The sequence below is a fragment of the Diadema antillarum genome, unplaced genomic scaffold (assembly GCF_040938485.1).
Source record: "Diadema antillarum isolate AM-2024a unplaced genomic scaffold, OU_Dant_1.0 seq00000329_RagTag, whole genome shotgun sequence".
Lineage (NCBI taxonomy): Eukaryota > Metazoa > Echinodermata > Echinoidea > Diadematoida > Diadematidae > Diadema > Diadema antillarum.
Window position 1 is genome coordinate 662,150 of NW_027271346.1, and position 288,358 is coordinate 950,507.

The following is a 288,358-nucleotide window of genomic DNA, read 5'->3' on the forward strand; positions in this document are numbered from 1 at the left end:
ACACACACACACACGCACTCACACATAAACTTCATTCCCCCAACTCGTCTACTTTAATATCAGCTGTGACTAAGCCAGGGTCCACACTGTAAAGGTCACGGAAATTTGAATTCATTTATTTGCTTTTTATCCCCTCAACAATGTATCGGCCTGACAGCTATGAGACCGCACAGTCAGGCCATATTCAAAACTTCCACAACAGTTGGAGCAACGCGTAATTCACGAAACCTTAGTATGCATAGACCTATATGCAAAGACAGCAGAATAATTCAGCGCGGTATATTGGTATACTGTTTGTCTTCATCCAATTCAATTCAATTTATTTTTTTCCCACAAAACATGAAATAAGAAATAACAAGTGGTCTTGGATAAAGTCCCTCTATTTGTTGACTGCAAGAAAAACATTAGTGGCAATTACATTAATATCATCTATACAGAGTTTCCAAACCAAACTCATTATATCATTATCTATATGTTCTGGGGAAAAAGGAGGGCTCCACCATGGAAAGCAGTGTTTGTTTATTCTGGACATACAACAAACATTACATCACAGAGAGGACAGACCAACAACAACAACAACAACAACAACAACAACAACAACAACAACCTTGAAAACAAACACAATTTGAATTTTCTTCAGTTTGTCTTCAAACTGAAGAAAAATCGAACCTCAACCCTCACCCCTCTTACCCTCCCGCTCTGTGCCCCTTTCCCTAAAGCTTTAGTACACTTTTCAGATTGACAAAATTCTGAATAATTCTGAGTGCACAAGACTTGTTACTTCAATTCCAAAAACTCATAAGTTCCCTCGTGTTTTTTTGACAATTTCCCGAATGTTCTATCAAATATGCGTTAACGAGATGTTTAGATTTTAATTGTTCGAAAGCTCCCTCGTGCGGATGGGAAGGATGGAGATAGCCCTCTCCTATGCCATCTCCCTACTCGGCCCCTATCCTCCATACATAGACTATGGCTGCACTTTGAAGACTGACAATTTTCGAAATATGCCATAAAATGTGTGCACCAGATTGTTTAACTGCAATCACAAGACAAATTTCCAGATATTCCAGATATTGTGCGCCAGATCGTTGAATTTCAGTTCTAAAAATGAAAAAGCGCCCGGATGCTCGGGATTCGAACTCGGGTCCTCCGATTGGGAGTCGGGAGTCTTATCCACCATGCTACAGCGGCCCCACAATATAGTTTTACGGAGATGTAAATGAAAGTCATCAAACCACTTTAGGATACTTATGAAATGTTTAGTTTCTCGGAGGTATGGAGACGAAGATACGTGGGAGTGCATTATACTGTAATTAAACATGAACTGACCCAGCTCATTAGAACATAATATGCTTATTGTTGATCTTTAAGATTCTGTATTTAGCGAGAATAGTAAATCGGAAGGGGAACTCCGGTTTAGTCTGCAAATAATTTGCAGTGCGTACCTTTGTAATAAGAGCAGTATATATAACAAATGTTGGCGGGCGCTTTTTCCCCACGCTAGAATTCCGTAATCAACCATAGGTATAGTGTTCAGAAAGAGTATGACGTCAGTCAAGAAGAGAATGAATTTATTTTGAGGTATTAAGTATCATGTGGTCTATAAGTTTATTGTCGACAGTAACGCCAAGAAATTTAACTTCAAATACATTTTCCAATGGACTGCCAGCAAATATGATATCTGTCTGTGAAGCCACTACATGCTTAAAAGAAAATCATATACTTAGTTTTCTGAAGATTTAGTGGCAATTTATGTTGGCTCTTGTCCACTGAGTAACTGTTTGCAATTCAGAACTCAAGATGCCCACGAGTTTGTGTAATTTAATGGAAAAATAAAACATTCGACTCATATGCAGTCTTCTGCTATCATCTGTAAGCGTATAAACAAGGACCTACTACACCTGGACTTTTATCGCTCGGTAATCAATTCATGCACCTGTTTCTGTCAAAAGCGTCACAATAGCACTTTGAACATAATTTTGTGCTTTGATCTCACAATCAGCGCCGACAGCCAGCCTGGATAAAAACAATAAGGCGCTTTGATAAATTTAAAAACTATACATTTGCAAGTGCTTTGCAAGGGAGAGCAAATATTTTGGCAAGTTGGTAATGATCTGAATCTATTTTTCCCATTTTCTCACATTGTTTCTGAGTAAACATGGACAGAAAAGGTAGACGACAAGACCTGTGTGTCTTACCATTAAGCATTGCATGCGTGTCCACAATAGTGTCCGCTTCAGCATTTACCAATTTGTGACAAAAAATCTGTCACTTTTGAGGTGTGCTGATCCCCATAATTGATGTTTATTAAAAGGCATTTGAGTCTGAAAAGGCACCTCAGCCAAAGCCCCTGTTCCACTATGCCGTTCTCGCTACGATTTGACAATTTTCTCAGATCAGGAAGGATCGGGTAAAACCTGAGCCGATCTGGACACAGTACGATGTTAGAACGCTCTAAGTGCGCTGCAGTTACGACTACCACGTGCTTGCTACGCTCTTACTATACGATGATCGGGAATGAGGCATTACGATCCCTGCCGCTGCAGCTACGCTCTAGAACAATGTAGGTACGCTGTCAGTGCGATGTTGCCGATGTTATCCGATTGATGCACGCTGTATCTACGCTCTGAACGATCTATACGATCTTATCACGCTGTCACCCCGTTCAGAGAGCTGAAAAGTGCCCGATGTGCACCAATGTACCCCGATTCGTCTGTCGATCTGCAGTCAGTCAACTTATTAGCATGCAGAACCGACGAAGAAATATACTGTGGACCTCGAAGAGGCTCCTCAACTCACGGTTCTTTTGCAGCAACGCATTGTTATAAACAAAGACGTGCAGATTTTTCCAAGACTTTTTCTTGATGTCCTTGCTTTTATAGTCCATCTTCCTCCAGTTGTAGATGATTTCATATTCTTCAAAATTCTGCTATGTCCTCTTCCTCCTCTTTAAGCATCACGTGCAGTCTCTCTTTCTTCGCCTTTTGGGTAGCTGCTTTGCTGCTTTCTTCTCTTCTTTTTCTTCATCTCTTCTCCTTCTTCGAAAATTTGAGCTGCTTCTTCATGTTCTGCCCTGACAGGTGCAGCGACAATGCCATCCTCCTCCTTAACAGTTCTGCCTCTCGATCTCCTTGATCTTCTTCTGGCAGACATTTTTGTGTAAGTTTTCTTCCCGTTCTTGTGCCGATGTTACTACGCTCAGAAAGACCTTGTTACGCTCATCCCGCTGCGTTTACGCTGTCACTACGCTCTCCCCGCTTGCCGTACGATAAAAAACAGGTCAATTTTGATCGGGGAGATCGGGAAGAAATTTTGAGCAGGTTCAAAATTTCTTCCCGATCTGAAAAAATGCCCGCTCCAACCCCGACCTCCACACGCTGCTTCCGATCCCCGTACGCTTTTGCCGCTCTCTCCCGATCTGCTAGATCGGGACAGATTGGGGTCCAGATCGTGATAGTGGAACGGGGGCTTTACACAGTTGTCATTGTCCAAACATCTGAATGTACTCTCATTAAAATGCGCATAATCAGGAGGCGGGGGTGATGATGAAATCAAAGAGAGGCCTCCGTTCACAGTCTGCATGTTATGCCATATGTGTCCATGCTATATTAAATATGAAAGGATGGTGAAAGATCTGCGAAAGTCATTTAAATGAATTAAAGAAAGGGGGCCTAGTAGACTAAACCCTGCGGAAGGCCAAGTAATAACGATCAGTCTTGAATTATATTCGTCTTAGATGACTTATATAATTTTACATTCATTAGTGCATAAAATCAATAATGTTACGTATAGATTTGTGGAATTTGTTGTTGTTCTTGAGCAGACAAACCAATACTCTGAAAAACCCAAACATAAACACTGAACAAGGACGATGACATAGAGGCTCACATATTCCAGTATATAGCAATGAAATTCCACTTTTATCATTAGTGTTTATTCAAAGACGTTTCCGATGAGATTAGGATAGAACTGATATCTAATCTGCAATTGTCGTAATATCAGCGTAGCTTTGGCATTATATTACTTTTTGGCTGCAATGAGCTACTAAAAAAACAACAACAAACAAAACAAAACAAAACAAAACAAAAAACCCAATGAGTCAAAACTTGCAATGATGTGCGGAAAAGTACAGAGTGGTGCTATGGGAAAATTAATTCACGTTATATAAATTTAAAACAAAAATATCAAGTGGTTATCTTGTTCCAGTTGCGAACATCTCCAGTAGCATGATCGGGCGCCATATGCACCATGCAACACCGATCACACTTAGAATTGGGCCCACACTCCAAATTTTGTCATAGTACATTGTATAGGTTTTCCAAGGCAATTTTATATAATAAATTATCATCCACTTTCGGTCTATGTGCATTCACATTCGTGTGTCTGAAGTGGTGCATGGAGTGACTGTGGTCAAACGAGTTCGTATTTACTGCTTTCATATTTCGTTTACAGGCACCAAACTTAATGATTACAGTTTGAATTGGGATGTAAGCGTATTGCGACGGGCGGAGTAAGCACTTCAAAACACTTTCAATTTCACTTCTGAGAGATCGAATGTCAGAACTAAGCATTCAATTTTGTAATACACATACATATAAGCAAGTGTGATATCAATTTTTCTGTTCATCATAATCATCACATTGTTGTTGTAATACAAAATGTCATTAGGACCACCACAATGTTTTGTGATCTTCATTTTACATCTTTATCTTATCATCAGGTGTGTTCCCCATAGTTCTGAAGTTGATATTCAGCCATCAACAGGTTCACGTGCAAAGCACCTTGCCTCGCCATGTAGGTATATATCGGTATCATTGCTCAACGAGATGAAAATGCAACAGTGGCGAAGCACACAACCTCATCCAGCAAATTCGACGCAACAGCATCGATGCCATTACCCAAGAGTATTGTGACCATGTAATGGTACCGAAATATCAAGGCCTACATGGCGTGGTGGTTAGCACGGCAACTCATAGCTGGCTTAATATCAACTTCAGAGCTATGTGGATCATAGATGATGATGAAAATAAAGATGTAAAATGAAGATCATAAAAACAATATGATGATCACGAGGAAAATAAACATGTCTAATGAAGATCTCAAAACATTAAGATGATCACTATGAAAATAAAGATGTAAATTAGAGATCATAAGACAATATGTTTATCAGGATGAAAATTTAGATGTAAACTGAAGATCACAAAAAACAATGAGATGATAATGATGAAAAGAAGGATTCATATTGAAGATCATATAAAATGTTGAAAAAGAAGAAGAAGAAAGTTTTGGGACTTAAGTGAAGATCATGGTGATGAAGAGATTAAAGACAAAAAGTAAATGTCACATTCAATGATTAAGTTAATGGTCAAAACTACTTTTGCTCATAATATGAACGTGTATTCCAAAATTGTATGCTTATCTTTGAAGATCTATATCGCCCAAAAACGAAGTTAAACGTAGTTAACAAGTGCTTACCCCATCCATCGCATTAATTTCAAAGCATAAAGTCGGAAATTCGTGCAAAGACACGAAATTGAACGCATACATCCGCATGTGAACTTTGAATTAAAAAAGTGGGTACATAAAAACGAATTAGAAAGCATTAAACATGAAATCGTTTGACCAAGGTCACTCCAGGTTTCAGTCACTTCAAACATACGAATTTAGATGCATATAAAACAAAAATTGATGTGTTTGAAAATGGATATTTTAAAGTCCGTGAGTATTATTGTCTCTTTCTTGATACAGAAAAATTGTTAGTGGACTTCATGATTGTATTCTAAACTTAAAAAGGCAATACCAAAGGTTTGGATGAACGTATACCGGAAGGGGAACATTAACCAATATCATGATATTGATATGTAAGTAACAAAGGGCAACAATAGTAAGATTATCTGTAACAACATGATATGATATGTTATGTGAGGGTAAGAAAAGCGATTTAAAAGTGCTTTGTTACATTGGAAAGAGAGATTTGATCTTAACACTGATTTTGATTGGATTGATGTTTTAAAACAAACAAATCGAAAACTAAAAAACGATAAAGTAAAGCAATGTTTGAAAACATTACATCGTATTCTTCCTTTTAGATACAATCCCTTCAAATGTTAAATTGTAAATTGTTCTTTGTGTCCTTTTTGTTTCGAAACATAATTTTTTAGTTATGTTCTTTGGAGTGTCCAAATAAAGTGTCTTTGTTTCGGAAAAATATATCATTGCATACATTCAGTTTACTCTCAGAGAATAATTCATATTAAATGAGAAATTTTTGATCATTGAAGTGGAATCAAAGGGTCCAAATGTAACGAATATAAACAACATTCTGATATTTGCCTAATATGCAATCTATGAACAGTACCTGACGCATTTATTTCAAGAACATGCAAAAATAGCTTCAAAATAGGGATTACTTTTAGAAATGAAATACCGTTAGATAATGTGACAAAGGCTATTTAACTAATGAAGATTGTGCATTGTTCAATGTATGTATCCATTCATCTGCTCATGAATTCCTTTTGATGTAATTTTAGAAATGAGTAAATAAAGTAACTCTGCAGAGGAAAAGAAGAATACGAAAATAGGTGCTAAAACTTTACGAAATCTGCCGGGAATATCAATATTTTCTTTCCCCTAGTTTTGCGAGTTTTCTGATTTACACAGTCTTCGGAAAAAGCGTAGCGAGTACCACATTGCAGTATTGTTTGATAACCAGATAGCCTATCAAACACCAGGTATTGAATAGCATGTTTATGATAGCACCAAGGATTAAAAGAATATTGAAAGACATAGAAAATTCTCTATCTCTAAGTGCTTTGATTTCATCATGCACAAATGAAAAGCTAGAAAGTGACGAATTCAATAGAACTAATAATGAATATTTCCTGCAATTTCTTCAAGAATCACGAAATGTAACTGGCTACTTGGTTTTTTATTCCTTTACTACAACTGAAATAGATAACTGGATCTTAATTTCCAAGTTCAGCATACTGCCCCTGGTTAGAAGCGTAATTAATCCATATAAAATTATGCGAAAGAGTGCTCTAAAATGCTATAGGAAAACAAGAAAAACAATAAGGATCGTATTGTATTAATCAAAGATAAAGAAAAGACAACGATATGCCAGAGATAATAAAGAGCAATAGAAGTAGCACGTAAAGATGAAGAGAAGATATAGTTATCAATGAGGAATTTATTTAGCAGCACTGCACGTTATTTTTAAGCGCCAAATGCAAGACTGTGGGCGGAATAATTCCTTAACCAATGTATGTTTGCGCAGAGAGCGCATCCGAACGAGGCTGCAAAATGTCGTTCGGCAGACAGCGTAGGAATTTTCACGAGCACTCGTGTATTTGCTCTTCAAAACGATGCATAATGAATTCAGCCTTCAGTGAAACGCACGGTCTGGGCCACAAGCTAATTAACATAGACGGGTTTGGAAGGGGTTATCGGGTGCTCATTTGCATTCAACGGTGCCATCACTGTATTTTCTCTTTTCCGAAGACTGTTCATTGTGTTCAAACGATTATGGAATTATTTCAAATTTGATAGCACCTGTTGAATGGCCACTGTATTGAACGGAATATTTAACCGACGACACTACATTCATCGTTGTTTACAACTGAATTTCCATTGCGTGTACTCAGAAATGTTTCGCTGTTCAATATTGTAAGGCAAGGAAGACATTAACATTTGCTCACAGTTGTAGTTGTAATACACTTACTATCACAACAGCATACGTACATTAGCCGCAAGAAATTATTGTTGAAAGACAGTGCTCATATCGTAATTTGCCTCCAATCTCAGAAAACTACACAAATGGTAAGATCTAATAATTCCAATAGTAGATGAGAGAAGCTTTTCCAGTTTCTTGATATTGTGAGTTCACCTACTTTGATCACCTTTGTTGTGAATTAGTAATATTATGAATATACTCGGGGAAATTACCTTTATCCCATCTCCCTTCGTGGTTGATCAAAACATAACCCAAAACACACACACACACACACACACACACACACAAAAACAGCCGAGATCACATTCAAGAACAATGCCTTTACTTGTAATGCTCTCATAAACAGAGCGTGAGCGTCGGCAAAGAAAATTTGAGAAAAATTCAATTCTAGCGAGCCAGCGTGGCGATGGATGGAGCATAGAAAGATGGCTGTAGTATATTTGGGTGCAGACATTTGGGTCTTCATATAGCACTAGTGATATGCTCATACAAATTGGTGTTTTTATGTTTTCATGTTTTGCATGCTTTATTGTTTGTGGCCCGATTGAACCATCAAAAATGTAATTTTTTAAAGATTTGAAATATGGTTTGTTATCCCGAAAATGATTTTTTTTTTTGGTGGCAAAGTAACATATTGTAATTCAAAGATGATAGCATATAATGCAATGAAAATCGGGTGTATCCTCAGGGGAAGACGATGCATGATTACATTTTCGGGCAAAGCAGGTGCTGCGTTAAGAAGTGGCGTAGATCAAGAATCTTGATTTTGATTTCATATGAGCAATTTCTGCCTGAGAATTGATGACTGCATATTTTGTAAGTAATATATCTGCAACCTATTTTCAGTCAAGAGGGATTTGTCTTTTTCATTTTTTTTTTTTTGGGGGGGTGGGATTCTTTTTCTAATAGCTGCTACTGATAATGATCACAAAATAAATGCATGATATGTATTCAAATATCATTGACGATAACAATAAATGGTCACAATGATAATACTATTTCTAACAATTATTCAATTCATAGGTCTAATTAACATTATTGTTTGTATTTCAATACCATGTCTCAGTGGTCTAGTGGTATGACGCTTGTTTAGCAATTAGAAGGTTCCAGGTTCGATTTCTAGTAAGTTCGGACGTGATGACATTTTTCAACAGCGGTTTAAACATGCACTGATAATGTCAACACAGTAATTAAAATGAGAACAAATGCTATAAGGACACTTATCTCGAAAAAAATTACCATCGCCGTGAAAATCAACCTTTCAGATACGTGGAAAATTCCTTGTGCATCGTCTTATAATCATGATAAACCCCTTTGAAAGAATCATGTATATGCCCCTGGTCATGATAGATCAAACCTTATAACAACTGGACAGAAACGGCGAGTCTCTCCCACCCCCTCCCCCGGCTTCATCACAAATTATTTCATTTTCAGACTAATGAATCCTTTTTTTTCACTTTTGGATTGACCAACCTTATTCCTTTTTTTCAGAATATTACACACACGTTCGGATTTACGAACCTTATTTCACTTTCGGACGAACGAACCTTCGAACTTAGCGGACTCTTTATCATTTTCATATTTGAAAAACCTTTCGAATTTCGAACCCTACTTCATTTTTGGATTGAGGAACCTTTTTTTTTTCCATTTTCAGACTTCCGAACCTTATTTCATTTCATGTATAGGATGAACGAACTTTTTTCTCTTTTTTTTTTGCATTTGCGAACTAATGAACCTTATTTCATTGTCGGACTAATGAACCTTTAGAATAATGCCGTAAATGTTCGAATAATCGAATGTCTACATGACAATAATAATATAAAGTTTTCTTTATCCAGGGTAGCCTCTTCAGTGTTGCCACTGCTCTACCAGAGGGCCCTGCCATTATTATTACTCTATCGTTGCCAGGTACCCATTTGTACACCTTGGTCAAGAGGGACATAGTGGGTAAAACATCTTGCCCAAGGACGTAAGCACTGGGTGGGAATCGAATTCGGGTCCTCCGACTGGGAGTCGGGAGTCGTATTCACTATGCCACAGCGCCCCCACTGTAATAATATCTGTATTTCGGAATAACCAACCTTCGGAATGACGAACATCATCCTCAGTAACCCTCCTTTTTTCCAATCTTCCCATTCCATACACACGTCACCCTTCTGGAAGCTGACCCGATTACCACAACGTGATATTACAGCAATGTCAAACAGTAATTATGTTGACAATTTGACTACTGTCTACGATGACTCACACGAGTGGGGCGGTGGGTGGAGAGTCTGGGCCAACGAAGTAGGAGTCCGGTAGAAAGTTTCCAAAAGTCCCCTACCTCCGCTACTAGCTGGGATTTGCTCTTCAGTGCTCATTATTGTGTAAGACATTGTATTTTCACGGTTTTAACCTGTGTCTCTGCAATCTACTTTTCCGTCATTATTATACTATTCATTACAAAATAATGCTGCATGTCATGCAATATATCAGGTTGGGACTGAACAGCTTAATTGTTGAATCGAAATAGAGATACCTGGGCCCTGCTGTATGAAGAGTTATAATTGATTGTATAGTGGATTTCTATGGTAAGTCAGGCAAGGAATTTATAATCGATTATACCTTTTGATAAAACGGGGCCCGAGATACCTGTATATCTATCGTTTGAGGGCAATGTTCCCATTTTTTTTCTGTTGTTTGCAGCTCCAAGCAGTAGCAGTAAACTTGAGCAATACCTATTTTTTCTGTCTTTCAAGTTTAGGGCTTTATTTCGCTCATCAAGCATATCTCAGCAAATTCCGTGATCTTCCACTATCTTTTCTCTTCAGATGAATTCTTAATGGGGGAAAAGAATAACGGGACAAAAAGGAATGCAGGTTACGGAGAAATGGAGGATGATTCCTCGCAGTTTGCATATATTTAAATTCATTGTGCCTGTAAAATGTTAAGCCTGAAATGGCGAGCAAAACACACACACACACACACACACACACATATATATATATATATATATATATATATATATATATGTATATGTATATGTACATATATATATATATATATATATATATATATATATATCTGTATACACTCAGCAAAAAAAGTAAGTTCCCCCCTAACATTGGATATATCTCAAAAAGTATTTTACGGATTTTCATAATTCAAACGGGAATGGATAGGGAATTTCATTACTCATAACATGATTGGTATATTATTGCCACCAGATATCATTATTGGTGTACAAAAACGCATTTTATGTCAAAATGCATGGGATAAAAAGTTGCACTTCAGGCTATAGGAAGCATATTGTATACATTTCCTATGTAAGTTAGCAAATGATCTTTTTAAATTGTGTAATTCTCAGGAATTTCTTCAGTTACAATGTGCTTCCCTATTAAACAGATGTTATGCATTCTTTTTAAACAATAGCCTTTTCAATATGAAAATGTTGGTAGAAGCCATGTGATTTGTAATTCCAATTTGGGTTGATCACATTAATGTGCCTATGGCCATTTTGCATCATGTGCTCAAGTTGTAGATCAGTTTGTTCAGGGAAATGGCATCGAACGTATTGAGTGGCCTGCAAGATCCCCTGACTGTAATCCAGTAGACAATATTTGGGATATCATTAAGCGGAAAACGTGCAAGAAGGTGAAAGATGACACTTCACTGCAAGAATTTCAGCGCATCTTGCAGAGAGCATAGGCCAACATTAAGCAGCGCCAAGTACAAACTTTAGTTAACAGTATGAGGAAGAGATGCCGGCTGGTTATTGAAGCGGATGGTGGACATATCAATTATCAAATACTTCACTGTATGCTCATGAAAAGAAAGCGATAGAGAAATATGCAATAAACTATGCTTAAATGTTCAGAATCATGAGTGATTGTTTGATTATTTGTGTAAAAGTCATCGCAAATCACTAAAGTGCAACTTTTGTTTCCATGCATTTTGACATAAAATGCATTTTTTTTTCCACACCAATAATGATATCTGGCGGCTATGATTCGCCACTCATGATATGAGTACTAAAATTCCTTATCCATTTCCGTTTGAATTATGAAAATCGGTAAAATACTTTTTGAGATATATCCAAAACTAGTAGGGGGAACTTACTCTTTTTTTGTTGAGTGTATATATATATATATATATATATATATATATATATGTATATATATATATATATATATATATAGTGGGATGGTGCTGATATTTTTACTGAACGTTTCTGTCACCTTGGGAAGAATGATATAACTGAGACATATATATATATATATATATATATATATATATATATGTGTGTGTGTGTGTGTTTGTGTGCACTCAAACAGGACACCCTACTCTATTTCGACGTGTTTACGTGGAGAGACATGAAAATAGTCTTTTCCCAAATTGGACAGTTGAACAATGCCTTAATCATCGTGTTGTCGTGATCTTCACAGGGCAAAACAATGTGTTTTGTAAAATTTCCTCTTCAGAGAGAGAGAGAGAGAGAGAGAGAAATAAAAACTTCAACCTTGAGCCCACGCAGCGCCTTATCTTATATAATGATAGTTGTTTCATGCTGTCAAAACAATTTGATATTTTCAGATATTCAGTTCCTCAGCAAGGTTCGGTTTTTTTGTCCAACAAATAAATAATCATGTCAATAACATGGTAATCATTATCTACAGACCAGAAACCTTCCCGACATGTCAACGACCACGCTTATCTATTGTACATGAAGCATTCGTTTATGTATACAGAAAAAGATATAAAATTATATATATATAAACACAGAAAAAGCCGTGATCTCGCCTGTTACTAAAAGTAAATTTTTCATGACCATCTTTAAAACATTTCTTGGTTTTGATAATACTTATTGGCTGCGATACAGTGACAATGTCATTATATTTACATACACGTCTGTTTATAAATATCTCTTTAGCCTTTTTCGAGCATGCTCAGTATTTATTTCCTTTCATCTTTAAACGTGACACTGACACTATGCTTACAATACATCTGTTTGTACTTATGACATAAGACCAGATTATGTATTTCATTTTCTATTCAAGTGTCAAAAATTTAATTGCATCAAGATACATATTATTTTGCTTTCTGATTCTTTGTGAACAGTGATCACTGCATGCTTAGTTACTATAGTTGGGTGATATACTAATGCAGGTTATAAAGTTGCATAATTAAGGCGTCAGAAGGAGAGTTCTCTCATTGTTAAAGAGCTACCTACTCAACCGTCACCAGTATGAAAGCATTGAATTCATTATTTTTTTTTTCATGCTCACTTTACTTTATACCAAACTTATACTTATTCTTTATCTACTGTCGGACCATGATTTTCTTGATAAACATTTATGACATTAATAACTCATTCTCTATATTAAATGGCATTTTATTCTTTGATCATTCTTTTGTGTTTTACTCCCACAAAAGGATCGATTTAGTAATTGATATCTTAATAACAAACTGAAAAAAGTATTTAAATGGTTTAGGTGTAAAATAAATTATCACTTATTATTAAGCATAATTGCTTAATGAATTTTAAAAGAATTCACTCTTTTATATATCATACTGCAACATCGTTTTTGCGAAACTACAACAATTTGAAAATTTATTCTTTAAGAAAAAGCCCTTCGAATTTGCACACAAGCTTCCTATTTTGCTAACACTGATCTTTTGTTCCATCAATTCAAAACTCTCAAGGCTCATGATATTCACTTGTACCGATTAAATGGCTATACCTATATGTTGACATGTTCATAATTAACTTCCTTTTGTCATGATGTTTTGATTACTTTCGATGTAAATATAATCATTCATACTCAACATATCGTCATACATTTATCGCGGTGTTTTCATATATTGAATTTGGTATGACTGATGCTGGTCATTCGTTGCTATATGATCTGTACCCAGTACTTCCTTACAAGTACCACGGAGCTACTGTAGCCCCATGCTAATACATGCACACACTAGCATCACATGCATTTTACTACAATTTAGAACCTCGAGTAGCATTTATGAATCATGCTGCCCTCTTGTCCATCATTGTATACATCAAATAAGGCCGATAATTCCTTTAAGCTGTGCTTACTATGACATTTTTTTTTTTTCATTTTTGGGCGTAAACTAACGAACCGACGGAACAACGAACATCACCCGATTTTACTGTGCATACCCCCATAGTAATTACATTGATAATTGATGGAGCAGCATATCTCATAGTAACCCCTTTCCCAGCGTACTGTTCTTAACTTAACATTAATGAGAATGATAGTTTCATATTTTGAAATGTAGAGAATATGCTTACACCAACAAATCCTATTTATAACTACGAGTTATCTTCACTGATAAACATTACCATCTCAGCACGCAGTAACGATTCGTATTATACTTCTCTGTCATCTCTGTAATCTCAATGTCGCACTGAGTACATGTATACTCTGTTATTCTTGCGTTAGACATTTCTGTTCTTTCAAAGTTCGTGCAGCTTAGTGTCGCACGGCCTGAGCAGATCGTAAGAGTTCTCTGCGACGTAGTTGCCAATTTGCATTCTACCTTGACACCAGAAGCGGCTGAAAATAGAATCCTGCACTATCAAGCGTATTTGATCTAGCAGTAGAAGACTGCTGGAATTGTCTCCTTCGACTCCCTTCGCCCCGTTTGAGGTACCTGAGTTTTCTTTTAGGGTTGGAGATACAGTATACGAGCAAAAGGCGAGGATCTGCAAGAGAGACAAGTAATCGAAAAAAATAGAATATCCGAGAAACAAAATACAATGTAAGGAAAGAGTGGTTGTGGGAAAAGGACCTTAGTGGCCGCAGCCGTTGTCTGTCTTCGCCCTACTGAAAAGAGCCCGTCATTTACTATCGAAGCCATGACATATAACCTCCAACTAAAAGATGATATAAAACATATCGTCTCTGTTGAGATCTCCCCATATCTGTAAGGAAAAAGACACGCAATGAATATACGACCTCTCGCAGCGCTTCTCCCTCCACCCCGCTGCCACATACCTCACTTGTACGTAGTAGCGCAGGAGAATTGTATATGTGGGCGTGTAAATCAAACGGCCTTTACGTCGTGCCATCTTTTGCTGACGTGCTTCTGATACATACATCCGGGGAGAGGAAAAACTGCACAAACACAAATACAATTCACATCGCACAGCGTCCTATCCTTTTGGAAATCTGAACAGAAATCACGTCTGCTCTAGTTATTGAAGAGGCAAATTCATTGTACGATATTTGCAGATTTTGATATTTTGCAAGAAAATCACATTCCAGTACATGATTTGCAATGACATCATCTTCCTTTTTTTCTTGGCTTTTGTCGCATGATTTGAAATGCTGAACTGAATTTGATATGATTATGGCAGTCAGTTAATTGTGTTTGTGTTAATTGAGAATAAATGAGTATCAGATGCATATGAGGTATATACTGAACACATTGAGAGACACCCTTCATACCTTCTTCCCATCTCCTGCTGTTATCAGCACGCATACGTGCAATGTTAATATTTGGAAGTTATGATTACAGACAAGGTCTCACACCAACAAAGCGGGCTGAACGCACTCTCTTTGAAATCTAGGGGACAATGTATATTTGTTTGGCATAGATTCAGAAAACACGAGCAGGTTTGAGTGGTAAAACCATAGTCTTTAAAGATCTCTGAGCGGGGTTTCAGAAGACCCCCCCCCCCACCCAGCCCCCTGCAAATTTCAGCATTGGAGTGAAAGAAGATGGTTTACTTTAATAGGTAGGAAACACGAACCACCCTGATTTTCTTGTATATTCCTGAAACGTTTGTATTTTTGTTGTTATAATCAATATTTTGGGTCTAGCATGAAGAATTATTTACAGGGGTGAGACCACAATGTGGTTGTTTAGCATTGCTATAGTGTGAGGGCGCTATTCCAGGAGATATGTCTTGTAATCTCCGACAAAACTCTGCACTGCACTTGTGTTCATTGCTTCGCCGCTCGAACAAGGCAAGATCGGCGAGCTCGTCTTCTTACCTTCTCGGACTCGAGAAATTCAAGAAAACCTGTAAGAAGATCTCATGACTCACCTTCACGGACCCAAAAGGCGAGAAGACAAGATCTTGGAGCTGCCTTCTTGCATTCTCTGATCAGAAAAGGTCATCCCGATAACACCATGAATCTGGCACCGGGGGTTGGGGGGGGGGGGGGGGGGGGTTGGGGAGGCAATAAAAAAATCGAAAGGAATAACGGTTTTATCAGCTGTGGAGTTTTTTGGCCCGCCCCACCCCTTAGGCGGTTAATCATATTATACATATGCTTGTTCTGCATATTTAGAGAGACCCCCTCTAAAGATGGAATAGGTTAGGGTTATGACCTGCTTTCACGGGGGAAAAAATCAAAATTAAACCCATATCTGCCGATCTATGGGATATCCCGTATTTCGCGCAAAAGCTGCAAATGCCGATCTAGTATACGGGATAATCTGTAGCAGAATGGCTTGGACAATGATGTCATTTATAGAACTTATTAAAGCCTCTGACCTGACATTTCACCGTCCTTTTCCTCACTTACTTTCACTGTTGTTTGGATTGATATTCACTTTTGAGGTTTACAGCTCACAGAATAGGTCCACATCTACGCAAGATCGAACACTGCAGTAAGCGCACGTACTTTACTTAAGTCCATTCCATAGGGTTTATGCGTTAGACAACACGAGTCCACAGTCCACAGCTATTTATCACTTTAAGTTCAATATTCATATTTTTAAGCATTTTCCCCTATGCGTTATATACCATTGGAAGCTTACATTATGAAAATTCCATTATAATTGTTTTTTTTTTGTTTAAAGACAATGAATATATTTCGTTAGTGGTTACTTTGAATAAGCGATATGATTATTCATAAATGTGGAACTCATGCGTCACCGTGAATTTGAGACAGCACAGTTAAGTTCACGTGTGTGAAAAAGCCCCCGGCACCAACAGCTTATAAACTGCATTTATACACCACTGGATGATATGGCTTACCCCCTAGCAAGTTTTTTTTTGTTTCGTTGTTTTTTTTTTAAGGCAAGCCCGCTAGTGTACGTACAAGCGGTTAAGCAGCGTGACGTATGTACGACGCATGTGACGAAATGTCCTGCGAAATGAAGGCCAGCCCGACATGCTTTGCAGTAATAAGAACATTCGGGAGTATCGAGGCGCACACCAAAGAACCGTACTATTTTAAAAGTTTTCTTGGGGAGGGGTATGTGAAATGAACCTTATTCTAGACCCTATTTCAGGATTGTCCGCTAAAGATTTTGAAAACAATCCCTCCCTATAAGATATTTGTTGAAAACAAAAACCCGAAAAGATTCCCTATTTCAACGATTTTTTTTTTGTGGGGGGGGGGGGGGATTTCCTTCCAAAATTGAGCCTCTAAAATATACTCCTTTTCCCAGAAACGCGCCCGCAGTACAGGTAATGACCACCCTTGTGGGGGTTGGATGCGCGTCGCAAGCTAGACACCCACGAGTCATACACTCTTAAAACATCCGGGTCAGAACGGCATACTACCAATGGTCCATATCGGCGTGCACGCCTGCTTTACGTGATCCGGGAGTGGTAATGGTAGTGGTAGCGGTAGTCATCAGCGAAGGTGTAAATTTAGTTTGAAATCACAGCAAATAGCATAAAGGGTTATCAAGGTATGTGTAAAGATTTTTCTTTTAAAGGGCGCTGTATTCCTGCTGCCACATAGCAAAGTTTGCTCCCTGAATGTCATCCCATTTGTGTCATTTCCATAATGGAGTTTTGTATTTTACATTTACCAGTGCTAGTGTACAGTGCAGTGATTCTCCAGGACAAGTTTCAGCATTTTTCATCATTCTGCCAGCATGGATTTTAGTAGCAAGATTTTGACCTGGTTTACCTTGTCTATACTCTGTACGCCTACATGTTCCAGAACAGGCCTATGGACACTCAGTGGAAGCCAGATTACATGGCATATGCAAATGGAGGGTAGTGATCTGTGCCAGTCAGTAGACTGCTGCAACAATGGAGCTATTCAGCCAAGACTTTCTACCTCTTTCAAGTACACCAGATCACAGCTGTTTTCTCTAAGGGGTCATGTAAGCAGGACAATTCCTGTAGAAGCTTACAATGCCTTGAAAGAAATGGCATATTCCATGCCAGGGGCAAGCGGGCTGGCTGTCACATGCATAGACTTGAATTCAAACATGTCAGCCCATCCAGTCAAGCTTGTAAAACTGTAGATGTAGACATTCTCAAGGTAGTATATTGGAATGCTCACTCTGTTTGTAATAAGAGTCACTTTGTGCGTGACTTTGTTCTTGAGAAGGATAATATTATTATAGATGTGCTGTTTCTCACTGAGACGTGGCTCCATGCCGAGGATACAGTCGTCACAGGAGAATTGACCCCCCCCCCCCCCCCCGGGTACACTTTCATCAATGTATCTCGTTCAGCAACCATCGATCCAGAGCATCATGGTGGTATCGGTATCCTTGCGAAGAAGGAGCTCACACTCGTACACAATAAGGATGTATTACATGCACTTAATGTTTCTACGTTTGAATATGCTATTGTGTCTAACATTTCCCGAACACGATCATTTACGGGCCTCCGCCATCAGCAAAGAACGGATTTAAGACTTCCACATTCATTGCAGAGTTTGAGGATTCTGTCCAGGAACTGAATCTGCTTCAAGGGAAGTTGGTAATAGGTGGGGATCTAAATGTTCATTTTAATCGTCCAAGTCAGGCTGATGTGAGTAGAATCAACTCTGCTTTGGAGTCGTGTGATCTTGTCCAGCACATTAATCAACCCACTCATAGACTCGGTCACACTTTGGACCCCTTGATCACCAGATCGGATGAGTCAATTCTGAATGACATTGAGGTCTGTAACAACCACGAATCTGATCACTATGTTATTTGTCTTCGTCTAAACATACCAAAGACACAGGTATCTTTTCAAACTCTCACTTTCAAAGAGTACAAGGATATAAACCATGAGAATTTTTCAAAGGATCTTGGAACATTGCTCGATGAGGGTGCTTCTCTTGATGACTGTAGAGATGTTGATAAACTCGTTGACTTCTTTAACTCTACTGTGACGATTGTGCTTGATCATCATGCTCCAGTTACAGTGCGGACATTCAGACACAGACGTCATCATCAGTGGTACAATGAGGACATATCCTCTGCCCGTCGTGCGTCGTAGAGAGGAAAGGAGATGGCCCAAAGTGAAATCCCCCGAGGACCTCAAGTCTTACCATGACTCAAAGGACAGGGTCAAGAAGGCTCTCCTCACTCCTAATCTGAATACTTTAAGGAAAAGCTTTCAGACTGAACTCCTAAGTCTGTTTTTGGAATCATTAATTCTCTCCTCAACCACAAGGACACTGTTTTACCAGCTCATGATTCGCCAGTAGATGTGAGCAACCAGTTTGCATCCTTCTTTGCTGATAAGGTCAATGATATTAGCCGTGACCTGAGTAAACAGTGCAGCAACTTGGTCTTGAACCCCATGTACGCAGATCAGCAAACTCAACATGAATTTGATTTTTCTGAGGTAACTGCTACTGAACTTACACGAATAATCATGAAGACTCCTTCTAACACTTGTCTAAGACTTGCAGTCTTGATCCTTTACCTACATGGTTGCTGCAGAAGCATCGTCCGATTCTTGCTCCTTCGCTCACTGTTTTGGTAAAGGTCTCTCTATCGACAGGAACCTTCCCAGACTCACTGAAGCAAGCTATTGTGATTCCAGTGATAAGGAAATCCTCATGTGACAAAGACATTCTCAAGAACTACAGACCAGTTTCCAATATCGAGTTCAGATCCAAGATCATTGAACGTGTAGTCACATCTCAGCTTGTTCAGTACATGGACGAGTCTCATCTCTCCGAGTCCTTTCAGTCTGCCTATAAGAGTAACCATAGCTGCGAGACAGCCCTCCTCAAAGTCCAAGATGATATCCTTCGCAGCATTGACAAAAGGAAAGGGGTTATGCTGGTAATGCTTGACCTGTCTGCTGCTTTCGATACAATCGATCATGAAATTCTGCTCGATCACTTACACAACACCTTTGGTATCAAAGGTTCAGCTCTACAGTGGATGGCTTCTTACCTCACAAATCGAAGGAGTCGTGTCTGCGTGTCTGGTCACTTGTCTTTACTTCAGTGGTTGGTATTCCACAGGGATCTGTAATTGGGCCCCTATTGTTCACCATGTATACCAGTCCTCTTGGAAATCTTCTTCGTGCTGAAAAATGTTAAGTATCATATGTATGCAGATGACGTGAAAATCTATCTTGAGTTTGACCACAGTGACCCTTCCAGTGTTGAAGTCACTCTGAATGTACTGTCCAGATGTGTGGGTAAAGTGCAGGAATGGATGACTGTGAACAGGCTGAAACTCAGTGAAGATAAAACAGAGTTTCTTGTTCTTGCCTCCCAACGCAATCTTAAGCTTGTACAGGACATCAAACTTGCTCTTGGTACAACTCTCATCTCTCCCTCTGATCATGTGCGCAATCTTGGAGTTATCTTTTCCTCTGATGCAAAGATGAGCACGCAGATCTGTAAGTTAGCTAACTACTACATCAGAAATCTGTTGATGCTTCTACTTGTCACTCAGCAGTCCGTGCATTGGTCTTATCGCGACTCGACTACTGTAATGCTCTTCTTGGCGGAATCAGTCAGGCTGATGTGGATCGCTTACAGAGAGTACAGAACGCTGCCTCTAGACTTGTGTACCATGTTCGTTCACGTTCTCATGCCACTCCTCTTATACGTCAACTCCACTGGCTGCCAGTCAAAGCAAGAATATCCTTCAAGCTTCTCCTACTGGTATACAAAGTAGTCAACAATAGAGCTCCAGAGTAAATTGGGGAGTGTCTGGTACGACACTCTCACTCTAAGCGCACTCGTCTTTCATCACCCGTTACCTTCAATCAACCACACACGAAAAAAAAAAAACTAGCTGGGGAGAAGCTTTCTCTTCTTCTGCTCCTAGGCTGTGGAATAAACTCCCTCCTCTTCTGAAATCATCACCAACACTGATCATTTCAAACAAAACTGGAAGACGTACTTATTTTGATGTCCCTATATGTGCACTGGACTTGTACTATCGCTATCTGGCAATTTGTATATATTTCATCTCCTGTGGCGACCAGGGATGACATCTCATAGCGCTTTGTATCCAGTGGAAAAGGCGCTCTAAAAATGTCTATTATTATCATAATTATTATCATTATTAAAAAGAAAACGCATCCATGTAAACAGACATTTATTCCCTTATGATATCATTGTTAGGAGGAAAATTGTCATAAAAAGAAAAGATAACACCTGATTTTTGAAAGAAGTTGTTTGCATGGTGTAGTTATACATAAGATACACTCGGTTTGCGGTTTACCATGTATAGTCCTTAGAAGGACTGTTGGGATGACAGGAGAAAGATAGAAAAAAAGGTCGGATGAGAGGTGAGAAATTGAGTAAGAGTATTCTTTCTGGAGTGAGTGTAGTCCTGAAAAGGACTGTGAACCAAGGAAATATAGAAGAGTTAGAAGGGACTCAACGTTTCGGACAGTTGACTGTCCGTCCTCAGGAGTCAAGTCCTTCTAAGGACTATACATGGTGAACCGCAAACCGAGTGTATCTTAAGATAACACCTGCTATGGCGAAAACAGTTTCTAAAGAGGATAAATTGTATATACAGGTACTTGCATCTAAACAAGATATCAATTTGCATCTAAACAAGATATCGATGTAATCATCGAGCTTTCGGCCTATATGCGACCTTCTTCAGAATAAACATACAATGACAGTCTGAATGGTATGACGTACCATAAGTGATCAATATCATGATTCTCTCAAATATCGAGATGATAATTATTATGAGTTATAATTCTTCTGAAATATTAGCTTTGCACCAATCTACTAGTACATAATACTTCAACATGGAAACATGATTCATTATAAACCTCCAAAAAACACCTAATATTATCCGAGGAGGTAAAGATTTCTGAGGAGTGATGATTTTTATTTCCTTTGGGATAATTGCCCAGGGGTGTTCATGGGATGCTGCCGTCCACCTAGATAATCGTGCCGTCACACCGGCATTCCTTTCGGAGCCTTGGATTTTTATCGTGCTGATGTGAAAACGCCTAATGAAATGTGTGGATTGAGTGAATGCAGCAATATAAATAGAACACACCACTTAAGTTTGAGGAAAATTAGACAATCCGTTCAAAGTTAGGAGTTCTCTAAAGTTTCAGTGCAGTAAATCGCTGGATGAGAAGACTACTACAGTTCGTGACCACACTTTTATGTACAAAGATATGAATAAGATGAAGACAATTAAACAAAATTTCATTTTGTTTATGAAAGGCACACATTCCCTAGATTGCTTTTATGACATACATGTATATGCCAAGGCTGATAAATAATAATCCTGCTTTCTGAAAGAGGTTAGTCAAGACGGTGCTCGTTTGCTTTGCTAGAAAAGTGAAACTATGTAAAATTTTGTCTATATATTCTCTACATCGTTGTCCGTACTTGACGTCTTAACGTGTTGCAGTCTTCTCATTCAGCGATAGCTGCACCAAATCTATAACTTTTGAACAGATTGTCCGATTTTCCTCAAACCTCGCTGGTGTGTTCTGCTAATATTGGTACATTTCCCTCAATTAACATATTCGGCTTTTATTTTCCGAGAGAATCACTGTCACATGCCCTCAATCTAAAACTAGAAATATCTTAAATGGAAACTAGTACAGTCTATCGACTGTTGCAAACATTGGTACAATATAACTTAAAATAACTACCCTGCCCTTCTTGGTTAGACATTAGCATTGCATGTAGCTAAGAAACATTTTGAACATCGAGCGGAAAAGCACATTTCGCAAACTTATTATTTAGTTTCTGGATCCTGGTAATGAACTAAACACAACTCACCGTTATGACATTATGCACCAGGAGATATGACGTTGTGTGTGAGAAAAATGAAGACCAAATAATAATAATAATAATAATAATAATAATAATAATAATAATAATAATAATAAGAAACTAGAAATGTCGCTGTGGCGACTGGTATGCCTCCGCCATTATGCATGATTCTCCCAATAGGTGTATAGTATAATGTCTTCACAATGTGTGACGACAGTTTCACATAACTGGCAAAATACTGAAATGACAGGTTTGTCAGAAATGTCTTGAATGTTCACTTTCGTTGAACTAGGTTTGCTATAATTGTCTAAGAGTGCAGGTACATGTATTTGGGGAATTGAGGATTTTTACTTGACTTTTGACCTACCCTTTTATAAGTTTACGCATTGAGTAATTTTCAAGGTATGAAGGAAAAGTGTAATTACAGCATTAAACTTTTTTTTTTTGCATTTTAGCCTGGCCTTTGACCCTTAATCTTTGACCTTTGACCTTCTGGCACGAAATTTCCCAGAGTATCTCCATTAGGTGATACAAGCATATACTAAGTTTTGAAAATAATCCTGCAAGCATTGCAAATAGTATATGAGGGAAATGGTGAAATTTTGAGGAGTTGACCTTGACCTTTGACCCCTGACTATTGACCCATGACCCATAAATTCCCTAGATAATCCCTGCCAGTCAGTACATGCGTATGTACCAAGTTTCATGAAGATACATTGAACCATTTGCGAGAAAAGTGAAATAGTAACATTTTCACCTGACCTTTGACCTTAAGACATGAAACTCTTTCTGGAGAATCTTTATACAGTAGTACATGTCTACACTTAGTTTCAAGAAAATACCTTCGGGCATTGCATTGATACGGGGGAAATAGCAACATTTTTAGCATTTGACCTTGACCTTTGACCGCTTGCCAATTTCACCAAAAACTATTCAACTAATTGCCCCATCATACGTCATCCTTGGACCAAGTTTGGTGAAATTTGCTTGATCCAGTCTTAAGTTATCGCGTAAACAGATACAATTTCATGATATGACTTTGACCTTTGACCTTTGGCCTTTAGCCGATTTCACCCAAAATCTAATCAAGTAATTGCCCCATCATACTTTATACTTGGACCAAGTTTGGTAAAATTCCAGTCAATATTACTCAAGTTATCGGGTAAACGAATGCGAACGGACGTACAGACGTACGGACGTATACGGACGGACGGACAACCCGAAAACATAATGCCTCTGGCACCACTTCCTGGCGGAGGCATAAAAACGTCTTTTCACTTATCAGAAGGAATTCAATCAGCTGTACCGCATAGGAAAAAAAGCATTTGTATAAAAAATATTCTTGCTCACTTACAGTTTGTTGACAAGAAGTCACAAATATTGAAGAAGCCGAGGTGCATAACAGAAATGTTGATGCCAGATAGAACCTTATGAAGTGCCACTTCTAGTTCGAACCAAAGGTAGGCAACTAAATAAACCAGAATGCTGCTTTTTCACCAAGTGATACCAACCTAGTGATTGAGCACTGCCAATAAGCCCTTGCAGTCTTGCTGTAGCTACTGCTGCTACCTGACAAACGAAGTCTTGTTGGTATGCTTGTCAAGACCTACTCTACTCTTAAGCCTCAAGTGACTCATGATTTTTTGTTTTTTAAACTGCAACTTTGATCTGGGAAAAATAATGAGAAAGCACTGGAGCAAAACCCCTTTCACAGCCTTCATGTTGACTTGAAAACATGACAAGCTACCAAGGAAAACAGGTTTTCCCTTTACTGCCCTTGTAACCTATTAAAGGATGCCATAATAAAAATTTCCAAGTAACACTATTTACTTCAATAGGAACATCCAAGCTGACATTCAACCTGTTATTATACCAGGCAATAGGCCTAATGAAAACCTAAATATTTTAAAGCATTATAATGGTAATGTCCATCCACGAACCTACTACACATTAGGCGTTTTTACATCAGCCCTACAAAAATCCAAGCTCGAGACATTTTTCGCGATTGCGAATTAGCGCACTATTTTATTTCTTATTCACATCAGCCCGAAGAGAATTAGCCCGAAATTTTTTCGAGCGACAGCTGAGCATGTTCAAACAGCATCAGTCATGAGTGCAATTTCAAAAATTCCTCATAATTTGTGTGCAGTTTGCCTCGATCGATCGGGTCACACACGCTAGGCATGATGGGATGCATCGCGCTAATTTCTCGAGTCGTTTTCACATCAGCCCGATGTTTCGAAATAGCGCGCTATTTTCTGACTTGGGATATTGGAAAATATCTCGAGCTTGGATTTTTATCGGGCTGAAGTGAAAACGCCTATTATCTAGCGCGCTACTATCCCGCTATTTCAGAAATTTCCCGAGTTGGACTCAAGAAATTTTCTCGACCAGAGCGGTACAATTAGCGCGCTATTTTGCGTTCACATTATCAAATAGCGAGCTATTTCGTGATCGGGTTAATTTCCCAAGTCAGAAAATAGCGCGCTATTTCGAAACATCGGGCTGATGTGAAAACGCCTATTGTAATTTATCGCTCGGTAATGAATTCATGCACCTGTTTCTGTTAAAAGCGTCACATTAGGCGTTTTCACATCAGCCCGATGTTTCGAAATAGCGCGCTATTTTGCCGACTATTTTCTGCGAAAAATATCTCGAGCTTGGATTTTTATCGGGCTGATGTGAAAACGCCTAATAGCATTTTAAGCATGCTTTCGTGCATTGATCTCATAATCACCGCGGATAGCTAGCCTAGATGAAAACAAGGCGACGCTTTGAAAAATCTAAAAAAATTCTGCGCAGAAGATAATAACTCTCGTAAATTAAGACAAAAACATGCATGTGTAGTTGTATAATAGTGTATATTGGGAAATCATCATTGGGAAATTTCATCTGCGAAATGCACTTACTTTATTACCGGGTCCTTACGAGAAAGCAAAAATGTTGGCAGGTTGATAGTGATTTGTAATCCATTTTCACCATTTTCTCACATTGTTCAAGAGTAAACATGGACAGCAACGGTTGACAAGTGTGTCTTACCAAAGCAACGTCACATGCGTGTCCACAAGTGTCCACTTCAGTAATTACCAATTTGGGACACAGATTTGTCATGTTTTGAGGTTTGCTGCTACCCATCATTGATGTTTATTCAAAATAAAATGCAGTTGATATACGACCGAAAAGAGGGGAACGGTTCATTCATAATTGACGATGCACGGTTACACAATGGTCATTGTCCAAACATCTGAATGTATACTCATTAGGCGTTTTCACATCAGCCCGATGTTTCGAAATAGCGCGCTATTTTCTGACTTGGGAAATTAAAAAATATCTCGAGCATGGATTTTTATCGGGCTGATGTGAAAACGCCTATTAGGATGAACATAATCAGGAGGCGGCGGTGATGATGGATCAAAGAAAGACCTCCGTTCACATTCCAAGATATGTGTAGTAGGTCCATGGCTGTGGCAAGTCCATGGAGAGATAGAGTTCTAGCTGGCTGTAATCATTCAATCAGCTGTCAGTTGTCGATGGATGTACACAAGAATCCAACAGGTGCATTTGTACGTTTAATAATCGGGGTTCGATGCCGCCGTCTTTCTGAGCAATCTGAGGATTCATTTTGAACACTAACATAATGTCCTCCATATTTTGCCTGTTACACTTTGCTGGATCGGCCCACCGTACAAGAAACGGGCGATATTTTGCTCAACCGTTGTTCAAATCGTCTATCCGGTGGACAAAGTGTAAAGTTTCCGTTTTGAAGGAGCGTGCATGTACGGTTTAGGTGCCGAACAAAACGAAGAAACAACGCACCTGGGGTGATTGTGTACAGGACAGGGGAACGTGCACAAACGCATGAGAAATGAATATGAACCGAATGCCCCCCCCCCCAAAAAAAAAAAAAACAAACAAACAAACAAACAAAAAAAAAAAAAAAAAACAAAAAAAAAAAAACAAAAACCCAAAACAAAACGCACGAGGAACAACTGGGTGACGCATTAGACGTACATCGAACCTCAGAGATCCATTGACGTGACGGCTATTAGGTTATAAATACTTGCATCATCTTGGACCGTCCACCACTGGGCCAGTTCTGCCTCTAGCCTACTACCTCCAGACTTCCTTTCACATCTCATTAGCTTCCATCAATATGCAAAAGGGATTGAAGACTAATACATAGTTTCCTCTTCAATATGGTGGCTACTAGTTGCTAGACCTTTGACACCACTTTCTTCATTTGGGTCCCAATATCACATGCAGATTTACCTAAAAGTTTTGCACTTTACACGAAGTCACCTTCACGCATTCCCGGTGTTACTTCACAAATTAAACCTTCTCTATATTTTTCCTGATTTTTTTTCTGATGCTTTTTATGATAAATAACAGCTGGATCAACATTGACTTCCTCAAGTAAAAGCACATATTCTTCAATGAACCCATCCATTGTATAGGAAGATCCTGAAGTCAAAGAATATCAAATTGACTGCATTCAGAATATCAATGTCAGCAATACATTTTTCAAGTTGGGACATTGACTCAAGGTTTGAAGCAGTTTTTATTTTCTCTCAGTCTCTGTTATACGTCAAATCAAACGCAGCACAGTAAGACGGCTCATTTAGATTTCCTAATGCTATTCGAACCTTGTCGTCATGGGTTTTAATTTTGATGACATAAATCTTCTACTCATTGTCTCACTTCAACCTCGAATTTTACCACTTCTGGCATCAGAGGAATGAAACTCGCAACTTCTAACCTGTAAATATCCAACAGTTTATCTCAGCCGATGCCCAGTCACATTGTATATGCTTCATCGCCCCATGATAGCGAATCTGATCAGGGCTGCTCCTTTTTGGTGGTAAAACCTCCAGCTAGTGTATTATAGGTGATAATGATGCTTCCCTAAATTTGTTCAGATCTCTGCATGCAGTTCCTCATTATTTACAACATTCTTGTAACAGCCATGATAGTAAACTGGCTGAAAATCTTGCTCTTCCGAAAGACTTGTTGTCCTGTCACAGAAGGGGGAGAGGTTTTTTTTCCCCCATAATAAGCCAAGTCGGAGTTAGCTCATGTGTACATTGGTCTGAATGATCTTTCTTTTTTCTCAGTCGGTTAGGGGCACTTCACTCGTCCTATTAGGCCCCGTCACACTACAGCGAATGCCCAACGAATGCCCAACGAATGTCCAACAAAATTTGAAGATATGTTCACATCCGCTGGTAATACTAGAATAGTTCATAACATGCTTTGCGTTCTTTATATTCATTAGGGAGTTTTTGCAAGCACGACGCGGCCGGGAGTTGAGCGTGCCGTGTGCAAAATTTGCTTCTGCGCATAATCAAAGCCGAGAAACAACCCGTCCTGGGGAAAACGAGTACGGTACTCGGCCAAAATAGCGTTCGGTCCCGATGCTGGGCAGCGAGTGAGCCAGCCAGCCAATCAGCGATCTTGTCCATATACGCCTCCGTCCTGTACAGGAAAGCGAAACTGCTAGGATACGGGGACTGGAGTCCGAGTACGGGGACTGTCACAGCTGATTGCTTCCGCGTATTCTCGGTCTTCCCGTCGTGTAGCGAAAACTCCCTAATAGCTATTCGTAGGGATTCGCAGAGATACGCTGGAGCCGATTTTTTTTTTAACATGTCCAAAACCTCTAGGGTATCTCTGCGAATCCCTACGAATAGCTAATGAATACAAAGAACGTCAAACATTTTACGAAGTATTCTAGTAGGCCCCGTCACACTATAGCGTATAAATCAGCGAATGCCTAGCGGATGTGCAAAATTTGGCAAAGTCCAGATACGCTCGAATCCGCTCGAATTCGCAAGCAAAACGTGGTTTTCGAACGTTCGCCTAACGAATGATGAGCATATGCTAACCGTGTTACGAGCGGATAAAGTAACGAATGAAAGCGAATGCCCAAAATATGCAAAGCGATACTGCGGCAATCATGTGACGGATCTCGGCTGACGCACACTTCACCAAATCATTTTGAGCAGTGTCAGTGTCAAGTAATGTTGTGACTGTGAAAATGGCCCCAAAACGAAGGAAGCAGAAGTCACCACCAAGTAGGCCTACTCCTGATGTCACTACCCTCGACAGTCCTCAAGATTCCCCTAAAAGTGCACTTCCTTCTGATGATCACGTTGACGATGATGTTGGTAGTCCAACATCCTCCATTGCGTCTGGTGCCTCCAACGGGGCCCCGTTTCATAAAACTTGTTATCAGTCATAGTTGTGACAAGCTACTGAAATCCTTGCATATGACTGGCTGAGAGCAAATTTGTCACAGGTATGTGGCAGTTGTCACTGATAACGAGTTTTATGAAACGGGGCCCTGGAGTCGAACTTTTCACAATTCCCATGCAGAGATTCCCATTTACTACAGGTTGACTTTTATAGCAGCGGTTACAAGCACTACAAGTGCGGTTATTATCTACCATTTATTACTTAATGCCAGAATATGTATACAGAAATGACATGTTGGGGCTGTGGCATAGTGGATACGACTCCCGATTCCCGAACCGAGGACCCGGGTTCGAATCCCGCCCAGCAGTGTTTAGGCCTACATTCTTGGACAAGATTTTTTACTCACAATGTCCTTCCCGACCCATGTGTATAAATGGGTACCTGGCAACGCTAGGGTAATAATAATGGCAGGATCCTCTGGTAGAGCAGTGGCAACACTGAAGAGGCTACCCTGGGTAAATAAGACCTTTTTTTTTTTCTTCTTCTTCTTCTTCTTATTATTATTATTATATCATCATCATCATCATCTTATCATTATGTGTGCTATGAATATCTGTATTTTTCGATCGAGCCAACGAATGCCCAGCGGATCCGACAATTTGGAGATACGCTCACATCCGTTGCTCGTCGTTCGTGACCCACTTGACGTTCGCTGTATCCGCTAGCTGTTCGCAGAGATTCGCAGAGATCCGCCGGAGCCAAATTTTGATTTTGGACATGTCCAAAATCTTGAGCGGATGACGAACGGAATATAAATCCGCTTTGTGTTCGCTTAGCATCCGCTGATCGAAAGTTTTGGTCGCTCTGCGTTCTTTTCTTATTCGTCCGCCGTTCGTCCAAATTCGCCCAGCAAATCTGCACAGCAACACACGCTAATTAAACGTAGTAGAAAAAATGTAGATATTCATAGCACACATAATGATTAGATGATAATAATAAGAAGGAAAAAAAAAGGTCTTATTTACCCAGGGTAGCCTCTTCAGTGTTGCCACTGCTCTACCAGAGGACCCTGCCATTATTATTATTACCCTTCTTCTTCTTCTTCTTCTTCTTCTTCTTCTGATTAAGTCTGCCTCCTTCAATAGACTGAAGATTCTTGCAGACTGGTGCTATTTACATTATAATACAATCTATTTACAGATATTTACAAGCACATAAAATTCGACGAAAATAACTAGCCACTGTGATCAACCACTGTGATGTACCCTAGCGTTGCCAGGTACCCATTTATACACATGGGTCGAGAAGGACATCGTGAGTAAAAAATCTTGTCCAAGAATGTAGGCCTAAACATTGCTGGGCGGGATTCGAACCCGGGTCCTCGGTTCGGGAATCGGGAGTCGTATCGTATCCACTATACCACAGCCCCCATATGACATTTCTTTATTCGTATTCTGGCATTAAGTAATAAATGGTAGATAATAACCGCACTTGTAGTGCTTGTATCGAGAACATTGTTCTAACCGCTGCTATAAAAGTCAACCGGTAGTAAATGGGAATCTCTTCGTGGGAAATGTGAAAAGTTCGACTCCAGGGCCCCGTTTCATAAAACTTGTTATCAGTGACAACTGCCACATACCTGTGGCAAATTTGCTCTCAGCCAGTCATATGCAAGGATTTCAGTAGCTTGTCACAACTATGACTGATAACAAGTTTTATGAAACGGGGCCCCGTTGGAGGCACCAGACGCAATGGAGGATGTTGGACTCCCAACATCATCGTCAACGTGATCATCAGAAGGAAGTGCACTTTTAGGGGAATCTTGAGGACTGTCGAGGGTAGTGACATCAGGAGTACTTGGTGGGGACTTCTGCTTCCTTCTTTTTGGAGCCATTTCACAGTCAGAACATTACTTGACACTGTCACTGCTCAAAATGATTTGGTGAAGTGTGCGTCAGCCGAGATCCGTCACGTGATTGCCACAGTATCGCTTTGCATATTTTGGGCATTCGCTGCTCATTCGCTTTGTCCGCTCAGCATCCGTTGAATGGACTGTACGCATTCGCTTTCATTCGTTACTTTATCCGCTCGTAACACGGTTAGCATATGCTCATCATTCGTTAGGCGAACGTTCGAAAAAACCACATTTTGCTTGCGAATTCGAGCGGATTCGAGCGTATCTGAACTTTGCCAAATTTTGCACATCCGCTAGGCATTCGCTGATTTATACGCTATAGTGTGACGGGGCCTTCAGCTTTACGTATAAATTTATGGGATTCATCAATCCTGTTCAAACAAAGAATGAACTTGCGTAGACCAGATGACCAGAATGATCCGTCAATTAACACTTGGGAATGCATCCATTTCAAATATTTTGCACTGAATGTATTAACAATCTCCATCAATTGATATTGCCAATTACACTTGCTGTCAGGTGGATGTGCTGGCAAGCAGCAGTTATAAGCATTACATGAATAATCATTCCATCACAGATGATTATCCCAGTGAATTTAAAATTCAACACGCCTGTTTGCACGAATGACCTTTCTTCTGCTCATGCGCAAAGTGGAACTGCGAGCTGGCTTGTTATGATGGTCTTTCCGACCTTGAAGCATATGATGCATCTTGCTTTCTCTTTGATGTGCATCTCACTTTTTCACCTGAAACATGCCTCCTCCGGGCGCTAATATATTTCTGGAGTGCCATGTTGGCATTCTGCAGATTCAGATCTGCCTGCAGTAAGGCTGCCCTGTATCGACACACAGCTTGGAGCCGGTGGCAGTTCATCATGACAGAGAGGCATTATATAAATGAGAAGGGCGAAGTCCTACAACGTTTCTATAATAGTAATGTCCTTGCAGGAGTCGGGTGCTGCAAGGCCGGTGCATATTCGTTAAACATCAGCTTCATGTCCTGTTCATATGCTGTGGGTGTGCTGTAGATATCATGTAGATATGCTGTAATCATCACTTATTGCCGTCATGTTCGTTTGTCATCCGTAATCACATGTGTTTTGCCCGGTAGTTGTCATGTGGTTATGCCGTGGGTATACGTTTGATATGTTGTACAGTCAAACCTGCCTTTTATAGCGGCCACCTGTCTATAGCGGCCACTGAAAAATCCCCGAGAGAAAGCCCTGTTAAAGACCCTGTGTCTATCGGCCCACCTAACGCGGCCAGCGGCCACAAATTTTGTTTCCCGTGGTAGATTTTAACCTGTCTGTAGCGGCCACAGACCCGATGGGGCCGTAGCTGAGCCGATAATTCCGCGTGTTTTTCTGCTTTGTAGCCGTGCTAGTCATTCATGGGCAACGTTCAGTGATCGCCACCGCTACCGCTGCATTCATCACTCATTCAGTCACAATAATGCACTAGTGTTAGGCTTTCTTCACGACTGTGCAACAATTTCATAAACATCGACATTGTTCAATGCATGAAACAAACGTGTGCATACGTGACACATAATGTACATGTAAGTACTTCTAGATGTTTACGATGATACATGTACATGTATGCAATGCACACAAAGTTGGATAACCTGTCTACAGCGGCTTTTTTTATGCCTCCGCAACGAAGTGGCCGGAGGCATTATTATGTTTTCGGGTCGTCCGTCCGTCCGTCCGTCCGTCCGTCCGTCCGTCCGTCCGTCCGTCCGTCCGTCCGTCCGTCCGTTAAAATGCAATATGCCTAAAGGTTTTTTTTTTTTTAACTTGATGTATGGCATGTATTACCCAATATATATTCTGTGGGAAGTTTCTTGCCACAAGGTCAAAGGTCAAAGTTCAAATGAAAGTGCTGAATTGCACTTTTTCCTCCATATCTCAAAAGTAACTCAAGGTATCATCATGAAACTTACATATTTATGCATGTTCAACCTAACAGTGATTCTCTTTGGAACTGTGAGGTCAAAGGTCAAAGGCCAGGTTTAGATAATGCTATTTTCCCATTTGATACTGAAATTACACTTTCTCAATACCTTGAAAATTACTCAATGCATAAACTTATAAAAGGGTCAAAAGTCAAGTAAAAATCATCAGTTCCCCAAATACCTGCACTCTGACATTTTAATCATTCATCCAATTGAACCTAGTTCTAGGAAAGTGAACATTCAGCACATTTGTGTCAAACCTGTCATTTTAATATTTTGCCAATTGTGTGAAACTGTCATCACACATTGTCAAGACATTGTACTATAGACCTATTAGGAGAACCATGCATTATGGCGGAGGCATATCAGTAGCCGTAGCGATATATCTAGTTTCTGTCTAAAACGGCTACTCTCTTCGTCTCCCTTGGGTGGCCGCTATAGACAGGTTTGACTGTACATAGCCATTCCATCCGTGCTATCTCTATCAACGGACGTTACACGAGGTCTTGCGGATGGAAGTGCGTGGAAAACCATAAAGTACAACACAGATACAGGAGAAAATGTGTTACTGTAGGACAAGGGTCGGATCGCGATATCTGTTTTTGGCGACGAAAAAAAACCAAAAAACCAAAACTTTGTGCATGCACAAAGTTTTCTGGCCGCTCTGACGGAAATCACCGGAAGATAAACATCTATCCAAAGGACAAAAAGGACATAAAACACATTTTAACGGGTTTCAATAGATGTCAAAAATCAATATGCGTTTCTCATGCGTTTGCCTTGTCCGGCAAAGTGTGACAGGGCATTATTTATCAAATGAAATGAAATTTCACATAGTTAACGATAAAGTATACAAAAGGAGAGTAAATCCCGTTCAGAAATAGGCCTACATGTACATTGTATGTGCAACATGAGACCCAGGGGTCTCGCACTCACCCGAGTATCGCTACGTTTACCTTCCACCCATTCTAACAGACCTACTACCCGAGAATATTGCAAAATTGGGGTAGCTTTGAGGGTTTCTTCTATTGGGGCATGGTGCTCATATGCATATTCCATCACACTGGCATAATACCTGCCAAGTACACTGTATTTAGAAAATTTAACTAAGCAGTTAAAAAAGAACAAAAGAAATGTAAAAATTGCCCCCCTATTAGATCCAGTCCAACCCCTGGATCTCCTTTAAATAACCTAGCAAGTGCATTCACTAATGTACTTTATACTCAATTCAATTCCACTCTTAAACAATGTTTTCTGTTTTGTGTGCGTGTTAAAATGGGAGGTTCTGTGGATCTTGTACATGTATTCAGTATATAAATTGTCAAATTTGACCATGAGTTTTCAAGAAAACAAAGAAAATTCTGAAATTACTTACATTAAATTAATTACAACTCTGAAATCAATTATACAATTGCATTGATTATGCAAATTCATGCGATTTTTTTTTTTCAGAATTGAAATAAATGAAAATGTTACTTCTCCTACATTTAACATTGGGTTTTCATTCTGCTTGTTTTATCTGATAGGGCTTGGTTGGGACTACCAAAATTCAATAAAGAATTATAAAATTTATAAATTATGCAAACTGATGCATTTTTTTTCTTCAGAAATACGCGAAAGTGCTACTTCTACATTTCACAAGGGATTTTTATTCTGCTTGTTTTATCTAATGGGGCTTGGGGCTACACAAATTCTGCAAATCATTTATTATGCAAATTTATGCAAATATATGCATTTTTTCAGTTTTTAACAAAAATGCTACTTCTACATTTACTAGTAACAGTGCATTTTGATTTTGCTTGTTTAATCTGATAGGGCTTGATTGGGACAACCAGAGTTCAACACAGAATTCTGAAATTCATTTATTATGCAAATGTATGCATATTTAGAAATTTGCAAAAATGCTTTGACTTTTAACAATGGATTTAGAATTTTGTTGTCTTATCTGATGGCTTGGTTGGGACTACAAAACTTCAACAAGAATTCTAAAATTCATTAATTGTGCAAATTTATGCAAATATATGATTTTTTTTTCTCAGAAATACACATATATGGAAATGATACATCTCCTTCATTAAACAGTGGATTTTGATTCTGGTTGTTTTATCTGATGGGGCTTATTCGGGACTACCATGCTTCAAGACAGAATCTGATATTCATTAATTATGCCTTGACCAAGTGTCACTCATGAGCTCGATGAAAACCCCTTCCCCTTCCCCCTGGGGAAAATAATTGATCCAAACGATTGGTTTTAGTCATGGGCGATGCTACAGTTGGCAGGGACGTTTACTGTTTGTCAATGATAAAAAAAAAGTTTATTACCCACCCCCCACTCTATTGGCCAATTACACACTAGCAGTGTCCCTTTAACAAGCCAGTGGAGGCTTCATTCTACACAAACTATATAAAAATATCACAAAAGATAATTTAAACCCACGCCCAAGTACACGACGGCCTTATGTGAGAAACAAAAACAATTTTTGCATTTTCTCTAATTTATTGCTATATGTGGTTACCATGACAATGCAGTACCCATCCTTTAACAAATGTGTCTTGTACATCTTCACTCCAAGACCAAAGTGCGTGCCAACTATTGTGAGCATTTGGCAAAAAATTAAGGAAGTAATTTGATCTGCAAGATTTTGTCACAGTTTGTTGCGATGATATACTGTTACCATGATGGCGACACACTAACCATCATATTTTAACAAAAGGCCCGGGGGGTTAGATGCTAACCCTAGTATTGCAGTCCATACACTTGACGCAATTTCCCTGTAAATTAAGGCCCCTTCTCCCTTTCGCTAGGAGAACAACCCCCCCCCCCACCATACAAAAAACTTTGGTCCTTCTACCGAAAGGATGATTCCTACCCCCTAAGAATTAAATCCGCCTCCCCATGGGGCCACATGCCCAACATGTACAACCTTAGGACCCAACTCCATAAGGATAATCCCCACCAAGTTTGATTGAAATTCGTCCACTGGTTCGGAAGGAGAAGATGAAAATGTATGTTTCCCCCTTGGCCCCACCCCTCAAACTTTCACGCCTCTAGGGCCCAAGGGGGCCATCTTTGGTCTTGCCATGAACAAACAATATTCTTCACTTATAAAGGTATCTACATACAACATACCTAGACTGCATTGCTCTTGGGTCCGGAAAGAAGATTTTTAAAGTTTACTCCTTTTCCCTTGGGGGCCCTCCCCCTGCGCCCCCCTGGGGGCCACATACTCCAACATGAACAACTTTGGGTCCTTACCCCCTAAGGATGATTCCCACCAAGTTTGGTCGGAATCTGCCCTCCGGTTCTGGAAGAGAAGATGAAAATGCAAACAGTTTATGCATAACAGACAACCGATGACGGACGGCGGACGAAAAGCGATCGCAATAGTTCACTCGAGCCTTTGGCTCGGGTGAGCTGAAAAAGTGTCTTTACTGCAGGACCATTATCGCCTTAAATCCTTGACAGTATAACTCTCAAGCCCATCCATGGGTTTTCAGTTCAGTTACCAAAATGTGCAGGCAAATCTACTTTTAACTGCACATTTTGGTAACAGTTGATTCCGTCAGGTATAGGTGCCTATCGGCACATTTTGGTAACAAATTTCTTTTACCAAAATGTGCCATAACAGGGGGTAACCCTGGAACTGCCACAAACAAACTACACTCATCACTTCACTAACTCATAGTATTCACTTGGCTCTATCACTTCCAGTTGTCGAGAAGAAGATTTTAAAGATTCCGTAATTATGGGGGTTTGGAACCCGTGCTCCCCCCCCCCCCCAAAGGCAAGGTGCCCATATCCCATATGAACAAATTTGGGGTTTTCAAGAAGAAGATGAAAACGTTAAAAAGTTTATGCACCACGCACGACACACGACGCACAATGCAAAATGGACGATGCACTATGAACGCACCATGGGGAGCGATTGCAATACTGTAAGAGTGGATATTTTCGCACGACTAATTTTTTGCACTAGTCCAGGTAAGAAGAGTTTCACATGTTTTATTTCCTGGAATTAAGACATCAACTACTGGAACATATGGCAAGCAAAAATATTTGCATGCTTTCATTTTTGCACTGCATGTACAAAGTTGTAGTTTGTGGTTGGGCAAAATGCACAAAAATGTCCACTTTCACAGTTACTCACTTGATCATTCGACTCAGGCGAGCTAAAAATACAAATCATACAGCCCATGAGTTTGGCAATAGCCAAATAAGGCCCATGATTTTGACACTAGGTAAAAGTAGCCCACTAGTTTGACATTGCAACGTGGGGCCTAATGTGTGGGTCTTGTGGGCCTTGTTTGCTTAGTGTTGAACTCATGGGCTGTTTAACTTGTGGGCTGCACGATTCATGGGTGTCAAACTTGTGACGTGCACTTTCGACAAATGAAACTGATGTCGTACAATTTTCAAGTTAACTTCTTTATCACTTTGTATGTCATATTAGTGTAAAGATGTAATTTTAATCTTTACTTCATCAACTTTTGCACACTATTTGTTCACACATCTCCATGTCTGTACCAATATGTAGCGCTCAGCTTTTATACAAAGGGATGGCAATAAGTAATTACCATCATAAAGACATATCTTTCATAGAGAGTGGTTGGTTATTATACATTTAGATATGGATCATTTGTCTTCCTATCTGTGGGGCAGCTCTAGTTTGGCACACATCTTCAAGTATTTTTGTGTGGTGGCACTGAACAGGATCAAAGGGAATAAGACCATTGTGACTACACCTCTTAAACCTCCTTGGTAGGCCAATGGTCCATCCTTCACTAAACTGCACATGTGCCAATACATTAAAAGGTTAAAAGGAGTTTGTGACAGCTTTTGCTTATTGCTTTGATCTCACAGTATTTTTAGTATGTGAGCTTTGCATGTAAAAACAAAACAGCTTTGTCTTCTCTCAATTTGTTTACAAGCACTTCCTTTTTCACACTCTTTACACATGGTCAAACACATACACATCACAGATTTGACATGATAATGAATGCATGTTCATTAGTATGAAATTGTATAATATCACTAACGGACAATTTACTCACTTTCTCATAAATTTTGTAATATGATGGTACAAATTCAGTTATACTCATATATCTAAAAGGTTTTGCTCTTTAGAGACAAATTCTGGTCATTGTATAAAAAGTACTGTTTCTACAAAAGCAGTATATTATATATTACCTATATCAATTAAAACTTTAAAGGGACTGTACAGTACTGGTTGAGGTAGGGATTCATGTTTTGAGCATTCCTAAGTGAGATAATGAAAAGCCTCTTATGAAATATGAAAGAGCATGTAATCTTAAGAAGGATTCAACGTTTATTTGATGAAAATTGGTTTTCAAATGGCTGAGATATCCAAAAAAGTGCTAATAATAAAAGGCGACATGCCACAACTTTATTAGGATCTCTTTGTTTCACCTTGTTTTTGGATATCTCAGCCATTTCAAAACCGATTTTCATCGAATAAACTTTTGATACCCCTTAGAACTGCATTCCCCCGTACATCTCATAGAGTGGTTTCTGAATATCTTGCAAAATGTTAAGAGCTAAATCTACACCTCGACCAGAACTGTACACACCCTTCAATAGAATTGCAACAAATCTCTACATAAATGGATACAGTAAATATCATTTATAGTCACACCCTCACAGGAGTCAGTTTTTCTTCTGTAAGTTAGTAGTACTTCACTGTCATGATCTGTATTTGCGATCAAATATCATTTTACATGAGATGTCCTTGTACTTCAAGTGAAGCCATATCTCCCAGTCAATCTTTATGTGTATCACATCATTGGCAAGAAAATAGAAATATTATCAATATATCTATGAAATATACTATTTCTGTTTCCATGGAGTCATTTCATGGCTTTGAAACAATTGAACTTTATTCATCAACACTACAGCTTGTAGTTAGACTCCAGTGCACTGCACTCCCTGACATATACGATTTAAAGGAAGTACATGTATGCCCACTTGACTGTGATGCATAATATCTGGATTCATTACCACATAAATTCTTGTTGAATTTATTGAAGTGTTTTTAGTGAAATTATTCAAACATAAAGTCAGTCAATTTACCAATAAAAATAGCCTCAAACTAATAACACATATCTAATCCTAATGAGTAAAACTAATGCTCAACACAACTTCCAAGTCTTTTCAACTTATGTGATAAAAAAAAAAATGAAGCAACACTTTGCAAATATGACAAGTTCAGTACTGTGTGTTTATACTATGAAGACAACTCAGGAAGCAAATATTAACATTACCTGATATGTTTCTATCCTTTTTAACTATTATTATTATTATTATTATTATTATTATTATTATTATTATTATTATTATAATTATTATTATCATTATTATTATTACTATTATCATTATTACTATATACCATGGTATATTACATATACATGGTTTAGATTACATACCACATATTGCTCTGTCAAACTTTTATCAATATCAGTTTGCATAAATGCAACCTAGTGGTGGCACGTAAAAGTTATTAATTCAGTAATATTCAGTGCTTGTCAAATCAAATACAACTTTTAACCCATTTAGGATGGGCTGATTTTGCTATGACACGCATTTACCATAGACACCAGCCCAAGTACACTCGGGACTTGTCTTCAACGGGTTAAGGATGGCAATAATTGGAATCTGTAAAAGTTTGTGCTCTTGTGATTTCACAGTTTGGAGCAAGAGATGGAGAAATAGTCATAATCAATATTTAAAAAAAATACAATGAATTCCATTCATTTTTCATCTCAACAATAAATGGCTCAAACTCATATGAATAAATGCCTGAAAATGTATTATACAGACTGTAGAATTCATTACTTTGTAATGGTACTTTATGTACAAAAATTATGAAAGCTCTTATGTAAAACACAAACAAATATTCTTCCCATGCACATTTCTCTACTATATGGAATGCTTTGGTTGAGTACAGTGGAACCTCGTCATAGTGAGGTCAGATATAATAAGATACCTAATATAACAAGGTAATTTTGCAGGTCTTACCCCTATATTGTATTATTTTTATCCCTGACAAAACATAATAACCAATATAACAAGGAAATTTAGAGGTCTAAAGAAGCCTGTTATAACAAGGTTCCCCTGTACAAACTGTGTAGCTGTAAATATGAATCAAATGCACAACTTCTATATAGGCATGTATTATAGGTATGTATCAATATTCATATGATACTGCCTGTGTCACCATTTGTCATTCCTTTGGCAGATAATGCACATAAAATGCATCCCCTCTTCCTGCACTTGAAGAGTTTTGCTGAGAATTTGACCTTGTCAAGGTTAATGCAGAATACATACAACTGGATGTTTCCATTTTCTAATCATCTTTGTGAAACTGTAGCTAAAAAAAATTCATTATTTGATCATGATTTATGCATACATTACATTGCACTTGCAGATTTTGATTGAATGTAATCTGCTAACTTAAGACATTTGTGCCATCATGGGACATCATGCTGAGGCAAGGACAGCAAATATTTAGCTGTCTTGTTTGACTAAACAACATGAAACAATGAAAATGTACACTTCCATTTCTGTGTACAAAGCTTAGCCTTAAACTGAGATAAATGGTTTATTTCACTTAAGAAATGTAGAACATACATTCAATTGATGTGTCAGTCATCAAAACTATAGTGTATTATTGACTCTATCAAACACTGCTTGTTAAAATCTTGATGGTTCTCACTGGTATCATGCAATTTTTGGAGCCATATACTTGCTGTGTACTAGACTATAATATCAAAACAATGTTGTTATCTATGATTTACATTCAGTATGCACTCATCTATTGAACTAAATCCACAACACAATGGAAGGGAAATCTAGTGATCACTTCTGTGGCAACAATACACTTGGAAAAGTATGTGTTCTTTCTTGAAAAAAGGCACTATAATGTAATAGTAAACCCACATGTTTCATTCTAAACCCTTGTGCATCACTATGTTAGTGTGAAGGATCATGGGTAGTTCTGAAAGCATGATAGTTCATGATCAGCCCAGCTGATGGTTTATTTCAGTTATCTTCATCATCAAGTCAGTTACTCAGGTACCAACTGAAATACTCTTAATGAAAATTTCTTTTCCATTTGTCATTTACCAAATGAGAGTAAACAAAGATATCATGATGTTCCGACAATGTGCTCTATGATTTTGTTTCACTAACTTTTTAACAGAGTACCTAATCCTAATAATCACAGGAGATATAATACCAGTGGCGGATCCAAGGGGGAATTCCTGGATCCGTCATGTAATACTACGCACATGAGTAATCTGACTGCAGTAACAACTAGTAAGAGGGTGAAAACCAGGACAAAGCAAAGTTTAAGCTTCGGCAGTTAAAGATTTTATCCAAGTGTCTAGTGAGCCATTGGAAGCCAGGCAGTCATATTACAGTGGATGATTTCAAACTGACTAAAGTCCCACAAGAAACATTCTGATGGCCTGGGAAATCTTATGACATGAATTGTTCATGCACAGGATTACATGCATAGACATGTGTCCACGACGATCTTAACACTGCTTCTAAATCTCAGACAAACAAAATTCAGTAGCTGTGAGCAAAAACTCCCAGCTAGTATGCCCAAGGAGGTAGGGTTGGACCTACTACTCATCGACCGCCTAATGTTTATTTGCTTGATAAGAATATTTAACACTAGAATTCACGTTAAAAATTTGACCTATGTGATTGAGAAAATCCAGCTCTATCAAATGCCGTTGTTCCCTTTTCGATTCGAAGTTTCAGTGCAAAAAAAAATCGCCGACGAACTTGCGTGGCCTCGTTTCAGCTCCCTGCGGTAAATCACGTTATTAGGATCGACCGCTGTTTTTGCATCGACAATGCACACAAACCGAGTTGTATTGAACACCGTGTTGTACGAAGCTTTTTAGAAGCCTTTTAGAAACTTCCATAGACCTTACATTGTGCTGTCATTACGATTCGGTGAAAATATTCATACGAAATTTTGTCCTTGATTAAAACCATTAATGAACAGTGAATTATCACGTTTTCCCACACCATCCTCATCTACATTCAAAGCCAATCCATTTTTATGTGCTTTGTGCGCAGAGAAGTGCGTACTAAGTGTTCAGTGCGCGAATTATACGCGGTCGGTTTAAAAGAAGGTGATCGATATGTAGTAGGGCTACCATACTAGGCGAGCTCAACAAATACCTCCATGGTCTGCCTCAAAGCTGTCTGCCTCCTTGCCAGTTCTCCATCTAAATTGGAAAGAAGTTTAGTGTCTCCGTATACTTAAATTGAATGTGTACCATATTGGAATGACAGTGTATATCAAGAAAAAAATTAATTTGCCCCTCCCCCCCCCCCCAAAAAAAAAAAGGGGGGATGAGAGATGATCTTGAAAGGAGGCAGATAGGGTGGGTGATGACAGGAATGTCACTGTTTTGGTGTTTGCTGGAACAAATTGAGTGGTGACGATTCAGCTTTCAATACTGGGCCATTGTAGTACGAAGCCCTGCTGCTCTCTGGTGAAGTTGGGGGCATCAACACCAGCTTTTTGGACATGAATCTTGCGCTGTTTCTTGCCCAGTTGGCACTGGAGATTCTGACTGACGAGAGTACGAGACTCACGTTTCCTGGCACTGTGCATTTATATAGAACATAACAAAATAGAATTAGAAATATTGTAGATTAATTCTGACATATGAGAGGAGACTGGCTCCTAGAGTGTACAGACCACTTTAGGTTGATATACTGACATTTGTAGACTTCGAGGCCTACCCTGCATATTTTCTTTTCTTTAATAATCATTTGTTTCCCAAATGTTTCCTGTCATTGTTATGCTGACGATACACAATTGTACATTTCATTCAGTCCTGATGGTGAAAATCATATAGTCAATCACCACATAAAATGCAAGCTATATGTGAGATGAACAGAAGCGCAAGAACAGATTTCATTGTACTGCGGCATTTGGTGATTTATCAATAGGTTTGGGCGGGTTTGTAGGTTTGAGCAAAATATGCGAAGTTGGCATGACTGAGTCAGATGTGCAAATGTTGCACATGAAGAGTTGAAAAAAAAAAGTAACTTTGGGGGTTTGTGCCTTCAGTTGCGCTGCTCCAAAACTTTGGAAAAAATTGACTGAGAAAATGTGGAAGGCCCCATCACTTGCTGTCTTGAAAATGGAGTGTAAAAAAGTCATTCAACCCCAATCAAAACTCCCAATAAACTGACATGAATTACCTATGATATTCTCACCAGAATCATGACATAAAATTCTACATGAAAGTGTTCCAATGACAAAAATCAAACAAACAAAAAACATGAAGAAAAAGAAGAACAACAACAACAAAAAGAAAAACAAACTATACTCTTGTTACACTAGTACACCACTGCTGCGGTGTACGCCACCTCCCTAGCTACCACTGGGATGAAACGTACGTATATGTACATAAACATGTTTCTCCCACACCCAGCCAACTCGCTTATCTGCACAGGCACCAGTCCCAAGATGACCAAATAAAAAAGGTCAGACTATACTTACAAATATGACACTGAATTAATTTTTGTATCATATGGTACATAACATAATTTACCAATTTGATAGTTTTTTCCAGGGGTTATCAACCCGTTGAGGACAAGTCCCAAGCATACTCGGGCAGGGGTCTATGGGGAAATGCGTGTTGTACCAAAATCAGTCCGTCCTCAACGGGTTAAAGACTGTGCACAGTCATGATCTCAAAATGCCACCATACAGGCTACAGTTACACATGTGTGACTGCAACCTGTGAAGTATCATTTTGATCTTTCTTTTTTTTGAACATTTAAACCAACACATTAAATTGAGAAGATTATTTTTTTTCTGCTTGTATCTCTCACTCTGGGGCCATAATGCATTCTCCCAGTTATAGCACTTGCCAATGAATAGATGAGATGCAAGAATCATGTCTTGCAATGTCTAATTTCTTTTAAATGTAGACAGAATCGTCAGAATTGCACAACAATGTTTGACCATGCAGCCTTTTGACTCCTACTGGGCTTTGTTTTGTTCACCTAGCAGTATCCTGCCATGCTGTGCAAGACTAAAGACCTCACTAGAAATAACAGCTTGGAGTGTTGTCAATGAACTCCAAAATAACAAAAACATCATTGCCCTTTTAAGAGGAGTTGTTCAAGAAGTCTTTGCATCACTGCTCATAGCTTATGATCTGGACAGCAAAATAAAATGGAGAGAATCTGGATTTTGAAACAAGAGTCAACAACAAAACCATGGACATTAACAAATTTGTGCAAGTATCGAATAAACAAAGTAATGGTAAAAGCAGGAAGAAACCTAGACATACTCGAACATTAACACCATCTAACAAACTGCAATTGACTGATTGAAGACATCACCCTCATCACTGAAGGACAGGAGAAATACTCTGCATGTTTACCTCACTTGGGGTTGAAACATTTATCTTACTGTAAAAAGCTGTATAAAATGGAACAGGATTGGGAATGAACAGCTTGAGTTAACTTCACTCTATACTCACTCCTTCCACATGTTGGCCAGAATTCCTAGTAGTTCTGGTACTCTATTCTCCAACTCTGCACTTGTAAGGCAAACCACGATGTCATTGTCACCTGACAGGTGTATAATAATCAGCTGATCTGTGCCTGGTGTCACACTAATTCCTGTTACCTTTGTGAGTGGATATAAAATATTGTGATTAATGATGAAATTTCATGATGCCCCTTCACAGGAAATGAAAAAAAAACAAACTAATTCCTTAAAGCCTTAAGCTAATGTTGTAAAAGCAGTATCACTTTACTGATCTGAGTTATATCATTTTCAGTGCACATCAACTCATTAAAAATGGTTTTGAAGACACCCTAGTGTCTTCAAAAGTTTTCAATATGTTTTTCGTACAATGTTCAGTTACATCTGAGTAAATCTTTGAACCAATAATATTCTTGTTTGATGATATTGCATCATATGTATAATTCTAGATGAATGTGTATTCTCTACAACTAAGGATGACACACACGTATGACATAAAAACAAATAATAATGCACTGTCACTTGCCATGAAAATGGACTCTCTACATAATTCAGTGTCTATATATTCAAGGCTTGGCTAGATTTGTGTCTGGATCATTAGAAGATTGAAAATTCAAACTACCATGGGAGAAGGGGTGACAAGGCTGCCCTTGAGTCCTGTACCAGTCAAGCAATTCACTTTCTTACAAATAATTCCTATCAAAGTCTGTTGACATCTAATCAGACTGGTATATTGATTTTAATTACAGGACCCCCTCCAAAAAAGTTGTCCTGAATGTTGTGATTCAAAGGAAAATTTTCTTTAAACCTATGTGGATTCAGATAATGCAGAAATGTTTGGCGACAGACATCAGGGAAATATTGAGAAAAAGGTTTTGAATTCATGAAAATTAAATCTATTTTAAGTAATCCTATGCCACCCTTTCTGTGAGGAAAATCTAGAATACATAATTAACAATGTCATGCTTGAATCATGAAATGAAGAAAACAATCCAATTCAAATATGCTTTAACGTAAGACCCAGTGGGTCCAGCATTCACTTGAGTACTGCAAGTTCACTTTCCACATACTCTTACACACTTCTACCTATAAAGAAGAACATAGCAAACTTGGGGAGTTTGGAGGGATCCAGGGGGCATGGTGTCCATTTGTATATTCTATCACACTGGTGATGATACCTGCCAAGTTTTTATTGAAAAAAAAAATGACATGCATTCTTAAAAAGAAGATCAGAATGTGAAAACTGGTCTTCAATTTGATCCTATTCCCAAGGGGGCACACCTGGATCTGCCATAAAAAAACTTGAAGTACGGTTTGACCTCTGTTATCTGGCAATGGCGGGACTGGCACCCGTCTGGATAAGTGATGTAGCCAGATTTTGAGAGAAACAATGTTTTTGTATACATGAGTAGAAGTAGGCCACCGTCCCAGTGGCTACTATGTAGGTCATGGACTCCTCAACAGTAGTGTAATTTATGCTGGCCTACTTAAAATTATAGTCATGAAATTGAAACATTTTAATGCAAAATTCACATTTTTTCGTACAGAATATCAAAGTAAATTGCACAAGTTTGGTAGGAGTTTCAATATTGGGTTTGAAATCACTTTATTTGTTTTTGTCCTCACTGCTTTGAGGCATCCAGATAATAGAGAGGTTGGGTTAAGAGGTCAGACTGTACAATCACTAGTGTATTTACTGAGACAAGCACCAGTACAGTTTTGACAAACCTGCAATGTATGTGGAATAACAGAGCTTAATTTCAATGAAAGCAAGAGATCATTAAGCAGAGGGGTGAAGATATGGGGCATGAGTTTTCTTCAATTTATCTGCCCTCTGTACAAATGAAATTTTGTAAGATTGCAACTGCATGTCTACATTTTAACAAACATGTCGAAAAAAGAAACCAGCAGGAATGGAACCTGTCATCTACAGCTTTCCAGGCAGTGACACTACCACCAGGCTATCCCTGGTTGCCGGCAGTAACAAGATAAACTTGGAACAAATAACCAAGCTCTGAAATTCCAACAAATTGAAGAAAACTCATACCCAGGGCTTCATTTCTTGGAATATTTACCTCTGACACTGGGATGCCTGCTCGCATCAGCTTGAAGTTCTTCTTAGGATCCAGTTTGTAGATGAACCTATCTGTGACAACAAGTGCTCTTTCTGCAAACTTGTTGTGTTTGTTGACCTGGAAAGGATAAAAAGAGGGATGCTGACCTAAAGTTCAGTATCATTTCAGATACATCATCTACACACATTCTCTCTTTCCACGGCTCATGAAACCTAATGATATTCATATGTGTACATAAGTAGAAATCAATAAACTTTTCTCTTGTTGTCCTGGGGTGGTATTTTGAGCCTACTTCATCTCTGTTTTCAAAGTCTGTTGTAACAAATCGGTAATCTTCTGTTGTAACTGTGCTTCATCTCATGCCCTCTTTGCCTGTGGATACCACTGTCTTGGGTTATGCACTCGTGCAAAACTTTTGGCTCAAACCTACACCCATTAGGCTACATGGTATTCTGGAGACAGTTTTATCTTTTTTTGTAACTCTTACCACATGCAAATTTACATGTGTATGCTTCTGTGGTAAAATCGGGGGGGGGGGGGAGGTTTTTTAACTCTGTTGCAACTTAACTTCTCTTTAATAGTGAGATAGTTTATCAACTCAATCAGTCCACTGGAGTATGCAAGTTCAAAATCAAAAACAAAACACAAAGTACAAATGTATGAGAACAACATATGCACAGAATGGCAAAAGCCAAAGCAGTTTGACAAAATATTAAATCATTTCACAATACAGAATTAATTTTGGCAACAGAAAATTTGAAAGTATGCATAGCACACTAGCATTTGCAGATGCAATGTAGTTACAATTAACACAAACATATACAGAAAGGTTACAGGCAATGCCTGCAGTTTGTTTACAGCACTTAACACAAACTCATTAACACAAAACTTCCTGATACCATGCCAAAGACATTCTTTAAGAAAGTTTACACTGAGTTATATTCAATTGATAATAACTAAAAGTCATTTAACTGTATTTATGGTATTATTTATGATTATTCATGTATCAAAATATTAAAAAACCATTTCTTCCCCAAAAAACACCATCTTCACCAATATCTCTTTAGTAGTGTCATTAAAAAGTTAATTCATTTTAAGTATGTTTAGGACCAGGAATGATGATTTTATCTTAAGTGATAAATTCTTACCTGTGCCTTGAAACTGCATTTTCCTCAAATGCAGCCCTTTGTCTCACAAAGTGAAAGAACAGAAACAAAGAAAGCCCCGCTGACATGTCCTAAGTAGCCCCAGTGAGACCCCATCCATAACCGTCCTACAAATGTATAAAAGCTGCGTGATAGCAGACATTCTTCCTCTACCTTTTGTGGGAAACAAATCTAGGCCAAGGCAAAAGGGGGAAGGAGGTATTGTCTCCACAAGTACAAGAATTTATCACCAAGGGCTACAGATAAGATGATCATTCCTGATCCTCCTAATCTGCCTCATGATAAATTCTTACTTGTGCCTTTAAACTGCAGAGTAGCACAGACCCTACCAGGCCATCATGGAGACAGGGAGGTGGCCAGACTTAAAGGGCTGAACTCCCACCCTGGTTGGATGCACCAGGGCGAGAGGGAGTGAGATGCGGAGCACAGAGGGCCGTGGCACCAAAAGAGGCTTCATGTGCGACTACATCTTTCAAATAATACAAAATAAAAAAATGATGGGAAGCCTAAAAAGCTGCTTGTTGGATCTGGCCAATAGCGGCTCCATTAATGAGAGCCCACGAGGTACTGAGGGACCTAGTGCGTGAATTGTGGCCCAGTTTGAAGCACTTCATCGGCAGCTGATTTGATACACTCTAAATCACCTAGAGATAGTGCTCTTGGAAGCAGCGTGATGAGGCAAGGTGGGTACAATGAACAGGTCAGAATGACCTGTTCATTGAATGCGACTGACATACTATTTAGGGCTCATGCTGGCACCATACCTTGTCCTCTGTAACAAAGAAGGAGGAGGAGAGGGCTGGAAGAAAACCCTCGAGAGGGCCAGAGGAGGCAGTCTGGTTTTCTTGCCAGAAAGAAGGCCTTTAATGGGAACTGCATTTTCCCAGCACAGATGACCTGGGCCAACTGACAATGCATGGATAGTGCTGTGATGTTGACCAGATGCAATAGCTACAGTATATCAAACACTGTCTTGAGGGTCAGGTAGTAAAGAAAGGTTTGATGCATACATGTAGGTTCAAAGAGAGCCCTAGCTAGGACTCGCAAAACTGCTGGGAGGCTCCAGGCTTGGATAAGAGAGTGAGAAGGGGGATGCTCAAGAAAGAAGGTCCAAAACAGTCTGGTGATGACCAGGGAGTTGGATACTGAGGAGCCGTCCTGAAAACCAACATAAATAGAGGCAATAGACGATCTGTACCAATAGATAGTGGCTAGAGAAAGCTTCTTACTGACCAGTGTGGCAGAAAGTCTGCTATACCCCCTACAGGGGCCAAACATGGATTAACCCTTACAGGGCCGGGGGGCGCGGAATCAGCCCCCCCTCCACGTTTTGCGCTATAATTCTGTAACGCAAGAAGGCCTCGTCGCGAGGCTTCTTGACTTTCTTCGTTCAAGTCTCCTGCAACTTTTGAGACCAAATTTGCAACGTCCACGCATACTTTTTCAAAGCCATGCCCATTTTTGCAACAGCATGTCGCCCCAAAACAGGCACAATTTTGTGATTTTGTGTACATTTCCTATGGAAAACAGTGCTCTGTCATGAAAGTCATAAAAACTTGATTATTTTTACAATTAATCACTTTCATTGATTAATTTTATGCTAATTATGGTAGAAAAGTGGTCAGTGACAATTTCCAATAAAAAAACAAAGAACGAATAAAAGTTGAAAAACAAAGAAATACATAAGAAATTCTGAAAACAATACAATATATAAGAACTGAAATGAGTTTTAGAAGTTTTTGTGATGTACAATTGTTGAATATTGTCGCTGGGGTGACAAGACCTCATATCTCAAAAATGTCAAATTTTTTTTTTTTTTTAGCTTAATGGTCAAATAATGGGTCAAGTGATGTCTTAGCCAAATCCCAACTGTCTTACTCAATAAATGAAGCCACCATGACATGTCAAAGGAAAGGCTATCCCATTCACTATAGTGCTTTGGCCGCCATGTTTTTTTGCTCTCCTGAACATTTGACATTTTTGAGATACGAGGTTTTGTCACCCCAGCCACGATATGCTAAAACAGATTTACAGACCAAAAAGTAGACAATGCTTTTAATTAGGCTAAAATATGATCTTGAGCTCAATTTGCATAATTAATTAATTAAAATTAGAAATTGATTGTTTCAAAAAATTTTATGACGCAATCTTGTAGATTATGACATGGGTGTCACGCATACCAAATATCGTCGCGATCAGGGGTGGGGGGGGGGGACGGAATCTGCCCCCCTCCGGTTTTAGCATAGTCAAAAAAGCCCGGCCGAGGTACCCAGCCAATCGCCAGCCCTCTCAGAAAGTCCTGCCTCTCAGCCAAAGTGCTGGAGAGCGGCCACACAGTGAGATGGAGGCGGCTCAGGTCTGGATGAGGGATCAGGGAGATAGGCTGATGTAACAGGTCTGGAAGAACTGAAAGGAGCCTTGGGGGGCCTGTCAACAGGGAAATCAGCGGAGGAAACCAAGGTCTGGGAGGCTGCAGGGGGGCTACAAGTAGCAGGCTTGGCTGGTCCTAAGCAACTTTCAGCAGAACCTGAGGAATGAGGTTGAGCAGTGGGAATGCATACATGAGAATGTTCGACAACGGGATTGAAAAAGCATCTATAGTCCAATAATCTAGGGGTCATTGTCCTTGGTGCAATAGGAGGGAAGGCGATGATTCCAGGAAGACGCAAAAAGGTCAACCTGAGGCTGAGTGAACAACTGACAAATACTCTGAAACACAGAGCTGATGTGGAGTGTCCATTCTAGAGGGAGGTAGCTCCCCCTGGAAAGGAAATCTGCCACCAGATTCTGATCCCCTGAGATGTGGGAAGCTTGTGAGCGAAATGGAATTCTGGAGACAACAGACTAGGAGGTCGAGGGCCAGCTGACAAAGAGCAGGGGAATGGGTCCCCCCCCCCCTCCGCCGGCTGATGTAGGACACCACCGTGGAATTATGGCACTAACTAAGTCCCTGAAGCCCAACATCTCAAAAAAAGTTGATGTGATGATGAGCTTCGAGAGGGGACCAGAAGCCTGAGATGTGATGGAGAGGCAGGACGGCCCCCCCATCCCTGCCGAGAAGCATCTTGTCGCGATGAAGAGGGAGGGGGAGGGCTTGAAAAAGGCTTGCCTTGGAGTAGAAAGCCCAGGTCAAATACATTGTAAAGGGACCTGGTCTGAGGAGACATGGGGATAAGCTTGAAAAGGGGGGGGGGGAAGGGAGTCTACCTGAAGGTGGAAAAATCTGAGGGATGCAGCTGTAGTGAACGCATGAGACTACGACAGTCTACCAACAGGTCTGTGAAGATGGCCAGATGACTGAGATTCCTGCAACTGAATAGGGGCAATCCAGCGGGCTGTGAGGGCAGAACCAGTTGCTGAAGAGCCATGATACGATGCTCCACTGGCCTGGCAAGGAGGGAGGGAATGTTGAGGGAGACCTCTAGGAACACTGGAAACTGAGATAGGTTCAAAGAGGATTTCTCCAAATTGACTAGAAACCCCAGTGACCTTGTGACATGAATAGTCTCTTTCAGATGAGAGAGTACTGTAAAAGTGGATATTTTCGCGCGACTAATTTTTCACGCTTGGCCGGGTAAGACGAGTTTTGCGTGCTTTTAATTCCGTGGAATCAAGACATCACTCACAGGAACACTATGTCAATCAAAATATTCGTGTGCTTTTATTTTTGCGCTAGTTTCTGGTTGCGCAAAATGCGCGAAAATTTCCACTTTTACAGTAGTAGCTCCTTTGAACTTGCTACTAGAAGCCAGTCGTTGAGGTAATAGAAAATTCAGATGCCTAAAATGTGCAATTTGGGAGATTGAGGGCACTCTAAAAATAGTCCTAGGACTATACTTACGGTTAAGAAAGCTCAGAAAAGGAACAGGTTCACCAGAAACGGTGCAAGCACCAGGTGAGGAGCTTCACAGAACATGAGATGTCGAGGGACAGTCGGAAAAGAACGAGGGAGAATGTCTGCTATCAGGCAGCTTTTATTGGGCAGTTATGGGAGGGGTCTGAGGCTACTTAGGACATGTCAGTGGGGCTTTCTTTGTTTCTGTTCTTTCACTTTGCGAGACAGAGGGCTGCATTTAAGAAATAACAGTTTAAAGGCACAGGCAAGAATTAATCATGAGGCAGATTGGCTGTTTCCAACAATTTTCTTAAGCTCTTGTTTACGAGACTTTTCAAAAGCCAACACTGAAACAAGATGATCGAAATGATATTTGTCACCAATCTGACTTGAAGAACAATTTTAACAAATTCTTTCACTTCTTGGCATGTACCATCGCTATACCACAGGCAACTTGTTATTCAAGCACCTACAGCGACAGAAAAAAAATTCTATCCGAAGGACTTAATTGAATCAAATGATTCTCAAATTCAAGTTCATATCTTATGTGTAAATGTGTTATAAAGTGTATGGGAATACACTTTAATCATGATGCCAGTCTTGTTTCTTAACATCCAACAACCTTTGAGTCATTAGCTTACTTAAATTTTGACAGTGTTTATCAATGTTCTCATGCTTGATTTTTCCCAAATATCCACGAAACCCAAACTATCAAGAAGTCCTTTAATCTTTTTAACGCTATGAGTGCTGTTAAGAAACAATGAATACTTAAAAAGAACATAAGCCAGATAAATTTTCTCCCTCTTTTCCCATGGATGAGTCTATACCAAAATAATAACATATGATTTGGCAATGACATATTCTAATTGATAAGCTACTACACGTAGTTCCCATAAACCATGAAATTTAGAGAATTCTTATGAACGGCCGATTTTTCTTCTTTTTCTTTAAACAAAATTTTCAAATAAAAAGACTGGATTTGACATTCAAACCTCATTACCTCGCACCTATGCACTAAAACCAGTAATATTAAATTGGTCAAACAACTTAAGTTGTATGTCAACAGGAAGGCATAAATGTGATGCGCTCCGTCGGAATGAGTCAAAAAGTCGCAAAAAAATGAAATCATAGTTTATGCCTATATGTGAATTCTACAGACTCTAAGCTTTTACACTGATATGTAATACAACTCATTTCGATATCCCTATAGATCATAAAAAATGAATATTAACTACGTTTATGATGTTCAGTCCATTTTTCTAAATATCGCTCTCAAAGTTCAGGCCACGTTTCAAGCTCACAAGCTGTTTTCTTTCACGGGACGAAAACAATACAACAGTCCCTGCCTTAGCGACGGTGTTTTACGCTCCATTGCACGCACTACCGTATAAGGCAATAGCTTGGGTATGTAAGATAATAAAACCAATCGCAGGACAGGTCTGTCATTAACGATTCTGACCAATTACGGGCAGCCCGATTGTAAAACTACGGCGCGTTTGTGGGTCCGTGCCGCTGCCGCCGCATGAAATGCGTCGGTACGCGTTGTGTGTCGGCTGCGTTGTGGTTTTGCCGCAAGTTTTTTAACTCACAAACAATAGGAAAACAGTAGAAAGAAAAAAAGGCACGCAATGCGTCTTACGAGAAGCGTCTTTTTAGCGAGGGCGTTTGATCGCTTCCATTCTCCTCCCATGTTTGTTTGTCAATGGAAACTAAAGAGGATGCGTTTTAGCAAGTACCAATACCTAAATAGAAACCTGAGAACCTATTGTAGGCGAGCACGCAATGCGTCTTACGAGAAGCGTCTTTTTAGCAAGGGCGTTTCATCGCTTCCATTCTCCTCCGATGTTGTTGTCAACGGAAAACTAAAGAGGATGCGTTTAACATGCAAGTACCAATACCTAAATAGAACCTGAGAACCTATTGTAGGCGGGGTTCAAAAGACAGCAATCGGTAGAAAAAAGTCAATGAAGTTAATTAACGATAGTCATCTTTTGAGATCGTGTTCTTTGCGTGTACTAAAAAACCCTCAAATTACGCACATGGTCGTAATGTTGCAGAGCATCAAAGGACTGCTTTCGCGTCTGTTCTGCTGCAGCTGTATACAGCCGTAACATTCTGAATTCCCGCCATATTAGGCACATTTTCCTTTATAGGCGTTTGCGTGCACAGTAATTATCGCTTATCACGCTTGCCAATGCTGCACATAAATTGATTATTATACGTGTCAGAAGCAAAGGCTGATGTAGGCTTGGCAGCTTCACGTTGGGTTTTACAATGATTGTATCATAAATATACTTTCTTATTCTCAGTCACTTTTGTAATACCATAACATATAAAAAAAACCATTCACTTGTAGCTTGAGCTGAATGTTTTGTTTTTTTTTTTTTACATCACATTTGCAGTTACAATCTTTCTGCATTTGAGAAGTGGAGTATAGATAATAATACTGACAAAATATTCGGAATTAATACTTAGGCCTTCTTCATTTCGTTTTTGTATTCACAAACCTTATTAGAAAAAAATGATTGCTTGATTACTTTTCGGGTATTAAAAAATGAAACCACCGGAAAGGAACCGCATTTAATTTTCTTGTTAACGAACCTAAGCTAATAGCGAACCATATTTCATTGTGTGATTAACGAACCTTCAGAATAATCAATTGTATTAACCCCGCCCCCCCTCCCCCAAGAAAAAAAAAAGCAGTTCAATGCCATGCGTTGTCAATAGTGATAAAAGGCCCGTTTTTATTTCGTAGTGTGTCTCAGTACTCCTGTGCTTATTTTTAAGGATGTGCCTCTCTTAATGATTGCGATTGATGTTCAACTATTTCTTTCACGCAAGCTTGAACAGGAAGAAGCTGAAATTCAGGCAAGGAGACGAGTTTTTTCTTCCATGAGATACAATCGACACACCGTACATCTATTCCCGAAAGTTGTGTGATTGCTTATGTGCTAATGAATTGTGTCCATTACATGAATCAGGCACTATACAAAACGGTTGAAAATCTGCTGAAAGTCGAACTTCGTTTTTCTTTTTTTAATTTTCATTTCCATTTCAAGCGGGGATAGACTCGAAATTAGTTTTGTCTATACTGGCAGGAGACATTACAGTTTTCCAGTACATGCTCCGCATTTAAACAGTCGCCATATTTTCGTGGACAGAAATCAGATAATGGACACATGATATACTATGTATTATAAAAAAATTATGAAAAATACCAAACAACGAAACACGCCATATGTACAAACATTATGAACTTCAATGAATTAAACTTACCTGTGATATTCTGCATAGAAAACAAGCACGCCGATTAAATAACATTTTAATAGAATTTATATAACACACCGCGATCATGCGTGGCAGATCAAATCAAGTTCAATTGGTGAGAAAGCAAAAATGAAGTTAAAAAGTTGACTTCTTTTCGTTTTCTCTCTCAATTCATGAAAAAACAGAATTACATTGCCTATTGAAGAGGATTGTCTCTGTTGCGAACGATCGCCATATATAGCACTGTTTAGTCTTCTGCGCAAATCCGAATCCCTACATACTTTTAATTTTTGCTTGATAATGTAATAACCCTGCTTATATCTTTTATAAAGGACTAGCAAATTAAAAGTTTCAAACCGTATACTAAAAACATTATATTGTACACAGCCAGTATTTCATAAAACATTTTGAAATGCGTTGTGTGTTTAGCATGTTAATAGCATCAATCTGCCTTCTATTTTCCGTACGTATACTAAAGCACACGGAAACGTAATCAAAACGTTACCAAATGCAGTGAAATGCATTGTACGACGTGGTACTATCATTAGAAGTATATTCCATTCCCTTTTTTTTTTTAATTTGCTTGAAGCAGTCGTCAAACCATGTGTCATTTTCGTAGCGACATCACTTAGGAATTAGAATGTATGAAGATAATCGTTACTCATTTTATTTTTGCGCTACTAATATAGCATTTACATTTTCCAACTTTTATTGACATGCAGTATTATGTTTACTGTATGGTTACGATTACGAATGTTGGTTATGAATTGAAAAGACTGGTTCTTTAATCAAAACTATAAAGGTAATAGCTGTTTTTGAAAGTAGTTCGATACAAGTTCAAAACGCAATCGAAGTCATCGTCATAGGGGGAACTGATAGCTCTAGAAAAACTTGTTTTAGGCTAGTAAAGATTGCCCGTATGCAATCTTTGTAGAAAGTTTTTGACTTAGGCCATCTTTCGAGTATTTTGAGAAAGTATATAAAGAATTATTTGTTTTGATTATGTCAAGAATAAGTTTGAAACTATGAGAATAAAAAAGGCGCGGTTACCCAAACAATGTCGTATAGTTCGATTAGACATGATGGGTAAAGTGAATTCATGACTTGACTTATCCCTACTGAATTGATGATCACTTCTGTAAACCATCAGTTCTTGTAGATGATACCTCTGTAATCGTAGTCAAAATTCTTTTTGAGCGATGAGACGAAAACCAACAAACAAAATGCCGTGTATCATCGCTCGAGATTCCAACATTTGGCATCACCCGACCAACAATAAGTGACAAATCAAATGGAATATTATGTTGTGGGATAGCAGATTGTGTTACGATTTTTTAAATGTTTCGAGCAATTGTGAAAAAAAAGAAGAGAAAATGAGGGCAAAGTTCAAGAAATAAGAAAAAAAAGCACGTAAAATACAGGCGATCATGTTTGATAATCAAAAGTAAGAGATTACAATCGGGCCGTGCGGATGTATGATCGCCTCATTTACATGTCTGATTCCTGTAAAACTACATGTATGTTTATATCTAAATTTAAGTTCGCTTCCCTCCTTGATAAATGTTGTGTTTGGGTTTTCGGTATAGGCATTTATTAGGAAAACGTTGTAAAAACGACAGCAAAACGCCCTACTATACATCAAGAGATGACCTATACATATATGAAAACACAAAAAATTCTGTATGTTCTGATATGATGCAAGTGCTTGTTTGTTTGTTTGTTTTGTTTTGAATTACCATGGCCTTTGTCGGGGGAAAGATGAAGAAAAAGTAGATATAGAGTGCATCACTCTCAGATCCGGATGATTGCGATAAGTGTGTATCCCCGCCCTTTCTATACAGGTAAACGATTTAAGTTTGGTATGCTATTATAAAAGCCTGCATGAGTCACGCAGAAGAAACTGATTCCGCGATCACTTGTAAACCTTTCATAAAATTCACGTTTTAAGATAGTAACGATAGCTTGTAGGATATAGAGTAAGTTAGCATCCCTGACTGTGGTTCTGAACACAAAAGGGGACTGAACAATTATTTTACAAATTAGCAGACATAATGCCGATCCTCCAACACTGTTGCTCCATTCCGTCACTGATTCTGCTATCAATGGCGAAGAAAGAATACTGGTTGCGTGATTATCCACCCCTTGATAGCAGGAAGTTTACCCTTCATCGTTTAAGGCTTCGTTGATGCGGGGGTTTAGGGCGTGAACAGTGTCGTCCGAGTTCTTTCATTCGAAATTCCTCAATACGCAATTCAATGGGCAATTAACGCTGCTACTTCGCAAAGCTGTTAGCCAATTCTTTGCAAAACTTGACCTCTCACATGTCAGCTACACGCAATACACGACAAACAGCTATCATTACAAACATTCTGATTAAAAAACAAAACAAAATGAAGAAGCACACTTTTGAGTAGCGACACAGGTTTCTGTCCCTTTCTCAAATAGGTCCTACTTCTAAAAAATACACAGATGACAAGAGTCAGAATATCCTCCAAAGGGAACACGAGCTATTTGGGCATTAATAATGTTTGTCTTCCGATTTCTCTCCATGCCGCCACGGCCCAAACCATCATAAGAAATAGGGCAAAAAGTTTTATTAACCAGGGAAATATAGTACGCATTACATACATTTCGCGAATTATTACACGAATTGTCGACTTTATAAAAACGAGAATGATTGACAACTTAGGCCCTACTATATCTCCAGAGATGAACTTTAAACAGCAAGTCACATACCAGGGAACGAAAGTAATGATTATTTGAATGAATTCATTAATGAGGCCAATTGATAACCGTTGTAAAAGTACACACACGCATAAAGAGGTTTCAAGTTCGATATTGTGATCAATGTATTAGCTCATAGATAAAGTATCATAAATTTTGCGTGATCGTTCGTTGGAATTAATTTTTTTCAGCGCGATTTGTGCGTCACATCAATCACCACTTCATGAAATGGATTGCATGTATCAAACGAAACTCGCTGGTCATGCAATCGATGGCCTTGGTCAGCTCACTATTATTGCGTAATTCTAAAGCCCTCGCCGCTTGGCCGCCGACGCCGCCGCGCGCACCATGCTTTGTTTTGTCTTCAATGGGGTCAAGAGCAATGCCTCATTAGCATACACCCTAGCAACGGAGGAGGAGTCTCGATCGGGCAAGAACAATAGGTGCGAAACGCAACGCAAAGGCGAGCGTTCGAAAAAAAATGTAACCGAAAAAATTTGTCTCAGAAAAACTGTGATTTGGGACACTTGTACTCATTTTTACACGCTGAAATTTTCTGTACAAACAGATAAAACATCAAGGAATCAAAATCCGTCATAAAAAAATTTCGACCCGAGCAGTGCTTCCCCTTCATTTTCGGCTCATTATGGGAAAACTCCCTGTGCGACTTATGACTCATTTTGTCGGAGCGCCACACAAATATTAAGCTTCTGCTGTAGGTACGTTTTATCTCGGGCTCTCTTTGCCTGGGCATGCTATTGTACAAAATTGTATTTAATAGTTTGTGTGCATGCCAGAGAATGAACACTTGTTAAAACATGCATAATCAAGCATGGCGTGCACACGCTTTTGCCCAAGGGAGCAATCTTATTGGTTGAAATGTCTTTAGATGCTACTTCTAACAATATTTCCTATTGGCCATGATAATTGCAGTGGGTGTGGTTTTCATGACTTACAACACTGTTAAAGCAGTTCTCAGAATGCCAATTCACAACTGTTTATTAGCGGTGTTGTAACTCATGGACTTACAACAGAAGTTACAACAGAGATAAAACAGTGTTCAGAATACTAACCCTGAACACATTTTTATTTCCCTGAACTCTGTAGAAGTATGGAGAGGTAATCATGAATCAAAAGAACATACAGGATGAAACAATTCTGCTTTCATCACAGTATGAATGTGTAAACCATTTTGCATTACCCTATATGGAATTTGAAAACTGATGTACAGTGTAATGAATACCTATATCCAGATTTGTAAAGCTAACAAATGTTATCGCAATACATTCTTCTTTAAAGGGGAAATCCAGTCCAAATATAAGTTAGTCTAATGAAAAAAAGAGTAAAATCTTACGACTTCAACGGTAAAAATTTGACTAGAATTGGATGAAAAATAAGGAAGTTATGACATTTTGAAGTTTTGCTAATTTCTGGAAAAAAATGCTCTTGTACAGTGGATATGAATATGCAAATGAGTGATCTATGTTATAACCTCACAATTTTCCATTGGTCGTGTACAAAAAAAAAAAAATGACAAAAATTCAATGTTTCTGTCATTGAAGTCTGAAACATGATGTTATTCCTGGTTGAATAACTTAAGAATAGTGATCAGTTAGACATATGAGGATTTGAGCCCCGTGCATAATTGCGTTTGAATGGAAATTTCGAAATTTCGAAATTTCATGTACAAACTATATGGCAAGTTGTGAGGGGATGACATGCTCACTCTGCCATTTGCATATTCATATTGACTGTTCAAGAACTGTTTCCCCTAAAATAGCGAAACTTCAAAATGTCATAACTTCCTTATTTTTCATCCAATTTCGATCAAAATAGTGTATATAACGTTGAACTCGTAATATTACTCTTTCTTATCAGTCTAACTTATATTTGGACTGGATTTCCCCTTTAAGCTCTGAGTGATATCTCACCTTCAAGATCATTGAGGAGAACAGCACTTCACTGAACTTGTCCTTGACCTTCAGCTGACCACACATTGACACATAGACTGGCGATTGAAAATTCTCTTCCATCTAAAACATGGGGAATATTACAATATTTCCAGATCTCGTAAAAAGTACAAATGCATTGGTACAGAAGATACTGTTTCTCAAAACTTATGTCACTTGGAAGCACTTCTTTAATTTGTTGTCTTCTGTGTTATTTCTTCAAGAAGCCATGTTAAAGACAGGGAGCAGTAATGGTTACTCTTCTTGATAAGTCAGAGTGATTCATTGCACATCAAAACAATCACCTTGCTTTTAAACACTTAATCCTATAAAACTCCTAAAGTATTCCTGGGCATACAGAGGATTTTTGAAGGGGGATGTTTATAACTTTGGGGTGTGCAGGCAGCTCTCTACTTCCCTTCAGCAGGAAACAATGAAGACCTCATGAATACGGACTATACTACACCCTATCCATGTTTCCTCTTTCATGTCCTGTACCTCAGTTCACTTGCTCAAGTCAGGAAAAAGGAAGAATTGTGCATGAACAGTGAGATACTCTTATAATGAAAATCTTGAAATATCTACAGTTCGATTCATAGCCTGTGAAGTTATGGTGGTATGCATTAATTTGATGCTTTCATATTATCAACTTTTATTCACTTGCTGGAATCATGAAAACTAGAAGTTGAAAACCCAGACAAGCAAGTGCTCAAAAATATAAACTTTTTCACATAATAGGAGGCCGATATATGTGACTCTCCATCACAAAACCCACAAAAAGTCGCCAGACATGGATTTTTAGTTAAGGGCAGATTCTGAAAGGGCAGACTCTAAGCTTTACAATGATGTATAGCTCAATTGAAATGGACTCTCCTAAACTTATCTAATTATTGGAAAGAAAGCACACACTCTGGAAAAGTGTGAACCAAGAAAAAGGGCTCTGAAGTACAAAGTCTATATGTCTGTCTATTCAAGTGCTTAATCTTTACCAAACTGTGCTACCTGTGCAATGAATGGGACAAAAAAACAGGATGTAAACCACTGGAGCAACAACAATGAAGGAATTATCAGATTAACTTGAAATTGATTATGCTCTATTACCATATTCTGACCATGGATAATGCCAACTTTCAAAGCAGTAGTGTTATCCTTTCAAAAGTTATTAAGACTTGAAAGTGAGGAGTGTGTACAAAAAGGAGTTTAAGAAATGAAAAAGGGGACTCCAAGACGTACCTGATCATTCTGTTCTCCCCCAAAAAGGGTTGCAGAATAACTGTTGAAAATACACTTTCCCATTGATGTTATGATCCCAAATTAAAGAATAATGTAGAAGAAGGATATTTCTTTAAGAAAATATGAAAAAGTCAAGATTGACTTAGTTGACCCATTTCACCTTTTTTTTTAGTCCTCACGTAAAATCAAGCGGTGCGACATTTTGTGCGTTTTGTGATGCACGGTCACATATATTCACATCAGGACTAACTCAGAACATATTGATAACAATACATGGATTTATTTCATCAATAACTACACTGACTTTTACCATACCAGAAATCACTGGTTTTCTATAGTGATATGCAAATATGAAGCTTTTACCCTCAAGCCTTGTCACTTACAGTTGGCAGCAGAATTATTCAAATCCCTTGCATTATGGACACTCTGGCAAATTGAATTATACATTATACTTACTAAATCGTGAAAGTGGTGAACAGATAGTTTATTACAAATGCTTACCCGATCAATAGTCTTTGATTTGCATATGTAGTTAGAAACTTTGATCATTCATGAATGAAGAGATACGGTCCAGTGAGCACATTATGGTCATTTCAGACCTTTCTGTGATCACTGAAGCATGACTGGTTATGGTCTGATGATCATGATTAATTTGTTTTGTTTTTATTGAATTCTAAATAATATCTTGCCATACTATACACAACTCTTAGCATTTCAATGGGTTATATTCATTTTGACATAACTTAAACTTTGAATTATTAATATCATGGCTAAACCTCGGTACAAACTCTATGGTGGCAACTTTCACTAGAAATTAGTTCATTTAAATATTTTTGTACAATGAAAAATACCAATTGAAATATTAAGAATCTTACATCAAATTCAGTCATATTGTGTCACCTATCAAAACATTGAGTGAACAAACCATGTTCAACAAAGCATTTCACGTTACGCTTCAGTGATCATCGAAAGGACTGAAAATGACCATAAATGTGCTCACTGGACCATATCTCTTTATGCATGAATGATCAAAGTTTGTAACTATATGCAAATCAAAGGCTACTGATCTGTTATTTACTTGTAACAAAATATCTGATCACCACTTGTATGATTTAGTAATAATCTGCAGTTATAATGTAATTCATTATGCTAGAGTGTCCAAAATGCAAGAGAGGGGTTGAATAATTTTGCTGCCAACTGTAGAACAGACAACTGATTGTACACTTCAAAACCTTTGCACATGGACAATGAGAACTCTTACAGTAAAAGTCTCAAAAGACCTACAATTTGATCCATAGCCTGTCAAGTTATGGTGGCATGCATTCATTTGATGCTTTCATGTCATCAACTGTCTATTCACTTGCTTTAATAAAAAAAGAAAGAAAATAAGAGTCAAAAACCTGTGAAGCTCATGTATGTATACTTTTTACATAACAAGAGAGCAAAATAAATTCACATCATAACTAACGCAGCACAATTTTTGGTAACAATTCCTGGATTGGTTTCATTGAAAACCACCTTTACAGAAATTCAAGCTTTAATTGTGTAAAGCATGCCATTACATTGTAAAAATCTTACATTGCACTCTCCCTATCGACAACAGAGAAGTGCAGGGGAGACAATGCAGGGGAGACAATGGTCCTTTCAAAGACATGGTGTTACCCCATGGTGTTACCTGAAACCTCTCTTCCTCAACTTGAAGTTATCTTAATAAGCTGGTGAAGACAAATTTTTAAACTATGCTACTTGTTTGCACTCTAACTGTGACCCGCCATGTCAAAAGGATCCTTAAGTCACTGATGGCTGAGCTGAGAAAATCGAGTTTGAAGTCAGATCATCAAAATCGGTCAGAACCATCAAATTTTTGTTTTTGGCATAATTTTGAAGTCTAATGTTTTGTCTATCATCTGTTGAAATTTCGAAGCTATTTGGTCGAAGGGAAAGCAAGAAATCAGACCAGTGTTTTTCTGGGCCATGATTCTCTCGACCTTTCAACGGAACAGAAACGTGGTAACTAATTGGTGGTGCATAGACCACTGGTGCTAAGCTTGAATGAACAAGTTGCTAAGAGCGTACCTTCTATTATCATGATCAGGAGGTGAAAACTGTGTTACTTCATCATGAGCACAATTGCGTCAGAAAAAAACTTAGAAGGCGGTTTTCTCGAAATGCTTATTTCCTAGACCACGCGACATGCTCTCTTAAAACCATTGATATCTCCACAACAGAGTACTTTCATGCGTCGTGCTATATATGAAATTAAAGTGGAAGAGTAAGGAAATAATGTCACGTCATTTTAAGAAAATCTACCTCCCCCGACTTTTTGATTCTTTTGTTAAAGCGGGTCACCTGCATCACAAAACCAACAAAACGTCACCAGAAATGGATTTTTAATTAAGGACAGATTCTTAATGTTGGAAAGAAGGCACACACTCTACTGGGAAAGTGTGTACTGAGAAAAGAGGCTCCGAAGTACAAAGTCTATTCAAGCGCTTAATCTTACATGTTGTCTTAGCTGTGCAGTGATGAGACAAAAACAAAACAAAACAAAACAAAACACCACAGTAACAACAATAAAGGAATTATCAGATTAAGCCAAAATTGTACATACTCTATTAACAAATTCTCTCCATGACTAATACAAACTTTCAAAGCAGGATCACCATCCTCTAAAAAGTTGTTGAAAAGTGAAAAGTGAAAGTGAAGAATGTGTAAAGGATTTTTAAGAAGTGATAAGGGGCCTCTATTGAAGACGAATCTAATTACACAATTTTACAAAAAAGTGTTCTAGAGAATCTGCTGAAGACATCATTTCCCATTTGTTATATGATCCCGAACTTTAGTGTAATGTAGAAGAAAAATTGCTCTCTTAGAAAATATGAAAAACTCAAGATTGATTAGGTTGACAAATTTCACCTATTTTGAGCCCTCACGCAAAATCAAGGAATGCAACTTTTTGTTGGTTTTGTGATGTACAGTCATGTATGCTTGCAAGACTATGCAAGATTGTTGCAAGCTGGCAGGAAAGCTTGCAGGACTGCTTCATGACGCTTCAAAACGCTTCATAAAATGCTCCTCTGGACCACTTTCTAAGAATTCAATGCCTCTGTGCCCAACATTTAGAACTGAGAATTCAACCGCAACAACCATGCCTGACACAAGTCAAATGCCAGATCAACCGAAGCTGTCTCTTCCACCAAAGCCATGGTGCCACCATGACCCATGCCACCAATAGGTATACATTGCAGGCAAGAAACACTGTATTACAAACAGGAAGCAGACACAGTGAGAGTCAAAATCTAAATCAGTCACAGGACCAGACTACATCAACTTTCCACTTGAAGAATTTAAATGCTAATGTGGTCTGCAGGAAATTCAGTAACTGACAGCAGAGGACTTGTCCATCAAATGCAAATTACTGTTTCAAGTGCCTGTTTGTATGCCTGCAGAACTGTCAAAATGGAGGCACACACAGTTATCAATTATTGTACCATTGCATCACATGTATTTTTCTTCCTTTTCTTCTCTTTTCTTTCTTCTTCTTTTGTTACTGTTAATGCTGATTTTGTTAATGCTATTGTGTTTTCTAGTCTATTTGTATGAGTAGCAAAAGTGCGCTTAGAAATGTCAATATGAAGCGCCATATAAATGCAATTATTATTATTATTATTATTATTATTATTATGCATAAGAAATTAGTGAAATGATGCTGTAATAACACAATTTCTGTTGTGTGACAACAAAAATGTGAACTATTAGCAATTAAAGGTTCACAAGAAGTCCACAATCTTGGAGCCTACCCAATCATGGTTGCTATGTAATTTTAAATAAGTGAATATAAATAATTGACAAATTAGGCCACAGCAATATCCATCTATCTTCCGCTCTAGAGTGAATTGCATGCAGATTATGATGACAAGAGCACAATCAATCATCATGTAACATTTACCTCCCCAAAGTGCTGAATGGGGAGGACCCTTCTCATTAATGAATAAAAGTTGTGTGCTATGAATAATTGTGACCCACTACAACAAAATGATCCTAAAGTCGGGCGAGGTCGATTATTTGAAGATTGCATGACATGATTTCCTAATCTATCTGCTTTAAATTGATATATAACACATCTTATAGAAATAATCGGCTGCGGAGATATCGATGTTTTAAAGAGAGCATGTCAAGATGTCTGGGAAATCACTGTTTCGAGAAAAGCGCCTTAAAAGTTTCCCTTGACACGCAATCGCGATCAAGGGACACGCAAATCAGTTTTCACCTCCGGACAATAGAAGGTAAGCCCTAGCAACCTCCGAAATGCTCATTCAAACACAGCGTCGGTGATCTCCTCACCGACCAATCAGTGACCAGGATGCCAGGAGAAGCGGCTGGGCATAGCGCACGCCGCCCGCACGCACCAGTCGACTGGGCAGTGTGCGAGCTTCACGCTTCAGTTAGCGGCAAGCAGCAAACTGACCAATGAGATCACTCTGGTCGTTGTTAGGGGCGGAGCCTATCTGTGGCGCTCAATCCAAATTTTCGAACCAGTTTCTGTTTCGTTGAAACGCAAAAAAACATGGCCCAGAAAAATGCTATTTTTTGGTCTTTCCTTACATCGTTTTGCTTCAAAATTTCGACAGATGTTAGAAGACATGTCAGACTGCAATAATATGTCAAAATCAGAAAATCATAAATTTTGACCAATTTTGATGCTCTGATTCCAAACTCGATTTTCATGGCTTCGACCATGCGCGACTTTAGGACCCTTTTGTTGCAGCGGGTCACAATTATTCTACACTTTTGATCTCGAAACACTCTAACATAGTAGTCTGTAGTTTGTCTTGCCAAAGTTGGAGTTGTGCACCTGTAACATACGCCAATTTGTGTGGATCGTTCCATGGCTTGCTCGTTTTCAATTTTTTCAAAAAATCATTACAGGATTATCCTGGGTTTTAAAATCCTCTCTTTCCAGTAGTAGGCATTAAAAAAAGTATAGAATTATAAGACAATTAGAAAATGTCAGTACAGTCTGGATTATGTGCATTTACAAGGAAAATCTTGTGATATAAAAAAAGATAAAGACACACCAAACATAATAAATGTAATAAGAACTGCATGTACATGTATGTACAATGTACAACAAGGAATATGGATGAATATAAAGTAAATGGTTCATAAGATGAAAGAAATTTAAAATGCCCATCCAAGACAGTGGCTGAGTAGGCTTAAAGGAATATGATGTACTCACGTCAGCCAAGTAGTCTCCTTTCCACTTGCGTCTGTGACCCCAGTTTGGACGTCGACCATTAAGGGCTCCCTGGGAAGCTGACTTTAGACGTACCTCTGGCCAGTCCTCTCTTGGTACATTTCTCAGGATTTTGGCTGCCACCCATCTACGGGCATAAACAGTGTTCCATGAAACAGAAGCTCTGAAATTATTCAATTTTATGATATATGAACAGGGCTTTGCACTAACTATTTGACTGGTGGTCTGTTTGGGCCAGTAATTTTTTTATTCTTTTTATTTTTGCTGAAAATGGTATGTAGGAGCCAAAATAAAAGCAAAAGAAACCTTCCATTTTGTATCTCTGTTGGCCTATTGGCCACCAAAAGATAAATTTGGTGAACTCACACCTATTTTTAGGGCCCTGGGCCACTGCTAATGTTAAGCCCTAATATTCATATTATTTTGTTTTTGTAGACACCATTACTGTAGTGTATGCTTTAAATGTATTTGACATAATGCTCTGATGATTGTATTAAGTCAAGATTGCATTTTTCAGATTGCTCCATAAAGTTTAATAGTGTGCCACAGTAGCCATAATGGTTTGAGACCATTGCAAATGCATGAAGTTAGCCTTTTGTTTAAATGTTAAGTGTATGCCCAAACGCATTTAATATCACTAGCATGTGCCCACATTTCACTGTGTGCTGCTTTCCAGTCTCATATTTTCACATGTGTTGCAAAGTAGCCAACGCTAATGTTCTAGCATTGCAAAGAAAACCATTTTTATTCTACCAATTTGCGCTAAAAAAAAAAAAAATACCAGTGTACTGCCTGGTATCGTTTGTCATTTGTTTTTATCAAAATGTTTTCCATAAATTCATAGTGTAATACCATATACATTTCAGTGCACATGCCTACAAGTGCCATAATGTGTCTCGCCCATTCGCGTACAAGAAATTGTACGCGAATGGGATATAACAGATAAAAAGAGATATACAATGATAAAAAGAGATATAAAAGGGTAAAAATCTATGGCAAAAAGAAACGTGCCATAAAAACTTAACATTGGGCCCCTTAAAGTTCATTGACCCCTGCCTGTGACCTTTGACCTTGTGGTGACCATCTACTCCCCAAGGGACATCTACCATCCAAGTTTGGTCACAAACGGACCTATGGATCAAAAGTTATGACCCATAAAAGAAACGCGCCATAAAAACTTAACATTGGGCTCTAAAATTTGTTGACCCCTGCCTGTGACCTTTGACCATGTGGTGACCATCCACTCCCCAAGGGACATCTACCATCCAAGTTTGGTCACAAATGGAGTTATGGATCAAAAGTTATGACCCATAATAGAAACGTGCCATAAAAACTTAACATTGGGCTCTAAAAGTTCGTTGACCCATGCTTGTGACCATTGACCTTGTGGTGACCATCCACTCCCCAAGGGACATCTACCATCCAAGTTTAGTCACAAATGGAGTTATGGATCAAAAGTTATGACCCATAATAGAAATGCGCCATAAAAACTTAACATTGGGCTCTAAAAGTTTGTTGACCCATGCTGTGACCTTTGACCTTGTGGTGATCATCCACTCCCCAAGGGACATCTACCATCCAAGTTTAGTCACAAACGGACCTATGGATCAAAAGTTATGACCCATAATAGAAACGCGCCATAAAAACTTAACATTGGGCTCTAAAAGTTCGTTGACCCATGCTTGTGACCATTGACCTCGTGGTGACCATCCACTCCCCAAGGGACATCTACCATCCAAGTTTGGTCACAAATGGAGTTATGGATCAAAAGTTATAACCCTAATAGAAACGCGCCATAAAAACTTAACATTGGGCCCTAAAGTTCATTGACCCCTGCCTGTGAGCTTTGACCTTGAGGTGACCTTCATATATGGTAAAATGTGAAACTTTGTATGACCCCTCTTCCCTCGAAGTTTGATTGCAATTGAAGCCCAGAGTAAAGAGTTATTGAAGTTTTTGTAGCGTTACGGACAGACGACGGACGGACAGACGCCGCAAGCGATTCCTTAAAAATGACCCAACCTCCGATGTGTCTTCTCAAGCAGTCTGGCTACTGGCACATTCCATCGGTGCGGCTCCGGCCACTGCAAGTTGCGACCATAGTCCCTCATCTGCTTCACTCGCCCAAAGGTGGACTGGACCTGGTTCATGTAGGAGCGCTTGACATACCGTTTGTAAGCTGCCATGATCAGATAGATGGCTCTCATCTTCTTGACCCGCCATCTTGCTAGTGTGCCCCTCCATAGCTGCACCACACCAGATGGAAGTACAAAAGCAGATATGCCTTTACACCATACACATACTACACATGTATCAGGCAATAGTGTGATGTCCTGATAATGATAAAGATCTGCAAATGGAAGATTGATTTTAATTGAAGACTGCCAACTTCAAAGTTTTTGTTGACTTCTATGGAATCAGTTGGACTTTTTTTCTATCCAACCACTTTGTAGTCTTTTTTTTTTTAATTGCAACTAGCCAGCGGTACATAAAATATACTTCACTCATAAAACTTGTGTGGCATGAGATCGTGTTGATCACTACAGTTTTTCCAAATCAATTCAATGTAAATAATGCTGCTGGGTATAGATTACAACAACATTATTGAGTATTTACCTGATAACAGCTAGTACAGTTACACAATATCACATTTCTTTCAATGCATAACACTTCACAACAGCTATATTCTTCAAATTCAACAAATTCTTCCGTCGAGATGTTTTCATTGCAACTGATTGACAAATTGCCCTACATCGACGTAAATAAGCACTGAATTGATCAGTGTTTTAGTAGTAGCCATGATAAAAAAATCATGGGCGTACATACTCGAGCAGGATTCGAACCTACGACCTCCTGATCACCGGACAGGCGTCATCTCCACTAGACCACCGAGCTTTTGCCCGACAGCAAGTGTTGGTTCTAATCCTTATAGCATGCAGCGGGTACTGCTTTGTTATTCAAATTCAACAAATTCTTCCGTCGAGATGTTTTCATTGCAACTGATTGACAAATTGCCCTACATCGACGTAAATAAGCACTGAATTGATCAGTGTTTTAGTAGTAGCCAATCAGTTGCAATGAAAACATCTCGACGGAAGAATTTGTTGAATTTGAATAACAAAGCAGTACCCGCTGCATGCTATAAGGATTAGAACCAACACTTGCTGTCGGGCAAAAGCTCGGTGGTCTAGTGGAGATGACGCCTGTCCGGTGATCAGGAGGTCGTAGGTTCGAATCCTGCTCGAGTATGTACGCCCATGATTTTTTTATCATGGCTACTACTAAAACACTGATCAATTCAGTGCTTATTTACGTCGATGTAGGGCAATTTGTCAATCAGCTATATTCTTATCATATCATTTGCCAATAACACTGCAATATGTTGCAATAGTATTCTTGAAGATAATTAACTGAGAAGAGAACATAGCAAACTTGGGTGGCTTTGGGAAGCCTCCAGGAGGGCATACATGCAGTGTCTACATGTCTACAAGGGGGGGGGGGGGGGACTTCTAGATTCTCCATCATGAACAAAATTGAAACTATAGTCACAAATGTACTCACTCATAGCACTAACTTAGCCCTATTATATCTGGTTCTGGAGAAAAATTTTTAGAATCCCTAATTTCAGGGTTTTGGGGGCCGTGCATGCATGCTGGACAACACATATATTAAAGCAATTTGATACTTGTTTTTGAGTAATCAAAGAATGTCAAATTTTGGCCTAAGTTGACCCAAATTTGCCCCCCCCCCCCCAAAAAAAAAAAAAAAAAAATACTAGAGATACTTTCCTGAAGATAGACTTGTTTAGTACCACAGGGGTAACCTAAAACACATTCAAACCTTTGTTCTTGTCATTCTTTCACAGGATGTACCTTGGTACCAGGTACACACCTTCCCTGTACTGGTACTAAATTTACATGCTCTTGTCTCAGGTACAACATGCATGGTAGAAAAGGTATTTGGACTACCTGGTGTGCAGTTTTTGTTGTGTATGTACATATGGAGTGGGAGAAACAGGAGTTGATGATTTAATGACACTTCAAAATGGATGTTGATGTGATACCTTTTGGAGGAAAGTAGCCAGGGCAGGTAGCAGTCTGGTCCTAGCCTCCTCTAGTTGCACAATGGTTCGTGGTGTGCGGATGAAAATCTTTGTCTTGCCATATTTGACATCGTGCCCCAGGGAGAGTTCCTCAATCAGAGTTTGGACTCCCTGCTTGTCATTCCCACCACGGAAATTGGGCCAGGTGTAGCCAGAAAGCATCTTGTATCTGCACATGTTATCACAGTTTTAAACTGAAAATTGAAATACTATAGAAGACTGTGTACCGGTAGTATATATGCTTATTTATCAGGTTCATGCAAAGAATGGAAAGAGATTGGTCATTTTTATTGTACTGTGAGAAGTTGTAATTTTGATACTGACAACTGAAACTAAGTTTGGTGAATTTGACATTAAATTTGATTTTTTGTCTTACTCAAGGATCTGATCTGCTAACTTATCTGTAAATTATCTTATATCCTTCAAAACAACCTATTTCATGATGCGTACATTAGATCTGAAATACGACACACGCCATTTTGGGTGACACATAGGTAGTCCTGGTCAATGTGACAATTTGTCTTTTGATGGTTCAGACAAGAAATAATCACATTTTATGAAGGACCACAATAACACATACTACATGGTGAGATGACCCAGTAAATTGGTTAAGGTTGTGCAGACATCCAGGAACATGGAGCAGTGTTTTCTGCCCATTATTGTCAACTTTGGCCTTCACTATGGGACATATAAAATGTCTGTCACAAAAGTCTTTGAGGCCATGAACATTAAAAAGACATATAAAATAATCCACAGACTACATACTGTATTCCTACTTGCAAGGCTCATCATAAAAGCAGCATACTCTTTGTATCAAAGACAACTTTCAAAATGCTAACTTGAGATAAGATGCATTATGTGAATTTTCTGCTACAAATCTGAGTCGCACAACAAAAAAATATATACATGCCTCAGTAAGAATCGTTGGTAGAGCTGCCTAGAAGCAAACCCTGCTCTTCTCACTCTCACATTTTCTAGTAGTCCCAGGTATCTGACTTGGTGCAGGCACCTGGTGTCATCAAAGAGCACTGGAGATTTCTCTTCATTTGGTTTGATGCAGCGGACATAGAAAGGTTCCTAGAAGAGGAGAACAATTTGCCATTACACTCCTGTTAGTCCAAGAGTATTTAATAGTTTTGACCAGGACATTTTTGGTAACAAGCTGATTTTTTTCAGGATAAGTCCAGAATAATGTCTAGAATAACATACTAAAATTCCTCATAAATCCTCTTTGAGCGTTTTCCGCAATCCAAGATGGCGTCCAAAACGGCTGCAATTGCCAGAAATTCTTATAACTTTTCAACCAGAGAACCCAAATACAAAATTTAAATGCCTAAACATATGTTTTGAAGCATGAAGAACTCAATAAAATACATATTAAGAGATGTTGATGCATGCAAGTACCAAAATCCAAGATGGCGTCCAAAATGGCCGCCATTTTCTGAAATTCTTATAACTTTTCAGCCAGGTAGCCTCAACACAAAATTTAAATGTCTACATATATGTTTTGAAGAAAGAAGAACTCAATGAAATACATATTAAGAGTTGTTGAAGCACACAAGTACCGTAATCCAGAATGGTGTCCAAAATGGCCACCATTTCCTGATTTTTTTTTTTTTCCATAATTTTGCAAGTAGATTTCAACTGTACACTTGGAATGTCGAAATATACGTTTGGAGTCACAAGAAACCAAATATAATACTTATTCAGAGATTTTGAAACACAAATAAAGCACTTAAGCACTTTCAGAAATCCAAAATGGTGTCCAAAATGGCTGCCATTTCGTGTTTTTCTCATAACCCTGCAACTACGTAACCGCGATATGCACTTAAATGTATAAATATATATTTTAAGACATAAGGAACCCAACGAAATTTCCGAATCTGTCATCAAAAAGTGTGCACTAGATCTTTCACTTTGAATACAAACTGCAAAAGTTAGTTCCCTCATATTGGAGGGTAATTTGCCCTAACTCTTCAACCACTCACTTCCCCCAATATATATTAAATACCCCTTTGATTAACAATTCCCAAATATTCCTTCAAATGTGTGTAAATGATATCATTATTTTCATTTCTATTCAAGTGTAAAAGCTCCCTCGTGTTGGTGGGGGATGGGGATATTGAGACTATTATTATCTACTCTTTGAGGATAGACAATTTTCTCAATTATAACACCAAGGGTGCATTAGGCCGTTTAATGACCATCATCGAAATGCAAAACTCCCTCCAGTCAAAAGTGATCCCACCCCCATCCTCTACTAGCTCATTGCCTTGAATATGCTAGTCTTTATTCTACTTACACTTTTTAATAAAAACAAAAATCTAGTATTTCATCAATAGAGCGCACCATAAAACCTGTAACCTGAAAAAAAAAATCTCCATTTTGGTGGAGGGTGCATCACCTCATACACCTCCCCCGCATATTTCCATATATATATTTTTTCTTACTTTTAGGACAAAAACAAATCTCAGATATTTCACCAAAAGAGTGCGCTAAATCTCTGAATTTCAAATTGGAAAATCCCAAAATTTCCATCATATGGGAAGGAGTATTCTCCTCTCACACTTCTCCCTCCCCGACACTTTCCTGAATATATATATTTTCCTAACATTTTCAAGTAGAAAACAATTATCGGATATTTCACCACATGGATGCAACAGCTCTGTGAATTTCAAGTCCGAAAATATGAAATTTTCCCTCGTGTGGGAGCAGGCAACCCTATAACCGCACACTTCCATGATTATATATCTTTTTTCCCCCTTTTTTTGATGGAAAAAAATGTAATATTTCACCAATAGGGTGCAACAGATGTCTGAATATCAGGTCTGAAAATGCAAAATCTCCCTCATGTTGGGGGATGGGGGAGGGGGGAGGGGATCCCCCTTCCACATCCTTCCATAATGATATTGCTCATTTCTCTGAATACTAATTTATATCCAATTTCAGACTCTTTCATGGAAATAATTTAATATCTTACCAAACGTTTGCACTATATGTTTCACTTTCGAGTAAAAAAAGAAAGAAAAAAGGTCCCTCGTGTGGTGGAGGAGTATCCCTTCTCCATGTACCAATAAATATGAGTGCCATATGCTCTGATTTCTATTCATTATATAACATACCAAATCTACAGAAATGAATAAGATAATTTAGACACTATATGTTTAGGTAAGCAATATACTGCACCAAAGAAATTCACTGTCATATGATGAATTACACATTATTTTGTACCACATGTAGACACTAATTTATTATTAGTGTCTACATTTATGTAGCACAGATATCAAAAAGAATTGCTTTAACTTCTCAAGTGATAACTGACAGTTTCAACTGGAACTCACCTCATGGTAGACAAGACATCAAATGCGCTGGTAATAAAAAAGGGGCTAGCACTAAATTTTCATCTCATATGCTTAACAATTGCTTAAGGTGACGAAAATACTGCAGTAGACCATATGTGGTAAAAAGATATTGCCTTCTGGTAGGCTCTCTGTTTAGCAACAAATCTGTTGGTGAAATATTTCTCTCGCAAGAAGGACACACTCCTTGAGTTTAACATCCAAATGCTTTTATTTGTATACTTTACACATAAGAACTATATCTTAAATACAAAGCATTTTATAAACTAAACCAACATTTATTTACATAATTGTGAGATAAAATTGTGACTGCCGCCAGCCATTTTTCACCCCATTTTCCATATTAGGAAGAGCTCGAGCGGTTAAATCAGTACAGTCATGCGTCAAAATCTCTTAATATGTATTTTATTGAGTTCATGTTTTGAAACTTGTAAAGACGCCTAAATTGTGTATCGGGTTCCCTAGCTGAAAGGTTATAAAAAAATCAGGAAATGGCAGCCATTTTGGATGCCATATTGGATTACGGTACTTGTGTGCATCGACATCTCTTAACCCGTTGAGGACGGTTTGATTTTGCTACAACACGCATTTCCCATAGACACCTGCCCGAGTATACTCGGGACTCGTCCTCAACGGGTTAATATATATCTTATTGAGTTCTTCAACCTTCAAAACATATATCTAGACACTTAAATTTTGTATTTGGGTTACCTGGCTGAAAAGCTATAAGAATTGCAGAAAACGGCAGCCATTTTGGACGCCATCTTGGATTTCGGTACTTGCGTGCACCCACATCTCTTGATATGTATTTTATTGAGTTCTTCATGCTTTAAAACATATATTTAGACATTTAAATTTTGTATTTGGGTTACCTGGCTGAAAAGCTATAAGAATTGCAGAAAACGGTGGCCATTTTGGACGCCATCTTGGATTTCGGTACTTGCGTGCACCAACATCTCTTGATATGTATTTCATTGAGTTCTTCATACTTCAAAACATATATCTAGACATTCAAATTTCGTATTTGGGTTCTCTGGTTGAAAAGTTAATAAGAATTTCTGGAAATGGCGGCCATTTTGGACGCCATCTTGGATAGCGGAAAACGCTCAAAGAGGATTTTTGAGGACTTTTAGTATGTTATTCTAGACATTATTCTGGACCTATCCTGAAAAAATCAGCTTGTTTCCAAAAATGTCCAGGTTTAGGCCTTTTTTGACCTAATGCTCTTGGACTATGTGTATAGCACACCCTGACTTTGGACACAGGGCCAGAAAATAAAAAAAAAACAAAAAAAACGGGCTCAGGTACTTGCATTCATGTGTAAGGTGCACGCCCATTTTCAATATTTTCAGGACAAAAAAGACGCGCTGTACACGAGTGTTTACGGTATTTGATAGTAGATGCAGTAGATTTGAAGCTACAATAACTTCAAATCATACAAGAAAGGAGTACTACCAACATTTAATAGGTATAACACGCTGGTTTGCCTGCATTTGTACCCTAAAAAAGGTCCATGGATCTTCCTTCACTATTTCACTCCTGTGCAACTAAACTTTATCATAACGAAGGCAAGTTGATAACATGAAACGGCAATATGAAGGAAGATAAACAAATACCTACAAACACATACAGTGAACTTTAATACAGAAAATATCATTCAAATGGAAAACAATACAGGACACAGAATATGAAAGAGTCTGACCTGTAACTGAACTCAAATATATGGACAAAAGAATCCTGAGTTATTTTATTACTGCTAAATTACAGAGAGAACATTTGAACAGCTAAACAAAGTAAAATGATCAGGTATGATAAAAATGCAAGAGATTTGTTTGTGGTTGTGTGGAATATAAGTGGTCTAATGAAAGATGTAAGAAAGACTAATGTAACTTGCCCTTGAAATCAGCTGTTTTTTTAAATTTCCATGTTTGCTTGTTATTTCATTTTGACTCGTCCATGTGATGAAATTGCCTAAAAGTTTCACTAATGAACTATCACATCACAGTGTGCTTTTGATCAAGTTTGATTAAATACATGGCATATGCTGCTTCAAGACATAATACTGGTACTCAAATTTTAACCCGTTGAGGACGGTTTGATTTTGCTACAACACGCATTTCCCATAGACGCTTGCCCGAGTAAACTCGGGACTCGTCCTCAATTGGTTAAGCTTGACCTTATTCATCCAGAAATCTATTGAACTAATGTTATGACATGTACTTCTTTGTTTCAACAATTTGTGTTTAATTCAAATTGTGATTAGTTCATATTATATAACTTCAGGTCTCACTTTTGAGGCGAGATTCTTGACCAGCTCAATCATGGAGTTCTTGAAGACTGTTCCAGCAGTGGGCGGTCGTTTGGTTACCTGGATGGAAATTAAATTTCACTGACATGTTGTAGGCATCTACTTCCACAATCAGTAAATACAGTATCTCTTTAAAGTGGCACTGACTCGACGACAAACTGCAAAATATATTAGCGACCATTCATCACAAACCTTGCAGTCACATGGGGGCAGATTTTCCAGTAGGCCATGAAGAGTATATACATATGTTGGGTAAAAAGGTCAATATCTGAACTTTGGTGGTTTCTAAAAGTGCTATCCTTCTTCCACCTAGACTCCAAAGTTTAGAATTACAAAATCAAGAGTGAGTATTGTTTATGGCAGTTCTAGTTAAAGGTGATATTTCATTTCTCTACTGAAACCATTTTCATTCATTCATTCATGATTGTTAAAGTGGAAGCACTGTCCAAAATATGGCTATGTGCAAAACATACACACAAATCTGGCAGTGAAAGTTCAAACCAATTTGCAATTAGAGTGAATGAAACACCTGGGCCATATTACATTCTCGATGTGTCATGTAGCTATCATAAGATCAAAGATAGTTGTCTATCACATTACTGTGACCCTGTGTCTACTTACAGCCGTCACTTTCTGTTGCCCTTCAGGCCACATGTGAGAGATGTTAGGGTTTTGGCTGGAGTAGAGGAGTCGCTTGAAGTCCTGGAAGAGAGTGTCCTTGTTCTTATCCATAAATCCATCCACATCATACCTACATGTACATAAACATACATGTAAAACACATCAGAAGATCACTTTGTTTGCCTTCAATACATGGATGAATATGGTCCATTAGGTATGCATTTCATGTACACTACATCACTTCAATTGTCATAGTGTCATTGCCATGAAATTTGTTCAGAGCAGGGAAACTTGAATTTTTTGTTTTCTTTTTCTTGTTGTGTATGTGTGACATAGTGTTCTTTTTTATCAATGGTTGCTTTACCAAGAGTTTTGGTCTCAACATGTATGTAATATACTGCTACCCGATCATCAGACAGTGCATTTGCAGTTTGACTTTGATGTATGGCTCTGGTGTAAATCACAATTCAGTGGGAGACAGCTATAGAGTTTAGTTTGTTAAATACATTTTTAATTTGGTGAACTTCCAACACAACTTTATAAAGATCATTGTAGTTTAGTTTATGCTTTTGGGTGGGGGCAGGGGGCATGAACAAATTTGAAAAAAAAAATTGAACAAATCAAGATCTTACCATGGGGATGCTACCTACCAAGTTTGGTGAAAATTTGTCAATGGTTTTTTAAAGACCCTGTCACAACTTTCTGGACAAGCCTTGCGTGTGACTTGCGAAGAACAATTTTTGCTACTGGAAGGTCCCCGCAGATGACTCGCACATGACAGTGCCTAGCACGTATCTCAACTGTCGTACGTAGTTGCCCGGAGTTGCGCAAGCAAGTCCTATTTGCCCGCAGCCAAGTTTAGGCGCTGTCACACCTTTCTGGGCAAGCTACGCGGGCTTGTTACGTGTAGGGATTTTCCAGCATGCAGGCCAATTTTTGCAGGCGGACAAAGATTTGGGCGAGTTTTGCATGCATCTTACCTGCTGGACCCATGCTACTTATGTTCTGCTTTACGTGTATTCCGTGTGATCTGTGTATCACGTGCATGGGTGGCAAATGAGGGCTGAAAACTCGGTGAAGGAGTCCCTCTGAAGGAATTTGATATGGTAGAAGTCCCAAGGAATGTCATATCTTGGCCGCAGCCTACTCTCAACTAATCAGTAGAAAGGCTGTAACTGACCCTCAGCATGCACGCAGTTTCCTCGTATAGCTCGCTCCACGCCCGCAGAACTGACCAGCTACATGGATATTGACAGTATTGACACCGCTCATTGCCAGTAAAACACCTGTATTATGCTCATAGAATGTCCACAGATGACACGCGCTTCCGGCGCATAGGCATAGATCCACGAGCTACCTACGTACTTCAAGCGGGTCAACTGCTTGTGACTTGAGGAAGCTACGGGCCTCCTACTGGTGTTCTGCTGGCAATTCCTGTGACTCACCCGGAAAAAGTTTTGGTCATGCTCAAAACTTGACTGCAGGTAAATTGGACTTTTGTGCGCCCTTCCGGGCAACTCTGGGCAAGATACATGCAAGGTACTGTCAGGTGCAGGCCAACTGCAGGGAGGTCCGGGTAGCAAAAATTTCCCCCTGCAAGTCAACCCACAAGGTTTCCCCAGACATGGTGTGACAAGGCCTTGAGCATGCTCAAAACTTGTTCCAGGTGATCCATGAGTTGTTGGGGGTTGCCCGCAGAGGTACACGCAGAACACCAGTAGGAGGCCATTAGCGGCAGCACCTCGCAGGCAACTCCCACGCAGGTACTTCGTAGTCCCTGTATGCCGCTCACAACTGAAAACGGATCAGTTTCAAAGCTCTTACGCTGGTCACACGGAATACACGTAAGTAGCAGGTAAGTAGCACGCCTCTAGCAGGTAAGACACAAGTGCGAAACTAGCCAACGTTCTTGCCCGCCCGCAGAAAATTCTCCTGCGTGCTGGAAAATCCTTACTCAAGACAAGAAAGGTGTGACAGGGTCATAAGAAGGAGCTGAAAATACAATAGTCATCATAATTATCACTGAGAAATATCACTTTGGTGGCATGTTTTCCTTTTTGATATTTTAGACCCTATCAATTTCCTGTATTGCAGCTCTTCAAATCTCAGTTTCTTCTCTTTTGTTCAAATATTTTATCCACAATTATATTACTTCCCCTATTAAAATAGGCAGGCGTTGCAGTATGTTCACTTTGCCTTTAATTTTTCCAATCTCTGTCCCAGGGAATATGGGATACTGCTCATGTGCAAGATGTAGGGAAGTGTTGAGGACAAACCGTTTGGCTGTTCATTGAATAACAGTGATGGCACCTTATCATATGTAATTGTTCTGCCATGAAAAATTCTGCTGCGAACAGTTTAATTGCTCTTGCGACAAAAAAAGTCGCACTCGCATGACAGAAATCCTGCAAGTGTGACTTGAGCTGTGTGTTCCTGGTGTGCCATAGAAACCAAGGGGAAATGCCAAGTGTATGAAAGCATAACTGTAAAACCAGAAATTTTTCGCGTGCATGAAACTGTTGAAAATTTTGTGAGTCAAGACTTGTAAAAATATAATGCTCATGAAAGTTTTTGTCTACACATTTACACTGAATGCCAATGGCAATATGGGAACTTTCATGCTGCAAACAAGGCTGTCCACTCCAATTCACAAAAGTTTCATTCTGTGAATGTTTCTGGTTTTTCAAGTTGTAGCTCTGACAAAACCTCTGGTACAATTGTAGGTACAATTGCAGGTTTTTTTTTTTATGATACCAGATCCTAAAGAAAAGGCCAGTGGTGTTTGGGTAATAGCTTGCAGTGCTGGCAGTTACAAAGTTTTAAATCAATACACTAGAAAGTCATAATTTCAGGTATTTGTGCATGGATGTTTCATAAGCGTGTGACTACATAATGGTTGTTTTTGTGTTAGCCTAGCAGCAATCAGACCCATTTCTCACGGACTGTACATTGTATAGCAAATGCATTTGGAGGGGCTGTTTGAGTGGTACGTATGTGATTTGCAACTTTGTATATTTCTATATTTGGCAATCATTTTACTCACATTTTGCACATGTACCACACTGCCTGTCATGCTATTACAACAGAAAAGATATAAAACAGTTCTGAATGTACACCATGCAAGCATATGCCCCAGTACTACATGCATAGTTCAGTGACACACTGGAGCTCTGCATGATCGTTCATTCATTTCTGATGTACAAAGCTACTGGTGTGTTTGCAATCAATGAGTTAAGTAATGCACCATGTGCATTAATTCTTGATGTATTTTGGGGTAAATTTCTCCTTTAATGGAGTTGATCATATTGAACAAAGACATAGATCAAATATCTAACCTTTAGAAGAGATAGGTAATTCTTCATGATTATTCTACAGTCTGCACCATCAACTACACAGGGACTACCACTGAGAAGAGGAAATATCTGCTAGACAGGGTCAATTATAGATTTTTGTCAGATGACTTTGTCTCTTTGTGAGTGCAAAAGCAGGGACTCATAATTGATGAGTCACATTTGTTCTGAGATGAGACTCACATGACATCACCAGCATAGTGCTTTATCATGAAGTGTTTGCCATGCTCCAAGCTCTTCTCAGCAGGCTTCAGGGCCCGACTGGCGTAGTGAGGATGAGAGGCCAGCTTCTTATTCATTGCATCTAGAAAGATCTAGTTAGTTTTTTTAAAAGAGAAAAACACAATGAAAATTTTCATAAATAAATGCATAAAGCCATTTAAAGGTGCCAAAGTTACAATGTACAGTAGTATCTGTACAGTTGAACATGTAGTTGAGAACATCAGTTTAAGTGTACCAATACACTAGAAATTGAGTTTGTTTACAGGTAAAATACAGCCATAATTCACCTGTGATAGCCTCTGAAAGTATACATATTTTGATAAATCAGATCATATCACTATAATAATTTGGCACTTGTGCTTGGCACATTTAAATTCTGCTCCGGAAGTGCTGGTACTGATGTGCGCGTATTCTAACTATACATGTGCGTCTTTATGAATAATATTGAGATTCCATGTCGATCAGTAAGCAGATCATGCGCACACATTGCATGTCACTATCATTCAAGGCATATTTGGAAAAGAAATACTGATAGCGTGATAGTTCAAATGAAAGAATAGGGTGATCAACGAGTCCATTTCAAATTATATTTGTTTTTGTATATTCTTTAAAATTTACTTTTAAACCCCAATAAATCCAATTAAATTGGAATGAGAAAAAGTTCTAATACTTTGCAGAGGGCATGTCTCAAGTATATTCTACAAATACATGTACACCAAACATAATACTCAGAGTATTGGTGTCCTTTAAATATGATTTGATTTGATTTGATTTCTGCATTTTTCACAAAATAGATAAAATATATAGCACACAATTTTTCCACAAATAATCATACACTGAACAAAAATAAAATATTATATGGATAAACATGTATATAAACCAATCATATAGTATGTGTGAATTGTAGTAGGACATGATCTATTGGAAAATTGTTGACAGTTCAATCAAATCAGTACGAACAAAGTGCAAGAGACCGCCATTTTAAGTGAAAGCTCAAATTTGATGACAGCGTCTTAAAAATGATATGTACTTGATTATTACTTGGATTTACACCTGTCTCCCTCTGATTTTCAAGGAACAAACCATAATCTATGAGCTTTAACACATATATCCAAACACATACAAACCCATCTGTATGATTACTCTGCAGTAACACTAACCTCCAGCTACTGGTTTCATGCTAAACAGCTCAAAAATTACATTGCAAATATAGTACTGTAGATTTGGTTTTCAGAACCATAAATCTGAGAGCATTTAAAGTCAGTTATTTTGAAACAGTACAATTCACTCATAGATGGGCCAGAGATTGTTTGTATTTCAAGATGTGCTTGGTGCAAATTTGAATGAGAGTGGGTGATGACAGAAAGACTAGGATAAAATGCCACATTGGTCCCTACTGTAAGTCACCTTGTCCGTGATCTTGCCCACGTTTAGGCAGGCCTCATCCAAGATGGCGATGACACCTTTGTGCTGCTCCTCAACAAGGTCACAGATGATGCAGTTGTTGAAGTACTCAACATTGGTCCACTCTATGCCTTCCCGCTCATATTCCTCCTGCTCCTGTTTCAACACCAGCTCAATGAACAGCTGCTGCAGCTTTTCATTGCAGTAGTTGATGCAGAACTGTTCAAAACTGGAAATGGTATTAACTGGTGTTGATATTATTCATTTTTATAGAAATTAATGCAGAGCTACAACATGTATGTGTATGGAAAGGAAAAAAAACTTCTACATGAATAAGTGTAAATGCACTAATTATTCATGAATCAACGTGTAAATGACTAGAAGTAGATGGTAAAGTAGATGAATAAATAAACCAAAGACACTGAGTGGAAGGATGAGAGGATGAATTATATAAAATATTGTTTATGTGTAGTACAACAATAATTTCCAAATACTACAAAATCTAAATTCAATCAATTATTGAAATCATTTTGAGTACAGTATTCACCACATAAAAGGCCACGTGATGATCAGGAACATTGGTTAAATGAGGTACGCCTTCCAGAAACACTTCCAGTGCACACTATTTTAACTCTTTACGTGCCATGGTAAAAACCCTGTGTGCCAAATTATTCTGAGAGACCAACATAGTCATGGTTGACATGACATTCTGTTTTTTTCAATCTATATATGTAACTTCTATAGATTTCTGTTAAGCTGGACATATAGTAAGCAAAATTGTACAAAAACTCTCAAGCTTTGCTCTGATGTAAATTGCATGACAAATCTAAAATTATTTTTCTTTCAAATGACCAGTAGCTACAGCTGTATATTACTGTAAATGCAAGACTTTGGCTCACAAAACAGTGACGGAAGCTTAGAATATACACACAAATCTAGTAGGGAACACAGCTTGATAGTCACATAAAATGCAAGCTATATGTGAGATTAACAGAAGCGCAAAAGACGCTTTCATTGTACTGCATTTTATAAAAAGTCCCTACCGCTTGGTTGCTTTGCTCCCTTGCCGAGGATCTCACACCGTCACATGAATATGACCCCATCAAGAGTTTGCCCCCCAAAAAACACGTTCCAGCGCGCTTGTATGTAAATGATTTACTGATATTTACACAGATTTATTGATCTGATTAGGAAGTCAAGACCTTGTAGTAAAAGTTTAATCTACAGTAGTTGTCTTTTCGCAGGTGATAATTCCCAACAAGTGATCTTAATCTATTGTCAGCCTGGTACATAAAGCACCTACAGTTGACACAGATCTCACATCTATATTGCTGCAAATACACTACTGGATTGCTTTGCAGATGGTGCACAGTTGTGAGTGCATTAGAATGATGCATGATTATGCTAGTATCAGTATCTTTAACAATGGTGTAAACTCCACTTTATAATGTATCTCTCTGAGTACATTTTGCTCCAGTGTAAATACCCTTTTGTGCTCTGAATGGCTTAACGATCTGAAACTGTGCATTACATGACCAATCTCTGCAAACAATTTAGCTCAACAGAGTTATTAGCTTGTGTGAAGGAAAAAGTATAGTCCGCACTGCTCCATTACATATAACAATTACCTCACACATGATGGTATTATGCACACCTTTAACTGACCTTTTATGTGAATGACCACTGCAACAAATGTATACGTAAGTTGCATAAAATCAGAGCAGTCACCAGAATGACATCATATGCAACTCCAAGTGACTACTTTCTTAATTCTGTCTAATATTCTGTCATACAGGATCCTTATGTCGAGCAAAATTGATTTCTTTGAAAGATTAAGGAAGCAATAACAGCAAAATCTTTGAATTTGCAATGAAATCTGACTTTCATTATGTCTATCCAAAGAAGATAGGCTCGTGAATCACACTGTCTTGTTTCAAAAGCTGAACTTTCTTCCATTTTTTAAAAACATTTATTCAAAATGACAAGACTGGATGACTGCACAGGCACAAAAAAAAGAAGAAAAACAAAAGTAATTTTTGCTTGCTCTATCAGCATGTGGAGGTTAAAAAATTAAACCCCTTGAAATGTCCTCCAACACATTCTTCTAGTGAACTGCTTTACGACAATGAAAATTGGCGTGGTAAAGGTTTCCTTACCTATTGTCATCAAAGATTTCAAAGCCATAGATGTCAAGCACACCAATGACGGTTTCCTTCCCATGTTCCATCACGGTTCCCTTGACCTCGATGGCACTATTGATCTTGCCAACAATCCAAGTGAAGAGTCGCTCATATATGGCCTGGGTTACAGAGGAGCACAAGATGGTGTTGGCAGGGGTAAGATGGATTTGCACCCAGTCTCATATTTACCTCTCCCAGTAGGGTGAAACACCAGGTCGGCAGAGCTTATGTTTCCTGTTCTGTATGTTTATCAGTGTTTTTGTCTGTCCATCAGTCTGTTTGTCTGACTGTCTGTCTGTTTGTGTACATATAACCTGAGCATGAACAAATTGTCACCAAACTTGCAGGATGTGTTTACAATGAGGTAAGAAAGAAACAATTAAATTTGGGGGTCATGTAGTCAAAGGTCATAGAGATCAGTAAGGACATAAAATAAGCTTAATCTCCAAATAACTCAAGAATGGAAGATCAGATTTTCCCCAAACTTGCAGGGTGTGTGTATAATGAAGTAACAAAGAGACACTTTAGTCTGAAGGTCATGAGGCCAAAGGTCATAAGGGTCATAAAATACATTAGATAAGATTAATCTCCCAATAACTCGAGAACTGATGATCAAATTTTACATCAAACATGCAGGATGTGTTCATAATGAGGAAGGAGAGAAACTATTAAATTTGGGGGTCATGAGGTCAAAGGTCAAAGGGGTCACTAACGACATAACATAAGCTTTATCTCCCAATAACTCAAGAACGGATGATCAGATTTTCACCAAACTTGCCGGGTGTGTTTATAATGAAGTAAAACAAAAACAGTTTAATTTAGGGATCATGAGGGGAAAGGTCAAAGGTCAAGGGATCATAAAAGACATAAGATAAGCCTAATCTTCCAATAACTCTATTCAGGGATGATTGGATTTTCACCAAACCTGCGGAATGTGTTCATAATAAACTAAGAGAGAAACAATGAAATGGGGGTCATGAGGTCAAAGGTAATGGGATCATAAAGGACATAAAATAACTCTACACAGCAACAGATGATCAGATTTTCATCAAATGTATTGTGTAGATGTCCCTATAATCTAAGTACTGTAAAGTTGGTGTTCCCTGTATTTCATATTACAGAAGGCTACGTTAGTGCCTTTGTAAATTTCACAATCATAATAGACACACGGGCTGATGATAACAGACAATGGCTGAATATTTTGATCATGAAAGGGATTATGTTATGTGCTTTATTTGTCAACACAAACAGTGAGTGCATGTCATTGTACAACTCACTCAAGTAGGAGGAAAAATACCATGTGGTTCAGATAGCGATATTTGCATAGTACATAGAGTTTGTGACAGAAATGTGAGAACAGTTTATGAATCTGTCATATTTTCCTGACAATATATGTATTAAAGCACAGTTACAGGTAAATTACAGGGTAAAAGAGATTTCACATCAAAATGAGGGCAATCACTAGGTGCACTATATGTAATACCCTCAACCGTACTAGGTGTGGGACTAGTTCAAGAGCTTCAGCCTTTTGGACTAGTAGTGTAGTAGAGCAGGCTGGAAATTAAGTGTTAATCTTATACATGCCCTAACTTTTCTAGATCTACCCAGGGGAGGTGTTAGAGAAGGAAAACTGATGAGAATTTCTCTTTTCAAAATGTACTAAGGTCTGTGGTGTGGAAAGTTATGTGCTTCATCGCAGGTGTGGATAAATTGTTATGACAAATGACAGCCCTTCTGTTCAAGTATGCATCATTCCTCAATGACAACAACCCTAGTGAGAGGCAGTTCACAGTCCCTTTTAGTATTTTGGTAGCAATTACCTAGTGTGCAGAGAACAGGACACATAAACAAAATCCAGTAAAGAATCTCTGAAGTGTCATATGCTACTAAACATACAGAAACATGCACTAGGTAATTACTGCACATAATCCAAAAGATTTAACATCCAAGTGCCAAACCTTCTGAACAAAACTATGTACAAATGTGTGCAAGATGGTTAAATGTCAATAATGTCAACTTTTTATAAGCTTCTTACATTCCTTTTTTTTTTCAGTCCCGATGTATTAGTAACAAGAAAATATGAAGATAAACTGGAAGGATTTGTTCTGTACCACACTACCACCAAGTTCATAAAGGATTTTAACATTTTCACTGAAATGCAGCTTAAAATTGTTAAAATCAAGAACCTGTTTTTTGGTCTCCATATCACTTATCTATGGAAGACACCATAAGAACATTTTCTCTAACAATTTCCTTCACCATACCAACTCCACCATACCAACTCCATCATAACACCACCACTATTATACCATAACAACTCCTTCTCTAACACCTTCCTGCTCCAGGCACGGAGGTGATAGAGAAGGAGCAAAATCTCTTCACAATTTGTGCAAATTTATGCATAGGTTCTGTAGCATGACAATTTACTGGCTTTGATGTGTCACACTCCATGACACTCTTCCAGAGAGTTTGGACATGAAGAGCAAAGAAGATGTTCTTGATTATAACAATTTTAAGCTGTATTACAGATGAAATGTTGAAATCCTGTTTGGAACTTGGTGGTAATATTTGTACAGAACGACTATTTTAATAAGTTTTTCTTCAAATCCCTTGGTTATAAGACCCCCTGGACTGAAAAAAGAGTACAGTTGAACCTCTCTTATCCGGCCTCCCTTTATCCGGATCTCTCTATTATACAGACGCAATCTCGCCGTGATTTTCTTCTTTTTTTTAATAATTACGGGAGGAAAGGGGGATTCCCAAGTCCTTGAGAACTCCTACACAAACACACATGAATTACATATACTTGATACATTTCTTAATAATTATTTAGGTAAATCATCCCAAGAATTTACAAAAGAAAATGATTGCATTCTTGCAAACACGAACCTCTATTTTGAGGTCTGTTACTGAGTGTTACAATGAAAAGGTTGCAGTATACACATTACTACATGTGGTACTACAATGGGCTACATCAGTACATGTGTATGTATATGTACATGTATAAAGCATTGAGTCTCCTTTATCTGGCCAAATCCCTTATCCGGATGAGCCCCGGTCCCGACTTGTCCGGATACGAGAGGTTCAACTGTATTAGTATCTCATAAAAAAGTTATATCTAAACCATCTTGCGCACATTTGTGGATAATATTGTTCACCAGGTTTAGTACTTCAATACATTAAATCTTTTAAATGAAGTTATTGGTTAATGCGTTTTCTTGCGTGTTTAGTAGCATTTTACTGTTAAAGAAGTACAATTTTTACTACTTTTATTCACATGTCCTATATCCTTTGCACACTCAACAACTGCTGTCAAAAACATTGAAGGGGACAGCGAATTGCTGCTGGCTAGGTATGCTTTATTTCAGGAATGATGAATATTCAACAGAACTGCTATCTTTTGTCAAAGCAATTTATTAATGCCTGTGATAGAACACATAACTTCTTGGCAGCCTGGAGCATGGGTACAAAGGAGAGATTCTTGTTTCCTCTCTTTCTCTAACACCTCCCTGCTTGGAGGATGGGGCATTAAACAATAGTCATCCTATTGAACTTATGTATAAATTTGTACAAATTGAGAAGAGAATCCACTCCTTTTCTTTAATAACACCTCCCTGATCTACCTACATGTAATCAGGCTCTAAAGAGTAAAGACATTTGCCAGCATTCACAATCACCTTGAAATTTCTTCTTTGGATGGCTTCTGAAATTAATCAGAACAATTCTCTGAAAGTTTTAGAGTTCGCCTATCTCCATCCATTTCATGAAATATGAAACAGATTTTCTGTTTTGTTTTCTCAAGACTAAAGGCCTCCGCCAGACACTTTCTGAAGGAAACCATCAATCATATCAGTTCAGCATTACATAACTGTCATGTTACAATAGAATAAAGGGTGATTGCAAACAACAGATCTAGCAAATTTCTTTAGCATTTGAAATATACAGTATATAAGAGTATTTACATGTGCATATAGCTTTGGACCTGCATTTCTTGATCAGTAATACTTGTACATTCATTTGTCAACATAATCAACCCATATGTCAATATAAGAATCAGATGGTAAAAGATAAAATTGTATGGTGATGTGTTATAGCTTTGTGTAATATGCGGCTGGGGGATATCACGCTGGTATGGTTATTGCTATCATCTGCAGCTGATATGCATGATATCAGCACAGTGTGATAAGCTTGCAGGACACCACAGTAATGGCACTGTGTAAACACCAATCCTTTGATCAGTCTATGAATCAAATATCATATCTAAGAATAGATTAAGTTGCTTTTGATAAATATGATAAAGATTGTTTTCTCTTGTGATCTGGCATCACCTTTGCAAATGCATCCCTGCCGTAGTAAGCTTGAGCCTTGGTGTGACCTTTGTGGACAACCTCACTGGAACCAGCAGCTACAACACGGAAGCAGAGTGCTTTGATAAGGTCATCTTTGGTCACATTGAGAAGTTTTGCCAGGGTGGAAAGCTCTTTCTCATTGACGACCTGGCACTCCTCCTCTTTGTTGGGTTTGCTTTCAAACTGGACCTCACCCTGTGTAGAAACATTCAATACAACCCATGTATAAAGGTACATCAAGGACAAATAGGCCCATAGTGTCATATACAATGTATGTATGTATAACATCTGAAGTTCCCTGTGCATCTGGAACTTTGCACAAGCAGCAAACTGTAAGCACTTCATGAGTAAAAGAGAGTTGTCTATGGGTACTAATCATGATCATCACAATACTGTTTCTATGACCTTTGCTACAGCAGCTCATCACTATCATGCACTACAATCTTTATGACTACCAAATACATAAACCAACAGTACCGTGATATCTACTACTGCCATCAATGTCACTTTCTAGTATAATCATAAAACATAATCATTAGCAATTACCCTATTCCCATGTTCATTATCATGGCAGTTATCCTATCATTATGGCATTATTTTTACCATGTCTCCTACAATGATTATCTGACAACTGTGTGCAAACTACCATTATCATGATTATAATAACTGCCATTAGTGGGCCGGATCCCTACCAACACCATATTAAATCATGTTTGATGTAATTTCATCTCTCTTGCTGTTCATCCAATGAGGTGGATTAAGGAACTGTGATAAGCTCAAGAAGGAAAAAACAAACAAATCCTGATGAAACCTCCACCCCTCGATGGCATGGTGAGCTTTATCCCTACCAATTGCACGAGAATAGCATCTTGTCTGCATGGTCTTCTTGAATACCAATTCTAATGATCTTCCTAAAGTCACAACCAAAAATACCAATCATGTGAAATGCCCACATCTACTTCCACCCAATGTTCCCCTGATCCCAACTAACTCTCCTCATCCACAAGCTCAAAAATTCTCATCCTTACCAGATGGATTATGGCTGCAACCATGGTCCACACTGTCTTCTGCTCCTCTGGAGTGAATCTCAAATCTCTCATAGCTTCCTGGGCAGCCTTATAGTCTCTTCTATCATGACCAGCTTGGCTGCTCTGAAAGTACAGTACATCAAAAGCTCACAGAATGTATGCATTTCATGTAGACTGCCCATTACTGTATATGCCATATATTTTGCGAGTCTAAATTTTCGCGAGTTGGGAATTCCCGACGATTTCGCGAATGGTTAAATTCGTGATCGTGGTGTCCTGTACTGAACGGATAATAATGTACACACGTACGTCACATCCACATCAGGATCAGAGTCAATATTTTCTCATGTCTTTAATTTCGCAAATAGCACCTGTCTCGCGAAATTTGCGAAAATAAAAACCTCGCAAAATATTCGGCATATACAGTAGATTACATAAACAGTAACAAAAATAGGACAAACTTTCTAAAATTTTACAGAATATACTAATACAGCACATACAAATTGCATCACTTTGTAGATATCATATAAAAAAAAATCAAACATCACAAAGGTGACACCATACATGTATCTGTTATTATCCATTTTTTGTTCACCCCATTTGACAAGAATTGATGAGGTCTCTATTGTATTTTTTTGAAGTACTTACTGCTGTTCCATTGCCCTGGTTGATGTAAAAGTACATGCTAGGGTCTCTCTGTAGCTGGAATTCCTTCAGCTGCTGCTCAGGGCTGCCCACAAGGAGCTGGTAAAAGGAGTGGAAATTTCTCTCCCCTTTCTGCTGGTGAATCACCCTTGACTGCAACAGACATATTCGAAATTGACATTTAATCAAGAGGAATGAACTTAGATGGTAAAAATCATGGAGCACTGCACAAATCTTTTCATCACAGGCATACATAGGTTGAGGTGAACTTGCCACTTTGTGGCTAAGTTTCATCACAAGTTTTTTTTTTTTCTTTTTCTTCATCTTCTTCTCACGACACATTTTCATTTGTCCTCTTCATATAGTGCAATCCTTGATAATTCTTCCAAGGCCAAAGATCAATGCCTTCACTATGCCACTCATCTTTCTCAATGTTCATATCCATAAGTGGCAATAGTCCACATCAAGTTTCTCATTAGTTTTATTCTTGATTCTTCTGATCAGTACACTTTTTTTCCAAGTCATGCATGACCCTTCCAATTCTCTTAATTGCAGATCTTTTTCTCTTCAAACAGCATGTTACGAAAGATGTTGGCTAAAAAAAATGGGGGGAGGGGAAGTTCGGACTTTGGTAGTAATTAGGGCAAATGTGAAGGTTTGTCCATTGGCAGGTTGAATCTCATCTGTGAACCATTCCTACATATACTGTGAAGACTCCCATTTATCTTTTAGGGATGGTGAACTATGTACGCTACATTTACACCATGTTCCCGGCAGCCACAGCAGCCCCGTTTACCCGAAACATACAATGTAGTAGGTTGTAAGGAACATATATAAGGTAATTTTTGCTCTGTTTTCTTCGTAAAAACATCGCTAAAATTTAACTTTTTCTGAAGATCAAATTGTTTATTTCTGCAGATGATTATGTTTGCATGTTCAATAGAATCAATATCTAAACTTTTTTTTCAAAAAAAGGAAAGCTGTTTACTTTTTTTCGCACTGTAATAAACATGATGTTAATTCTAAATGCAATAAGGTGCTGCGGTCAACGGATTTCAGGTCAGTAATTGGTGTGGTCCACCATGCCCGACTACCGCACACTTCCAGTTTTCGTTACGGCCAATTATGAGCTATATAACTATAGCCACACCTTCTTTTCAAGCATATGGCACAAAGTGACCGGTTGATACTCTTTGCTGACTATTGCTAGTCACCTGGGGCAAACCACGAGGGGTAGACATCATTCACCCATTTTTCTTGTGTGGGTAGGTAGGGGGACCACTTCACAGAGTGCGATGAATGAATGAAGTGGGATCTTTCATGCATAAGTCAGTTGTGGCTACCTCACTAATGGGACCTCTGTTTAATGTCCTATCCAAGTGACACAGTGTTTTTTTTGTTTTTGTTTTCTCTTAGGGGACAGAATGCTTACACAGAATGTTGCTCAATGAGACTCAGAAATTGAATCCAGTACCCTAGGATCTTGAGGCAGATATGCTACCAACTGAGCCAAATCACCGCCCTATAGTAAGACTGTGAAGCTGGGACATGTTTGATCCATAAATAGAGTCACACTTGGAATAAGGCTAGTAAACTGATCAAAATGGGCCAATTGCTGGCATGTGATGGCCCATTTTCAGGCATTCTTCATGCCTCATTCAGATGATTACAATGAGGTACAATTTGTTCAATTAATCAATTTCCTTGTGAAGGAAGATAATTGTAATTGGGCAAAGAGGGATATTCCATAAATGAGATGATGCCTGAGATGAGCATGTTTAGGACATTTTTTTTTTAAATTCTGACACCATAATAATGTGCACATAATACCACATAATCACTTTCCTTTACAACTAATTAATTACTTGAAAAATCACCACGAAACTTGACATCAAGGTTGTATTTTCACTCACATGGTATTTCTCTGAATATCTTTTGATTACAGTAAACGAATCAAAATTATGAATATCCCTTCCACACATTATGTATGGAATACAAATCAAAAGAAGCAGAAAAAGAAAGAAAAGAAGAAGAAGAAGAAACTGTATGCATGGTGCATCATGTATCGAATCTAATTGCATGTATTTGAGGTGAACACATTCAGGGGAGGAGAATATGCTAACATGTACTGTAGTAATTGTACATTGTAGGAACAGACTTATATTATCCCAATGTGCATTTAAATTCCAGCTGTGAACATCTGTTCTACTGTTCTATTATATCTGCACACCTATCATCAGTTGCCATTAGAAATGCTTTTATCTAGTATATAGATTTTTGTGCAGCTTTCAACCTTTAGACTTCAAACTGACTAATATTCTTTTGCACAATGGTAGACACAACAATTATCAAACCTACATTACATGCCAGGGCAAAAAACATTAGTGCAGATACAAAGCACATTTCACATTCCAGAACTGCAAATGATTACAAAAATTATGAGAATTATGCATGGCAGTATATATTCAGGAGTGATACATACTATACCCAGACTTCATGGGCTGTTCTGTCCTTTTCTAAAATTTTCTCAACATGAAATTTTGTAGGATCAGCCTTAAAAAGTTAAGAATTTTGGCAATTTGTTCAAAAGTTTTAAAGGCAATAATAAAAATGTGAGAGCTAATTTATATAGTCCAACACCAACATTCTCTGCATAAGATTATAAAAGAAGAATGGGAGACATGGAGGATGGTGCACATAAAATTAATGACATGTTTTATCTTCTGTTTTTGTTATGCCATATATCAAAAGTATTCCCATCATGAAAGACTGTTAAATGTCATTTGCCCATGTGTAACATTACACATCTTTAAAGAGACCACCGGCAGGCTCAGGAATACTTTTTTTTTAACCTGTTCCTTTTGCAGAGTGACCTCAGGGATTACTCCAAAATCTTCGAGTGATCCCTGAGGTCACTCCAAAATGAGTGAAAATGAACATTTTCACTCAAAATTCACTCCAATCTCACTCTAAATTTACTCTTTTTTGTATTCACTCCTTCAAGAGTGAATATTTTCACTCGATTTTTTTTTTTAGATAGTACATTCTTGTTCTGTATCAAAACTGTGTGTATTTTTGTCTAATTTACCTTAAAGTTTTCAAATGTAGTGTGCTTGTTTTGCTGTAAAACTAGTATGAAGATGTAGGTAGCAATAGAGGCTGAGCCCACTAGATTTTGACTTTTGTTGACCCCATACGGGTGCCCTTGTAGTGTACAACAAAAGAGTTTGTGAGCCCATCGGCGCATGGTCTATTCATATTGCATGTCTGAACGATACTTCGCATTGTTTGATGGCACATGCAGTTGACTGGAGAGTGGAAAAGATGAAACATGTACAGGGTAACTGCTTTTTGCCAGGCAGATTACCAACTTGAATATCCATTCTTTGTTGATACACAAGAAAACCTAGTTTGGGGGCATCAAGGGTTCTCTGCGAATTGCAAATTGAACAGGTTAAAAAAAAGTATTCCTGAGCCTGCTGGTGGTCTCTTTAAAGATGTGTAATGTTACACATGGGCAAATGACATTTAACAGTCTTTCATGATGGGAATACTTTTGATTTATGACATAACAAAAACAGAAGATAAAACATGTCATTAATTTTATGTGCACCATTCTCCATGTCTCCCATTCTTCTTTTTGGAGTGACCTCAGGGATCACTCGAAGATTTTGGAGTAATCCCTGAGGTCACTCTAAAACGAGTGAAAATGAACATTTTCACTCAAAACTCACTCCAATTTCACTCTAAATTAACTCTTTTTTGTATTCACTCCTTCAAGAGTGAATATTGTCACTCGATTTTTTTAGAGAGTATATTGCTAGAAGAAACTCTAATCTTTGATCAAAGTAATTTCTCTGGTTAGCATAACACAAATAAACATTAGTTTAGGCCACAAATGCAGATACTCTTGTCTACATTCTGGGAACATGGTATCCCAGTTTCCTGATGATTCATTTTCAAATGACACTATCATAGAATATGACCATGGTGAAATAACAATTTCATGAGACTGACTTTTTTCACACCCAGCACAGGATCAAGGACAAGTGAGTTGATATCCATGGGTGTGAAGTTCCATTTCTCTCCATGACCATGAACAGCTGTAGTCATGGATACTGAGGTCCTGTTTGTCTAAGAGTGACTACAAAAGTAATATCATGCTCACATCTGTCACTGCATGCTGGGAATTGTGGCATTGTTGCTATAAGAACTACACGCCACATCCAATACATAATATGGCTTGCTTCACCAATGGATTTAATTCTAAGAACATCTTCTCTCCTCATGCTTTGCTCACCTATCTTGTTCTTTTTACCTCTGCCAAGGAGGTTATGTTACAGTTTTTTATTATGATTTTTTTTTCCTTCACCTAAATGGGTTCCATTTGTCACCTATTGTTCTCACCAGATCGAGACTCCTCCCCATTGCTTGGGTGTATGCTAATGACCCATTGCTTGTGACCCTGTACAGACAAAAACCATGGCACACGCAGCAGCCAGGGCTTTAGAATTGCGCAATACTGGTCAGAGAGGGTCCATTTGAGTCGATACAACGCATGATCACAGCACAACATTTCTGATACTTTGTAATTGAGCTAATATCAAAGAACTTGCAAGCTCTCTGCGTGTGTGTATTTAAGAAGGTTATTACTCACATTAATAAATTCATTTGAACCATAGTTATTGATTTTTTCTTTTTATATTACAAACAACCAAACCTGGTCTTTAATTGATTAAATAACGATGTTTGAATTAATGTTTTTCCTCTAAAAGCGCTCTCAAAATGCAACTTTTGAACATGATTTTTTTTTTCAAAAGTTCTTAACACAGGAGGGGGATCCCCTCTCCCATACCCTCTCCCCACTCAGTCTTTCGCACCCTTGCCGACTGCGCCCCTCATTTCACAATCCTGGATCTGCCACTACTAGAGTGCACCATTTCAAATGTAAGATAAACTAAAGATGTCACTATGGCGACTGGTATGCCTCCGCCATAATGCATGGCTTTCCCAATAGGTCTATAGTACATCTTGACAATATGTAATGACACTTTCACATAATTGGCAAAATATCAAAATGACATATTTGTTACAAATGTGTATATTGTTCACTTTCCTTAAACCAGGTCTAATTGGATGAATGACTATATTGTCTAAGTCACTAAGAAAGCAGTAATTTGGGGATTTGAGGATTTTTACTTGACTTTAGACCCTTTAATAAGTTTATGCATCGAATAACTTCCAAGGTATGGAGAAAAAGTGTAATTTCAGCATTAAATAGTACAATTTTAACATTTTACCCTGGCCTTTGACCCTTGATCCCATGACCCCAAAGTTCCCAAGATAATCACTGCCAGTCAGTACATGCATATGTACTAAGTTCTATGAAGACACCTTGAACCATTTCCGAGATATGGAGGAAAAAAGTGAAATTTTAATATATTCACTTGACCTTTGACCTCATAGCTAAAACTCTCTAGAATCTTTACCGAGAAGTACACATACACTATGTTTCAAGAAAATACCTTCAGGCATTGCATAGATATGGGGGAAATAGTGAAATTTTTAGCATTTGACCTTGACCATTGACCTTTGAGCATGTGCGCCCAAAAGTTGATAGGCACAACTTCACCCAGTCATACATATACATGCCAAGTTTTGTTAGGATATCTCTAACGGTTTTACAGCTACTAAAGCTAGTCACAAAATTGCTAATGGACGAAAGGACGGACAACCCGAAAACATAAGGCCTCTGACTTCGTGGCAGAGGCATAAAAATTGTCAAAGCTCCCTCCAGTGGAAAAGGGAGGGGAGGGGGAAAGACACTCCCCTTCCAGACAAATCCCCAGCCCCTCTCCCCCCCCCCCCCACACTGCTGCTTTGATTTATCATGTTTGGTCCCTCGCTCTCTCACAGTGTCTCACACGAACTCTCATTCAAGGTTGGCAGCCCTACATTATAGCTTTGTTCCTGTGTGTTTGTTCCTATTGCTAGGGTTTGCAATGGATTATACCCATTCATCATAACATAATCAAATATTTGAGGTATGTGCTCACAACAGTAATACATGCATCATAAACAAATTGAAGTTGCAATGTCATGTAATGATCAGTAATATCACAGGCCAAGGGTTGTGTTGCAAACTTGACTTGTGGTAAATGCTTATCTGTACACAAAGAGACAGGCAAGCATACATGCTGTCAAGAGCAAAATCTGGAATGTGATACTCTCTATGCGCCATGCTTCAGGTGTGTGAAAGATCACATCACAGACCCTAAATCTTATTCAGACATGCGAGAAGAATGACATGTTTATGACTTTACTATTTTTTAAACTAAATCATATTTGCCAGCAAGAGGTGCCACTAATAATCTGAACTATCAAGCGATCTGCAGACTGAAAAAGTGAAGTGTAGCATCAGATAAGGCCTTGGACAGGATGACTGAACACACCTTTTCAGCTTACTGCCTTCTTTTCTTCTAGCCTAAAAAGTAATGGGCAGTAATACAGTATTAACAGTAGCTTCCAATATCACAAGGAACAAAAGAAGAAGTCAAACATGAACAATTATAGATAATTTTGTCTCCCTGTTATCATGACATCAACCATGCAGTGAAATAGATTCTGATACAGCAAAAAAAAGACCAAAGGTCACTTTTAGGTATTGAAAAAAAAAAATCTAAATGAATTGAAATGGCAAGTCTAAAATGTACAAAAAGGAAACATTACCACAGGAAAAAAAATATGCATAATAGTCTGGAAATTCCAGAAAAAATGTGACTCAATGTACCTAAAATGAAACTGGCTCTGCAAGCATAACACTACATATTGCTCATCATACATGAGTACAATATATGAATATCTGAAACACATGCCACTGCCTGTTGGAGTACAACCTCTTGATATTCTTAATAATTGCAAATAACACACACACACACACATACAATTGTATAATTTAGATTACGTAGAAAGATGTCATTTGATTCTTTGTCAAAGGGTTTTTTCTAAAGTATGTAGCAAAGTTTAATAAATGCAGGTTACTGAGTTCATGTCACCGAATTAACTTCTAATTTATAATGAGGACGGCTTGATTTTGCTACAACACGCATTTCCCATAGATGATTGCCCATATATACTCGGGACTTGTCTTCAACGTGTTAAAATGTGTCAGGCCAGTGGAGAACACTGTCTTGTTCACAAAAATAGTCAGGAAGTAGGCAAGAGGGGAATCCCCATTTACTGTTTGCATTGTAGGTGTGCATATAAGCTAGCATTTTGCCACAGTAGGTCAAAGTTGTTAAAGCAAAGGGAGTCAGGTGATGAGTCGTAATTGGTTACTGATATTAAAAAGTCTGTTGGTAAAATTTTCTGGAAGGTTGGCTACTGAAACCATAATGATATGGGCAGACTTCCATAGCAAAGAGAATTCATCAAAATCTTGCTTGTGAGAGGTTTATCACCAGCTGTTACCTGGATATTTTGGAATTGTCATCAGACAATTGGAGGCTGTATGCAATAATATAAAGAATATATAAAAGAGAATTCAACATAATTTCACTGTTCCAGCATAAGGAAAGAGCACTTGGCTTACCTGTTTCAGAATACAGTGGGAATGATATCACCCCTATCAAATGTCAGCAACAAGTTGAGGGAATGTGCACTTTTCATTTAAAAAAAAAATGTGGAATTCTCTTTACATTTTCTTTACATCATTATCCTGCAGTGACATCATTAACTGTAGTCTTCTTATCCAGTAATGGCTGCACTAAAACTTAATGCATAACTTTTGAATGGATTGTCCAATATTCCTCAAATTTTACTGATGTGTTCTACTAATATTGTTGCATTCACTCAATCCACATACTGTATGTTCTGACTAATTAGATTTTTCTAACATTTACCTGGCATTATTTCTTCAAGAGATTGAAACTACTTTAAATAACTTTGAGGAAAAGTTTTTCTGATCACAAAATTTCCAGTTTTAGTACACAAAAAGAGAAAAGAAAAAGCATCTCTCCTCAAAATTGATAGTGTACACATCATCAATCAGTCCCATGAAATATGCACTAGGAGTTAAAAATAGCACATTGACAACCATGCACAAGTTATTAAGTGTACACATACATTGTACATATGATGCCAGAATCATTTTCCGGCAAGTACAAACGGTGACTCATCATACCACATATGACTCATTGCATGATGGAGATCAAGGGTCAAGAATTCTTAGATTATGAATGATAACCACACCTACATCTTATCTTTACAGGAAGACATTCAACTCTGAATATAACCAGACTATAGCAACCAAAAAAAAAACAAAAACAAAAACAAAGAAAAGTCACACTCTACATGAAATCAAAAGAGGCAGAAAATGACTTACCTCACTTGGAATTTTTAATATTCAAATTCAAATTCAAATCCAAATTTAAAAAAAATGATGACATTTGTTAAAACATTTTTTAATTAATATGTAACTGCTATCAGTAGTATGTCATGAGGTCAAAGTTTTACAACTAAAAGTGCAAAAACAACATGCTCTACAAAGTATATAAAATTGTATAAAATTGTATTATTTACCCCCTCTTCCCCCTTGTGTGTCTCAAAATGCTCATACATACACTATACTAACATTTTGAGACACACAAAGGGGAAGAGGGGGTAAATAATACAATTTACATTTGATGCAAATACTTGTTTTATGTTTTTACCTGCATCAGATTAATTTGCATTGCTCTTTGCTGTATCTTGCATCATGGTGGCAGGCCTCAAACGTGTATGAGATTGTTTTCTGTTCACTCCAACAATGAATAAGCCAAAAGATAAACATTTGCAATCCTATACATGCAAAAAAGCAAACATCACAGGTTTAAATGGTTTGTCATCTTGATTTACAATGTAGCACAGTCTGCATAGGACCTTCCACATAAAATGGAGTGCAAATGGAATCTCAGGATTAATCATTTTCCAATCAAAGTGCCAAATGTTGTTTCAGAATCCTTGTTGGTTTGACACTAAAAAAAAAAAAAAAAAAAAAAAATGCATCCCCCATCATATTCTGTACACCAGTCTATTTTCATCTCAGCTGGAGCATATTGCTTCATTCCTCTCCATCTGTTCCTTAACCAATCTAATGTAAGGTTTTATATTGGCACATACACACAAATAATTGCACCCAAACTATAATTACAAAATGCTGCTTAATAGATAATAACAATCAGCAAAAGTTTAAGTGATATTGGACAAATATCTAGAATGTCATGACAATCTGAATGTCAGTCTTCGAGTACTGTGCCCAACAACTCCTAATGATAGCTAATGTACAGTAGTCAGTCACAATGGGGTAATATTTCTTATTTGTTCTAAAAGGTTACTCACTTTTACACTTCTTAAGGCATAATTCTTGTAAGACCCAATTATGACTATGATCATCAATAATGATGTACAGAGACTCATTGTCTCAAAGAAACTAATTAAATGGGCATGATTCTCTCTGTGGAGAATACATATCAGAATCTTTGTGCAGGTAACATCATGGTCAGATAACTAGGACAGGATATTATGAACTCATGACAAGATGCCAGGTTAGATGTCTACTTGATATTCAACTGTCAACCTGTCAAAGGAGAATGAAACCCAAGTATTGTGGATTGACTGAATGCAGCAATTGTAGTAGATCACATCAATGGAAGTCTGAGGAAAATCAAAGAATCTGTCCAAAAGTTATGAAATTTTAAAGTTTTGGTGCAGCCATCAATGGATGAGAAGACGACTACAATTGTGTCTGGAAAACGCTACGTATAATACATCTGCACAACAATTAAGAAAAGATTTGAGAACATAATATTTCAGATTTGGTTTGTTTAATACATATTTCTTACATTCAGTAGATCAAGCCGACTGACATAAAAATTCATTACAGTTCTGAATTCAGCAACAAGTGCAGCAGGTTTGTCATCGCTGTCTGCCGCATGAGCTCTGGCAGGGGTTCTGGCTAGTGCTGGTATGCTTGCACTTGACGCGCTGCTGCTTTGCATCTAATTGCACTGTCAACTACCTGTACTCCGACTAAATCATCTTCCATTTTTTTCAAACTCCCCAATCCCTTCATCATAATTATCACTATCAGAGTCGCTGATTGAATCCCTCTCATCATCAATTTCAATATCAAAATCATGGGCAAAATCTGATGATCTGATGAAGAGCTAAAGTCACACTGAACAGTGAATGCATGGCAATGAATAGGGTTCACAGGGCAAAAAGGGGAGCTCTCTCTCATGCGTGTTGCCTGAATGACTTATCAATTTACGGGCCCTGCACAGAGGTGCTTCAGAAGACAATTATGATGACGTAAATTTGCCAGTTGAAATTCACTATTCTGTACGCCTGAAGATTTCTGAGTCATTTTTTTTCCAAGAAATTCATTCATAGGTGTTCTATCTCTCCAATGATATATGAATTTTGAGAATTTGGCACATTTTTTCGTTTTTTTTTTTTTTTGTCTTTGCCAGCTATCATCTCTTCCTCTGCTGAGTATGCTCTCCATTGAGTATGCACTACTATGACTATGCAATCAAAGAATAGCTGTCTGGTTCTCTAACAATCTTTTTAGATGACTGGAAATTGTATCAGCAGTGTGCTGTGTATTGGACATACATCTGTATTTCAACCACTCACTGTGCAAGCAACTGTGATTTTCCAGAACTGTCAGGTGATTACAATACCCTCTATCCATAGACAATGTGCTCATTCTATCTATTTTTTGGTTAGTTTTATGGGAAGGGGGCAATACAAAATCCTTGCCAGATTGAGTTATAGCTGAGACATTGAGCCATAATGCCTTTTGTCACTATCATTTGATACCATCCTGATATGGCTCGTTCCAGATACATAGAATTATGTTAGGCTTACATGCTTATTTACATCTGTGCTTTCCTCTTGAATGTTCTTGGGAAGAAGAGGTTTATCGCTACAACATACTGACATCACCCTTCCCTATCTTGACCATATCTCTATCAGTCATAACAGAACCAATGTTCATTTTTATATCAGTCAGTTCATTTTAATTACATTTATTTCCAGCAAATGTACATATCAAGTACAGATAACAAAGTGATCAACTTGACTATGCTGAGGGCACATCTCTATTAAGAACTTGTAATGAGCATGCCCAAATAAAAATACAAAACCGAGGTAGGGACAAAGACAGAGACAAAGACAGGGACATACATACAGACAATGACATTGACTTCAACAATAACAATAGGGATATAACAGACGTGCACTAGAGGGAGGTTGTCAAGGTTATAGAGAATGGAAAATGGAGGACAGTCACCAGATATGAAAACCATTCATAAGCTAGAGTGACTGCATGAAAAAAATGAAATAGACTCATTTTGAACCCAACACATGCTGTCATAAAGAAGTTCTATGCCATAGAACAATATTATGAAAGGATAGATAGAAATAAAGATAAAGATGAACAGGTATGGTATTAATGAATGACAGCGAGTACAAAATGAAAACAGATTGGAAAATTGAGTCAGCAGGAGGTCATTAAGCCATTGATAAATACACCCTGTTTATTCTGCAAGGAGGGTGGGGGGGGGGGGGGTGTTCAGAGCCTTCTCAAGGAAGTTTGAAAACGTCCTAAATAAAAGCAGTTTCTTGTCTGTTTATACTGCTCCGACTGGTAGTTGAGTATCAGTGGCGGTTGGTCAAAATGGATGGTTTGTTTACGTTAGCTGGCAATAACCTCCAGGTCAATAAAAAAGAGGCTTCTCCAACCCCCTAGCATTTATACTGCAGCTGAGGTTCTTGGAGGCTGCTGTAGCAGACTCTAAACCAACTACCCCCTCCTGGTGGTTTCAGAACCTGACCTGACCAAATCTCCTTTCCTGAATTAGGTGATCCGAGTATCCTTCGGATCACCTTCTGTATCTGTACTGATTCTTTCTTCTTCTTTATTTCTTTATTTCTCCGCAAAAGTTGTGCAGAGGTTAGCTCAGAAAGTCCGCTGCCTATTAATTTCAAAATTATACCATGTATGCATCATGTCCCAAAGACGAGAAATCTAATGTATCATTGTGATCAGTCCACCATGACGTCACTATGACGTCATCATATGAAAACACATTCTCAATATCTCATTAATGGAATAGAGTTTTTCAATGAAATTTACGTCACATATATTTCAAGTTATGCACATTCTACTCATGTTCTCAAAATTCATATTTTCTCTTAAAACGTGCGCGTACGCGCGCGTTGAAATATTTGTATGCTCCAATCGAGTTCAAATTTTTTTTGCACACGTTTCAGACCATTTGAAGCATTTTTTTAAAAATTGAAAAAATCGGACGGACGCGTACGAGCGCGCGCATATACGCACGCACAGCTCATATGCAATTGAAATTTCCAGTTTTTTCACTTTGATCGGATGTCTGAAATGTCAAGGAATATTTATACCAAGTTTCAAGTCAATCCGACTCAATATGATGTCATACGGGCCCGTCAAAGTTGAAATTCCGCGCGCGCGTCAATGGCGATATCCAGTGCAACTATGCCAAAAAACTGCTAATTTTAAATCCAATTTTACTCGTCAGGATGGACGGTGACCCCCCATTTTTTGAAAGCTGATGAGTTGTACATGTCATTTCATGGGTTGGCAATGCTAACAAAATGATTAAAAGATAGCAAATTTCTTAATAAAGTAAAAAAAGTAAATTTTCAAAATGACGTCATCGAATTTCAAGTTCATTCGATTGTATCTCACTAGTCCTTTGTCAATTTTCACCCAGATTTCAGTATTTGTTAGCTTATTTAATGTTCTTTCAAACATAAAATTACAAAATTTTGATTGGATAACAGTATCACCTCGTAAAAATGGATTGAAAGTAACCTTGTCAAATTTGACCAGTTTACGTGTTATCTCTATGGGAGTGCAGTTTTTCTGGAAATGAAAATTGACATGACTATCTTTATCGAGCACTAGCTCACTTACCCTTCGATGAATTTCTCCCAGATTTTAATATGTTGTACCTGAGACTTTACGCTATCGTAAGTGTGCCCTTCGTTTTTTCATACGATGTCGGGATCACATCAAAAATTTTGGTTGAAATTCAGGCTTATCTTCGATGTATTGAGATATTTCGTTCTTTCTGCAACTTTCTTTGCAATAACTCAAGAAAAACGGTCTCTATCACTTCCATATTTTGCACATTTTTAGTTCATGTCACGTCAATTATTTCATAAAATAACAACCACTTGATCGGACACCATCATGGATATGTAAATTAGGGTCAAAGGTCATAAGTGTTTCATCCTGTATCTTAGTGAATACATGTCCTATCTTTCCCATATTTTGCACACGCAAAGACCATGTTACAAGGATCATTTCACAAAATAACTACTTTTTACTCAGATGCCATCTTGTCTGTGCAAATTGAGGTCAAAGGTCATATATACCGGTACTTCTTTTTGTATCTTCGTTATGACGTGTTATCTCTATGGGAGGGAATTTTTTTAAATGTGAAAATTGACATGATTGTCTTTATCGAGCACTAGCTCACTTACCCTTCGGTGAATTTCTCCCAGATTTTAATATGTTGTAGCTGAGACTTTGCGCTATCGTTTTTTTATTTCGTTTTTTCATACGATGTCGGGATCACGATAAAAAACTTGGTTGAAATTAAAGCTTATCTTCTATGTATTGAGATATTTCTTTCTTTCTGCAACTTTCTTTGCAATAACTCAAGAAAAACACGCCCTATCACCCCCATATTTTGCACATATTTAGTTCATGTCACGTACATTATTTCATGAAATAACAACTACTAGATCGGACAACATCTTGGGTATGTAAATTAGGGTCAAAGGTCATAAATGTTTCATCTTGTATCTTGGTGAATACCTGTCCTATCTTTCAAATATTTTTCACACGTATAGACGATGTCGCGAGAATCATTTCACAAAATACCCACTATTTCATCAGATGCAATCTTGGGAGTGCAAAGGTGGGTCAAAGGTCATATGTATTTGTTGCTGTTTCTTCGTTATAGTGTAGGGGGCCTATACAGAATTTGGTACCAAACATGGCAGATATGACTCCCTTTGCTAAATGAGAATGCAAACATCACACGGCCAATGTCTCTACACACAGATGAAACTTGTATGGTCATGCCTATTGCGATCAGGACTCGAATCATTGATAAAAAAAAAATCGGATCACCTTAATTTGTCAGTGATGACAAATTACAATCTCTAGTTCTGTTTATACTCAGCTGAAAGGCTGCTTGATGCTGCTATAGGAGGCATCAGAGCTCCTTTTTGCTTAGTATGAATGGGGCAAAAGTTACCCAGTCACTATTGCATAAGCTCAGTAAGTAAGTTTCACTTTTCACAGTAGTTTAACATGTGTTTGCGACTGTGCTCTTGAAATTATTCGAAATGCTTTGTTTTGAAGTGCCATTAAATGTTTCATCTTTAAAGCAGATGTGTTTGCCCAAACCAAGTTACAGTATGATAGAAATGGAAAAATGAGAGTACAATATATTATTTGTGGAACATTCGCTTAAAACAGCGGTATTTTTGAAAATTCTCCTGCTGACCTTGTTTATGTGGTATTTCCATGACAGTCTTGAATCAGGATGTATTCCAAGAAATTTTGTTGCATAATCATGTTGATGATTAAAACCATTAAAAGTAAGACTGAATTTCATTAGATCAGCAGATCATAGACTATTATTGTAGCCAATTATCATAGGCGATTATCCATGCATTATTACAAACCTTTTCCAGGAGGTAATTGTTGATGTGTCCACCAATGGGGTCACCCTTGAAGTCAAAGTTGATGTCCATGTACTTGCCGAAACGACTGGAATTGTCATTACGGTTGGTCTTGGCATTGCCAAAGGCTTCCAAGAGAGCATTAGACTGGATCAAAATATTCTTCACTCTGTAACACACACATAACAGTTATTTGAAGAAATATATCATACAAACATGTTGTTTCACACTGTACATGTACACTAACAATGTGAGGAACAAGCATACATCCACACATTCTTGCAGATATTATTCAGGAAACAGAAACAGATTATAGTCATAATCATAAATACAGGTCATTCACAAAACATTGCTTGTCAAGCATAGCTCCCAATTTCTCCATCAGATCTGATGGTCACTTCATAGTCTATCATTATTATTTCATGGGGTTTAGTACATATCACCTATACACACACTCATGCTTGACGATGGACCATGTGCTAAAAGAATCACTACACAATGAATGGGAATTAAACCATAATTGCTAGAATGAAGGACATTGCTATAATAGACAAATTTGAAACTTAAAGAGTGTGTACAGTTCTGGTTGAGGTGAGGATTTAGCTTTTAACATTTTGCGAGATATTCAGAAACCACTCTATGAGATGTTAAAGAGCATGCCATTCCAAGGGGTATCAAAAGTTTATTTGATGAAAATCTGTTTTAAAATGGCTGAGATATCCAAAAACAAGGTGAAACAAAGAGATCCTAATAAAAGGCGTCGCCTGTCGCCTTTTATTATTACCGGTATCACTTTTTTGGATATCTCAGCCATTTGAAAACCAATTTTCATCAAACAAACGTTGAATCCTTCTTAAATTACATGCTCTTTCATGTTTCATTAGAAGTTTCTCCTTACCTCATTTAGGAATATAAACCTGAATCCCCACCTCAACCAGTACTGTACAGTCCCTTTTAACACAATGATATGAAAGAAAAATTACCTTTCGACCTCTGCCTGTTGGCTGACATTTGTGACTGCAGCAATGTACCTCATGATGATTTTAGATGCTTCTGTCTTCCCTGACCCACTTTCTCCTGCAAGAAGAAGATTGGCTTATTTACACTTCAACCTTCAAATTTCCTATAGTCTGTACAAGCCGGGCTGTGATTTCATCTCAGTACAGATGATCCATACTGCACAAGAGTTGCAATAATAAGTTGCATGCAACAAATGGGAAAATAAGATCATACATAAAGGAATAAATACACTTAGACCAGGAGCTGGCTGCTGGTCAATTTACCCCATCAAGCCCAAAAGGTTTGACCCCTCAAAGTTACTGGGGCCACCCCCCTCATTACAAAACTGGGCGTCAGCCTGATACCTGAGGGCGGGGTCGTCCCCCAGGGACCCCCCCAAAATGGCCCCCGGCGGGTGTAATTTACCCCATGGAGCCCATGGACCAAACCTGGTCTAAAAGAATGGCCTAGGGGTGTACATAATAAAAATATAAAAACTGACAAAATATCTGGTCGGGAAAGGGGTTGCCAGACCGTCCCCCCCCTGGGCCCCCCCTGGCGGGTGTAATTTACCCCACGCAGCCCATGCACCAAACTTGGTCCAATGAAAGTACTATGGGTGTACATAATGAAAATATAAAAACTGACACGATATCTGGTTGGGAAAGGGGTTGCCAGATCCCCTCACCCCCACCCCCCCCCCTCCCACCACCGCCCATTGCGCCCCTTCGTGGGTTTAATTTAGCCAACAGCACCCATGGATCAAATTTGGCTGGGGGAAAGTAGGCCCCACTATGGGTGTGCAAAAAATAAAGATAAAAGCTGACAAAATATCTCACTTACAAAGAGTAATCAAACATATCCCCTACCTTTGCTACCCCCCCCCCATTTTTTAGTGTGAAGGGCCTATACGGTTTGGAGAGGTATGAATGAGCGTGTCATAAAAAGTAATAAATGGAACTTCTTGAATTAAGATGAAGTTATGACAACAGAAGCATTGTGTGTGTACATATATCCACATGCCCCATCCCACTCCCTCCCCCAAAAGAATGGAGTTATTGATATCTACACTAGAAACATACTCAGACAGTGCAGACCTTTGCCAAGCAGCTCATTTCCACCCATTCACACATGCTAAAAACTGCCAAATTTCCCACATAAAAGCCTTTTGCTTTTAAATGCCATCAACTTCCAGGTGTGTGGTAGTGCATTATACCTTGAGCACATGCCTTTACCTTTAGTGCGCATGGATGCAAACCTCAAATTCATGCAGCTTGAACTCCCAATTCCATTGATCTCATCTGCCATAAGATAAAAATCATCAAAATTTCATAAAGATTCCCGCATCACTACCAAAATTTATATTTATCATCTGTTTTTAAAATGTAATTGTGTTATTATCATCTTTTCATACAAGTTTCATCCAAATGTGTTCTCAACCTTTCAAGTTGTTTTGCATACAAACAATAATGCAGACAATACTATATATAAGTAACATAAAACCTCAAGTGGCAGAAATAATCACAACTGTATGCAACATCCTACAGTTCAACTGTGTTACCATGCATGTGGAGCAAGCTCATGTAGAACAGTACAAGAAACTGTATACCTGTGATACAAAATTGTACATGCAGTGGGTGCATAGGCCATAGTGTGTTTAATTGCATGCATATATTTGTATGCTGTATACATTTTACTTGTTGCATGCAATTATACATTTCGAAGATCGGCAACACGTGTATCATCAGTCTGCAAACAATAAAAAGGCGGTGTTTTCCTGACCTTGGTATTAAGTGAACTGGGCTTTCCTATTGTAGGTACTATACTGGTAGGCCCCTATGACAGTGAGTACATGTATTTCATCACTGGATGACAATTGGTGTCAGTAACAAAGCAAACAAAGAAAGGTCAAGAGTCTAGATCTTGGACTAGATCTAAGTCTCAAATATGCTATGATATGGCTAGATATCTAACGTTAGGACCTATATTTCCTATACATGCTATAGCTTGTAGAGTACCTAGTACTATTTGGCGAAACCAAATGAACTGGAACAGGGGATGGATTATCAGCGAGATGTAGTGTATTATGAGTCATAACTGAAAAACCAATAAATAGAACATCAATGTTCTCAGCCTATATAGGTTTAAGTGTCAAAGGTGTGCATTGCTTTAAATTTGCATAGAACACTTAAACCCTGAATTTGTTAAAGTCACTGCACTTCCTATCATTCATAGCTAGAGTCAAAAAGGCAGAATTATACTACATTTCAATTTCTCTATCTAATAGACAACTTTGATTTTAGGATTAGGAATAGCCTTATTAATAGCTATATGTATCATAAGTGTTGAAGATGCAGATGTTCCAGTGAATGAATACTTGCAGAATTGGGTATGAAGATTAGGCATATAATCTGAAACTCCCTTTAAATATAGCAAAAGAAATAACAAACAGCCTGATTAAAGTTGCAAATATTGTGATATCGATGTCTTAACAAGCTACAGTACATGCAGCATGTCTACCATGCCAGAAACATGGACAGAGAGCCTTAAGATTGAAGAGCTGTGACCAAATGAAGCCTCAAATTGCTTAAATTGCAAATCAAATCCATTGGTAGTAAGATAATATTTTAAATACCTGCAAAAATATAGGAATCTGTACCAAAGGTCATTCACTTACACCTCTGTTAGAGCCAAAGCTATAATTGTGCATTGCTACAGTATTTATGCTCAACTCTGAGTTTGTTTACACTGATGTATGAGGCGAAAGTACACATAAGCTTGTTTTCACTTCAGTTGTTTGTTTTCTATACCTTGTGCAGCTCTCATAGTTTACAGGTACAAACCTTTGTTGGTTGTCAATGAGTCTGCACAAAGACTACTACTACATGCACCACACTGGCACTGCAGCCTCTCCTGGGAGAGGCTACAACACAGGGACAGTTTGTTATTTCTTTTGCTATATTTAAAGAGAGTTTCAGATTATTTGCCTAATCTTCATACCAAATTCTGCAAGTATTCATTCAGTGGAACATCTGCATCTTCAACACTTATGATACATATAGCTATTAATAAGGCTATTTCTAATCCTAAAATCAAAGTTGTCTATTAGATAGAGAAATTGAAATGTAGTATAATTCTGCCTTTTTGACTCTAGCTATGAATGATAGGAAGTGCAGTGACTTTAACAAATTCAGGGTTTAAGTGTTCTATGCAAATTTAAAGCAATGCACACCTTTGACACTTAAACCTATATAGGCTGAGAACATTGATGTTCTATTTATTGGTTTTTCAGTTATGACTCATAATACACTACATCTCGCTGATAATCCATCCCCTGTTCCAGTTCATTTGGTTTCGCCAAATAGTACTAGGTACTCTACAAGCTATAGCATGTATAGGAAATATAGGTCCTAACATTAGATATCTAGCCATATCATAGCATATTTGAGACTTAGATCTAGTCCAAGATCTAGACTCTTGACCTTTCTTTGTTTGCTTTGTTACTGACACCAATTGTCATCCAGTGATGAAATACATGTACTCACTGTCATAGGGGCCTACCAGTATAGTACCTACAATAGGAAAGCCCAGTTCACTTACCAAGGTCAGGAAAACACCGCCTTTTTATTGTTTGCAGACTGATGATACACGTGTTGCCGATCTTCGAAATGTATAACTGCATGCAACAAGTAAAATGTATACAGCATACAAATATATGCATGCAATTAAACACACTATGGCCTATGCACCCACTGCATGTACAATTTTGTATCACAGGTATACAGTTTCTTGTACTGTTCTACATGAGCTTGCTCCACATGCATGGTAACACAGTTGAACTGTAGGATGTTGCATACAGTTGTGATTATTTCTGCCACTTGAGGTTTTATGTTACTTATATATAGTATTGTCTGCATTATTGTTTGTATGCAAAACAACTTGAAAGGTTGAGAACACATTTGGATGAAACTTGTATGAAAAGATGATAATAACACAATTACATTTTAAAAACAGATGATAAATATAAATTTTGGTAGTGATGCGGGAATCTTTATGAAATTTTGATGATTTTTATCTTATGGCAGATGAGATCAATGGAATTGGGAGTTCAAGCTGCATGAATTTGAGGTTTGCATCAATGCGCACTAAAGGTAAAGGCATGTGCTCAAGGTATAATGCACTACCACACACCTGGAAGTTGATGGCATTTAAGAGCAAAAGGCTTTTATATGGGAAATTTGGCAGTTTTTAGCATGTGTGGATGGGTGGAAATGAGCTGCTTGGCAAAGGTCTGCACTGTCTGAGTATGTTTCTAGTGTAGATATCAATAACTCCATTCTTTTGGGGGAGGGAGTGGGATGGGGCATGTGGATATATGTACACACACAATGCTTCTGTTGTCATAACTTCATCTTAATTCAAGAAGTTCCATTTATTACTTTTTATGACACGCTCATTCATACCTCTCCAAACCGTATAGGCCCTTCACACTAAAAAATGGGGGGGGGGGGGGGGTAGCAAAGGTAGGGGATATGTTTGATTACTCTTTGTAAGTGAGATATTTTGTCAGCTTTTATCTTTATTTTTTGCACACCCATAGTGGGGCCTACTTTCCCCAGCCAAATTTGATCCATGGGTGCTGTTGGCTAAATTAAACCCACGAAGGGGCGTAATGGGTGGTGGTGGTGGGGGGGGGGGGGGGGGGTGAGGGGATCTGGCAACCCCTTTCCCAACCAGATATCGTGTCAGTTTTTATATTTTCATTATGTACACCCATAGTACTTTCATTGGACCAAGTTTGGTGCATGGGCTGTGTGGGGTAAATTACACCCGCCAGGGGGGGCCCAGGGGGGGACGGTCTGGCAACCCCTTTCCCGACCAGATATTTTGTCAGTTTTTATATTTTTATTATGTACACCCCTAGGCCATTCTTTTAGACCAGGTTTGGTCCATGGGCTCCATGGGGTGAATTACACCCGCCGGGGGCCATTTTGGGGGGGTCCCTGGGGGACGACCCCGCCCTCAGGTATCAGGCTGACGCCCAGTTTTGTAATGAGGGGGGTGGCCCCAGTAACTTTGAGGGGTCAAACCTTTTGGGCTTGATGGGGTAAATTGACCAGCAGCCAGCTCCTGGTCTAACTGTGACAAATTATCCGTGGGTACTGAAGTATTCAAAGATGTATTTCTTTGCAGTTTATTCAATAAAGAAAGGCTGGTTAACACAAAGACCGGAAAATTCACGATATAAGCTCCTACATTGCTTGTACACATATAGAATCAACTACTCTAGTAAAGAATATTCAAATAAAATCCAGCAGTTAAATAACACATGGAAGTATAAGATAAAGTAAGGCAAATGATATGTATACAAAGCCATACACAGAAATCTTGATACAACAAAAAGAATATCAAATGCACTGCTTGTAGAATGTATGTCTATCACTGTCTGAAGGGTCCAAACATTTTCTAGACATGGTCAATGACTACAATTCTGTTCAGAAGCTTTACTGTCTCAACATTGAGGAAGCAAGATATTGATCAAAACTCATGTGTAGTCAACAAGAGACAATTTTAAGGACGTTCCTCAGTTAAAATGAAGTCCATGTCATTTTCTTCAAACTTTCCAAACCGTAACTTTGATCCATCCGAAGCCCAAATGTATGTAAAGAAAACCACAGGGCCATGTGCTCGTTTTTCTTCTACGGGACTTTGAAGAATATGACTAATTTGCCGTCCTGTACCAAAATGATAGTGTTACAGGATCAAGACCATGATTGGCAACAAAATATACAATGACAATCAAATCCCATAATTCTTTCAAAATCCACATTATTTTCTCCAAATTTGCAAGAATTGAAGAAAATGGTACTATAAACGAGGAAAAGGTTTTAAAGTTAGGGTTTACACTCTCATTCTTGAGCAAGCAGCGCTTGCATGTGGCAGAAAACACCGAAATCTCTCAAATCCTTCTCATCGACGTTTTCTGTTAGGGGTGAGCTAAAGGACATGGTTCATAAAACTTATGCTGTACATTCAAAACCCATGTCATTTTAACGAAACTTGACCAAATTGTAGAAGAAGGCTTACTAATTCCAGAAAAACAATAAAAAGTGGGGGTTCATGTGCTTGTTTTTGTACTAGCAGCGCCCCCATGCTACATATATCATCGTAAGTCCACCAAATCTGGTCAGGAACCTATGCAGGCATGCCCTGACAGGATGGGTTCATAAAACTTATGCTGTACATTTAAAACCCATGTAATTTTCACAAAACTTGACCTGATTGTAGAAGAAGGCTTATAAATTCCAGAAAAACAATAAAAAGTGGGGGTTCATGTGCTTGTTTTCGTGCTAGCAGCGCCCCCATGCAACATATATCATCATAAGTCCCCAAAATCTGGTCAGGAACCTATGCAGGCATGCCCTGACAGGATGGGTTCATAACACTTATGCAGTACATTTAAACCCATGTCATTTTCACAAAACTTGACCCGATTGTAGAAGAAGGCTTACTAATTCCTAGAAAAACAATAAAAAGTGGGGGTTCATGTGCTCGTTTTTGTGCTAGCAGCGCCCCCATGCGACATATATCATTGTAAGTCCACCAAATCTGGTCAGGAACCTATGCAGGCATGCCCTGACAGGATGGGTTCATAAAACTTATGCTGTACATTTAAAACCCATGTCATTTTCACGAAACTTGACCAAATTGTAGAAGAAGGCTTACTTATTCCAGAAAAAACAATGAAAAGTGGGGGTTCATGTGTTTGTTTTTGTGCTAGCAGTACCCCCATATAAATCATCCTAGGACCCCAAAATCTAGTCAGGAACCTATTGTGGGTGCCCTGATTAGGTGGGGTTCATGAATGTCATGCTGTACATTCAAAACCCATGTCATTTTTACGAAACTTTATCAAATTGTAGAAAAAGGGTTACGACATGCAGAACAATTGTAAAAATGGGGGGTTCATGTGCTCGTTTTTGTGCTAGCAGAGCCTCCTTGCGACAGAAATCATCGTAAGACCCCAAAATCTGGCCAGGAACCAATGCAGGGATATACCCTGCTAAGATGCATGAATCTCATGCGGCTCACTCAAAACCCTATTTTTTTTTTTTTTCAAAAACAACAACACAAAACGTGTCACAATTGCAGTGATATGGTGCACTGAAAAAATATTCAGAAAGGAAGGTCCATGTAAGTTGTTGTTATGATTTCCCTTACACAGCCATAATGATATTATGTGGACGCAAGCGTGGAAAACTCCACATTGACATGGTTGTTTGTTTGTTTTACCAACTTGCTGTAACCACGTCCAGAAAGTGATAATGGGGAGAGATCAATAAATATAAGGAAATGTGAGTTTTGGCATTGGTCTGACGGTCCTCCAAAGGGAAAAAAATCTTAATATACATATGACGTTGATTGTATAGATTGCATGTGTTGGTTGTTGCGGTGGTTGGTAAAGTGCGTGTTGTAAACTATGGAGATGTACCTTGAGTACCCCCCCCCCCAAAAAAAAAAAAATCTTTGATTCTCCTTTTGTTACACCAGATTTGGTAATCAAAAGTTGTATCTGAATGGTGAAAGTAATAAATACTTGCTTGATAATACTTTCGTGACCTTGTATTTTTGTAACCAAAAATAAAAAAACAATATTTTGAATTACAAATGACAAGCTTATATCTAATCTAGATTTTAACAAGAGATACTCAGATTGTTTTAGTTGTTAGACCTAAAGATGAAATGTGTGTCATATGTTTGTTTTATTGTTGTTGTTGTTGTTGTTTTAACACCTACTCTAGTAGACTAGTAGTCCCCGACTAGGGCCTATATAGGCCCTAGGTACCTAAGCACTCAACTTGACCATGTTGGTGAACAGAATGATAATGAACTGCATGTCACAAAACAGATCTATGAATTGACTAGAAATGTCGCTTTGGCGACTGGTATGCCTCCGCCATAATGCATGATTTTCCCAATAGGTCTAGATAGTACATGTGGACAATGTGTGATTACATTTTCACAAATTGGCAAAATATTGAAATGACAAGTTTGTCACAAATGTGTTGAATGTTCATCTTCCTTGACCTAGGTTTAATTGGATGAATAGGAGAGCATGTATCTAGGGATTTAAGGACTTTAACTCGACTTTGACCCATTCATACATTTAGGCATTGAGTAATTTTCAAGGTACAGGTGTGGAGAAAAAGTGCAATTTCTGAATTGAATAGTAAATTGTTACCATTTTCATCTGTTCCTTGACCCTAAAATTCATAAGATAATCACTTTCAGGTAGAACATGCATAATATGTACTATGTTTCAAGATAACTTGAGCCACTTCCGAGATATGGAGGAAAAAGTAAGTTCAGCACTTTCACTTGATCTTTGACCTTTTGACCTTTGAGGCAAAAAAAAGAAGAAAAAAAAAACTTTCCAGAAAATTTCTATGAGGTTACACATGTATGCATACACCAAGTGTAAAAAAAAAAATAACCCTGCTGGCATTGCATGATAGGAGGGAAATAGTAAAATTTTGAAGTGTTGCACTTGACCTTTGACCCCTGACCTTTGACCCCATGAACCCTACATTCTCTAGATAATCACTTCCAGTCAGTATATGTATATACTATGTTCCATGAAGATACCTTGAACAATTTTCCAAGGTATAGAGAAAAAAAAAGAAGTTTTAATATTTTTACTTGACCTTTTCACCTTTGACCTTTGACCTCATGACCCAAACTTTCACCAGAGAATCTTAATTGGGTAATACATGTATACACTAAGTTTCAAGAAAATATCTTCAGGCATTCAATAGATATGGTGGAAATAGTGAAATTTTATGTATTTGACCCTGACCTTTTGACCTTTGACCTTTGACCTCATGACCCAAACTTTCACCAGAGAATCTTAATTGGGTAATACATGTATACACTAAGTTTCAAGAAAATATCTTCAGGCATTCAATAGATATGGTGGAAATAGTGAAATTTTATGTATTTGACCTTGACCTTTTGACCTTTGACCTTGAGCATGTGCACCCAAAAGTTGATAGGCACAACTTCACCCCCTAATACACATACATGCCAAGTTTCATTAGGATACCTCAACAGGTTTTGATAGTTACCTTGTCCACAAAATTCATTACGGACGGACGGAAGGACGGACGGAAGGACGGACGGAAGGACGGACGGACGGACGGACGGAAGGACGGACGGACGGACGGACAACCCGAAAACATAATGCCTCCGGCACCACTTCGTGGCGGAGGCATAAAAATGGAAACAGCTGAATTCCACTTCCGAGCTTCCCGATTACATCGATCAGTGTTGTGCTACCATGACCATGTATATGCGGCTCGGACAGCTGAATTTTGCGTAGTACGTATACAGATTGTAACGCGTACAGTCGGCACGCGAGCTGAGCGAGGCCGCCCAGCGAGGCCGCCCAGCGCGGCCACGGTGGGGAGCTGTCGGGTATCTGTATGTACCACACTCTAGCTCGCTATTAGCAGCTGCTCAGCTCAGCTAGCTCAGCTCATCACTCGTGCGTGCGCTTCTACGCTCATTGTTACGTCACTGCCAGCCTGCGCAGCTAGGATGCGCACAAACTCAACTGAGGAACGTCCTTAAGGTAAGCACTTCGTGAACAATTAAATTCATTCAAAGACCATCTGTGGTTTCCATGCATTATGTAGTATTAGTGTCAAATACTAATCCCCTAGTTTGGGATTATTGTTAAGGGCTATCAAAATGTTGAAGACTAGCCCTGAGTATTAACTTGGGCGGGTGTCTGTGGGAAATGCGTGCTAAAGTCAAAATCAGTCTGTCCTCAACAGGTCAATTGTATGCTGTTTAAAGGATCTTTGAACAATGGCTTCAATGTCAGTGATATACCATCATTCTAGCACATTGACTCTTGGCACTAGAAGTGCTAAAATAACAAATTAATCCTTTTGTTACATCCTCACTTGAAAGGATGGTGGGTTTTGTACAAATGGCTCTCACCTCTTTTTCATAGATCCCCTTCCAATCTATGCTCTGTTGATCATCCTCTATCCCTTCCCTCTCTCTCTCCCTCTTTCTCACACACACACACAAGCACACACACTCATATATTATATAGCATCTATCTGTTTCAGGATGCAATTAGTTGATTTCTTTCTGAGTACACCATGACTCACATGATTGCTTTCCTACAAAGCATGGCAAGAATTGAATTACTGTTCATCTAATATGTTCACTAACTAATTAATCTGGCAAAGAACATCAAGAGTCAATATACGTAATTACAGTCTGTGGCTTCTATGAAATATGGCTGCAGCCACAGCTTGATAAAATCTTTAACAGAGAAGCTCAGATTTCATGCACCCATCCAAAAGTACATTGTACGAACATGGTATTAGTGGTATAGATAGAGTATCATGTGAAAGGCTGAACTTACATGTATTGCTGATCTCTTGAGGATATGTATCCTTGTGTAATTACGGTTCATGTCCTTTGCCAGTTCTTACAGAAGGGGCTTGGACAGTTTTCAGCAAATTATCATTTCAAAGTTTAATCTCTTTTTTCTTTTTCTTTTTTTTTTTTTTGGGGGGGGGGGGGGGGGGGACAAAAGACCATCACAATCCTTTATCATTACTTTTAGAATAACATAAGCTAACAGTTTTTGTTTGAATCTGCTATGAATAGGATCTCTTCCAGAATGCATTGCTTGTCAATTTTCTTGATACAGCAGATCACTTTGCTGTGATTCCTCATGAATACTAGTATTACATATGTCACAGTGGACTTTTCTTTTAATATGGTTAATGAAAGTTCTCTCTGCAACTGAGATTTTTTCTCTAGTCAAATGGCTGACTCTTTCCAAAACATAACAGATTGTGGACAGACACCCACTAGTTTTACTTCTGTAGCAAATGGGCCACAAAACGAATAGCCACTCACAAAAAGATCTCACAATGTAACAACTTCATTACAGTGCTTGCAAAGACATGGTAATGACTACAAAAGACAGAGTACAGGAGGCAGGTAAGAAAAGGTACAACATTGATAGACTTTTAATATGAAAAGGCCCTGTCTCGACCTACATGGTACAATAATTGGGAACCGTTTAGTGGGAACCCTGTGTAAGTGCTACAAACCTTGACGCAACAAATTTTTCAGTGTTATTTCCATTACTGAATTGGAACCATAAAACACTTTATCATGGTGGCTGAATTACTTCACTGTCCTTCATAAATGTCTAAAAATGAGAAGCATATCATCAGAAATAATAACAGGAACTTCAATTCCTCACCAGAAGGTTGATATTCTTACCAATCACTGACAGATTCTGACATGCTGATTGCAGTCTAAACATTTGGTCACTCACTGTATGAAGTGGCACCTTAATCTTCAGATTGGTCCCATAATTTAAGTCACAGTGAATATCAATCATGTTCATGAAAAAAATGGACTTTATCAATTTTTGCGAACATACCCTTCATTTATATATTATATAAAACTTTGTTTTGTTTTGTTTTTGTTTTGAGACTCCTCTCTTTTGTTCTGACAGCTCCCTATAGTGCATAACATACCTGAGATGACAATGCATGTGTCTCTTGCCCTTCTCTTCATGGATTTGTATGCTGCATCAGCAATGGCGAAGATGTGTGGGGGGCGCTCATAGATTTCCCGTCCTCTGTAGTCATCCACATAACCCTTGCCATAGATGTCTACTGTCCGATAAGGGTTAATAGATACCACTACTTCCCCGATGTATGTGTATATCCTGCCCTTCTGGAATCTATGTGACAAAGGTAAAACAAAAAATAATCATGTAAAAACAATCATTAGTATCATTATGCTTGTGAGATATGAAATTAATGTTTATAAAATAAAAAGAATAATACCTCATTCTGATTTATGTAAAGATAGTACAAGGGAATATTATGATAAAGAAAAATTCATTGCAAGAAATCATCGTAAGTTGCAAGTATTTCAGAAAAAAAATGGTGTCTGTTTAGACACCTGTTTTCTTGATGTGTATTATGTGATGGTCTGAGTCACGATATTTTAGTGGTTGTTTTTCAAAGTATTTTATTTGAAATATTATGATGTTATTTGAAACATTACAATGTATGATGTATTATGTGTTCAGACATATGAACATATGTTTGATGTAAAATAATAAATATCCCAGTAGGAAAAAAAAATGTTCCTGTGTCTCTACTGAGAATATATGCATTTAATGGTTGGTGACAGCATAGTTCACCATGTAGACCGATTCGAGCGACTGTTCATGGAAGTGCGCCCTCTTAAGGCGACGCCATAACTGGGGGGCCATCCAGACCGGGTCAGCAAGCGCCCTGCGTGCGTGGCAAGGGTGCCAGCGGCAGCCGGTGCTTTTACCACCCGGCGCCAGCCGGCCAGCTAGCTATCTCTGGCACTGGCAGCGATCGACGCATCTGGCTTTGTGACTACTAGAATCTACTTTTTTTGTCGCTAGCTAATAAAAAAAAAAAACGAGACATGAAACTCATCACTGAAGACGAGTTGGTGATACGCTGGGTTGATATTAGATATCGGTCATCCGTGGTCGACAATGAAAAGAATGTGAATATGAAACGTTATCTAAAAAGAGTCAAAAAAATAATCAAAAACAAAAGTGTCCTGCGAGCATCGATCCCTCAAATGCGTGCATGCGAAACCGTTACTCTAACCACTCAGCCTCTCCACGGAAATGGCAAGACAAACAAACAATGTATAGATATAACAGGGGTGGCCTTGTAATGACTGATGGCGCTATGCCATTTCTGGCAACTGGGGAAAAATACGTCCCGTAGACATAACACGTAAAATGGGCTGATTTTGATGCTTTGCCTTTAATCACAATTTTTGGTGTGATGACATCATCAAATTACAAAACAATGACATGGACTTGAAAGATAATTGTTCAATGCACAGCATATCTGTTGTCGTCGTTATATACTATGATCAGTTTGACAAACTCAGCCTGCAAAATTTTACAGCAGTCCAAGCAATGTGGTCTCCAACACAAAACAAAGGGATATTGTGTGTGTGTGTGTGTGTGTGTGTGTGTGCGTGTGGGTGCGTTTACATGAGAACGTGATTTCTACACGGACGAAGGTGTAATTACTCCATTGAAGAAAAAAAAGTAAAAGATAGAAGTACATGTATTTTGTGTCATGTTCTTGTGGGGCTCGAACCCGCACGTATGGAACCTCACGTATCTGGCGCAAGAGACGCTGCCTTTAACCTCTCAGCCATACGTCTCGACGAGAAAAGTGAGTGGAAAGTAAAGCTTATATGGGAAAGATAATTTAGGAGTCGTTTCGTCCACATTCCATTCTCATTTTCAGTTTTCAGCTGCAAAATTTTCAACCTGATGAGGAGATTTGAAAGAATAAAATGCATAATTACTGCAGCTTATTGTCTCAGCTACAACATACTTACAAAGTTTCAGAGGAAATGCAGCAAAATCAGATGAGGTAAAGGTGCTTGAACGTTGTCAAGTCAATGCATGGTTAAAAAAAAAAATCACCTCCCATAGACATAACACGTAAACTTGGCTGATTTTGATACCTTGCCTTCAATCACGAATTTTAGTTTGATCATGTCATCAAATTGCAAAACAATGACATTGACTGGAAAGAGAAATGTTCAAAGTACAACATATCTAAATTTGGGATAACATTGAGCTAAAACAGAGATACTAGCAATAGGAATGTCAGAAACAGTACCTCAAAAAATTAAATTGCACTTTTTGTATTTAAGATGAAGATATGATGATGTCATAGAGCATTTATGGAAATATTGATACTTGAAATATTATTTACAATTCATATGCTTTTGTAATATGCAATAAGAACATAGGGACACCGGACGTTTTAAAGAGCTATGGCGAAATAAACAAAGACATGTTTTGTCACTATATTTGCACATAGACGCGCACGCGAATCAGGAATCCAAATCAGTCAGAAAAAGTGCCTTTTCATGTTGATGATGCGTTGTGCGTGCGAAAACGCGCGGACGGACGCGTACGCGCGGAATTTTTTTAAACACCTAAAATTGTCTGAAACTTCGAGATTTCCCATCGGGAAGTCGTTTTAAGCATTTTAAAATTTTGACACGCGCGTCATGATAACCTGGGTAATTAGCATAGTACAGGACGATCAGTCGTGACTTGAATTTTATGTCTCCCAAAAAAGATAAAGAAATGACATTGTGTTATGATCGATTATGTGACTTTATCTGAAAATCACAAAATAGGGCCTAGATGACGTCACAGATATGTTATCGTCATGAAAAGTTTCATGTACAGAGATATTGATATGAGATATGGTCAGTTTTACAGTAAAGGGTGTAACTTTGATGTGGCAAGGGTCAAAAATTAAAGTTGTGTTTCCATTTTTATCTTTGCCTTTATTTCATATAGGAATGTCTATATTTTCAATATTTTGTCATTCCAGAGCTTAATTCTTAGGCTAAATATGAAAAATGAAGTGACTATTATGGAATTTTAGATAAATTTAGGTAAAAACAACAAGAATGTTTTGGTCACCCACAGCAACCAAATGAAGATAAATGGTGGATGTAATGCAACTTTTCATTTGCTGTGAACATATATTTGAAATATCAAAACACTTTTCCCCCAACAGATATTCGCTCTTGCAATTATTTGGATGTGAACTTCAAATTCCAAGGTAAAAATGGTACCTGACAAACTATTTTTAAGTTAAAAGAATGTTCTAGGAGCAAGAGCCACTCTAAACATAGCCCTAAATTATCTCTTGGTAACAAACATTTATCAACCCAAATCCCAAAGAAATTCGATTATTTTTGACAAAGTTGAAATTTTCAGACTTGTGAGTTTCGGAGGCTTCAGTTAACAAACTAGTGTGTTTCGGAGGCTTCAAAACTGCCAACACAAAGTTCTAGTCCTGTATTCACTTAAAATAATAAAACTACTGTAAGCAACTATCACTACATGCTAGAATAACAACAGGGCATCAATAAAATGTGAATAACAGTATACAGATGTACATTTTATGGCAGTGCATAATGTTTACCCTTCATACAAATTGTACTTATTATTATAAGGAAATTGGCTTCCACAAAAGTGAATAACAAACTGTGTACACTTTGAGCAATGCTCAGTTCGAATTTATGACATTACATGAGGCAATATGATTCTAAAGGAAACTGCAACAGTAGCAATAAAAGTACACTGATTAGGAACATCTTTTTTCTTTTCTTTTTTTTGTTTGCGGCTTAAAGTTAGCAGCAACGCATGTTTCGGAGGCTTCATCATGACTGTTAACATGCAAAAATGGTCCATTTTAAGGTGATATGAAGTACATTAATGCAGCTGATTGTTTCCAAATAACTAACAATGTTGTAACATGTAAAATAGTATTTATTTGTATGAAGAAAAAAGACTTTCCAACATATAAAGAGACAAAGAAAAATATTTTAAATCTTTATGCTCAGTTGTATACATACACTGTATTTGCATATCCATGACTTTGGCAATGCAGAACATGATTAGGCTACACACATGTACAGCTGTATGCATTTGTCAAACTTTTCATCATAATGCAGTAAGAATTACTTTCAATGAGTTAGAACTGTAGCTATAGACTTAATGCAAAAATTATGTTTGCTTGCTTTATAAGTGCAGTTTGTGGGATGTATATGCATAAACCACCCATCATAATTGTTTTACATGTATATACATTATGTGAAATCAATTTCAACTGTTGATGAGAAAGGGATAGAAAATAGACTATGTGATGGCATGACGGTTAGATTACAACATAGCATTGTAAAATATAGAAAGGGGAAAAAAGGCTTATAAACATTCTTTTGCATATGGACCATGCCTGATATAATCCCCTACTATAGCTATCAAATGCAGTGATCATGGTCATACATGTAGAACAGCAATCTTAAACACCGATCAGCCATTCCATGTAAGGGTCATCATCAAACTGTCATCATCAAAATGGAGTTGGAATTATAATCAATATATTGGTGATATTATCATGGAGCTCACTAGAAATTGAAATGGTCAAGATCCCATTCATCTTTTTGAATCGCCTCTTGAAAAGATAAATGTACATACCCTACCCATGACTGTGTATGAATTTGAATTAAAAAAAAAAAAATGTTGACCAAATGTATAGTTCCGATAATGATAGTTAGAATTTTACTTTCTTTTTCTGTGGTATACAAGTCACCACTGTTTCATATCATTTTATTTTTTATTTTTTTTTTTTAATTCTTGAAAGGCTTCTTTTTTTATAGTTATTTTGTAAAATTCCAGTTTGTGTGACTCCTGTGACAGCTAGGAGGCCTGTTTTTGAAGGTACGCATTGAGAAATTGCTAACAGAACTTTTACTGTTTCTAAAAATGACAACCTTTTTAGCAAAAAATTAAAAAGCAGCAAATGTATTTAAATATCTAAGTTTGTTAGAAACCCACAAGTTTGTTTTAAATAGTATATAAACCCACAGACTACAGTTTTAACCCTTTGAATTTCAAAATAGTTTTCCAGAAAAGCCAGGACTAAACAGATTATAAAGATTTAAATCATTTCAGTATTGTTCTTCATGAACATAACTTCTCCAGTCACCCACCCATGTAAACTACATGTACCCCATGGCAACAGGCTATTTAAGTAGAGGTCTATATGTCATTTATAAACAATCATATCCCAACCATTACTGTCCATTTACTGCACTGAGAACTACATCCGCAAACATGTCATAGAGTCTCACACATGTATGCAAAGAGATGTTTCGTAACACAAGTTACATTTTGTTTAATCAAAAATAGTCAAGTGGTTACTGCCAGCATGATAAAGTATGGAAAATAGGGTATAGTATCAAGATTGTGTTGCACCTAGCATGCATCAGATCTGACATACAGATTGACATGAAAACCTGTCTGAATGAAGTAATCAAATGTCAAAATTCCAAAACAGTACCCTGTGATCCAAGTCACCCCACAGAAATGATAATCTGCAAGATGTTAGCTATTTTCAAATCCAATCACAAATTTATTGATTAATTACTTTCCTCCAAATAAGTATTGGAAATGAAAGCCAAAGAACTTGTTAAGAAATGGAAAGCTGAAAAAGTCAAGATTTTAGTATGGCAAAAACAAATGCCATGTGAGTAAACAATGGAATGGATTTGTCAATGGGTTATAAATGAACGGTATGTAAAAGATTGTGTTTCGAAACTATTACACTCAGATGATAGTGAGTTGAAAGTGTAAAAATCCAAAAAGTATTTTCCACCATTTGGTCTTGATCATGCATAAAAGATACAACCTTAAATTCAAAAGCAATATATTTCTTAGTTACGTGTATGCTTCCCTCTTGAATAACCATCTATTAAAGTCCTTGAATCTTCAGGACAGGAATAGTGTTCAGTTCTTTTAAAAAAAAGTGTATTTAACACTTAATAATCAAGTAATTGTTTGGTCTTCATTAACAAAGTCTAACCAGTCACAAGAGTGATACAAATATGGTCACAACACTTCAACTTCTCTCAAGAGTAAAAATGAGTTATCCAACTTAAGAACATTGATGTATCCACAACTACTTGCTTTGTTGCACTACTGTTGCATGATGTGGGCATGCATGCAAGCTGGAAGTCACTTTCATTACTCACAATATCTAGCCTGTTCCATTGTTTCAAAAGGAAACCCACAAAATAAATGTTTTTCATACATTTAAACAACTATCTACACCTTGCTTGAGGAATCATTAAGTCTCATTCAGTCCAAACAGTTATTTGATAGACTTAGAATTACAAAATTGTAATCAAAACATTCCATTTACATGCTGTTAACATAAAATGAAGCCTCCGAAACATCTGGAAAATTAATTTGGTATGCTGTATGTTTTTATGAAAATCATGTATGTTATGTAGAAAGTGATGGGTAAATTGTGTCTTTTTTGGTTGATATACACTGTTTAAACATATTTGTGGGGCAACATCCTCATCTGCTCATATTTTATTGCTGAATGAAAAGGTGAGTTATGTGTGACACACTGCACTGTGTAAGAAAAATAGGTAAATCGTATAGTAAATCTATATTGGTGAGTAAACAAAGCAGCCAGAAAACTGAATGTGATTAAATATCTTTAGATATGTCATAAGTGATCATTATGTGGGTGAACAATAAATCTAATTTGATTTTGTCCAGAGAAAATCACAAAAATGCAGTGTTAACATCCTTTTGAAGCCTCCGAAACCACTTTTTCTCTATAAAGTGAATTAGCTCAAAAAATTATTGCAGTATCATAATGTTTTTATTATTTTTGTTGTCAGTCCATGTCTGTTGATGATTTCATGGCATAATTTGGGGCAAACACTCAAAGAATTTATCAGAAATGTCAAATTAGATGTTTTTGCTGTTTCGGAGGCTTCAATGCGTCTCGGAGGCTTCACGTGTTAACGGAAAATTTGTATTGTCTCCTATTTTCAGAGAGTTTAATGGATCTTAACTATTTTTGGTCTATTAGGTTAGGGCCCCATATCCTACATTTTGACATCTAGATTAGGTTGCTTCCCTTATCTATATTCATATTATTTGACCAAACACTTTGTTTCGGAGGCTTCAAAACTGCTAACGGAAATTTCACTTGATGGAATAAAATTATCACAAAATTTCAAATAGCCCTAGAATCAAGTAAACTTTGATGTAAGTCTAAAGTTTAGCTGCACCTTACTATTTTCAGCATAAAAGAAAGTAACCAAAACACATCCACTGATCATTATTGTCCATCAAAGTTTGTAAACAATTGTTAACGGAAAATGAAGCCTCCGAAACCTCAAATTTGAAGTCATAGTATTCTAAAATAAAGGGCCAGATACAAACCAAACTAATTTGGTCATTTCAATTGACCATACAACTATGCTTTTAACATAAAAAATTAGATCTCTGCAGTTGCTGTAGAAAATTATTAACATTTCAAAAATGTTATATAAATTTCAATGCAACAAAATAGTCATTTTTAGGGTACATATGTGACTGTCAAAACAAAACGCATCAATACCTGGACCTGATTATGCTACCCAAGGTGGCTACTCATAAGGTGACTCACATGGGAAAAAATCTTTGAGATCTATAAATCTATGTGTTCAGGGTGGGCCAAAAGGCTAAAAATTGAAAGTTACACCCTTTACCGTAAAACTGACCATATGTTGACTGAAAATTTCATGTTAACTGCTCATGTCATTGTTGAGATACTTTGTCCACAAAATTCGTCAGAAAGAAAGAGGAATAATAAAAAAAGGAAGATTCCGCACAAACTCAAGAGGTGATACACCGATAGCGTATCACCTAAAAAAATTAAGGAAGATTTAGCAAACACAATAGGTGATACGCTGATAGCGTATCACCTAATAAAATTAAACAACTTATACCAACTATGAACGAATGGGTAGATGACATACGGCTGTAGCCAAAACTTGAATTTCAAGGTAAATATCGGTACGATCCATGAGTGTTTGTAGACTCTATTTCTCTGGCGATGACTTGGGTACTCGCGTGTAAGACCCATATATTCACACTTGTGTAAGAGAATAAAAACCGCTGGGGAGAACTATGGCTAGGCGCAGGCAGACGTCTTGCTAGTAAGCCTAGACTGTTGAGAAGTTAACTGATATAATTAAATACAAATGATGAATAATAATCCTAAGCTAGATATGGCGCTATAAATTGCAACCTATCAGTTAACTTAAACCTCTTTAGGCTTTCGCCTTTACTCGGGAGTCTCGGGCCAGCGGGGTAGAATCTGTCAAACGTTAGATCTTGTCTAGAATTCTAGGCGAGAGTCCAGACTAGATCTAGACCTACTGACTTCTAGAACCCTATATCCTATATCATTTTCGGTTGTTGATAACTTCAGGCAAGCCTAACTAAGTAAACCAAAAGGAATACAAATCTAGGCATTTCTAAGCCGTATAAACTTAATTTACGTTGCCTGATGTCAACAACCAAATCTACAATTTTAGGTCTAAGTAACCTTGCATAACATCACGCTAACGCCTGATATTATGATCTACAAAAGTGATTTTGAAATCATACTTTCTTAATATGATTATGAAACGGATGTTCGCCACAATCCATGGTTTAATACTTATAAGTAGCCTATCACTTTATCAAAAATCAAATTCAGAGTTTCAGGCCAAAATTGAATATGGTCAATTCAGTGCTGAACATTGAAGAAGTGAAAACAATATAAGAATTTAACGCATCTTGAAACATTTATTTAGCTGTAGTGTAGGCTGTGAAATGTTTGTCATAATAATATAGTATAGCCAGAAGTGTATTCTAACTTTGGCAAGTAGTGCACCCAAGCATTAAAAAATAAATAAATCAGTGAATTATCAAAATCTTTGATCTGAACTCGTCTTCTAAAATGAGCAACATATTTTACGAATATATGCAGTGAAAGCCTAATTAAATAGAGAATCTAGTAGGCATAGTTTGTTTCGAAATCTATGCATTTTTTACACCGTTGTATTTCACTTAATTGTCTCAAATTGTATATTTATCATGCGTCAGTGATGTCTGAATTTCACACACTGCTGTGCAGCTTCCATTTCCATTTTTTTCTGTTATTTGTGCACCCAACAACTGCACAATATGTTTTCCTGATTTTTCCTTTGAAGCTTTCATTGCAGATCAATATGTCTGAATCACTCAAATTGTCCAAAAGAAAAGCATTAAAAGCCGCTGAATGACTTTTCCCACTGTGAGTAAACAATCACAATATCAGTGCGGCGGTCACGCGGCGGTTGCCGGCAGCGGCGCAGCGGCCGCGCCCGGGGCCCCGCTAACTATGCGCGATGGGTACGCTAGGCTGCTGAGCTGCAAGTGCAACTCACTGGGTAGCTAGCTCGCTGGAAGCCCCCGTTGGCCCCCAGTTATGGCGACCGTTATAGCGCCGCTAGCGGCGGTAGGTGAATAGGTCATTGAAATTGAATCGGTCTATTAACCACCAGTATTCAATTCAGTAATGACATGTTCCAGTTGATTTACCAGCATGTACATTCAAATCTTATACAAAACAATACGATACAATACAATAATAATACCATTCTTATGAACTAATTTGACAGTTGTTTCACTTTATGCTTTACATGTCACTGTCTATAGTAGTGCAATTGCTACATGTACATTGTATACAAACACTCTATATGGTGACCCTGCACCACAAAACACACAAAAAGTCGCCAGACATGAAATTCTAGTTAAGAGCATATTCTGAAAGAGCAGACTTTAAGCTTTAAAATGATGTATTACTCAAATCAAATGGACTCTCCTAACCTATCTAAATATTGGAAAGAAAGCACACACTCAGGAAAAGTGTGAACTGAGAAAAGAGGCTCTGAAGTACAATGTCTATTCAAGCGCTTAATCTTTACCAAGCCGTGCTGGTTGTGTGATGAGTGGAACAAAAAACAGGATGTAAACCACCAGAGTAACAACAATGAAGGGATTATCAGATTAAACTGAAATTAAGCATGCGTTATTAACACATTCTGTCCTTAATTAATGCAAACTTTCAAAGTAGTGGCATCATCCTTTCAAAAGTTATAGGAGTTGAAAGTGAAAAGTGCGTACAAGGTTTTTAAGAAATGAAAAGGGGACTCTAAAGAAACACTTAATCACACTATTCTGCCAAAAAAAATGTTCAAGATAAACTGCTAAAAAACACACTTTCCTGCCCATTTTATGATCCCAAATTTTAGCATAATGTAGAAGAAGACTTGATCTTTCAGAAAATATGAAGAAGTCAAGATCGGCTTGGTTGACCCATTTCACCTATTTTCAGTCCTCACACAAAATCAGTGTGTGCGACTTTTTGTTCATTTTGTGATGCACGGTCACATATATCTCTTTTATACCCTAAACAATTTCAAGTATAAAACCAAATACAATTAATCAAAATAAATACACCATTAAAACAAAACACATACTGTATCAAAAAGACCTAGGAAACAGGAACTCCCTGCCAGCACTGGTACCACAGTGCGGGGATACGTCTGTTCCCTTGACATGGGGATCAACAGTGCCCCATGTCGTGAAACAGCATTGAAGTCGAGATCTTTCCTGGAAACAGACATCTCCTAATAATCCTACCTACAGAAAGGAAAATAACTGCCTAGCTGGTAGGGGGACCACAAGAGATAGGATAGAAAAGATAGGATAGAAGAGAGAGGCATAGAACAGAGAGGTACAGAATACATACATGTACAGTGCAGACCGCGGGAAACGTCACGCTTTTCCAAGATCCGGACGAGGCCACTCACCCATATCCCCGCGGGTACCCGTGGGTATATGCGTTCAGTGGACGAGTCCATCCGCCCACACAGAAAATCCATCCTAGGGAATTTGCGTCTCGATTGACGCGGGTTGGACGAGGGTGGACGAGGGTATTCAAGGGCACATTCCTGTTATATTTTAACCAAGTTTTATTTTCACCGCTCAATCAAAATACATTTCATGGAGTTCCGACTTCCGGGTTTGTTAATCCGAAAATGAAAAAGGCTTCGTTAATCCGAACATTAATTTTGTGGCATTATTTCGAAGGTTCGTTATTCCTAATGTTCGTTAATCCGAAAATGAAATAGGGTTCGCTATTCCGAAGGCTTGTTTATCCGAAAATGAAATAGGGTTCGTTATTCCGAAGGTTCGTTAATCCGAAAATGAAATAGGGTGCGTTGTTTCGAAGGTTCGTTGATCCAAAATGAAATAGGGTTCTTAACCAAACTTCGGAATAACGAACCTTATTTCATTTTCGGATTACGTGAACCTCCGGAATAGCGAATCTTCGGAATAACAAACCTTCGGACTATTAAAAGAACCTTCGAAATAACGAACCTTCAGAATAACGAACTGTAACCGTAGCAACGGATGTCGAAGGTTGATTCAAGATCAATAGGTATAGCGTCCGATGTCGGTGATCGAGTAAGTTAATAAGCAGCGACCAATGTCAAAGGTTGCTAAAATGATAAGATAGCGACCGATGTCGGGGTTCAGTAAATCAATAGGTAAAGCGTCCGATGTCGGAGATTGAATTAATTAATAAGCAGCGGCGAACTGTCGAAGGTTTATGAAATCAACTTGTAAAATATATACGGTCGATGTCGGAGATTTAATGATTCGCGGCCGACGTCGAAAGTTCTGTAATATCAATGATTAGCAGAGAAAGTATGACAGTTTATTGAAATCAATGCTTGGCGGAGGATAACCAAGGTTGATTGAATTAATTATAAGTGTCGATGTCGAAGGTTGATTTAATGATTAGAGTCTGTCGTCAAAGATTGATTATTTTACTGATTAGCGGATGACGTCGAAGTTAGACCATATTTCTAATTGGCGGGCGACGTCGCAGGTTAATATTCTTGATAATGAGCGACAATGTTCGGTAATGAGCGGTGTCGAAGGTTGTTTAAAACCCGTTGAGGACGAGTCCCGAGTATACTCGGGCAGGTGTCTATGGGAAATGCGTGTTGCAGCAAAATCAAACCGTCCTCAATGGGTTAAAATGAGTATTCATTCGCGGAATAAATACGATGTCAAAGGTTGATTAAATAAACGATTCGCGGCCGATGTGGAAGCGATGTGGAATATTTGAAATATTCTGGCCCACCGACGTAATAATTAGCGGACGATATCGATGTTTGAATAATATTCAGCAACAGCGGATGCCTTCTGTGGCTTCATAAACAAATTACTGATAATTTTCACAAGATTTTCGCGGATCGATTTCAGCTAATTTCCTTCATGTAACCGATGGATGACGGGAGAGTTTGATTTTCATATCATTAATTCCGCGATGGAGCGCTCAGGCAAATGCGGGTGTTTAGACGAGCGCGAAAGTGTGGGCGACTTGCTTCGTCTGTACGCGTCCAAACGCCCGCGTATAAACTAGTACGCCCGTACGAAAGGGCTCTCCGCATTTGCCCTAGGGGCCCGCGTGACGTTTCCCGAGGTCAGCACTGTATATCCAGTATAATGATAAACTAGACTTGGAATTTGTCAAGACTGACAAATTAGGTGATCCGATTTTTTTTTAAATCAATGATTCGAGTCCTGATCGCAATAGGCATGACCATAAAGGTTTCATCTGTGTTTAGAGACATTGGCCGTGTGATATTTGGATTCTCATTTAGAAAAGAGAGTCAGGTCTGCCATCTTTGGTACCAAATTCGGTATACACTATAACGAAGATACAGAATGAAGTATATTTGACCATTGACCCAACTTTGCACAGCCAAGATGGCATTTGAGCAAAGAGTGGTTATTTTGTGAAATGATTCTTGTAACATGGTCTTTGCCTGTGCAAAATATGGGAAAGATAGGACACGTATTCACCAAGATACAGGTTGAAACATTTATGACCTTTGACCCTAATTTACATACCCAAGATGGTGTCTGATCAAGTAGTTGTTATTTTATGAAATAATGTACGTGACATGAACTAAACATGTGCAAAATATGGGGATGATAGGGGCTGTTTTTCTTGAGTTATTGCAAAGAAAGTTGCAGAAAGGAAGAAATATCTCAATACATCGAAGATAAGTTTGATTTCAACCAAGTTTTTTGACGTGATCTCGGCGTCGTATGAAAAAATAGAGAGAACAATGACGATAGCCCAAAGTCTCAGCTACAACATATTAAAATCTGGGAGAAATTCACCAAAGAGTAAGTGAGCTAGTGCTCGATAAAGACCGTCATGTCAATTTTCATTTCCAGAAAAATTACCTCCCATAGAGATAACATGTAAACTGGTTAAATTTGACAAGGTTAGATTATATCCATTTTCACGAGGTGAAGACATCATCCTATTAAAACTTTGATTGAACAAAACTTAAAGAGTATTAAATTGGCTACAACATACTAAAATCTGGAAGAAATTCACCAAAGGGTAAGTGAGCTAGTCGTCGATAAAGACAATCATGTCAATTTTCACATCTAGAAAAATTGTTGTTGTTCATCTATTGCACAGAAAGTAGTAGAAAGAAAGAAAAAAATAAAGAAAAAATTATGTTGTTTTTATAGAAATTTGAAGGAGAAGCATAAAAAATAAAAAAAGATAAAGTTAGGAAAGGAGATTAAGAATAACTAAAAAAAAAGAAGAAAAAAGTGTTTATATTGAAAGAAAAAAAATATATTGACAGGGGTGAGCCTCGAACCAGGGACCTTAGGATTACGAGTCGGATGCGCTATGCAATGACCTATTTCATGCTCCATAGGCCCTGTGTATTAAGCAAAATGACGCTGCATCGAATCCACCTGCCATTTTTCAACCAAGTTTTTCGACGTGATGACGACGTCGTATGAAAAAATGGAGGGCACATTAACGATAGCCCAAAGTCTCAGCTACAACATACTAAAATCTGGGAAAAATTCACCGAAGCATAAGTGAGCTAGTGCTCGAAAAAGATAGTCATGTCAATTTTCACTGCCAGAAAAACTGCTCTCCCATAGAGATAACACGTAAACTGGTCAAATTTTACAAGGATACTTTCAATTCATTTTTATGAGGTGATGACGTTATCCAATCAAAATGTTGTTTTTACATTAATGAAATAACATTTCATAAGCTACAACATACTGAAATCTGGGTGAAAATTGGCAAAATTTAAGTGAGATACGCTCGAGTGAACTTGAAATTTGATGACGTCATTTTGAAAATTTACTTTTTTTACTTTATTAAGAAATTTGATATCTTTTAATCATTTTTACAGCATCGCCAACCCATGAAATAACATGTACAACTCATCAGCTTTTAGAATATGTAAAGAAAATGGGGGGTCACCGTCCATCCTGACGAGTAAAATCGGATTTAAAATTGGCGTTTTTTTGGCATTGTTGCACTGTATATCGCCATTGACGTGCGCGCGGAATTTCAACTTTGACGGGCCCGTATGACGTCATATTGAGTCGGATTGACTTGAAACTTGGTAGAAATATTCCTTGACTTTTCAGGCATCCGATAAATGTGAAAAAACGGGACATTTCTGTTGCATATGAGCTGTGCATGCGTATATGCGCGCGCGCGTACGCGTCCGTCAAATTTTTTCAATTTTTCAAAAAATGTTCCAAATGGTCTGAAACGTGTGCAAAAAAAATTTGAGCTTGATTTGAGCATACGAATATTTCAACGCGCGCGTACGCGCACGTTTTAAGAAAAATGTGAATTTTGAGAACATGAGTAGAATGCGCATATTTTGAAATATATGTGACGTAAATTTCATTGAAAAATTCCATTCTATTAATGAGATATGAATGAGAATGTGTTTTCATATAATGACGTCATAGTGACGTCACGGTCGACTGATCACTTTGATTTTAGTTCGATTGCCGTCTCTGGGAGATGGTACATGTATGGTATAATTTTGACATTGATAGGAAGAGTACTTTCTGAGCTAACCTGTCCACAACTTTTGAGGAGAAAGAAGAAGAAGAAGAAGAAGAAGAAGAAAGAATACGTACAGATACAGAAGGTGATCCGAGAGGATACTCGGATCACCTAAATATTACACATATCAGACATCTGAGCTGTGATTCTATGAAATTGTATTCTCCTTGTTTTAACTCTTTATGTGCCACGTTCGCACGTCCGTCTCAGTCGACGGCGTGCCAACTTGGCATATTCTGCTCAACAAACAAAGCCGCCAAAGCCGATCGATAAATCGCTAATCCCGCGGCACAATCAAAGCGTTTCTCGCGCTTTTGTTCCTCTAACATACGGCTTGCATTATATGCGGTGATTGACTATCAAGCGGCGTTCCCAACTAGATTTGCGTGTACATTTTAAGTTTCTGTCACTATTTTATGTGCAAAAGTCATGCCTTTACAGTAATGTAGCAACTGGTAATTCAAAAGAAAAATTGAAAATAGAATTGTTATACATTGTATATATGGAAGCAAAGTTTGGCATTCCTCTTAAACTTTGCTCACTATTATGTCCAGCTTAACAGAAATTTGTAGAAGTTATACAAATTGGAAAAAAAAAATCTTTCTCAAAGCATGACTACTTTCTTGTCTCAGAATAACGTGGCATACAGGGGGTTTCCACCATGGCACATAAAGAGTTAAGTGCCAAAAGGGGGAAAATGTCTATCATCCTCATTCACTCGAAATCTCCAGAGAAGGGGACAGAAGAATGAATCTTGGCAGCTGGTTCTTTAGTCTTGGACCACATGCCTGGAAAGCACTGTCACATGCTGTAGTGGTGTGTGTACAAGGAACATGAAGCAGGGTTTTGTCTTATGCAATGAACAGGAGTATGGCAGTAACAGAGATTTTTGTACACAAAATTTCTAGTACAGTGTACATGGTATCATTGTATAGTAATAAGAACAAGGTATGCCAAGAGGCAAGTTAAAATGAAAAATAAAATCATCATGCTATGACCTTTCCATAAATTTGATCCCTTTAATAAAATGAAACCTAGTTTTAAAAACAAAATGATGATCATGAATGTAACGCAGCTAAAAACAATAAGTGACAGATCAAAGTTATATTCTTTCTATTACCATTCCCTCCTTGGTGTTATTGTTTGTCAAAAATGAAAGGCTGCATTTTAAGCCTCAACTGATTGTCTGTTTATTTGACAAGTTTCTTCCTTGGTTATTCTTTATCCTTCATTATCATTACTATACAACTATTACACTAGAACACTCGCACAGGAGACCCGTTTGAGCACATGTATCCCCCGAGCCCGTCTCCATACCCCATCTGGATTACTTTTTAGGCCAGAATGTTGTATAATATGGCAACTGTCGCAGGATACAATAAAATCTGACGAGAAATGAGGCTGGTATAATAGCACATACAAGGAATATGACATGTCATCCTATAAAAGTTTGAACAATGAGAGCACTGGCAATGAAAACTTTTGTTACCTAGAATAACTCCCCATAAACCTCAATAGCAAGTTCGAATAAAATCAGACAAGAAATGTGGCTGATAGAGCATACAAGAAATGTGACTGGCATCCAAGTTGAAGCACCTGAGGGCACCACCACCACAAACTGTTGTGTCCTACATCAAGTAGAATGACCATCCGTTCACCGATCCTTAGCAAGCCTTAATAAAATCCTATGAGAAATGAGGTTACATGTAGTATAGCACATACAAGAAATATGACATGGCATCCTCAAAAGTCGGAAAATGAGGCCTTAGCCCCACCGTTGGTACTGGACTTTCCTTAGCCCACTTTCTGTTTACACTTGTTTTTGCCAAAGTGGGCTAGCCCTACCGATAATCCCGTACTATCTGGCCCTGCAAAATAGCAGGGTTAGCACTGCAATTGCGGCGCTGACCTGCCAAGCAAGCGAGTGTAAACAGAACAAGAAAATAATCCGGGACTAAGGGACGGAGACGAAGTCTGACCCCCACTGACCAATCAGAAACGAGGTAATCAAGTGCTGCCGGTGCGTGCGTGTACTTGTACAGTGCACAGCATAATCATGAATATTCATGTGGTTTGGAAAGTACGGGACTAAGAAATACGAGAGTAAAAAGGTCAGTTTTCTCCTTAGCCAAGGACAACATCTTAGTACGGGACTTATTGGCGAGTGTAAAAAGCTGAAAAAAATTGGTGCGGGACTAACGATAGTCCTGGGTCAGAGAAAGTACGGGGTTAAGAAACACAAGTGTAAAAAGGGCTTTAGTAAAATCCAGTGAGTAACAATCACGTTATTGCATAAATAAGCATTTTTGCAAATTTTGACATGATCAGGGTGACCTTTGACCCTGTAAAAGGTGGAACAGTGAGGGCAGCATTATCAATAGGTATAGGTGTATAGATATAGATTTGACTATGATACATTTACATACCAAATTTGAAAAAAAATCGGTTAAGAAACAAGGCCAGCATCGCACACACAAGCAGACCCTGTTAAATTTACCCTTTCATGTATAAAGACAGAACAAGCGGGGTCGCCACCGCCCAAAACAATAGACATCTACATTTCACTATAATGCACCTTTTGCCAAATATGAAGAAAATCTGATAAGAAATGTGGCTGATAGAGCACACACAAGAAACGTGACATGGCATCCAAGTCGGAACACTGAGGGCGCCGTCACCACAAACTATGGTGTCCTTCACGTAGAATGACCACCCATACACCTCCTTAGCAAGTCTGAATAAAATCCGTTGAGCAACAATCAAGTTATTGCATAAATAAGCACTTTTGCAAATTTTGACATGATCAGGGTGACCTTTGACCCTGTAAAAGGTGGAACAGTGAGGGCAGCATTATCAATAGGTATAGGTGTATAGATTTGACTATGATACATTTACATACAAAATTTGAAAAAAAATCGGTCGAGAAACAAGGCCAGCATCACACACACAAGCAGACCCCGTTAAATTTACCTTTTCATGTACATTGTATAAAGACGGAACAAGCAAGGGCGCCATCACCAAAAACAATAGGCGTCTTTGTTTTGCCATAATACACCTTCATGCCAAATTTAAAGATGATCTAAGAAGAACTGCAGCCAGTAGAGCGCTCACAAGAAAATCTCTGCGGCAGACGCAAACGCAGTGGCACAACGAGGCCAAATCCATAGTATCCTCCGAACTCTGTTCGGGGGATACAATTATTTTCATCATTATCATTCTTAGAAGTAATATTTATCAGGTATTTACTGCAATAGTATATGGTTGTACGTAGCTTTACCAGTAAATTTATAGGCAGAAGTGGAAACTATCATCTCATTCATTGGAAGAGCATTATATGACCACATACAATAAGAGGGGTGCTAGTGAGATTTAATGCAATAGGAATGTACAGAGTATGAAAATAATTATTGCACACCATAGACTGCAAAATGCTCAATGTGCAAAACATTCTGAAACAACACTGTACAGCAAATTCATCTACATATTCATTACTGTTCATGAATGGCATGTCTATTACTCAGAATAATAAAAAAAAAACCTGAAATTGGCCCTTTTTATTAAGATTGTAATTAAGAAAATATAAAAATGATACCTGAGGTTTCACCTTGTAGACAGAGTAGCATGCAGGCAAGCAGATAATTTGATCAGATATGCCAAGCTCGATATTGGCAAGGCAATTGGCATATCTGTTACCAGGTTACAAGCTTATTAAATTGAGCGCAATAATGCCTGAAAGCTAATATGGGCAGTATTTGTTCATTGCTGGGTGGATTTTTATGCTCCACCTCTTTGGCTCTGTGCCTGTCATGATCAAGGTTCTACATATACATGGGCTTACACCAATTAGGGTTTGTATGATGTCATGTAGTTCATATGCAATTCTACATACTAGTCACGTAAATACAAGGTTTTGAATATGTGAATTACATAAATTATCCAGAAGTGTATATTTTGGATTTATTGTAGGTTAAGCAGCTATTTATGCCACATAAAGATCTCATATCAAGCTATGTTTTTGATCCAAAGTGTGATATCATAAACTCATGAATATGTCATTGGCTGCACATTTTATTATCAATGTGAATTCAGAAGCTAAATCTCCTAACTTAGATTTAATATCACCACATCAGATACTGAACAAAGCAGAGTACATGCTGACAAAGATCTATGTTGTACGTATCTCTAAAATGCATCCTGAACTTATTTGTGCATATTTGATGGTGATTATGAATGTCCAGATTCAATCTAACTACAGTCTAGTGGGACAGGAATGCATTCAAAATAGCCACATTATAGTAACAGTCACTATGTAATAACATGTCAAGAACCAGAGAAGACATGAATGTATTCATACTGAAGTTGACCCCACACCATGCCATCGATCAGTATGGCTAAAGAGACCTGATTTAAAGGTAACCTGCAAATTTGTAGAATAGACACAGTCCATTCTTAACCTTTTGAAAACTAGTCCCAAGTACACTCCGATAGGTGTCTATGGGATATGTGTTGCATGTCATACAGGGTAGCAGAAGCAGCTCAGTTAAATGAGTGAAGGCATGGTATTATTGCAAAAATGTACACTTAGCATGATATTATAACTTCTATCCAAGAGACTTAAAGATAAACTGAACTCAGTCCATGAGGTCTCTGTATGATGAATAACCTGAATGCAAGACAGCTGGCATTCTAAAAGTGACAAATATTGTGCATGTACACACTACATTCTGACAACACAATTAATATCAAATAAGCGCTTTTGAATAATGTACAGTTAATGGCATAATACACATGTTCTATGCATATGAGAATACATATTGTAAGTGTGTTCGTTTCAATACGAAAGTAATTCTTGAATAAAATTTGCGGTGAAAAAGCTATTTTGCATCTACAATGTATTTTTGAAAAATCAGGACCCTAATACACTTGTAGGACTTTAAAGTGAAATATAACAGGTTTTGTGATTGCAGAGGGCCACATCTTCCTTACAACCTTCATGTGCTAGCCATGCTCCTACAACTTGCACACTCCCTCCACAATGTCTCGGCACATTCTGACATCAATAGTGTCGGGCACTTGTAATTTGCTGCTGCAAGTAGGCATTAATAGGAAAGAGAAAGTGGCCTCTACGCTGCACAGGGTTCCTGTTACAGGAAACAGGAATTCTAGCAAGGTGACTGAGCTGGGCAAGCCTGCCAATCCTGCATGTTACGAACCCACTTTGTCTACATGCGAACAAAATGGTGTAGAGGGATGCTCTATTGTGCTAAAATAGGTTCATTGATGTTGAACTGCCCTATCATTTGACTGCAGAGTTGTGAAGGCATGACACCATCACCTCATTTAAAGAGGAAATCCAGTCCAAATATAAGTAAGTCCATGATAAAAAGAGCAAAATTTTACGAGTTCAATGGTAAAACCTTGACTGAAATCCGATAAAAAGATAAGGAAGTTATGAAATTTTGAAGTTTTGATAATTTCTCCAAGTCAGTTTTTGTACAGTGGGCATGAATATGCAAATGAGTGAGCTAACCATGTCATACCCTCACAATTTTGCTTTGATCATGTACAAAAAATAACAAAAATTCAATGTTTCTGTCATTGAAGTCTGAAATGTGACATTATTCCTGGTTGAATAACTTCAGAATAGTGATCAGTTAGATATACGAGAATTTGAGCCCCGGGCATAATTGCGTTTGAATGAAAAACTGGAAATTTCAAATTTTATGTACAAACTTTATGGCAAGTAGTGAGGGGATGACATGCTCACTTTGCCATTTGCATAAAATATTCATATTGACTGTTCAAAAACTGTTTCCCCTTAAATAGCGAAACTTCAAAATGTCATAACTTCCTTACTTTTCATCCGATTTCGATCACAATTATAATATTGAACTCGGAAAATTTTACTCTTTCTTATCAGACTAACTTATATTTGGACTGGATTTATCCTTTAAGATATATGGCTCTGTTTGTTTTAAGATGGTTCAAATATTCAAATGCACTTCGGTTGACTCCAGCTTAAAGATAATATGTGTCAGCAAATGTTTTACATGATTGTTACGACCAAAATCACTCCGAGAATGATCGCACAAAAGAAACAATCAACTGATGTTCAGGCGGTTTATTAACAGTGATATTGTAGGTACAGACTGGTAATCGGTTTCACATCAGTACAATAATGATCAATAGAAACAAATATAAGTCAGTAATGGAATCACTTACGTACGCATTACACGCAATATCCCTGGAAATGTCCAAATACGATGCTCGATGCACAAACGAATGATCCGCGATGCACCGATGAATGATTCCTCTGACGTAACTCCAGAGGTACAGGTTACGATAGTCCACGGTATAGATCCGGGGTAAAATCCACGATATACGTCCACGGCGAAACGTGCAGAGTCCAAATGTTGTGACGACCACGTCCAGTTGATGCGTTGATAATATTGTCCAGCTAGGAATCCAGCCCGTCACAGCTTTTCCGCAGCAATGTCCATTGACATAAAAATGGTGTCTATCCCCAATGAAGGCAAATTAATTATCTGCAGGCAAAATGTCTCCCAGGCCTTATCTCCACAAACATAACAGGTCAGCAGGTAACACAGGACTGACTATAACAAGTCGCTTCAGAGCCAGAAGTGACGTAACTCTCAGAGCAGAGGTGTTGGGTACTCTGCCTACTGCAGAATTTCTCTAGCTTATATACTATCTATTCACCCCTTCTAGCACATTCTATAACTCTCTCCAACCTACTAGCCAGTCCAAGTTCCAGGAATCCTGGATGACTCACTGCCTATCTATGTACAAAACATCATTGCCAAGAATAACTACCAATCACATTGGGCTACAGGGACAGTGCCTCACTCAGCCAAATATGTAAGCACTTCCCAGAAAATTCTGGAAAGGGTGAAATCATTCTAGATTGAGTGAGTTATAATGTATTTCCTCTTACATGCATGTATTTGTGTAGTTACATTGTATACCACCTAGAAAATTCTCCACTGATCTGGTCAGCCTGTATGTACTATATCTATACCACATAGAATGTTCTCCATTAATCTGGTCCACCTGTGTACATACACATTAAAACAGCCAGGCATACAGTACATCATACATGTATGTGTACATAACTACTAGTGTGTACATTTGTGACACCATCCCCCATGGGAAAAAGAAAGCCTTGCTGTAGCAAGGGTTTCTTTTACCTTCACAATTTCTCATTGTTATTTGCAACGAATGTGAGGTAAAGTCCAAGTCAAGCAACAATAATCACATACTATCACATGCCTTTTGGATAGCTGTATTAATTCCATGTTCTCTTTTCATGGATACTATTTACAATGATATTGCTTGGATTCTCGGAGCTTATATAATCATATCAAACTGTTTTGCACACATTAATGAATATGCTAAACACATACACTGGAAATGATATACGGTGAAAACTTGTCACCTTTGATACTCTCTTCATGTTACACTCTTGACAGAGCGTCGGCAATTACATTGTTCTTGCCTGCCACATGTTTGATTTTGAGTGCATATGGCTGCATCATCATGCTCCATCTGAACAACCTGTTGTTCTTCATTTTGAACCGGTCTAAAAAGACCAAGGGGTTGTGGTCAGTATAGACCGGGATCTCCCCTTTGCTATTGGTCAAGTACACTTCGTATTGCTGGAGAGCAAGGATGAGACTGAGAGCCTCCTTCTCAATTGTGGAGTACTTCTTCTGGTATGCGTTCAATTTTTTGGAGAAGTAGCTAACCGGTCGCTCAGTGCCTTCTTCATCTTCTTGGAGCAAAACCGCTCCCACTCCTACATCGCTAGCATCTATTGCCACCTTGAATGGCTTTGAAAAGTCAGGAGCTGCCAAAACAGGCTCATTAGCAAGGACTGCCTTTAGTTTCTCGAAGGCTCTTTGACACTCATCAGTCCAGGTGTACTTTGCCTTGCCCTTCAGCAGGTTTGTTAGGGGGGTGACTACAGTGCTGAAATTCGGTACAAATTTCCTGTAGAAACCAGCCATGCCCAGAAATCTGAGCAACTCCTTCTTGGATTGGGGGATGGGAAAGCCTAGTATAGCCTCTACCTTGGCTTCTCTTGGCAATACTTGTCCCTGACCGACTACATGCCCGAGATACACTACTTTGGCCTTTGCAAATTCACTCTTTGCCAGATTAATCACCAATCCGGCCTCCTTGAGTCGATCAAAAAGTTGCCGCAAGTGTGTAATGTGCTCCTCCCACGTGTCACTGTACACTAGGATGTCATCAATGTATACTACACAATTGTCAAGTCCGGCAATGATTTGGTTCGTCAGCCGTTGGAAGGTGGCTGGAGCATTTTTCATGCCGAATGGCATTACTTTGCATTGGAACAAGCCATCTGGTGTAGCAAAAGCAGAAATCTCTCTGGCTTTGTCGGTCAAGGGCACCTGCCAGTATCCCTTTAGAAGGTCTATTTTACTGACATATGCAGAATTTCCGACCCTGTCAATGCAGTCTTCAAGTCTAGGAATGGGGAAAGAATCTGTTTTCGTTACGGCATTCACCTTTCGGTAATCTATGCAGAATCTTTGAGACCCATCCGGTTTGGGCACCATGACGATTGGGGAGCTCCAACTGCTTTTACTCGGTTCTATTATGTCATTGTCTAGCATGTATTGAACCTCTTCCCTTACTTTTTGCAGTTTGCTCGGGTTTAACCTGTAAGGGTTTTGCTTGATAGGGTCAGCATCTCCTACATCAACATCATGTACAGCAAGAGGGGTGCAGCCTGGTTTGTCTTTACACAGTTCTTTGTACTCATGTAATAGACTAGTCACATCTTTCCTCTGATTTTCAGGTAGGTAGTTCAGTGCCTCATCTACTTTCCCTAACATCTCTGAGTTAGACAACCTGGCACTAGAGGGCTCACTTCCATGCTCATCTTGAGCTTCCCCTTCTTCCTCTACTTCCTCTTCTACCACCTGAGCTACGCCTACTGGCTGACTAGCCTTTCTCTCATAGTACTCTTTCAGCATGTTTACGTGACACACCCTCTGATCTTTTCGTCTGTCTGGCGTACTGATCACATAGTTCACATCATTAAGTTTCTTTTTGACACAGTACGGGCCACTGAACTTGGCTTTCAGTGGTTCACCTTGTATGGGCAGCAGTACAAGAACTTTGTCACCTGGGTTGAAAGTTCGGGCTTTGGCATTTTTGTCTGCCTTTCTCTTCATGGAGTCTTGTGACACTTTCAAGTGTTCCCTAGCTACCTCACAAGCCTTTGAAAGCCTTTCACGAAACTTTGACACATAGTCAAGTAGGTGGACCTCATCATCCTCCGTCATGAATCTCTCTTTGATGAGCTTCAGTGGGCCCCTGACTTCATGACCGTACACCAACTCAAATGGGCTGAAACCCGTCGACTCATTTGGGGAGTCCCTCGTTGCAAACAGCAGGAAAGGGATGCCCTTATCCCAATCCTCGGGATACTCCTCACAAAATGCCCTAATCATTGTCTTTAGGGTCTGGTGGTAGCGCTCCAACGCACCTTGGGACTGGGGATGATAAGCTGACGACTTCAGCTGCTTCACACCCAAACGATACATCACCTCTTGAAATATGCCTGACATGAAATTTGACCCTTGGTCAGACTGCACTTCCTTGGGCAACCCATACCTAGTGAAAAACTGCACTAGAGCATCTACCACAGTCTTAGCAGTGATATTTCGCAATGGGATAGCCTCTGGAAACCGTGTAGACATATCCATGATTGTCAAGAGGTACTTGTGACCTGACCTAGTCCTAGGCAAAGGTCCAACACAGTCAACTAGAACCCGACTGAATGGTTCTTCAAACGCAGGAATCGGAATCAATGGCGCCGGTTTCACTGAATGCTGTGGTTTACCAGCCACCTGACATGTGTGACAAGTCTTACAAAACTCAGCCACATCCACATTCAACCCTGGCCAATAGAAATGCCTCATGATCCGATCCTTTGTCTTTCTGACGCCTAAATGGCCGCCAACAGGTAACTCGTGAGCAATCCTCAAGATCTCACCGCGGTAACAGGGAGGGACAACAACTTGACGGACCACCGTCCAATCCTCATCAGCTGGCCTATGGGGAGGTCTCCACTTCCTCATCAATATGCCATCTTTGACATAATAGCACTCAGGGACCTTTTCAGCCTCAGCCTCAGAACACGCCGTCTGAGACAAGCCTTTCAACTCAGAGTCTGCCTGCTGTGCTTCAACCAAGGAAGACTTGCTAAACAGCCCATCGCTGTTAGCCTCGGAGCCTAATACAGCAACCCCATCATTCAAATCCTTGAAAAAGGTTTCTGCCAACCAAACACCGGAATTCGCCTCCACATCAACAGAATCCGCATCATCTTGAACAGCTCTACGAGCCTGAGACCTAGTCACAACACAATCTGGGAAAATCCCAGGAAACTCCTCCTGCAACTGCTCAGTTTCAGCAACCACCACTGGTTTATCCGAAACAACTGGAGACACAACCACCTTATCCCCAGCCAAGTCATTCCCCAACAGGAAGTCAATGCCTGCCATAGGCAACTCAGGAACAACTCCAACAGTCACAGGACCAGAAACTAGGTCACACTTCAAATCCACTCTATACAGTGGAACTGACATATAACTGCCATCAACAGTCTGAATCAAGACTTTTGCATTCACTGCACTATCTGGTGGAAAAGTCATACCACCATCCACCATCAACGACTGAGAGGCCCCCGTATCCCGCAGGATGACCACTGGCTTACCTGCCTCACCAGAGGTACATGGGGTCACCTCACCATCAAACAAAAAGCTACGATAGCTCTCATCCACCTGCTTCAGCCTATCTTTGAATTTGGGAGATTGACTTTCAACGGCCTGTGTTTCACTGAACGGGACACTGTTTTCGGATAGGACACTTTTTGACATGACAAATCCCATGTCCTTCTTTGTTTTGTTTTGCAACTTCCAACACTGTGACTTTACATGCCCTGTCTTGTTACAATGAAAACATTTGATGACATTTGCACTTGTACTGGACCCTTTGTCAGATTGAGGCTTTGGTGCCGATGAAGTTTCAGAACTCGTGCCTTTTTCAGAACCAGCATTCTTTGGATTGCTCGACTGATTTTTGTCTCTCTTGTTTCCAGAGAAATTCCTGAAAGGTGGTCTGTTGTCATTTCTGTGGGTCAGCTCATACTCATCAGCCATCAAGGCTGCTTTATGCAAACTTGTCACTTTGTGATCATCCAAATGCGACCTCACACTGAAAGGAACACTCTTTTTGAATTCTTCCAAAAGAACAACCTCACGTAGGTTATCAAAGTCCTGATCCACTTTCAGGGATCTGTACCACCTATCAAACATCATTTCTTTTTCACGAGCAAACTCAACATGTGTCTGGCCTGGTTTGCGGTACGAATTTCTGAACTTATGTCTGTACGCCTCTGGCACCAATTCATAAGCATTCAACACTGCCTTCTTGACTGTAGCATAGTCACGTGATTGCTCTTCAGAGAGAGATGAGTACACATCGGCTGCTTTGCCGACCAACACACTTTGAAGGAGCATGGGCCAAAATTCCTGTGGCCATTTCAAACTGTTAGCCACCTTCTCAAATGACACAAAGTATGCATCAACTCTATTTTCTTCAAACTTTGGCACCAATCGAATGTTCTTGGCCAAATCAAATTCAGAGGGAGCCCTTTCACGATTTCCAACAGTCTGTGCATGAGTCAATTCTATCTCACGCAACTTCATTTGCTGCTCCATTTCGAATTTCCTCATTTCCATTTGTTCTTTCTCCCTCTCTCTTTCTAATCTCATCTTCTCTTTTTCCAGTTCTACTTCCCTTGCTCTTTCTCTCTCCTTCATTTCCAATTTAGCAAGCTCAAGCCGTGTTTGATCTGAAATTTGAGCTCGATCTGGAGTATCAATTTCTTCTTTGAGCTCCATGTGACCAGCTACTAAGTCAAGAATCTCTGCCTTTCTTGCACCTTGTGGAACATCTACATTTAAATGCTGTGCAACAGCGGTCAAATCACATTTGCGTAACCTTTGCAAATCTTTGAGGGACAAATCTGTCCTCTGAACAAATGCCTGAACATCCATTGTACTGATTGACATTGTCACACTGTATTACACACAATATACAATTGAACAATCAACTCAACTGGTATTTTGTCTGTACCAATGTTCTGGATTCCGGAACGTTCCAAATTCTATATTTTGGCTTTAAATTCAATTCCCGGACAAGCCCCCAATTTTGTTACGACCAAAATCACTCCGAGAATGATCGCACAAAAGAAACAATCAACTGATGTTCAGGCGGTTTATTAACAGTGATATTGTAGGTACAGACTGGTAATCGGTTGCACATCAGTACAATAATGATCAATAGAAACAAATATAAGTCAGTAATGGAATCACTTACGTACGCATTACACGCAATATCCCTGGAAATGTCCAAATACGATGCTCGATGCACAAACGAATGATCCGCGATGCACCGATGAATGATTCCTCGGACGTAACTCCAGAGGTACAGGTTACGATAGTCCACGGTATAGATCCGGGGTAAAATCCACGATATACGTCCACGGCGAAACGTGCAGAGTCCAAATGTTGTGACGACCACGTCCAGTTGATGCGTTGAATGATGATTCACTTAATATTGTCCAGCTAGGAATCCAGCCCGTCACAGCTTTTCCGCAGCAATGTCCATTGACATAAAAATGGTGTCTATCCCCAATGAAGGCAAATTAATTATCTGCAGGCAAAATGTCTCCCAGGCCTTATCTCCACAAACATAACAGGTCAGCAGGTAACACAGGACTGACTATAACAAGTCGCTTCAGAGCCAGAAGTGACGTAACTCTCAGAGCAGAGGTGTTGGGTACTCTGCCTACTGCAGAATTTCTCTAGCTTATATACTATCTATTCACCCCTTCTAGCACATTCTATAACTCTCTCCAACCTACTAGCCAGTCCAAGTTCCAGGAATCCTGGATGACTCACTGCCTATCTATGTACAAAACATCATTGCCAAGAATAACTACCAATCACATTGGGCTACAGGGACAGTGCCTCACTCAGCCAAATATGTAAGCACTTCCCAGAAAATTCTGGAAAGGGTGAAATCATTCTAGATTGAGTGAGTTATAATGTATTTCCTCTTACATGCATGTATTTGTGTAGTTACATTGTATACCACCTAGAAAATTCTCCACTGATCTGGTCAGCCTGTATGTACTATATCTATACCACATAGAATGTTCTCCATTAATCTGGTCCACCTGTGTACATACACATTAAAACAGCCAGGCATACAGTACATCATACATGTATGTGTACATAACTACTAGTGTGTACATTTGTGACAATGATAATGTCAAGAGTTAAAAGGAAAGTGGTACACTCTGCAAACATGCAAAATAGAGCCAAATGTTAAAGGTACTAGCCCACATTTGCAAACCCACGAAAATCAAAACTGCATAAAACAGGTCCAATATGACTTCAAGTACAAGTTATAACAGTAACATACCTCACCTGTTACTCTTTGTCTATACCATTCGATAAAAGAGAGAAAATCATCGTTTTAAAATCAATTTTCAAACCGGGTCAACCCGACCCAAAATCGAATTACGAGCGCGGGCTAGCTACGTACTAACTGCGACCAGCCCCAACGTGCAGCGTTGGGGCTGTGCCGTTTTCGCATTCAGATCGAGGAGTTGTACAAGACGGGTGCCGTTTCGGCGCTATATTTCCTTAATTTTTCAACAAAAACTACTAGGAATACTTACATGGGTCGATTAAACCTAAATGATTAATTTCGGCGACTGTTTGATGCATTTCATTGCTTATGATGCAGACAATGTTGTCTTATAACGCGAATATCTTCAGCTCACCGATGCTCACTGAAACTCACAATCACTTGCACAGGCGCACAGCATGCATGCAGTGCAGTGCATTGAGAGCATGCGTAATGCGTACTAATGGATATAGCAGCAAGTCTCTCCACTGTTGCACTAGGGCAGGCCGCTTATTACTCCTAAAAAAATGTAGAAAATTTTGCAGTTTCTAGATAAATGGGTGAGAAAAACCAAGTCGAAAAGGTAATGTATTAATTGTCACTGTGTTTATGATAGAAATTCAGCCGTGCTTTATTTGTGAAGTCGCCATGAATGTGGCAGTGATTTTTGCTCCCGCTCAGCTGCGAGGTAGCCGCCAGGACCGCGCCGCAAGGCGCGGTCTCCGGGGCTAGCTACTAGTACGTACATGTAACTTATACATGTATCGCATGCAAGTAGTACGTACGTGGACCGGAGCTAGCGAGCGTTACACGCATGCATACGGTGCATTTTCATTTATTTTTATGAAAGTAATGGACTAATTGGAACAAAATTTTGCACAGGTGTTACTGCAATCATACCCAAACTCCATGCTAACTATGAGACCAATTGCTGCAGGTTTACAAATGTGGGCTAGTACCTTTAATGCAACTTTGTCAAGTTAAATAAAATTATGAGAGAAAGCTCCCTCATGAGTCTCATTCTTCAAGTTTTGATACATAATATTTGCAGATCTGAGGAAAAGTTAATATTTCTTCTGCCATGAAGAACTAGAACTATCGCTCATTGTGATTAATACCCCCACCTAAGGCAACCATTGTTACCAACTGTTACCATGGCAACACATTGTTCAACACTGACGAAAGATAAAGTCTGCACATCTATATACTATAGTGGTCACACGTGCCAAATTTCAGGTCAAATGCTCAAAGACTGAGGGAGTTTACTGAATCCACAATATTTTTGTATGATTTTCATTCAAAATATGCTTTTACCACGGCAATGCATTGTTCAACAATGATGGAGGGATACAATGTAAATTTGCACATGTATGTTTATAGTGGTCCTGTGTGCCAAATATCAAGCTAAAAGCTGAATCCACAAGATATTTGTATGCTTTTTAAGAGTGGTCACATGTACAAATTTTAAGCCAAATGCTCCAAGACTGAGAGAGTCAACTGAATCCATAATATTTCTGTATGATTTTCAATCAAAATATGCTGTTACAGAGACTCCAACCCCAAGCACCTTCTGATCTGGAGATTCTCCCACCTGAAACCCCTAGCAAACGGGAGACTCCAAGTTGATGTGTGCGAAGCGCCAAGTTTCTAGGGTTCTAGATGCTCTCTGGTGCTATCTAAGGCTTATTTTTTCAACATACGATAGAAATAAGTAAGAAATCCTTTCCAACGGGAGACAAAGAGACAGGGCGGGAGAAATTAAATCTCAAGCGGGAGAACGGGAGATTTTGCAAAAATGGGTTTTCGGCAGGAGATCTCCCGTCGAAAACGGGAGAGTTGGAGTCTCTGCTGTTACCATGACAACACATTGATCAAAAATGATGAAAGACTAAGTATGTACATAAACGTGCTGTAGTGGTTATGTGTGCCAAATTTCAATAATATTTTTGTATGATTTTCATTCAAAATATGCTGTTACCATGGCAATGCATCAGATCAACAATAACAAAAGATTAAAGGCATACAATCGTGGCGAGTGGTTTGTGCGGCACGGAGACGAACGCAACACGCTGCCTCCCCCATTCTGTATCAAATGTAGTGACCCCAAATGAGAATAGCGCTGGCTCAATGGGTCAGCGAACAACACTCTAGACTACAAGAGCTCTGTGCTACAAATCTCCTAACCCAAAATGGCTGTCAGAGCGAGCCATGAGAGCTTCCGAATGGACGCACACTCTTAGTGGGCATACACATGAAGAATAGCCAAAAGAGCCACGCGTCTTCTGGCCTCTCTCCTCCAATCACCGCAGCTCGCGGTGACAATGTTAGGTTTTAAACCTGGGACACATTTTTTGTATGATTGGTACAAAAAACTGCTGTTGCCATGGCAACAGATTTATTTACACACACACAACAAATGTGTCTTGCACAATTGCATATCCCAAATTTCAACTGAATTGCTACAAAACTGAGAGAGTAGTTCGATCCACATTTTTAAAGATCTTTATGAAAATCTGCTGTTGCCATGGCAATGCATTATGGAATACTAATGAAAAAGGTGTCTTGCACATCTACCTTTGATAGTGGTCACATATGCCAAATTTGGGGTCAATTGCTCAAAAAATAAGGGGGTAGTTCGAACCACAAGATTTTGCAACGGACCCACCGCCCGATCACCCGATCAACCGACCGACCAACCGACCGACCGACCGACCGATCGACCACCCGGCCACCCGGCCACCTGCCCTCAGAGTAGCTTGATTGATACACTGTATGTACTCTTACCCCCATACACACTATATGTGGGTGGGGGGTATAATGATGTTTGTTATCATTGCAGGGTGCCTTTTGAAAGCATTGTACAAAACTGAACAGGCCAACCCTGCAGTATAGAATAAACAAAACAAAATAAATAGATACATTAACAACAAAACTGTATTCAACTGTTTTGTTTACAGGTGTAATGCCTGAAACAAATGTAACATACACAATTGAATATAACTTTAATGAAATAATTCTCATACATTAAATCTTTAGAATGCTACAGGGTGGTGTCTTATCATAATAGTCACAAAAAAATCCTTTGATAAGTGATTGGTTTCATTATCCACACTTTAGAATTGCAATCTGTTAAAGTGTGTTTCAGATGTTGCAAAACTGTTAACATCAGAAATGTTCATCATCTTTCTTTTCATGGATGTTGTAAGACCAAGATTTAGTCAAACCTGCAAAATTGAGTATGAAGGATCTGTGGCATCTAGGTAACTCCAAAAGCCATTCCTTCTGGTGTTTACACGGGTGTACCACACTTTAACATAAAAGAATTAGTTTTATAGTGCTCTCTGATAAGTTATCTTGGACACAGAACAAAAGTTGGTTTTTGTTTTTGTTTTGTTGTATTTTTTTTGTTTTTTTGTTTTTTGTTGTTTTTTTTTTTGGGGGGGGGGTATGTTCGCGGACACCTCACTTAGACTCACAATGATCACATCACATCGCATCATCACGCCAAGACAGCATCAATGATTTACAGAGATGACAATCGAAGTGCGTGGGAAGGAGAAACTTTATTACCATACTCGCCAATCCGGCTGCCCATCAGGGCTCGTCGCCTGACAAGATGCACACTGTACTTGCCGCATGAACGGCCGATACACACATCAAGACTTAAGTGTGCATTCCACGACAAAACTACGGGGAGACACGTCCACCCCTGTTGAGCGTCAGCTCACCACTCCTCGCTCATACCACCCAAGAGAGAGTATACCCACTTGCGACCGTGACCACCCACTAAAACTCTTACGGCCGTGGGGTCACCGCACGTCCCCTACCTCCTACCAGACGTGCCAGAGACACCAACTCCAGTGCTCTAAACTTATTTCATTACAATATGCTGAATTTCATGTTTATCGAACAACAGCCAGGGTACAGTCAGAAAAAAAATACATACATGTAGCCTGTTTATTGTGAGTCTGATTTCAACAGGCTCATATCTCATGTTTCATTGCATCATATCTCTTTTTTTTTTCATATCAACTTCACTGAAAACTTAGATAGGTCAGAACGTTTCACTTCATAACTTCCATGAAAAGTGATGAAACTCAAATGTAAAGACCATGTTTTTTGATTGCTGTAGAAGTCCGTTGTGAATTCAATGGAACGGGCAAATAATGAGATGCAAATTGGGGTGCCCCGTTGGGCCTGAGTTTAGCAAAGGTAGATACGGCATTCACGTCGTGAGAATTAAGCACCAACAGTACAGAAGATGTCAGATCACTTTGAGAGAAACACTTTTCAGAATATTGGACTTTGCCATGTTTTCTTTGAACTCAGCCCTTTTTTATTGCTCTTCAATTGCATCGAAATTCTCTAAGAATTTCAGAATTGTCCTAAAGCTTCACTGGAATTTTGGAAACAAATTCTGACCTGTGGTATCTCCCTTTCTGTAGTAAAAACTTTAATTCCACTGCAGTAGTGTTCAACTCCCTTATTTGCAAACAATCATAATTTGTCAACAGGACCACTGTACACACACATAAACACACTCATATACAATTGCATAAATTTATATGACTTGGGCAGGATTTGAAAGACTGTAGCAGAGCTTGAAATCAAACATGTGACTGCTGTAGCTATAAAGCACTTATTTCAAGATTGTTCAATTTTATCAGATGACGAGACCAGATGGGAAACTTGAAATCTGCATCTCAAATATTTCAAGTGGAGAGTGGTCAAAAAGTGTAAAAGAATTCTGATGAACAGTCAAGTACAACCGTGTAGTTTTGCATGTTTTTACAACATACATCAATAGCATGGAACCCTTCATCAGTAAAGCTACAATCCCTCTTTGGTGTTATCAGTATGCTTTACACTCCACTGCAATGTTGTTCATCTTCCTAATAGTAAATATTTAATGTTTTTCAACATGGGCATCAATGTAAAATGATTTCCTGAGGATTTGAATGTCATGGCAAGTCTTGAACCGAAACATGGGATAACTGCACCTCCAAAGCATTTTAGAGTATCAAATTATAGGCCTAGAAATGATGAGACAATGCAGTTGGGCAAGTTCAAATCTGCATCCTACCAGTCGCAGCGGATGGGTGCAATTAACTCACTGTTTTCATTTTGACCTGACCTCGCTTTCCTCTTGAATGAACATGTTTCGCACAAAAACCACTAGGAAAGTGTCGCAGCAAAACTGCTGTAACTTTACTATTTATTCATATTTTTTGACAATTGAAACGGTTATGAAAAGTAAAAACCTCATTTTAACCTGTCTTTTTTAAATAATGACGATAAAATATTCCAAAATGGAACATAACTTCACTCTCAAAACAGAAAATAATTGTCAAAATTGTTGCTGAAATTTCACATTTTGACTTCGTGAACAATAAACAAGAGACCCGCGGGTCTAGCGCTCACCTGAGTATCGCAAATTCACCTTTCACGCAGTCACTAATCTAAATTATTCACAGCTCTACCAAAATTTGACCAGGCATTCTCAAGTAGAAAATGAAAATGTACAATAAGGGCCCAATTTTTTTAAGATTCCTTAATTTGGGGGAATTGGGGTCCCCTGGGGGCCTCTGGGTGGGGCATGGTGCCCATTTTGATAAATTGAGATCCTGACCTCCTAGGGATGCTACCTGCCAAGTTTGACGAAAATCCATCATGAGGTTTTCAGGAAGAAGATGAAAATGTACGATTCAGGCCTCCATTTGGACCTTCCCAACCAACCCCCCTGCCCCCAAGAGGGGCACTCCTGGATCTCCTATGAACAAACTTTAAACTACAGTCATTAATGTACTCACTCATAGTATTATCTTAGTTCTATAACTTCTGATTCTAGAGAAGATTTTCAAAGATTCCTTCATTTTGGGGGTTTGGGCCCCCCTGGGGGCCACCTGGGTGGGGCATGGTGCCCATTTTAACAAATTGAGATCCTAACCCCCTAGGGATGCCACCTGCCAAGTTTGGTGAAAATGGGTCATGGGGTTCTCAAAAAGAAGATAAAAATGTACAATTTAGGCCCCATTAGGACCCCTCCTCACCCCCCTACCCTGGGTCCCAAGGGGAGCACCCCTGATTCTGCCATGAACAAACTTGAAACTACACTCATCAATGTACTAACGCATAGTATTAACTTAGCTCTATCACTTCTGGTTGTAGAGAAGAAGATTTTTACAGATTCCTTAATTTTGGGGGGTTTGGGCCCCCTGGGGGCCCCCTTGGTGGGGCATGGTGCCCATTTTAACAAATTGAGATCCTAACCCCCTAGGGATGCTACCTGCCAAGTTTGGTGAAAATGGGTCATGGGGTTCTCAAGAAGAAGATGAAAATGTACAATTTAGGCCCCATTAGAACCCCTCCCCACCCCCCTCCCCTGGGTCCCAAGGGGGGCACCCCTGATTCTGCCAGGGACAAACTTGAAACTACATGTCATCAATGTACTAACTCATAGTATTAACTTAGCTCTATCACTTCTGGTTCTAGAGAAGAAGATTTTTACAGATTCTTTAATTTGAGGGGGGGTGGGGTTTGGGCCCCCCTGGGGGCCCCCTGGGTGGGGCATGGTGCCCATTTTAACAAATTGAGTTCCTAACCCCCTAGGGATGCTACCTGCAAAGTTTGATGAAAATAGGTCTTGGGGTTTTCAAGAAGAAGATGAAAATGTAAAAAGTTTACGTACGACGCACGACGGACGACGGACGCCGGACGAAGGGCGATCGCAATAGCTCACTTGAGCCTTTGGCTCAGGTGAGCTAAAAACTTTCAAGTATGTTACTAAGTATGTATTTCTTTACGGAACTCTAAAATATCACATTCGAGAAGTCATGCGTCCGGATATGTCTGGAAATAATCGAAAGAGGTGCACTTTCTACCTTCGTTCCGAGCACGAAATTTCGTAGTCATTCGCACACGGGAAGACAGGGTACAGTCCCACGTACCCACATCTTTGTTGCTCTCACGTCACCTGTACTTCAGTACCATACGGCACTGCTGTACTCTGATCGTAACTCGTACTGGGAATTCATAGTTGTAATGTTACTTACTAGTGCAGTAAAATCTGCGTAAAGTCCGAATACTCCAATGTCATGAATTTGCAACTGGTATCATAGCTGATAGATATTCACATTTTTGCTACTTTCTTTTTAATAGGCCAGTTCTTGTTTTTGAGGTGGCGAAGTCCCCTGCAGCACATTGCTACATTGTACTTATCGACACCCCCTAGCCCACTCTCATAGCGTAGCATGCATGTGCAGTGTACTAGGCATCCGCAGCATGCAGCCACCTCGCATCTCGCGCAGTGACAGTACGCTGCATTGCATCGACCAATCAGCTCGCTGGATCGAAGCAGCATGGGAAAGTCCATTCATTGGGCAAGCACAAATCAGTTTTTCTTAGAATATGACGTCATTATTCTTGTTTGCTGCTCCCGTACAATTTGAGATTTCTGACAAGATTCCTCATTTTTTTTCACTTGTAACTTCAAAAATACATAGTTCGGCAAAGCAAACACCACCCTGCTAACGTCCGCCCATGTCTAATGAATATGTATGTCAAGTTTCATGAATATTAAGTGGTGCGACCAGATGAGTCTGGAAATAATCGGAGGGTAGTTTTCCGAGACAGCGAAACATAAAATGTTGAATAACTTCGAAAGTTTTCAATCGTTTCTCATGATTTTTCGTATGTACCGTAGATAGAAATCATGATTTCGCATTGATTCTGAAAGTTTTAGCGATTTTGGTCAATGTATAGCGGAGATATGAGAAGGTGAAATTTTGGTGAAAATGAGAATGCCCGATTCGCACTGCCTCGATGACGGTTGAAAATTCAAAACGTTTCGTGGGTTTCGGGGGAGTTAATTATAGTCGTCCGCTGCGACTGTTACTATATATCAAGGGGAAAGTAACAGCACACCTGGTCAAAAATTCTAGGAAGCAGTCCGAAGTTTTTTACAAGTATACAGACATTACAAGACGGGACCCTTGCTACTGCATTGGAAAAGCCAAGCGTAAGATGTACATTGTAAATCAAATAATTGTTTAACCCAGAGCTACCAAGTCTCACGCATTCTGCGTGAGACTCAAGCATTTAGGGGCCGTCTCACGATCTCACATATGGCACCCATTTTTCTCACGCACCGCGCGAAATCGGCAACTTGGGCCTGGAATAATGAGCATAGCTCAAAAAATTAAAGTGATAGTTGCCATTGAAAGTATATTTTCCTTTTGTCTTTCAAAATAAGTAAAAAATAGTCACTTAAAGACACCCAGTCGCGAGGATACATGGACATATTTCAGCCGCGGGCGGCAGCACGTAAACTCGCTTCCGAAGTTGCTACGAAGCGAAATGTGTGTGTGCGCAAGACATCCCTAAAGCAATGTATCGCGCTATAGTATCTCGATTGCTCGCGATCGCTTGCTGAGCGCGGGACAGTACATTGTACGTTTTGTGTAATGTGAGTGATGTTCGCATGAGCTAGTAGCTAGCTGCGTATACTTCGTACGACTACGCATTCTCTTCATCGCATCGTCGATCGTCGTCACTCGTCAACTATACTGTAATCATCAGATCAGATCAGATTAGTGAGTGCAGACCACATTATAATAGATAGGGTGGCCATCATGGACGATGACACATCGTCATGGGTAGCGGATATTACCGCCGAGTTGTCTATTCTGAACGCGGACGATTGGGTCGGAGACCCTGCCTGTATCATGTACTTGCCCTGGCGTGTGTACATAAATTCAGGACGGGGAAGCGACTGTGCCCGTGCAGGGCCAACGGCCAACGGCCACAGTTGCACTGCACATTTATGCAGTATTTTTGCACTCTTCATTGTTTTACTTAACTAATATGAAGAAGGTGAGCGTTGTATCACCTGCCTGGAATATACTATATGTAAGAAGCAATGCCGAAACCCTTTCATTTGACTAGGTAAACTCACAGTTATAGTTCTGTCAGCTTAGCCTGGTGTGAATAATCTTTAAAAAAAAGACACACACACACACAAAGTGAACATTAAAACTCATAGATAAGTACATGACAAATAAGATGTAATGCCTTCTTCAGACAGGAGCATAAAGAAATTATTGTCTATCTCCCTCTTTTATACACAAACAAACAGAACACTATTGTCTCAACAATACAGTGTGAAGGATAACCATTATAAATAAACCTATCACAGGTATCAGTATTTGAGGTTATGTGTGAAAAATGCCCTACAAATTAATGAAAATCACGGACAGTAGACCTTTGTCCATAGTCAACTCAGTGTAACATCGCAAAGCCATTGTAATGGGTTAGCTTTCTACCAAACACTGATTAAAATACCAATCAGAGGCGTACCTTTGATCAACAAATAAGGGATGTGCCACGGATACCAATTAATCGTACTTGATGAAGCTCATACCTGTACATATTAGCATGTTACAAACTGATAGGTTCATATTGCCCCTTGACCTATGACCAATATCTGTACTAGAATTAAAACAATGGATTCTTATGAACTGTTGTTCATCAACAACTTCCACACCAATCAACATCCCTATTAGACACTCCTATATGAAGATGTGAAGGTAAATAAAACTGTAACTTTCACGTACAAGGGTATTGTACGTACACTACTGTAACTCTGTAGTTACTACCACTGACCTGACACTGTCGGTGTAACCAAACTTTAACGAATTTCAACTGTAAAGGATTAATTTTTTTTTTCTTCAGAATTTACATTTCAACATACTTGTAGAAATTCACATGAAAAGATGTACACTTCACTGGATCACTTGAATTTGGTTTCAAATTATTGGACCAAATGCATTGGAAGTTTGACTATAAATGCAACATAGATGCCTGAAACTTTTGCCAAGCTTATGAAAATTACAATCTTTATCAAAATTCCTTAACCAAACTTAAAATGTAGGGCCCCTAAATATGATGAAAGAGGAGACTTTGCTATACAGTTAAATCAATGGGGACAAACAGTATTTGAATCGCAGCCATGAAATCTGGCTATGCAAATTTAACCTGGATTGTTGACGCTAGCTGCTCAGGAAAGTGACCTCTCTGTATCTATCTAGATTCTACATTTGCACATGAAATACTTTAAATTCTCAATACTGTGATGACAAAAAACTTACCACTACTTGCGATTCCCTGACTAATGACATTTGCTGCCTACTGCTGGGTCAGTTTTTAAGAAGCGATAAACTGACCCAGCAAATGTCATTTCGATTACGGCGTTATCATAATTTGACATAAATGAGAACTTAGAGAAGTTTTTCGCGGAATTATACATAGAAAAATAGGCCTACTTGTCGATGAAACGCAAAGGCCCTAGCAGTTAAAGAGAGATTAGAAAAAGTCATTCCACTTCAATCATTGATTCATGTAATATAGACTTCTAACGTTACTTACACATCATCTGGATCTGGATTCCTTGAAGTTGTTGACTTGGTCAGCTGGGGTTGCTTGATTGGCGTACAGTAAGCCGTGGCATTACAATTCCACCGTGCATGCCGTAACACGAATTTGCACATTCTAAATTCCTGCAAAACTGTTCATGCAACTCCAGCAAGTGGAAAGCAAATTTTTCATCGGCACGCTGACGCTGAAGCTTCCCCCTCTGCCACTGGTCTCTTACTTGTCCTAAGCAGGGAGGTGAGAGGAAACCTCCCTGTCCTAAGCATGCTAAGAACATGTCTCTCTGCGTTCTCCACTCGTCGATAGCGTCAAACAAGTAGATACGTTTTACTCGAGTTGGACGGCTGTTTTGATCTCCATTGTGAGGTTTCATTACTAAACCAAAGCCAAGGCTAATCCGAAACAGTACACGCATACCACACACATTATTGATATTGACATACCGGTACCGACGACTTTATACCAACTTTGTTATGTTCCGATCCGGCCCAACATACTGTAACACAGCTGACGCAGCAGACAATTGCCAATGAGATCAAAACAACCCGCCATATGGCAATGAGCATTGCAACTTGCTATACATGAAGTTTAGAGTTTTAATATTTCTTCATCAAAGCATATTAATAAATACCAAATATTAAACAACGTAATATATGAATGATTTAAAATATTGTTATATAATATTTTCAGACATTTTAAAATATTATTGCTTAGATTGCTGAAATTGGCACCATAGTGCAAATAAACAGAGACTGCAGCCAGATACGTACGTACGTACACCACACAGCTCTACTGTTGTGTCGCGACGGGGACCCGTAGGAGAGATTTTCATGCACATGGCTGTTGTGCGGTTTTGTGCGTGCACCCATTCGGCCCCATTCGGTAGGTATTCGGGCGTCCATGTTGAAATTACAGTGGACGGCTCGCACGGCTCTCGTGCCCCATCTGGTTTTCGCTGGTGCGCTGCGCAGCGTCGTGTTCGGCATTCGGTACGTACGGGGGTACAATAACGGGAGGAGCAGCTTGTCGTGCTTTTCTACTGAGCTGCGAATCGCCTGCGACGACCGATTGCCTTTAAGTATGCACCTGATCGCACCATTGAAAGCTAAAAATTGAAAAAGCTCCCTACCGTGGGAGGCTACAGGGGGAAAAACCCCTCCCACACCCTCGCTCGCGTGCACATTCGCTCGCCGAGATGCCGAGTCATGAAAATCTCACTCATAAAAATTTTGTGAACTTGGCATCCTTGTTAACCATCATTCTATATTCGCAGCTCTGAGGAAGAATGTGCAAAAGCAGCAAACACTGCTCTGGTTATGCAGGTGTCATACTAGGCATATTCACATACACTGAAAGAGCGCAATTTCAAATCATTCTTCAGGGGTCGCACTTAACTTTTTTTTTAACTGGCCAGGTGGACTACTTAGAATCAATTTTGACACTGAAGCAATATTTTGGCTAGCCAGATGGACTAGTAACTTCAGAATGTTATGATTTTTAGCTAGTCCGACGCGATTTCGGGTGGCCAATGGCCAGCGGACCATCGCTAATTTCGAACCCTGTTCTTCTGAATTGTAACAAGAGCTTGCCCACTTAAGGCCAAGTAAAAAAAGAAAGTAGTTTCTCGTCCGGGTTTTTTGAGCAAGGCGATGAGGGAGGTCCTTACTATTTGATATCTTACTATTTTTTCAAGGATCGTCAAAATGAAAGTAATATGTGTTTCTCGTCCGGTAATTCTGAGAAAGGTAACGAGAGAGGGCTTTACAATTTCCTATATTCAATTTATGAAATGAAACATCACTCTGGTAGCTGTGTTATGAGACCAGGTCCCAAGTGTACGTCTTGCCTGCACTCTGTGCATTTTCAAACAAATAGATATATGTGCCATACTTGAAATGAAACTTCATGCATGCAGAAATACATTTGCTTTTTCTTTCCACTACAGATGTCAAGGGAAAATGACCATCTTAATACTGGTATTTAGTGTTGTAATGGCTTTTCTGATACCAGTGTACTTGCAATTCTGATGTATTGTGCTATTAATTGAAACAGGTATAAAACATGTCTTTCAACAAATGTACGACTGAAATAAATTCCATGATATTCAAAACACTAGCTTTATTTATTGGTGTTTGTGACTTTTTGTGTCCACACAGCTGGTATGTATATCTGCAGTTCTTCACAGTACAATTGTAGCACATTCAACTGGAAACTGGCTTGTACAATTGCAGATGGATGTCAAAATGATACTGATATGGCATTCTAGCATTAAACGTTTAAAGATGTTTCTTCATGTTCTAAAAAGACATTTGATAATCACTCATTATTTGGATGATGAATGATTGTATAACAGTACACACTACAGATGATACCACTCACGGCTGTGTCCGTGAATTTACATCGTGAAGAAAAGTATCCCGCAGAAATACGAGACAAACCAGAATCCGTGGAAAAGTTATTTATTTTGTAGATACACCCATTTAATAATTCTACATTTGCTGGAAAAGCGCATTCATTTTCTCTGCAAAATAGAATGTATCGCCGTGACAGACCAGGGGATGGGGACCCTGGACAGCTACAAAACACGCACACTTTGCCGATATACGGTGCGGCACGGCCACTGCACTGGCACCAGGGAGTCCTGCTGGCACCGTACCTTCCGACACTGCACACACATGCACATAGTCACAATGACATGAAAATGTATACAAACTCGATACCGTACAATCCTCACAAGCATTTGTACAGTACAATTCATCCGCTTAAAATATCAGAAACGGGGAAAAATACGAACAACGCGCGAAATATGCGTGGAATAACAGCGATTGTTCGCAAAAATGTTGCCGCTATCGCGTTCACGACGTACCGAGTGCGCTGTACATCACAGCCCAGTAGGCCGGCCCGCCGCGCCGCCCATCCAACTACAGTGCAGTTCGACTGCTTTGTGGGTCATTCCTTCTTGCCGATCGGCCGAGCTCGCAGTGTGAAATGCATGCGTTATTACACATACGCACTACACACAGAAGCTACAGCTGTACTACAGTCTACAGCTAAGTAGAGGACGCAAGGCGTAAAAATTAGAAATGAGACGTCACGATTGGTAGGTGAATTGTCGATCTTTTTTTTTTCGGCGGCCGAAAAAATAGTAAATATCAAAAAAGTCGATGCGGCAACTGAAAATCGATGCGGGCGGGGAGCGGGCTGGGACGAGAATTATGAATTTCTTGGTATTTTCAGCGCCATTTTGAAAATAGTAAATAGTAAAAAAATCGATGCGGCGGCCAAAATCGATGCGCGCGAGGACGAGAAACTGGTTTCTTTTTTTACTTGGCCTAATAGTACAGTAGCAAGCACTACAGGCACTTACACAGTAGCAAGGATTCGCATTACACTTTTAATACTAGTAGTACAGAAGCAAACATTCAAGCACTCATACAGCAGACACTCACGGAACAGACAACACAGAATACAGTGTATGATTGCACAGCCAACAACGGTAGCCTATGAGGAATTACCAATAATACATTGGAAAATACTATCATACGGCACAGTGAAAATCAAGCAGCCAAATGACACGTTTTCACCCGTTGAGGATGGGTTGATTTTGCTACAACACGCATTTCCCATACACACCTGCCCGAGTATACTCGGGACTCGTCCTCAACGGGTTAAAACATGCCGCTAAGATCTTGTTTCACACCTTAAATTTGTATGATCTACAAACTTTCTTATAAATCGTTATCCCTTTACAGAAACATGATTGGCTTTGTTTAATTTTACTTGAAATTTTTATGAAAGTCATATCAAAGAACATGGAGTGGAGATTCCCATTGTAGTGAAAAACTGCCAGATACCATGAGCTATTACTTGTGAAAGGCGGTCTATTAGACAAGTGCCTATACTTTTGTACTTAGCCCAACTGGGCAAACAATAGCATTTTTCCTGCTTCTATTCCGGGTTTTTTCAATGGTTACGTTGGTTACAGTGACTACAGGAATTACAGGTTTGTGTGCAGCAGGAAATTCAAGAACCAGTGATGCCTGAATTCGTGGATAAGGAAATGACATGTACCGGTACTCTGTAAAATACAGTATACATGTATTTATGCATACTATCTGACTTGTGGGAAGGCACACATGTAGCTTTCAAGTGAATGTAGCATAATTCTATATGTGACCCTGCACCTCAAAACAAACAAAAAGTCGCCAGACATGAATTTCTAGTTAAGACCATATTCCGAAAGAGCAGACTCTAAGCTTTAAAATGATGCATAACTCAAATCAAATAGACTCTCCTAACCTATCTAAGTATTGGAAAGAAAACACAAACTCGGGAAAACTGTGAACTGAGAAAAGAGGCTCTGAAGTACAGTGTCTATTCAAGCGCTTAATCTTTACCAAACCGTGCTGGCTGTGCGATGAATGGGACAAAAAACAGGAAGTAAACCACCAGAGTAGCAACAATGAAGGGATTATCAGATTAAACTGAAATTAAGCATGCCTCATTAACACATTCTGTCCATAATTAATGGCAACTTTCAAAGCAGTAGCACTATCCTTTCAAAAGTTATTAGAGTTGAAAGTGAAGAGTGTGGACAAGGTTTTTCAGATATGAAAAAGGGATTCTGAAGACACACCTAATCACACTATTCTACCAAAAATGTTCGAGATAAACTGCTAAAAAACACACTTTCCTGCCCGTTTTACGGTACCAAATTTTAGCATAATGTAAAAGAAGACCCGATCTTTCAGAAAATATGAAAAAGTCAAGTTCGGCTAGGTTGACCCATTTCACTTATTTTCAGTCCTCACGCAAAATCAGTGTGTGCGACTTTATGTTCGTTTTGAGGTGCACTGTCACATATTATCTCTCTACATCCTTTAATTATTGGACAAGATGATGTCTCCCAACATTGAACATGGACATTTAAATACTAGAAAGCAACATAATCTTTTTGCAAGAGCAAATCAAATTCGCTTTTAAAATCTCTAGGCTCTTAGCAAGGTAAAACTCAAAAGAGGTGACTAGCTGGGGGATGTTGTGAAGGGGGCCCTATGGTATCCCCCTTTCTTTAATAGGGAGGCCTAACAATTGCACATTTTAATTGGTACAACTGTATGATCTGGTACATAAGTCCTTTAGTAATGATTTCAACACATTCACATCTATGGGTACACCTACGGGAAAATCTTGAAACTTTGGGCTTAGGCATATAACATGTTCGGACTGTAAGGATTTTGGAGACATTTTTTAACATTTCCTTATGTTGTGGAGGGGGGGGGGGGATTCAATTTGAGGATTCGTTTGTCAGAGATAGACAGTTAGGACTGGGTGAACTCCAGAAGAATTTGCAGCCCTGGACTTTTAAACCCCCATTAAAGGGGAAATCCAGTCCAATTAATTTAGCCTGATAAGAAAGAGTAAAATATTATGAGTCCAACAGTAAAATTTTGATCGAAATCGGGTGAAAAATAAGGAAGTTATGAGATTCCGGAGTTTTGCTAATTTTTCAGGAAACAGTTCTTGAACATTCAATATTTATCAAATGGAAAAGTGAGCATATCATCCCCTCACAACTTGATATAGTTTGTACATAAGATTTTGACATTTCCAGTTTTTCATTCCAATGCAATCATGCCTGAGGCTCAAATCCTGGTATATCTAAACCGATCACTATTTTGAAGTTTAATATTCAACCAGGAATAACATCATACTTTGTATATTTCAGACTTCAATGACAGAAACATTGAATTTTCGTTGTTTTTTGTACACGATCAATGGAAAATTGTGAGGGTATGAAAAGGGTAGCTCACTCATTTGCATATTCATATCCACTGTAGGGCAAGTCCAAGATAATGCGCGCGTTACGTATGGGACATTCAGAGACTTTTATGACCTGAAAAATAGTGTTAATGGCCTTTGATCATATTGAACTTCATCATGGTGATTGATATCTAGGAGAAGTATAAACATGTAAAAAATTGAGAAAAATGACCGTGACAATTATATTCTAGAAGAGAAAATATGTGCCGTTACGTATGGGACCAGAAAACTTTTGTTTTTTATAACATTTTTTTCAATCTCAAAACTCTCTGAAAGTGTTTCATTCTACAACTTGTAACTCACTGTGATGAAAGTCACAACACTCAAGATTATCACAGGTAAGTTTCATGTCATTAGGCAAAAAACTCTAATTACAGGTTCTAATTAAAGACAGACATGACGTGTTACGTATGGGACAGTTACGTATGGGACAGTTTGTCCCCCATTCATTTAGTGTGTGAAGAACCATGTTTATGAGTATTTTGCATAATTATTGTAGTAAAATCAGTTGAAACTACTCAAATACTGATCCAGATTGTCAAGGAAACATTATTCCCCGAATATTCACCATTATAATCATATTCAGTCATATTTTTATATTTTTATGACCAACCTAAGTATGCCTGCCCTTTGTCCCCCATTCGTTTAGTGTGTGGAGAACCAAGTTTATATGAGTATTTTGCAAAATAATTTTGCAAAATACCCATAAACAAATTTTTGCATAATCATTGAGGTAGAATCAGTTGAAATTACTCAAATGCTGTTCCAGATTGATATGGGAACAATATCCCCCATATATCTACCATCATAATCATATTTAATCATATTCTATATTTTTTATGACCAACCTGAGTATGTATGCCCTATTTTTATCAGGATAGTTACTACTGAAAAATTGAATAGTTTAAAGTGTTTACTTCCATTGATGAAGGGCAGTTTGCCATTTAGTTTCAATAAAAAATGACTTGACACAAGAAATATTAATTTCAATAAATAAGAAATACCTGCTGCGTGGAACCCCAGTGATCGAGTAGATGATGTCTGTCTAGCAGTCAGGTCATTGATTCGAGTCACACCTCAGTATGTATACCCATGAATTTTGTCGTGGCTACTATTGAAACTGAATTGTGTATTACTTGCAATAAAAAGGAATCATTTTACTTTATATATTTTTTGTATATATCACAACCATTTCAAATTGGATCTCTGTCACATAAACTTTGAATTCCTCTAGTCTTAGGATTGTATGCTCTTTAGTAATTCTTGTAAATGTTGAAAACTGAATCCCCATTTCTACAAAAACTATACCATCCCTTTAATGCTGATTTTTCATTGTGTATTTTGCCATTTTCCCCTCCCCCTTTCTGAAAATTGTTCAGTCAAGTACATGCATTGTTTCAAGTGTCTAAAACTCAAAAAGTAGCTACAATGTTGGGATGCTTTCTTCAGGATGATTGACCATTTGTATACTGAGAGACCTTCCCAGCTAGCTACATGCATTCACATGCAATATGTATGAGGATGTCCCATACGTAACGCATTTGTCCCATACGTAACATTATTTCAATGCCTAATAGAATATATTTCTTTTACTGTTTTTTCTTTTTTCTATGGTATTTAATTTCTCTAAACAATAAATTAGAACTTTCCAAAAGGGCATTAAAATATCCTTAGCAATTTCAGAAAAAACCTAAAAAAATGACCTCAATTTGTTACGTATGGGACATCTCATGATAGGACACGAGCTAATTTGCATAATCATTTGCATAATCCCTAAATTTTTATACCAAGTTAAACTATTTGATGAACTTCTTATGTCCACATATTAATCAAATATCATTTGCTTTCCTTTGAATTAATATGAATTTTTATAAATGTCCCATACGTAACGCTGTGTTTCACATTTATGCAAATGAAGCCCTTGAAATTTGCATAAACTTACATAATAGCATTTTTTCCTCCATGGAAATCAAAACTTCAACTCATAAGCTTCAAAATGATACCAAACATGTCAATATTGAGCAAAGATGAAATTTTGCCTTCTGAGGGGACCTTATCTTGGACTTGCCCTGTACAAAAACTGTTTTGCAGAAATTAGCAAAGCTTCAAAATGTCATAACTTCCTTATTTTTCATCCGAATTCAGTCAAATTTTTACCACTGAATTCGTGAAATTTTATTCTTTTTTATCAGACTAACTTACATTTGGACTGGATTTCCCCTTTAATGGGGAGTGACACAACATATGCTCTGCAGACACGTACATAGTGTATATTGTATGTTCTGAAAATTGTGACAGATGCTCCATGACATTTGCTCCTCTGGCAATTGCTCCACCGATATTTGCTCCGCCGACATTTACTCCGCCGACATGTATTCTACCATTCACAATTGCTCCATCAACAACTGCTCCACCAGCATTTGCTCCGAAGATACTTGGATTGCTCCGCTAACAATTAGCTCCACCTTCACTTTCTTCAAAGATATGACAGAAATATAAGCTCTGCCACCAAGAGCTCCACCAGCTCTCCTGACAATTGAATTCTCAAGTTCATTTGACCCGTTCCTTGCGGGAACCTGGTATACCAGGTTCCTTTGGTGTCAACTGATACACGGGAACCTGGTACAATTGTACCCACCATCACTCCGGGGCCTGTCTTTTTTTGTTTTAGCCATATCATTTCCTGCTTCACTGTGTATACTCTGGCAATCTAAGCCCCAAACATATTCCTTGGAGCATCAGCATCAGTAAGATCAAGAGGAAAAATTAACTACAGTATGTACAATCTTTTCCCCCTTTGTTGGTAGTGCATACATGAATAATAATAGTTTGCCACATGCACTCCTTATGTTTCTGTGTTGGCACCAAGAGCTCTGTGATTTTAACCCGTTCCTTCCGCAATTCTCTAAATACGTTCAATGTCCCCGAATGAGATTCTTTTTGCCCGTCAACAGAGAATGAACAGGCTGGTAATCCACCTGTACAAAAGCAGTCAAGCAGTGCATTCATCCCCTCCCCACGGTCAACTACATGTGCCCTTGAACAATACAAATATCGATCGGGTGCGATGTATGAATAGAGCATGCGCTGATGGGCTCACAGACTCTTTTGTTCTACACAAATCAGGCACCAGAATGCGATGACTGGAGTCAGCAAACACAGATATCTACTGTGATCAGCTTTGATCGCTAATGTAAATGTTCATACAAGTTTTGTAGCAGAGCAAGGGCAAACTAAATCAGAACAAAGGTAAAAAATACTGTGATATACGAATTCTTCAAACAGGAAGAGAACAAGTGGTGATAGAATAAACTCTAACCTTTTTATCAAACCCATTTTCGGGGACTTTATAACACAAAGAAGAATGAATTTAGGCCACGAAAGCAGGCAGTCTTGTCTTCATCTTGGGAACCTGGTATACCAGGTTCCCGTAAGGAATGAGTTAAGGCCCGGCCACACTGCCCAAAAGTCGCGTTAACACATGAATCACGCAAGAAATTTGGTTATGCTTGCTTGTCCGTTGAGAATTTTCGCTGATTTACGCGATGAAAATCACCGATGAATTGTGCAAGAACTACGGAAAGATCACGCAAAAATCACTAACAAACCACGCACTTTCAGCGCATAGGCACACAAAGGCCCCAAATAGGGCGAATTCGTGGTTATGCGCCACGACTGAGGTCCACGGAAAACCACGCATAATCTGCACATTATCACTAATGAACTACGTATGAATAGCGCATGATTCGCGCATGAACGCGATAGCAGCAACATTTTCGCGAACGATCATTGATATTCCACGCATATTTCGCACATTGTTCACGTAAGAACTACGCACACTATGCAAAAATTACATAAAACAGCGCAATACTGCGCAAACTTTTATGCGAAGCCGAGTTTTGAGCTGCTCAAAACCTGGAATCACGTAAAGCGCCGATCCGGCGCACATCGGTGGACAACTACGAATGTTCCACTTCAGACAAACTCATGAAATGCAGAAATCGCGCATGTATCACGTAAGGCTCAAAATTCTTACGTGATTCATGCATTTACGCGACTGTTGGGCAGTGTGACCAGGCCTTTAGACCAATATGGTCTGGGACAAATTTTCTACTTTGCTTTCATGATGTCTACCACCACAAGCATACACAATTTAACTCATTTTAATATTGGCTTGGCAGGTTGCATTTGCAGAAGTACCAGAGTATTACTGGACTATTATACACACATACAGGTTACAGAGCATTATATGTTAATTAGCTCATTATGGTAATCATGATATTTCAGACACTTCCACCATTTGAAAGTACTAACTGATGTTATAAAAAAATGGATTCAAGGTCATAGAAAACCTTTAAAAAGTCTTATCATCTGTGTTTTGGGGTTTCCTGCAGTCAAATTAACCACATATTGCATATTGCACAGCTTAAATGCTAAAAATATGTAGGCTAATGAAAATAATTGCTATTCGATATTTGTTTTGACACACAAAACTCAATGCAATCTTTGAGTATTCAATCTATAGCCGCCCTTTTAAATAGTCCTTTCTCTCCAGGGATTTTGGACAATAAGTACAACACAAATAGGGTTTTTTGCGGTCACTTTAATACTGGCACTCAAAGCAGTTTGAGCATGGAACAAGAACCTTTGGGAATTTTGGGGAATAAAGTGATGAAACAAGCTCGTTTTACTTTTGTATACTATGTGAAACATGCAAAACATTGAATCTTTCATGCATCATGCATGTACTTATTGAATTTTCACATTTCTTATCCTGGAGAATGTTTTCCAGGTGTGAGAGTTCAAACTCCCTTTGAATGCTGAACATGTGTCTACCTACGGTGCACTGTGCCAAAGTGCACATACACCAGAGATTATGTCCCTACACAGGAAGTTTGTCTTAAACTATTCACAGATACAATTGTAGTCTGGCATGACTATCTGATCTCTCCTGAGATCCTTCCAACATCCTCCCTTACTTCCTTCCTTCCTTCATATACAACTTACAAGGCCTTTTCCTCTTTCACTTTCAATTTTACTCAACTGTCAGTGCTACATCAACGTAGTCAAACACCGTTATGACTCTGACATGTAATGTACACATTTAATAGCAAGCAGAAGTTACCTACAAAATGCTTCATCTGATGTCATATCTTTATAATCATAATCTCTCTTACACACAGTGAATTGCATGACATGTAGTCAACAGCACGAGGAATATATGGACCCTTACGATAGGTACTGTATGATGTCCTCACACTTGAACTTTGTTCATTCAGAGATCTGTTTGCATGTGAGGGTGAGAACAAATGTTGCAATTTACACGTCAATCCTGACCTGCTGCATAGACCTGGCATATTATTGCTTTCCTCACGGGCTATTGATATTAAGTCAAATAGAACATGTATTCTGGCTTCTTGACTAAAGTTCCTATTGATTTAATCCTGAAATACTCTGAGGCTTTCATGATACAATGACCAATTTCTGAGAAATTGACAGCTCCTTGACTCGTGCGGGCCTTATTCTGCACTTGCTGACATAGTTTTATCACTTAATGACTAAACTACTCCACTCACAATATAAGCCTGGAGCATTTAAAAGTTAAATCCACATTTGGGGAGGAGATGGAATGGTGAATTCCTTTTGTTTAACTGTGATTTACATAGAAGACTCCCTATACTCCAAGGGTATGCTTTGCTTAGTTTTTACTGATATGACCTGTGGTTTTGATATCTTGATGAACTGCACAATTTCTGTAATACTTTCACAGGATTCATGCTGACTTTATTTCGGGAAAGATTCTCCTACTTCACACTAAAATCTGAGTTGGGGAGAGAAACAACCATTTTTTTTAAGGATATCAATCAGTTTGATCAATCATACATTCATTAAATATAAAATGATTTGAACAATAGTTATAATAATATTTTTCTAGAATAAATGGTACACAGTTATGGTCTATTGAGATCTCCTTATATTTTACGATTTATTGTGAAATTTTTATATGGGCGGATGTTTTGTGATACAGCTGACCAACACATATGATATGAATCAAAATGTGATAACGTAAACATTGTTTCAATCACTGCTCCCAATGGTAAACAGTACCTTTAAGGCTTTGAGCTTAACCCACTTTATTTGCAACAACATGTACAGGGCTGCTGCCAGATTGTGTTTCATTCATTTGGGAAAATTCAAAACAATATAGGCCTACTGCTTTTATGAATTCATGCAATTCATGAATAGTACTCAAATTTGCCAGCAATGGGTGATTGTATGAATTAATTCTGTACAAGACAAATAAGAAAAAACTAGCAGGTAAACTGAATCATGTGACCTGAAATGACCTTTAGCTGTGGTATAAGAATTTGGACAGCATGGCAACAACATACAGCCTAGTGCATCTCTGACAAATTTGGTCACATTTGGAGTAACAGCTGGGAAAGTTCCTTGTCACAAGAGATTGTGGCATTATGTTCACTTTGACATCTGGAATATGCAACAGATGATGAAAGACAGGTGAGAGATGAACAGATGCCACTTGGATCTCTTAGCAATGCCTCCACCTTCAGTGGGTGAGACAAAACTGTGAGGAAAGCTGGTCACTCAACAAAACATATTTGAGAAAATATGCTACAAGATTGAATAGATGCAGACAAGTCTGAGGAACACCTGTGTTCCACAATCTACCATAAAATGACCAAATTTCTATTATTGAACTATTAACCAAATATTTCAAAATTCAAAATTGACACAATCTCTCTTTAAACTGGTATCAAAATTTGTGTGTTGTGGGCTTTACAAAAATCTATCAGCAGTGTACCATGCAAGGGGAAAAAATCCTCTCCCAAATCAGCCATTTTATTTAACTTGCCATGTTACAAGTGATCATTCAACTGAGACAAAAAATTAAAAAAATTAAGTGGTTTTGCATCCACAGACACCTACACAACTACATACACTGTAAGGTTCATCTCTCACTGCGATACATGTATCTATCTACTGTGATAATTTCATGTCTACGGGTAAGCAACACAACTCCACCTTTCCTAAACTTTGTGGAATATGTGATATGCTCCAACTGAATGGCCTCTGAAACGTCCAGTTAAATAGCAGCACAGCATTCATTAATAAATTCATCACAATCTCCAGCTTTACCCTCTCTACTTGCACCCTAATTACCACCTACACCCTAATTACTAGCGTTTTCCCTGAGCTTTGCAATTGTCAAGCTTGAACCTACTACACATGGACTAATCAGTATACTAATTTTAATCAAATTTCATTTGAATCAAAGTTAACTAATTCATGCACAGATCTGTTTCAGTCCAAAGTGGCCCAACAACATTTTGAAAATGTTTTCCTGCTTTGATCTCATCATCATCACTGGTAGAGCCTAGTCTGAATACTAGTAAATCCAAAACGGTGCTTTGAGAAATCTAAAAGCTACATGCACAGAAGACAATAACACCCTTAAAGAGGAAATCCACCCAAAATGAATAAACTCTAAAAGAAAGAGAGAGAGAAAAAAAAGATCACTTCAACTTTCCAGCAAGGCAGAAAGAGGATAATAGATAATGAAGATACAACATTTTGTTATGAATCTATCATGCCCTCACAATCCCTCACAGACATTCAGAAGAAAAAATGATTTTTAGCTAAAAGCCTAAGGTCAGGATACAGGTAAAAGGCTAGAGTACATGATGTAAGCATGTATATTCCCATTTTATATATCAAAATAGATCAGAGTTATTCAGTTAACACTAGCTCCATTTTTTTTTTTTTTGGGGGGGGGGGGTGGTTTTAAGTTTTTTAAAGCAAGTTTACAGCTGAAATGCGAAATTTTTTACATTTTCTCTGTATGAAATTAATAAGAAATGGTGGGAGCATGACACAATGTACATGCTCACATTCTTACAATATTTAAAACAATGATAGGATTGGATACACTCCCTAAAATAAATGTGACCCTGCACCTCAAAACAAACAAAAAGTCGCCAGACATGAATTTTTAGTTAAGACCATATTCTGAAAAAGCAGACTTTAAGCTTTAAAATGATGTATACTCAAATCAAATGGACTCTCCTAACCTATCTAAATATTGGAAAGAAAGCACAAACTCAGGAAAAGTGTGAACTGAGAAAAGAGGCTCTGAAGTACAGTGTCTATTCAAGCGCTTAATCTTTACTAAACCATGCTGGATGTGCGATGAATGGGATAAAAAACAGGAAGTAAACCACCAGAGTAGCAACAATGAAGGGATTATCAGATTTAACAGAAATTAAGCATGCCTCATTAACACATTCTGTCCATAATCAATTCCAACTTTCAAAGCAGTAGCACTATCCTTTCAAAAGTTATTAGAGTTGAAAGTGAAGAGTGTGGACAAGGTTTTTCAGAAATGAAAAAGGGATTCTAAAGACACATCTAATCACACTATTCTACCAAAAATGTTCGAGATAAACTGCTAAAAAAACACATTTTTCTGCCCGTTTTATGATACCAAATTTTAGCACAATGTAAAAGAAGACCCGCTCTTTCAGAAAATATGAAAAAGTCAAGTTCGGCTAGGTTGACCCATTTCACTTATTTTCAGTCCTCACACAAAATCAGTGTGTGTGATTTATATACGATTTGAGGTGCACGGTCACAAATGCAGTAGGGCCGAGGGTCTATACAGTATGTCCCAAAAAAAATTACAACGGGACTCCCCGCAATGATATCTTTAAAAATAGAAAATCAATCTAAATACAAATTCAGGGTATGAAACTATAACTCATTGCCCACATCTTACAGTGCGGTAAAACCCCATTCGATTTGCTTCAGTGATCAAAGAGAAATGAGGAATTTTGTAGAGGATGTCGGAATCTCTTTTGTCCAAGTTCTGTCTATTATTCACGCACTAGAGCATTGAATTGCTAAAATTGGAAAAATTAGACTCATGACATGCTTTACAACAATCTATATTTCTCTGTTACCGCTTAACCAAATTGAATGAGGTTTTCTGCAAAATAGAGCTAAGATGTTATATTTTAAGGCCCCGAAGTAGCATTTAAACAGGTCGATCATTTTGGATGTTATCAATTCGAAAATTTGATTGTAATTTTTGAGGGACATACTGCATTATGTCCCACAAAAATTACAATCAGATTTTCGCATTGATAACATCCAATATGATTATTGTTTTTCAATGCTACTTCAGGGTCTTGAAATATAACATCTTAGCTGTATTTTGCAGAAATCCCAATTCGATTTGGTCAAGCGGTCACAGAGAAATGGGGATTGTAGTAAAGCATGTCATGAGTCTGATTCTTCCAAGTTTAGCACTTCGATGATTTTGTGTGTGAACAATAGACAGAACTTGGACAAAAGAGATTCCCGACATCCTCTACAAAATTCCTCATTTCTCTTTGACCACTGAAGCAAATCGAATGGGGTTTTCTGTAAGATGTGGGCAATGAGTTATAGTTTCATACCCTGAATTTGTATTTAGATTGATGCAATATTTTAAAGATATCATTGCGTAGGGCCCCGTTGTAATTTTTTTGGGACATACGGTACATGTACTTGCATGCTAGCAGTTTCTGAGGAGGTTGGACTCCAGGGCCCCGTTTCATAAAAAAGTTATGCCAAATATGATAGCAACTCTTGCTGGGATGACCATTGTCATGGTAACAACAAGAATCCAGCTTCCTGATCTGTTGCTTTTGTATTGGAAGTTGTTATTCCAGCAAGAGTTGCTATCCCAACATCTTTTATGAAATGGGGCCCAGGACAGGACAGCACGTGACCCTAGCAACACTTTAGTTTACTTTTGCCACCCAAGACGTTCTAGATGGAACTCGGCTCAAGATTCATTCTCGAGCTGAATCTTGTACTCAAGGCTTTATAGATTAATGGTAAACAGTCAAAGCGAAGTACATCGTATCTACAAGAAAGTGCAGTATAGTAGACTACCAACATCAAACAACAATTGAACAGAGAGAGCGAGCATTGAGAAAAGTCGAAGGTCCTACCTTGTTTTCAAGTTCGCCATAAAATGTTCCTCTGTTATTTCATCCAAGAGGACAAAATCTCCTTTCCCAAACTGAGTGCCTTCTTGATGCGCCATTTCGCTTGCTTCATACACCTCTCATCAAAAGTGAATACCCGGTACTGTACTGTAATGCTCCTTTTGTCACATTACTCTAGTAGTAGTTTTTCAAGTGGGGATCGGGTTAAAAACCTTCCCCGGCCCGGGTCACCGGTCTGCACACACGTACGGCACGACAAGTTTCCCCTCTGTGCCACCGTCGGGACTGTCAGCTCACCGATCACATGCACGGTCGGTCTGGCTGGTCGTCGGCTGAGTTCTGTCGGTGACTGCTACAGTGTGCTATGCACAAACTTTAATATTTGTGCGCAAATAAATCCCCATCACTGTGAGTGTGTTGACATCAGACTGCGCAGCACATGTGGACGCGTCAGTGTATAGCCTACTATTCAGGCACTCTCTATCAAGATGATTACATATTCGATATATAATTCTCAAAACAGTCATATTTCTTGACTTTAGACAAACAAATTTCATATTTTCCTTGTCTGAATAAGTTTCAAATCACTGTAGATGATAATTTTAATACTTTCCATATTTTCCACACATTGAGAAAAAAGTCATGTACCTGAAACCAGTATACCACACATCATGCGGAGGCAGACTGTAAAAACCGCACCCACCTGAACTTCGGACGGCGACGGTACATACATAAGCCTCATAGATTCCAAGTACTGTATATTGCTACGCGTCCACCAACAGGTACCGGGCGCTCTATATTCAGTGTGTGTGTGTACAATCAAGGAGCTTGGTGTAATAATATAATTTTTATAGGCATCTTGCATCACACTACTTAAACAAATAATTGTATTCAAATTAATGAACTGCTTGCGTTGTTTTAAGGTCCTATTTGTTTAATTTCATCTGATTGACAAATTGCCCTACACTGATTAGTAATTATTATAGAGGTGCTTATCTACGTCGCGATATATGGCAATTTGTTAATCAGTTGCGATAAAAAAAAACACATAATATGTATACAATTATATATGTATACATGATAGGGCCTACATGTTGAGATTTCACGTATTGACTCCTGAAATGAAGAAACAAACTGGCAATGCATTTTTTGGCCAATAAAGCATGAGTTTATTCGACTCCTACGCCTTCTTCAGGAGTCTTGACAATGACGGTATCAAAACAAACCAAAATAAAATTGTTAAAGCAAAACAAAACAACAATTTTGTTTTGGTTTGTCGGGGGAATAAATTGTGATTCTGGTGCATGGACAATTAAGATGCGAAAGACGTCGATTATCATTCCATTACGAAAATCGTGTCCGGAATTATGATGCGAGTTTTCACCGCGCTAAAAGACAACTTTTTGGAGAGGGGTATATTTGAATTCTATTTTCCAAAAAAAAATGGAGTGAATAATTTTCTAATTTTGCCGAATTCATAATTTTCAGGGCTTTGTGATTAACTGGTGCTATTTTTGACCGAAATTTCATCCTCTGAGTACGGAATTCAGAGCCACGAAAAAAAAAAGCGTCAGGTGGTACGATCTATTCTCCTCTATAGTAATATATTCGCATATATTATAGGCAGTAATAGTAGCATTTTCATCCCGAAAATTTTGGATTTTTTTGTTAATACCATGCAAACGGCATTGAATGCATTCCTCTATCGTGGTACATATATATGTATATAATACATATGATATATATATATATATGATATATACATATGATATATATATATATATATTATATATATATATATATATATATATATATATATAGGCTTATATGCTTTTTGGAGGAGATGGGTGGTTCCCTTTATTTCAGTGGTCGAGGTATGACATAATTGTTATGATACAGCTTTATTATTACATTTTATACATTTTACATGTAAACAGGGCAAATGCCATGGACAATACCCTAAGATTAAACACGCACAGGTCCACAAGGCTGGTCGTTTGTGGGACTCCTTCACTATAAGTGTTTTAAACGATCGACCTATGTCCAATCTAGTCATTCTTCTATAATCATTATTATCATTATTGATTGATTGATTGACTGATTTTATTTCTGCCTTTTTCCAAATCACACATAACAAAAGAATACACATATTTGGAAATCACGTTACACGACATTTAAGCAAGCATATACTGTCTTACAAATTAGTTCAAGGTACATATACCCATACACACTATGAACATGACAGTATTCGATGTATAAAACATGTAGCATATCACTCACAAAAAAGAAAGTTCGGAGGAGAATCCTCAAATCAACACTTGTAGATTATATGAATAATAATGAAATATTCATTCAGAGCATATGATCACGTCGTTTCATTAAACGAATTTCAAAGAGAAGAATATAACAGAGGGGATTTGAATAAATTGATATTAGAAATTAAACATTTTGGTTATTATAATAACAGAAAAGCAGGAGACCGCGATCATAAGCAGCAGCTTGACATGGATCGAGGCCTCGGGGTAAAATTCAAAGCTTAAAATCGACTTACATATCTGTATAATGGACGTGTCTACCAAAGCAGAATCAATAGTCAAATCGAAAATATTGTAATAATTTATGAAATTAAAAGTGAAGGAGAAATTCAAAATAGTTTTCGTTTGTTTCTTATCAATAGGCATTTTTAACCATAATACTGTGCTGAGGTGAGTGCTGTGCTGTGCTGTGCTGTGCTGTGCTGTGCTGTGCTGTGCTGTGCGGAGCTGTGCATGTGATACAATACAATTTTACTAATTTAATGTTTGGGTATATATACCTGATTAAATTGATTCTGGTTTATTCTTTGTGTCACATGTATGTCTTCTACATTATACTTCTGTATACAATACTAAAACTAATACTATATCAATATTGACTTTTTATGAGTGAACGTAGAAACCCCAAAACTTCTTATCACTCATATATCATTATATTTCGATAAAAGATATTTTTTATTATAAGTGCCTTAAAAATATGTAACTTGGTGGTTGTCTTAATTTGCTCAGGGAGATTGTTTCAAACGTCAGGTCCATGATGTCTAATTGACTTGTGAGCTATCACTAACTTGGGATTGTGGAGGTGATAATCTTTAGACTGTCGAGTTGGGTAAGCATGGACGCCGGAATTCGCAGTGAATAGGTTGTGGAAAGAGGAAGGGAGGGTGTTGGATTTGTATTTGTACATGAATATTGCGCTTTGTAATGTATGAATATCGTGGATTTTCAAAATTTTTCAATTTAAAAGATAGTGATTCAGAATTTGCAAGATAATGTGAGTTGGTACAAATGCGGAGTGCTCTTTTTTGGAGAAGATGAACTGATTGAATTTTTGTCTTGTTAGAATTTGCCCATACCATATTAACATTATTTTATTAACCATATTTTTTCTGTAGCAAAATGTGTTTTGTGTATTAAGATTAAGAGTTTTATGAGTACATATATAATTGGTGTTGTATTACATTGGTATCACATATTCAGATAGGGCCTCATCCACGTCAAGCTCTGCTTATGATGACGGTCCCCTGTATTGATTTCTCCTTTGTTATTAGATACAGTAAGCCTTAATATGTTATTTTGATTCATAATTATGCCACTTCAGACTGAATGTTGTTACGCAAATGATTTTTTTTTGTATTGATTTGTATGTATCTGTATCATTTTGTTTTCATTTGCAATTGTATTCGGAGAAAGAAAATGCAGAAATAAACCAAACAAACAAACAATGTTTCTTCAATACAACACTGATTGTAATAGAAGAAAGTGTTTAAAGAAAGACTCAGCAAAGTTTGTATTATCATTTATTTTCAGGCTGCATTACGGGGGTTGGTGTCGCTTTATTCAATATCTCGTAGACAATAGTGGTGGGGTTTACTTTTGTTTTGTTTCTTAAATTGCAACACGCAAGGATTGCGGGGAAGAAGTGTTTTCATTCTTTGTATTATAGTCCGATTGGCTTCAAATATATACACTCAGTAAAAAAAGAAAGTAAACACTTTTTCAAGCTCATATTTCTCATAGAATATTAGGCTAAATATTATTGTTTTATATGCCATGTTGAAAGCAATTTAATTGGCTACTAACTTGGTAGGTCAACAGAAATGGAAACTTTACGCATGAGTGAACACATTCGTTTTTCGCTTTCAAGGCACAAAAGTAAAAATTGCTAAAATGGACAATTTCTCTTTCATACATATGTGCTCTTCCATACAACAACGAGAACAAAAGACAAATCCAACACAATATTCAACGAAAATCTATATGGAAATTGACCAATTGATCTCTTTAATGTCTTTACAGCACCAAAAGATAAATAGAGGCAAACAATAATAGAGAAAATACAAATCAAAATTGAAAACAATGAAATAAAAAAAATGCCCATTTTAACACATGTGCGTCTTTATACTCCTTTTTACATTTGAACAGAAATTCTTATTCATTTTCTTTTGTTTCTTATACTTTGCTCTTGTTTGAGGATATAAAGAAATACAAGAGAACTTTTTTGTTTCTTGATATTCAATTCATGTCTCTCATTGTGTTGAATTCATTTTTTGTTACCATTGCTGTCTTGAAGGGCATTTGAAAAATAAATCACTACGTGTGAAATCTTACAATTTTCACTTTTGCTTTGTGCTTTGGAAGACAAAAACGAATGTGTTCACTCATGCGTAAAATTTCTCTTCGTATCAGTTAAATCGGCAGCCAATTGAATAACCTTTAATATGATATCAACGACACAAAGAGTTTTATTAAAATCTTCTATGAAAAATATGCACTGGAAAATATGTTTACTTTCTTTTTTTTGCTGAGTGTACATTGGAATGTGAAAACTAGTAACACGTAACTTCGGTGAACAAAGTCCCCTTCAAAAAGACAACGAAAAGATGTATCGAGACCTCGTTGTTGTTCTTTTCTTCATAGTGTGTCGCCATAGAAGAGATAAAAAATAGGCATGTATACAAAACATACATGTTATATTACATAACAGCAAAACAGCAAAGAGTTTCTGCTCGGAGTCTAAGAAGATTGGTTCACAACATTTATGGTATTTTATATAGGAAACTTCATGATAGACACTGTTTTAACGAATTTTCGCCCACAAGGCTTCGTCATCAAGTTAATTGAACGTCTTATTATGTAACTTTGTAACCTCTTTATTTTGTGCGCTATAACGACTGATTTGTTAATGTCCGCATCTTATTTTGATTAATAGCATCCTCAAATTAAATCTGTCATTAACTTCACAAAGCCCTATGGGCGAAAATTCGGGGTTTTTTTTGTTTGTTGATAAACCCCTTATTTCTTTTTTGTCAGAACATACACAATGTAATAAGTTTGGTTTGAAACTATGACGTATAAGCATGCTTTCAAATCGTTAAAAATTTCATCTTCCAGTCAAGCAATGTGTATGAAGATCAATGTATCACCTTATATTATGTTAGAAAATGGCGGAATTTAGATATTTCTGATAGCAAAAATTCTGATAAACAAAATCATGTAACTTGTCCCCAAAATAAAGCCATTCGTACGTTTACATAGAAAGCGTCGCACCGGCATTGTATGATGTAATATACTGTATGTAGTAACAATGGCAGCAGTCCCCCCCCCCCCCCCCAAAAAAAAAAATAAAATAAAATAAATAAATAAATAAATAAATAAATAAAAATAAAAATAAAATAAAATAAATAAAATAAATGAATAAATAAATAAATAAGTAAATAAATAAATAAATAAATAAATAAAAAATAGGCCTGGATAGTCGTGATGACGGTGATGAATAGGGGACATCTGTTTAAGAGCACTGTTAGCGTGGAAGATGCCTTCCTCTCACTCGGACTTCACTTTCCTGATGTAGAATAGATGATTAAGAAAGTTGTCTGTCACTCTACAGATTTCTGTCTGACACTCATCTGAGGCATGTTAATAGGTATCCCGATCTTCGATTAATGGGTTTACTCTCACGGCTTTTATATCTCCTGATGCCATGCTGTTTGTTTGGGTTTTTGTGTGTGTGTGTGTGTGTTTGTTTGTTTGTTTGTTTGTTTGTTTGTTTGTTTGTTTTCAGAAACTGGGCCTCATTCCCCCCGCCCCACTTCTAAAAAACGCAGTCCCGGCCCCGCAGGACATGCGCGATAACTGCGTACAGTGAATTTTGTCCCAGGACCCAAATGGATCCTTTACCAGAACACTCTTTTCGTGAACTTAAGACAAAGTCTTTTATGTTTAACATTCATCATTAAATTAGAATTTTCATTTTATCAGCGCTCAGAAGTAGAAGTCGCCAAACTCTGCCCCTTCACCCACTAAAGCGGGCGCGCTTGCACTTCTCCGCGTCAAAGAACTGGCTTGGTTGTTGGTGGTACTGATATGCGTCAAGCTGCAGAAGTCTTCAACGAGTTCTATAGTCTCGTCAGTATCTAACCGCCTGTACGACGTACTAGTGCTGGCTAAAAGCTGTAGAAATTACACAAGAAATAAAAAGCAAAGTGGTGTTACTGCAAGCTGTCGAACATCTTATTCTAAAATGTTGTGTTAAAAGTATAATTATTCATTTTAGAGACAGTTTTGAGCGAGGTCATATCATAATGAATTTTGGCTTACAGGCCGTAACTAAATGCATTGTGCCACAGAACTTTCGAAAGGCAATAATACTATTCCTCATTATCTTTCGTTTCTAATTGAAACAGCGGTTTCTATACATTATCGATGAATGCATCACAAATTGTAGAGAAAAATAAGTATACAGGCACTACTCTTGAAATCGCCCGTCTCACGTGGGTTTATTTTATTATCACTTTAAGTATTCACGACTAATTTCTATATGCTCCACGGTAGAAAGAAGTAACTCATACGTTTACCATAATCATCCTAAAAAAATATGGGAAGGTCATTCGCGCAGAAAAGCGTTGTACTGTAGTCATATAGTGCAAAATTGGGGCTTCAGTAAACAGACATGTCTAGCTCACGGAACCTGGAAAAACCCCGAGCATTCTAAGAAACATACAAGATTAAGGAGCAGTTCTCTGTGTATATTGTTTATGCTCAACGCGTACGTCACACAGTGATAAAAATTTATCTTACTATTACAGTTCATAACTTTGTTTGTGTGTTTGTGTGGGTGTCTGATTTTGGTCCAAGAATATCAATGATCTATTTCTGTGATTTTTCTGCTTTCATACAAACCAACATGATTATCAGGGTGTGATTTTCCTGTCGCCCCAAAGTGATTTAATAGAATATCACGTTCATCTTAATTCTAATCTTGATTTTGAAAGAGGGGACAATCAAGTGAGCAAAGTGTTCAAGCAAAGTAATTTCAATGGACAACATAACCGCAATAATTTGATATCTTTTCTTTAACTTTTCTTCAACAGACTCTGCAGCTTTTCATTTGATGGGGTTTGATGGACTATCATAGAACTGGCATGTTATAATATTGAACTCTTATAGGATAGTATAGTTCCTACATATCAGTAAATAATATATTCGTGTGTGCTTCATTTCCCACTGAAGTATACTCATAGTAGTTCGTGCTCCCGGTTGACGAGCTGAACAAACGTGCATTGGGAAAGAAGGTGACTTGATACAACTCGCCTATTTGCACCTTGTTAAAGGATGATAAGGAGGGAAGGCGGATTGATACGTTCGACCTTAGCGTCTTGTTCAAGTTTGGAAGGGAGACATTTTAAAACTAGCCAAGGCGCCATATCGCCTTGTCGGTCCAAACAAGACACCTACCTATAGGCAAAATTTTAGCAAGTCACTTTTCACCCTCTCTTTCTAAACAAGAGCCTTTTTCAGTTTCAACTACAGTTGCTTCTCCCTGCACGTTTGAACTGATTTTTTTTTTATATTAGTATTCAAACTATTCTTCAAATTAAAAGAACAGAATGGTAGATACTTCCTCAAAACCGATCATAAAATTCGACAAGATAGTTTTGCAATGTCCAGGTTTCACATGTTTTGACTAAGTGGTGATATTGGTATCAACCGTGTGGGGAAATGAAGTTCAATTCAATTCAATTCAATTCAATTTCAATCTTTGCCGGTTATCTCGCCTTAACGAAATTCTACTGCGATGAGAACAAATTTTTGCTTTCCGATTCTATATCAAGCAATTCAGCGAGATTTTTAGGTCATTGGGAGACCTAGTAAGACCATGAAAGCATCACCTCGTCTAATTTACATGAAATATTTGCTATTGATAAAGACTTGTTCCGTTTTAGATACTGTTTATTTATTGTTAAATATACGGAGGGGGGGGGGGGGGGGCTTCAGTATGCCCAACAGTAGTTTATGTACCTACTGACATGACGTTAACAATGCACCTACCGTATCGCATAACCTATTGAATTATCTTTTCTCCTCATTTGGAAGCCACCTCTCCCCAGATGTAGCCGACATAAGTCGAAAAGTCCTAAAACTGTTTGGGGAAAATAAGCCTATGTAAATATCTGAACATTTCACAACTTTCTTATCATATTTCTGATTTTGATGAAACCTCCACAAGTCTTGACATATTATTTTAGTCTGTTCATTCGAGTCAACTTGAACACGATGTGGAACTGAACTTAAAGTTCTGTCACTGAGGGCATGCTTCGACTACACTATTTAGCCGCACCTTCTCTGTGTCTCTGGAATGCATGCAACAACCGGGTTGTATAATGCAGCACACGGCAACAGACGAGATGGAAGCAATCAACTCTATTAGCAGCAGGAAAACATTCAGAGCGTCGATGAAAACACGATACTCCTATTCAAGAAACAACATGGAAGTGATGAGTGACGATAATGATCAGAATAATTTTCATGACTATGAGACGTTTTATGTAAGGCATTGAAAACTGCGTCCATGCCGGCGTTTGCTTTAATGAATAGCAATGAAAATGCTGATGATGGTGATGCAATAACAGTCGTTTGTGACAGGGGTATTATCACACGTGCATCAAATTGTGACTTGAGTTCAGAAAGAGCAGAAACTACCAACTCCCATGCATGTCGTCCATAGACAGCTCCTTGGATCACTTCCTGATGAAGAAGAATTTGTCCTTCCGAACCCATTATCCTGAGAATATTGTTCAAATATACTGCTGTAATGTAAACACGCTTTACAGGGATATTCTTGAAACCATGAGTGGAGGCCGTTCCATAACCTGAATTGCCAATATTATTATACAAATGATGCACAGAACAGAGTGGATCAGTGAGAATTGGATGCACGAGTTTACTTTGGAACTGTTTAAACCCACCAGCGCAGCGCAGCGAGTGGATTTTAGACTGTTCCAAAGTTAAACGAGAGCATCCAATTCTCACTGATCCACGAAATAGGCCTGTGCATCATTAATTTTGTGTTATTAAATGGGCCTGTAAATTAATGAAATACAATCATTTTCCTCATCATTCGTCCGGAACAAGTTGTACAACACTAAACAAGACTTGAGCCATGCGTTCGGATTTTACCGGGCACAAGGCCATGCATTCGGATTTTACCGGACACAAGGCAGTGTGGATCAGTAAAAAACAATGCATGATATAATTGACCAATCAGATTGCAGAGATTCTAAAGCCCAACAAACAATAACAAGCGCATGACGATCACTCCGAGGCATTGCAGAAAAGTATAATGTTGCATTCTTAATTTCATCGGTTGTTAGTATGTCTTTATGTTGGTATGCACAAATTTTCACACATCTACACTTACACCTATAAAGCGCAACTCCATACGATGTTGGTTTTATTGAACTGAGTGAAATCAGACGAGCGGAATGGTAGGACTAAAGTTTGCCAAAATATTCACTTCGCAAATGTGATGATTTCATCCTTCACAAGTCTCCCACTGAATAGCACACTACTCCAGGATCCTTGTACTAGAATAGTGACAACAACTTTGAGGGTCAAAAGAGGTTGCAGTTGCAAGATCATAAACCATGAACTAATGATTTTGTGTGTGTGTGTATTTGTGTGTATGCGTGTGTGTGTATTTATGTGTACAAACTATCGGGAGAGTTGTGAGGTGATGACAACATCGCTTCTTCCGAATAAATGGCGTGCACTCAGTAGAATATGCAGAAATTAAAACTAGAGATTGTAATTTGTCATTACTGACAAATTAAGGTGATCCGATTTTTTTTAATTAATGATTCGAGTCCTGATCGCAATAGGCATGACCATACAGGTTTCATCTTTTTTTAGAGACATTGGCCGTGTGATGTTTGGATTCTCATTTAGAAAAGGGAGTCATATCTGCCATCTTTGGTACCAAATTCTGTATACACTAGATAACGAAGATACAGCAACAGATGGATATGACCTTTGACCCACCTTTACACTCCCAAGATGGCATGTGAGGAAAAAGTGGTTATTTTGTGAAATGATTCTTGCGACATCATCTATACGTGTGCAAAATATGGGAAAGATAGGACAGGTATTCACTAAGATACAGGATGAAACATTTATGACCTTTGACCCTAATTTACATACCCAAGATGGTGTCCGATCAAGTAGTTGTTATTTTATGAAATAATGTACGTGACATGAACTGAACATGTGCAAAATATGGGGGTGATAGAGGCTGTTTTATTTGAGTTATTGCAAAGAGAGTTGTGGAAAGAAAGAAATATCTCGATATTATACATCGAAGATAAGCTTTAATTTCAGCCAAAATTTTTAACGTGATCCTGACATCACATGAAAACATTGATGACACTTAAACGATAGCGCAAAGTCTCAGCTACAACATACTAAAATCTTGGAGAAATTCACCGAAGGGTAAGTGAGCTAGTGCTCGATAAAGACAATCATGTCAATTTTCACATCTAGAAAAATTCCCACCCATAGAGATAACACGTCATAACGAAGATAAAGAAAGAAGTACGTATGACCTTTGACCCCACTTTGTACAGACAAGATGGCATCTGAGCAAAAAGTGGTTATTTTGTGAAATGATCCTTGTAACATGGTCTTTACGTGTGCAAAATATGGGAAAGATAGGACATGTATTCACCAAGATACAGGATGAAACATTTATGACCTTTGACCCTAATTTACATACCCAAGATGGTGTCCGATCAAGTAGCTGTTATTTTATGAAATAATGTACGTGACATGAACTGAACATGTGCAAAATATGGGGGTGATAGAGGCTGTTTTACTTGAGTTAATGCAAAGAAAGTTGCAGAAAGAAAGAAATATGAAAATACATCGAAGATAAGCTTTAAATTCAACCAAGTTTTTGGACGTGATCCCGACATCGTATGAAAAAACGAAGGGCACACTTACGATAGCCCAAAGTCTCACCTACAACATATTAAAATCTGGGAGAAATTCACCGTAGCATAAGTGAGGTAGTACTCGATAAAGATAGTCATGTCAATTTTCATTTCCAGAAAAACTGCACTCCCATAGAGATAACACGTAAACTGGTCAAATTTGACAAGGTTACTTTTAATCCATTTTAACGAGGTGATGCCGACATCCAATCAAACTTTTGTAAATTTACGTTTGAAAGAACATTAAATAAGCTACAACATACTGAAATCTGGGTGACAATCCACAAAGGATAGATGAGATACGCTCGAGTGAACTTGAAATTTGATGACGTTATTTTGAAAATTTACTTTTTTTACCTTATTAAGAAATTTGATATCTTTTAATCATTTTGCCAGCATTGCCACCCCATGAAATGACATGTTCAACTAATCAACTTTCAAAATATGTGAAGAAAATGGGGGGTCACCGTCCATCCTGACGAGTAAAATCGGATTTAAAATTGGCGGTTTTTTGGCATAGTTGCACTGTATATCGCCATTGACGCGCGCGCGGAATTTCAACTTTGATTGGCCAGTATGACGTCATATTGAGTCGGATCGACTTGAAACTTGGTAGAAATATTCCTTGACATTTCAGACATTCGATCCGTGCAATAAAACGGGAAATTTCTATTGCATATGAGCTGTGCGCGCGTATATGCGCGCGCGCGTACGCGTCCGTCGATTTTTTTTGAAATGCTGTAAATGACCTGAAACGTGTGCAAAACAATTTTGAGGTTGATTAGAGCATGTTTAAATTTCAACGCGCGCGTACGCGCTCGTTTACTATGAACGTGACTAAATTTTATGAAATATATCAATAGACCTTGACTTGAACTATATGATATCCTAAGTTCATTCAAAAATTCCGTTCCATTAATGAGATATTGATGTAAACGTGATTTCAGATAATGACGTCATAATGACGTCACGGTCAACTGATCACATTGATACACTAGATCTGTTGTTCTTAGGACATGATACATACATGGTATAAGTTTGAAAGTGATAGGTGGGGGACTTTTTGAGTTAACCGCTGCACAAGATTTGAGGAGAAAGAAATAAAGAAGAAGAAGAAGAAAGAATCCGTACAGATACAATAGGTGATCCGAGAGGATACTCGGATCACCTAAAAATGTCGTAACTTTCTTATCTGAAGACCGATTTGCTTCATTTTTGAAAGCCAACTTTCACGTGGAATGGAGTTGCGCTCTAACAATTTTGTGATTCAAGTTTAGAGTTTCCTTTGTATATCCTAAATCGGACAAGATGGACTCAAAATGCTGTCGAATGCTGCGGATACGGGATGGCGTTCTTAGAGTTCGGAGCACTTAAGGGGCAAAATAGTTAAAAGTTATAGCTTAGGATCTAGCACAGTCTTCGGAGGACTTAAGGGGCTAAATAGTTAAAAGTTATAGCTTGGGATCTAGCACAGACTTGTTATCCTCGCTTAGAAAGTACACGTGTATAGGAAAATCTAATTGGAATATCAATCTGAATCGAAGGGAACAATGCATCCACTGAGCAGGAAAATTGTTTAACCCTATTCCCACGGGGGGGGGGGGGGGGCATTTTGACCCCCCCCCCCCCTCTCGACGTTTCGCGTGATTATTCCGCAACGCGTGATGCTCTCGCCGCGACATTTTATGACTTTTTTCTTTAGGTATCGCGCAACTTTTGAGACCAAATTTGTCGCTCCCGGGCATACCGTTTTGAAGCCACGCCCCTTTGAAAAACATTCGTCGAATCAAAAAATTGCTCAAAAACATGATTTTGTGTACAAATCCAGTGGAAATTGTGTTTTTGCAATTAATTCATATAAAAATGAATATTTTTACTTTCAATGGCTGATAATGACCTATTTCAGCCTGATTATGCTTTAAAAAGTTACTGCGACAAATTGTGACAAAAAACCCCAACAAAAACAAAAAGTAAAAAACAACGAAATACATAAGAAATTCAATGAACAATAAGATAGGGCCTACATATGAAATAATTATGAAGCCGAATTTTTGCTTCAATATTATTGTTGAAGATATCGAAAAGAATATGTTCACCAAAAAGTAGACGTCTTGGACCATTATTTTTTCATTTATAGGCAAAAGAAATTATTTTTGCCTAAATTAGCTTAAATTAATTGATGTAAAATACATAAATTAAAATTTGAAAAATCTAACTATACAATCTTGTAGAGTACATTGGCCTCTACCTTAAAGCAAATTTTAGCGAGGATCGCGCAATCCACGACTGAGATTTGAAGGGGGGGGGGGCAAAAAGACCCCCCCCCCTCCCCCGGTGGTTTCAAGTCCCTCAAAAAACCCGGTGGGATTAGGGTTAAATAGACACGGATTCCGAAAATCAATCCCTTCCAATATAATACACAATTAAGCGGAAAATGGTTAACATGTACACAATCCATGTTCGTTCAATTTTGGCATAGCAGGGAAGGCTAAAAATGTTAAGAAAAAATAACAATAAAAAAGTTATTTTCCAATATTTCATTGGCGCACTTACTGTATGCCGGCAATGCGGAATGACGACGGCTGGAGCAGGGCAGCAGTCTATCTCAAGCTGACCATCACGAAGTATGAACCACGCTGACAAGACAGAAAGTGACAGCGATACTGTCATCGATAGTATTGAAAGTATCGTGAGGCTCCGAATCTGTGTACGGTGAAGGTGATAGTAGTCAGTGGTGGTGTGTGCTCGTGAGAAAGAGAGAGATGGAGGGCAATCTAGGGATGAAAATTAGTTTGGAGATGGGTGAGGTATCCAAAAACAAAGAGGTCCTAATAAAGGTGGGACGCACCTTTTCTTTGGACCACCTCGATTTACTTTGCTTTTGGATACCTCAGCCATAATTTTCAAAACCGATTTCCATTAAATAAACATTATTCCTCTTAGAATTGTATGCTCTTCAACATTTCAGAAGAGTTTTCTAAATATCTCGCAAGATGTTAAAATCCGAATACCCGTCCCAATCACGACTTTTGACGATCCCTTTTAAGATAACAAGAGACTTTTCACTTTTTTAGAATTGAAATTCAGCGGTATTGCGCACAATACTTTAGTGGATGCTAAGTGAATGCTAAATCATGGTATCTGTCAACTCAGCTTCATGAAATCCATGATTAATTTCACAATTAGGTTCCAGATTTTGCTCTATTTTCAACCCTCTGTACAAAACTTTCAATTTGCACAGGGGTCAATGGGTGTGTATGGGAGTGTGTGGTTAACATCCTGACAATGGTCCTGAACAATGGCCAGGGTTTGAAAGCTTCATTATTTATTCATTGGAATTTCCACTATCACAACTAGTCTTTATTCAGCTCCTGGCAGTATCTGTGTAAAGTCAAACGCCTGCCGATACTGTCGTCGAGTCGCGACAATGCTCTCCCTACTTCTGAATAACGAAATTACAATGAATACCTTCTGTTCTGTCGTAAACATGGTGACAGGAAGCAAAGAAAATCGATTAGAGTATACACTTGTGTATACACAGGTATATGGAGCCTTAAATAAATCTACTGTGAAACAAATCGCCCCAGTGAAAAATGCTGCTAACTCTTTACCAAAAATGATCTCTTTTTATCGTAAAAGCGACAAATTTGTCAGACTATTAGTAGACAGTTGTATTGCAATGAAAAACTTTAGATCGTTTATGCTTATTTATATCCCAAATTTAGTGATATGTAAAGCAAATTTTGAAAATGATTGCCAGCTGGAATGAAATGTGGTGTTTGCAAGCACATGGAAACATGTGTTTACTTTTTCCATGTGCATGCATTTTACCCTTTACCGTGCATGAATTCAGACTAGCAGTGCCCAGGGCAATCCACATGAATTATTGATTAAGCATTCATGTGCCTGGGAGCGCGAGACTGACGCCTAGTCAACAGGTGGTTCAGGCATGTCCATTGTTCAGGGCCATTGTCAGCACACACTCATATACACATCATTGGTTCCTGTGCAAAGTTCAATTTTAGTACAGAGGGTTAAAATTTGACCAAAATCTGAAACCTTACTTCAAAATCAAACTTAGGTTTAATGGAACTGATTTATGCTTTCACATTCAAATCACCTCCAACAAAATTGTACACCATTCAGCTATTACTCATATCAATGACAGTTTTATTGGATGAATGGTTTTTGAACTATCAATGATCCAAAGTGGGATTTTTTTTTTCAAACACCTTGTACTTTTTGAGCAGGTTTCCAGATAAGATCCATCAAAAATAGTTATTCAAGTAAAAAAAATATGAAAATTTAGCTTTAGAAATCAAGGACGGAGGGATAACGTCCCCCCCCAAAAAAAAAAGTCCCAGTAAAGTTCAAGGGGGGACTCGCCCCCCCCCCCCCATTCCCGCACGAGCAAGCGCGAGGCACAAAACAAGTGTAGTGTACATACGCGCGAGCAGAGGCGGGGTAAGATGTGCCAGTGGTCGGGGTCGCGACTGATCCCCCCCGCTACAAAAAAAAAAAAAAAAAAAATCTAAACACAAGAATTAACATGACAAAAAGGAGGCAACTCATGTAATCAAAATTTAAGATTTGAATAGTGTGGGTTTCGTGTAATGTATACAGCTCTCCATTTTGATGGTCGGAAAGCGTATTCCCTGATATTTTTTTTTTTAAATTATGATCAGTAAATGACACAAAGGTAGCTCATACAGTATAATTATAGATAAATCCGACATTGATTTAAAAAAATGCTTTGCATGAATATGATGAAATCTCGATCATGAAACAAGATATAGATACATTTCATTGACGCTGCAGTATGCGCAATCAGGCAATCAGGGTACTCAGATAAAATGATTTCTTTATACAATGTATATAGCTATAGGCAAATTAAATGAGAAGTTTCCCAGCTATACTCTCATGTGGATTGTTAGAATGCATCGTTATTGATGGAATACATCAGTGAAGTTCGAGGAAAATTGGACAATCCGCGCGTTCAAAAGTTATGGTATTTTATATTGGCGCTGCAATCGCTATAAACGAGAAGATTACAACAGCTCGTAATGTCACGGCAGAACAACTGTGTAAAGAAAATTGAAAGAAAACCCCGCAAAAGTTTTCCATCATAATGAAAGAGCATTTGGCCTACATCTTTTAGAAGTAGAGTATTATGTCAGCAACTATTCAAACGAATGTGTATACTTTTCCTAAAAATGATATTTTGTGGAATTATCTTTGGGTAATGTTGCTGGGAGTTCTTGGGTATATGTTGCTGCATACACTCAGTCCACAATTATACTCTGAGAAACTTCTCCCTAATATGTGTGTATATTATAGACTTATGTTCACAAAGATAATGCTGATGATATCCACATACCGCTGAACAGCTCCGTAGTCGTTTGTATGCCAACAATCCTACGATGCTTGTCGGCAAGAAAATCTAAACGTAATGCAGAGAGGGAATCATAATGAAAATTGATTTATAAAGCTGGCAAAGATAACGTATTATGCTGCATTCTCGTCCATGTGATTTACTATGATTACAGTAACAAATCTGATTTCACTGTAATTTACGTTAACAAAATCTACAGTCCCACTATTTTCATGTCCGATCAGCCCTACAAAACATAAAATATACTACTCGTAGACAGAACATTTCTACTTCCTTTATTGTCTATTGGTATAGATGATTATAATACTTCATGATAGCTACGCAAATATATTGCCCATGTAGGCCTATAACTTTTTTTTTCTACTGATACATTAATTTTCTTTTTCTCTTAGAGCATCCCAAGGAAACAATTCGAATTTCTTACCAAAATCGGGCTCCAAATGGTTACTGCAAAGTATGCCATGTAACTCTTGGCTACAACACCCACCACGCCCGCAATGATCAGTAGCACGGAACACAAGGCGTGAAGTATTGATATGTTCTGAGCTCGTGCATGGTGCCAATATATTTAAGAAATACAGAAAGAAATACGTATAAGATGTCTAGAGAATTGGGATAAAAAAGTTACGAATAGACGTAATGCAGAAACTTCGGACTAAGACGACTAAAGAAGAATGGTAAAACAGATTTACAACAGAACTTTGTGTGAAAACCTTGGGACTCATAAACCATTCAAAACATTCGCGTTATTATAGGACGTATTTCGACAGTTTATTTCCTGGACTAACTTCTGAATGTCTACTGCTGCAGGCAAATATATATATATATATATATATATATATATATATATAATTTCTTTTTTTTTGACAGGGTGGCGTAAATTACAATCTGAGTGTGACTTAAAACCTATATTTCATTCATCCAGATCAAGTATTCATAAGCATTACATGAATAACATAGGCCACAGAATGACAAAACTTGGAAGATTAAACTCAAGAAGGATAAAAACATTCACTCAAGTGTATGTAAGAATCATATTCATTAACTATAATGTTTGAGAAGTCAACCTTCCCATGAAACGGAGTTATCAATCCATGACTAAAAAACTGACATTTTATAGCTGATAGAGTTATAGCACTGCCAGTATAATCCCACCAATTCCATACCCTTAAAACAATCGCGAGATTCGTGGTTGCAGCAACTCTTGAAGCCCACGTTCTCCACGCACTTGCCGGGACTGAATAGCTTTGAATAAAGCTGGGCTTCGGGAGTGCTACAATATAGTCCCATGATTCGGAAGGACTATGGCTCGGTTGGGTAATGTGGTATTTCCTCGTCAGAACTTGAAGGCGTTCATTCAGGCCGGTATCAATGTCACCCTCCTCGCTCTCAGTATCTGAGCCTACATCACCACCATCTCCTTCGATTTCCTCTTCCCTCTCCCGCTCGACGTGGGCATCATTGCTTCCAATTGTCTCATTTAGCTGATAGAGCTGCATATCCCCATTAGACTTTGACCCTCCATCCATATTCACGTCCAAATCCGAGACTTGATCTGTTGGCGTCAGCAAACACTCGCTCTCTCTGGCCCTTTACTTGTGTTGCATTCTGGTTGTCCAGTAGTCGCCCGATAATGTACCCAGATTTTCCTAACTTGTCTCGACAGTGTATTTACTCTGATATCAGACACATGTCACAATTAGGTACAGTGATTTCCGAAGCATTAAGTCTGTTAGAAAGAAAAAAATACACATCGACATAGATTATCACCACACGCTCTGACAAAACATTACACTGCCTATATGAAACAATGGGCAAGTCTTGAGCGAGAGACATGATACCACAACCAATAGATCCACCATGATGGAGTTATTATTATATCAATTTATTGTTCTGCCCGGATTCCTCGCTTGGTAACCTTGGAGCCCTCATAGAAGAGGTATTGACCAAGTTTCGGTCTGATACGTTTGATCGATCACCAATTTCAAGGCATAGCCTCTCGAAGATGGTCTTTTTATGGAGGTTAGTGTCTAAACATCGTTTTGTATACATCACGATGGGAACTACAGTGTAAAAATTGGCATTACTGCAAATACTGTCTATTAGACGTTATTTATATTTAGGCTTCACAAAATTACAATTCTATTTTCTTCAAACATATATGTGCAATCAAAAACACACTGATGGATAAACGACATACATTGCACAATGCCCTTTGTCCAAATGTGTATTTATATCAACTGACAAATAACGATAGCTTAAACGAGCGTTGTTTTCTTATGTTATGACGTATTTATTTGAAGAAACAAGATGATGCTATTAATGTAGATTTCACGTGAAATTCAATCACAAACATAAATTAAGTGCAATGGAAGCAGAGAATCCGATGAAATCTTGGTGCTGTTAAGTAATATTGATGAGTTTTTATAATTGCTTCCAAGAACGTCTTTGTCGCCTGTGGCAGTGGAGCAACAGTTTCGGAGGTTTATGACTTTTCCAAACAGGACTCCTGTTTGCTTTGGACGTGAGAACTTAAAATAATGAAAATTTGACCTGCTTTACGGAATGGCGTCCTGAATAACTGGGTGAACAAAATGGTAGCATTAGTCACAAGCAGTTTTGTCATTCTAAAAGTCATGCTTGTAAATTATGTTCACATAAATGAAAGTCTTCCTGCAGCTGTGAGGTTACAGCAAGCTCTGTATTGATAATAATGATACTTACGATAATGATAATCGATGAAAGTATGTAGACATTTTTTTTTTCCAAAACTAAGCAAATTTCACTTCAGCGTCTTGACAAATATAATACGATAATCAGAAAGGCTAAGAATTTCCCATAAGATATAAGTTATTCATGCAAAACACGTCACATAATCAGACCACTTTAAAAAAAATCGCACATACACATACACACACACACACAACAACAACAACAACAACAACAACAACAACATCAACAACAACAAACCTCTATGGACTAACCATTTTAATAGGTCTTTAGGACATAGAAACTTGTCATTATTACTCGCAAGGAGTACTCTCCTTAGCTTCGACGAATGACTTTACCATTTTAGTGACACCAAATTTTGTGAAGTTAGTATTTCCACTTTTTAGCATCGTAAGCGTTATACTTCTCAACTCACTTTAAAAAGGTGCTTTCAACCAAACCAAACCATGCGGGTGCCATTATCAGCATTTTGAAGGATGCTCAATAGTCACCAATAGTGCTTCACCGAAAGATCACCATCGTGTACAGCTCAAAAGTGTCCTGCTCATGAAATCAATGTCACTGGCTTAAGGATTCATTGGCCGAGGATCAGTTACATGTATTAGCGTGACAACAAGCTGGGAGTTGTGTCTATATTTCTACGGAAATTCCACCCAAATCTTGGATACTTCCAAAAGCTGATGAGCGCACTGTATTTAGTATAAGTTTAGATCCCTCTCCTCCTCTACCGTGACTGCTGAGTATGGGAGGCATCAGTCTGTTTAAGAGAACCATCAAAGTAAAAAAAAAATGAATATATATCATAAAACTTCTCCAAACAGACGGATTTTCCTGTCTACAATAGTGCTTGTATACAGACATCGCACCAATAAGTGAGCTGCAAAGCTCAATGGCGTGGAAAGCGTCGCCTGACAATGTACCCTCATTGTTCCGGAACAACGAATAAAGAATAATTTCTTCCCATCTTGCATAGATTTGCCTTATGAAGCTTCCTCAACCAAACCACCATTAGAATAAAAAAAGAAAGAAAGCAATGAATGCTAATAACAGATTTCACAAAAGCCAGCCATGCTGCACGGAAATAAGAGCAGTCTAACCTGAAACTGCTTCTTTTGAGTCAAGCCAGCTCTACATAAAGGAGGGAGGTTATATTCATCCACGGCTTTATACCTCGTATAGCTATACGATTGCATATAGCGACACTGGCAGCTTGTTACAAGGTGAATGGCTGTAGCCATAAAAGTTACTGTTAAATGATGAACATTCATATGGATTCTACTATGCAGAAATTTCACGTTCAACAGTCCGCAAATGATTTACATACAATTTGGGATTGATATCATTTGGCATAATTATATCAGTAGTCGTGATCAAATACGTGTTTATTCACGTTTGTTCGTGTGCGTGTTCTAAGGCCATGGCAACATCGTGAAGAGGGTAGTTTCCAGGAACAAGAGTCCTTTGCTAATCCACAGGGTGGTAAACAAAATGTACCTCCACCAATAGGTCATGTTTTGCCACCGTTGGTTTTTTTGCGCTTAAAAAAAACAACTTAATTCTGAAAGTTGAAAATGGATTTAAACTTTTTAAAACCTTTGCGAAGTCAGAAGTGGGCCGCAAGGAACAAAATTATTGTTTTGTTTGTTTGTTTTTTGGGTGTTGTCCGGGTGGCTGTGTGTTTGAAAAATATTGGGATATGAGAATGATGATTAGTTCTCTCCTGAAAATATTTGACAATGTCGGCCTACACAGTTTACATTTGGGAGCAAAGAATTCTAGATACCTGGTAAATGATGTTTTGGGGCTATGATGACTCTTTTAGATGGTAATCTATGACAAAGATTTCGCGTCAGTGTAATGGAAAAATGCATAAATCGACGAGATAATGTTCATAAGTTCTGCGTTACCTTCTCTAAAACAAAATAATATTCAAATATTTATGACGTTTGTAAACAGGGTGCCTCGGTGACACTCTTGTGGCACGCTGAAGAATATAAGTCTAATTGGCCCTCCCTAAACAGTGTCAGACAGTGCCACTATATAGGGTATGACCTGGACATGTCTGGTATACGCTCCTAGATTGAACGCACCGAATTTCTTTTTCCTCTGTCTGTGTTTTTCATATCAGGAGGAGTTGCAAGAACACCAAGGAGACACAGTGTGTAACTTAGGCCGCACTAAATAGCGCCATCTACGGTGTGCTTATGTGTTGCGATCAGTGGACATGTTATACAGGGCTCACACCTGTAAATATAAGGGAATGTCCCTAACCGCTTCACAAAATCGCACTAAAGATACTAAAATAAATGAAGAAAACAAATTAATGAAAAATCAGAAATGCAGTTTGGCAAAAAAAAAACTGAATAGGTGCAGATATTGAGTATGAATTCCTCTACAAACTGCATTTTGGTTGGAAGATGAAAGCTTTTCTCATGGAATTTGAAGGGACTATGATTGTTTGGGTGCATGTACAGAAAATAGGTGATTTTTTTAGTGAAAAGAACTCGTGGTTTGGCTTTGCGAATCCTAGTATTGGACAGAGTTTGAGCTTAAGAATTCCCCTTGGAAATTTGGTGGATGTAAGGGTATATCTCACTTTTTCAGGGCGGTGAAGACGAAACATCTCATTTCTCCCAGCTATTTGGACATGATAGCAAGAACTGTGCTATGTGCTTTGTGCTAATTCTGCTACTCTTGGCAATTATCATTATTACCAGTATCACTACCGTTATCCCTGATTTCATACATTTAAACTCTTAAAGGGGAATGAAACTAAAAATACATGTTCATTGAGTGAATGCAGCAATGTTAATAGAACACATCACATAAAGTTTAAGGGAAATGGACAACCCGCTGAAAAATTATGAATTTTATTGGTGACGAGACCGCTTGTTCAGAAGACTGCTACAATCATAACATCACATAAATGCACTACGATACAAAAAAAAAATAGAGAGAAAATGCAACATAATGTTTTCATTTTTTTAGCATGATTATAAGAGCACTATAAAGCATGAGCAATTATATTACCTTTGACATATGCCAGTAACAAGTCAAGGGAATGTGTACTTTTTCATCTAAAATGATATTTTGTAGAATTTACTTTATATCGTAGTACATATGTGATGTCATGGTCTGTATTGATCTTCTGATCCAGCAGTCTCGTCACTAAAATTTCAAAAATTCATACCTATTGAACGGATTGTCTGATTTTCCTTAAACCTGTTCTACTAATATTCCTGCTTGTATATTCGGAGTAAATTTACCTTTGGGAATATATACATCATCATCAAAAACAAAACTGAAACCAAGTTCATGCTCTATTCACCAACAGTTTCTTTGGGCGATGAGTTGGCTCTGTCGGTATTGCGTCTGCCTCCGACCCAAGCGACCCGGGTTCGAACCCGGGTCTGGACTGAGCAATGTTGTGTGTAATCATACCGTCCCCTCTAGCAAGAGGCAAAACACTCTGTCCCTCGGATAGGACATAAAATGGAGGTTCCGTGTTTGAAAGAGTCACATCTCATGTACGTAAAAGATCCCGCTTCATTTATTCATCGCGAAGAGCAGGGTGTTTAACCCGGTGAAGTGGACCCGCCCCCATCCAACTGGACCCCATGGAAGACCAGCTTAGCATAGCTGAATATGGGCTATCTAGCCATCCTCTCAGATGGAAAATGAATAAACAAACAAACAAGCACAGAAATTTTCGAGCGATTCGCTCTTTCTCAAGGGTGTTGGTTTCAGTTTTGTTTTTGATGATATCATCACGCTAACACGTGGACAACTTACTCAATATGTACAGTATAATATATATATATATATATATATATATATATATATATATATATATATGTATATATATATATATATATATATATAGGATGAAATCAGTGTAAAAAAAACCCATGACAAATATGAATCCCTGATAGCTTTTCAATGGACTTACATTGCCAACGTCATGCAATATATATATATATATATATATATATATATATATATACATTTCTTATTTTCTAATATATATATATATGTATATATATGTATGTATATATATATATATATATATATATATCATAATATATATATATATGTGTGTTTGTGTGTATATATACATGTATATCTATAATTTACAGTACTCTGGTGACAGCATAGTGACCAGGCCCACATGATTTCGTCTTCAATCTATTTTCCATAATTTCTTTTCTCTCGCTGCCGCAGACACTCAAATTATTTTCTGTCTCTATGAAGGTTTTTTTTTTTTTTTGGTGCATTCACGCTTTCATTTCTCTTCGGTGTGTACATTTGCGTGCGTGCAGTGTGTGTATGTGTATGTATCTGTGTGCGAGTATGCTCGACTTCTTTTATGGTGACCTACCCAAACAAGCATTTGATTTCCTGCAGGTTTCCCCGCACATTTCTAATTTTCTAATTTGAGCATGACATACTTTAGAATGATGATTCATATCCACTCTGTACCACGAAGCATCACTCAAAGTTTAGTATGTGAATAGAGTACATTGAATTTTCAAAAAATTGTGATATTACTCTTCACTGGAATTTCATTGAAATAAGCATCATTTTTGACCGATTTCAGCGCTTTATAAGAGGCCATTATTCTTGTTATTATTGTCATTATTATCAGTATTCTTAATAGTATTAGTATTGGTGTTATTTATTGATGTATAGATGTATGTCACAAATGTAATCTGTGTGAAGACATAATAAATGTTATGAATAAAGAATCTTACCAGCGACTCCTATATTGCGGTTCCAAAATAGACCCTGCAACGAGCAGCGATATCAAGAAAACAGCGAGACTGCAGAACATTTCGTGGTTCATGGAATGCCTATCTCAGCCCTTTTCTGCCGCAGTGGTATTACAAAATCAACGAATCACTTTCAGAAGCTCAGAAACATAGAGAACTTATTTTAACAAGGCAAATCATGACAGAGAGAGAGAGAGAGAGAGAGAGAGAGAGAGAGGGAGAGAGCGAGCAAGCGCGCCGGAACACTTCTGGGTTTTTTCTTTTTGTGTGTGTGTGTGTGTGTTTTTTTGTTTTTTTGTTTTTTTTTTTTTGCGGGGGGTGCAAAATCTCGACGGGGACACATTTATGTGACGATGTGAGATCCTCGGCGAGGAAGCGAAGCGACCGAGCCGGGGGGGGGGGGGGGGGGGGGGGGTGGTGGGGGTTCCCCCTCCCACGGTAGAGACTTTTTGTAAAAACAGAATATAAAAGTCGTGTCTATAGAGCATCTAAAAAAAAATTCTGAGGTAGGGAATTCAACATAGGGGAAAAATCAGTTGGAAGGACTATAATCATAACATACGGGGGTACATTATGTGACGGTGTGGGATCTTCGGCGAGGGAGGGTGTGGGAGGGGGGGGGGGATACCTCCCTCCCACGGCAGGGACTTTTTGTAAAGACAGAGTATGAAAGTCGCGTCTATATATGCATTTAAAAGCAATTTTCTAAGGAATTACACATAGTGAGAAAAACAGTAAGAAGGACTATGATTATTACAAACGGGGGTACATTAAATGTGACGGTGTGCGATCCTGGGCGAGGGAGCGAAGCGACCGAGGGAGGGGGGGTGTGGGAGGGGTGATACCCCCCCCCCCCCCCCCCCCACGGTAGGGACTTTTTGTAAAATACAGAGTACAAAAGTCGCGTTTATAGAGCATTTGATAGCAAATTCCTAGGGAATTAACATATTGAAAAAATCAGTTGGAAGGACGTCTATGATCATAACATATGGGGGGTACATTATGTGACGGTGTGAGATCTTCGGCGAGGGAGCGAAGCGACAGAGCGGGGGAGGGTGTGGGAGGGGGGATACCTCCCTCCCACAGTAGGGACTTTTTGTAAAATAGAGTATACAAGTCGCATTTATAGAGCATTTTGAATTAAATTTCTAGGGAATTAAACATAATAAAAGAAATCACTGCGACGGACTATGATCATAACTTATGAAAAGTATTAATTTTACTATAAGTACGGGCAGAGCGAGCGAGCCACTTTCACTTTGCCATTTGTCTGAAATGTATCCATTAAAAGCTTAAACGTGATCGCATTGTTCGAGCAATAAAAGATATTCCTAATACTGCTAGAAAGCAGAGAAGAAAAGAGAAAGTGTAAGATTTACTAAAGGTAAATTTCAATGGGCACACTAGAGGACGCGAGGCTAACATGTATACACTAAATTTATTTGTAAGTTAAAATTAATGTATATATATAATAATGTATATTGCTGGTGTATTTCAAAGTTAGTTATAGAATTGGCAATTAGATATTCAAAATGCAAACAGTTGAAAAAGAATTTTTTCAGACTTAAGTGAAATGGTGAAGATATTCAAATAATGAAGACTGTTCAGGAAGAACTAGATGAGATATACACGTACAGGTATGTAGATGTGCATATGTAAGAGCAAGAGAAAAATGGATGGAGTTTGGTGAGAAATCATCCAAACATTTTTTTTTTACGTGAAAAAAAATGAACGGAGTTAAAAAAGAAATTGATTGTGTCATTGAAGATGGTAAGAAATTTTAAAGAGTATGGTGTAGTATTATGAATAAAAAATTGCATTCTGATACAAATATTGTTGATGATGATGAATTAGATAGTTATTTAAAAGGAACAAAATCATGTGAGTTAGATGGATTGGATGCAAACAGTTGTAGAGGAATGATTACAGAAAATGAATGTTACAAAGCTGTTATGTTTATGTCAAATAACAAAGCACCTGGGTGTGATGGGGGTAGGTATTAATCTGATAAATGCTTTTGGACAAATATAAGAGATTTATCGGTTGAGAGACTAAATGAAGCTTATGTTACAAGTTGAGTTATCTGAAAGTCAAAAGCAAGGTATTCTAACACTTATATATAAAAAGGGAGATAACGAATTTAGATAATTGGAGACCAATATCATTATTAAACACAGATTATGAAATAACTATTGCTCGAGTTGTGTCTCAGCGATTACATGGGGTTCTTTACAAAATTATTTCCTGTGATCAGACTGGGTACATAAAAGGGCGTTCAGCTGCAGATGGTTTGAGATTAATCCATGATATTTTTGAGTATTGTCATGTGTTTAAAAAGAAAGGATTTTTTTTTTTTCAAAAAGCGTTTGATTGCTTAAGCCATAAGTTTCTTTTCCAGGTTTGTAAAGATTTAATTTAAAGGAATCGTTTATCAAATGGATAGATGTTTTATACACAGATGTAATGACAAAGATCATTAACAATGGATGGGTTACAAATGCATTTAAGATTAAAAGGGATATTAGACAGGGTTGCCCTTTATCGGCGTTATTGTTCGTTTTAATAGTTGAGGTAATGGCAACACGTATACGGTCTAACATGAATATTCATGGTATTAGCATACCAGTTCATGAGGATCCGTTTGTTTATGACATACGTATTTCACAGTTAGCTGAGGATGCTACATTAATTGTTGATTCGATAGAGTCAGGTAATATTGCAATGCAAGCGGTCTTTGTTGCATATTCCTGTCTATTCTGTTACCTCTTTATCACGCTATAGTCTTGTTTCCTCTTGTGTCGTCTAGTCAGGTTTTTTTCCCCTATAAGTAGTCAGTTGCTGTCCCAGTCCTGTTTTATGCTCATTACTCTGTTTGTTGTTGTTTTATGTATAACTGTTTGTTCGTCTGTCTCTTGGTGGGCTGCCAAACTTTTTTTTTTTTTGTGACAAACTATTTGTGCCGATTTGTTGTTGTTTTCAATTCAATTTTTGCATCGGGCTTTTAATAGAAGAGGGGCCCACACTCTACAAGTTCAGTCTTTTTAGTGGGTCCCTCCGTTTTTTTTCACACAGTGCATATATTGAAAACTATTTCACTTTCGTTATCTTAGCAATTATTGCAATGTATCACTACTGTTAGTTTTTTTTAAAATTACTGTTGTCTTCTCTGTTCAATTGTATGCATTGTTTCTATCACTCAAGAAAGTGAGATTTATGTTTGTATATTGTGGAAAAAACGAATAAATATGAACTTGAACTTTTAGTGAATATGCTGGGTTACAGTTTAAGTTTGAAAAAAAAAATGTTATCATGAAATTTTGATATTAATGAAGTAAGTTAAGTAGAAAATTTAGAACGGACAGAGGAGCCGCTTACATATCTTGATGTGGTTTTGTGTCAGACGGAAAATGAATTAAATCATTTGAATTGGTTTGTCAAATTGAGAAAATTAAGCGTATAATAAGTTTGTGGGTTATGAGAAATTTAATGTATTATGGGAAAGTAGTTATTATTGAATCCTTACTTGCATCTCAGTTGATTTATCTTTTAACTTGTTATAAGATTCACAAGAGATATGTAAAGGAGTTGAATAACATATTGTTTTCATTTCTGTGGAATTCTAGGAGAGAAAAAGTAAAAAGAGCGGTTGTAACGAATGGTGTTTTGCAAGGTGGTTTAGGAATGACTGATATAGATGCAAAAATGAAGTCACTTAGACTTTCTTGGTTGCTGAATTTATTAGTTGCTGGTGATAAACCAGGGAAATATATTTGTAAATTTTGGCTTGATAAAGTTGGATGGGTTCATTTATGTTTACATTATAACTCTTCTGCTGCAGATATGATTTTATTGTGTAAAAGGTGTAGAATATCGTTATTTTTCAATTTCAATTTATTTTCGTATTTCTCGATGGAAAATACATGGTATATACCAACATATAATACAGAATGTCCAGCTTGGATATATACCTGAAGAAATAGGAATACAAAAGTAATACACAACGGTCGATGTGTCATTTTCAATCAAAGTAAAGGATGCGAAGAGAAATACGATGGAACCTACTAAAAAGCAAAGCTTGTTGAGTTATTTTATCTTGATCTCTTTTCTACATTGGCAGAAACAGATTATGCAAATCTATTGCAGGTAAATGACATATCAAATGAAATTATTTGGAATAATACAAACATTAAGTATATGAATGAAGTATTAGTTAACAAAGACTGGGTTGAAAGGGTATTATATAATTATGTTAGACAGTTAGTAGAAAATGAATCATGGAAAAATCATGAACAAATATATGAAGTAATGAATTCTAATTCTTTATTGATGTTGTTTCACTATAAAAAAAAAAAAACCATTGCCACAAGTTTGGTTTGATTAATTTTGTGTAAAAGGCAATGTACCCGAGATGCTTTGCCCAATCAAGAAGTTTCTCAGATGAATACTGGAGATACAATTAAATTGGTATCTTTAAAAACAAAACAGTTTTATTCATTACTGCTTGATGCAAAAAAAAGAAAGAAAGAAAGAATATGAGTTAAGCGTGATATATTTTTGGTCAGAAATATTAGATATACAAATTTGTACCTCCAAACTTTGATTGGAAGGTGTTCTTTGATATCAGTTTCGGAAATTTATTTAATAAAGAAATAAAACAATATAGTTTAAAGTGATTACATAGATTTTTACCCTTTAAAGAAAATTTAGTGAAATGGAAATTTACATCGGATATGATTTGTAAGAAATGCAGTGAGGCTGAAACAATTTGGCATGATTATTATACTGCCCAGATACAAAGTTATATTGGATAAACAAGACAAATTTTATATGCAATTATTTTCATATTGCTATTACTGTAGATGAGGGAATTTAAAAACTTTGACGTCGTTGAATTTAATGTTAATTTTTGCCAAAATACACGATTTATCGTTTGTAAATACTTAATAATTGTAGAAAAAAACTATGTATACGCATTGTTGGCAGATTTTAAAAGAGGGCTCATTATTAATTTGAAATTTTTGGTGAAAAAAAGTGATTTAATTTCACTAAAAAGACAAGTCTATGAATTAAAGTGAGATTTTAATCTCAAGAATGAACTTTGATTAACCGTTGGAAGCAGAGATTAATATGTTGAGGTGATATAAAGTGGTAATGTCACACTGATGCATATTTTTTTCATATATTTGGAAAATATTTGAAGTATATACACCTCTAAGAGAGGAGTCGAAAATAATGTGGTGATATGTTTACAAGTATTTGTTTATACCCCTATTCATTATGTTCCTATATGTTTCTCTCTGTATGTTTATGAATCTTTTGGATAGTTTTATATATAAAATGAAATAAAGGCCCTCGAAAGAGGATGACGAGATACAGATATACAAACAGAGATAGAGAAAACAAAAAAGGCCGAATACACATGGCATCAGAGTTTGTAATCATAAATATCCATCGTTTATTTAGGATTCATTCAGAAAAAATGACTAATGTCACAAAGGATACCGTCGCATGTACCTTCCCTTTAATCTTTCCCAAACAACCGTGCTATTTTTCTTGTACGCTGGACAATTATTGGATGACATGTAACAGTATATTAAAAGCCATTGATTATTTTATAAATATCCTTGACAAAACTATAGTAACATAACCTCTGGGCGGTGATTGATGCTCTCACTTGGCTTGCTTACAATCTTGACAACTTTTTGGCTTCCACGATGATAAGATATTGGAACAGGCCTTTGTAAAGCAAATAAATAGATATATTCATGAAAAAGTGTCAACTATCTGATTTTTGCATCGTGCCTTCAACACATTTGTAGAAATGAAACCGACTTTGACTTGACGAACGTATATACCTTTTATAGATTCTTTAACATCTCTTGAAATATTTTCCCACATTGATATTTTCCAATTCCAATTAAAAAAAATTGTTTCATGTCTTTCTTGCAAACTTTTGATGGAATGTGTCTGCTCTATATTAAATCTGCCCAACGAGAAGCTCCTTGGTCTTCCTACCTTTTGTCTGTAAGTCTGTATGTACAATCTTAAGCCAAGTAATTCACCCAGTCAATCAGTCATGATAGACTCAGTTAGATCAGTCAGTCAGTCATTGTGTCTGTCTGATCGTTTGCAGCCGTCTGTCTTGTTTGTGTCGACATTTCTTTTTACATGTCGTCTGTTTGTTTCAGTGATGTTCTTTGTTCCAAAGGTTCGTTAATCCGAAACACACAAATTCCGTATACCTATAGACATTCCGAATCCGAACATTTTGTGGCGTTATTCAGAAGGTTATGTATTCTGAAGATTCGTTAACCCAAAAATAAATTGAAAAATGGGGGAAAAAGGTACATACCTTGAACTTTCGGAATTTATGAACCATTTCCTTTTTGGATTAACGAACCCTGGGGATAACGATCCTTGGGAATAACAAATTGTTACTATTGTTTTCTGATTGTTTTCTCTCAGAGATGGCCACATGACAGAACGTGAAAGGGGGCACTGCAGATTTAAATTTGAGATTGTAAGAAAGAGAATGAAGACTCGTGTTGGGTTAAATCTATTATCCGTCAATCTTGCACACCGGTGTATGGTTGTCATCTCAGTATTTCTATGCAATTAGATGCCAACATCTCACTTACGGTAACTCCTGTCAACATACTCGAATACCGGTAAGACTATTTAAAAGTAAGACAAGATACAAGTGGAACACTTTTGTACACTCACACAAGGTTACAGATCAAATAAGATCTATATCAGTCTGGCAAGGGAACCATTACGATGACATGTGGTATGAAAATTATGACTTTGCACCTTCTGTAAGCGATCACTAACTTTGCCAACAAGTACCATTTTGCAACTGCCCATAAGCGAAGAAGGCAAACTGCTTTGATTTTTGTACTGTGGGAATGGCTTTATGATATGAAAATTGATGAGAAAACTCTTCTGGCCTACACTAAACATATTGACAATCACTTCATAACACCGGATTATACCAATGCATGCTTTCATATATCAAACTTGTCATGACATGTAAAAGTTCACAAATAATTGATTCTCTGCTTTAAAAAGAAAAGAAAAACCAGCATTGATTTGAAGAAAAAATATTCACGTGAAAAATGAGGTTACTTAGCTACATTTGCGATTTCAAGTCCAAAATGAAAACATGAAATACACCCAATGACATAAATATTGCATACTGTACAGAACTATATATGTATGTATATATTATGTATATATATGTATATATACATAGGCAATTAGGTTCACAATAAAGTTGACAGTGGAAACCATCGGCAACGTGTCCTATCATTTTTTTTGATGACTTACGTAATATACATCTTTCTCTTCATAATAATAGGACTCTCAGCAATTTACACGCAGTCATCACGACAACTTTATTTACGGTGTATAAAACAATATACCAAAATCGATATCAGCAGGACAGCTTTATCTAAATCGTAATTAGATGAAGGTGGTTATGTCGGTTACATGAACAAGCAGAGCTCCATTGTTTTATGCCTACAAGAAACACTTGACTGAAACAATCTAGAAGTTAAACCCAGTAGAATCTTTAAAAGGGATCTATATACAAACGAATAAGAACAAGACGTTTAGTCAAGTTAGTGATAAAGCGTTGACAATGTATTTCCTAAAGATTGTGTGGTTTAAACATTTTGATCCATTATTCAATTTCTTCGGTTTTAAGCCGTCAATGAATATTGATGTATATGTGAACACCTTAGAATACTATAGAACCAGTAAGAACCATTCATCACATCCAACTCATTAAGTACTGCATCCTGCTGTACAATGTGGTTGTTGCATATGTAACAATTGTGTATTACAAAGGCATGACTATTATACGAATTTAAAGATAATCGTCATATCAGATTATGGTATCAAATAAGAGGATCGTTGCGTGTTTTGTTTTTGTTTCAACAGATCATTAATTGAGGGTTGATAGGTATTGTGCCTGGCAAACAAACAAATTAACACAAAATTTTAAAGTGCGATATCCCCTTGCGGCTGTTATGTACACCCAACACACGAACTGACGAATTATTGAGTAATAGCAGCATCAGTCAATGACAAATGGTAACTGTAGGTATGGTGATCTAGTATATATAACAGATGGAAATAAAAATTAATTTAGTGAATGATTAGTCATGAACAATTTGCTCATGTCATAATGCACTGTCACTAGATTTTTTTTTTTTTTTTTTTTGGGGGGGGGGATAAATTCTAACTCTTATTTACTTGACATCCCTAGATTGATATAGACAATGCTTTTCCCAAAATTTTAGTGAGTATAATCATCTCACCTCTTGTTTTCAAATCTGTAATCATCACAAAATTGTCAGCATCAGATACTGACCGATGATTGAGGGTCAACATGTCATTCCATGATCCAGATTGCAGCATATTTTCCAGGTGATCATATATCTTCCTCAGCTGTTCACTTCAAGAAAACATCCTCCCCAGTGTAATGCTATTTCTAGCAGTCCATATTGTGTATGGTATGACGAAAGAAGATAATGTAAATACACTTTATTCAGATAGAGGAAGCTTTGGTTGCTCTTTCAATGGCGTCAGTTCGGTGTATAGGTTTATACTGTCTCAACGCTGAACAAACATTTACCAGAGGCATACATAATGTGAAATACCAATGCACAAGGACAGGAGCAGAACTTCCTCCACTCTCTTTGCAATATTGTATCTCAGTACAATATTAACACATACTTGTTAGCTATATCTCAGAATGCATTGTGAAATATTGTAAGCAAGTATTCTAGACTGCTGATATCAAGCTTCAGATGGAAAGAAACAGAGAGCACAATTTTCATGACCTTTTTGAAAGCAATATACATTATTACTTTGTACCTGATAATGGATAACAGGGTGTCAAACGATAAATTCAAGTACTCTGGGGATGTTATGATGCCGGTGTAAGTACAACCGACACACTCCAATATCTTATTTTCCCACTTTTTAAAAATTTTGATAAACATAATTGTATGTCGTGCATATGACTTTAATATGACTTTAAATGTGAGAATATTTGGCAGATACGTAAAATTTCAGAGTATGTGAACATTAATGCTTTTTTAGTACTGTAAATTATTCTCTGGGGAAAAGGTGAGGACAATTGTAATAGAAACGCAAAACAAACAATGCTGATGCTTGTACTGGGAATTTACTCATATCATGACAGACGTGTTACGTTTCACATACAAATATCTCTGAAGAATAGGTTTATTAGCTGTTGACAGCAAATTTTTGGTGTATGTTGTAAAATGTATTGTAAATGTATACCTCCATTAATCAATTCTGCGTTAGCGTGATTGGAGTCTCAAATCCCACTTATCATTCATAATATACCATTGTCATAAATTATTGGGAAAATTATTCTAAGGATTCTGATGCTGACAGACAGTGAGGGCACGACACCGATTACTAACTTACCGCTCAGACACTAAACTGCTTCTCGTTGTGTCGAGTTATATGTGATAAGGCTATTTCTTTGCTCATAATGGATTTCGTCATGTTTGCCAATATTCTCTAGCATGAGAGCATCCGTAGCTGACCGTTTTCGGCTCGAGAGAGCGGGAAACGCTTTGCGAACGCGCTCCCTGAATCGGCCTCCCACAAAGGCATACACGAATGGGTTTACACATGAATTCGCATATGCCATACAATACGCAGTCGTTTTGAGCGCTAGTGTCAATTTAGTGCGAGGGAAATCGGGATCAAGACGCTGCCAAAGATTCATTGCGTGTACGGGAAGCCAGCACACAGCAAATGCAACGATTACTGCCAGCACCATGCGTGTTATGCGCCGCTTCTGATTCAGGAAGCGCGTCTGGGCGCTCGACCGCGTCTCTTCACATGGCTGAATCTGTTTCCACAGGCGCAACAAAACAATTGTGTAGCACACGCTGATGATGCTTAGGGGTATTGCGTATACCAGGAGAAAGGTGTAGATTGCGTAACCGGGAAACATCAATTTGCTGGGCCAAACCTCTTCACACACTACGAAGTCCTCATTCTGGTCATCTTTAGACACGGCGTCGAAGTATATGGCGACAGGAATAGCTAGCAACGCTGAACCTGCAGACCAGCGGGGGGAAAAATGAATACTAAGATATGAACATAGAAAATTCAAGAGTTAGTGTTTCGGGATCCTCCGAGCATTGAGCAGTTCCTTGCTGTTTTGGAATATTCTCATATTTCTTTCATATTTATCTTTTCTTCACGAAAATGATATGCATTTGCATAAGGTAAAAGGTAAATGACAATTATAATTTTCTAAAATGATTTACATAAAACCCTCCAAAATGGGGTTCTGTGAAGGAGAAAGGGACGACGCATTGGAGTTTAAAAGAAAGTATATACTCAGTAGGCTATAGCCTACATGGGCAAACGCCAAACTTTTGTAAAGGCCGTGTCACATCTTTCCGGGCAAGCTATGCGGCCTTGTTGCGAGTGGGGATTTTCCAGCATGCAGGAGAATTTTCTGCGGGCGGACAAGAATGCTTGCGAGTTTCTCACTTGTGTCTTACCTGCTAGACGCGTGCTACTTACCTTCTACTTGCGTGTAGCCCGTGTGACTTGCGTGATAGCTTTGAAACCGATCCGTTTTCTGTTACGCGCGACTTACGGGTACTGCGAAGTACCTGTGTTGGAGTTGCCTGCGAGGTGCTGCCGGTAAGGGTCTCCTACTGATGTTCTGCGTGTACCTCTGTGGGCGAACCCCCGCAACTCACTCGGAACAAGTTTTGAGCATGCTCAAGGCCTTATCATGGGATACCGTATCTGGGGAAGTTTTGCGGGGTGACTTGCGGGGAAACAAATTTGCTACCCGGAGCTTTCCGCATTTGGTCCGCACCTGACAGTATCTAGCGCGTATCTCGCCCGTAGTTGAACGGAGGTGCGCAGGCAAGTCCGATTTACCCGCAGCTAAGTTTTGAGCATGACCAAAACTTTTTTTCCGGGTGAGTCACGGGGATTGCCCGCAGAAGTCCACGCAGAACACTAGTAAGCGCCGAGGTCCGTAGTTCCACAAGTCACAGGCAGTTGACCCGCTTGAACTACATAAGTTGCCCGTGGATCTATGCTTATGCGCCAGAAGCGAGTGTCGTCTGCGGGCATTCTACGAGCATAATACGGTGTTTTACTGGCAATGAACGGTGTCGAAACTGCCAATATCTGTGTAGCTGGTCAGTTCTGCGGGCGTGGAGCGAGCTTTACGAGCAAGTTGCGCGCATGCTGAGGGTCAGTTACTGTCTTTTTGCTGGTTAGTTGAGAGTCGGATGCCGCCAAGATAACATTCTGTGGGACCTCTGCCGTATCAAATTCCTTCAGAGGGATTCCTTCACCGAGGTGTCAGCCCTCACTCACCATCCATGCGCCTGACACGCAGGTCATACGGATTATGGGAATGAACGTCAGTAGAACGTAAGTAGCACGGGTACAGCAGGTAAGACGCATGCGAAACCCACCCAAATCCTTGTCCGTCTGCAAAAATTGTCCTGCCTGCTGGAAAATCCCCACACGTAACAAACCCGCGTAGCTTGCCCGGAAAGGTGTGACAGCGCCTTGGCTTGGCTGCTGGTAAATAGGACTTGCGTGCGCAACTCCGGGTGACTGCGGGTGAGACACGTGCTAGGTACTGTCATGTGCGGGTCATCTGCAGGGACCTCCGGGTAGCAAAAATTGTTCTTCGCAAGTCGCACGCAAGGCTTGCCCGGAAAGGTGTGACAGGGCCTTTAGACTGCAATAAATGTCATGGTTACCGTTTTATTGTTTTATTTCCTCGACGGTTCGGCCACTGCATACACTTATCATATGAATGCATACAGCAGTACAGTTAGCGAGGTCCACAATAAAGCGGCTACTTGTGATGTGACTGCGCATGAAATAGAATAGTAAAGGCACTTAGAATGTGAATGCCAGCCACAGCAAAGTTAAGAGTATTACAAAAATATCATATTTTCACATCTGAAGCGTACAAATGCATCATTGATGGCTTACATAATCTATGAATTATCTCACAAACGTGGGACATTTTTGGAGTAGTTTATGCGTGATGAATATGATATCTCCTTCCTGTTTTCTGTCATCTCCATTGTGGTAATGGATGGAGCTTGATGCAATGGGAAAAAATATATGATAAAGTCACATACTGCATCAGAGCAAGATAGTCTAGTACAATAATTCAATATGTGGCGCTATCTAAGGCACTATTTTGGCATTCCTTGACAAACGTAATTCCACTACAGTATGAGGTTCGGGGCTACATCGCTAGATGTTTAAAAGTGTAATACACACGTGCTGCAGTGCATGCTCATGGGCTAGAGTAGCATAAGTCATGCAGTAAGTTTGTAACGTTTACATGGGAATCTGTGCAATTTCCGGTGTTTTATGATGCAGTTCTGTAGCAACAACTGAGGAATGGTAGTCTTGATGAGTCTCATACTGTTGGCCGCAGCAATACCAGTGCAGTAGCGGCGTTTTCGATGATACACTAACTTGCTCTATCGTTGTCGTAACGATGAGCCGATGAGTTGTTACACTTTTCCGTCACCCTTTATACAGTAGTTGTTCTCAAGGATCTACATGGCGATCTCAGGATCATACCTGCGATGATCCGGGGAGTTCCGGGATAGTTTTTTTTTTTCCCCATATACATATAGAGCGTCGACACGCGTTGATAACTGTACACACGGTATCAGCACGGCAGCTACACGGATGAGGTCGGACCAGCACGGCATCTACATGGTATCTACACGGCGCTTACACGGACCTCCAAGGACTATGCCGGACCCACCCGGCAACTACAAGGTCTATGCCGGCTTAGCACGGCGTCTACACGGACCAACATGTCAGCTACACGGATCAACACGGCAGCTACACGTAGGTACCTACCACGCCGGCAGACGAAACTCTACCCCCCCCCCCCCACCCCCCAACCACACACACACACAAAAAAAAAGCGAGCTGATTTTGGATTTTCATGAATCTTCTCGTTCTCGTCACGTAGGGACCGTGTAGATCCGTTTTCAGTCCCTGTTATACCGTGTTTGAACGTGATGGTCGTTACAGCTGCCGTACGTGTGGTTGCCTTGTAAGTCCGTGTAGCTGCCCTGATGATCCTTCACGGTCCTTAATGTGAAAAAAAAAACCATCACGGAGTGCCAAGGGTACTCACGGCACCTACACGGCAGCCACACGGATCATCCCGAATCGCTACGCTTACACGTCAGTCCACGGATGACGCCGAATGTTTTTGACCTCCAAAAACTGCCATGTCGGCCTATGTCGATCTATACACGGCCCTCCAGGGACCTCCACGGATGTCCAAGGCGTCTACACGGATCTCTCCCCGGATCACCCCGGATCAGATCTGGAGTGATCCGGCATGTTTATGTGAAGGCCCTGTCACACCTTTCAGGGCAAGCTAGCGAGGTTGTTGCTTGTAGGGTTTTCTGATACTACGTCAGCAAAAAAAAAAAAAAAAAAAAAAAAGCACAACCATAATCTGGTGGAGCCTTTGCCTCACAGTGACATAAAATGCGCGTATGTGGTATTCATTGGTGACTGTCCGAAGGTGTTTTATTTGACGAGCATGCTCCTGTTGGCCTGTTGGTGGGGTGGGGTGGGGGTGGGGGGTGGGGTGGATGGTGGATGGCTGCCTGTGACTTCTCTTCCGTAACAGTAAGTAAGGCAGTAACTGTTGCGGTACGCTGGGTGAATCTCAGTCCAAATTGTTCAGGACTTATGAGGTCATCACGAATGAAATACATTATTTTGATGTTATATAGGATTATGTCCACATGAATTTGTATTATTTCGGTCTATGAAGGACTGATAGTGAAGTATGAAAAATTGTAGGGGGTAGGTTCGAGTGCCAATACTTCTATGATTGGCCTAAGGAGTTGTAATTGTAACAATTTCTTAGCTTGTTTTTATGTTTTGTATGTGAGTATTTAAAGTTGATTAATTTTGGTTTATGTTATTTCTTTATTAAAAATTTTGTTTTGCTGTTCATAAATTTCTATCTGTACATAATGAGAGCAGGCCCCCTTGGTAAATCAGTTACTGAAACTAAAAGGGCTACCTTACTTGAATAGCTGATTAAGTATCAATCCATTCTATTAAGCCTAAACGTGACCAGAGGAAAAAAAAAGCAATTACGAGTCTATAAAACTAACAATCACTACGGCTTCAATTATAACTAAGGAGACCCTTGATGCAACCAGTTTTTATTATGAAAATAAGGGATGAAAACTCTGTTTTTATTCCTTATTTGAAATAAAGAGTGAAAAATGTTTCAATTCAAAATGAAATTCAAAATATTAGAATGAGGATTGACAACTTTGTTTGTGAAAATTAGTTTGGCAATAAAACATAAATGGCAGATTTATGGTATCCTGATTGGTTACAGGAATGCCGTAATGCGTGTATGGATGTACATAGGCACCTATGTTGTTCGATTAATGCCACTTCGGCCCGTACGAGTGACAACTATACAGGCGTTATAGGGATGTACAGTAGCACAGTTGCATCGCTGGTTGTACGGTATCTTTATACATACACATATGAGTGTGTGTGTGAGTGTGTGTGTGTGTGTGTGTGTGTGTGTCTGTGTGTGTGTGATGTGTACTTTATTTGACTATCCAAGACTGTTGGGAAATTACCACACGATATTATGTGATCGATTTCATGCTCATTTTTTTATATGTTAGCATATTGATAATTTGTTTGTTTGTTTGTGTGTTTGTTTGCTTTTATATCGTTTATTTAACGAACATACTTACACGTCCAAATACCAATGCTGACTAGAAGGGCTATCTGAGGCGTTCTACTCCGTAGCGATCGCAGCGGGTAGACGATGGCTTGGTACCTATCTACACTCATTGCAGTCAGTGTGATACACGTGGCCTGAGCGCTGACCTGTTCAAGTTAGAGTACAAAAAAAAATGAGGTGATGACATTTCTGCAGTAGCGCTTCCAATATACTGAAAACGATACGCATAACAATGTTTGAAGACTAGTATAATCCATTGGTCATCGATTGTTCACTGATGACCGTCATTGGTCATCGCAGATGAGAATTGGTCATTTTGTACAGTTTGGTTCCGTGATTGTGTCTCTGTTTTCTTCAAGGGTTGAATTCGGTTCTCACGGCATATTGAAAGCCTACAACTAGTCTTCATTTCAGTTTGATGAGTAAATGCAAAACAGTACAGATATTATTAACGTGATTGAAGAAGTCTGAAGTCCGGAAACAACGCTTTTCTGATCATTGTGTACGTCACCAGAAGGGTTTTCGTGTTATCAACCAATCCGAATCATACGTTTTATGATTGAATGACGAGATTGAAATAATGATTACAATCAAAGTTAATTGTAATCACAAGCGATTTGACACTGACTTAGTTTGACGGCGGCGATTACGCTACGTAGTCGAGGCAATCAATATTTAGGATATTGTTATAAGCTTGTATTACCGCATGGTTCCTGTTATTATCGCAATTTACCGACCCACTTAACTGTCCTGCGTTCACAATATCGCGCGCTCCTTGTCGGAAATGTACATGCCGGGAGTACTTCGAAAGCAAAGGTAATCGAATACGCTCATGGTGTCGGGAGACGGCTAAATGCGTGTAGCGTGACATGTTGTACGTGCGTATCGCGGCACCGAGGTGATACCCAGCGCGATCTGTGCTCAAACAAACTCGAATTTGAAACGTGGCCGACAGGGTGTATTTTTTCTTTTTCTCTTCTTTTTTTCTTAACACTTCCGTACACAGGTGCGATTGAACGCTTTGGAAATCAATAAAATTCCATAAGACAGAATTTGGGTCTGTCAGAGTGGTCCACGCAACAAGAAGCGCAGTCAAAATCAAAGTGCCCACGAGACATTATCCACCGAAATGCAGTTTGATAATACCTAAGTGAGGGGCGAGCGGATGCAATGGAAGGAGAGTATACTCCCTCGTTACTCTTTTGCAAAGTGAAGGGCGGTATCAAGATGAAACAAATATCTTGTGTCCATAAAAAGTTGCATTCCAGTAGAGAATGCTGCTGGTCATATCGTCATCTTTCAGCAAAGGAAGTGATACTTAGAAGTTTTATACGAAAACAAAGAGATTGAGTTGGACGATACAATTTAGAACAAAACAATTTCAAATACCTGTGACTTTGACGGCATAGCCACTGATTTTTATTTGTCTTTCGGCAAATTTTCATTAACGTTTGTTTGTGATAAAAGGGCAATCTGTTCATGGTAATGAAGTGCCATCCTGCCCTACTGTAATTGGTAGAGTACAGTCGGGCCAACAGAATTGGTATACCATTTCATCCTTGTACATATCCTTGTATATTGCATAAAGAATATGAGGTATTCATCAACATTGATATTGTCACCTTTATAATGATCTCTTTTTTTTTAGACATGATGATAATTTCATATTTTTGGGTAATATTACTTTAATAATAATTAATATTTAATAGTTGTATATTTTTAAATAGTTTTATGAGCTCCTTCGTGGAGACTGTATGAGCTCCTCTGCGGAGACGTCCATAATGAGCTTCCTCGTGGAGACGATATGAGCTCCCTTGTGGAGACATCATAGTATACTTAATATCCTTGCTTAATATCTCTAAGATTTATTTGTTTTATATTAGTATTGTCTGGGGCAAATTATTTGATTTTAGGACCCCAATTTTTCTCTCTTTCTCATCTTTCTTTAAAACAACAACACCAAGATATCATAATAACTGTTACAGTCACACATCATGCAGATTAATCGAGATTATCCTGTCATTGCCGTAGCATATCTCCCCAAACATGATTGCTGTCATTTTTCTGCACGAGACAACGTAAATATGGCGAGAAGAAATTACTACTGCCTCATCTGACATATATATATATATATATATATATATATGTCTGCTTCAGAAACGGATTTTAATCTAACATCACATCGCATCAAAAAGTAATATGAAGACGTTGCTCCTACAAAGCCTCTAAAATTGTTAATTGCATCTTTTTCTATGGGTGGCTAGGGTCGTTGCGATTGTTGCTTAAACACGTAAAATACATAGACTCTCATCGCGGGGCAGCTGTCAGCGAACAGTGGTAATGTGATGACATGAATATCTTGCTTATGACGTAATCAGAATTTAAGATTTTTTGCTTAGCCAAATCGCCCGACTTAAGAAAAATGCCGTAAAGTTTATGGAATACCGTTGGGGCATTTTTCTTAGCCAAGCAAAAATCTAAGACAAATTGCTTAGACTTAAGCAATTTGTCTTAGAAGTTTATGGAATACCGGCCCTGGTCGCTGATGAAGACTGCGTTGACTAACCTGTTCGGTGTCTTGTTTCTATATCATGCGCTTTCCTCGCCAGGATAAAGCGTTTTTAGTCTAATGCCATTTTAGGTTATAATTTATACACTATATATATATATATATATATATATATATATATATATATATGATTATATAGGACATTTATGAATCATTGTTTAATATCTGTCGCATATCTAATCATGTCTTCTTTACCCTATACCATCAGCATACGTTAAATAATCCCTTTCGCTCTGAAGTTTATGCACATGGATTAACTGAAATACTGCCTCACACATTTTGTTCTGCTCTTAATTTCAAACGTGCGCTCGAAATAACTGAGTCATACATTATACCCTGAACCGGTCAAAGTCGAAACAAGCATAAGGATGTCTTTGTCCCACAGCATCGATGCGGCGTAATGTCTATGAACACAGACAAAAAGGCCAATTCTTGTACCCTGAAGGGTTCTTCGTCTTCTTCTCGATAAGTATAGTTCACCATCTGGTGTATTTTTGTACTTTTTGACGGATCTGACGTGGTGTATATACAGTGCCATATTATGTAACTTCAGAATAAACAGCTAAAAAGCCTTCCTTTTTCTGTACCTGCTGCCTAAAACTGTTAGCAGAGGTACATTTGAGGAGACTTACTGGCAGCGAGTTCCATAGCTTTAAGGAATCATGAAAGAATGACTTTTCGTACAGTGGGGTTCTGATACAGTAGAGTTTAGATGGCAGCCAAATTAGACACCGAAATCTTGACTCCAAACCCTCCAGGATGCAAGACTTGCATCGCCCAGATTCGGATCCAGCATGCTCGAAATAAGATTGAAATCATTTTTCTTCAATTTTTTTTTAACAATCTATAAGGAAATATAATAGGAGATTCACATTTTGGCGGTCATTTTGATGGCCGTCTGGGATGTCTCAAAACCTATAAGGATGCAAGCGTTGTATCATCTATCTAGATTCGGACTCGGCACCTTCGGAATAGGGTAAGACCTTCGAAAGCAACAACAACACTGGCTGACAAGAAAATAAGGTTAGGCCCAAAATCTGATTTTGCCACCCGGACTATGTTTTATGATTCCTGTATAACAGCATGTTATAATTCTATTGCGCTTTTGTGTATTCTGACGAAATGTACTGGACTTCGAATTAGGTTAAAATGGCAGTTACAAACATGTTTATTTTTTAAACAATATGATATCTATTCGAACATATTTCATACAAAGGGAAAAGTACATATTCCTTAAACTTGTTACCGACAGTATATCAAGGGTAATGTTATTCCCCCTGCCTTCTGAAGGAGGATAGATACGTGCTATTGCACGTGCTATATCAGAATAAAAATGAATCGTCTTCACATTTTCTTTGTATTATTCCGCTACAATGACGTAACAAAATGTTGCAGCCTTTTCATTCAACAATAATGGCACACTGATTTAGCCATAAATCTAAATAATTTATTTATGATTCTATGAAAACTTTTGATTGGGTTCTCGATTTTCCTTAAACTTCACTTTGTGTTCTGCTGGGATTTCCGCATTCACTGAAAACAAAACCCCAACTGCTGTTAGGGGGTAATTGCCCATTCACAACCATAATCGGAGAACTTGGCAATGTTTATCATATGAAATGTATTGTTTTTCTCTTTAAAATCCAACCAAGGTCTCACAAAACAAGATTAACTTTGCAGAAGAATTTGTGCAGAGATTGGCCTAGGCATATTCTTTTATGAAGTTGGGGCGCTGACGTCATGATATGGATGTCGCTACCATTAAAAGGCTAACACCATAAGCATGAGGATATTATACAAAAATATGTCACGAGTTATGATATGTAATGCGGTTACATATGCTGTCTACATTTTGCCATGTTTTCATGAAAACAGAAAGAGGATGGTATTTGTCTGCCAATTCGAGCAAATGCAGCAAGAGAACTCTGACATTCTGTATTTTCGAGATACACAAAGATTAGAAGGGACAACTTTAATAGTCAGTGAAGCTATAGCGAGCAACCCTTAAAGGGGCCCTGAAATCCAAATGCATGTTGATTTGTGTTGATATATGATATCCTCAACATCACTTTTGCGGTGAAACGAATATCTAGAAACTTTCCATATATTTTTCACGATTTTTTCTTCTATTTTTCTTCAAATTACTTGGGAACGCCCACAAAAAAAAACAACCTTCCAAACCAATATTGTTGAGATGACCTCATCTGTCAATCATTGCTAAAGTACTGAAATGTTTTACAAAAGACATTGGAATGCTCCTTCCCCTCGACTCAGCACAACTTGCATGTTCCCTCGCCATGTATTTTGTTAGTCACATTAATGTCACAGAAACATGCAAGTTATGCTGAGTCGAGAGGAAGGTATTCACATTCCATTGTCTTTTGTTAATCCTTTCAGCACTTTAGCAGTGATTGACAGATAATGTCATCTCACTGTGTCTCAAGAATATTGGTTTGGAAAGATTTTTTGGTGGGCGTTCCCAAATAATCTAAAGAAAAATGAAGAAAAAAAAAATCATTAAAAATATAGGGAACGTTTCTAGATACTCGTTTTACCGCAAAAGTAATGTTTAGGGTATCATAAATCGACTGAAATCAACATGCATTTGGATTTCAGGGCCCCTTTGATATGAAAGTCTGTTTTGTAAGTGGCAATTTTAGTCCACATCGCTTTCTTATATAGAATAGTGGCACTGAAAAACAAGCATTGCACATCCCACGAGTGGAGTTGCTCTGAAGAACTGACACGCATATATACACATACATAATGGATGTACAGAGAAAGGAAGAGAAGCACACTCTCTACACATATTCCTCTGTACAACTTCCTCTTTTTTATGAGACTTTGGATTTTATCTGATTACATTTCAGTGATTATTCGTGATAAAGATACGAAAAAGGGTCGCATATAGTTTAATGCATTCAAACTTTGATAAAACTAAAAAGGTTGCATTGGAGACTGGTAGGCCTCTGTCATATCGCATTGTTCTGCCATATAATAAGTCTGTAGTAGGCCTACATCTTGACAGTGTGAGACGACAGTGTCACATGAGTGGTAAAAAAATTGAAATAACATGTTTGAAAATTTGTTTTCACACCCCCAAATGTGTTGAGTGTTTATACATTCCTTGAACCAGATTTCATTTGGATGGCTAAATTGTTCAGAGAGCAAGTATTCAGGAATCGGAGCATTTTCACTTGACCTATGACCTTTGTCCTTTGACCTCAAGGCCCTAAACTTTCTTCAAATAGGCGTTATCACTAACTGGTATCATATCCCTCGCAAATTATTTGCCGCTGCCGCTGGCGCCTGGCGATGCTCGTTAACGTATATTATAAAATGGGTTCAAGAATGTAGCCAATAGGAAGCGCTGAAATGAGTCACGTGTGCTTTGGTTATTCTAGTCCCATCGCACTGCGTGTTAAATCCTATTGCCGATCGTCTGTGCGCGCGGCGGCTCCTTTGAATTGCATGCATACAGTACGCGCTGTCAATCCTAAGGTAAAGAACTTCTAGTTCGGGCTGCCGGCCGGCCGGCCTTTCTTCCCTTGTGCATAACATGTGTGGCGTACGTATACTCTTATACGTACACTTTGTACAGTACAGTAGACCAAGCGTTGTGGGACCGGACGCGTACATGGAGTCAATTTGAAGGGCAAATCCAATGATTTAGCAGGTTAATTCTCCCGCCGTTTTCAGAGTATGTTGTCTAGTAGGCCTATATGAGGAGTCTATATCAAGTCTTTAAGGTAAAGGGTGCATATCCGGAAACCCAACACCCCATCATACTTATACTGTATGTGCGGGATTTCCGAGTGCGACGTGGGTAAATGTTTGGGACGAACATCTTCGGACGTCTTGACCCACAAAGGTACGTGAAAAACGCTGAAAAATGCTGTTAGTTTTCGAATTTTCGACCCATTTCATAAAACAAATGATGCACAGGATTATTTCGTGGCGTTAGTGGAGGCGTAGCTCACTCCCACTAACGCACTCTATCCTGTGCATCATTTGTATACCACTAATGTGTCTGAAGCGCGTATTAGTGTACGAGAAGATACCGCATCAATCCCAACTCCCTGCATCACAAGTATACTGTACGGGTTTTCCACCAAACATGGCGTATCCGCCTTGCAAAAAGACAGGTTCGGTTTTCACTAGCCTTTTGTCAAGGCAATTTCGCTGTAAGATGGCTACAACGGGCGAGCGTAGCAAGCCCAGCCGAGCGCGACAGCGCGAGACCCCACGGGGCTGGGCTTTCTTCACCATACAGCAAGAGGGCCTTGACTAAAGGCTATAGTTTTCACGTACAAATGCATGGGTATCGTGTACCGCAGACAATGCATACACTTCACGGGTAATTCTCTGCCTTGAAAAAGTGAACTTTGGAGATCGGTCAATGGTAAACGTTACAATCGTGAAGGTGAGTATAATCTCACTCACTTTTTCTGTTATACTCTTAAAATTAATGGGGAGGGATATAAAACAAATATAACAAGGCATCGTTCGAGGTTCTGGTTGAAACGATACATGTGCCTTCGATGACTTCAATAGTATAGGCCCTACTATTGAAGTCACCTCCAACAACTAGAACCTCTCAGGCCCGGTATATTTGTATCATATCTAATTTTCATGAAAATGCTTAGAGATATTTTCAAAATTAGGGAAAATAGTTACATTTTAACGTAAGAGCCGGGGGGGGGGGGCCTTCCTCCAGATCTCGGCCGTCGACCACGCGATCGCGATGAAAATTGGCACACACATGACGTAATCTAAAGTACCAAGAAGTACTTTTTTCAAAAATTATAATCTATGTAAAATTATGCTAATTTATGCATAACGATGCCTGAAATGAGACAATTTCGTATAAATCACTAAATAAAGCTTGAAACAGGCACATTTTTGGTGTAAATATTCTTTTTAGTGTCCTTATTAAATGTAAGAGAAAAAAAATTGTGCCATCAGAAAAATTTCTGAAGTATCTTATTGTTTTTTAGTTTCTTATGTATTTCCTCGTTTATTTCGACTTTATGTTTTTCTCTTCTTTTTCGATGAAATTTGTTCGCGACATTGTTCCGAACAAGAAAATATGTTATTAATTGATTTTAATCAATAGAACCCCAAAATAATCATGGTTTTATGAAATTTGCCTGTAAGCACTTTTTACATTGAAATTGTACACGAATTCACGTTTTTGAACAATTTTTGGTCAGACATGCACGTACATATTTATGCGCAACTTCGGAACCGCGCACCCGGGCATCGCAAATTTGGTGTCAACAGATGCGGGAGACTCGAAAAAAAAAAAGTCATGAAACGTCGCGGCGATAGCTCTTCGCGATAGCGATACATAGCGCGGAACGTGTGGGGGGCTCGGAGCCCCCCCCCCCCCCTTCCCGGCCTAGTTAGGGTTAACCTTTGACCCCACGGCCCAAATCTTTTCTTTGAGAATCATAGTACAGTAATGCATTAATGTCCAGTGTCATTGTTAAAGTGTAAGCACTGAGTAATTTCAAAGGTTAAGATATTAAATAGATTAAACAAATTTTTGGATTTCACTTGACCTTTAACCCTATTGTGTTGACGCCATGACCCCAAAATACTCAAGAGTATCGTTGTCTTTGCAGTACATGCATGTATGCAGAACTTCATGAAGACTTGAGCCATTTCCGAGATATGAAGGAAAATATGAAATCTTAGCATTTTCACTTGAAATTTAACCCATGGCCGAAAATTAGGTACCTGTAATCTTTACCTGGTAATACAGGATTGTATACAATAAATTTCGTGAAAAAAGAAAAGTCAGGCACGCATTGCAGAGATATGGGGAAAATAGGGGAATTTTCAAGAGGTTGATAGGCACAATCATTCCTAAATGCTGATATGTTTGCACAAAGTGATGAATTATACAATCAATCACGAATCGAACCTCTTCAAAGGAGATGGAAAAGAATGAATCTTATTCTTATGTTTAAATGTGTCCATCACATTGCGCCTGAATACCTTGCCAACCGAATATGCATACAAACTCCACAATATTCTCTTCGAAATATCTTATGTAGAATATTTTTGCCAAAACCAAATACAAATCTTAAACGGAATAGCTTTTTATGTTCTAGTGCAATGTTATTTAGAAATCTACCATAATTACATTCGATCGAGTGATACAATCTGTATTTCAAACAGAATATTAGAAGACACGATTTGTTTTGAGGCTGCGTTTTAAATATACACATATTTGTTGTTACTATATACACATTGATTGATATTGATATCATGAATGATTATTTGCATACTCTGGCTTGGAATATAATTTATCTAGGGACACTTTCCGTGCTTTTGAAGTGGAACAAGTATACATTTATATATCATGTTGAGTACTTTTATTTTTGTTTGTCTTGTTGTATATATAGTCATAATTCACTTTGTATTTGTTGTTTTACCATGTACACCATTGTATTTTTACGTGGACCCTTTCGAAAATCAGCCTTGCACTGAAAAGGCTATCCATCCTGTGAATGGAAATAAATAAATAAAAAATGAAAATAAAGTTCAATGTAACTTAAGGTACATCATAATATCAGGTCCTACTCGCTTAAATCCTATGTACTTTTAGGCATTTAGAATGATAGTTTTTTTACGCTATTGTGCCAATTCTAAGACATCTTTCTTTTCAAATGGACAATGTTACGATGAGCTTTGTGTGCAGGTCAAGTGTGAGATTTCGTGAGGCCAGTACATCCCCTCGTCTAATAACTTCAAGATGTGTAATCTAATAATGTAATAGTTTCGTAAAATCTGGTAAAAATTCAGATTCCTACAACGACCCCTAACATTTTGTTAAAATTTCACTTCGTGAAAGCCAACATGATGCTGAAATACAAGTTAGATAGAGCTATATGGTGGCAGTGATGTTAAAAGAAGTTTGACGATGTCAATGAGGTAATTTCTAAAATTTCTCAGCGGTTTCGATTTATTACTACTCTTCTGGTTTCTGAAATAAACTTATTAACTAATCAAACCAATTTTGGAGGTAAGTGTTACATTACACAAAACTGGAAATGATTATAAGACAAATGGATGAGACAAATCCATTCAGATTATAACCCTTTCGTATAAATTTTCGTATTTCTAAATTCTTGGTTAGATATTACAATATCATGTTCATGGCCGGAGTAGAACGGGGTCATTCCACGAGACCGACATCCACGAGTCAAACAGCCCACGAGTTCGACATTGAAAACAGGTCCATGAGTCATGCAGCTCACGAGTCATACAGCCCATGAGTTCGACACTAGGTGAAAAAAAAAAAAGGAAACAGCCCACGAGTTCGACAGATACAACAGGGGGCTTAATGTATCGGTCTCATGGGCCTTGTTTGCTTAGTGTCAAACTCATTGGCTGTATGACTCGTTAGCTGTATAACTCGTAGGCTGTATAACTCATGGGCTGTATGACTCGTAGACTGTACGTCTCGTGGGTGTCGGTCTCGTGACATGCACCCGAGTAGAACAACCACCATATACCAAGGTAAGGCAGAGAGGAAACTACAAGATTGATGATGAGCATAGAAGTATACAGTTAGACGCCATCTTGCGCTATCTAAAACCACTCGAGGATATTCGCACGCTAGTCCGATTGTGCTTGTATAAGTGTGAATGTATACAGTTTGCCAATAGTGTGGCAAGAATCTTTTACGTTTAAAACGAAGGAAGCTAGAAAGATCTTCAAAGTTGTCAACGACGAAATTGATCACCGCGTACCATGAAGAGTAATTATATGTCTAAATCCCGAATTGCGTTCGCTGTCACCCTCACCGAATCAACTCTATATACCCGTTTTTTTTATAATGAAATTATTTGCAGGTATTGCTATCATGTCACTCACATTAGCTACAAGGATAACGGTGACAAAACTACACTTCATGTCCTACTAATTTCAAATGTCTTGTGGCATTATAAACTGAAAAAAAAAATCACATGTCCTTACCGGATAGAACCGGTGTCGCCGCTCCTCTTTGAAGAACCAGATTATCATGTTTGCCAGGTCGTCTATTTGTTTATCCCAGGTTCCTAGACTCGGTCGATTAATCCTTTCAGCGTCCGGGCGCCATTTTTCAATCGTTAAGGTATTACTTTCTAGGCAAATACAATGATTCACATTCATGAACCAAGCTGTATGGGAGCACAGCTTGGTCTACAGATAACGGTCACTTGGGTCTATTTTTCCTTGCTCAGGCAGATCTTATAAGGTCCATCTCAGTTTAAATCAGACGATTGTTGCAAATATGTATTCAAATTGAAATTCCAAGTGAAAGCTTCAATGTGAAATTCAGAATACAGTCAACAATGGTAATTGCAGTGATAATGATAGTGATAACGATGGTATCAACAGTCATATAGTTCTTGGAAGTAGACGCCGTAAAACTTCAAAGTTACCCGAATCTCGAATTGTGAAAAAAAAGATGAATTCGAACGATTCTGAACATTATGTAACCACTGTTGTCAAAGATTTTCCTTAACAGACTAGCCAAGGTATGTTAGACAATCATTGCATAAATTGATTTGATAATTTATAACTTAACTCACCTGCATCATGTAGAAGACAAATTTACACATAAATCGTCCGAATAACCACGTAGGTGTGGCGTAGACAGATGCTGTGAAAGGTGCGCAGCACAACAAAAACGCGATGTCAGTAAATGCCAAATTAAGAATGTAATAACTCGTTACTGTTCTGGTTTTGCTGTGGCAGTATATGGTGTAGATAACCACAAAGTTTCCCGCTAATCCTGCCAGTGTGATGACGCTAAAAATAGTTGGAACCAACCAACTATACACTTGCTGAGAATCCCTGCCGTAGGGTCCCCCCATTGAGTAATACGAAGAAGAGTTCTCGTCGTAATTTCGAAAAAGGTCGTCATCCTGGTATTGATCCATGTTAAGCTTTTCCAATAAAGCCCTTTCCACAAGCTCTAACACCCGATGCAACGGTTGTCCATAAATCAGATGAAGGAATGGTTTTCTTTCTGATAGGGTCCAAATCGATAACGATGCCAAATCTAAATCCACATGATTCTGTTACACGTCGTTCTTCTTCAAGGATGGGTGGAGATCCCTGCATATCAGAGATTGAAATGAAAAAGGTCAATAAGTTACTGTATTGTATATGTATGGTATTAAAATCGGTAACAAACATTGATATTATGTATTTCACATATCACAATATAGTAGACAACGCCATTTTACCCTTTATTGCTAGAACATTGTATGCCTTCAATTCTTCATGTTTGTCAAATGAAGTTACACTCACACTACTGAGATGTATAAAAGATAAACACTTTATTATCTCTCTGTGTGGTTGGAGAGCAAAGCTTAATAAGAACAACCCTTAATGCAAATTCATGTTAACAAAATTAATGTACGCGCCTAATTAATGAAGACATAATTCTCCCAATGCAGATCAAAAAAGTGCTTGGGATGAATTCAAGAAAAAAGATATATAAGTAATGTCCATCGATATTACTTGCGAATCAACTCAAAGGAATAAAGTTGAAGTTGGAACAGGCGAAGAGGAAACGAGACAAAACTCATTTTTCATAATATTTTGAAAACCGTGTAATCATACAGGGGCGGATCCAGGAATTCCGTAAAGAGGGGGCGCGTTTACAAAATTAAATTGGGGGCGCACGCACCCCTCCCCCCATTTTTTTCTTTTTATTTCTTTTGTTTCAACAAAAAATAAGGGGGGGGGGCATGCGCCGGTTGCGGTCCTCCCTGGATCCGCCCCTGAATACATAATGATCCTGAAACAATGGTATGCCATTACAAACAAAATAGAAAGCTTGCATGTGAACGTCGTATCGAGTATAACAGCGGTGTAGTGATATACCCTTTACGAAATTCAAGCCATTTACCACACCACTTCGAGTAGAAGCAATATTTTAATTCCCAGTTCCCGAGATGCCATGACAACGTACAAAGATCTCGTACAAAGATGAGACGTTAATAGGTATTGATATAAGTCTATAACAGGAGGTTTGTGAGTTGAAACTCAGCACATGAGGCAAGCTATAGAATGCAATGATACTCGGTCAGATACAAAACTTTTGTACCCAAATACGACGCCATGATACAATTTGTTGATTGAATACAACTTGAAAATGCATTTACAATTCAAGTTGGTTAGAAAAGCTTTTTCCAGGCAGAGCATGAATCCTCTTTTTTTTTCTTAGACAGCAAATACAGAAAAAATGCATGAAAACAGTGAATGCTTGCTTTGCAAACGATTTAGAGGCAGTGGTTGTTTTTCTGTTGGGAATAATGTTGATCTGTGAATGAAAGTACAGTGTAATGTATAAAGGGAACGGAATTATAATCATGATTCTGTTGCGTGACGTGTTTTTCTCCAGATTTCTGGAGAAGAGGTATGCGTATCTTGTTCAGAACAGCAAATGACTGAAATCTCTAATTACTATTTTCATAGTCACTTCTGACATAGAGTAGCACATAATTATTATGTGGACGACCTGTTTTTCATCAGTGTGTAAAGAGTCAAACAATAGTTTTCCTAGGAGGTCTGTAGAAATCGCGTGGGCAGTCCTCCCAATGTTATGCGGTAGTTCCTGCGGACGTTTTCACCAAAAATGTAGCGGTAGGCCCTACATTGCTAACAAACAACCTTCCTTTAAAAACTTTATGAAAATGTCATTCGCCCTAACCTGACAATCCTTTGTCTTCTTATATAGAAACGTTCTGACAAAATAGTGCCTCAATGTTGACTATAAAAGGCATGTTGGAGTAATTCTTTTTAAAACAGTATCAAACATGAAATTAGAAATTACATATTTCCTACAAAGTATCATCGTGATTGGCAGAAATGTCAAGAGGAATGAATTACCACCACAAAAAAAGAAGGTCAAATTGATTTAAAGACTTTTCCGCAACTTATCCACTATTCTTTACGTTTTTTAGTAACTTTTATGTGTATTTACGCGTGTGTGTGGGCGTGATAAAACACACAGACGGGGGAAGGATATGTAGAAGGGCGATAATGAAATTGAGTCCCGTGTGGTGACTACGACATAAATTGTGCAAATAAGAACTAGAGAATAACGAAGTAGATGAAATACTGGAAAGGTGAGAGTATGTGCTTCTGCGGAAGGAGGAAAAAGGAACAGAAAATTGAAAATAAAATGTAAACTGCGAATAAAGGCGGAAGAGAACCCGTAGTATAAGGATTATGTAGGAGTCGGAAAGACCAGCAGAATATATAGGGATAGCTCAAAATCATATCACTCCTTCGAAGTGCTGGACTTCAATTCAATTCACTTCAACAGTTAATTTATTTCCATTATCATCAAAATAAAAAAAAGAGGGAACATGATCCAAAGTGGTACAATTTTTCAATTTGTCTTTCATTCGTCTGATAAAGGCATTTCTGTTTTCAAATACAATATAAAGTATATGCACGAAAAATATCATAAAAAGAAACAATGCACTTTGCCATGGCAACAAAAATAGTAAATAATCATAACGATGGAAAACAGTATTCCACTAAAAAGCTAAGCTTGTAAGACGTGGAACACTGGAACAAAACAGCACCAATTTGTTATACCAATAGAACATATTCATTTTAAATTCTTCTATACACTATTGTACATTAATTTTACTCATTGATATATGATGCTGATACTATAAACAATAATTACTATGATTTTAGAATGCAAACATATAAACCATATAACATATCACATGTACAGTTCTCACTAAGGAAAGATGAAATTCTTTAGATTGTCTCGTGGGATAGTAATGTACGTGAGTGACTGTTACGGTGAAATAAAGAATGAAATATTTTGGGTGGGTGGTTGCAATTGCAATTAAACATAAATTGACCAAGTTGGAATAAATACAACTCTTTTATTTCAGCATTACATTCCTCATAAGCTCGGTTAAAATGACCTTGGGTTACATACACACATGAACACAAATACACCCACGCACCCTCACACCCACATACACACACACACACACACACACACACACACACACACACACACACACACACACACACATGTTCCGGACAAGTGTAAGCATCCCTTACCATGATACCGGCAAAGCAATAATTGGGGAAACGTATCTACTACGCGACAGGATCTCTGGCAGCAATCACAGTCTGTAGACTGCCAATGATCCTCTTTTTTTTTTACTTACCTCGATGATATCCCTCTTTCACAGAAGGATGAAAAGTAAGTCCACTACAAAGGAACTCGGTGGTATGGTTTTGCAGCTCTGGCCGTTGGTTGAATTGAAATCAAGCCCAAGATAAACGTAAGTGAAGATCACCGATCTGTTTAATGAGATAGCTCGAAGAATTTAGGGAAATCTCCATAGGTCAGAGCCAATAGAATCTGAAGCCAATATTCATCTAGTCATATTGGCTTACGGGTACGTGGCTAGGGTGACATCGTCGCCTGTTGTCCTACCATGGGGGAGCTGCGACTTGGTTTTGAACGGATATTATCCCAGTTGGCACTTGGCGCTCTTTGTAGTACATATTATGTGCAGTTCGCTCAATGCAATTCATTTCAATATTATTTCTTGCCCCGGTCTGCCGACTTTCTTGAAACCCACTACTCACCTGATGCACGCATCATCGCTGCAACCCTGCTTTTATCAACGTCTATTTTAAGCAGGTTATGAATGCTATCATGTGATAATCTGACTATTCCCATCCCCCTCATTTTAGGGAATATGAATTTAGTTACACACACACACACGCACACACACACACGCACACACACACTCAATTATAATGATTTCTCCTTGAATGCATTCCGGAAGGCAATGGCAACGCTAAAAGGAAACGTGATGATGTACCCTTGTCGACTCACACACACACACAGAACTCCCCCCCCCACACACACACACTCTTTGTCTTCCCTAGTCCACGCTTTCTCTGTTTGTTTTCTGTACATTGCACTTTCCTCTGTTCATTAATTCCTCTTTCTTCTTACGTTTTCTTTCATATTCGATCAATCCTCTCCTCTCATTACGTTTGTTTCCTACAACTGCTCTATTCACTTTCATACAAACTCGGTCTTTTTTACATTCCCTCCACTTTTTCCCCTTCTCCCCTTTTCTTTTGCCTTATCGGCATAACATTTCTGAGTCTCGTGTCGTGCTAAATCATAACACACGATAGTTTTCAACCTCACTGACGTGTTTACCCTTCAAATCCAAGTGTACGGTTTCATAAAAGCTCCCTTCTTTTTGATAAGGTGGTAACATAACGTGTACTCTCATTTCCTCTCACCTCCAAGCGAGTATCAGCATGTTTACGACGTTCAATATCATTCATTGAGTGCCGTCGTCTCCTATTTCAGTCCCCTACACTCTCCACCAATCAAGGAGGCGGTAATTCTCTGCAAGGGTCAGACTGACACGTCGTGCACAGGGAGATACACTTTACGTATCGCATCTTTTTTTTTTTTCCAGGAATCAACCACACATGTACATGGTTTCAGGATTCCTTAAATGATCGATGTCCTTGCTCTCAATCAGATATGTTAGATATCTCTCTCAAAAAAAAAAAATCACCTTTAAAATCCTCATTGTAATCCAAAAGTGGATGGAGAAGTGGTACACACTGTACCAGACAAACACACACGCCCACATAATACGATATGCAACGCAAAACACACTCACACATACTACACATAGATTACACTCTCACACACACCTACACGTACAAATACAACAAAAACTGAAACACTTTAACACTCATACACACACATACACACACACATACGTGCACGTATTCATTTACTTGCTATAATTTAAATCTATTTGCTTGACTTCCTTTTACGCAAATACTGGAAAAGAATAGTTTCCTCTGCGAGCTTGTTTATCCTCTCCCCTGTAACTGGCACTGTTACATTTCGCATAAAGCAATGGTTATATCTATCGTTCTATTACGTATTTATCTCATTGTATTCCATTGTTCTTTAGTATCTTACAATCAAGTGATGACTTGGGTACATGTTTCCTTTCCAATCTCCCTTCGCTGGCGAAGTTTCAGGGAAATGATCGCAAATAGGTGGCTAATGGGTTAATCAAAAGTTTTATGAAGTCATTATATGTTTTGTTTTTGAAGATTACAACTTGACAGATTAGTAAAATGAAAGAGATTTATCGACATCCATGGTAGTTATATTTAGAAGCGTGTTACATTTTGCAGAAATGTATTTTACAGATTTATTGTTTCAGAGAAAAATTACATTAATGAGACTAATGAAACTGACAAAACGCTTTAAATCTGAACTCGGTTTCTATGGTCGCATAATTTAATGTGAACTTAGCATTCTTTCCTTTTCACTTCAATTATGTAGATACTTTGTCTTACAGATTGTCAACTTCACTATCTCACCCACACTTACACGTGTTCTCTGTTAAGTCTAATGGATGCTTGTCGGTGATATTCATGGAACACAAATCCAGCCTAAGACTGCGTAGGCAAATTACAATGCGTGGCACAAATTTAAATGGCGTAAGTATTCCTTGTTACTCATTCTACGCTGTCAAAATCCATCCATTTGATTATAGTCTGCAGTTTATCTCAAATATCACGAACCTCACTCTTTCAAAAATTGAAAAGAAGCTATGAAGCTGTAAACAATTATCAGGCTTGGCTTGTATCACTCTACTTCAAAGCTTCTACACGAAAAAAATCGACGAGTCACTTAATGGGATTTGCTTTCTTGTATTCTGACTACATTGTTAATGTCACTTTAGCTCTCATGACTTCATAAGAAGTCCTTAGATCCTGAAGAGCAACATTTTTTTCTAAAACTTTATATAGATGTCCAAGCTTATATCTTTCAAAATATATTCCAAGATTCTCTTTAATCTCATGTACAGTCTAAGGGGTTTATGTTGAAATGTAATCCAATGCAGATGTAATTATGTTTTCTTTCTCCATCCCCTTGAATAGGATGCAACGTAGCTCTCGCCTTCTGGTGCAGTGGTATTTTACACAAGATTTTTTGTTTGTTTATTTACAAAATTCAGGCTTTCAAAACATCAGGGAGAGAGAAAAAAAAATCTAAGTGAGATTTGTCATATTATTTAGAGCTTGTTACACAGCAGTATAAATGATTTCATTCAATGCAAACTAATTCTTTTGACGGACTTCTTGTATTAACTCTGATGCTACTTCCGAGCTACTTTTATTTCACAGTTGTCAACAAATAGCAATATAATTTGATCTATTGTTTTCATATTTTCTGAATGATCAGTATTTACTTCTTGGTTCCTCTTATTCAAGAGAGTAACATTTTGTTTCGTTACCCTGTGTTGTGTGAAGTTGTATTTACTTCTGTTTTGTACACGTCTGTTGCTCGATCAGCCGTAGAAATTTTCTATCGAAAGTTTTCCAGCTATTCTCGTCTTTCTCCTCGATGCGAATTTTCCCGAGTGTCATCCCAACAAATACCCAACGTAGCTCCTGGAATTCTGGCCACGGACCATGGAAGATTTTTTTTTTTTTTTGGTAATGTCTTTATTGAGTTTCATAACAGTATACATAACAAAAATAAATACGATTAAAAATCACAATATTCCATAATAATACTGTTAAAAAGTGGGAAAAAAGACCCCCCCCCCAAAAAAAAAAAGAGGAAAAAAGGGGTACAATATCAAAGATGAAAATAAAAAAGGGCTGGGCACAAGTAACATGAGGGTCTTTCAGGACAATATCATAAGCAATATAACCAACAAGGTCATGATGAAAAACAGCTTGAGATGATAATGTTTCACAACATTCAAAACATCATATATGTAGAGAATACATGTAATAGTTTGGTAATACAGGGTAGCACTAGGAAACCAAAAGGCTTACAGGCCAAATTTCCATTTTCTGAAATGAGCAATAGGCTTGTTTCCATTTTTAGGAATAAAGTATTCAGTTCCTTTAATTGTTTTCAAAAAGGATTGAAAGGCTATGAAGTTTGGAAAAATATTTCTAAATTTACATAAATAAATGTAATATTTCAAAACAAAAAATGAAAAGGTTAAAAAGTTGTCACAAGGAATCCCAAACAATTTTTAAAAATTGGATAAATCAAAGCCCTGGTCATCCTTTTCATGGATTATGTGTACGGCCTTTTGCCAGATTGGGGGGGGGGGGGGACTTTCTCACTATCACACAAAAAAAAGATGAACCCTTGTTTCTTCGAATTTCTCACAAAAACTGCAATTACGGGTGTGTTTCCTTTTTATTTTATGCAAGAAGCCATTCCACGCAATAGTACCATGGAAGAATTTAGGTTGCTTGCAGCTGGCTTATATTTATGAATCATGCACTTTCAACTGGCTTATTAAAGGACAAGTTCACCTTTATAAACATAAGGATTGAGAGATTGTAGCAATATTAGTAGAACACATCATTGAAAGTTTGAGGAAAATCAGACAATCCGTTCAAAAGTTATGAATTTTTAAAATTTTTGTGCAGCAACCGCTGGATGAGAAGACTACTGCAGCGTATGAATAACTTGCGTACAACAATATAAGGAAAATATAAAGAGAATTTCACAAAATTCCATCTTTTGAAAAAAGTACACATTCCCCTGACTCGCTACCGACAAATGTTATGGGCAATATTATTCCCCCTGCCTTTAGAAAGAGGCAAGTCAAGAGCTCTTTTATTATGCGAAAAAAAGTGAAAATATGTTGAATTTTCTTTTACATTTTCTTTATACTGTTGTACGCATATGACTCACAAGCTGTAGTAGTCTCCTCATCCAGCGGTTCCAACACAAAAATTTTAAAAATTCATAACTTTTGCATCGATCGTCCAATTTTCCTCAAACTTTCACTGATGTGTTCTACTAATATTGTTGCATTCTCTCAATCCTTATGTTTATGAAGGTGAACTTGTCCTTTAAGATTCGGAAGTAGCCTGGATGACAGATGTCAGTGAATGTAGGATACCCTTCATTCCTCTCTACAATAGCTGTGTTCAGACGGAGGCAGTTTTGATCGGAGTAACTTCGGAGGAAGGGTCGGAGGAAGCTTGGTCGGAGTAACTTCGGAGGATAGGTCGGAGTAGTGCCCGTCTGAACATGGTCGTGGTAACTTCCTCCGATCGGAGGAACTTACCACGACCTCTTCCTCCGAACGAGATACTCCTGAGTTTTCTCAGGAGTATCTCGCTACCACGACTAGCCGGTCGGAGTAAATTGCCGGTGCGGACAAGCCCTCGGAGTATCTATGAACTTACATACCTTACGACCTAGGTAAACTTCCTGGGTCAAATCGCAATGTCGACATTTTGCGACTACACGTGCGGGTGTAGTGCAATTCTAACCTAGTCGATCGCGACGAAGAAACTAGCGCTCATGCAGAAATTTCCATCAACAAGAAAGGAAAAGACAAATGCCACTGGTAAAAAACAATCGCATGGTCAACGTTCGCGGCGCTACCACTTCCGGAAATTACACCGACCCTCGCACATAAATTTGTCGGAGTTTCTTCCCACGACCGTCGTGTGGACACAAGGGTCGTGGTAAGATGTGCATTAATTTGAATTTTAATTGCCGTGCCATAAATTTTTACTCCGACTAGAAATACGTCTGAACATGGCTTATGTCTTCCTTGATTCATAGGGTCTTCAAGTGATAAACAATTTGTATAACTAATGATGATTATCGCTTTACCAGCATAATTATTGTGCTTATGCAGGACAATCAATCATTGCTGCGTAACGGGTAATTGATTTCCTAAAAGTTTTTGCTGCTTTCACGTTCCCTATCCTCAACAGCACTGGGAGAGGTGTAAGGACATGTGATCAACCCCCTCACCGCCCCTCCCCCGTTAGACAAAAAATAAAAGGATGGCAATATATTGACTTCTATTCAGAATAAAATTGACGTACAATTGAATTTCAATTGCCTCTTTCTACTTTATTGACAGGTGTGATTTGATCCTTTGTGCGATCAACCTACGCAATTCCAAAGTTCGCTGATTTTGTTAATTAGCATTAATGAACACTTGGTCCCACTGTAAAGAGGTAATGCCCTTCTTCTTACTGCTCTTGCTTAACCAAAACATAGGACTGCAAGATACCCAATTTCTCTCATGTAGACATGATTGTTTTTTCGCATGAATTAAGATCGATCTGTTACAAAATTCTAATTCCTAAAACTGCCACATCTTCACTTTGTGCCCAAGCAACATAATTGTGACAGGCAACAAATAATCAAACAATCTTTCTGGCATCTGTCACACTGGCTATGTATGATGCACGTTCCAGACAATCGCAAGTTCTTCTCAACTAACATGCGTTACATTCCGTGTTTTGTTGTCCCTTTAATGTTATATTTTTCTCTGTGAGAATTTACACTTACATTTACATTCGACGAAATACATGAGGTCTCATACTTAAACTTACAATTTGTAGAGCAGATCGCACTCAAAATGTGACTACGCGATTGGATAAATGAACATTATCTGTTATTGTTTTATGTGCCTACGATATCTGTGAAGAAAATGTCCAGAACTATGAGTACTAACATATAATTGTGTAATCACTAAAAACAAGCAAGATATGAGAGGTCAGAATATGGATCCTTGCAGGTATTCATTTTTAAACTTGTAAGATATTTTGCCAGATATTTCCTTTCTTGAAACCAACTAGGTCCTTCACCCATTTTCTCATGATTAGTCATTTAGGCAAGTAAAATCTAAAGTGAGTAGGCCTAATTGAAACGCCTTTTTTAATGTTAAACAATCCCATGTTAATCATTGGCCTCTGTGATTGACTGTATTAGCTATACTCATGTTCGTGGAGTGAAGTGACCTGAAACCTCATTACTTGTCTAGTGATGGTGATAAATTTTGAACATTCAGAAAACCATCTCATTGAGTGTGTACAGCCCTTCTACGGTTCCAAGAGACTGAGCATTTTAGATAACAGTAAAAAATGAATAGTATCATATCATTCCTCTTTCTGAACGGAAGTAAGGCAATTTAAAAAAAAAGAAATCTGAGCCATGTTTAAAGCAATATTGCATTAATGTGCTGCAAGATGACACCCAACATACGTAAACTCTACCAATATTACTGAGTATCATAATTGTGTGATTCTATTCAGTTAAAGCTTCAGCAGAAATTATCAATTGGAACAAAATGTTCTTTTGCATGTGGTGGCGTCTTTACAATATCGATATTTGCGACAGTACTCCGAGTTTGTTTTGATTCTCACATATAGTTACAGCATTTGAGTGTTTACTCAAAATATATTTATGTCCTCATACTGCCCGTAAATAACTTTCTGCAGCCAGCAATTTGTCATCAATAGTTTCTTCTCTTTTCAGGTTTTCAAAGCCCAACAATAACAATATTTATTTCAATACGTAACAATGAGTTATGATATGAAAAAAGCTTTAAACCTTGGCTTGGACAATGATTAGATTTTGATTTAATTTGAATGTATTCACTCTATTCATTCTCGAAAGTCTATCAGAGACCTTCTCGTTCAGTCTATCCCTTTCTTCCCGAGGTCTGTATGATTATCGAACAGTAAGCATGGCAAGCAAAAATAAAATGTCCAGTATACATGAAGCAAGAACACCAAGCAAGCCGTTTTAACAGCGGACACAAGATGACTAGCTTCACTTGTAAGACCAATATGAGGTGTAATGATTCAGTGGAAGGTTGTGCCATGTCATTTAGAAAGGAGAATAGGCTAACTTTACTGGGTTTCTGCTCATATTGCTACCATTCGCCCCCTTTGTCTATCAATTCTCTCTCACCAATTTCGATTGATCGATTTGTTTTCATCTCTTTTTTTTCCTCTTCTTGGAAGCTTTCCTTATCTTTTCTTCTCTAGCTCCATTGCTTTCTCCTCCTCCCTCTCTATGTTCACTCCTTTTCACGCTCGTGTTTACAATTTGACCATACACCAGAGTGCAGAGCGTGTAATTGCCGTTGATGACAGCTGTTTAATCAGGGTTTACGTCATTTTTGACGCTTTAGGTCACACAATCATGTGCCGCAAAATTGGCATCTCTGCACTCGCTGATCCCTGAGGAGGGGAGAGGCACGCCAGGTGCCTGGGCCGAACAGTAGCGATGAAAGAAGATGCTTCAATTTAGAACAACGCCACTTTTATTTCAAGATTGTCGCGAGGAAGATATACCATCGACGTTTGAGAAGAAGCCTGCGAGGGGTTTCTTGTTCGCGGTGTTGTTGCTTGACCTCCGGGTGGGATACTTGGTAAGGGTTCAAAACGTGTTTTTGTTTTCACCTAAAATGCATAATAGAAGAGGAAAATGGATACAGACCATTCTCCTTGCTGTTCGTCATTATGGAATATTTTGCATACTGTATTGCACAAATTCCACGACTTTATACATTTACATGTAAGCATAAACATCTCCTTCTTTCACAGTATTCTGGTGGCGGCATAAATATAAAAAAAAAAAAAAATCAATAAGTAACACTGATTCATACAGCTTGGCATGGTGGTTGAACAGGTATTTTGCCTCTTCTCAAATTCCTAGTTTTCGGTGTTTGTTTTCTGTACCAGTCGATGCAAATTGATGTCCACATAATTTATGTTCTACTTCACGCTACCTTAAAGGCATTATTTACCATTTGCAAATGAAACAAAACCCCAGCCTTAGTGCTTCAAAATAATTCTTAAATGTGAGTTAGGGGATAGAAACAACCAATGTAAAAACCCTAATCAGGATAATCAATGTCAAATATTTTTAAATGTACGAAATGTGAACAATATAACGAGTGTTTCTAAACTAAACCGTCTAAAGTTATGGTTTAGTGAGAAAAATAATGACATCTCCTTATATCTTTTCTTGCGAAATGTTTATGATTATGGTGGGATGTGTTGTGACATAGCTGATCTACACATATGCATCAAATGTTATAACTTGAACATTTTTGAAATCACTTCCTGCTCCCAATGGTAAAGTATTTCTTTAATGACGGTCTTGTGCGTGCTCCAGTATTTTTTTTTCTCATTTTCTCTGTCGTGTGTTTCTGTTGTGTGCACGCACGCCTGTCCAGGTGTATTCACGTGCGTGGAATGCGTGTGTGTGTGGGCAGTGGGGGGTCTAGATGTGCGTGCACGACGACTTTTTTTTTTTCCTGTGGATATACCTCCACAAGCATCTGCATTTTTGTAGTTTGTCACCATTATTTTAATTCCAAAATATTTTCCCTTTTTCCTTTTTGTCCTTTAATATCTGCACAAAAATAAAAAAGTAAATACGTATATAACAAGTCTTACAACACCTCAATTATTAGCAACAGTCCATGTAAAATGAGCAGAACAAAGACATATCAAGGATACATGATTAACATCGGCACGGCAACGGAGAGATGTCAGTAACACGCTTCTGGCAAGCACCATCAGGCCGAGACATTAACAAGACATTAATAATTGATAGACATGACGGTGTAATCATTTGACCAAAAAGAATTAAGATACAAGATATGTTTATTTTCTATTCATTTTTTTTTGACCCCAGATCATTGCGACAAATAAAAAAGAAAGTGATTTTACAGAAAACAGATCTTAGTAGCACTTTCATTTTTTTCCTTTTACAGGTATCTTCACATAAAGTATTCGCATATAGAAAGAATTAGATGTGTTTATACATATATAATACCAAAGGCAGGGAGGCTCGAATGCATAAAATACATTTGTGCGCACATACAATATGTGGGTATAATCAGGGAGGTGTTAGAAAAGGAGAGACAACTCTTCGTAATTCATGCAAACACATGTTTTGGTTCAAAGCGTTACAATGGGATGTCTAGCATTCCACTATACGCTTTGAAGTCATGCGCTGCACCGCTCTAGTTGCAAGGCGAAGTTCGGAGACGAAGAACGCATTTCACCTTTCGTTGAATTACAAGCTTTATTTCCCCGTAAAATTTTAAATGAAATACTTGAATTGATTAAGAGTAGCTTAGGAAAGAATTCAATATTATAAACATGTATTTCAAGTTTCTTTTTAATGCGCAAATTGAAATGAAATTAGAATTAGGCCATCTTAAAAACCTAATATTTTTCTATAATGCCTTTATTTCCGCATGTTAGTTTTCTATCCTTTAATCTGGGATATTTTGATCAGTCAAATAAAGTACTCCGCTAAAGCGTGCACCAGCGTGCTTTTAAACTATTTGCTGTCAAAATTGTTAGTTTTACACTGCATTTTGATTCTCTGCTCCAATTCAAGGTACACAAATTCATTGTTGCCATCACATTGAAAGAGAGAGAGCGAAATGCAGTAGGGGCAACTATTTCTAGATGTGAGAGCGCTAGTCCCGATTATTGATGCTCTCTTTTGTCAAAGCACCTGATTTCCACCTGTAGTTAAGCGCATGACTTCTCGGCGGTGCCGCGCATGACTTCAAAGGAGAGCAGGAGTTGTCTCTCCTTTTCTAACACCTCCCTGGTATAATATAGGTTTTCCCGCTCTGTTTCATACTTTTGTCACTCAAATCAATTAAAGTGCATTCAAATTCACGCACTGAGGTCAAACGATCGATATCGGTCTTTCAAGATTAAAATTTTGGCAATGGAATTCATTTGGCGGCACGCGATTTCACTTATGAGCATTCAAATAAATTAATCTGCAAATTAGTTTCATATCAGAGCATTTGATTTTTTGTTATCATCATTCGATTTATTTTTAGAGCAAAACAATTAATTAACATGCATACGAAATCGTGAACGTACTTACAATTTCAGATGCTGTGCATTGGATTTCGATACTCGTGCATTCAAATTTAAAAAGTAGGCCTGAGGAGCCTGTTTGGGCGCTCAATTTCATTTTGGGGGATTCAGTTTACTGATTCATTATTTGATTTTAATGATTTTTCATTTTTAATTTGTTGTTTTTTTCTATTATCTATATATTTAATCATGTCTATATTTCTCTTGAAAAGCTTTGTCATTATATGTTTTCATTTTGTTAACGGCAGTTCATTTTACCTCAAATCAATCAAAGTTCAAACAATTTCACAACTTTAAAATTGTATATTTATTCATATGTGTGTTTGTATTGATAACATGGTTGTTCTTTATATTTTTGTATGTATTCATATTTTCCATTTGTCATTAATGTTCGTTTACACAATTATTATGAGGGGGCTCTGTTAAGCCGTTGCATGATATATACAATTTTAAAGTTGTGAAATGGTTTGAAATTTGATTGATTTGAGGTAAAATGAACTGCCGTTAACAAAACGAAAATATGTAATGGCAAAGCTTTTCAAGAGAAATATAGATATGATTAAATATATAGATGATAGAAAAACAACAAATTAAAAATGAAAAAATTGTTCTCTTGTAAGATGCATCTTAAATTAGATGCACTTATTTAAGACTTGCTTGCCCTTTCATGATTTTGAATAACTGAAGAAACACCTATGCTACTGCCATCTGATTTTGAATGCCCCTTTTCTAATCTTTATGCTCCTATTTTAGTTTAAATGTGAATGATTCTCTTGAAATTGAGTTGCAAGAAAAATTATTTCGAACGAAGGAAAACTATTTTGAATGGCCATTCCTTAATCTGCATGCTCTTTGTCTAAATTGCAGGTGACTCATTTGAATTTTGTTTTGCACAAAGAGCAAATTCCAACGAGAGAAAATGAAATTGAATAACCATTCGTTAAATCGTGTGCTCTTTCTATAAATTTAAATGACTCATTTGAAAAGCGTTTTGAAAGAATAACTAAATCGAATGAACAAATACGAAATCCAATGCCAATTTGCATTGGCGATCACAACTATAGCGAATTTTAATGATGTTATCATTAAACTGAGTGATACAATTTTGAAATTGAGCGGGAAAACCTATATTATGGGCAGCGTAAATTCGACAGAAAGGCCTATTCCTGTGCTACCGGCGTTAGGCCCAGAGTTCAGCTAACGGCCCTATACAGAGGTCCCCCATGATGGACCCTCACAAGGTGGAAACGAAAACGATCTATATGCAAATCATGTTCTACTCCGGAAACGAATGGTAGTCCGGTCACAATAATGGTTCACATTTTAGTATGGGTTTTTTTTTTCCTTCTTTTTTTTTATCACATAGGCATACCCGCTTCTCTTATTTGGAACCATTAAATCGCCTGGTCTTATCTTCTGTAGTCCGTTCTCCGTTTCTCTTTCACAAACACTGATTACTCGGGGCTTACAGCCAAACAAGCGTGCTTTCATGTAGGTCCCGTCATACTTCTTTTTGTTCAACCCCATTTCGATTTCAACCAGTCATCATTACAACTGTTGTGTTATTACCATGTATATTGCTTATTCTTACATTGTCTACAAGGTAAAAGAATATATTGTTTCTCATGTACTATTCTTAAAAGAGAAGTATGAAATAAATGAATTGAAATCGAGATAAAAAATAACATTATTTGAATCTATTTCATCCAATTATTTTGCAAATAACATCTTTTATTTTCCATCGTTTCGTCGAACATTGGAGAAGTGCAAGTGATGCGTGTGTGAGAAGATGGGATAAAGTAGTACCCACAGATGGTGCGATACACAATATTGCACGTACATACAAGGGACAGGACAGAAAAAGGAGCAGAAAATTTGAAAAAAGAAATATGATACATTTCCGTATTAAGTCTTAAAACTATATGAATTTTCCAATTGATAAAATCATTTCAAGATTACAATGTATAATAGGCTTACATATCATTGCATATCAAGAATGAAACTAACGTTGTTCATGTTTAATTCGCATCCATGTCTGAACATGTAAGTTTGGGGACAGACAGCCATCTCTCGACATTAGTAAAATACGAGGTCAAAGGAGCTTTCTTAGTATTTTTCTTCTATTCGTATTTGTCCAGCTGAAGGGTTATTATTGAACTTATTTGTAGCGTTTGACCTTTCACTTTACTGTATTTAACTCCAAATCATTTTACTTGACAGAACAGTGTCTATATGATATGACGGCTAATAACGCCAGGGAGGTGGATAGGCATTGGTATACAGTGCGTACATCTGTGGATTAGGACGGTATTTTGAAGTCCCTCTTCGCTCCACGTGAAAGCCTGACAATGCCGGGGTAATAGCATTAGCAGGGCCCCCTCAGAAAACAGCACTGACACCTTACAGCCTATACCCTAGATAAATTAGGCGGTATGACTTAATCATGTGACTTACTTTTATAATTTTTGTTATCATTATCATAGATTATGTACTTTCATCCTTGCCAGTTTGATATTTTCTTGATTTGATTGCAGCTTTTGTAAAAATTGAATAACGAAGTATTGCATGAGGTAATTTCTTGATTTAAGATGGTAACTGGCAATATTATTAAACATTCTGCATTCCACATTGTTGTAATTCATTGGCTATGGTTATTTCATGTGTATTACACTATTTACAGGCTCAGGATATTTCCGCATATTTTCAGGATATTTTTTTTTCGATACAATTATCAACTTTAAATGATCGACACCGAAAATCATGCTTTTAACATGTTAAATCTCTTTAATATGAGTTTTTTTGTTTGACCTGAAAATGTGCTCACAGATATAAATGACCCCGTAAATGTAGATGATAATATTATTGTAAAAGAAACTAACGACCCCGCCAATTGTATGGCTTTACATGAAGGCGATGACATTCCATGTCCAACTTCAGAATGTTTTAAAGTAAATCAATTCAAAGCATTGTGTATAGTCATGGCAGTTTTGTTTTGTCTTTCTTCATTTTAACATAAGAAGCACGAATAGTAATTTAGAAACAAAATAATATATAAACAGGAATAGTAATCGTGTGTTCATGGATGATTCGCATCTTTGTTAGTTATCGGAATATTAAAAACAGAAACATTGCTTTCACAGAATTCTACCTCATCTTTCACTCTTCCAGGGTACAACTTCATAGAAAATAACAGAAAAAAAAGGCTAGGTGGAGGAGCAGCCATATATTTTTTCAAAGCGAAGCTTTGATTATACCGTTCATAATGACCTAAATTGTATGAGTGATATAAACTGAATCTCTTGTTATCAAAACCAAAATTTCACTCAGATTATAACAACATGTGGTTGGTTGAACTGTTCTAAGGCCTATAAATTCAATACCAATGATTTCTTTGTTTACCTTCAGCATTTATTACACATTCCTGTCTTAAGTGATATAAATTGTTGTATATTGGGAGATTTTGATAAATATTCAGCTTACCCCCGATTCTTTTAAGATATCATGTTATCTAGTTCTTGTCGGCCATTTTATCAATAAACCAAATCGGGTTAGCAGTCTCACTGTTACTTGAATGGACAATGTAGTCAATTATGTTATCCCTTTCGATGTTTCTGATTATTATCCTACATTTATTCATCTCCATGTAAATCTAAGATCAATAATAAACTCGTAACTGAGAATATAACAAATATGACTCCAACTAAACTTGTTTACAAGATAGTTTAAATGATGCTGCTTGGACGTAAGTATACGCTTTGCGAAATGCCAATGCTTCATGTAATATTATTGATGAACATTCTAATTTCTAATTTAGGAAAAAAATAATTCATATTATTTGCATTATAAAACGAAATTAATACAGATTTATTCCAAACGTAAACATACTTCTTACTAAGACATTTTCACTTAGATATTACGAATTGTAAAGAAGTACATATAATAATCAACTTTATTGAAACATGATATTTAAAACACTTAAAAATTATTGATGCACGGTATAATTGCACATAATACTTATAATTCTTTATAGTTGCATATTACTAATATGTCCAACATAATCACGTGGATATCACTGACATAGGAATAATTACAAATGCATTTCATTCATATTTTTTTCTCAAATTAGTCAGAATGTCACTGAAAACATTCCTCTCTCTCTCTCTCTCTCTCTGTAAAACAACAACAACAACAACAAAAACCGCAACAGAATTCTTCGATTCTTTAGGTTCCCGAACTAAAAATATGTTTTCTAAATCTATATAAAAATGAATTGATTGACATAATCGAATATTTCAAATCCACAAAAGAGCACCTGGCACGGTGATATCAATAACTTTTTTTTGCAAAACATTTGGGTATGAGTATTTGATCTTTTAACTCTCATATTTGATTTGTCTTTGATCAATGGTGTACTTCCGGACAGTATGAAAATCTCGAAGATTATCCCCATATACAAAGAAGACAGCAGTCATTACAGAGCTGTTTACCTGTGTTTTAAAGATACTTGAAAAAGTGGCTCATCCCACGGTTAGAAATAAAATTCATGATATTTTTCTTGTTTTACTGAACTATCCATTATTTGATAAAATGCTGATCAATTGTGTATGATTCTGTTTAAAGTTTGCTGCCTGATCACACAACTATTCACGTGTAAGTACTTGAAATATTTTGCATTCAGACATTCACGTTGTGTTTGTGAATGTGTATAACTTTTTATTGTTTGGTTGGAAATTGCAAAATAAATAGAAATGAATTGAAATGAGGGACATTTGCTACATATCCAGAGTTGAGAGAATGATGATTGCCCAGTTAGTCTCACAGAACAGTAGTAACTCAGTTGAAACCCGACATCTTCAAAACGTCCATATCGTCCTGCTATTTTGGCTACTTCATATGTAAATTCCATTTCATTCTTAAAGGGGTGTCGGTTGCACGTTGGTATATTTTCATGAGCAGTACATTCACCGTTTTCTCTTTGATACATCCAGATATGTCGATAAAATTGTGGATCAGCTTTAAACATTAAGAACATTTAATTCAAGCGTCTATTCAGTCAATAGAGTAGTCGGAGCACGAATGCCTAAATCGGTTTATCAATCTTAATTTAGCAATTACCCTAGATATTTCTCGGTCTCAGTAATTGCATTCATACCTCAGTTAACCACAGACATGCGGTTGAACAAACAATTTTCAGGGTATTTGTAGATTCAATATTTACTTCAGCAACAATAAGAAGTGCGAGTGAGTAGTCTTTCCGTAAAAGCATGGTCCACAGGAGTACAAATGCACAAGTTCAGTTAGGTTGTGAGGATTATATTGCATCACAGGTAGAGCCTACTCGGGAGAGTTCAACTTTAGCATTGGACGCAAATATGATCTTTCCGTAAAAGTATGTTCTACAGGAGTACAAATGCAAAAGTTCAGTTAAGTTGTGAGGATTATATTGTATCACAGGTAGGGCCTACTCGGGAGAGTTCAACTTTAGCATTGGACGCAAATATGATTAATCAAAGTGTTTTATAATATTTGGTTTTAGTCTCTCGTGGTACCTTATCATGCATGCTTGTCCATGGCCTTGTGGGTTACTTGATATATCGGCATCAAACAATAAATACACTAGAAATAATTGAAAATATAGCATTTTCCAAAGACTACCCCTTTTATTTTGTGTCATTGTCCGATATTGCTTGTTGCCACGACAGCTGTAAACTAGTAACCATGTCAGTCAGATTTTGCATGCTTTTCTGTTCGAACTTCGGTTAACAATATAATAGTGGATAAAATGGGGGGGGGGGTTGCTGTAATTTGCTGATGGACCAAAATGTGCAGTAATTATGGTCGTGAATAACCCTGAAACGGTCCTTTTAGTATGATTCCCTTTATTTTTTTTTTATATAACATAAAAATAGATACACAAGAAATAATTGAAAACACAGCATTTTCCAAAGACTACCCTTTTATGTTCTGTCATTGTCACTCAAGTTTTGCCTGTAGTATCATTTGTTTATCATATTTTCAATCTGCAAACTAAAAATTCAAATATCATGGAAATATGAGATGTGATATAAATATATATAGGCCTGCCTATTTCAAACAATACATCATAGATGTCATATATTTCTTGATATTGTAGTGAATAGCGCCCATATGTGTTGATCGACAGAAATTTAGTGAAGGTCGACTTGCATTTCCTTTGTGGCACATATAGAAATGATTGGTAAAGAATAAAAACATAATACACTGGGATAAATAAATATAAAGAAAAAACATGATTTTAGCATATTTCCTATGTATTTCTTTATATTTTGGTAAACAGCGCCTCAATTGGTTACAATGAGATGTTTCGAATGTTGGGTCATGTAGAGTATGAGATGCTGTACCCATGTGCCAAATACGACGGTGATACATCATTATAATAAAAAATAGGTCTTATACGGGGGCGCAATGTGCCCCCCCCCCCCCCCCAATCATCCTTGGGCCTGGAAGGGGTCGAAATAGCTTGGGTTTTATAGGGTTAAAGTGATTCTTTGCGTCATGAGAACGTGTATGTTGATTCTGTCTCAGCGGTGTTTACACTCAAATGACAGGGAGACATCACGAGGGAAGTCCAGTCACATGCCCACCTATATATCTCGTCCATTTTCTATTTCCAAAGGTCTCTGGAGCCCCACACCCCCACCCGCCCCCCCCCCCCCCCCCCCCGAAAAAAAAATATACGGATACAGGGCTCTTGCACAATACTTACGCATGGCTTGAGTATTAAAGCTGTCCCTCCTGGCTGCAGTTTTGTCTCGTAAGTTTTGTTCTGGTCCCTGTCCAATTAACCCCGTGTTCAATACATTCAATATCGTCATTTTGCCTGCGGATCGTGTCTCTCTGGCACCCGCTCTTCTCCTTGGTGTAAAGTATCACGCCCTATAGAACATCGAAATTAATGTGCCGTGCAGACTTTACAGAGGATTTGCTGTGGCTGTAATTTCCAAACGCTGGTGTGCCGGAGGTCAGTGCTCTTACTCTCCCTCTTGTACTTTTTTTCTTTGAATTCTTACTCAGACACTGCCAAATCCCTCCTCCGTTACTCCTTCAGAATCTTCTTCATACAAACTCTTCTGCCCGTCCCCTAGTGTTGAATCGGTAATACGACAGTGGATGTCGCCGTACTGTCTTGAATGATGGGATCTTAGGGCTGAAATTAAATAGGCATTATCCGCGATTTCTGAGCCAAAGGGAATGTCAGAGTGCCAGGTGTTTCCATGCTATTCGGTCCATACAGCATGCAGACTGAGCTTTACAGAGAAATTTGAGATGTGGGTGTCAAAATGCTTGAACCTGAATACGTATTACTTCACTGAAGAGAATGAAAAAAAAAAGTTTGATATAATTTCATGATAGTTTTGACCATAGTAACAATGGCTGCGGCAACGATAGGCTGTACTTGTATTGCTACTGAATAAATCAACCGAGATGGTTTCAAAGGAACTAAATGCTATGCCGCAGAATCAAGACATTTTTTATGTTTAATACTAAAGGCTCAATCTTTTGACTGTCAAATATAATTCCTTTAGAAAGAATCCATAGAAAGACATAGCCATGAAACAAAGTGTTCCAGAGTAATGATGCAAGGAAGTTCAGATACAACTGTATCTTCACATGTTCGATGAAAGAGTAAATATTTAATGATTTTCTTGAATAGGCTAAATTCACTGTGGCTGAATTCCTTGGATTTCTTTCTTTTTTCTACAGCTAGTGTTACAGACACATGGCCTTAAAACTATTAATCATCTTCCATGAATATAAAATGTAAATGTTGTAATCAAAACAGGAAAAATCAATAGGATCATGTGCAAGGACAGATTACTTTCATGTCAATGATAATCGACACCTACAAAAATGTGCTGAAATATTAAATGATACTCACAAGAATAATTTCTGATTATTGACATTTTCTACCGATGAGGCATTCCTTTCAGTTTTAAATGAGTGTGATGCTTGCATAATAATTATCATTTGTGAAAAAAGTAAAATCTTTGCAAGTATCTTAATTAGTGATGCAAAAAAAAAATCAAATACACCTACTTTAAAGACGTCCGAGACAGTTATATTTCTTATAGGAACATAGACAAATCCCCCTAAATATATTATGTGGACTTTTATGTGTGCATTTAATGATGCATATTTTCTGTGTTGTCGAATGTTGTTATGAATGCATTGTTATAAAATGAGAAGAGGAACATCAGATCTATTCCGCATGCCCCTGACATTTTTGCCTTGATTATAGGTTTTCCCGCCCAATCTCATCAGATTTCCATTCGATTTAACGATGCGATCATTCAAGTTCGAGGGAATTTGAATGATCACCGAGACCAACATTCAAAAGGCTAACTAGTTCATTCAAGTCAATTCCATCAGCATTCTAATTTATGATTTTCTCATATGAACGTGGAAAAAAGCGCCTTCAAATTAAAATTGCACGCGAAACGCATTCAAGTTCGCATCAGCATCGAACGCTAAGGAATTCATATTCGCGAAAAAGCAAACATTTACAGCATTTGGGCATTGTTTTTCGTTACTACTTATGCTCTTTGTAGCAACTCATATGTTTAAACAAATACTACAAACTTAATGTATTTTGAAATGGGACCTTTTACTCTATGCACTGAACGTTCTCATTCCTCGACAAACCGTCATCTGAAGCAACAACTTTCACTGGCAATCATGCATGCATATGATTATACATTCACTTATGCACAACTTTGGCGGCTGCTCGAGGATAGATTACATAAATATCTTGAATATGGACAGAACTCTAGAAACTGAAAACATTTGACAACCAGCAAGATTATACATATATATATGCATACTAGTATATATATATATATATATATATATATATATATATATATAAACTCCTCCAAAAAATGTTTGGAAATCTGACTTTAGTTGCAAATTTCTCCAGTTTGTAAGCACTATAAAATACATGCTTGATATCAGTGGAAAGATTATTAAATTTTCTTTGAAATGATATCCTACTCATTGTGATTACGCCATCAGGTAAAGGGCTGTACTCAAAAGTGTCTGAGAAGGTCTGCATTGAAAAGTTGCAAAATGAACAAGAACGGTCCTTATGAATGAGAATGGTCTTGAAGAGTGAATAGAGAACATGTTCTTTTGTGTCATGTCTTTTGTTCTCAACTGGTCAGCCATGAAGGCAAATTTAAATTGACATCTTAACTTCACATTCAATTTATCAGTGGTGCCATGCCAGACAATTTTGATAGCTCATCAAGTTTTAGGGTTGAACATAATGCCACGTGGAAGCAATGTTCAAAAAGACCGCGCCATATGGTCAATTGAAGCTGGGATGTTTCAAAAAGATGTGGCAGCCCACAAGTCATACAGCCCACTAATTATACAGCCCATGAGTTTGACACTGAGTAAATAAAGCCCACGACTTCGACATCAAGTAAAATAAGCCCACGAGTTATACAGCCCATGAGTTCAACACTACACACAAAAGGCTCACGAGACTGACACTATGCAAACAGAGCCCACGAGACCGACACTAGGGAAAAGAGGCTCACCAGACCGACACTAAGCAAAGAAGGCCCACGAGACCGACAGGATGAACAGCGCCACCTATAGACCTCTTAATTGTATAGGGTGTCCACATAATGGCATAAGGAAGATATTCAAGAGATGGAAAAGGAGAGTTGCTATAGGGTATGACCTCGTCAATTACCATCCCTCATCCCCTGAACTGTTCAAGTTTTTTAATTGTGTTTGCGCGTTTGAGTGCTTGTGAAAAAATAAACAAAATTCAGTAAAAGTGCATAAGATGTTTCAACATTAATTCGAAATACCAAAACACTGTCCTTTCCCTTTCCGCAAAACATATGTCGGTACGCACCTGCTTAGAAAAAAAAAAACATAATGATGTGGACATTCAGATCAACCAACTAGAATAATACCCAGGTATGAAAATATTTTACAAAATGGTCAATGTTGCAGTGCACACTTGCTTTACATGAAATGGAAGGGGAGTAGTCATCTGCAAAGGTGCTGATTTAGTGCAAATTCACAGAAAATAACATAATCGTCTATTAAGGTAGCTTTAAGGATTCGGAAAAAGAAGATGCATCCATGAAAACAGCTATTCTATTTCGTGAAAAGTGTGCCGTTTTGATGAGAATAATTTTACAAATACGAGCCACAAATCGAGGTGAATCGCTGCGATAAAAAACATTTTCATCCTTTGAAATGTCATGCATTAACATTACAGAAAAAGTACAAATTGAACTCTAAGCAGGCGGGTATAAGCAGGAGGATAGGATATCTAACAAGGAATACTTGAAAAAAGGCGAAAAAAACTTACATCCTGTCCACCGTCAGTCTAGAAATTGGGAAAGCCTATCAAAAATAGCAGGATGGCAACTAAAATCAAACCATACATCGTTATTGTCCTCTATTATATTTCAATACAATTTTTTTGAGGGGGTGGTGGTACCCATGAAGATGACAATTTTATTCTTTTTTAAATGAGATAAATTGGTTACAATGTCGCTCCCCGTAGGGTGACAGAACTGCCCTCTAAAAGCCACGCGTGTAGAAATACATAGTTACTTGATATTGTTGATATGTTGGCCTAGATGGTGCGGTTCAATTAGTTACAATCTCTCGCTCGATAGCGTGACGCCAGTATGTAATTTTCCCCTTCATGGGACACCTTGTACAGGTAATTGACATATAGATGGCGCTATTCATCCTGTCGGTCTCGTGACCCTTCTTTCCCTAGTGTCGGTCTCGTGGGCTTTCTTTGCCTAGTGTCGGTATCGTGAGCCTTCTTTGCCTAGTGTCGGTCTCGTGGGCTTTCTTTGCCTAGTGTCGGTCTAGTGAGCCTCTTTTGCACTGTCGGTCTCGTGAGCCTCTATTGTGTAGTGTCGGTCTCATGGGCTTTCTTTGCTTAGTGTCGGTCTCGTGAGCTTTTTGTGCATAGTGTCGAACTCATGGGCTGCATGACTCGTGAGCCGTGTAACTCATGGGTTGTATGACTCATGGACCTATTGTTGATGTCGGTCTCGTGGGATGACCCCGAGTGAACGTCCGAAGATCACAACGGAGCAGCAAGACCGTTACATCAGGGCACTTGCCCTTTAGGATCGCAGGCGAACGTCACAGCGTATCAAACGATGTTTTCTGAGAAGATATGATACAAGGTTATCCGATCAAACTGTGAGGAACCGCCTCCACGCTGCCCAGCTCCGAGCAAGAATGCCTGTCAAGAAACCAGCCATGACTACTCAACAGAAGCAGGCGCGCCTTCGTTGGTGCCGCGATCATTTCCCCTGGAACAGACGTGAATGGCAGATGGTGATGTTCAGCGACGAGTCACGCTTCTGCCTGCGGAAAGTTGATGGGCGAGCTAGGGTGTGGCGTAGACGGGGTTAACGTTTTGACGATCGCTGCATCGAGCGCGTCACACCATTCGGAGAAGCGAGCTTGATGATGTGGGGAGGAATATCCATTACAGGAAGGACAGAGATCGTGGTCATCGACGGCAACCTCAACGCTCAGCGATATAAAGACGAAATTCTCCAGCCGACTGTTGTCCCGTATCTACGGAATATGAGTGACAACGCTATCCTGCACGATGACAACGCAAGACCACAAGCGAGACTTGTGCGCAACTTTCTCGAGAGAGAAGGCATCACTAGAATGGACTGGCCTGCATGCAGCCCTGACCTCAACCCATAGAACATCTTTGGGATCAACTTGGCTGAGCTGTTGGGAAGAGGGTCACAAATGCAACGACATCGGCAGGACTCCGTCAGATACTGGTTGACGAGTGGAACGCCATTCCTCAGCAGCGAATCACGAAGCTAATCAACAGCATGAGGACACGGTGCCAGGCGGTGGTGCAAACACTTGGGTCGTCCAGCAGATACTGAGCCCCGATCATGTTCATTGACAATACAAAGACAAAGTAAACATAAAGTAAAGACAAAATAAAGATGAAACTCCAGTAAAATCAAGACTATGCCATTTCACTTCTTTATGTCTTTGTTGTGGTTAATGTGGCGAGGTTCTGTGAGATAAAATGGTTTAAGTCATGATCGTCTGTGTGTGTGTTTATCTGTTTGGTTGAACGCATACATGTTTCACTCCACAAAAATGCTGATGTTACAGTAAATGAACACCAAAGAACAATGGGAAACTCACTCATCACGAGGAAATTGCATTAGGGACGTCAAAATGGGGTCATCCCACGAGACCGACACCCACGAGTCGGGGTCATCCCACGAGATCGACACCAACGAGTCATACGGTCCACGAGACCGACATCAAAAATAGGTCCATGAGTCATACAGCCCATGAGTTACATGGCTCATGAGTCATACAGCCCATGAGTTCGACACTACACAGAAAAGGCTCACGAGACCGACACTAGGCAAAGAAAGCCCACGAGACCGACACTAGGCAAAGAAGGGTCACGAGACCGACAGGATGAATAGCGCCATCTACATGTTAATTACAAATATGTACCTGAATAGGGTGTTCCAGGAAGGGGAGAATTACATACTGGCGGGTGCCATTTCGTCACGCTATCGAGCGCGAGATTGTAACTAATTGAACAGCAGCATTTACATATCAACGACATCAAGTTTGTATTTCTACATGTGTGGCTTTTAGGGGGCAGTTCTGTCACGCTACGGGGAGCGACATTGTTACCAATTATTCTTTTTTTGAAATAAAATTGTCCTCTTCATGGACTCCCCCCCCCCCCCTAAAAAAAAAGAAAAAAAGATGGGTGAAAAAACAATTTCCAGCTAAATGGCGGACAGGGTGTAAGTTTTTTCCCTTTTCTTTCTCGCTTCACCAGTTAAGTAGGCCTTATTAGATATACTATCCGCCTGCTTATACCAGCCTGCTCAGAGTTCAATTTGTAATTTTCTCTCTAACTATAATTCAACGGATAAAACACTCACACACGCAAACACATTATTAAAGATCCTGAACAGTTCAGGGGATGAGGGATGGTAATTGACGAGGTAATACCCTATAGCAACTCTCCTTTTCCATCTCTTGAATATCTTCCTTATGCCATTATGTGGACACCCTATACAATTAAGTGGTCTATAGGTGGCGCTGTTCATCCTGTCGGTCTCGTGGGCCTTCTTTGTTTAGTGTCGGTCTCGTGAGCCTCTTTTCCCTAGTGTCGGTCTCGTGAGCTTTGTTTGTGTAGTGTCGGTCTCGAGAGCCTTTTAAGCGTAGTGTCGGTCTCGTGGGCTTTGTTTGCATAGTGTCGGTCTCGTGAGCCTTTTGTGCGTAGTTTCGAACTCATGGGCTGTATAACTCGTGGGCTTATGTTGCTTGATGTCGAACTCATGGGCTTTATTTACTCAGTGTCAAACTCGTGGGCTGTATAACTAGTGGGCTGTATGAATTGTGAGCTGCATGACTCGTGGACTGTATGACTTGTGAGCTGTATGACTTGTGGGTTGTATGACTCGTGGGTGTCGGTCTCGTGACGTGCACCCGTCAAAATTTGGGTCATTTTGCAGCTTTGAAATTCTGACCTTAGCTCATATTTGTAAGCACTGTACCTCCACGTAAACGATAATCATAACAAGTATGGTATCATTTTAAAGAGAATTAAACAATCTTTGTGTGGTACTAAGCACAAATAAATCATTTCAAAGAAAAAATGAGAAATGATTGATCATACCCAGATTTCCAAACATTTTTTTAGGAGTTTATTTGCCGATATACTCTTGGAAGAAAAAAAAAACAGTACGCCTGGGTCGAACAATGTATAATGTATAGATACGAGGAAGGATGTTAAAGAATAAATCGACCAAGGGGAAGGGGCCAAATTGTACATATTATGCATCTGGACGTGTAAAAAATTTGAGGGATATGACCATTCTGTAAGTGTTACATTCATATTGTTGATAGTGAATAAAGTGAAACTGGAGGAAAGATTAGGAAGATGAGAATCCGTAAAATATGCAAAATATGATTAAAATTAACTGATTAAATACTTCGAAATATCGGTGAAATTATACAATCAAATCATTGAACGGTGAAAATTGGTATTTGGCGCGCATAAATGGGGTATTAATCACATCGCTTGTTTATGTTGATCGAATTTGAATGTTTTAAGTTCGAAGTTGGATGAATATAAATGAAAATGAAATTGGCACTTGAGACGAAATTAAACGTATATCCACCTGGAGCGAAACTGAATGCCACTTTGCGTCTTAAACTCCCTCTAGATTGAATGAAATAGAATCTCAAAGGAATGATATGAAACGAAATTAATTGATCAAAGAATCAAAATGAACCCTGAGAGCAAAGCGTCGAAGAAAAATCGATTGAATTTGAACGCCTTCTCGTGAATTCGAATACAAATCTAATGAAATTCGGCGGGAAAACCTATATTTCGTCTTCTAACATAATTGAAATTGATACTTAACTGATGCCATCACAACAAGTGAACAGGTGTTGGAATTAGCATATGCGCAGTTAGAAGAACGTTACAATGCAAAATTCTAATTTTTCGAAAGCGTTCTTAACTCTTAACTCATCTTAATATTGCCATGGGAACTATTATTATATTGTGTTTTTGTTGTTTCTTGTGTTTGTGATGTAGTGTGTTTTTGTTAGGCAGCTCACCACAAGCTCTGCTTTTTGAGGTTCTGCCTTCCTTGTACAACTTTATGTATGTGATTTACAACATGAAAAAGATGTAAATAGATGTTTTACAACCTTGAACTTGAACTTGAACTCTACCGAATACCCTGTATTGTACATACTACGGAGAAGGAGATTAGAACCATGAATACTATAGACATTAGGTATTAATCACTTCCAGTGTCTGTCGGACGTAGATCCTTTGATTCCGTGATCATGTCAAAACTATTCTAACTGCTATATTTATGCGAAATTCTAGTTTGAGCCAAATACTCCCGCCGTCATTTCACAAAACTACTTCTATTGATATTAAACTGTTCGTAACACAACACATTTTATTATGTCTGATTACCATCCGCAAAAGTTTACAGATGCTTTGGACGAAATGTATAATATCTTATTTACACACCTAAAACATTGTTAATTTGTATTCTCACAGTTTAAAGTGAAATTTTAAGAACACGACAAACATCATGCCTTATCAATCAAATGTTTTATCACTTTCCAGTTTACCAACCTAATCAAATATTATGAATACATTTGCAACTTGTTACTAACATCAAAAAGCTTGCCTGAGGCCTTTTCTCATTGAATACATCTACACTTGGAATCTACTCTGCGTGCATCAGGCGATCCTACTCTGTGTGCATCAGGCGATCAGCTGCCAGGCTTCTCAGCTATCACAATCAAAGTCTGTCATCATGGGGGTATAATACACTTCAGTATTTCCCTATACCCGAATTTATTCTGGGACCTACGACTGAACAAACTTGCTCTTACATGTAGGTTAAATCATATTTCTCCTACTTTGTGAGATTATAGTCTAATACCACTATAAACAGACTATTACATTCAGTTAACTAGTACTTTCTGATTTTGTAATGTTTTCTTCAGAAACATGACAATAGATTGAAATATGTTGGTAAACTTATTTAGTTTAGACAGGATTTTATTGCTTTGCTGTTCATGTAATTCACTTGACATCGTCTTTTTTTAAAATATAGTTTGTTTCTTTGCCAATATTTCATTATGGTGATGCATAATTTCAGACATGCAGAAAGAAACCACTAGTTCTTTGATTGTCAAAATGTAAACAGCAACATATCAAATAAAGTGGATGAAAATATCATTATCTTTTCTAACACTTAAGCATAGCTTGCTCATTGTGAGCCTTGTTTTACTTCATCAGAACTGATGTATAATCTATGTTTCATAACTGTTTTAACAGGGTCCAAGAACTAGGTTAGGATGTTTTCATTGCCATTGTTAACGTATGTCTCTTCTTGCCTTAGAAATCTCACCTTCATGTCGTTTATATTATTGGTAGAATATCATGCTTCAATACCAACTTTATTCTTTGAATTTACTTGTTATCCACCTTGACACCTCTGCAATATCACATATTCCTCATGCGTCACGATTTGATGAAAATAACGACAATGGTGAGATTTTGTTCCAAAGATCAAGTCCCGTGGGAAGTAATGACCTTCGCGCCCTACGGAAACGAGAACTACTTTCTTCATTCCATATAGTCAGAAAATGTAAATCACAACGCCACGATCTATCTCATGCGCTTCCAACGCGAGTCACAATGTTATTATAGGTGATTTAATAACGGCGTTTCCCTCGGGACAAGAGGTCCCGGATGACAATCAAAACATGACAGGCAAAGTGACAAGTAGTGATCGATTTTTTGACATCTTAATGAGGAATGCCGTTGATAGGAATTCACGAAACTTCGTGGGTGTGCATAGTGTGTGTGTGTGTGTGTGTGTGTGCGTGTGTTTTTCACTCTTGGATCCCAATTTCTGAGTGTTCGTGTAGGGAGTAAATTTTCCCTCCTATCTCTCTCTCTCACACACACACACACACACACACACACACACACACACACAAAGCAGTCCCGTCTCTCTCACAGAAAACGCGCACACACTCACAACCTTGATTTAGTGGACAAGGCTCTTTGGTTGGTAACCAGGTCTTGGGTTCGAATCCAAAGACAAGATATTTTGCCATAATGTCCCTCTCGACTCGGTTGTGTAAATGAATACTTAGCTATGCTGGGGTAATAATTTTGGTCTTCACACCCAACATTCAATATCATTTTATGAAATCATGCTTTAGATTGACGTCGATTTAAAAGCACTTATTCACTCACTCACACCTATCGCTACTCCCTTAACAGAAAAGAGAGAAATCTCTATAAACATAACATGTATCAACATACATAACAGTTCATAATGCGAGCTGGTTGACACCCTTATAATAAAGGCCCATATAAAACTTAAACAAATTCAATTTTGAATGAAGAAAATGAATGATGATTTTGTTTGAAAAACTGAGGAACTGGACCCTAGCATTCCCTACTCGCTTAGGCGGGGGTAATTTAAGTGATAATTGACGTATTCCAATCCTTCACTCATAAACATGATTGAGAAAAACATAAATTACTATAAATGACAGTTTGACGAAATCAAATCGAGGATTTGAATGTAGTAAACTTCTCCGGACGGGACTGAAGAAAAAAAAATGAAGAAATCGAATGAAAAGATGACGGAAATCCTATATTATACTAAAGAGGTTACGATAGTGTAAAGTTGGATTGTATTGAGCCATTGGGTCTAAAAAGTGATAATGTAGAAGAGAGGAACCAATCTCCTATCGCACAGGACATTTCTAAAAACGTCTGCTTACAAATCACCTTTCTTCCATAATTCTAATCTTTTATCATACTAATCTTCTATCGGACTGAGGAAGAGGCGTAATGCGTAGCCGACGTAAAGTGCTGTGTACTGTTATGTTCTGACAATGAGTTAATAATGTGTGATTTTTTTTAATATATATTTGCTCGTGGCTTCCACATCGTCGCTCTTTTTGTTTAATATTAGTAATGCACACTTCCTTTGTATAATTTCTTCCACAGACGATTTATGGCGTGAAAGCTTTCATTTGTTTATCACTCATCCACATGATAAGCCCTAGCTCGTTTTCATGTGTATCTTAGCTTTTGATAGAACATTCTGGAATATCTGGTTGCCATCAACATTTTCATCGACACCTTGTTTATATCAATATTTGTAAAGAGAATAGCCAATGTCCCATATAGATAAATAAGATTAATCTATGAGACTTGCAACGCAAACTTATATGCTTTGTGCTGTAAACTTATATTTTTTATACACTTACTCAAGGTTATTTATGTATTCTATGTTCTTTGTTTATGTCGTCAGAATTGTATGTTTATTTGTGTCTGCCTACTCGCTGTACTCTCCACGAACTCGGAATTGTTTGTGATTCACTTACGACAAAAGATGTCCTTTTGTTGCAACCACTGCAACTTTGCCACTTGAGATGCCGTCAGATATTTTGTGCTTCTCATTATGGCTAATACACTCAACCTAGCATTTAATTCCCTTGATCATGATGAACTCTTTGATTTGTTTAGACTCTCTCCTACAGAATCAAGTCGGAATAGTTCACATTCGTCTGCTTTCTTTGATAATTTTATTGCCAATAATGTTAATTCGTCTTCAAAAGATTTATACAATGATTCTGATTTTGAATCTGATTCGTCCCAAATATCTTCTAAATATGTTATAGTTGATCAGTTTAAAGGTATTGTGAAAATGTTTTCAGAAAGCATATTTTCCATGACACATTTAAACATCAGGAGTATCAATAAGCATTTTGATGAATCACAGATGTTGTTAGATAATCAAAATAAGCAACAAATTTCAGTTATAGGTTTAACTGAGACATGGTTATTTTCTGATATCAATTTACCGTATGCATTAAATGGTTATAAGATAATTGTTAATAATAGACGGGTGGTGGGTAGCGTTATATCTGTCTTATGAATTTGATTACAAAGTTTGTGATGAATTTGATTTAATAATGGACTCTCCTAACCTATCTAAATATTGGAAAGAAAGCACAAACTCAGGAAAAGTGTGAACTGAGAAAAGAGGCTCTGAAGTACAGTGTCTATTCAAGCGCTTAATCTTCACCAAACCGTGCTGGCTGTGCCATGAATGGGACAAAAAAAAAACAGGAAGTAAACCACCAGAGTAACAACAATGAAGGGATTATCAGATTAAACTGAAATTAAGCATGCCTCATTGACACATTCTGTTCGTAATTAATGCCAACTTTCGAAGCAGTAGCACTATCCTTTCAAAAGTTATTAGAGTTGAAAGTGAAGAGTGTGGACAAGGTTTTTCTGAAATGAAAAAGGGATTCTAAAGACACACCTAATCACACTATTCTACCAAAAATGTTCGAGATAAACTGCTAAAAAAACACACTTTCCTGCCCGTTTTATGATACCAAATTTTAGCATAATGTAAAAGAAGACCCGCTCTTTCAGAATATTTGAAAAAGTCAAGTTCGGCTAAAATGATATCATAGAATCTTTGTTTGTTGAAATATCCCTTCCAAAAATTAAGAACATTATAATTGGTATTGTTTATAGATCCCCTAGTTCTAATCCTAATGATTTTTTAAATTGTATTTTTACAGATTTATCAAAAAGCCCTCTTTTTGTTCATAAGAATATTTTTAGAATGGGTGATTTTAATATTGAGTTGATAAAAAATGATAATATGTCACAAGAGTTTCTTGAAATAGTTTTGTCAGCTTCGGTTTTGCCATAATCTCGAAACCTACACGCGTCACAAATCATTCCGCCACCCTCCTTGATAATATTTTCGGTGATTCATTTCAATTTGTAGGTTCCTCTATAATTTCATCCGATATGACTGGCCATTTCCCAGTTATGGCTTGGTTTAATCTTAAGCATGCGGTTAATAAGTTTCATGTCCCTTTAACCAGACGAAGGGCCACACCAGAAAATTTAGCTAGCCTTGGCGCCAGCTTAGATAGGGCTGATTGGTCTTGTGTTTGCGACAATGATGATGTAAATGTGTCATTTGATAATTTTTTAGAGATAATTGATAGATATTTAGATGAATATATTCCCAAAATAAAAACTAAGTCAGTTATTATAAAACATCCCCTAAGTTTCCATGGATTTCAAAATCTCTTCTTCGTTCTGTGAACAGGAAAAACAGGTTGTACTATAAATTCAAAATGAAAAAAAAAACCCAACAACTGAAGAGTCGAAAGAGAAATATACATGGTATAAAAATATTTTAACCAAGGTTATACGATTTGAAAAGAGGAAATATTATGCGATACAGTTAGAGAAATATAAACATAAAGAATACATGGAAGGTATTGAAGCAGGCTATGAATATATCACAAAAGATATCAAGTATTACAGAAATTTGATTTGATGATAAATTTTTTGAAAATTTCAGTGATATGGCCAAAATTTTTAATTCTTATTTTTCAATGATTGGAGAGAATCTGGCGAAAGAAATACTACCGTCGGATTTTTCACATTTTTTAGGCCAAACTAATTCTACATCTATTTTTTTTTTGTCCCAACTACAAAATATGAAACAATGGATAATGATACTGGAATTAATGGTAAACGCAGTGCGGGTCATGATGATATAAGTAATTTCATTTTAAAGGGTATCATATCTTCAATTGTGGATCCACGTGTACATATTTTTAATAAGTCTATGTTATATGGTGTTTTTCCTGATTAAATGAAAATTGCCAAGGTTGTCCCTTCATTCAAAAAAGGAAATGATCTCGATATAAGTAATTATAGACCCATTTCTTTACTCTCTTCCTTATCTTATTTTTAGACGAAATTATTTTTACAAGAACAATTAATTTTCTTTGATTCTCATAACGTCTTCACAAATTCTCAGTTCGGGTTTCGTCAGAAACATAGCACCATTCACGCTCTTTTGAGTTTATTGATTTAAGTTTATTGATAATGCCGCGCATACTATAGATAATCATTCACATCTTGTTGGTATCTTCCTGGACTTCTCCAAGGCCTTCGATACAATAAATCATGAAATTTTAATCCACAAATTGTCTCATTATGGCATACGGGGGAAGGCCTTGGAGTGGTTCAGGAGTTACCTGCAAGACCGAAAATATGTATCTCTGAACGAGAATAACTCAAGTTTTAAATTTGTTAAATGTGGCGTCCCTCAGGGTAATATATTAGGTCCTTTACTTTTTATTGTTTATATCAATGACTTTTGCAAATCATCTGACGTACTCTCTTTTATATACTTTTAGCTGATGATTCAAATGTTTTCTTTTCTCATCAAAACCCAGTTACTTTTGTAGACACTGTCAACTCTGAATTGAAAAAAGTGACTCAGTGGATAAGAGCTAATAAATCATCTCTCAATTTTCAGAAAACTAGATATATGCTTTTTAGTAAATCCATAGAAATATCAAGCACAGATATTATTTTTGATGGTACTCGATTAGAATGTGTATCCCACATAAAATTTCTCGGTATCACAGTGGATGATAAACTTTCGTGGAGGCCTCATATCATTAACATAAGTAAAATAATTTCACGTAATATTGGTATTATTAACAGACTTAAGTTTCACATTCCATCGTCTTCTTTGCTGACATTGTATTTTTCTTTAATGTTTCCTTATCTCAATTACGGAATTTTAGCATGGGGTCGTGCCCATCAAACTTAATTAGATAAATTATTGTTATTGCAAAAAAAAAGTATTTCTTATTATCTGTGGGGTTTCGCTACGTTCCCACTCAGATTCGTTATTCATGAAATATACGACTTTAAAATTTAAAGATTTGTTTCTTTTTCAACTGGGTCAATTCATGTTCGACTACAACACAAATGGTCTCCCCAATATTTTTAATTCAACGTTTTCACGAAATCAATGTTTTCATGATTATCCTACTAGGCTGTCTAATGAGTTTCATCTTCCCCTTTTGAGAACCTTATTAGCTCAGAATACATTTATACACAACGACCCTAAATTTTGGAATTCATTAAGTTCTGAAATAAAAAGATTCTCCATCGTTATACTCTTTTAAGCGCAATTTGAAATCTTTTTTTTTTTAAGTCTGGCTGAGATATTTATTTTCATAACCTATATAGGTTTCAGCAAACATAAGGTTCATCATCAGTTATTGAATTCATCCTTACGCAATGAAAAACGGCATTATAAAGTAACGAAATTTGGCATTTTATTTCCATAATTTGACCACAGCTGCGTGCAGTCACCAGCTGTCCGAAGTACTTCCTCAATCCCCTCTTCCGTTTCTCTTGTTCAGCGTGTAGGCATTCTCTCTCTTTCTTTCTTTCTTTTCTTCCTTTGATTTTGTTTTTGCCCTATTCCTTTCAATCGTATCCCCCTCAGTTTAGTCATGTCATGTTTTTATGTCTCTGTCGTTTGTTTCATTTCGTCTTATTTCTTTTTATGTATTATGTGCTTGTAATTATAAAAAGGATTTTTGAAGAAATCTTTTGAGTGGTCCACAATCTGCAAGCAAGGCTTTTTAGTGGACTTCTCAGTTCTCATTTTTACCCTACAAACATGACTTTGTAATTTCAGAATGTGTGCATATCTTTATTAGTTTGTTGATTACCTTTGATTGTCATACTTTGTAATGTATGTATGCTTATGATTGAATTTTTGATTTACTTTGTGTTATGTTTTGTTGGAAGAAAAATGAAAATGAAATGAAATGAAATGAAATGAAATGAAATACTTAATTCAATATCACACAGACTTCTGCACAAAGCTTTCCCTGCTGTTGAACTATACTGCTTTTGTTGCATTCCCTGACTGTCTCCTTATCTATCATTAATTTATATGTCTGCTCTTTTTCTCGAAGTACTATCAGCCAGATTAAATTTACATAGGCGTGCCGGCACGTCATGTGCAGAGTGAATGGATAAGAAGGTTTCTTCACGTTGACGAAAGTCCAGTGTGTATCGGTGCATCGACCAACATGGTGGGTAGTCTGGTATTGTATACCAATTGCATCCACGCAAAGGGAACATGTCTCTGAGACCCCAAAATTAATTAAGAATTCGGGAGATAACACCCATTGGATCATCTTCCTCAGCTCTCATCATAACTCGAGAATGACGGAATTCCGATGTAAGATTTGCGTAATGAAGACAAATATGTCCTGTTGAATTAAAGCATGCCACCGTGGCAACATTCTGAAATAAAGTAGCTTTCCCTAAATTCCTGCTCATTTTGATTTTTATGCGACATGAACCTCAATACGATAATGATACGAATAGACTATTTTGATACAATGTCATGAATGCAAAATGCCATTGCTCAATGTTTTAAGCTGATTATCGCAGTTTGCGATTTCATCGCGGAGTTGTTTGATCTGAGTGGTCAAAGGAAAACGTGAATTCTGCTTTTGCACCGCGACCACATTTCAGACAAAATCAATTGCAAGAAAGATTGATTAGAGAAAGTGAGAAATTGACCTGGATCCTTGATTATTTAATATATGATAAAAATAACTTGGTTACTTTTCATTCTAATTTGATCATTTGAATGGAACATTTTCTCGTTTGCTTATCGACTGTCTCGAATTGAGAGATAGTGTGATGATGTATGCCAATACAATGTATATCTATTATGACATGATTAGAACAGAGTACTGGAGCATTTCCCATCGCTCCTCGGACATGTGAATCCTTTCTTACGAAGCTGAGAGTGGCAATATGTTTACAATTCTTCGCACGTTCAAACATAATTCACATAGTTCATATAATTATACCATAATACACACAATTTGGCTCGACATTAAAGGTGGCCAGGTGGGCCGCGGGGCTACCAGAAATAGATGTAGGGCCATCACTTTTTTAAAAAGGATATGTTTCGATGACCCGATCAGGGGACCAACAATTTGTGAGTGTGTGTATTGTTTTATGTGTTTTTTCTCATCAGGATATATAGCGGAGGATAAGTTGCGGCTCAGTGCTCAGTAAGTGCACATATTTCAGCTAGCTACCACGACCACAGTTGCCAGATCGCCGTTAGTCTTCAAAACAAAGTTCAGTCTTACGACCAAATTCGGCCAAATTATAAGTTTTACTAACAGTCAAATTTTAATGGACAAATCCTATCTATCCAACAATAGAATTAGGCATACACTTATGTTGAATATAATCACTATCATGGCAAATCATGTTTATGCCTCAATTCAATATTGAATACCTGATATGTAAGATTTATAATGTAGTGAACTTAGTCACAGTATATTGTATTTGAAGCACTTTATCATACCTGGATATTGGCACATGATTATCAAGATTTAATTCATTATTTCAATGTCTTATCAATTTTTCCCTATTTTTTTTCGGGCTACGAAAAAAGAAAATTTGATGATTTTCTTGGCTCGAGGTCACATCTAATTGTTCAGTTCAGTTCAGTTTTTCTTTCTGCATTTCAAAATCAATACAAATCAACAAATCAACAAAATACTTACATAGTCATTTACAGAGCTAATATTCGTAACGTTTGGATCATACATACATTTTCTTTTTTCAATAACGAATATCATATATAAAAGGAAGCAATAGGAAATGATAAAAATGAAATGCAGGGGACCATCATCATAGGCTAAGCTTGACGAGGAAGATGGCCCCAGGTAAAGAGATACATAAAGAAAATCTTGCCACTCACTGAGTGGGGGGTAATTGTGCGAAGGACACAATAAAGAGATACATAAAGAAAATCTTGCCACTCACTGAGTGGGAAGTAATTGTGCGAAGGACGTGCGGTGCAGTGCGGTGTGCATTGTGTTGGGATGAATCTTGGTTTGTACGTTGAGTGTTATTTTGTGTATCAGTGTGATGAGGTGAATGTTACTTCAGTTATGGCCGTCAACTCATTGTTTAGGGTGTTTGTTGACCAGGTGGCATGAATATTTATGTTTCAGAAGTATACTGGATTATGAGGGTGTTTTTTAGTTCTCGTTTGAAAATGTTCAACGACGTACATTGTTTTAAATTAGGGGGTAAAGAATTCCAAATATCTGGTCCATTATGTTTTAATGATTTTTGAGCTAAAATGATTATGGGGTTTTCGAGATGGTAATCGGACGACTGACGTGTTGGATATGAATGAACGGTGGAATTTGGAGTGAAGAAGCCATCAAAAATTTTTGGAAGACAATTAGATGTATATTTATACATAAAAACAGCAGTTTGAAAGGTGTGAAGATCCTCAATTTTCAATGTTTGTAGTTGACGAAATAGGGGATTGGATGGGGAGTGACCTTCCAGGGGAGTGACCTTCCAGGGGAGTGACCTTCCAGGCGTTAGTCGAGAGGGAATTCTCATTGAAATATAAACCGATGACAATGATACGTCTGCTTCAAAAGGATACCTTTTCATGATAATCATGTTACATTACGTTATCTTTTGGCAATGCTTGATTGATATTACAGTAGAACACTGATTAACCCATATTAATGGTATGTTTCCACCATATTTCCGGCGGCTAACGGCACCGTGGACAAAACGGGACTGACGTAAGACAGGGGAACGGGATGGGCAAACGTGACATGTCGTGATTACCTTGGATGCCGTGTCAGATTTTTAAACTGTCCCCCCCCCCCCCCCCAGGAAAAAAAAAATGCCACGGCAGTCACGGTGCTACAGAGAGAACAAAACTGGTGGTCCGTAGCAACGGAAAACATTGCGTAGTCTAGCTTGACTAGACACCGTGAGAACGTGTTCTAATCGCTACATGTTTACTGGGGCAAGGACTGGAACAAACAAGACTAGAATATGGAGGTCAATGAATAAGAAAATACCTCACCTACCCACGGCCCACTACATTTCGGGCAAATGGGGCTGCCTTGGCCGCCGGGAACATGGTGTAAACGCAGCATTAACGTAGCATTACATCATAATGCTCGACTCTTAATTCTTCCTCGATATAGATTTCGTACTGGTAGTTATCTGTTAATTGGTTCTATGGACTTTTCCTGCGAGCTCAGTATTATTGTTCATATTATTACATTATCATCATGAATTAATTAATATCAATTTTCGTCAAGAATTCTATCACTCTCCTCTCTAGTTCGCGATCACTTGATACGAAAAACGTGAGGTGGTCTGCGCTTGAGCGAGATTTCTTCAGTCCGCAGTTCATCTAATCTGTTTGGCCATTGACAGAACACGTCTGTGTGTTTACACTTTGCTACCATATATCGATTTCACTGGAGTCGCCTAATGCAGTGTTCTACTTCTTCTTTCTTTTCCATGTTCCTCTTTCATCTCTCACGATTTTCATCCGTGTTACTGGGTGTTACATACATGGAGATGGCAAGACATTGCTATTAGTCATGAGTAACAGCATGATCAACCTCGCGCTAATTTGATTAGACATATAATATAATTTCTTTCATTTTCAATAAGTTGAAATCAGTGTCCTAAAACAATCTAATTTACAGAAGAATATGCAACATAAAAGTAGTTTGATGTAAAAGATTTGACCAGATATGGGAGAAACGATTTTAATGAAGATGTATATGTAACTGCTGACCCAGTAGTAGCTAAATATGTAGTAGGGTACCTACACCACAAAAGTGGTGTAATCAGACAATGCATTGTTATTACGGACATAATGCCAGCCCACTTAGAATAATATTGCCCGTTTTCCCGAAAATTGAGGCATTTCAATTTGTAAAATTCATAGCAGTCACGTTTCTGTGAGGAATATTATAAGAAAATCGTGTGAGTTTTGTACGAGGAGTTTTAATTAAATTTGAAATCACTTTTTTTTCTTTATTCATCTTCACTGCGTGAACACGTCCGGATGATAGCGAGATCCGTATAAGAGATGGCCGGAGAATCGAGGTTGGACTGTATGGTTACTTCTTTTTAAATCCTTTTTAGAGTAAAGTAGTGTAGTGGTAGAGTGGTGTTATTGCGAATGGGTTCTTGCTTAACTCCATTCCAACATCACCTCAAGTTATCTTATCTAAACAATCATAATTCTAACAGATGTTATCACACACTGTGAAAATTTTAAACACAGTACTTTCATCTTCTCTATTCGATTTTGATTAAGACATCCTGGTCCGTTCGTTGATTTCATTGTATAAGAATACGTTAGATGCGTACCTTATTTTCTTATTCCCACCGTCATGATAGTTTTCACAAAATGACATAAGGAATTTCATATAATTTGATTTACCCTCTTTCTACATTGTGTTGTTGGCAGTGTGAGTCTCTATTTACCCTGTATGATCAAATGATATTCTATTAAAAGGTGATCACGTTTGAAATGTAATTGAATTAACATCAATGTAGATTGGAACAAGAAGTAGCACATACCCTTCATAAAGCGGTAGTTGATAATATTGTTCTCAGGTGTGAGTTTCTTCGATTTGTCTCCCTCAACAAATGAAATTTGTTAAAGATCGCGCCTGCTGCACCAGGCTGTCCCTGGTTGCCGGCAGTGTAGAGGGAGACAAATTGAAGAAACTCACACCTGAACCTTCACCCCTCTGAATAATATCTTGCTTTCATTTGTCGGAATTCCGGAGCTTGGGTATTTGTTCCATGTTCGTCGTGTCACTGCCGGCAACCAGGACAGCCTGGTGCCTGGTGGTAGTGTCGCTGCCCGGAAAGCAGTAGATGACAGGTTCGAGTCCCACTTGTTCCTTTTTTCCGACATGTTTGTTATTTTACAGATCAGCAGTTGCGATCTTAACAAATTTCATTTGTAGAGGGAGACAAATTGAAGAAACTTACACCTGAACCTTCACCCCTCTGAATAACATCTTGCTTTCATTTAATACTGTTTTGTGTGGATGATGATCATTGGAAGAAATCTATTCACGATTAAATGTGGCTAATTTACAGGTTTCAAGTTCATGATCATTTTCTCTTTTTTTTCTCCAGATACGCCGTGAAAAGCATGTGTATAAACGTGTTTGATAATCCTAGGCAGAAATCCTATCAGATTTCCAGGGTGACGTGCACTGTTACGTCACAACTTTTACGATGGTGTCCCAAGACGATGATCAGACTTATGACATTTATTCTATATTCTAGAGGATTTACATGATGAACGTTAAGTTGTTTTACCTTTTGTTTAAGCAAGATTATGTATTCATTCAAAAATACAATATAGCTAATTCATCGGAGCGTTTGTGGCATAAATAGTTTGTTGTGATAGTGTCATTATTACAGAGTTAAGTCACAGTGATGGACGTTACAATTTGACGGATCTAAAACTTGATCCTTATAATAACGTTGGCATATTATCCATGTTGTATTTGGACCCCTATTTAGCCAAAAGATGTTATGACTCAAGCAATCAAAAGTGGTAACTAAATACCAATTGCGAACAAGGGTGATTGCTCAAAGCTAATTTTGAAAGGTTGCGTTTCCCTTAAGGATTTGAATCTTAAAGGTCAAGTTGTTTTACTCTGGTTAAAGCCAGTTTATTTCTTTTCTAACGTGAACGGTGCTTGTGGTTGTGTGTTTTTTACAGAGTCGCCTCATTTGCACAGGTTGCTACTCAGAAAAAGAAAAATGCACTCATTCTGGTATTTGGAGGCAATTTTGAAATGAAAGCATGATTCATTTTCATTAAATTAAGCATAGGTTTTTCACTTAGGTTTTTTTCATTCAATTCAATTATTTCACATCTTTCAAAAAACCCACACAAATAGACATATGTATAAAAATGTACAGAACAGAACACAGAAATACGCACAAAACAAAGCATAAGCAGTACAAGGACAGTTACAGTGAAGTATAAACACAGTAAAAACAGTAAGAACTGCAGCAGATGTGTGGGAATGACAAAAGGCCAATGGCCTGTCAAAGGTCGAATCCTTGATGGACTGCATCTTACAAATTTGAATTTTAAAAATTGTGTTTCTTAAGTTACAGAACATAAACGGAGACACAAAGAAAGACAGTAAAGAACGTGGCAAGAATAAGATAAAAAGAAACACTGACAAGATTTACAGGTAATAAACTCAGAAGACAAATACAAATAAGCTAATGAGCTACAACAGCAATAACAAACAATACATGAACAAACAACAAGCAATCAATTAACTTACATGTATATAAAGATACCTCATAATATATTGCATATCTTTCTTTCTGTAATAAATAAAATTTATACTTCAATTAAAATTACTTAAAGTGGAACACTGTTTAAACTTGATCTAACATATTATTCCAAAGTACAGGACCTTTATAAGAAATCACTGTTCTCGAGAATTTTTATCTATAAAAAGGAATATACATTTTATGGGAATTTCTAGTAACATACATATTCACATCAAAATTATAAATGAAATAATCATTAAAAGCATAAGGTAATAACTCTTTGGTGAAGGAATACATAAAAGAAGCAATCTGAAATTCATTGATACTATAAATAGCCAATAATTGCAACTTTAAGAATAACTCTTTAGTGTGTGCCAAATAATGTGTTTTAGTTATTGTACGTATTGCACGTTTCAGATTTTGCTCTCTTTTAACCCTCTGTACAAAACTTTAACTTTGCACAGAAGTCAATCGGTGTGTATGGGAATGTGTAGTTGACACCCAGACAATGATCCTGGACAATAACCAGGATTTGAAAGCTCCGTCATTTATTCATAAGGAATTCCACTTTCACAGCTAGTCTTTATTAGTTTTGAAATGTGGTGTATATATGCAAGCACATGGAAACATGTGCTTACTCTTTCATGTGCGTACATTTCACCCTTTGCCATGAATTCAGACTAGCAGTGCCCAGGGCAATCCATCATAATGTGCCTTGGAGCAGAGCTCTGAACAGGTGGTATCCATGTCCATTGTTCTGGGTCATTGTAAGTACACACTCACATACACATTAGTTCCTGTGTAAAGTTCAGGTTTTGTACAGAGGGTTAAAATTTGACCATAATCTGGAACCTAACTTTGAAATTAATCATGGATTTCAGTAAACTGAAATAGGTTTCATATTCAAATCACCTCCAACTTAAATGTACACTATTCAGCTATTACTCATATTAATGACAGTTTTGTCTGATACATTTGTACATGATTTTCAAACTATTAAGCATCAAAAGTGGGAAATGTTTTTTTTTTTTTTTGTAACGCCTAGTACAATAAGAAGGTACACGTAGAAAGAAGTGCAATTTTCGTTATTGAATGACAGGGGCAAGGATATATATGGGGTGGGCATGTTGAGGGAAGGTCTTCGCCCCTTGACATTGTTTGTTTGTTTGTGTGTGTGTGTGTGTGTGTTTATGTGTGTGTGCAATGTGTGTGTGTGTGTGTGTTATATGTTAAAATGTGATTCAGCAGCACAAGTGTTAGTGTTATGAAGCAGATATTGATAAGTTTGTTCAGGTTGATCAAGATTTTTGAGATTTATGCAGAGTCTTATATCACTTTTGTATACATGGTTTGATTTGCAAAAAAAAAAACCAACCAAAAGAAATCCTCAGAAATATTGTATTGTATGTCTGTAAAAAAGAGAATGTGATTCAGCAGCACAAGTGAGAACGGCTAGCTGTTTATGCTTGTTCAAACTAATTTCATTGTGAAAAAGAGCCTTACTTTGAATGAAATTCAAATAAAGAATATCATAACAAATTGTGTGTATGTGTGTGTGTGTGTGTGTATTTGTGCTTATGTTCACATCAAATCCATGATTACATGACATAACAGATATAGTACTGTGAAAACAAAGGATTCTGAATGCAGGGTTGTATGCATTCTTTAACAATAAGTTTTACATATGAAAAGAGTTTTTATTGTGGTGTCACCATGTATATTGTGATAATCCTAAAAAGGACTGTTTGTATTCTTTCTGAGTAGCTCGAACAAGAGGGAAGCAAGTTTGACCAAAATTCTAAGAACCAAGTAGCTGCTGACAGACATTACATCAAAGTTAGAACATGCAAAAGTGTGTATGCCTTGAAATGCTGGGACAATGATTTTTTTTAATGTCTCTAATATTAAGCTGCTATCGTAATCTTGCATAGATCCAGTATGACTGCACTTTATAATGAATGAATATCAAGCATGTATACATCACATCGAGCGAGCAAGCAGACCAGAATTCGGGTGAGGTTCTTTCCACTCTCTCTAGAAAAAAAAAAGCACAAAAAACAGAAACAACTTCAACCACAAGCAATATCTAACAATAACGACTCATAATGTCGAGCATACATAGAAATAAACAAACAAAAAACAAAAAAACAAAATGCAGCCTGGTGATAAAGAACGAATTAAAATTCACGTCACCCCTCTCATTTCTAACAAGTATAATCGAGTTTGTACTAAAGGAATAATACAGAGAGTTAATGAATGGCATGCGCGTCATTGGGAGGAAGATGAGGGTAGCCTATCCCCTCACCCCAGTCAGTTCAACGTTTCACTCCCTTGTCACGTTGGCTTGTCTCATTCACTCTGACAGTCCATCATGTATTTTCGTGAACAGTTCAGATCATAACTCAGTTACATAACCACGTCTTTGTGTTTTCGCTTTCTAACTGCTTATTTTCCTATGGAAGTCTTGCTCTAAGAACAACATTTAAACTAGGATTTTCAAAAGCACCAAAAACAAAACTTTATCTTAACATGGCTTTTGGCTACAGCTGTTAAAAGCACCAAAAACTAAGTGTTGACTTTCCTTCGCTTCGGCCATAGCAGTATAGGCCCATTAAACTCTTTCGCTTCTAGTCACACTTGTGGTAATTTCATAACCAACGAGACCGATTATGACATGTGCCTGCTAAGCGTCAACGTTGTAACTTAAAGGAAAAGACACACACACAACAATAGTATTCCTACACATGAGCCAAATGAGGAAAGGCAATTAGAAATTAAAATTGATACACATCTGCGATTTGAAAAACCAGAACAATTTTCCTAAATCAACCATTTGTAGAAGCAATATGGCATCATCCCTACCATTTAACAATAATCATTTGCATTTGAGGTTTATTGATACATTTTCTTGGCATAACCACAAAACCTGTCTGCACACACATGTAAGCAAGAAATTGTCATCCCACACTCTGCCCCCTTTATGGACGGTGAAACATGATTGAAAATCCATCTGTAACGGTAGAGTATAAAAGTAAACATAGGCCTATCATGATAGTGCCCCATTTAAGTTAAGCTCTGCTTATGATGATGGTCTCTTGTATTTGTTTCCTCCCTCACTTATGGTTGTAGTATGTTATGTTATCAGGGACGTTAATGTCACATTTATAGAAAAAAAAGCAACAAGCAAACAAACAATCAACCCCCAAAAAGTCGACCATACACTCTCATGCAGTTGCCCTTGCTATACTCTTAGATGGCACTTTCATTAAAAGATAAAAAGCTTTTATCGATTTATGTCGTCGGAGTGAATCTTATATCTATCGGCAATATCAAACTCTTCCGGAAAAGGTTTTTGTATCATTCCATTGAAACTTGATTTTCTAAATTTGAACAAAATTAGTAAGTACTGGAAGTGCTATTTGCACTTCCAATTACAAGAAGATATACAGGAGCATGACAACTCAAAGCCTCAAAGTCAGTATAAAATGACCAAAAGCCGCATATAGAAAGCAAATCAACCCCTGATCTGAATCATTACATGACTGTGCTCATGGCAACAACGGGCCGAAGTTTCCTTCGGGGGCCGAAGAAGGCACCTACCAATCAAAAAAAAGAAAAGAAATCGACGTCATTGCACACGGTACGATAATGATCGCAGTAGAAGACACCTCTCTTTATCATATGTCGTGATCTACAACTACACTCCTCCATCATTTCGGAATTTGCTGCCACTCGAGCACATTTTAAGAGGTACCTAGTTTAATATCCCATCCGTTTCCACAAAGTGTTTTATGGAAGGACCCCGCATTCAAAAATCAAGCGTCAGACTACATTATCATGAGGCATAATTCTTGCGAGAAGAACAATGTAAAGAATAAGAAACATGCCAAAAGCCACGAACTAAAAAGTAATACAAATCATCAATAATAACTGTACACGTGTGCAAGATAACACTTGCATGGAAGAGGTCGTCGCGATAAAACTAGGACCAATAACACAAAATATGTTCGTTATCAAACAGTCTTTTTCTGGTGGGGGTCTGGTTGATATCTTTTTTGTGTGTGTGTGTATTGTGTTATTCTAACCTCGTTATAAGTACCTGCATAGTACAAGCACAAACAGATGAGCCACAAGCATCTTCTTAGCGTTTCATTCCATTTTTTTTTTGCTATTCAGATTTTTCGCTGAACCACAGTGACAGATACAAAAATAATGGAATTCTATATCACACATATCATATTGAAGACAATCTGATCCCCGTCTCAAACCTCCCCCCTCCCCCTTACGTCTCCTTCATACACTGTACTATTTGCTTTGTTTTCTGTTTATCCGTGTCATTTTGTTCTATCACTATCAGTATTCAGAACAGGAAATGCTGGAAGTTATACATCATTTTAAGCCATCTCATAGGTATAGGATTTCTCAAGATCTACTGCATGTATTGATTTACCTAATTGTAGGAGGAAATAATAAATATATCGACTCCGTCATTCCTTCCTCTGTTTCAGGAAACTCTGAAACCGCGTCTTTCTTTGACGTCGTCTCCTTCACTTTCCAACGCTCATTCAACTTTGGTTTCGGTGCTAATGTGTTCTCGAAACGCGTGACTTCCATACCAGCTCTGCCTAAATCCGCCGCTTGATCAAAATGTCCTAATTCCGAACGGGGTTTTTAAGCGATAAATGCTACGGTCCATATACGCCTTGCCCTATATGATTTCTTCTTCTTTTCCTTGTACCTGCCGCTCTGACCAGAGTGTGCCGCATCGAATAAATCAATGGCTGTGTGTGCCTAACCCCGAGGACTCATATTTCCACAAGTGAGCAGCATCTCACCTGCGGAGCTTGGTGGAGGTCCATACACGAGATCTTTCTTACCTTGTTGTCCCTCAATAGTTTCTGGGAATTCAAAATGTACTTGTGTCATTTCATGTTCTCATTTCATGAGTCATTATCATACTTTTGGGGTCCATGTTTGTTTGTTTGTTTTTCTAAACCGTGACAGAAATCTAATTTCTTGAGACATTTTAAAACTCTCGGATGGGAACGTGGCGTGAAATAAAAAAATAATGGATTTGAAATATTTGTTTTATCTCTCTTTTTCAAAATCAAATGACCTTATGTACTGAATGGTGTTAATTTGGAACTTCCTCTCTAACTCAGATTTGTACATGATGGCTTTAATGACATGTCACATTACGCACGTCAAATCTATGGATCACAGTGAGTCTCCAAAAATGTCACCACACCACTGAATCATCTTCCATCTTTGTGCACAAGAAACGCCCATGAAAGCGTCTCACTTTCATTTAGAATTTAATGCTCTTTATTATCTATACCTGCAAGAAACAACCCCTTAACAAGAAAACAATTTCCCAACTTTTCTCCTTTTGCGTCTTTCCCCTTGATTACGTTTAGCAGGCCCACTGCGTTCTATCTGTCGCTCGAGCTGCAATGCAAATAACCGCATTTTTATTCATGTTTTAAATAGGTCAGCACCAATGCATAGTTTTTAGATACGAGGTGAAAGCAAAGCAAGGAACCGATATGGTACATGACGCAACAATGTAAGCTGCGCCTCATGAAACAAACATGACACACAGCCACATGAAAAACATCAAACATGTGTTCTTGATGTGTATTTCGCCGTGATAGGAGAATATGGAATGACGTTCTCACAACGTAATGACAACTGCTATGTGTAGCATAGCTTAAGATGATTGTAATTTTCCAGAAAAAAAAATCATGAAAGGACGACATGCACACAATGTATGCAGACAAATACCTATAAAAAGGTGATTAGTACATAGACGGTATAGACGGTAAACACCTATCATCTTAGAAACAGTGACGATATTCGCTTTCTCCATCCTTTATTTGTCCCTACTATAATTCAGGCAATATAATTCAATTTTTTGTTTCAAACCATCACCTTATGGTGGTTTCAACATTAATGTCCAACAATATAAGACTGTTATATTGCATGATATGACACTGAAATGGAATTAGTACAAGTTTGTCAAGATCCTTTCTACGTATGGGGAAAAGATGACATAGGGTCGATGTTATCGAGCTGTTCTCCGTTAATCATTGTAACAAACGCTCTAATAATATCAGTTGCAAGCTCCCATTTAGCAGTGTCACTTTAATATCTACGCAAACTAGTCAAATGCCAAGGATGGCTTGTCTGTAAACGGGACTGGGCTCTTTCTGGGCATAACAACCTATTTTGGTATGAAGTCAGAAATAGAATCGCCTTGAATTAAATGAATTTTACGAATATAAATCACCTTTGTTTTTGAAAGGTTTGCCGACTACTGAGACGATCCTGGGGATGGGTCGGCGTCACTCTGCTCAATTGAGAAGCATAGACCTTCCTTACATGATGTACGCCAAGGGAGAAAAGGCTCATGGACAAGTAATTGCTCTGAAATGCAAGCTTTGCGTCTCCAGCGGGGATGCCAAGCTGACCATTTCATCTTCCTAATTGGAGAAATAAAACATAAAGATGACTACTCGTAAGGTAATCCCCAAAGCAATTTGTTGTGCCTCTTGGAAGTAGCTTTCATACCCCACCCCCGTATTAAGGAGAGGGAAGTTCCCTTGCGTTGACAATGTTTGATGTTTGTATGAGTTGGCATGTAAACATTTCAAGGCTAACGTGTGCAGAACAAGCAACACGTACCGTTACACACACGGAACTCGATATTCGTTGCACTTTTAGATGTGCATGTGATCTGTGATGGGGATGGGGCGGACCCAAAATACTTTAGACACACAGTTGAAATTGGTTATGTAAAATACATATAACAGGAATTGCTATGTACAGTAGATAGAGAGTAAACATTTCCTTCATATTGATTTCCACCCCCTAGGTGCCGATGTTCTGTCATAAGTTCTGTAAAGGATGGGGGGGCGGACCCCAAATACTTCAGACACACAATTGAAATTGGTTAGGTAAAAATGTATATTATATATGACAGGAATTGCTATCTACAGTAGATAGAGAGTAAATACTTCCTCCATATTGATTTCCACCCCGAGGTGCAGATTTTCTGTCACACTCCCACATCACTGCATCTGGTATTTATATAATATGTATAACATGAGTGTGTGTGTGTGTGTGTGTGTGTGTGTGTGTGTTTGTTTGTTTGTAGGGACATTACTAGCTGAAAATTGAATATTATTTAAAAATATGAAAGAAAGGAACATTAACATAAACCTTGTCTATATAGAATGTCATGTTATTGCTTAAATGCAGTATTACAATAAATTTATTCTACATGTGTGTCTTACCATAATGTACATCCATGCTTGATGCTGTGACCAAACTCTAAAACGCATTTAGTTTGCTACAGAAGGACGAATTCTACCTGGAATAGGCACACTGGCCACACAACGCCGCTCGCTGGATTTCGCCATATTGAGACTCAATAGAAATGAAGAGCCCTACCGTTCTACTGTATGTTGCTCTCATTTCCCCTTCAGACAGCAACGAGTGTGTGTTTGGTAAATTGGGCGAAACGGAGTTCTGTTCCCAGGGTAAAAGAGCATTAATTCCCAGTGGTACACATTTTTGGAGTGCGCTTCACCTGCAATCATGTCAGTCGCTTGCCAGAGCTATGTCCCTCCTTCAACACTGACACGCGTCACAGCTCGCTTGAACTAAAAACCTACTTCTCCTTCTGCTCAAATCTCCGCTCTAAGGAAGCTTGCTGCAGGTTGCCAGGGGCGTATGGTCCTCGCCAAACCAGCACACCTTAATACTGGAATACTCCCATCAGCTACGATACGCACTGCCTACAAACATGTTTTATTAATAATCATTGATAAATATTACAGCAGGTAGATCTGGCGGGAAAGGAGTCAAAGCCGCCACGGAAATCAAATCAGCATATTCAGAGTATCAGTGATACCTTGGGATCATCGGCAAAACATTTGCATGTATACAGCTTTGCAGGCTGTATAGTATGTTTCTATTATTTTCATTCAAAGTAGACCTGAGGTCATTTGAACTGAAAAAAGGGCCATTACCCTTTGCTTCTTTTCTTATCGTATGAATAGTTATTATTTTCTTCATAATGAATTGCATATTTATGTGTTGACACCCTAATTTTGTCATCATTATTCCGTCTTTCAGTCGTTCCTCACTTGGACTTTTAAAAAAAAATCGATTTTCTCGAGGTTTTGTGAAGGACTTCAAATCAGCTTCCTCTTCCTCTCACTCAGCAGTAACGATGATTGTTTGGTTGCTTGTTTATGGTCTTTATTCATGTAAGAATATAACAGCCATGACCATTATCATTGTTTCTTGTTTGTTTGTTTGTTTTTTATCTCACATATTTCTATACAACCAGAGAGCATTTCACGTTTCAAAATATCGTCAAATAAGATACATTAGATTAAGTGTATATGAAACATGTAAGATAATCACATGATATGCTTATTGAGAGTTATTGATGTTTAAGGATATAAGCTTGGATGGGAAAAGCTGAACGCACAGACTAGTGCCTGGAGCACGGAGGTAAATCTGTACCGAGGAGTGGGGTGGGGGGGGGGGGGGGGAGTGATCACAAATACAAGCCCATAATATGCACACGCGCGCGACGTCTAGGCCTATGTAGAAAAATAATGATAATGAGAAATGCGCTCCAAAACGAGGGAGATTTTGAATTTTCAGACCTGTCATTCAGAGATCCGGTGCACACATTTGGTGAAATAATCGATAATGTTTCCATCAAAATATAAGAGAAATAATTATGATGAAGAGTAGAGAGTCCCTGATACCTTTATTCTTCTTTAGAAGTGCACATGTAAACGCAGAATCTGCTATGAACTGTACTATGACCAAATGACATCTTCGATTAACTTGGAATGACAACCTTTGATTGTTGTAATTTTGGAATATACTTATTATGTGACTTTTTACCCTGTGAAGTTCGTTTTTCTTTTCTTTCCTTTAGCGCAAAATAATTGTCGTTGATATCTACCATGACTACTCTAATTTGTTCTCAAGAATGAACTGGTTTGCAGTCCTTCTGAAAAGCTACGTAGTTTCGAAACAATATGTATATGTATGTATGTTTGCGTACATATATTATAAATAAAGGAAAACAAACATAAAAAATGTCATGAGGAGCGGCTAGGGTGACAGTCCGTAGAAAACTGCAACTTGGATAGTATAACTTTGCTAGTGGATTTCCACAATAAATGCGTATGTCGAGCCAAACTCACGAAATATCTTTTGGAATGCAGTCACTTGGGCTGGTACTACACAACATCACTGAAATGCACTGGTACAATAATAGTGTAAAACGTATGGAAAGCGTTCCTTTGGGTAACAGTAACAGTTTTCTGGACATACGCGACTTAGTAGGCCTTCTGACTTTAAAATGATATTTCAAAAGCGGACAAATAGGGAATGTGGGAAACAAATGTGATTTCAGTCGAGAAAGAATGAAATACAAGTGCTCTTGCGCTATCCCAAAGCGGATCAAATAGAGATTACTTTTCTCCCGAGAATTTGTGACATCTTGCATGACGCAAATCGCATCAAATGCCTATCGGTTTGAACAGATTCATTCGGAGCGATACCGGATTGTGTGTTTATTTTATACAATTTAAAATGGATGCAATCAGCTTTGTATTGTTTGGACTTTAGGCCTTACTTCCTGCAGTGGTTATGTCATTGCTCTCTTTGTTAAGGTATCAGGCAACATTCACATAAACTAAGTAATAAGAAATTAAACCCCCTCTGTTGGTTATCGAGAGCAGGACACTTTCGTAGAACAAACATATAGAATATGCAGAACTTCAAGTATGAAAAATAAACTACAAAATAATACTAAATTATCCATTTGCGACAAAGGCAAAATGTCCCTATTTGTTACTTTAAGATTATTTCTCAATACGTATATGTTCAGAGTTTCTTTTTAGATATTTTCATTACACATTTTATTTCACCAGGTTTTCGCAAGTTACCTTTATATATTAATGCATTTCTTATCTCTTCAGTCCCCCCTTCAGTAACAGTAACTATAGAACAACAACAAAAAGTACTCAACGAACCATATCCCACAAAACTCTGGAGTACTTGCCTTGATGCATTCATACATACGGAAGCTAAACAGTGGGACAATCGTTTATGACCACGCTTTGAATTAAGATTATAACCACGCCTTAAATTCATGCGTTTCCATTCCAGTGAAAAAGTAAAAACTGTTTAGTTTAAAGATCAGAACCCCAAAAAGACTTTCATTCAAATTTGTTCACAATATTTGCATTTTACTGTGGACTAAATGGAGAACAGATATATTCAATCACATGTAATTTAATCAATCAATGACCGTCCTATAACCCATTTTCATATTTATACTCTGAAATCATCCTAATCATCACTGATCTGTCGTCGTGTCTTCACCCATCCTCCTATGCACGAAAGGCATGTAAGTTTTTCTCTGTCCCTGTGAGCTTTCCTGAAGTCCCGAATTTTATATATCTCTGTCTGTCTGTTTGTTTGTTTGTCTGTCTGTCTGTCTGTATCTCTCTCTCTCTCTCTCTCTGCACTTGCTACCCTCATACACCCATGCTTCCTTTTCGTCCTGTGAAAAACAACACGTCAGGGAAAGAGTGTCACTTAGGCTCGTACGCCATATCCGTCTTTCCCAATCATATCTGATTTTCCATTACCCTGGTCTTCTCAACTTGACAACGGCTCTTAACACGCGCGTAATTGCAAGTATCAATATCGAGAAGAGTGTATTGAAATGATTTCGCGTTTTGGGCTCAGGCAGGCCGATGCTGTATCGAGGGAGACAGTATAACGCTGGTCTGCAGGGTTGTTATAGAGTTCGCGATTGATTGGGCGGAACGGTGCGTCGGGGAACGTCAGGTGTTGGACACGGCGCGTTTGTTACAGAACCAACGTCAATGATTCGTAAGGAGTGTGATACGGAAAGACGAAACATGCCAATCTCTTCTCGATTCGACACTTCAGATTGCATCTCTTGGGAAGGAACACCAGTAGCTAGCAACCCTTCTAGCCCTTGATTTTCAACACACGAATAGATTATTAAGAATTTAAGTAGTCGTAGTTTTAGGTCTATGAAATGATTAGTATAGAACCGACATCTTCGTGGTCTTCGATTCATTATATTCACATAAACACAAATTCTCAATCTGATGTAGAGTGTCACCTTTTAAAGGGAGGGCCTTTCAAAGTTAACATTGGGGCTACAAATGTGGTACATACGTGCACTAAGACAATTCCGACATTTTTAAAGGGAAAATGCCCAGTAACAAGAAATCGCTCTAAAAGCTCATTTGAGAACGCCCCTAAAAAATTGGAAGCTAATTGGCTAGTGTAATTTGACGTAGCATGAGGAAGCCCCCAGCGAATCCACTAAGTTTGACTTACGCTGCATGGTAATTCCAGTGAATGAAGATTATCTATTTTCAAATGACGACAATTTTTCGTCCCAACAAAGGATTTGAATATGTTCTTTAGACATTGTAGTAAAGGCCATATTACGAATCTTGTTTTTTTTAAGCACTTAACCCATGATAATTCTTCTTTTGGATCAGGTTTACGTTTTGGGAAAACTACTTATTTTCCGTATGAAGAAGGAATAAACAACAACAAGTATACGTGTGGACACAGTTGCTTTGCCGCTAACATTACGAATGTGTGCGTGCGCGGATGATAAAGGCCGTGTCGCACCTTTCCGGGCAAGCTACCCGGGCTTGTTGCGAGTAGGGATTTTCCAGCAAGCAGGAGAATTTTCGTACTTGTGTCTTACCTTCTAGACGCGTGCTACTTACCTTCTACTTGCGTGTATTCAGTGTGACCTGCGTGAGAGCTTTGAAACCGATCTGTTTTCTGTTACGAGAGACTTACGGGTACTTCGAAGTACCTGCGTTGGAATTGTCTGCGAGGTGCTGCCGGTAAGGGTCTCCTACTGGTGTTCTGCGGGTACCTCTGCGGGCGAACCTCCGCGACTCACTCGGAACAAGTTTTAAGCATGCTCAAGGTCTTGTCATACATTGTACCGTATTTGGGGAAGTTTTACAGGTTGACTTGCGGGGAAACAAATTTGCGACCCGGATCTCTCCGCAGTTGGTCCGCACCTGACAGTACCTAGCACGCATCTCGCCCGTAGTTGCCCGGAGGTGCGCACGCAAGTCCGATTTACCCGCAGCCATTTTTGCCAGTAGGCCCTTAGCTGCAGCACCTCGCAGGCAACTCCCACGCAGGTACTTCGCAGTCCCCGTATGCGGCTAGATGATGACATTCTGTAGGACTTCTGAGGAATTCCTTCACCGAGTTGTCAGCCCCCATGCGCCTGTCACGCAGGTCACAGAGAATGCCCGCAAGCCTAGAACTTTAAAGTAGTGGAACGCGTCCAGCAAGTAAGACACATGCACTGACTCGCCCTAATCCTTGTCCGCCCTCAGAAATTGTTCGTTATGCTGGAAAATCCCCACATGCAACAAGCCCGCGTAGCTTGCCTTAAGTGAAATTATTTTTCCCACATAAGTTCCGGACCCCAAGTCTACATTATATGAATATTCATATGACTTGTGTCTTCAAAATAAGAGTACGCATGCGCGTGGACTATAGCAACCATCAAAAATATTAATCCGATCTGCGATACGGTCCGTGATTCGGCTGACGACGATTGCATCCTTGTTTACGTGTGTTTTCTTTGGTCTGTGCGGTGAGAATGTGGTATTCCTACGTGGTTTTCGGGGTTTTCGGGGGTGTCCCCCGATAGCGATAAAAATGTAGTTCTAGATCATGACGATGCTCGTCTAGACTAGCCGTTAAAATTTACCCGAATTTACGATGTATACTCACGTTTTTAGGAGTTACGGATAGTCCGTATCCTAGAAATCGATAGAAATTTAGGTGAGATTAGAAAACAATCACTTATCTATTCTAATTGCTGGTGCCTAGCTTACAGTGGCTTACAGTAGAGCTTACGCACTGTGTGTGGGTGCTCTTGACAGCCCACCATGTTGACTCTATGCAGTCAATACATACAACAGTACACATAACAGCCTATGCGTACGTGTGGCAGTGGTAGCGCTATTGAGTCTGCAGAACGCGCGCATATTTACTAGTATGATTGAGAGTATACAAATGATGCACAGGATAGAGTGCGTTAGTGTAGGCGTATAGTGCACTCGAGGGTATTTACAATTGTGAAACATGCACGAGGCGAAGCCGAGTGCATGTTGCACTACATTGTAAATACCCGAGAGTGAGCTATACGCCTCCACTAACGCTACGAAATAATCCTGTGCATCATTTGTTTTATAAAATGGGTCGAAAATTCGAAAACTAACAGCATTTTTCAGCGTTTTTCACGTACCTTTGTGGGTCAAGACGTCCGAAGATGTTCGTCCCAAACATTTACGCACGTCGCACTCGGAACTCCCGCACATATAAGTATGATGATGGGGGTTGGGTTTCCGGACACTTAAGTTCCCGCATGAAAACTTACTTATTGTACATAGAATATGCACCCTTTACCTTAAAGACTTGAGATATATAGACTCCTCATATAGGCCTACTAGACAACATACTCTGAAAACGGCGTGAGAATTAACCTGCTAAATCGTTGGATTTGCCCTTCAAAGTGACTCCATGTACGCGTCCGGTCCCACAACGCTTGGTCTACTGTACACTCTACGTATGATACGTACGCCACACATGTTATGCACAAGGGAATTGGAAGAAAAGGCCGGCTGGCCGGCAGTCCGAACTAGAAGTTGTTTACAGGATTGACAGCGCGTATGCATGCAATTCAAAGGAGCCGCGCGCCACGCGCACAGACGATCGGCAATAGGATTTAACACGCAGTGCAATGGGACTGAGTAACCAAAGCACATGTGACTCATTTCAGAGCTTCCTATTGGCTACATTCTTGAACCCATTTTATAATACCACCTATCGTCACCCTGAGGATCTGCAGCTTGTTTATTCCAAAAGTGTAAAACAAATTCGCCTAATTTTTACCTCAAATATTCCATAAATACTGCAGTTTCGAATGTCGTGACCGTCTCCTAGATTCTGAATCTCCGTAATGAAATAACGCACTTTCAATGCATGCAATGCATTTTCTTCGCGCGGCTTGAAAGGGTACCTCACGATCGGCACCCCTACCCGCCATAGGTAATACACGTGAATTTCACAGTCATGCGTCGTTACTGAAACGTGTTTAGTTTGGTTTGTTAGTTTGTTTATGAGTTTGATTTTCGTTTCTTCGTTTTTATTGTTTTCATAGCTAGCGGCACTTAATCACACGCGTACCTTTTCATTCTATACGCAAACAGCCATGATACGCAGGGTGCCGATGTCAAGGTACCCTGCCGATAGGTGATAGGTACCCTTACCATACAGTGTACAGCAGGTATAGCAGTTGAGTCGATAAGTATATAGCAAAGAGTATGTGTGTATAAGTAACCGCTGTGGAAACTGCTTTACTTTGCTAAAGAGTGAAATACTAGTTGACTTTTGGAGGTTCCTCATTGATTCAATCGTCCTCGTGAGAGGATAACTTGTATACAATGAAAGCCTTTGTTTCTCAAATGTGTCAAATGTAGCCTACATTAAATGCAAGGATGCACACTGTCAGTCAGCTGATTACTGTTTGCAAATGATAAATTGCATACAATGTACAATTATATGCTTATTTTCTTTTTCATGATGATGACGGTGGTGATGGTAGTGGTGATGATAATGCTGATGACATTGATGTTGATGGTTGTTCTAGTGGTGAGGAATCATGATTATTATGATGATCGTGATGATGTTCTATGTTAATGTTGATGTTCTGTGTTAATATTCATGTTCTATGTTAATGTTAATTTTGATGGTTTTTATGTCGATGGTCCTGTTGATGATGATGCTAATTATGCTAATGCTGGTGCTTCTATATGACTATGATGAATGATGTGGATTATAATGATGATGACTATGATACATGATTTTAATGATCTTTATGATGATATTGTTTGGCATCTTGTCTGATGAATTATCAGTCATCATCTTCGTAATCACATTCTATGACCACCTACAACAATCGTCCAAATCAACTTAAAGCCACTGGTTAACATTGTGGATGATCGATTTTAAAAATTCTAAACTGAGCTGCCTGACCTATCTAATTATGTTCAGATGGATTAAATAACAACCAAGAATGCAAAAATAATGAAAGTAACTCATTATCTATCAAAATATTTATGACAATTTTATTTATTATCGCCTACTACAATAATTCCAGCACAGTAGTCTATGGAGGTTAATTAGTGTTTCAAGTTTTCACTCTTTTGAAGCACTAAATATTTTTGAAGCATAATATTTTTACAGCTCAATTTTAGCACCCTATCCAATATTCTGATAGCATTGAGGACCATGCAGCTCAGATTTTTTTTTAAATGAGCACAATATTAACCAATGCCTTTAATATCAATGACATGCACATCATCACGGCTACCACCACCATCACCAAAAAACGGGAGCGAAGCGACCAAGCCCGAGCGCGCTTGCGCGCGAGGGGGGGGGGGGGGGGGGGAGGGGGTTTTCCCCCCTCCCACGGTGTGGACTTTTTATGCCTCCGCCAATGAAGTGGCCGGAGGCATTATGTTTTCGGGTCGTCCGTCCGTACGTCCGTCCGTACGTACGTCCGTCCCGTTTTGTTTTTGTCGATATCTCAAGAACCGTGTTGTGGTTTTACATCAAACTTGGTACGAGGGTGTATCCTGGGGGGATAATACTTTGTTTGGATTTTAGGGTCACGGGGTCAAAGGTCAAAGGTCATAGGTTATTTCGTGAAAAAAAAGGTTGAAAATTCATGTTTTTCTCCATATCTCGCAAATGGTTCAAGGTATCTTCATGGAACTTAGTATATATGCTTGTTCCAATGGGCAGTGATTATCTAGGGAAGTTGGGGGTCATAGTTCAAAGGTCAGGGGGTCAAAGGTCAAGGTCAACTCCTCAAAATATCACTACTTTCCTTATATTTATGCAATGCCTGAAGGTTTTTTTTTTTAAAACTTGATGTATGCATGTATTACCCGATATATATTCTGTGGGAAGTTTCTTGCCAAAAGGTCAAAGGTCAAAAGGTCAAAGGTCAAGTGAAAGTGTTGAATTCCACTTTTTCCTCCATATCTCAAAAGTAACTCAAGGTATCATCATGAAACTTACATATTTATGCATGTTCAACCTAACAGTGATTCTCTTTGGAACTGTGAAGTCAAAGGTCAAAGGCCAGGTTTAGATAATGCTATTTTCCCATTTGATACTGAAATTAGGCTTTTTCTCAATACCTTGAAAATTACTCAATGCATGAACTTATAAAAGAGTCAAAAGTCAAGTAAAAGTCATCAGTTCCCCCAAATACCTGCACTCTGACATTTTAATCATTCATCCAATTGAACCTAGTTCTAGGAAAGTGAACATTCATCACATTTGTGGCAAACTTGTCATTTTCATATTTTGCCAATTGTGTGAAACTGTCATCACACATTGTCAAGACATTGTACTATAGACCTATTAGGAGAACCATGCATTATGGCGGAGGCATATCAGTCGCCGTAGCGATATATCTAGTTTTGTTTTTCAATATCAAAATATGAGATTTGGTGCATGCTTTTTAACCTTTTTAAAGGGTTCTTGGTATTGATTAAAAAAAGTATAATCCATGTAAATCTATGAACTATTTTGTAGACTATGCATATAAAAATAAAATCAGACATATTGGTAAATAATTTTTGTAGGCTAAGTATATGTGAACAAGTAATCAAACATATTGGCAAATAATTTATCCCCTTACAGTGTACTTTCTATTGTGGAGCTAGTTTGATGAATAAGACTTAATGTTGCCCTCACCAAATCTAAATTAATTAGCTGATGACCTGGCTGTGAGATTCCTGTACATGGCAGATTTTGCTCTCTTCTGCAGTGTTTGGGAGGGTTTCCATTCGTAGCATTCACTCTTGCAGAATATATTGATCTTAGCTGCCAAGATTGCACAGAGAGTGTTGCGGATTCCTGTCGTTGTTGCATACACACCATCTCTTGAGTGTCCTTCTTTACCCTTACCAAGTTGCGATATGAAAATACATGTAAGTTTAATACAATCACGTACGTACACGGCCGGCTGGGATCATGCCACGCCGTATGCCGCATCGGCCGCACCACGCACACGTGAGCTACCAAAACATTTACTAATATGCGTGGTTCTGGCTACACGTACACGTGTACAGTAAGTCTTGCACGCACGTAGATATGTAGAGACTAGTGCGCCACTGCAGTGTGCATATATGTGTGCATATTAGAAGGCAGAATACGGCGTTTTTGAGGAACGAGTTCCTTGAAATTATTATTAGTATTCTAATTACTAGCTTATTTTAGGGAATCAACGCACAATGAAGGGAAAATATGACTTCAATTTCATTTTATGGTAGGTTTGCTACAAAATCGGTAGATCAGAAGAGAAAATCGGTAGCCGGTCAAAACCTCTAAAAAGCGGTAGTCTACCGCCCAAAGCGGTAGAGTTGGCAAGTATGGGATTGTTTTCTAATCTCACCTAAATTTCTATCGATTTCTAGGATACGGACTATCCTCAACTCCTAAAAACGTGAGTATACATCGTAAATTCGGGTAAATTTTAACGGCTAGTCTAGACGAGCATCGTCATGATCTAGAACTACATTTTTATCGCTATCGGGGGACACCCCCGAAAACCCCGAAAACCACGTAGGAATACCACACTCTCACCGCACAGACCAAAGAAAACACACGTAAACAAATGCAATCGTCGTCAGCCGAATCACGGACCGTATCGCAGATCGGATTAATATTTTTGATGGTTGCTTTAGTCCACGCGCTTGCGTACTCTTATTTTGAAGACACAAGTCATATGAATATTCATATAATGTAGACTTGGGGTCCGGAACTTATGTGGGAAAAATAATTTCGCTGCCCGGAAAGGTGTGACACGGCCTTCACGACAAATTCCATTGGAAGACTGGTTACCACAGGGCCGGCGCAGTGTTTTCAAAAGTGTAGTGGTGCTAACAAGCAAAAAAAAAAAAAAAAAAAAAAAAAAAAAAAAAAAAAAAAAAAGTCCTCAGCTCATTCTCTCCCCTCCCATTTTAGTGCCACTTACGTACTTCCGGGTTGAAAAAAAAAAAGTGTGGGGGCCCAAAGTGATGACACCTTATGTATTCCTTTGTATGGTGCACAAAAAGTGTGGGGGCCCGAGTCCCCACGGCCCTCACGGCTATGCCGCCCCTGTACCAGTCTACATCTTACGCTAACAACTTATATCAAACGATGAGCAAGTTGAACGCGTATACGCTGGTCCTACTGCCGCCCCGATAGGCCGTGAGGAAGCTCACAGGCAGGATAATGACGTGCCCGCGAGATTTGGGAATAACAACAGCCAGAGAGTGTTGTAAGATAGTTCACTCGAATTATTGCAGAATGAAGGTAGGGGCCGGAATAAATAAAACAGAATTTAGTTTACAATAAACCATGACAGTAAAACTGGATCCTCGTTAAAAAGGGCACTGATGCTGACACTCAAACTCTCAAGTCCCATCGTGTATACAAACACAAGCGCGTGTCTCTAGACTTCAGCCACATGCTGTATATTGAATCCACGGTCCGAGGTGGCTTGATAAAGCCACACGTGTGTGACTGGATTGTATCTATACACGGAGTATCGAGAGGCTGGAATATCGCTGTATCAATATTGTCCAAACTTCTCCTCGCGAAGTGAAGAAAGTAAACTCATTTTTCATGCCTTCTTGACAACTTTATTTTCCTACAATATTTTTCACTCCATTATCATCGTCTTTGTTTAAGGCTATCGTGGAAAATGGATTTGAAATCAATAGCAAAGTTATGATTGATTAGGGGACTTGCGATGGACTAGAATCAATCTCAACGCTACAACGGAGTCTTGATGTAGTCATATCAGGGAGGTGTGAGACAAGGAGAAAAAACAAGAATCTCTCCTTTGTACCCATGCTCCGTGTCGCCGTAAAGTTATGAGCTCTATCGCAGTTATTAATAAGATGCCTTGAAGCAGCAATTTGCGTTTCCTTTCAATATTTTTGGCTTCAATTGTTTAGTTTGCAGAGAATAAGGACACATGAAGAAAGTAGTAAATTACTTCATTCGAAATATTTGACATTCAAGACCAGCTAGCGAACAATATCATGCATACAGTCATGTGCGCAAAATGGTTATGTGATGTAAGCTTTTTATGTGATATTTATACTCCTTTTTCAGTCCCTGGGTATTAATAACAAGGAGATTTGAAAACAAAATCTTTAAGAAGTTGTTCCATGCACAATCATCCAATAACCAAGTTCCAGACAGAATTTCAACATTTCCCCTGAAATACAGCTTAACATTGTTAAATTAAAAACCACTTCTTTGGTCTCTGTAAATTCTAAACTCTATGGAAGAGTGACTTGGAACATCAAAGCCAGTGAAATGCAATGCATTTAACTGCCATGCCATAGAACCTACGCATAAATTTCCACAAATTGAGAAGAGATCCCACTCCTTATCTAACACCGCCCTGGTCATATCAGGTCTTTGGCTGTATAGGTAGCTACATATAGCTGTATACACAACAAGAAAACGTGTACATGCAACGTGTTCATATCGGAGTGCGTGAATATTAATTCTAATAGCCTAGCCACATAGTTATGTTCAGTAGCTCTTGCAAATGTGCTGTGAGTGGAATTAAGGGCCACCCCAGTGATAAGCTCTCGTCAGCAAAATCCTCGAAATCAGACTTTTATCGAGTGGCATCATCTTTTGGAAAGGTGTGCAGACTGACTCCAACTTTGGTGCCTTTGCTGCACCTACCAACAACACACATCTTCTGCACACATCTCCTTGCATTGTAAAGTACGCAGTAACTGTTTTACGGCGAGACAATCGCAGGATATTCCCCTTATTACGTAACAGTCACCTGACAAGGCACGTGAGCTCAGTAGTCCCTACTTTTTGAGTGGCGGCGGGACAGACTATGTGATAAATGAACAGTTTAGGGCACTGTCAAAGATGTTTATAGCAGGGCACAGATTTTCTTGATTAAAAGTAGGCCTGGCATATGCGATTTCCAGCAATATTGACAAAGTATTTTGATATATTCGTGCAATAGAGGATTAAACCACTCGCCCTTTAAACGTCCTTTTGAGTTGGCTGCTTAGTCTTTTCTTTAGTTGATATTGACTCGGGGTTGAGCATGATTCTTGAAGGGGTATTCCGGCCCAAAATTTTATAAGCACAACAGTGAAAATTTGATCAAAAAGGGATTAATGTTGGGAACTTACAAATTGATACATTTCCCTAATTTTCACAAAACAGCTTTTGAACAGTCAATAACTTCAATATTGATATGCAAATGAATTGATGATGCCATCCCCTCACAACATGCCATATTTGTACACAAAATCTTTAAATTTTTGGGTTTATTATTGTTGCTTTTGCTGAACTGCAATAAAAATGTCCCAGTCTCAAATTTTGACATACCTGACTGATCATTATTTTGAAGTTATTGAGCCGAGAAAACCATTTGGATTTCCACTAATGTCTTATATGGAAGAAAATTGAATTTCGTCTCTTTTTTTCCAGTACAGGACCAACGGAAAATTCTGAGGTGACAACATTGTCAGCTCATTCATTTGCACTTTATTCATCTCATCTGTTCGAGAACAGTTGTGCAAAAATTTGCAAATCTTCACAATTTCCTGTGTTCTTCATTTTATTTTCAATTTTCATCAAATCTTCACTAGTTGTGCTTGTATGAAATTGGACTCTTTGGACTCTTTTTTTTTCAGACTAACTTTAACTGAGCCAGAACATTTTTAGCAATGGTTCTCACTTATTGTTTCCCATCAGCGTCTGATAGATGAAGGAGGCAGCTCCCAAAACGTGTGTATCATGAGTCTGTGTGCTGCACTGTGCTACACCGGGACTGAGGTATCACATGGCCACACCACAGCTTGGAGGAAGAACGACCTTTTCGTTCCAGCTTCTTAGAAGAATAATCCAATGCATTTTCGATGCTGTTATAGTCCATCTTCAGGAATCACTTTGGTAGTTTTACTTTGACTTTCAAATTGGAACCTCAACCTCCATTTCTTAATCACCTTGTATGCAAGATGTGCAAGACAGCGTGTTGTGCACGTTGTCTTTATAGACACTACGCATGCACAATTCAGGTGCGTGCGTAATCGATTGTATTACTTATTTGTATATATGCACCATGTATTTACGCTTTGAATATTGGTGTGAAATGAGTACAATTACTAGTAGTCTCTTGTTACCAAACAATCGAGCGCTGAGTTCATTCATAGCTGTCAATTTATGGTTTGTGCTTGTTCCAGAAACTTCGTGTTGACATTCCCGCCAAATTAGCGTAATGCAAATTCTGCATCTTTAGGAGTTGCTTTTTTTTCACTCTTGTAGAAAAGTTGCAACCTTCAGCAACTGGCGACATCTTATTTCCTTAGCAGCAGGTTCTGAATAAATCCATTGAAACCAATGAAACCATTACAATATGAGAGAGAATTGACAGTATAATGTAGTGATTGAATAACACTGACTTCCCGGTTTTCAGTGGGGGCGTGCAAATCCGATAATGTCTACTTCTGCTGTCCACTTTGTAGACTATTTTTTGTCCTTCAGAGCTGATCTATGCAGTGAAGATAACCGCAGGGACAACCCTGCAAGGGCGATTAAAAGGTGCGATAAAGGACTTGTTCGTAATACACACGCCGTCTTGAAGATCGCCTGCACTTAGAAGGGAAAGTATATCACTATGAAGGGTCGGCAAGTGTTCTGCATAGGCAGCGGTCTTCACCACTTCACTCTCAAATCTTTAGAGATTCTCCCCGTGAGAGCAATGAGGTTGAAACTAGATGCAAACATCCGAACCATTGAAAATTGGACCTGAAAGTATTATTATTGGCTGCATTTGGTCATTGCCTTGAGTAGAAAATGAGATGCCACATGTAGTTACCCAGGACATTGTTTATTTACATGCTCCCTTTAATAATAATAATAATGTCTTATTTATCCAGGGTAGCCTCTTCAGTGTTGCCACTGCTCTACCAGAGGGCCCTGCCATTATTATTACCCCAGCGTTGCCAGGTACCCATATATACACCTGGGTCGAGAGGGACATTGTGGGTAAAAACATCTTGTCCAAGGACGTAAGCACTGCATGGGCGGGAATCGAACTCGGGTCCTCCGAGTCGGGAGTCTTATCCACTATGCCACAGCGCCCCCATATGCCACAGCGCCCTTTCAGCTCCTAGAGAAACTGTAGGAATCTTAGGACAATGACAGTATCAAACTGTATAGTTTGAGTGACTTCAGAGGGAATAAGACTCTGTCTCTTGAACCTCATTGATTTAACAGTGTGTGCTATCCACTGAATGTTTAGGTTATCCAAAAAGCATCTTCCACTTCTCATTTCCTTAATTTCTACATGTATTTCATATAACACGATGCATAACTGTAATGATAAGTAGTGAAAAGTATAGTCATGTGCTGTTGGAAGTGAAGAAGAGTCTCCTGAAGATCCTAGTCCTCCAATGGTCACAACACGTCTTGTTCAATAGGTGCTGGGGGCTAATTCTCCTGATGCCAGCCAGCACTTCATCGAAGGCTCAGGGGACGTAGTGGCGAGCTTCTCTGAAACGAGTACTGACCACGCGTTTTCAACCTAGTTGATTGGTCTTTCATTACTGTTGTAATTATCTTTTTTTTCACACAAACATTACGCATTCTTTGTATTGTCTGTTTGCATCTTTGGAAGAGTAAGATGAATATGAAATTATACTTTGCAATCGTAGTATTATCAGATTTATCCAAACAAATAAGTATAATGGTCTTTCTTTACGATACTGGCTTTCCCCTAGTCGTCCGAATATTCGACCCTCATCACAATATGCAATTTAGGACAGACATGTCCGTCACATATCGATCGCTTTCTCCCTTAGTCTACAAACTCTTGAGCCATTCACCAAGGAATACACAATGAGATGTTGGGCATGACAAAGCCGCACCTACTTTTATTTCAGTGATTGCGTCTATTTTGTTGCTTGTGGTATTGCTACTTTATAAAGTATGTCTTCATACTGTATGATAATGTTTTCTATTTATGGTAACAAAAGGACTTATGATGTATTATGTTTTTATGATATTATTATGTTCATATTGTTTTGTAACGATACAATGACTGTATTTAAAAAGAATTATTAGTCATATTACGCTTTCCTTGATAACTGATAAAGATTACTTTCTACTTGTTATAGATAATCATAACTCCGTCCCTTTTGAGCCTCACATCCATTAAGTGTGTTTTGTAAAAAAAAAAAAAAAGTAATGCACAAAGTGCACCATGAGGCGTCTGAAGCACTAAAGCTTTCAAGAACCCGAACTATATACGACCGCGAGGACAATCTCACCCAAGAAACAAGAGAAGGCATGATTTTATATACACTTATGAAATGTGTTTACGATATACACAATGATACACATATACAATGGAAGGTAAAACCCGAAAAGATAAAAACTATATAAAAACAAACATGCAAATATTCCTGTCTCCTCACTAACCTTTGGTATAAAACCGTATTGGAGAGACTCCTAACGGAGAGAGGGGCCATCAAACCTTGTTGCCGTTATCTATAGGTTTAGACATCTCTTGGATGAGTTAAAGAATGCACATTTTAAGTGTTTTATCCTGCTTACTCGAGAAGAAAGACATCCCATTAAATAGAATGATTTATAATGATTTATGATTTATAGAAATGTGCGCTTTATAAGAGTCTCACTATTATTATTATTATTATTATAAAGACATTTCTCTGCTGGTCATTGCGAGTGTAGGCTAGATGTCTTCCAGACGGAAAGTGAGGAAATGTCCGACGTTGTTGATCTTGTGGAT

General features: G+C 38.2%; 3 protein-coding genes across 3 annotated transcripts; all 3 read right to left on the reverse strand.

Moving 5' to 3' along the window:
* Nucleotides 1-36,821: 36,821 nt before the first annotated feature.
* LOC139730714 (unconventional myosin-Id-like) lies at nucleotides 36,822-171,734 on the reverse strand. The gene is made up of 20 exons (XM_071641581.1): nucleotides 171,378-171,734; nucleotides 116,695-116,903; nucleotides 105,103-105,196; nucleotides 104,123-104,288; nucleotides 89,339-89,488; nucleotides 88,691-88,813; nucleotides 87,642-87,857; nucleotides 83,290-83,432; nucleotides 81,137-81,362; nucleotides 79,691-79,821; nucleotides 76,158-76,287; nucleotides 75,519-75,596; nucleotides 70,780-70,946; nucleotides 69,831-70,038; nucleotides 67,790-68,013; nucleotides 65,750-65,894; nucleotides 59,260-59,361; nucleotides 46,337-46,453; nucleotides 44,254-44,402; nucleotides 36,822-42,357 (listed from the first exon to the last, which is right to left on the reverse strand). The coding sequence occupies exons 1-20, from the start codon at nucleotides 171,470-171,472 to the stop codon at nucleotides 42,195-42,197; spliced, it is 3,036 nt and encodes a 1,011-aa protein (XP_071497682.1). The 5' UTR covers nucleotides 171,473-171,734; the 3' UTR covers nucleotides 36,822-42,194.
* A 5,939-nt stretch (nucleotides 171,735-177,673) lies between these two features.
* On the reverse strand, nucleotides 177,674-189,597 carry LOC139730700 (uncharacterized). The gene is made up of 6 exons (XM_071641566.1): nucleotides 189,235-189,597; nucleotides 188,493-188,609; nucleotides 188,054-188,116; nucleotides 185,230-185,379; nucleotides 180,030-180,161; nucleotides 177,674-177,862 (listed from the first exon to the last, which is right to left on the reverse strand). Exons 1-6 carry the CDS (start codon nucleotides 189,595-189,597, stop codon nucleotides 177,674-177,676), a joined length of 1,014 nt encoding a protein of 337 aa, XP_071497667.1.
* A 15,442-nt stretch (nucleotides 189,598-205,039) lies between these two features.
* LOC139730709 (G-protein coupled receptor 54-like) lies at nucleotides 205,040-213,220 on the reverse strand. The gene is made up of 3 exons (XM_071641575.1): nucleotides 213,191-213,220; nucleotides 210,384-210,519; nucleotides 205,040-205,674 (listed from the first exon to the last, which is right to left on the reverse strand). The coding sequence occupies exons 1-3, from the start codon at nucleotides 213,218-213,220 to the stop codon at nucleotides 205,040-205,042; spliced, it is 801 nt and encodes a 266-aa protein (XP_071497676.1).
* Between the last annotated feature and the right edge of the window lie 75,138 nt (nucleotides 213,221-288,358).

Bases quoted from the DNA above. Each gene is read 5' to 3' on its own strand.
- LOC139730709 (XM_071641575.1), bottom strand. From the start codon at position 213,220: ATGTGTGAGGCAGTATTTCAGTTAATCCAT. The intron at 210,520-213,190 runs GTGCATAAACTT...TAACTTGAACAG, and splicing joins CAGTATTTCAGTTAATCCAT to GTCAGCGCTCAGGCCACGTG. The intron at 205,675-210,383 runs GTAAGTATGTTC...GCTGGTCTGCAG, and splicing joins CAGCATTGGTATTTGGACGT to GTTCAGCGTTGCTAGCTATT.
- LOC139730700 (XM_071641566.1), bottom strand. From the start codon at position 189,597: ATGGATGGAGGGTCAAAGTCTAATGGGGATATGCAGCTCTATCAGCTA. The intron at 188,117-188,492 runs GTAAGAAATTCG...CATTACGTTTAG, and splicing joins CCATTTGGAGCCCGATTTTG to ATTTTCTTGCCGACAAGCAT. The intron at 177,863-180,029 runs GTGCGGCTAAAT...TAATTTCTACAG, and splicing joins ATTCCAGAGACACAGAGAAG to CTTTTAGCCAGCACTAGTAC.
- LOC139730714 (XM_071641581.1), bottom strand. From the start codon at position 171,472: ATGGCGCATCAAGAAGGCACTCAGTTTGGGAAAGGAGATTTTGTCCTC. The intron at 75,597-76,157 runs GTAAGTAGACAC...ATTTCCATCCAG, and splicing joins GGCAACAGAAAGTGACGGCT to GTAACCAAACGACCGCCCAC. The intron at 42,358-44,253 runs GTGAGTATAGAG...ATAAATGCACAG, and splicing joins CTGGCCAACATGTGGAAGGA to TGCCAGGAAACGTGAGTCTC.